General features: G+C 34.5%; 5 protein-coding genes and 2 long non-coding RNA genes across 10 annotated transcripts; 6 read left to right on the top strand and 1 right to left on the bottom strand.

Annotated features, from left to right (window-relative positions):
- Nucleotides 1-5,216: 5,216 nt before the first annotated feature.
- On the top strand, nucleotides 5,217-23,194 carry LOC143223411 (arginine kinase-like). Its single transcript, XM_076451356.1, has 7 exons — nucleotides 5,217-5,599; nucleotides 8,131-8,336; nucleotides 14,500-14,759; nucleotides 16,455-16,603; nucleotides 17,315-17,480; nucleotides 19,958-20,141; nucleotides 22,626-23,194. The coding sequence occupies exons 1-7, from the start codon at nucleotides 5,562-5,564 to the stop codon at nucleotides 22,769-22,771; spliced, it is 1,149 nt and encodes a 382-aa protein (XP_076307471.1). The 5' UTR covers nucleotides 5,217-5,561; the 3' UTR covers nucleotides 22,772-23,194.
- Nucleotides 23,195-71,679: 48,485 nt separating this feature from the next.
- LOC143223409 (uncharacterized) lies at nucleotides 71,680-77,981 on the top strand. Its single transcript, XM_076451354.1, has 2 exons — nucleotides 71,680-72,075; nucleotides 75,931-77,981. The coding sequence occupies exons 1-2, from the start codon at nucleotides 72,042-72,044 to the stop codon at nucleotides 77,979-77,981; spliced, it is 2,085 nt and encodes a 694-aa protein (XP_076307469.1). The 5' UTR covers nucleotides 71,680-72,041.
- Nucleotides 77,981-121,549, top strand: LOC143223408 (uncharacterized). Its single transcript, XM_076451353.1, has 7 exons — nucleotides 77,981-80,827; nucleotides 104,226-104,459; nucleotides 105,685-106,083; nucleotides 108,433-108,569; nucleotides 109,208-109,347; nucleotides 111,467-113,250; nucleotides 115,135-121,549. Exons 1-7 carry the CDS (start codon nucleotides 78,179-78,181, stop codon nucleotides 115,228-115,230), a joined length of 5,439 nt encoding a protein of 1,812 aa, XP_076307468.1. The 5' UTR covers nucleotides 77,981-78,178; the 3' UTR covers nucleotides 115,231-121,549.
- Nucleotides 121,550-134,781: 13,232 nt separating this feature from the next.
- LOC143223407 (uncharacterized) lies at nucleotides 134,782-178,821 on the top strand. 3 transcript variants are annotated; one of them, XM_076451351.1, is made up of 3 exons: nucleotides 134,782-135,006; nucleotides 148,745-148,972; nucleotides 169,694-178,821. In XM_076451351.1, the coding sequence occupies exon 3, from the start codon at nucleotides 169,717-169,719 to the stop codon at nucleotides 170,899-170,901; it is 1,185 nt and encodes a 394-aa protein (XP_076307466.1). In that variant the 5' UTR covers nucleotides 134,782-135,006; nucleotides 148,745-148,972; nucleotides 169,694-169,716; the 3' UTR covers nucleotides 170,902-178,821. The 3 variants fall into 3 exon arrangements, with proteins under 3 accessions (XP_076307466.1, XP_076307465.1, XP_076307467.1); XM_076451350.1 differs by lacking the exon at nucleotides 148,745-148,972; XM_076451352.1 differs by lacking the exons at nucleotides 134,782-135,006; nucleotides 148,745-148,972 and adding an exon at nucleotides 150,847-151,560.
- Nucleotides 178,822-181,907: 3,086 nt separating this feature from the next.
- Nucleotides 181,908-232,053, bottom strand: LOC143223405 (uncharacterized). Of its 2 annotated transcripts, XR_013012903.1 has the most exons (5): nucleotides 231,778-232,053; nucleotides 230,091-230,182; nucleotides 214,833-215,005; nucleotides 213,840-213,977; nucleotides 181,908-183,669 (listed from the first exon to the last, which is right to left on the bottom strand). It is a non-coding gene; the product is annotated as an uncharacterized LOC143223405 (long non-coding RNA). The 2 variants fall into 2 exon arrangements; XR_013012902.1 differs by having other exon boundaries at nucleotides 230,091-232,051.
- On the top strand, nucleotides 203,402-229,829 carry LOC143223406 (uncharacterized). The gene is made up of 3 exons (XR_013012904.1): nucleotides 203,402-203,573; nucleotides 223,109-223,174; nucleotides 229,581-229,829. It is a non-coding gene; the product is annotated as an uncharacterized LOC143223406 (long non-coding RNA).
- A 112-nt stretch (nucleotides 232,054-232,165) lies between the features above and the next one.
- LOC143223404 (chitin deacetylase 1-like) lies at nucleotides 232,166-237,104 on the top strand. Its single transcript, XM_076451348.1, has 4 exons — nucleotides 232,166-232,314; nucleotides 234,290-234,694; nucleotides 234,843-235,161; nucleotides 235,573-237,104. Exons 1-4 carry the CDS (start codon nucleotides 232,263-232,265, stop codon nucleotides 236,405-236,407), a joined length of 1,611 nt encoding a protein of 536 aa, XP_076307463.1. The 5' UTR covers nucleotides 232,166-232,262; the 3' UTR covers nucleotides 236,408-237,104.
- Nucleotides 237,105-262,100: the final 24,996 nt, after the last annotated feature.

Genomic DNA, 262,100 nt, shown 5'->3' with positions numbered 1-262,100 from the left:
AATTGTATGATACTGATCCATGGTACTTTGATTCATTTTGTACCAACATTGTGGTTATTCTAGCCACTTTATGATACTGTTTCTCCGCTAAACCTTTCATATCTCACGAAAATCACTTTCCTGGAACCACAAATTCCATAGTAAGCTCATCCATTTTATTGACTTATTTGCTATTGTCATGTTTAAACAGGTCCATCTGTCTGTGTCTTACTTGAGTCACATTTATTTGCTTTAACCATACTGGGTTAGGTAGCGCATCATGCATACGTTTTGGGACTCTATTTTTATATATTGTTTTCCATATACTTATTGGTAATTGAGGATTATAGTCATTCAAAATTTATTTTATTTTGTTTTTACTAAATTGCTGTATAAGGTTTTAATGTCCTGTTCTACTGCTGGTGATTCTAGACTACACATATTACCTTGTCCGGTTCCACTGCTGGTGATTCTAGACTAGACATATTACCTTGTTCAGTTCTACTATTGGTGATTCTAGACTAGACATATTACCTTGTCCTGTTCTACTACTGGTAATTCTAGTCTAGACATATTACCTTCTTTAGTTCTACTGCTGGTGATTCTATACTAGACATATTACCTTGTTCAGTTCTACTGCTGGTGATTCTAGACTAGACATATTACCTTGTTCAGTTCTACTACTGGTGATTCTAGACTAGACATATTGCCTTGTTCATTATTAGTTAGTTTTTCACTATTACTAGTTAATCCTATAGTATTAGCCATATGTTTAAACTGTATTGTAATCTCAGTTACTTATCGTTTCAAATCTCCTTATTTCCATCATTCTGTAACTATGACGACAAGATTAACCTTATGTTTTTCCATCTGTTAGTTTCGTTATCTACAATGTTTGTAACGGTTATCACTTTATTTATCAACCACGAAACATAAGAAAACTGATTTCTTGTATTACCTTACAAATAAGAATTTAAGAAAGGAGACTCTTTAGGAAGTGCTTGAACAGAATAATTTACAATTTATGTTAACATTATACCACGTTTTTAAAGACCCTCGGTGGACTCAGCAGATAGCTCGATGTGGCTTTGCTATAAAAAATACACACATACAGCCTCTTTAAAGAATTATAAAACAACACTCGTGGTTCCATTAAAATAACTGTAAAAAATGAAAACGTTGATATGCTCGTCCAAAAATAGTTTCAGTTGTAATTCGGATGGACAAATCAGTTGGTTTTTTCTGTTTGTTTTTTGAATTTCACGCAAAGCTACAAGAGGGCTATCTGCGGTGGCCGTCCCTAATTGAGCAGTGTAAGACTAGAGGGAAAGCAGAGTACCCATCATCATCCACTGCCGACTCTTAGACTCCCCTTTTACCAACAAATAGTTGGAATGACCGTCATATTTTAACACCCCCTCGCCTGAAAGGGCGAACAAGTTTGGTGTGACGGGGATTCGAACCCGCGACCCTCGGATAACGAGTCAAGTGCCTTAACCACCTGGCCATGGTGGGCCGGATAAAGTGGCACAAAAAATTACAAACTATTTTTCTAAAAATAATATTTTGTGATTTACAATACGTTCTCAAAAAGGAAAAACACGAAAATATAGTTCTTTCAGAATTTTAAATGTTTTCGACATACGTGCAAACATTGTTTACTAGTACATAGTGGATTTTTTTCTGGGAATCTAACATGAAAGTCGAGTGCCTTAACCACCTGGCCATGCTGGGCCACCAATATTATAGTAATACCCATACCAGCCGTTGTGAGATACATCATAGTTATACAGTTAATATAAAGCTTATACAATCTAGCTTTTAATACAGTGCCTTCTCTTTGTTCAGTCCAAACATAGTCCTTATCAGAATAAAGGTATTTAAAAACATCGAATAAATCAAATTAATTTAAAATACCCGTTAATCTATCAACTATATGAAAGATATTTTCTCCCAAAGATATACTATCTAATTTCAGCTAAACAGTGCAAATCATTGTTTTGTATTTCATTCAACTGTTTTTCAATATAATCTAAACATTCACATGGTTTTCATAACATTTTAGTAAAATACGTCAAAAAATGTAAATTTATCTCCATTGATTTTATGAATACATGGAAAATATTACCTTTACTTAGAGATAAATGTTATTTCTTTCCCAGATGATTATGTAAACCTATCAATACACAAAATCCATGCTGTTGTGTAGCATAGGGATAAATTATATTATAATTCTATTATTCTACATTAAAGACTGTCTTTCTATATGAACGTTGGTTTCTTGTAATACAATAATTTCTACGTTATGACACATAATATCATTTTTAACCGTTCGGTTATTGATATTTGTAGAATAACCTTTAACATTTTGTACAGCAATAACTGCCATAAAAAAGAAAATATACAATGTAAAGTTAACACCAGTAATATACACAAATCAGATTATAGTTGCAATTATTTTTACTTGCACTTTTAGATAAATAATTTAATATTTTCATTCTTTTTATACTATTCCAATATTTTTACTTATAATATGTTATGTCAGTCTCTATGTTTTGTGTACCAATTGTCTGTATATTTCAGAGTCATTTCTAATTAAAAAATCTCATTGTAACTCTCTGTATCGAGGTATTTAAAATCATCATTTTCCTTTAAATCATTACACAGACTTGTTTGACTATCACCATTAAGTTCTAAGTTAACGTGTGAAAGAATTCGGTTAACAAACCTTTCGTATTGATTCAGTTTTATTCTTCAGTGTCCACTCTTTAATTCAAATCAGTCATGTCAGTTACTGCTTTATGATTATCTCAGGTAATGTAGTTCCTCTTTTTTGTAACATTGTTATTCATTTACATCAATGAAATCTGTTCGATTCTTTTGTTCTCATTAAGCTTCTATAGTTTCTTTCATAACAATATCTTCAGTCATTTCATTTGGTTCTGTTATCTTTTTATTTAGTGTCGATTACATTTTGTTCATCGGTTCCTACCTTTTCCTCTAAATCAATCAATACTTTTCATTTTTCATGATTTGTATTATTTCTCATCCTCATTTTAACAGTTTGATTCTCTTATTCTGATTGAACTTCTATCGTTTCATTCATAACACTATCTTCAGTCATTTCAGTTAGTTTTATCTTTTACTGCGATAGTATTAACAATTAGTTGTTCATTTTCCTTCTGACAGTCTTGTACTTCTATACCTGCTGTTCCTATAACACAATGACATTGACGAGCCCTATTGTTATCAAATATTGTCAACTGAGTGCCTTCTTCTGTCATGTCTTCATTATTTAAATTAATAATTACTGGTTCTTCACGTTCCCGTAACTGGGGACAATATTTATTACATTCCCTCAAGGCTTACAACTGAAACATTAACTTACATAAAATGTATGATGATAACCAACTGAAAAATAATCCAATTGGCTTGGAATTGTTTGAGCCATCATCTTCAGTTAGTTCAATTATGGTGTTAAAAAAAAAATACACGTAGGTTCAGATGTATTGACAGAAATGAAGAAAGTCCCTATAACCCAAGTGGTTTCGAAAGGCTCATATTTCAAAAGCGCTTGGGTTATGGGGCTTTTATTCATTTCAGTTAGCTCAATATACACTTATTGTTTAAAACTTTCAACGTGTTTAAACTCTGGTTATTGTACTGACACTGTCAACGTACAATTAAGACCGACAATCCTTCCAAATTTCGAACACAACTTTCTTATAACTCCATGACGTATTTCAGATGGTAAGTTATAAATAACAACTTTAGTTGGAGTTAAAGTTACTGGTTTAATTTCAAAATGCTGATGCTTAATTTGTACACATTTTACACTCAGCTCCATCACCCATGAACTACAACCAAAATATCTTCGAAACACACGAAATACTCGTAAAGCAGAGGTCACTTGTTCTAGTGAAATACCTGTATTTCTAATAGCCTCGGACACATCGTCTTGTATGATTTCTTTGGTCGTAAGATTATGGATACTTTCAAAAGAATTTTCTCTGTGAACTGGTTTTGGTTGTAAAGTGCCATTTTTGACGTGTCTTTGTTAAGATGGATAGTTAAGTAAACGCACTAAACCGTTCAAATAAAAGTTAGGCTGTTAACCAAGGACGATCTTAGTCATTCTGTGACCCCAGGAAGAATTCAGTAAATAGGGTTTCATTCTAACAAGAAAACTCAGAAGTAGGTTAAAAGGTATTGCTTCTGGAGCTCCTCCTTGTATGGATCCCCGGGCAATTTACCAATTTACCCAATACGTAAGACCGCCTATGCTACTCATATAAATATAAATGTGGAAAACAATTTCGTAGTGTCATTCCAACGAAGTGCATAATGTAAAAGTACTGTTTAGAGTTAAGTTTATCGGGAAAGTATGATCAGTTTAGCGAGACGTGTCTTTCCATGTGTAATCTAACACTAAATCTTTAAACTGTTGGCCTCTTCTAAATTGTACCTCAGGTTTTTCTTCAACTTTACTGTTTGTCTCCATAAAGAAAGTGTTTGTTATCTTAATCAAGTTAGTGCTGCTACTTTCAATTTTACTATAAAAATAATAGAAAACACGCTAACAGTTAATTAAAGTCATATTTAAACAACCACTAAACCACAAAATATAATTGTAGTATCTTCTTTTCTCAATAGGTGACTTAAAATGCAGCTAAATAAAACAATCCAGTTTGTTTGTCCTATTAAAAGAGGACGCTGAAAGTCATTGTATTTCTAGCGATATGTGAAGGTATTGCAGGGAAGAACACCACAATGCCATTAAATGCTATATATCATATAACACAATACGCATGTTTATAATGTTCGAATAGTTTTCGTCTCATAAAAAGCATACCACAATATATTCACTGTACATCTTTATTGAACATTTAATACCTTATAAATTGAAAAAAACACTGTTTGATAATACAATTAATGTTCAATATGTTTATATAAGAGTTTACAAATGTATAGATTTTGGTTGGTGTTTTGTAGTGAGAATTTATTAACTTTACATTTCAAAATTGTTAAGATTAGATTATTTTTATATATATAAGTATTAAATTGAAACGTTTCAAGCTTCACAACAACACACGTGCAAAAGAATCGTTTACCTGCAACTGAAAACAAAATATTTGTTAAAATAAAAAGGTAAAGTTCGGATATCGAAGAAGGTAGAAGTTTAACTTCGATTTGTTTTTATGTTTTAAGCGGGCTATGATTACAAATGTGTACAAAACATTCGCAGAAACGGATCCTTTAAAGATATACTGATAAGTAGAAATCTGCAAATCTATTTAGAGTAATTATTTTGTAATTAGAAATGAATCATGACACATGGTAAAAGTAACAGTAATGTTAGACTAGGTGTAACACTCTTACGATAATGTTGCTCTCCAGCTAAGTTCAACAGCAGTATATGTCGTTTTCTCTTATTAACAAACTCCATTGCCAGGATTCTGATCCCGTGGTACGAGCGATTGCTGCATCACGCTACCAAACTACATCACTGCTCTCCCAATTACATCCCTGGCCGTTCATTATTCTGCCCTGCTTCCTGTTCCTTGAGTGGCGTATATACTGAGATGTTGGCTCTGTGGTACTTAGCACACTTGATCAAGGGGTAAGCCTTCAGTTTTCTCCCTTCCATTACACGTAGTTTTCTCAGGTTCGTTCGAAAAAACGCCCGAACTTCCAGAAGCTTCTACTATGATAATAAATTAGTTTGAAGTTCTGTGTTTTAAAGAAATGTCATGTGATTAATTTAGCATTGATATCAAGACATAGCTGTTGAAAGTCCTCAGAGAATTGTGTACGCAATTATTTTGTAATCGTTAACAAACCTAACGCCATGAACAATTTTGGTAACCCCAGTATTTTGTATTTTACTAAATGATTTAGTAAGAAGATTTAGAAATACAAACCAGTGTTTGTGATATCTGCATAAAATATTGTACTGAACGTCCATACTCAGGTTAATTAAGACATAGTGATTGTTGGCTCAAGCTGTTTCATCTTAACAGGCCTGGCATGGCCAAGCGCGTAAGGCGTGCGACTCGTAATTCGCGGGTTCGAGCCCGCGTCGCGCTAATCATGCTCGCCCTCCCAGCCTTGGGGGTGTATAATGTTACGGTCAATCCCACTATTCGTTGGTAAAAGAGTAGCCCAAGAGTTGGCGGTGGGTGGTGATGACTAGCTGCCTTCCCTCTAGTCTTACACTGCTAAATTAGGGACGGCTAGCACAGATAGCCCTCGAATAGCTTTGTGCGAAATTCCAAAACAAACAAACAAACTCATCTTAACGTGTGAAACATATATGGGGTGGACAAAAGAAAGTGGCCCCACTGAAAATATTGTTAATTTATTATATTTTTTATTAGATAACGGAAAAATATGTAAAACTACACGTATTTTTAGAACCAGATCTGTTCAAGTATGATCTTAAATAATAATTTTTAACACTGGCTTTCGTAAATATCTGAACTTTTCATGACTTTAGTTACATATTGTCATAAAACGTGTTGGACACCTCCTGTAGTTTTTTATATCTTCTTATTTTAATTAGCCTGCAAAATGATCAAACAAGTTTATCTGTAATTGTGGAATCGTTAAAAGATATTTTAAAATAAGAGAATTAATGTTACGTAATGGCCAGATCAAACACCTGATATCAATCGGATTGAAAATTTACGGGCTGAGTTAAACTAATTAAAGAAAGATCACAAGCTAAACACGGCAGACGAACATTTTGAAGCACTCAAAGAAGATGACAGTTAATTACTTCGGAATATCTGCGCAAACTCATTGAAAGTATGTCACGTTAATGTAAAGCAGTGTTGAAAACCAAGAGAATGCCTAATAAATATTAACTTATGATTGGTTTGTGTTATTTTAATGTTATTTTTACGTTCAAATATTGCGGAAAAACTTGTTTAATCATTTTGTAGCTAATTATAATAAGAATAACTAATAAACTACAGCACGTGCACAACACTTTTTAAGAGAAAATGTAACTAAAATCATGATCAGGTAATTAAGAAAGCCAATATTAAAATTAGGATTTGAAATCATATTTCAACAGATCTCGTCGAGTGCGTTATAAAAACATATAGTTTTACTTATTGTTCTGCTGTCTAATAAAGGATATAACAAATTAACAACATTTTCAATGAGAGGGCTACTTTTTTGGTCCATTCTCTGTATATAAATGTTTTGTTTGCTTCTTTTAAACGCAATTTTGACATCTGCTGGTTGAGTTCTGATCTGGCTGGCCTCTTCGGTGCCGCCTTTGTTTCGCTCACCAGTTTATTATATTATGACCAACCTCACTTCTTGACCTTAAAAAAAGTCAAAATAAAATAAAGGCAAAAACCCCCATGTAAATTTCTATAGTTTTTCACGTAAGGGGACGAAGAGGAACCACTACGTTCCTGACCATCCCAGATGGAGAGAGAATTCTTCAGACTTCTCTCTCTAAACTAAACCCCTGCCACATTCGTTTGCATTTGCGTTTAAACGCAAAGCTGCACAGTAAACAATCTGACCTGTGTCCACTGCATGGATCTAATTCTAAATGTTAGCGTAATAAGCTCTTATTATTACAGCTGATCAACCCGGAAAATTTTATAAATAGATTAAGAAGTTTCCTAGAAATACAATTATAAATTATGCCTTTCATTTTTAAATATTAAAGACTTGCTGCTTTGTAGCTTTGGGTTCATCCATATTAAATACAACTACTAACGCAAGTTTTGTGACTACACACAGTTCATTCTTTCTGAAATTGACTGCAACTTAGTTTCTATTCTCCTCATAGGAGCTCAGACAACAACTAATTGTTTCGTGAATAAAGACAAAAAGCTGTTTAGTGATTTGAGCTGACATCTGGATGCAAGTATCGTAACAAAGAGCTGGGTCTTCAGATATTCAGTCAGGGCGGTAAAAATAGACACGATGTTCAATTTTTAGTTGTAATCCAAGCTTTCATCTAGTGTTCTTCTTTCTAGCAACTTAGACATGATAGGTTTAAGCAGTAAAGCAATCAAACGGAACATTAGGATATTTACCCAGAATACTTTGCAGCCTCTGTATATTAAGGTGAGAACAAAAGATCGAGGCAGTAACTTCCAGTTTTAAAGAAGTTCATTCTCCCAGGTCTCCATTCGGGTGCAGCTGTTTACATTTTGGGAAAATGGTGGATCAGGCAACTTTGGACAAATTGGAAGCTGGCTTCAAGAAGTTACAGGAAGCTAGCGACTGCAAGTCCCTACTTAAAAAACATTTATCAAAAGAAATATTTGACAACATCAAAAACAGAAAGACAAGTATGGGAGCATCTCTTCTTGACGTTATCCAATCAGGTGAGGACTTCTTGTTCCATTTGTAACATGATCTTAGCTCATCTCAGAAATATCTCAAAAATATCATCTTAAAACAAAGAGTTATTTTCTTCTAACATTTTTTATTACTAGTATTTAAAGTAATTGGTTTTACAGTGAACTACACAAAATAATTGGCGTCTCAGCACACCGTTTTTCATGTAAAGTGTACTGTATTGTGATTTCTTCCCAAATTCTACAATAATTTGTAGCTTTGAAGGTTTTATAATTTGTATGTCTGTATATAGACTTCAACCAAAATATCAAATAAAATCTATGATAAGTTGTAGTATCACAGAATTCCAGAAAACTTGAACTAACTCGACAGTTCTTTTGATTTAAAGCCTTTCAGGTCTTTAAGAGGTCTAAAAGATAATCGGGGGCCACTCATAAACAAGGAGTTTGTCTTCAACGTTCAAAAGTTTATTTAAGAGTACCTACCACCCATTAAAACAAAGAGGTTTGGGCTGCAGTGAAGCGAACTTTAGGGTGTAAGATTAACATAACAGGAAATTAAAATAAATGTAAACGAAACTTTCAGAAGGGCTCCAAAGCTTCACTCATTTCACAATGTTTGACAGTATCTTCACACAAGTCTTTCTGCTAAGACAAATCGATACGAGAGTAGATATTAAAATCCGTAAGATATGTTACCATAGCAACCAAAAATTGATTTTTTCATTTGAATTCCTCTAAATAGGCTGTTTTAAGTACGAGACTTAGCTTTTATTATAATGTTCAACACAGCAAAGTACGCTTGAATATTTACGCAAGATGTTCCCAACAATTATTTTCACCTAAAATCAAGTTTCCATTTTGGTTAAAATATAAAATTAAAAAAATCCAGCTAAATCTAGCAAATACGCTGTAATTAAATCAGTTTGTACGTTATTCAACTTAACGTAATGCGTAAACCTTTGAATATCTTTGAAGTTAAAAGTACCTTTGTCTTTCAATAAATATCTGAAGAAAGAACAATGATTTTATCGGAACGCTGCTGTTTCGGCACTGGTGACATTGTCTGACCTACCTATTCAGCTAATTTAACCCTGCAGCTCAAAACCCTGATGAGATTCTATAGGGGATTCTGCATTCCTACAAATAACTATAAATCCGTTTCAGTCCTAATTACGAATGTTTCAGTTATTTAAATTTTATCACTTCCGTTTAAGGAAGACAGAGAGTTTGTTTGTTTTTGGAATTTCGCGCAAAGCTACTCGAGGGCTATCTGTGCTAGCCGTCCCTAATTTAGCAGTGTAAGACTAGAGGGAAGGCAGCTAGTCATCACATCACCACCCACCGCCAACTCTTGGGCTACTCTTTTACCAACGAATAGTGGGATTGACCGTCACATTATAACGCCCCCACGGCTGGGAGGGCGAGCATGTTTGGCGCGACTCGGGCGCGAACCCGCGACCCTCAGATTACGAAGCGCACGCCTTAACGCGCTAGGCCATGCCGGGCCCGAAGACAGAGAGACTAGTGTCAGTTACTACTATTTTCTCTTTGTTGTTCGGACAATCGTTAGGTTTTCATCCGTTACTCATATTCATTTGCTGTAGCGAGGGAAGGAACCGTAAGACATCATACATATGACAGTTCTTCAAGTTCCAGTTATTTAAAACTGTAATAATCATAAGAACGACTAGATGATTATTATTAGGGATTACCAAATTTAAAGATTTTATTAATTATGTGTGTTTGTGTTTTCTTATACCAAAGCCACATCGGACTATCTGTTGAATCCCCCGCTAGGGAATTTATGAAAATTTGAACAGTGTAAAGGTGCATAAGGCACCTTACGCGCAATAATTTAGGTTTAAGAAAAAAATATTCGTTTGTTTTTTAATTTCGCGCAAGCCTACACGAGGTCTATTCCCTAGCCGTCCCTAATTTAGCAGTGTAAGACTAGAAGAAAAGCAGCTATTCATCACCACTCACCACCAACTTTTAAGCTACTCTTTTACCAACGAATAGTGAGATTGACAGTCACATTATAACGCCCCCAAGGCTGAATGGGCGAGCATGTTTGGTGCGATCGGGATTCGAACCCTCGATCCTCAGATTACAAGTCAAACGCCTTAACACACCTGACCATGCCAGTCCTCAACTTATTCGTAATAAGTCATATATTTTAAGACGTAAAATAATTACAAACATGTGAATTAATCCCACACTTAAAATATGGATAATTCAAAGCCTGAAACGTGATGCGTTGTTTAGTTTCAGGCCTGAAAGTTGTAAGAAATCCAAAGTTTGTATCCGTCAGAATGTTCTGTATTGAGGAAACAGAAGGAGTAGTAATTCTTCCATCTGTTTGCACCAATTTTGTTTGTTTGTTCTTAAGCATAAACTACACAATGAACTAATGGTGCTTTTCCCATCGTGGAGTCGAAACCCAATTTTAAGTTTTATAAATACACCGACTTACCGCTTAGCCACCAGGAGGAGCGATAATCCCATATATTGGTGCACTTTTACTTTTAATGAACAATCCTGCAATCCATGAACATAAAACAATCAAGTATTTGTTGTTGTTGTTGTTGTTTTGTCTTTAATACAACTCTAAACTTTTGAATGTGAGACAATTTAAATCAACATCCATTTATGGTTTATTTGTCTATCTTTTCACATTCTTGTCTCCATATCTATCTCTTACTAACTTTGCTTAATAAAATAATTAGTCTCTCTTAACATCAACCGTCTTGAAGTAAACTTGAATTATTGGAACACTTCAAAGTATGGTTATCTTTTAAAGATACGAAATTGTTTTCGTGAACAAATAAAATCAACTATGAAACTAAATCAGTGAGCTTTCTTCGTGCCCAGTTCCCAACATACTTCTCGTAGCTAAATAACTTTCCTGGAAACTGACAAGTCTGAACAGATATTATATTAGCGATATTATTTTCTATGGTCCATTGCATCACTAAATAAAACTTTATCAGTCGAGTGTGTTTATTTTTCAAACAGGAGCTTCGATGGACTGAAGACAAACAAACTTGCAGTTTCGGCTCATACACAATACACGTGGATAAATGTTTATTTCTATCACTTTCTGTCGCTAAGTTAGATAATTAAGGGCATAGTATCATCAGCACAATTATAAAATTTGTCTACAGTAAATACAATAATGAGAATAGCACGTTTTCACCTTGGGATCAGCATTGAATAACGTCCTGTCTGAAAGTTAAAATTAGATAGCTTTGTTCAGCCAAAGCCATTGACGACAGAACTGCCTCATGCTATTGGGTGTTGCCCTACACTAGATACGGTGAATGTCAAGAACACAGCCAAGAAATCCGATATCCATCTTGTGAGGAAGTAAGCTGTTAGTTCCATCTTCATGAAAAATAAAAACGTTTTCGAATTCCTAAGTAAGCCACGTGTAAGTTTTTAAATTTTTTTTCAAAAGTTTTTTCGTTTTAATTTAACAAAGCATGTTAACAGTGTTGATACGTACACCTTTCTTTTTATAAAACAAGTGTTATCTTAGTCAGCAATTACACTACGTTCTATTTTAACATCTTCAGTTTTCAAGTAATGAAACAGGCAGGATTCAGCAGTTCCTTTTGTTAAAGAATTCTAACAAGTTTATCTACGTCAGCATTTCTGATAGCTATTTTTGCGTTGTAGCATGTAGATTTTAATTATTTTTGTTTATCACCATACTGTATTAATACAGTCTGAGAAAGTCTCCATGTCATAGATATTTAATTATATGCATTGCTCTTATTTCAATATAGTTGATTTTCATCGACAATAATTTGATGTCAGATAGTTTGTTTCTAAACTAAACCCTAGATAAACTGTTTTATTTCTAACAGTTATTTCAAAGTAATGTCACATAAGTTTGAAGCAAAGCTTACACCCCTAATAACCATCAATTGAAAACACACTGTTTTAGCACCTGACGTTAGTCCAATTTGTTTGATTCACAATTTTGTATAAAGGGCTACCTGCAGATAGCCATCTCTTATTTTGAGCTGATAGACTAGAAGTCTTATAGAAATCAACACCCACCACCAAGGGCTACTCTTGTTGTAATTGTTGTTTATTTAATATTTGCACAAAACTACTCGAAGGCTCTCTGAGCTAGCTCTCTTTAATTTAGAAGCGATAGGCTAGAGGGAAAACAGCTAGTCATCACCATCCACCGCCAATTCTTGGGTTAGTATTTTACCAACGAATACTGGGATTGACCGTCACATTATAACGCCCCTGCGTCGGAAAGAGCGAGCATGTTCGATGAAGAGATTCGAACCCGAGATGCACAGATTACGAGTCAAATGTCCTAACCACGAAGCCATGCCAAGCTCATGCTGTACAATAAGGACGTTTTAAAATGTCAGTAATTTATGTCCTGACATTTCAAGAGGAAGCAGCAAAAAAAGAAGTGTCTCAAATTACTAAGGAAAAACGTTTTTATGCTCTTTTATCGTTTTAGTTTTTTTGTTGTTTTTTTAATTTCGCACAAAGCTACTCGAGGGCTATTTGTGCTAGCCGTCCCTAATTTAGCAGTATAAGACTAGAGGGAAGGCAGCTAGTCATCACCACCCACCGCCAACTCTTGGGCTACTCTTTTACCAACGAATAGTGGGATTGACCGTCACATTATAACGCTCTCACGGCTGAAAGGGCGAACATGTTTGGGGCGACGGGGATGCGAACCAGCGACCCTCAGATTACGAGTCGCACGCCTTAACCCACCTGGCCATGCCGGGCCCTTTATCATTTTAGATTCTTTCGTGTAACCTTATTTTAATAATGTTATTTTTAGAAAATTTCTATCACATCTTCATTGTACTTCTTTAAAATATTTATTTTTAATAGGGATTCGAATAAACTGATTTTTAGTAATTTAAAACTATTTAAATATTTTTATTGGGTTTTAACACTTCAAAAAGATATTTCTTCAGTGATCATTGAAAATTATTCGATTTTCTCTTTTGCTAGTGCATCCAGTTTAGTAAATCTTAAACTTGTCAAGCTAGTTCATCACAGTATTTTTAAGTGTTTTTTTTTTTCTGGTTCGTATCACCTAGACCTACTCGAAAATTATGAAAAATATAAACCAAAAATTAATAAATGTAATACTTGCCTATTACTGGGAAGAATGTGATTTGTTTTCTGGTAAACTTGAAGTATGATACCAGTCTTACCCATTTCAACATTCAGCCTTGACCAGTGTTTATTTTAAAATGGCATCACACGTGAGAATGTAGTTCCACACAAAGTACGAAGTTTTAAAAGGTATTAGAGGTTTTAAAACACTGTCAGATAATTACTTCTACTATTCTCTAGCTTTTAATTTGTTTGTTTGGGAATTTCGCACAAAGCTACTCGAGGGCTATCTGTGCTAGCCGTCCCTAATTTAGCAGTGTAAGACTAAAGAGAAGGCAGCTAGTCATCACCACCCACCGCCAACTCTTGGGCTACTCTTTTACCAACGAATAGTGGGATTGACCGTCACATTATGACGCCCCCACGGCTGGGAGGGCGAGCATGTTTAGCGCGACGCGGGCGCGAACCCGCGAATTACAAGTCGCACGCCTTACGCGCTAGGCCATGCCGGGCCCTCTAGCTTTTAAACCACAAACCTGTTAAAGAATTTTCCTAACGTACGCGGAAATCTAAAACTGGATTTATTACGATCTTTGTATTTTGTTTTTCACATTAATATTTACGAATACCACCCACATCGTTACCTTGTATTATCAATGGTGCATACACCATAGTTTGAAAATTTCCGTTTTAATTTTTTATTGTTAGTTTTTACTTAAATAAATATAAGAATATCTTTACTCTCATTTCTGCATTTTGCAAACAACTTAAATATTTTTACATTGAAATTTTATACCTATACACAACACAGCGATTCTTCTAAGCCTTATTACTTTTTTTATTTATTTTCACTGTTTGCTTTCTAAAGCTTAATAATCAAACAATGCACTCCAGCTCTTTTTGGTTGTCTTTAAGAAATACTAAGTTTTAAATATTTCTTAGCCTACTTTCCTTTACAAATAGATATTTACAAAAGACAGAGTTTTCCTTACACGAGAATCCAGTTTTCATAGCTAAGACTGAGAAATGAAAAACTTGAATACACGGTGCACCTTAACTATATTATTTTGGCGCCCTCTAGGTATTGAAAATTTGGACAGTGGTGTTGGTATCTATGCGCCTGACGCCGAGTCCTACACAACCTTTGGCCCTCTCTTCGATCTCATCATTGACGACTACCATGGTGGATTCAAAGCTACAGATAAACACCCTCCCAAGGAATGGGGTGACATCAATGCGTTGGTCGATCTCGACCCTACAGGAGATTTCATCATCTCCACCAGAGTACGCTGTGGTCGCAGTCTTCAAGGGTACCCATTTAACCCTTGCTTGACTGAACAGGTATGTAATATTGTTTGAGAAATGTTTAATAATTGTTAAATATATAAATAATTATTTCAAATAAATAACCATTAACTTAATTTCGAAAATAAACACATAATTCATCAAAAATATTTCATAAACCCAATTTTGGTCTGTTTAGTAGTTATTGTAAACTGTATTTCATCAACAAATTAGTTTATCTAATATTTAGGTATAACTTTATTACTGCATAATGTTGGATAACGTTTTCGTGGTTCATCTGTAAGAGTACGTGCCTCCAACGTTAAAAATCTGGTTTGGATACCCGTGATGGGGAAAAAATAATAATCCATTTTGTAGCTTTGCGCTTGACAACAAATCAAACAACCCTTTGACTTGAATTATTTTCAAATCATTCTCTTTAAACTCTAGAGAGGGTAAGTTTTAACACTTTCCAAAGCACGTGCTATTTTCCCTCGAATTATTGTTTACTGTCCCAATACGTTTTCCAGCAATCTAGACAGCGTAACACTGTTAACGGTAATTCACTACTGTGTTTTATATTTGTTGTTTAGTTATTAATGACTTGCATTTTACTTTATCTTATTTAACTTTATAGTTTGTTTACCTTTATGCAGCAGTAATTAAATAGTTTGTTTACCTTTATACAGCACTAATTAAATAGTTTGTTTCCCTTTATACAGCACTGATTAAATAGTTTGTTTACCTTTATACAGCACTGATTAAATAGTTTGTTTACCTTTATACAGCACTGATTAGATAGTTTGTTTACCTTTATACAGCACTGATTAGATAGTTTGTTTACCTTTATACAGCACTGATTAAATAGTTTGTTTCCCTTTATACAGCACTGATTAAATAGTTTGTTTCCCTTTATACAGCACTGATTAGATAGTTTGTTTACCTTTATACAGCACTGATTAAATAGTTTGTTTACCTTTATACAGCACTGATTAGATAGTTTGTTTACCTTTATACAGCACTGATTAAATAGTTTGTTTCCCTTTATACAGCACTGATTAAATAGTTTGTTTCCCTTTATACAGCACTGATTAGATAGTTTGTTTACCTTTATACAGCACTGATTAGATAGTTTGTTTACCTTTATACAGCACTGATTAAATAGTTTGTTTCCCTTTATACAGCACTGATTAAATAGTTTGTTTCCCTTTATACAGCACTGATTAGATAGTTTGTTTACCTTTATACAGCACTGATTAAATAGTTTGTTTACCTTTATACAGCACTGATTAGATAGTTTTGATCCTCACTTCTTTGCATTCTCCTCTTACGTAGAATGATAATCTGGCGTAAAATATTATTAATAATAATAATAAATAAGTGGATAAAGTAACTTAAATACATTTGTTCAGTTTATGCAAGTATGCACTAAATTATTGTTACGAGTAGTACAAACAGTCTGGTACATAGTTGCACAAACTGAGCAAATTCATCCATTTCAAGTAATGTGTTTCAAAAATTATTCAAACTTAATTAGAATGTTTATAAAACATTAAGAAGACAGCGAATATTTTTAACTCGCATTATTAAATAAGATTGAATATGTTTATAAGTTTGTTTATGTTGATTAAGTTCAGCAACTAGTCTTCTTAAAAGATAGAAAGAAGAAGTCGAGAGAAAAAAAAAAACATTCAAATTGTGAACTAACTATCGAAAAAAAATATCTCGGCAATTGCTTTTATATTTTTCCAGCAATACAAAGAAATGGAACAAAAAGTGATTTCCACGTTGAGTAGCATGGAGGGAGAACTTAAAGGAACTTACTACCCCCTCACAGGTATGGATAAGGCCACCCAGCAGAAACTCATTGACGACCACTTTCTATTCAAGGAGGGGGACAGGTAAATGTGTTTTGTTTTTTTTATAGCAAAGCCACATCAGACTATCTGCTGAAACCACTGAAGGAATTCGAACTCTTGATTTTAGCGTTGTAAATCCATATATTTACCGCTGTACCAGCGGAGGACAGGTAAATGTGTTGAGGTTATTTTTCAGGATTATTGCGTAAAGCTACACAAAAGACTATCTGCCCCTAGTTCTTCCGCAATTTTCAATATATATACTAGAGAGAGCTCAAGTTATCAAACGTTCATACTTCCAGCTCCCGAGCTAATCATTTCTAACGAAAGTACAGGATTTGGCTTTCACTTTTGTAGCACATTCGTAACTCCCAAGCGCTACAATGGGAAATGAGACATAAATGCTCGGATTTACCGTCCAGCCACACTAACCATTAAATCACTCTCGGCACGTTGTAATAAGAAATAAATATATAATTGACTGTGGTCGTTTGTGCGTTATAACAGTAGGTGTCAGATCCAATTTTTTTATTAGAATAGCGCAAGAATTTGGTGGCAAATGAATAGTTGCTTTCTCTCTCTCTCTCTCATCAATTCAAAATCAAGGACGGTTAGCACAAGTAGTCCTTGTATGGCTTTGCGAGAATGTCTAAATCAAATCGGGTGAACATAAATATAAACCTGTAAAGAAACAAAGTGCAGATAATAAACTTTCTACCACTATAATGAAACTGATTTATTTATTTTTTCAAGGTTTCTCCAAGCAGCCAATGCTTGCAGATACTGGCCAACAGGACGTGGCATTTTTCACAATGATGCTAAAACTTTCCTGGTCTGGGTGAATGAAGAAGATCACCTCAGAATCATCTCCATGCAGAAAGGAGGAGATCTGAAAACGGTGTACAACCGACTAGTTACTGTAAGTTGACTATTTAATGTGGAGATCTGAAAACGGTGTATAGCCGGTAAGTTACTGTAATTTGGCTGTTTAATGTGGAAATCTGAAAATGGTGTAAAACCGACTAGTTACTGTAAGTTGGCTGTTTAATGTGGGGAACTGAAAACGGTGTGCAACTAACTACTTACTGTGAATTAACTATTTAATTTGGAGATCTCAAAACAGTGTACAACCGTCTAATTATTTTAAATTAACGGTTTAATGTGTAGAGAATATAATAACTCCCAAATGTTTTCTTATTTTTTAGAAACTTTAGCATATTATTCTACATTGTATCACTCTCTGTGCTTAAGTTTATCCAGTATTTATTTTTTTATTGGTATTATTAAGGTCACTTTGTTCACCAGCGGGTCATCTGTAAGTTTGCAAATTTACAACGACAGATGAGGACTTGATTACCCCTTTATGGAGAGAATGCAGATAATACAATACGTAGCTTTTAATTTAGTTCAGTCTCCTGTTCCATAATTCTCAACTTATTACGTTATAATAAGATAATATCTTATTATCTGGCTAATAAGATAACCAGTGTACAATTGGTTATCTTCTGTTATATAACGTTTTGTCAGTAACATACAAAAGCAAAATTCAAGGTTTTCATAACTCATCAACATTTGAGTATTTAGGTTGCTCAACTCACAACCTGCGGTTTGCAAATTCAAATACCCTTTTTATACATGCTCGTCTTTCCAGCCATGGGAGCATTATAAAGTTACGGGCAATCCCACTACTCTTTAGTAAAAAGAATAACGCAAATTTTGGCGATAGGTGGTGTAAACTAGCTGTCTTCTTTCTGGTCTGTCACTTCAAAATTATGGACGATGAACGAATGTATCTCTAGAGCAGTTTTGCTCAAAATTCTACAAATAAACGGAAAGACAAGCTATAACGGTATTTTAACCTATAGCTAAATACATATTTACAGCTACTCACAATCATTTTGCGTGAAATAATTTACTCCACACAAGCTATAACGGTATTTTAACCTATAGCTAAATACATATTTACAGCTACTCACAATCATTTTGCGTGAAATAATTTACTCCACACAAGCTATAACGGTATTTTAACCTATAGCTAAATTCATATTATAGCTACTCACAATCATTTTGCGTGAAATAATTTACTCCACACAAGCTATAACGGTATTTTAACCTATAGCTAAATTCATATTTATAGCTACTCACAATCATTTTGCGTGAAATAATTTACTCCACACAAGCTATAACGGTATTTTAACCTATAGCTAAATACATATTTACAGCTACTCACAATCATTTTGCGTGAAATAATTTACTCCACACAAGCTATAACGGTATTTTAACCTATAGCTAAATTCATATTATAGCTACTCACAATCATTTTGCGTGAAATAATTTACTCCACACAAGCTATAACGGTATTTTAACCTATAGCTAAATTCATATTTATAGCTACTCACAATCATTTTGCGTGAAATAATTTACTCCACACAAGCTATAACGGTATTTTAACCTATAGCTAAATACATATTTACAGCTACTCACAATCATTTTGCGTGAAATAATTTACTCCACACAAGCTATAACGGTATTTTAACCTATAGCTAAATTCATATTTATAGCTACTCACAATCATTTTGCGTGAAATAATTTACTCCACACAAGCTATAACGGTATTTTAACCTATAGCTAAATTCATATTTATAGCTACTCACAATCATTTTGCGTGAAATAATTTACTCCACACAAGCTATAACGGTATTTTAACCTATAGCTAAATTCATATTTATAGCTACTCACAATCATTTTGTGTGAAATAATTTACTCCACACAAGCTCAATAAAATCATTTTGAGATTATATCATACTAAACGAGAAGCTTACGGTTTAAATTAAATTACTTTATTTGGTGTAACAGTACATTATATTAACTTCCTCTGCTGTAATGTACAGGTTTATTAAATATTCCTTTATTGGGAGTCCATTGTTTTATTACTTGAACTGTTACAGTTTTATTAATTAATAACCTAACAGTTTTTCACTTCTTCCACACTGATTAAACAATATAATAAGCCCCGTCACACTAAACATGCTCGCCCTTTCAGCTGTGGGGGCATTATAATATGACCGTCAATCCCACTATTCGTTGTTAAAAGAGTAGCCCAAGAGTTGGCGGTAGTTGGTGATGACTAGCTGCCTTCCCTCTAGTCTTACACTGCTCAATTAGGGACGGCTATCGCAGATAGCCCTCGTGTAGCCTTGCGCGAAATTCAAAACAAACAAGCAAACCATATAATAATACTTTGAGCCACCCAGTGGCAAAGTGATATGTCTGCAGACTTACACACAAAAAATCGGGTTTCGATACCCGTGGTGGCCAAAGCACAGATAGTCCATTGTGTAGCTTATGTTTAATTCTAAACAAATAAAATAATACTTTGGTTTCCATCACGCACAGGCTGTGAACACTATTGAATCCAAGCTTCCGTTTTCTCACGATGACCGTTTTGGTTTCCTGACCTTCTGCCCAACCAATCTGGGTACCACCATGAGAGCCAGTGTCCACATCAAGCTACCCAAACTGGCCAGAGATCGTAAGGTCTTGGAGGGCATTGCAGCCAAATTCAATTTACAAGTTCGGGGTAAGATATTAGATCAATTTAAGTTTAGAATGATGAAAACTTTTCTATTGGACGTTTTTGGATAGGCAATGAAGCCATGTGAGCCTTTTCTCATTCATAATAGTATACTATTTCTTAAAGGTGAATTTTACAGAAAAAAGAAAACTTTGCAGTCAAAAGAACTACTCATACTGATTAATTTTGCAGGTTCCCATTTTTTATAAAACATACGTTCTAATAAATGAAACATAGAACTTGGTGCAGAAAGAGCCCTTCCCGAGCGGCAATCCGAGCGTTTTAGTTTTTACGTTTGCCGCTAGAAAAGTACTGTGACGTAATAGTTGCCAAACAAACAGCCAAAGCCAGCGCATTGAATGTAAATAAACATGGCCAGTGCATACGGAGAAACAGAGGCGGAGTCTGTTTTGACTTTGTGTTCTGAACAGTGTCGAGTAGCACCATATCAATTCAAACCTACTCTGAACGAACCTAGAACAGTTACTTTTGACACAGATCTGACAAGTTCTAGTGATGAGGACAGTTCCACGAGCGAAAGTAGCGGAACTGTGAGTGATACTGATACTGGTCTGTATTATTTCACGTGCAATTTTAAGCATCTCGAAACCTGTCTGGTGTTTATAAATTATTGGTATCATAGACTGAGTTTTATTTGTTTATACTTTGCCGATTATAGTAACTTATACTCGGCCCTTCCACAATCATTGTTCCGGGTATTTATGACTCGTAACAAAATGAATTTCAATTATACGTCATAATTCTGACTATAAAATCAAACTAGATGTATCAGTCTGAATAGTTAATTTATCTTGAAATGTTAAATTTGAAAAATGGAACTCTTCAAATTTTTCCATATTTAAACATGATACAAAAACATCTACAGTATGATCTACGAGCTTTTAAACTTGGAATATACTCTATTTGGGATAGATTTGTCCACTGTCTAGACCAGGAAATCAATGTTTTACTGACTTTCAGGTGCCATAAATGCAAAACACGCTCATGAATGTGAAATGTGTATGTCTAGTTACATTCTTCAAAAACTTATACTTTTAAATTATTATACGAGTATTATACAAGTTATTGTTTATCGTTTTATATTGCACACATACCTTTAAGTTTGTTCTTTTGTGATGGCAAGGGATAACAAAATAGCAGAGGGTTGGAACCTGTACGCTGCAGGCTGAGATCAGTCCTCAGCTCTCCACGAGGAAAGATGGTGAGGACGATCCTGAATACTGCCGATAATTTTTTCAGTCTCAACCTGCCTGGCTTGAAACCCATGGAATCCAAAACAGTAGAATCCGACACAAAACATGAACGTTCAAAGTAATCTTGACAAAGCTTTGCATGGTATGAAGGAGTTAAGTTCTTCCTATTGACCATCCGCATCCACTGTCGCCACCTTGCCGGTTCCTTCTTCTTGCACGGAAACGAAAAGAAGCTTTTGCCCGATGCCGAACAGTTTTTACAACCATAAGCAACGCAGTAAATCATGTTATCATAAAACAAACATAAAGTAGCAATATCAAGACAAAAAATAGTCTCACAAAGTGTGTAATCCGAAAAAAGCACCGATAGATTTACATAAAACACCAGCACTGAAAGGATCAAAATGGTCGGCGCGCAACCATTTGCGTGTTTGGCAACTATTACGTCATACTTGTAAAACGTCACGGAAACAGCCGAACGACCGAAAGGAACTTGAGTTCGATGATCCGCATATTTGGTTTCATTTTTTATTCAAAAGCTAAAGTGTTTAAAAATATGGCAACCACACAGGAATTATACCTAACCAAAATACAGTTTCTGAAGCAATTATTAAATTTGTTGAAAATTCACCTTTAACAGTCCCTGTGAAATTCCAGTTAACTTGACAATTCCACATAAGAACGTGAACAAATGCATTTGTAAAAGTCGTAATTGTTAAAGAATATATATACATATTTATAATTCAATGAAAAAGAAGAATAACACAGTTTTGTTTTGTTTTTCATATTGAATCCCTCAAGTGGCTCAGCAGTAAGTATGAAGACATAAAAATTGAGTTTCGATATCTGTCGTTGACGCAGAACAGATAGCCCATTATATAGCTTTGTGCTAAACAACAAATAGACATATAAAAACCTATATAAAACTCAAATGTGGCAGTATACAAAGAAAATTATAAAGATAAATTCGTTAATGAAAATGCTAATTCAACTACAAGTTGATATTTGTATTATAGGTGTCTTTTTAAGCAAACAATTATTTTTATTATTGACTTAAGTTCTTCCATGCTTCATTGCTGGTTAGACTATTTTACTTAAAACTTGTTTAATTCGAGAGCAGCCATGTAAAGGAGATGATTAGACTTTGGTGCTTTGTATGAATTTTCGAGCAGTATCTTATGACGAAATGTTGATGAAGTTTCCTTTCGTGTCTAACAAAAACAAACCTCGGTGCGTAACGTAATCGTATCATAAATGAATTATCTTTTTAATTTAGGCACCCGTGGTGAGCACACTGAAAGTGAGGGTGGAGTTTACGATATTTCTAACAAGCGACGTCTAGGACTCTCCGAGTACCAAGCAGTTCGGGAAATGCAAGATGGAATCCAGGAGATGATCAAAATGGAAAAAGCTGCTTCTTAAATACAATAGAGAAGAAACCTTGACAGCACATCGACACTTACAGCCAAAGATTTAACTCTCCATACTAAAATAGTATGGAGGTCACTTCCTATCCTGCTGCAGAAGCTATTTTGAAAATAAATATCCATATTTATTTATTTTAAAAACAGTCTAAATAACTATTTGTAAATATATGTAAATTTCTTAATGTGAGTTTTAAAAATGCAAAAGTTTCTTTTTCTTCTTTGTAAAGTTAATCTATTTAGTTTAATACGTTTTCCGAAAAGTGTTCTTTGTATCAAAAAATACCACAACAGCTTTTTAGAGAACAAAAATCCAAAACTAAGCAAAATAGTCAACTAGATGGCGCTACTAAAGCATCACATTATCCACCTTGCTCATACATAACCCTTTTCCAGAGAAAATAAATATTGAATCTGAAAACTCCTGCGAAGCTTCCCTTATTTTTCTTTTTACACAGCTTTACAGGATGATCGTCACAAATAAATTTTTATTACATATAATTATAATTCCAGAAATAAATTTACTTCAACAGACAAGTGTTTTCTTGAACCTGTTCTAAACATGACACCGTTATGGTTTTCCTAATTCTCACTTCCGAATAACAATATCACATGCTCGAGCCTGATGTCCACTATTACCTAAAACCGCAGTATTCATTGTAACAAGCTTCTACATAGGACGATAGGATCAATTTTAGATTATATATTTTAACACCCCCCCCCTATAAATCTCTAATGAAAACACACACGTCGAATTTTAATACTATGTTTAAGCATGTCAAAGACAGTAAAGTAAATATGAATCGCGTCTGGAGACTTGGGGAATTTGCAAACGAACGGTAGTTTCCTCTGATTTCCACTTCAGCCTCTTACAAGAAAAGTTACATTAATATCGAGGTGTGACTGAAATATTTTGGACTTTCGTAGACTCCAAGTCCTTCTGCACTACATTGGACTTAGAATTACATTCAGTCGCAATGACTTTCATTGGAGTCAGAATTTTTTCTTCAGTAATCATAGCTTTCATCGTAATGCTGAGAACGTTGCTCATGACTCGCTTTGTGTGTGGAGTCGTAGTCCTTTGAAATAAGTTCTGTTTCCACAAAGAATATTCAAATACTCCGTACCTGGACTACTTTGTTTAACAGTCTTGCTGTATGAATATTTCTCTATATTTCTCTTTCAAAAGCACTGTGAGAATTCTCCAACCCTAAGGTTAACTGTGTTATACTTTCGAATGGTCATTAATTAATTCTCAACCAACTACATAGGAGCTAATTATGTCTCCTTCCCACAACTCGCAGCTTTGTCAACTCTTATCGACAGAAGCCCTTTAAAGCTAGTCCTACTGAAGAAGGAAAGGTTTATTGGGATGTATTTTTCTTTTTGACGATAAAATATATGCTTTGTGTTTTCTTTTAGCAAAGCCACATCGAGAGAAATCGAACCCATGATTTTAGGGTTGTAAATCCGTAGACTTATCGCTGTACCAGTGGGGGGCTGATTATATGCTAAAAGTTAAATTTCAGTTACGTTATACATTTATACTTCACTGTCTTAAAAACGAAAATTAGCTTTAGGGTGTTTAAAACACAGAAATTCCCTATTTTTGTTATTATGCTAATTTTTTATGATTAATAACTTTAACATTCATAACTACCCTATGTTCAGTCTTGAAGTTTGTCGAGCTTTCCAAAAACATACATACAAGTTTATTCTAAGTTTTAATATTCAAATTTAATTGTGAAACAATACGTTTATATATTACATAAGTTTTAGTCATTAATGCTTAACTAAACGTCTTTTTTAATAGTTTATTTTGATGATAACAGAGTACAAAATAACACTAGTACAAAAATTTTGACTTAAGTGATTCCACAGTACCACTTTTAAAGTGTCTATATGTTACATCCTAAATTTGTTTGTGTGTTTTTAGCCGTTGTATAGTGGCTCGTAGAAAGGCTCTGAGTTTTTGTCTATTTTATTCATTAAAGTATAAACTTCTAATTCATAGCTCTGTCAACTGTTGACTAATTTGAGATCTAATTACAACTTTAGGCTTAAGATGTCAAACTCTTTCGATTTATATATTTCATCACGCTCAAGGTCTCGTAGATCAATTTACTCTAACCTAGAAGAGAATTTCAAAAGCCGCCGTTGTTGAGGATTCTCTCTTGTTTTCGTATTCGGTGAAGATGAGTAGAAGTTAAATTATGAAAACTGTACTAGCATATTCGATATAAGTATATATTATAATAAGAAGATATGAAAGTAGCTTATTGAATCTTGTCTTTTCTCTTTTCCATCTGGGACTCCTAACTTTATAAATTATAAACATTTAAGGTAGGTAGAAGCTTTATTGATTTATTAACTCATTAGTTAATCTACGTTTTGAATCTCAAACGTAGCAAATGTAAGTTATCATCACAAAACAGACCCGGGAATTTTCAGTTCCTTTATATGGTTTATTTATTTACTTTGAAAACCTGTTCTCATAAAGTTGTTGTACAGTGTGTCGGCGGTAAGTTTATGATCTTACAATACCGAAAAGCGGAGATCGATTCTTTGTGGTGGAGAAAGCACAAGTGTCCTGATGTGCAACCTTACGTTAAAACAGGATGGAGGACTTTTCATCATGGTCCGATGCATTTTATGAAAACGTTTACCCACAGTTATGTTCATAACGTTTCAAATATCGATTGCTGTAAAACCACATATATAGATTACGTTATAGTGTAATAATAAAAAGATGGTGAATGATTAACTATTACTGACAGTAGGGGGGGTTTATTCAGTAAGTTCACTAAAGCAAAGTTGTTTAAACTACCAACAGACTAAGCCACAACTGTAACAGAGCATCATATCATTTCTTATCACTCATATCGGATTTCACAACCGAAACAGTAACATAGCTAGGTTATTAAAAGCCCTTGAAAGAGAAAAATGCTTATAATTATTGAACTGTCATTATTGTCACACATACAAAGTCTTTGATTTTGATTGTTATCACCCTCTGCAGCCACCTAGTGTACAAAAAGTGAACAATCTTAACCAAAATAATTTTTGATGTTTACTAAGTAAAAATCGTACACTGGCAATCCCTTTTAAAACCACCAACACCAGTGGTAATAAATCTTGAATGCAGAGAGCGCGCATATCGTTTGAAAATTCGAACAGTTATTGGTCACTCACTTACTCAGTCAAATATTTTGTGAAAGTACTTGGCATAATAAAGTTAACACATGTAAAACAGAAGCAAGAATTATCTAACGTAAAACATGAACATCAGTCTACTGATTAAGTACAAGTTAATGAAAATTTGTTCATTTCAGTAAACGTTCACATAATTTCAACAATACACGAACTAGTGAATGATATTCATGTTGACTGACGACTCGCGCCCCCTATTGGCCGCTTCCCCTTGGTGAACTCAACAAATAACCCAGTGCGGCTTTGCTGTTAGAAAACATATACAAAAGACCTACATAGTCAAGTGGATTAAGGCGTTCGACTCGTAATCTGAGGATCGCGGGCTCAAATCCCCCTCGCACCAAACATGCTACCCTCTTTCAGCCGTGGGAACGTTATAAAGTTAAGACCAATCCCACTATTCATTGGTAAAAGAGGAGCCTAAGAGTTGGCGATGGGTGGTTATGACTAGCTCCCTTCCCTCTAAATTTACACTGCTAAATTATGGACGTCTAGCGCAAATACAAACACCCCTACTGGCACAGCTGCGTGTCTGCGGACTCATAAAATTAGAAACCGTGTTTCAATTCCCATGATGGGCAGATCATAGACAGCTAATTGTGTAGCTATGTGCTTAATTACGAACAAACAAAGTTACGACTCTGTCTCTTTGCTCTATCAACTCGGTCATTGTTCTAAATAAACGGTATTAATGTTACGTTATACTGGTAGAACCTGTAACAACATAGATAACACTAGCAAACAGTCTCCAAATAAGGAACGAATCGGCGTAAAACCCGATCAAAAATCAGCCTTAAAAAGATATTGAAAAGTTGTTTTGTTGCCTTGAAAAAAACAAAGATAGATCCTGCCACTTTAACAATGGTACAGTAATTAATGAATGTATTCTTGTACTTCCAGCAGTTCACACAGCAGAGCTGCAAAAATAACCACAAAAAGTTCCTGTTGGTACACTCGTAAATAAGGCCCAGCATGGCCAAGTGGTTTAAGGCGTACGACTCGTAATCTGAGGGTCGCGAGTTTGCATCCCCGTCGCGCCAAACATGCTCGCCCTTTTAGCCGTGGGGGCGTTATAATGTGCGGTCAACCCTACTATTCATAGGTAAAAGAGTAGCTCAAGAGTTGGCGGTGGTTGATGATGACTAGCTGCCTTCCCTCTGGTCTTACACTGCTAAATTAGGGACGGCTAGCGCAGATAGCCCTCGTATGGCTTTGCGCGAAAGTCAAAACAAAACACAGAGAGGAAGCGGCCACTAGGAGGCATGAGTCCTTAGTTCGTGAATTATTGAAATCACGTGAACGTTTGTTGTAATGAACAAATTTCCATAAACTTGTACTTAATCAACTGACTGATGTTCATGTTTTACATGTTTATTGTACCAAATACTTTCGCAAAATATCTGACTGTTTAGCTCCTGTTTAACACCAGTCTGAGTTCCTGTGGCTACTCATAGGTTAGCGATCCAAGATGTGAAGCTTAGATTCTGTTCTTTGCGTCTCAAGCTCCAAAATTTGAGTGTTGTAAGAATTATGGTTTGGTTTTGGTTTTGAATTTCGCGTAAAGCTACACGAGGACTATCTGCCGACCCTAATTGAGTGAACAGTGTAAGACTAGAGGGAAGACAGCTAGTCATCACCACCCACCGCCAACTCCTAGGCTACTCTTTTACCAACGAATAATGGGATTGACCGTCACCTTATAACGTCCCCACGGCTAAACGGGCGAGCATGTTTGGTGTGACAGGGATTCGAACCCACGACCCTCAGATTACGAGTCGAGTGCCTTAACCACCTGGCCATGCCGGGCCGAGAATGATGGTTGAACCTTATTATTCGGTATGACAATAAAAACACGAAAATTTGTGATGAGTGGTGTTGACTCGCTTCCTTTTCTCTTCCAGTGATGCACAATTCTTTTTCATGACGTCTTCTTTCTAAATATGTATTTGGTTGTGGCCGCACCTTATATAACCTAGTTGTGGATAGTTTACCTGTCACTTTTCCTTATTAAGTGCTGTTATCATATAAACAGTAATATTCGTACAGAAGTTATTAAAACTTTAGTTTTAAAGTAGTACTTTCCTGTAGTCATGGTTACGTGCCCCCTACCGACTTCTGCATCCCACTTGATGGGAGGGCACAGTTTGCACACCGTGGGTTTCTATGTTTGTTTTTGAGGCAATAATGCAATTATCCCTTGAGTATATTTACAGGAAATCCAACAGAGTTGTAAACATTATTCGTACACCCATGGAAGTTAGTAAATCGTTTACATTATTGCTACATGTCACAATATAACACAATTAAGATACTCGATATTTAAAAAAATTGATAAATATATGGATGAATGTTCAGCGCTTTGTATTAATTTAACAAGCAAAGTGACACTATTTTTTGTCGTTTATTCTTTAACGCAATAAGTTTCTCTATTGCAACTCTTAGAATATGTTCTAATTATTATTCCTAATAACAGTTGAAAAGTTTATTACAGATAAAAGGTGTAATTAAATTTACGCTATCGTGCTAATGTTTTGAAATTCAAGTGTATATTTATAATTTTATAATTGTATCAAATTGTTGAAAGTCTGGGTAAATAATATAAAAAAACGTTGAAATATCAGAGAAACAAGGTTTAAAACCGCTAGTCAAAATCTACCGTACCTTCCGACACCATATAACATTTTATGCAGAGTCTATTAGATGCTGTTCCGAGGCGCGGGTGACTCAATACACTATTAGCTATAACACGTGATACCGTGTTGGCATGTTCGTACTATTATTTGTTTTCACGTGATTTTTCACTTCCTAGGATGCACAATTACTTATTACAGATGTTTTTAATTTTGTTTTTATATGTGTAAAATGAATAACTATTATCTCAATCTAAATATGATTTTTGTTTCTGTAAGGATTTGATTTTCTAAGCCTGAAGAATCTGTTCGGTTTATTATTTATTTTACTTGTTTTAGAGCACCTGCTATGTCCATCGAGAGAATCGAACCCCGGATTTTAGCATTGTAAGTCCTAAAACTTACCTCTGTGGAACGTGTCTGTTCAGCTGCACTTAATGCTATTTTTATGTTATTATATTTGCTAATTTAATATTTGGTTTGTCTTACCATAAAAGGTTCATAACAAGTTTTACAAAAGAAAGATTAATATTCGTCAAGTGTGTGTCGATTTGTTCATATGCTCCTTTGATAAAAAGAATCTTTGCGGTTATTGCACGCTGTACATTTTGGCTTGTTTTATTTGTTTGTCAGTTGTGTTCAATAAATTGGACATCTACCATTTCGAGACTTTCATCATATGCTCATTGGATTTGACTCACTTCAAAACATATTTTTGGATCTTGTCACTAGAGCTTTTAGAACCGCCTACATGACAAGTAGAATGGTTAGAATTAAACAGCAACAACTAAGCAGCACGAGGGCTTTCTGCGCTATCCGTCTCTAATTTAGTAGCAAAGGCAGCTAGACCTCTCACCCACTCTTGGGCTCTTTCCTTACCAATAAATAGTGGGATTAACCGACACTATATAATGCCCTCACGACTGAAATGACAAGCATGTTTGGTAGGATGGGGATTCAAACCTGCGACCCTCAGATTGCGAGTCGAGCACCCCAACCACCTAACCAACCATAAATTAAACAATTATTCAATCATTCAGCCCTTTTGTGTATGTTAACACACGACAGAAATAAAAACCGACACTGAGACGATTCTCTTTCTTTAGTGAATTCATAAAATAATAATAAATGTGTATTATTTAACAATAATAGCTTAATAACCTTCTTTGAATTTTTACCTATTGTATTTAATCTAATATTTATTTTCAAAGGTATTTTGTTTATTTTTAAAACAAAAACAATTGGTCTCCTATGCAGTTCGCCAGAACCAGCTGTTAGTACTTTAAATTAAGTATTCGTCAGCGTTTTTTGAGAGTCGAACATATAACTGTAGTCATAAAATATAAGGTGTGTAGTTTCTCTACACTTTACACAATTGGCTATCTGTGCTGTGCTCACAACGGATATCGAAATATGTTTGTTTTTTTATGGCGTTTTAAGCCTTCAGAATTATTGCTGAGCCTCTTTATCTGGTGGAATCTTTATTATTCACACCCACGTGATGATACACGTGTTGGAGCATGCGAACCAGCCCACGTGAGTGACTATGAATAGCCCGAGGACATGCATATTTTCGTAGAACTGTTGCATTGACGTTTTCTAAGAAATAGTTCTCAGATTCACTAATATGAATTTTCTATTTCATTTTTAACAAATCAGAATATGTGAACTCTCCCCATCGGTAGACTTTCATCCAATCAAACACAAACCAGACATCGATAAACGATCTTTACAGTATCATTCCTAAACAAAAATCATAGTTTTGAGTGTTCTCTTTTTATCCCATATACTCCAAACATTTTTGCGGAATGATCAATCAAGTTGTAATTTGTGGCTTACAATAAATTCATTGGTTAAGTAGCACCTGTATTCAGGTACAATGAGCCCCTTCGTTACAGCCCCGTATGTTACTAAAATTGGTGAAATATCAGGAAGTCATCTTTTATCACAAAAATTTTCTATGCACTATAAGCAACACACACAAAATTAAAAAATGTTATATTGTTAGAATATACATTTTATAAACTTAAAATTTCAAGTGAGCACATAAAAGGCCTAGCATTGCTAGGTGGTTTGGGCGTTCGACTCGCCGTGGGGGCGTTATATCGTGACGGTTAAATTCCAGTATTCATTAGTAAAAGAGTAGGTAAGGATGTGTGTGAGAGGACTAGCTGCCTTCCTTCTAGTCTTTCCCTTCTAAATTAGGGACGGCTGGCGGAGATAGTCCTCGAGTAGCTTTGCGCGAACTTTGTTTGTTTGTTTGTTTTTGAATTTCGCACAAAGCTACTCGAAAGCTATCTGTGCTAGCCATCCCTAATTTAGCAGTGTAAGACAAGATGGAAGGCAGCTAGTCATCACCATCCATCGCCGACCCTTGGGCTACTCTTTTACCAACGAATAGTGGGATTGACCGTAACATTATAACGCCCCCACGGCTCAAAGGGCGAGCATGTTTGGCGCGACAGGGATGCGAACCCACGACCCCCCAGATTACGAGTCGCACGCCTTAACACGGTTGGCCATGCCGGGATCTCGCCCGAACTTCATAAACGAACAAGCTCATAAAAATGAAAAACAAAATGATTAAAATAAGAGGCTGTAGGATCCCTACGTATAAAACCAAAAACACATTAACATTTCATCAGTCAGAACTTGGAAAGTAGGCACTAAGCCAACAGCAAAAGAGAAAATTAAAATGGTTGTACAACTCGAAAAAATGGGAATCACCTTGGATAAAACACAAGAAATTCTGAAGGTTCAAGGGTGATCAGAAGTGGTGGAAGGAGCACAGACAGGCCTTCATGTAGAATATAAGTTGGGAGCATTTTCGTTAAGAAACCAATCGAACAGTGGTATTTGACCGTCACTCTTATCATGCACACATGGACCCAAAGTGCGAAGTGCGTTTTATGAGAAGGGGGAACAATAACCGCTGGGCAACACTTATCGTTATAATTCCTCAATTCTACCCTTGGGCTACAGAGTGAGATAAAACTAATAAAAATAAACTTGAATAAATTTTTATTTGTTTGTAATTAAGCACAAAGCTACATAATGGGTTACCTGTGCTCTACCAACCACGGGTATCGAAACCTGATTTCTAGCGGTGTGAGTCCGCAGACATGTCGCTGTGCCACCAAAAGGTGTTAATAAATTTAAATACATTTAATATTTTCTAAGCATATTTTTCTGTGCTGAAAGCATAAACGGGTGAAGTTACATAAGCTATGACTGCATCTCCAAGACTTGAGCAGCAGTAGTCACTAATTATTTTAACACATGTACATGATCAAAGATAAGCATAGTCCGAAAATACATATAATAAATAGCACGTTCAAATAATTAACTTGCTGATACTTCCAAATCAAGTGACGGTTAATTGTTTATTTCATTTATTTATTTATTTTCTATTGACAAATTTCGTTAGGTCCAGCCTTGATGATTTGTGTACGGTTTTCCCTCTCTCACATGGTGGTTACCATAGTGACCGTGTGCTATAACGTTTGAACTTGTGTAGTTCAACTGGAAGTAAACGCAGTAAAAAAAACTCGAGGAAAGCTACTCAAGGGCCATCTGCACTAGCCGTCCGTAATTTAGCAGTGTAAGAGTAGAGGGAAGGGTAGTCAACACCACCCACCGCCAATTCTTGGGCTACACTTTTACCAATGAATAGTGGGATTGACAGTAACATTATAACGCCCCCACGACTGAATGGGCGAGCATGTTTGGTGCGACCGGAATTCGAACCAATAACCGTCGGATTACGAGTCAAACGTTTCAACCCACCTGGCCATGCCCGACCAAATAAACTCGTATATCTCTAAAAACGTTACAAGTAAACATTGATATACGTAATGCATCGGATGTTAAAAACAGGAAAAAAACATTTTTTATTCTCCACACAATTTCTTTATTGCTTAATGACATCCTTCGTTTGCTTTTTTAAAATTTTATTCTTGCTGATATGTATCTATGTATACGTGTGAATTAGACATTGAAAATTTCAAAAAATGTATTATAGGCTCATAGTGTAATGCTTACCTCCCAGTGAGCAAGAGCTCGGACTAGTTTCACAACCTGCTAAGCAACGATTCTTTATGATGCTAAGTGGGCGTTTTGAGTAATGCTCAGTTTACTAAATGACGTAACAGAAGTGTGATTAAGTCTTGGTGATTGTTAGACGGATATGACGACATATCACAACCGTCTGACGAATCAAAGTTGTTAATCGCTTAATTATTAAATATCTACTAAATTTTTATTGCGTTAAAATTAAAGCAATATTACTCTCAACTGTCACTAGATGGCATCTAAACTAGAAACAACCGAAATTAAAAGCACCGTTTTTTCTCAACAGTTGTTCTGACAAAAGCTGAAAAGTGGTGGTAAAAATGTTTATTGATGAAAATCAATAACCACGAAAACAACTTATTAATTATTTATCACAGTTTTGTAACTAAACGTAAGGTGGTGTTTTCATGCAACATCCAACTGATGCTTACTTAATTCAAATCACAAAATTATAGCTTGAAGTTCAAGGTATAAACATTTTTATGTCACTACTTCCTTTAGCGGATACGAATCCCATCAAGTGTGTACGTGGCCCACCTTTGTTGATACTTCCCCATATCAACAACGTCATTCAAAATGTTCATCACAAAGAGAAAGGATTAATCACATAGGTTCAGATTTCTGATCTTGTTTAAACGACATGCACTGCTGGCCAAAATCTTAAGGCCAATGAACATAAAGAAAAAATATGCATTTTGCGTTGTTAGACTCAACCACTTATTTGAGTAGAACTTCGAAAGATCAAAATAAAAAAAAGGAAAATAAAAAATAAAAAACAGTTTTAGTATTTAATAGGGAAAATGTGAACACTGTGAAATTAGCCTAAATACAAGCTGGTCAAAAATTTAAGACCATACCAAAAATAAGTCTTAAACAGGGTAGGAAATGCCCAACAAGAGGTCTCAGTAGTGAATTGCACGGCCGTCATTGCGAATAACTTCAAACATTCGCTTTGACATGGTTGATATAAGCTTTTGCAGAAGGCTGACTGGAATGTTATACCAAGTGGTGAAGATGACTTCACGAAGATCATGCACTGTTTGTAATTGATGTCCATTTCTATAGACTTACCTTGCCATCCACCCCAAACATTTTTAATCGGGTTCAGTTCGGGCGAACACGCTGGATGGTCCAAAAGAATTATGTTATTCGCCATGAAAAAGTCCTTTGTCCTACGGCCATTATAGATTGCAGCAATGTCCTGCTGAAATATCCAGTCATTTCCACCAAAGCGAGGGCCTTCAGTCAATAAGGATGCTTTCTACAATGTAACCAGCCGCTGGTTGATGCCCCTGTATAACCTGAAGCTACATTATTCCATGGAAGGAGAAAGCACCCTAGATCATGATGGAACCTCCTCCACTGTGTCGTGTAGAAAATGTCTCCGGTGGGATGTCCTTATCATGCCAGTAATGTTGAAAGCCATTTGGGCCATCCAGGCGACATTTTTTCTCATCAGAGAACAAAATCTTTTCCCACTTTTCTACAATGTACGTCCCATGTTTGGTGCTTCTCAACAAAGTTTAACCGAGCTGTTTTCGTGGTGTGGGAAGAGGCGTAGCTTTTGAAGACATTTACGGTTTTTGAAGCCTTTCTCTCGTAGATGCTGTCTTATTATTCTTGTGCTACATTCTGCGTCCGTAAGGGTCCTAATCTGGTTCGACGATCGGCTGGTGTATTGCCGGACAGCCCGTCGAATCCTCCTGCTCAAAGCCGGCGATATTTTCTTGGGCCGACAACTTAAAATTCTCGTTCCGTATCTCTCAGAGTCTTTTAAGAAATTTGCAACAGCAGTTTTACTACACCCAATCTCACCAGCGATGGTACGTTGAGAGAGACTTTGCTTTTGCAGCTCGACAATTTTGCCACGTTCAAACTCTATCAACTTTTTAGCCTTTGCCATATTTTTACTCAATGTAACACAGGAGATGTCAGTAGGAGATGTTGACGACGCTAATGCCTGAACACAAATGACTAAATTTCGTTACGTGTTTACCGATTAACGCTCCATTTCAGTATGGTCTTAAACTTTTGACTAGCTAGTATTTAAACTAATTTCATAGTGTTCACATTTTCCCTATTAAATACTAAAGATGTTTATTTATTTTTTCCTTTTCTTATTTTGATCTTTCGAAGCTCTACACATATAAGTGGTTAAGTCTAACAACGCAAAATGCATATTTTTTCTTTATGTTCATTGGCCTTGTGATTTTGGCCACCAGTGTATAACAGATTTTCTGCTGTAAACATTGGAAATAATAGATATACTAGGTACTAATGGTAAATCTGTTGTCTTTGCTTCGTGTCTGAATACAAAATTAAAGGATATTGTTTTCCATCATGGTTATTGTTTGTTTGTTCAAATTTCACACAAAGCTACTCAAGGTCTATCTGCGTTAGCCGTCCCTAATTTAGCAGTGTAAGACTAGAGGGAAGGCAGCTAGTCATCACTACCCACCGCCAACTCTTGGGCTACTTTTTTACCAACGAATAATGAAACTGACCGTCACATTATAATGCCCCTACGGCTGAAAGTTTATTTGGTGCGACGGGGATTCGAACTCTCGACCCTCAGATTACGAATCGAATATCTTAACCCACCTGGCCATCCCGGGCCGCATAAGGGTTACCTGCTTATTTATTACTAGGTTGTTTAAATTTCATTTTATATAAACATACCTTCTGCAACTTCCATCTAGTTCAATCTAATGGTTTTATTTTAGTGATACCCGACAATATGGAAGTTTAAAGAAAGTTTTGATAAATGTCTTTAATCTTTCTCGCAATCTGTTGGTCGAAGTACTGGTTCGAATCCCGTCACCGATCATGCTCATCCTTTAAGCTGTGAGGTATTATAAGTAACAATTTATTCCATTTTTCGTCTTTAAATAGTAACCCAAAAGTTAGCGATGGTAGTTGTTGACTATTTGCCTCTAGTCTATTACTTATAAATTAGGGACGGATAGCGCAAATAGTCCTCGAGTAGCTTTGTGCGAAATTCAATGAACAAACAAATTGTCATCTTTCAAAATTAGTTTTGCTGTAGCTTAGTCACTTCGCAATGCTCTTCCCCTGACTAAAGGACATGAATGTTGTATAGAAAATCGTGTTTCTTTAACTCCATGCTTCACTTAAATAGAACAAAGGAGTAGGCCCAGCATGGCCAGATGGGTTAAGACGTTTGACTCATAATCTGAGGATCACGGGTTCGAATCCCCGTCGCACCAAACATGCTCGCATTTTCAGCCGTGGGGTCAATGTGCGGTCAATCCCACTATTCGTTGGTAAAAGAGTAGCCCAAGAGTTGGCGGTGGGTGATGATGACTAGCTGCCTTCCCCCTAGTCTTATACTGTTAAATTAATGACGGCTAGCGCAGATAACCCTCGTGTAACTTTGTGCGAAATTAAAACAAACAAACAAAGCAGTTGTGTTTCGGGTGAAATCGTGTAAACTCCATCTTTCAGTGTTTGTTTGTTTTGAATTTCAGGCAAACCCACACGAGGGTTACCTGAACTAGCCGTCCTTAATTTAGCAGTGTAAGACAATAATGAAAGCAGCTAGTCATCATTACCCACCGCCAACTCTTGGGTTTCTCTTTACCAATGAATAGTGGGATTGACCGTATTATTATAACAATCCTACGGCTGAAAGGACAAACATGTGTGGTAAGATGAGGATTCGAACCCGCGACCCTCAGGTTACGAGTCGAGCACTCTAACCACCTAATAATGCCAGATCCCATGCTTCAGTGAAATCGAACGATAAAGTTGTGTTTCAGTTTGAATTGTTTATTAAGTCGTTTTTCTTCAAAATTTTAATAGTATGGAATACTTTCTTTCAGTTTCTAACATATATTGATTCCAAGCTCTTTATCACGAGAAGCGAATTCTAAAGTACCGTTTGTGTTTGTTTGTGTTTTCTTACAGCAAAATCACATCAGGTTATCTGCCGAGTCCACCTAAGGGAGAGTATTACCTAATGAAGTACAATGAAAGTGTGTACATGTTTAGACATATATTAACTATGGCATGTTCCTATTAGGTACTTCAGTTATTGACGACTAAATCTAAATATACATGATCAGTTGTTAAATGAGTGATTAATAATGTTTAGGAAACTAAGAGTAGCTCAACTTACTCGAATTTCACCTAAAATACACTTGTATTATTTTAAGTAGACACTTCACTCTTGACTTTTACATAATAAAAATATCCTTTTTTTCCTCTTTCTCGAATATATTTTATCCTGTATTTTGGTGCATATGCTTGGTGTGAGCTTGTTTGTTTGTTTTCGGAATTTCGCACAAAGCTACTCGAGGGCTATCCCTGCTAGCCGTCCCTACTTTAGCAGTGTAAGACTAGAGGGAAGGTAGCTAGTCATCACCACCCACCGCCAACTCTTGGGCTACTCTTTTACCAACGAATATTGGGATTGACAGTAACATTATAACGCCCCCACGGCTGGGAGGGCAAGCATGTTTGGCACGACGCGGGTGCGAACCCGCGACCCTCGGATTACGAGTCGCACGCCTTAACGCGCTTGGCCATGCCGGGGCCTTTGGTGTGAGCTTTGACTTTTCTCAAGCACAAAACTACACAATGAGTTATCTATGCTCCGCCCAACGCGGGTATCGAAATCCGTTTTTTAGCATCTTAAGCCTACAGACTTACTGCTGAACTACCTGGAGGAGCGTGTGCCTGGAGAAAAAAAAATTCCTTAAAGCTCGATTGGTTCAAACTAATCTTACGATGGAACTTTATAGCTATTATAACTAGAAGTTACGAAAATAATTATGGCACAGTGAGTATTTTTCACCTGGTGACTGTTGTTTGTTGAGAAAGCAATAAGATGAAAATGAAATTGCGAACAGTGCCAGTCTCGTAAACACAAGTGGGGAATTTTGTTTTCTCTACAACAGTAGGAAAAATCAGAGGTTCTGATGGATTTTAAACTTATTTAGATATAAATATTGAGGGTAAAAAGATAAAGTTCCTTTCCAGCTTTGATCATTTAATCAAACTAAAACAACGAGAACGTATGCTTAACTAATTAATTGTTTGTTTGTTTGTTTTGAATTTCGCGCAAAGCTACTTGAGGGCTATCTGCGCTAGCCGTCCCCAATTTAACAGTGCAAGACTAGAGGGAAGACAACTATTCGTCACCACCCACCGCCAACTCTTGGGCTACTCTTTTACCAACGCATAGTGGGATTGACCGTCACATTATAACGCCCCACGGCTGATAGGGCGAGCATGTTTGGTGCGACTGGGATTTGAACCCACAACCCTCAGATTACGAGTCGAACGCCTTAACAAAATTCTGCCTATCCTTCTATAGCAGTCGTTCAAACGTGAACTGTTACTACAGCCATTAAATCTTCACCACCAGAAAGTGTTACTATCAACCCATTGTTGAGAGAAACCTGAAGCTGGAAATCTAGCGCAATAATTTAATATTTAAACCAAATGGATAATTTTTGTTTGTCTTTTAGAATTCGGATACTCTCTAAGATTTTCCAGGGACGTTTTTTAATGTTTGAAAAGTAAATCTTTACAATTATTAATAATAGTTTCCGCCTGTAAAATCATATGGTATCAACACCATATCTGCTAAGTCTAGAGCCGATGAGACCTATCTCCAGGTACTAAGACACTTTAGTTCTGCTGGGATAAGACATACATAATTATTGTTTAGACATTGTTTATATTAGCAAAACACTTGATAATAGCATTACCCCACTAGCGACAAGGCTGCAGACTTAGAACGATAAAAACTGGTGTTCAATACCCGTTGCGGGTAGTCTATTGTGTATCTTTGTGCCTAACTACAAACAAACAGACAATAAGCTGTAACAGAGTAAACTGGTCAGCTGTACTTCTTTTATAAGTTTTATTTATGCTGCAAACGATAGAATTAATTAAACGTTCTTTTCAGCATCATTCTATTTATACTTTATTATTATTTATTATTTTTGTCAATTAAATGTGTATGATACGCAAAAAGTAATACACGGAGGAAAAAGTTACAAGTCGGCAATGGGTAATAAACCACAGCGTTCATAAGGAAAGATAATTTAAATTTAATATCAAAAACTATAAACTAACCTTCATGAAAGAAAATAGTGAAATTTCCATCAGAGAAACCAAAGAACATAATTATATCCTTGTTCTAGACGTTACAGTACGAAAACACAGGCTGTGATCGATTTAAAAGTATGGCGAAAAATCATGAGTACGTAAACAAGGCACGTTGTAAACACGCATAGGTTGCACGTGGAAGAAAATAAAAACCAATAAAAACTGGAATGTATTTTCTGCTCACATATATACATATAAATCTACACGAGCGCTAGTCGTCTCTTAATCTAGCAGTAAAAGATTAGGTGGAAGTCAACTAGTCCTCAACAACCATTGTCAACTCTTGGAATACTCTTTCACCAACAAATAATGTTGTAACATTACCAAGGGTGAGCATATTTGGTCGAGCTGACCATACTAAACCCAAGAAAGAAAGAGAAGCGCTTTGAATAATAATAGCTATAAAATAATCAAGTCTAAGCACATGATTGATACTTAGAGGATATCTTGGCTTAATATGGTACAATAATTAATGTTACAACCTGTGGTTGAGAAGATCCATTGTTTGAGCCTGTAGCATACCTCTTAACATGCTCTAACTTTTAGTCGTGAGTGTGTTATCAAAATCACAGTGAACCCTTATATTAGATTACCAATAGTTGTGTAGGTGTAGAGTAGTACTAGCCACCCCTTCTTGATCAGTTGTTTTAAATTATAGGCATTTTTCATACCTGAAACGTGGGATCTGGCCTGATGGTTTAGCCTATGCGTTTGCTTGTTTTTGAATTTCGCGCAAAGCTACACGAGAGCTATCTATACTAGCCGTCCCTAATTTAGCAGTGTAAGATCAGAGAGAAGGCAACTAGTCATCATCATCCACCGCCAACTCTTATGCTACTATTTTACCAACGAATAGTGGGACTGACCGTAACATTATAGTGCCCTCACGATTGAAAGGGCATGCATGTTTGGTGTGACGGAGATTTGAACCCTTGACCCTCAGATTACAGGCTAATCGCCCTAACCATCTGGCCATGCCGGGCCTAGTATACGTGTCGTATAAGACGTTGTACATGAAATATCAAGTGCCATACTTAGTGATTTTTAATTGCTAGTTAACAAAGAGCCTGTGTTGCACTGGTCAACTTTTTGTCCAGAAACATTGCCTTAATCAAACTGCTTTGAAAATGTCGCTTTATAACAAAACGATTTTAAAAGATAAAGAACAGTATATGAAAATAAGAAACTAATGAGCGTGATTTTAAATTTTTTACGAAACAGTGAAGATTCCTTTTTGAGAAAAATAACCACACCTGCACTTTTCTACCGCTTTCGTTCGAAGCAACAAAGACAGAAATATTAACATATAAGCAAACAACTCGATTTCATAAAGTATGGACTACATTTCACATCGAATATTTATTTATCTATTCTATAAGTATTTAAATTAACTTGAAGTAAATAAGACTGTTATCATTTAAATTTCAATACGTTCTATTTGTTAAAACTATTTTTTTTTATTTCTTCTGGTAAACTTTTAAGGAGAAAATTGTTTACTTTGTCACAATTTCTTTGCTTTAGAAATCTCAAAGATACACTAAGAACATCTACACATTGCTGTCTCTAAATTTGAATTGACAGTAGAATAAAAGGAAGTATCTAGTCAATAGCACCCAACGCTAACTCTTGGGCTAATATTAATTGAACAGTAGGACTTGACCATCGCTCATATAATGCACTCACGATCTTAAAGTTTGGAAAGCAATTTCGAAGCAGCGAGTTGGCCGTTTTGTTTTTATAAGGATCGGAAAGAGGAAGTTGTTCTAGCAAGGCTACGCATCGGTCACAGTTTTTAATTTATCGTTTTATTTTATCTTAGAGAGATCCACCCATGTGTGGACTTCTGACACTTAAGTCACAATAGTATACGTTATACTGTCGTGCCATCGTTACGGCCCTGTACGACAACACTATTTTAGACATATTTTTGTCCTGACACTGGACAGTGTCATTAGCGATGGTGACATTGTTCACCTTACTTGTGTTTTTAAATATTTATGGGCCATTGGCTTTTAAATTCTATTTGTGTTTTCTTACCTTCTTTCTCGTCCCGGCATGACCAAGCGTGTTAAGGCTTTGCGACTCGTAATCTGAGGGTCGCGGGTTCGCATCCCGGTCGCGCCAAATATGCTCGCCTTTCAGCCGTGGGGACGTTATAATGTGACGGCCAATCCCACTATTCGTTGGTAAAAGAGTAGCCCCAGAGTTGGCGGTGGGTGGTGATGACTAGCTGCCTTCCATCTAGTCTTACACTGCTAAATTAGGGACGGCTTGCACAGATAGCCCTCGAGTAGCTTTGTGCAAAATTCAAAAAACAAACAAACCTGTTTTTTGAACTTTATTTAGTTTTACCTTAATGAATTTTTACATTTTAAACAATTTTACTTTTATGTGGATTCTGTGTGTGTGTTTTTATTTTTGATTGCTTTTTTACCTGCTGTTTGAAACATAACCAAACAAACAATCAATCAATCAAATCTCAGAGACGTCATAGCTGTTTTAAACAAGGTGGATTGATTAATACTCTAGGTTATTTCCACTTGTTGATTCTTATGTGAATGGTGTTTCCGTTATGTTGAGCTGAAACAAATGTTAGTAATCAACGTGTTTGTAGTTTTCTAGGAAATAACCTGACTGTGATTTACACTTACATTTTTTTATAAGTAACAGGTTAAATAACTGATAATTTTAACCAGTGAATCAAATATCAGAATCATTTCTGATTGCCCGACCTGAGTTTGAGCTCTTTTTTTTTTTAATTAGGAATCATAGACTAGACCAAAATATTACAGTGTTCTTCATTGTAGTGCACTAATTCAAATATGGACTTTACGGGAAAACGTACAACTGACACTTAGAAATAATATTTGTTCTGTCAACATTGCAGCATTATTAGGCGAGGTCAAAGTTTATTAGAGAAATATCATTTAATTAGAATATTTTGTTTGTTTGTATGTTTTTTGAATTTCTCGTAAAGCTACAAGAGGGCTATCTGCGCTAACCGTCCCTGATTTAGCAGTGTAAGACTAGAGGGAAGACAGCTAGTCATCACCACCCACCACCAAACCAACTTTTGGACTACTCTTTTACCAAGGAATAGTGGGAGGGTTGACCGTTACATTATAACGCCCCCACGGCTGAAAGGGCAAGAATTTTTGGTGAGACGGGAATTCGAACCCGCGACCATTACGAGTCGAGTGTTTTAACCACCTGGATTAGAATATTATAGCCAAAAATGTTTCCAATGTGAAATTCAATTTCACAGACTGTTGTATACTTAAGTTATCTCTTTACAGAACATGCATACTGAAAGTAACGCCAACACTTGAGGTGGGTGTGGTTTCGGGACATAGCTGAGCTTGTATTATTATTATTCTGACTCCTTTTCTGTACACTGACGTCCTAGTTGTCTAAGGATAACGCAATAAGGCTTTTGGCAAAAGACCGTTCTTCTGAGAAATATATGAAGCTGGGAAACTCGGTGAAAGATCACGAAAAATATTAAAGGGCTTCTTGATGACGAAAGGGATATTATAGGGTTGTTATGTTATCGTACGTAATATTGTACGTGTGTGTATATATATATATATATATGTAATCTTTACAACAGAGATTTTACTAATTATTACTTCACAATGCTGAATACGTAACACAAAAAGATGATTTAACATATACTGAATGGTGTTCTTATAATAAAACAAACAGCTGGAATTTTATATCGAAAATCCTATGATATGATTTATAATACCATGATGGAAGCTGATTTACTTTATGTTTGCAAGCTAGCAGATTACATCTGGAACTGTAGACGTACTGTATTTACTGTGAACAATTATCTGCTATCCTGTGTTATTGTTCGTCTGTGGAAATTAGTGCATGTCTGAAAAAAAATGAAAATTTAGAAAAATGATAACAAAAAATATATTCATATATTTCTTAAGTAAAGTGCATTACTTAAGAATACGGTTGTGTTTCTTCGGAGTTCGATAGATGAATATTTACATTTAAGAGCAAGTGAAACATTTAGTTAACATTGATTGGCCATATTGAGATCAGACTGAATTAAAATACTGGTGTGTTATCTTATAAACTAATGAAAAGGGATAGCTAATGTACATCGTTTAAGAAATATATGTATATATATATTTTTTTTCCATATCATTTCTGTAGATTACTCTGTTTTTATTAAATGTAGATTAAATATGGTAAAGTTAGATATAAAATGATCAACCAGATTTGAATGTTCACATTGTTTTCAGTTGATGTGGTAGTTATCCTGTGCAATTAGAAATATGTCTGTTGTAAGATTAAATTTTAATAGCGATTCTCACCAGATTTGTTTTTGGCACTAAACTACACAATGGACCATCTACGCTCTGTCTATAGTAAGGAATCGAATCTTGAATTTAAATGTTGTAAATGCGAAAATTTACTGCTGACCAACCTGGAAATTTCGTGAACTAAACCTTAAGTGTGTTTGTCGCTGTTGCTTACCATGAAACTGGACTTTTCTTAGGCTTTTGTTACTTGAACATCGAGTATAAAACGTGAATACTAAAGTTTAGTAATTTTTTTTTGCATGGATTTGCAACTAGTTAAAATGAAACATTTAATATATGCAAATACGAGAAAATAGTACTTAAAATGCAGAACTTCCCTGGAGAGAAATTTAAGCTATCAAATCTTTGTTAAAAACTTCGAAAACTGAAACTGGGTTACAGAAGTAACCTGTGAAAAAAGAAAAAAAGAAAATGTCTTATGTGATGGGTTAACCCTGGACATGTAACGGGAATGAAAGAACGATTGTCTTGTTGTGTTGAATTAAACACAAAGCTACACAATGGGCTATCTGTGCTCTGCCCACCACGGGTATCGAAACCCGGTTTTTAGCGCTGTAAGTCCGCAGACGTATCGCTGAGCCACTGGGGGCGCGCTTGCCTTGACTTTTTTTACAGACTTACATTCAAAATTTAATTACACTCATTGCCAACGTAACCAAATAAACTTAACATCAAATCTTAATTTATAATTCAAATTTTAATATTATATAAGTTTTTTTTCGCCTGATTTTATAACGCCTGATTTTAGCGTTATAAATCCGTAGACTCATCACTATACCAGCGTGGGACATTTCAGAAGGCAGTATTTGTATAAATTATTCACGTCTATGTATCACATTAATCTTTGTGTTTTCAAACTGTTAGGGCCTGGCATGGCCTAGCGCGTTAAGGCGTGCGCTTCGTAATCTGAGGATCGCGGGTTCGCGCCCGAGTCGCGCCAAACATGCTCGCACTCCCAGCTGTGGGGGCGTTATAATGTTACGGTCAATCCCACTATTCGTTGGTAAAAGAGTAGCCCAAGAGTTGGCGGTGGGTGCCTTTCCCCTAGACTTACACTGCTAAATTAGGGACGGCTAGCACGGATAGCCCTCGAGTAGTTTTGCGCGAAATTCCAAAACAAACAAACAAAATTCAAACTGTTAATTTTAAAATCTTTTTCTGCATCTTTCTATCTTCTGAGTTTAATACAAATTACAAACTGACATGGCCAGGTAATCTAAGTGTCATGGGTTCGAATCCCCGTCCTACCAAACATGCTCGCCCTTTTAGCCGTGGTGGTGTTATAATGTGGCAATCAATCCCACTATTTTTGGTAAAAGAGTAACCCAAGAGTTAGCGGTGGGTGGTGATGACTAGCTTCCTTCCCTCTAGTCTTATACTACTAAATTAAGAACGGCTAGCGCAGATAGCCCGCGTGTGGCTTTGCGCGAAATTCAAAACAAACCAAACCAAACCCTTGCCAATACTCAAATTACTTTGAAAATCAGGAGTTCGATTCCTCTCGGTGGGCTCAGCAGATAGCCCGATGTGGCTTTGCTATAAGAAAACACACGTACACACACACACAAACTAGCATGGCAAGATAATTAGGGCGCTCGATTCGTAATATGAGGGTCGTGGGTTCAAATCCCCCGTCACACCAAACATGCTCGCCCTTTCAGCCTTGGGAGCGTTATAATGTGATAGTCAATCTCACTATTCGTTGGTTATAAGTAATCCAAGAGGCAGCAGTGGGTGGTGATAACTAGCTTCCTTCTCTCTACTCTTACATTGCTAATTTAGGGACGGGTAGTGCAGATAGTCTTCGTGTAGCTTTACGTGAAATTCAAACCCTACCACTACGCTTCTTGCCCCTCCTCCTGTAGCACAGCAGTATCTCAGCAGCCTTACAACGTTGAAAACTGAGTTTCGATACTCTTGATGGGCAGAGCACAGAGAACCTATTGTGTAGCTCTGTATTTAACAAGCAAATAATAACCACGTTTCTTGCATCACTAAGATATAAACAAAGAAATCAAATCCACATGCCACGCCCTTCTATCACACCCTGAATTCAATGTGAAGCTAGTTTATCCACATGACAGAGATTACGTGTCCTCAGTTTCTTCACTTGTTGTGATGTTTGGATCGACTAGCTAATTGAACTTATAAACCATTCATTGCTTAGTTAGAATGTTAGTTAAATTAAAATACTTATATGAATATTCTTACAAAAAAATAAGATTACAATACTTAGTCTTCTTGACGACAAAAAGACGAGAGTCTAGATAAGTACTTAATTTATTTTTCTTAGGTATATATTTCTGTTTATTGTTATAAGATAAACAAACAAACGTCGAAATTAGAAATTTATTAGATCAGATAATAAAACGAAAAGTTAATAAAAATTTGCTTGTGATTCTCTGTCATAGCACAAGCTCTTCCCGAGTCATTATTTTATGACCAAGACATGCTTATAATTGATCACTCGTTCTGCAGTGATAAATGGCTCTCAGTGCTGAAAAGGTCCTAGTGCACTTATAAATCAACAAAACGAAATGAACCCAGATTTAAAAAGTCTATCAGTTTTGACTTTTATAATAAATAGTGTGTAGTTTCTGTTACAATATGTAGTTATTCTAGGAAGAAGGGCCCGGCTTGGCAAGGTGGTTAAGGCACTCGGGTTGTAATCCAAGGGTCGCGGGTTCGAATCCTGTCACACCAAACATGCTCTCCCTTTCAGCCGTGGGGGTGTTATAATGTTACAGTCAATCCCACTATTCGTTGGTAAAAGAGTAGCCCCAGAGTTGGCGGTGGGTGGTGATGACTAGCTGCCTTCCATCTAGTCTTACACTGCTAAATTAGGGACGGCTAGCACAGATAGCCCTCGAGTAGCTTTGTGCGAAATTCAAAAAACAAACAAACCTGTTTTTTGAACTTTATTTAGTTTTACCTTAATGAATTTTTACATTTTATAACGATTTTACTTTTATGTGGATTCTGTGTGTGTGTTTTTATTTTTGATTGCTTTTTTACCTGCTGTTTGAAACATAACCAAACAAACAATCAATCAATCAAAGCTCAGAGACGTCATAGCTGTTTTAAACAAGGTGGATTGATTAATACTCAAGGTTATTATTTCCACTTGTTGATTCTTATGTGAATGGTGTTTCCGTTATGTTGAGCTGAAACAAATGTTAGTAATCAACGTGTTTGTAGTTTTCTAGGAAATAACCTGACTGTGATTTACACTTACATTTTTTATAAGTAACAGGTTAAATAACTGATAATTTTAACCAGTGAATCAAATATCAGAATCATTTTTGATTGCCCGACCTGAGTTTGAGCTCTTTTTTTAAATTAGGAATCATAGACTAGACCAAAATATTACAGTGTTCTTCATTGTAGTGCACTGATTCAAATATGGACTTTACGGGAAAACGCACAACTGACACTTAGAAATAATATTTGTTTTGTCAACATTGCAGCATTATTAGGCGAGGTGAAAGTTTATTAGTGAAATATCATTTAATGAGAATATTTTATTTGTTTGTATGTTTTTTGAATTTCTCGTAAAGCTACACGAGGGCTATCTGCGCTAACCGTCCCTGATTTAGCAGTGTAAGACTAGAGGAAAGACAGCTAGTCATCACCACCCACCACCAAACCAACTTTTGGACTACTCTTTTACAAAGGAATAGTGGGAGGATTGACCGTTACATTATAACGCCCCCACGGCTGAAAGGGCAAGAATTTTTGGTGAGACGGGAATTCGAACCCGCGACCATTACGAGTCGAGTGTTTTAACCACCTGGATTAGAATATTATAGCCAAAAATGTTTCCAATGTGAAATTCAATTTCACAGACTGTTGTATACTTAAGTTATCTCTTTACAGAACATGCATACTGAACGTAACGCCAACACTTGAGGTGGGTGTGGTTTCGGGACATAGCTGAGCTTGTATTATTATTATTCTGACTCCTTTTCTGTACACTGACGTCCTAGTTGTCTAAGGATAACGCAATAAGGCTTTTGGCAAAAGACCGTTCTTCTGAGAAATATATGAAGCTGGGAAACTCGGTGAAAGATCACGAAAAATATTAACGGGCTTCTTGATGACGAAAGGGATATTATAGGGCTGTTATGTTATCGTACGTAATATTGTACGTGTGTATATATATATATATATATAATCTTTACAACAGAGATTTTACTAATTATTACTTCACAATGCTGAATACGTAACACAAAAAGATGATTTAACATATACTGAATGGTGTTCTTATAATAAAACAAACAGCTGGAATTTTATATCGAAAATCCTATGATATGATTTATAATACCATGATGGAAGCTGTTTTACTTTATGTTTGCAAGCTAGCAGATTACATCTGCAACTGTAGACGTACTGTATTTACTGTGAACAATTATCTGCTATCCTGTGTTATTGTTCGTCTGTGGAAATTAGTGCATGTCTGAAAAAAAATGAAAATTTAGAAAAATGATAACAAAAAATATATTCATATATTTCTTAAGTAAAGTGCATTACTTAAGAATACGGTTGTGTTTCTTCGGAGTTCGATAGATGAATATTTACATTTAAGAGCAAGTGAAACATTTAGTTAACATTGATTGGCCATATTGAGATCAGACTGAATTAAAATACTGGTGTGTTATCTTATAAACTAATGAAAAGGGATAACTAATGTACATCGTTTAAGAAATATATGTATATATATATTTTTTTTCCATATCATTTCTGTAGATTACTCTGTTTTTATTAAATGTAGATTAAATATGGTAAAGTTAGATATAAAATGATCAACCAGATTTGAATGTTCACATTGTTTTCAGTTGATGTGGTAGTTATCCTGTGCAATTAGAAATATGTCTGTTGTAAGATTAAATTTTAATAGCGATTCTCACCAGATTTGTTTTTGGCACTAAACTACACAATGGACCATCTACGCTCTGTCTATAGTAAGGAATCGAATCTTGAATTTAAATGTTGTAAATGCGTAAATTTACTGCTGACCAACCTGGTAATTTCGTGAACTAAACCTTAAGTGTGTTTGTCGCTGTTGCTTACCATGAAACTGGACTTTTCTTAGGCTTTTGTTACTTGGACATCGAGTATAAAACGTGAATACTAAAGTTTAGTAATTTTTTTTGCATGGATTTGCAACTGGTTAAAATGAAACATTTAATATATGCAAATACGAGAAAATAGTACTTAAAATGCAGAACTTCCCTGGAGAGAAATTTAAGCTATCAAATCTTTGTTAAAACTTCGAAAACTGAAACTGGGTTACAGAAGTAACCTGTGAAAAAAGAAAATGTCTTATGTGATGGTTTAACCCTGGACATGTAACGGGAATGAAAGAACGATTGTCTTGTTGTGTTGAATTAAACACAAAGCTACACAATGGGCTATCTGTGCTCTGCCCACCACGGGTATCGAAACCCGGTTTTTAGCGCTGTAAGTCCGCAGACGTATCGCTGAGCCACTGGGGGCGCGCTTGCCTTGACTTTTTTTACAGACTTACATTCAAAATTTAATTACACTCATTGCCAACGTAACCAAATAAACTTAACATCAAATCTTAATTTATAATTCAAATTTTAATACTATATAAGTTTTTTTTCGCCTGATTTTATAACGCCTGATTTTAGCGTTATAAATCCGTAGACTTATCACTATACCAGCGTGAGACATTTCAGAAGGCAGTATTTGTATAAATTATTCACGTCTATGTATCACATTAATCTTTGTGTTTTCAAACTGTTAGGGCCTGGCATGGCCTAGCGCGTTAAGGCGTGCGCTTCGTAATCTGAGGTTCGCGTCCGAGTCGCGCCAAACATGCTCGCACTCCCAACTGTGGGGGCGTTATAATGTTACGGTCAATCCCACTATTCTTTGGTAAAAGAGTAGCCCAAGAGTTGGCGGTGGGTGCCTTCCCCCTAGACTTACACTGCTAAATTAGGGACGGCTAGCACAGATAGCCCTCGAGTAGTTTTGTGCGAAATTCCAAAACAAACAAACAAAATTCAAACTGTTAATTTTAAAATCTTTTTCTGCATCTTTCTATCTTCTGAGTTTAATACAAATTACAAACTGACATGGCCAGGTAATCTAAGTGTCATGGGTTCGTATCCCCGTCCTACCAAACATGCTCGCCCTTTTAGCCGTGGTGGTGTTATAATGTGGCAATCAATCCCACTATTTTTGGTAAAAGAGTAACCCACTTATACTACTAAATTAAGGACGGCTAGCGCAGATAGCCCGCGTGTGGCTTTGCGCGAAATTCAAAACAAACCAAACCAAACCTTTGCCAAAACTCAAATTACTTTGAAAATCAGGGGTTCGATTCCTCTCGGTGGGGTCAGCAGATAGCCCGATGTGGCTTTGCTATAAGAAAACACACGTACACACACACACAAACTGGCATGGCAAGATAATTAGGGTGCTCGACAGATATCACAGATATTATTTGTGATAATATGAGGGTCGTGGGTTCAAATCCCCGTCACACCAAACATGCTCGCCCTTTCAGCCTTGGGAGCGTTATAATGTGATAGTCAATCTCACTATTCGTTGGTTATAAGTAATCCAAGAGGCAGCAGTGGGTGGTGATAACTAGCTTCCTTCTCTCTACTCTTACATTGCTAATTTAGGGACGGGTAGTGCAGATAGTCTTCGTGTAGCTTTACGTGAAATTCAAACCCTACCACTACGCTTCTTGCCCCTTCTCCTGTAGCACAGCAGTATCTCAGCAGCCTTACAACGTTGAAAACTGAGTTTCGATACTCTTGATGGGCAGAGCACAGAGAACCTATTGTGTAGCTCTGTATTTAACAAGCAAATAATAACCACGTTTCTTGCATCACTAAGATATAAACAAAGAAATCAAATCCACATGCCACGCCCTTCTATCACACCCTGAATTCAATGTGAAGCTAGTTTATCCACATGACAGAGATTACGTGTCCTCAGTTTCTTCACTTGTTGTTGTGATGTTTGGATCGACTAGCTAATTGAACTTATAAACCATTCATTGCTTAGTTAGAATGTTAGTTAAATTAAAATACTTATATGAATATTCTTACAAAAAAATAAGATTACAATACTTAGTCTTCTTGACGACAAAAAGACGAGAGTCTAGATAAGTACTTAATTTATTTTTCTTAGGTATATATTTCTGTTTATTGTTATAAGATAAACAAACAAACGTCGAAATTAGAAATTTATTAGATCAGATAATAAAACGAAAAAGTTAATAAAAATTTGCTTGTGATTCTCTGTCATAGCACAAGCTCTTTCCGAGTCATTATTTTGTGACCAAGACATGCTTATAATTGATCACTCATTCTGCTGTGATAAATGGCTCTCAGTGCTGAAAAGGTCTAAGTGCACTTATAAATCAACAAAACGAAATGAACCCAGATTTGAAAAGTCTATCAGTTTTGACTTTTATAATAAATAGTGTGTAGTTTCTGTTACAATATGTAGTTATTCTAGGAAGAAGGGCCCGGCTTGGCAAGGTGGTTAAGGCACTCGGGTTGTAATCCAAGGGTCGCGGGTTCGAATCCCTGTCACACCAAACATGCTCTCCCTTTCAGCCGTGGGGGTGTTATAATGTTACAGTCAATCCCACTATTCGTTGGTAAAAGAGTAGCCCCAGAGTTGGCGGTGGGTGGTGATGACTAGCTGCCTTCCATCTAGTCTTACACTGCTAAATTAGGGACGGCTAGCACAGATAGCCCTCGAGTAGCTTTGTGCGAAATTCAAAAAACAAACAAACCTGTTTTTTGAACTTTATTTAGTTTTACCTTAATGAATTTTTACATTTTATAACGATTTTACTTTTATGTGGATTCTGTGTGTGTTTTTTTATTTTTGATTGCTCTTTTACCTGCTGTTTGAAACATAACCAAACAAACAATCAATCAATCAAAGCTCAGAGACGTCATAGCTGTTTTAAACAAAGTGGATTGATTAATACTCAAGGTTATTATTTCCACTTGTTGATTCTTATGTGAATGGTGTTTCCGTTATGTTGAGCTGAAAAACATGTTAGTAATCAACGTGTTTGTAGTTTTCTAGGAAATAACCTGACTGTGATTTACACTTACATTTTTTTATAAGTAACAGGTTAAATAACTGATAATTTTAACCAGTGAATCAAATATCAGAATCATTTCTGATTGCCCGACCTGAGTTTGAGCTCTTTTTTTAAATTAGGAATCATAGACTAGACCAAAATATTACAGTGTTCTTCATTGTAGTGCACTGATTCAAATATGGACTTTACGGGAAAACGTACAACTGACACTTAGAAATAATATTTGTTCTGTCAACATTGCAGCATTATTAGGCGAGGTGAAAGTTTATTAGTGAAATATCATTTAATGAGAATATTTTATTTGTTTGTATGTTTTTTGAATTTCTCGTAAAGCTACACGAGGGCTATCTGCGCTAACCGTCCCTGATTTAGCAGTGTAAGACTAGAGGGAAGGCAGCTAGTCATCACCACCCACCACCAAACCAACTTTTGGACTACTCTTTTACATAGGAATAGTGGGAGGATTGACCGTTACATTATAACGCCCCCACGGCTGAAAGGGCAAGAATTTTTGGTGAGACGGGAATTCGAACCCGCGACCATTACGAGTCGAGTGTTTTAACCACCTGGATTAGAATATTATAGCCAAAAATGTTTCCAATGTGAAATTCAATTTCACAGACTGTTGTATACTTAAGTTATCTCTTTACAGAACATGCATACTGAACGTAACGCCAACACTTGAGGTGGGTGTGGTTTCGGGACATAGCTGAGCTTGTATTATTATTATTCTGACTCCTTTTCTGTACATTGACGTCCTAGTTGTCTAAGGATAACGCAATAAGGCTTTTGGCAAAAGACCGTTCTTCTGAGAAATATATGAAGCTGGGAAACTCGGTGAAAGATCACGAAAAATATTAAAGGGCTTCTTGATGACGAAAGGGATATTATAGGGTTGTTATGTTATCGTACGTAATATTGTACGTGTGTATATATATATATATATATATGTAATCTTTACAACAGAGATTTTACTAATTATTACTTCACAATGCTGAATACGTAACACAAAAAGATGATTTAACATATACTGAATGGTGTTCTTATAATAAAACAAACAGCTGGAATTTTATATCGAAAATCCTATGATATGATTTATAATACCATGATTTACTTTATGTTTGCAAGCTAGCAGATTACATCTGGAACTGTAGACGTACTGTATTTACTGTGAACAATTATCTGCTATCCTGTGTTATTGTTCGTCTGTGGAAATTAGTGCATGTCTGAAAAAAAATGAAAATTTAGAAAAATGATAACAAAAAATATATTCATATATTTTCTAAGTAAAGTGCATTACTTAAGAATGCGGTTGTGTTTCTTCGGAGTTCGATAGATGAATATTTACATTTAAGAGCAAGTGAAACATTTAGTTAACATTGATTGGCCATATTGAGATCAGACTGAATTAAAATACTGGTGTGTTATCTTATAAACTAATGAAAAGGGATAACTAATGTACATCGTTTAAGAAATATATGTATATATATATTTTTTTCCATATCATTTCTGTAGATTACTCTGTTTTTATTAAATGTAGATTAAATATAGTAAAGTTAGATATAAAATGATCAACCAGATTTGAATGTTTTCAGTTGATGTGGTAGTTATCCTGTGCAATTAGAAATATGTCTGTTGTAAGATTAAATTTTAATAGCGATTCTCACCAGATTTGTTTTTGGCACTAAACTACACAATGGACCATCTACGCTCTGTCTATAGTAAGGAATCGAATCTTGAATTTAAATGTTGTAAATGCGTAAATTTACTGCTGACCAACCTGGTAATTTCGTGAACTAAACCTTAAGTGTGTTTGTTGCTGTTGCTTACCATGAAACTGCACTTTTCTTAGGCTTTTGTTACTTGGACATCGAGTATAAAACGTGAATACTAAAGTTTAGTAATTTTTTTTGCATGGATTTGCAACTGGTTAAAATGAAACATTTAATATATGCAAATACGAGAAAATAGTACTTAAAATGCAGAACTTCCCTGGAGAGAAATTTAAGCTATCAAATCTTTGTTAAAAACTTCGAAAACTGAAACTGGGTTACAGAAGTAACCTGTGAAAAAAGAAAATGTCTTATGTGATGGTTTAACCCTGGACATGTAACGGGAATGAAAGAACGATTGTCTTGTTGTGTTGAATTAAACACAAAGCTACACAATGGGCTATCTGTGCTCTGCCCACCACGGGTATCGAAACCCGGTTTTTAGCGCTGTAAGTCCGCAGACGTATCGCTGAGCCACTGGGGGCGCGCTTGCCTTGACTTTTTTTACAGACTTACATTCAAAATTTAATTACACTCATTGCCAACGTAACCAAATAAACTTAACATCAAATCTTAATTTATAATTCAAATTTTAATACTATATAAGTTTTTTTTCGCCTGATTTTAGCGTTATAAATCCGTAGACTTATCACTATACCAGCGTGAGACATTTCAGAAGGCAGTATTTGTATAAATTATTCACGTCTATGTATCACATTAATCTTTGTGTTTTCAAACTGTTAGGGCCTGGCATGGCCTAGCGCGTTAAGGCGTGCGCTTCGTAATCTGAGGTTCGCGTCCGAGTCGCGCCAAACATGCTCGCACTCCCAACTGTGGGGGCATTATAATGTTACGGTCAATCCCACTATTCTTTGGTAAAAGAGTAGCCCAAGAGTTGGCGGTGGGTGCCTTCCCCCTAGACTTACACTGCTAAATTAGGGACGGCTAGCACAGATAGCCCTCGAGTAGTTTTGTGCGAAATTCCAAAACAAACAAACAAAATTCAAACTGTTAATTTTAAAATTTTTTTCTGCATCTTTCTATCTTCTGAGTTTAATACAAATTACAAACTGACATGGCCAGGTAATCTAAGTGTCATGGGTTCGTATCCCCGTCCTACCAAACATGCTCGCCCTTTTAGCCGTGGTGGTGTTATAATGTGGCAATCAATCCCACTATTTTTGGTAAAAGAGTAACCCACTTCCTTCCCTCTAGTCTTATACTACTAAATTAAGGACGGCTAGCGCAGATAGCCCGCGTGTGGCTTTGCGCGAAATTCAAAACAAACCAAACCAAACCTTTGCCAAAACTCAAATTACTTTGAAAATCAGGGGTTCGATTCCTCTCGGTGGGGTCAGCAGATAGCACGATGTGGCTTTGCTATAAGAAAACACACGTACACACACACACAAACTGGCATGGCAAGATAATTAGGGTGCTCGACAGATATCACAGATATTATTTGTGATAATATGAGGGTCGTGGGTTCAAATCCCCGTCACACCAAACATGCTTGCCCTTTCAGCCTTGGGAGCGTTATAATGTGACAGTCAATCTCACTATTCGTTGGTTATAAGTAATCCAAGAGGCAGCAGTGAGTGGTGATAACTAGCTTCCTTCTCTCTACTGTTACATTGCTAATTTAGGGACGGGTAGTGCAGATAGTCCTCGTGTAGCTTTACGTGAAAATCAAACCCTACCACTACGCTTCTTGCCCCTTCTCCTGTAGCACAGCAGTATCTCAGAAGCCTTACAACGCTGAAAACTGAGTTTCGATACTCTTGATGGGCAGAGCACAGAGAACCTATTCTGTAGCTCTGTGTTTAACAAGCAAATAATAACCACGTTTCTTGCATCACTAAGATATAAACAAAGAAATCAAATCCACATGCCACGCCCTTCTATCACACCCTGAATTCAATGTGAAGCTAGTTTATCCACATGACAGAGATTACGTGTCCTCAGTTTCTTCACTTGTTGTTGTGATGTTTGGATCGACTAGCTAATTGAACTTATAAACCATTCATTGCTTAGTTAGAATGTTAGTTAAATTAAAATACTTATATGAATATTCTTACAAAAAAATAAGATTACAATACTTAGTCTTCTTGACGACAAAAAGACGAGAGTCTAGATAAGTACTTAATTTATTTTTCTTAGGTATATATTTCTGTTTATTGTTATAAGATAAACAAACAAACGTCGAAATTAGAAATTTATTAGATCAGATAATAAAACGAAAAAGTTAATAAAAATTTGCTTGTGATTCTCTGTCATAGCACAAGCTCTTCCCGAGTCATTATTTTATGACCAAGACATGCTTATAATTGATCACTCGTTCTGCTGTGATAAATGGCTCTCAGTGCTGAAAAGGTCTAAGTGCACTTATAAATCAACAAAACGAAATGAACCCAGATTTGAAAAGTCTATCAGTTTTGACTTTTATAATAAATAGTGTGTAGTTTCTGTTACAATATGTAGTTATTCTAGGAAGAAGGGCCCGGCTTGGCAAGGTGGTTAAGGCACTCGGGTTGTAATCCAAGGGTCGCGGGTTCGAATCCCTGTCACACCAAACATGCTCTCCCTTTCAGCCGTGGGGGTGTTATAATGTTAGAGTCAATCCCATTATTCGTTGGTAAAAGAGTAGCCCCAGAGTTGACGGTGGGTGGTGGTGACTAGCTGCCTTACCTCTAGTCTTACATTGCTAAATATGGGACGGCTAGCATAGCTAGCCCTTGAGTAATTCAAGTTGAGTAATTAAATTCAAAAACAAAGAAATTAGAAAAAAGAAAAGAACAACTTGGACATATTTTACATTTTTAAACTTTTTATTTTATCCTACTTTACTAAGTTTCGTACGGCCAATGTTAGGCTAGAGAAAATAACTTATAAAACATAAAGGTTTACGGCAAAAAATCTTCGATATTCATTTAAGATGTGCTAAAAATTATACAAATGAAATACAAACACTTTAAATTGAAAAAGTACTTTTATTTTTAAGATAAAAAATATCTTCTGCTCAAACTGACCCATTAAAGGTTTTGTAAGTTTACAGACAAATCTGTAGTAAAATTACTTTATTAAAGAATCAGATTTTTGTGTGAAACAGATTTATAATATTTACTGAAACTTTCCTAATTTCGTGAAGATTCGTTATTTAAATTCAGAGCTATAGAATGTTTAAGTTATTTGTTTTGTGATGATTACAAGGTTTGTCAAAATGCCATTGCTTTTAAGATTTATAACCAAGAGAGAGAGTCAGTCATCAAATGGAAACCAAGAGAACTGTAGTTGCAAGGTCTATGACTTCTATATCGATAAAACCAATGACTTTTTAAGAAAAGTTGGCAATATGTGGTACACCTAGAATGGTTATCCATTCTTTTTTCTTGAGGATTGATCTAAGTGCAAGGGAAACACAGATGACTAAGAACTATCACGGCAAAGTACACCTGGCGTGTGAAAACAGAATGGGTAAACTATATACAATCACCTAGATTAAGTCAGCCAGAATAATCCAACCTCAGTCAGAGCTCTCGAGAATACCGAGAGAGACTGGTGGTACCATTAACGGATAATGTTTGCCAACCAAAGATGCATATCAGGTGATCGAGTAACTGACATATGGCAAAATGGTTGGACCATGGGGCAGTTGTAAGTCTTTGCTGGGAGATATATTGCATAGACAGCCCTGATTCACGAAGCAGAGTGAAATCAAATAGAACTGATGCATGTGCTGCTGATTGCACCTTGTTATTATGTCGCTATTTGAGAGCCCCTACAATGCTGTGACCACAATATTGAGGACAATTCAGGTGATGTCCAGGAAGTTATACAGGAAAAGAACTGTCCAGAGTCACAGTTTCCTTTAGAGCAAGGCAAGCAGATCCTTTGTCAAAACTTAAAGATACATCAAACATAATTTGAACCATATTCTAATACATTTCATACAGGTAACTCTGAATTTAGTTACACAATGGAACAAGTTACACAATACATAATGCATTGTTCTACATTTCAATGACCAACCTTAGAGGTTATCAAAGTCTTGAATAATAAACATCTATGGAACGCAAGAGAGTCATTGCTGAGTTGCACTGAAGGTTCAAAATAATGACAAACTCAGCAAATCCGTCAAGCCAAATTCAAGGCGTGAAAGAGGAATACACAGAAGGCTTAATTACTTATGCAGATGACTTTTATTCTTTGCATGGCAAGGCTTACCTGATTGCGGTGATATTTTAGTTTGACAATATTCTGCTACGGTGTGGGACAAAATGACAATTTTGAGTTGTTCACAAAAGAGAAAGAAGTCTCTAACAATAGCTACACTGGCTCTACCTTGAACAGACTATTATATTCAGACATTCACATAGTGTCAGGTTTGAATCCAGCCAAAGATCAACCAATTAACATCTCATCATTTTGATGTAATCACACTTGTACTTAGTAGATAGGTAGGGATATCCCACTCAACTCATCGTAAATACGCTTCAACTTGTACCACTGATTTTTATATCAGGACATCATCATGCAAAAGAAGATTGAACTGCCTGCATTGCATATGGATTGTTATGCTACTTTTGAGTAAAATAACCAGCACTAAGGCAGACAATGTTATGGATTTAAACCAATGGTGCAACAGGTGCAGGAGGACCAAGAGACAGCAGTGAATAAGCTGCTACAGTTTAGTAAGACTAGAGGAGCCCAAGATGAACCTGAACACCAAATTGGGAGAGTACTACAAACATCTCAAACCATAAACTATGGTAACCATCCTAATTTTCTCAGGATGACGTGGGTCTTGATAAGTGTTTGTCAGAGAATAGTGTCAACAAAATTCCTGATTAATATAAGAGAAGCCATAACAGTGGTTGATTACGAAGAGTATCGGGTGCTCCAAGCACATCTAATACTCAGGTCAATGGATATGAACTTCATTCTGGTACATAAAGATGTAATAAAAGAAAAAGGAGAGGTCGTGTTTCGACTATGTCTAGGAAATTGTATTACAGAACAAAAGTAGTTGTCGTCAATCTCAGTTTGTCATTGGTAGCCTTAGAATTGATGTAATTTGGAGCTTATCCGTCAATTTCAACTGTTCAACCAACAAACTAATGTTCCACAGTAAAGCTGTCCAATGCCAGTCAAACTGCTCCAAGAGAAGTGGATTCCACGTATGTTTTTTGGAAAGGAACTTACAGTAACCCTGTGTACACAAATTGTGTTTTATTATTTAGTACAAACAACGTCTAGTGTATTGGAACAATGTGACACAATTGTAGAACCTACACAATAAATAAGCTGTTTCCTTACCAGAAAACAAGAAACATTAGATGAAGCATTATCAGTCTGAAGGAGGAGAAGATCTGGTATTGTTCTGCAATTGTAAATATCAGTTATTTTGTTGCACGATAAGATGCTCGTTGGCACATTCATCAAAGTGAAAGTAATCTATGCTGTGGTAATGTTAGAATTTCGTTTGTCACACAACATTCAAAGTAAGTACACGGATACCAATACATCTTGGGTTGTTAGTTGAGAAATTTTCAAACAGTGTAGACTCATTGCCACAAGAGCAACTCCGTGATTTGTTTGCAGAATTGCAAATGTATTTGTGAGGCCAGGTGGTCAATTGAAAAAAAGAATCATAAATACAAGTGGAAAACTTCTGGCTAAACAACAACCGTTCAAGCTTCCTTGGAGTACTAGAGACACTGCCAACACTGAAGTGCACTATATGTTAAAGAATTGAACTGTGCATCTTTCAGAAAGTAATTCTTCATCACTAAATAGTAATTATCAAAAAGCAGGAACGTATGCCCATTGATTCTCAAATGGTGAATGCAATTAATCATTACCATGAACAGGTGAAAGTCTGTATGCAGTAGAAGAGACCTTTTGATTAGACTTGGTATCCATACACTGGTAAATCAATCTAAATGACTATATTAGGCCTAAGATGAGAGAAGGCTTTTACAAAGTTAACATGAGTAACATGCTCACCATGCTAATGGAGTTTTTGCTAAAGAAGATGCAGTGGGAGAAATACCTAATTTATGTCAATAATTTCTTGATGTTTGGTTGCATGTTTGCGTCTGTTGCTGAGAATCTGAAAATGTTTTCTTAGCTAATCAAAAAGAGGCAGACTTGGAACTGAAGCCAGGAAAATATGTGTGCAGCAAGTAAAAGTGAAATTTCTCAGACATATTATGGGTAGAAAAGGCATCTCCATGGATTATGATAAAGTAGCAGAAGCTAACCCAATTGTTTCCTTGATCTTATGTCATATTACTGATCATTTGTGGACAATTTCTTCAAGACCGCATCATCATTATCTACTCTTGCTAAGATGGAGACTTTCTTCAAATGAAATTTCTTTTAGTAAAAACCCTGGCGTTGGCACATTCATGAGAGGAACATGAGTTCATGTTGAACACTAACACTAGTGATAGTGCAATCGAACCAGTTGCAAGATGAAGAAAAACATGCAATTATGTATGCTAGTCATATGGTCATAAATTAAATGTTCCTTTATATGCAAAAACGGCTCGTTTAGGTTGAGAAAATATTTTACATAGAAGAGCGAACAACGTTTCGACCTTCTTCGGTCATCGTCAGGTTCACAAAGAATGAGGTAATTGACCGGAAGCTGACCACATGTTTGAAAGGGGGTTGTGTAACTGAGTCTCGGAATGTAGAGGGCGGTGTTAGATGGTTGATTATATAATTTTATTTATTTTATTATATTAATATAGGTATAAAGGCGTTCCTTTATATTGGTTTATTTTGGGTTTAAGTTGTTGTATAAGTAAGGCTTCTTTAATTTTGCGTTTTTTTATGTGTGTTACTTTATTTAGTATTTGAGTGTTTTCTATGGTTATGTTGTGTTAATTTGACTTGCAGTGTTCGAAAACGTGTGAAGGTGACTTTTTATGTTCTTTGAAGCTAGTTTCCATTTTTTTACTTGTTTCTCCAATATAGAAGTCGTGGCAGTTATCACATTGTATTTTATAAATAATGTTGGTGTGGTGTTTGTCAGTGTAGTTCTTACATGGTATAGACCTCAGTTTTGTGCCTGGTTTTTGAATAAATTTAGTATTCACTGGAATGTCATATTTTGTTACTAATTTTTGCCAAATGTTGGTTATTTGTTTGCTGATGTCAGGAATATATGGTATACAGCAGTATATGGTTTCGTGATTTTTTGATTCGTGAGATATATTTACTTTTGTTGGTTGATTTTGCTTTCTGTCTAGGTGTGTGCGTATAATGTTTTCTACGGTTTGTGGAGGAAACTTATTGATGTTGATGAAATATTGTTTTATTTTGTCTAATTCATCGTTAATTTTATCTGGTGAGCATAGTTTTATGGCTGTGTTTATCTGGTTTCTTAGTATGTTGAGTTTTTGTTTTGTTTCGTGTGCTGAGTCCCAAGGAATGTATAGTCCAGTATGGGTGATTTTTCGGTGGATTTCTGTTTTGAATTGTGTGTCGGTTCTTGTAATTTTGAGGTTAAGAAATGATATTTGATTGCTTTCTTCCTGTTTACATGTGAAGTTAATGTTGGGATGTATAGAGTTAATGTGGTTGAAAAATTAAGTATGTGTTCTGTAGATTTGAATCCCGCAACCGTGTCATCTACATATCTGTACCAGTATAGTGGTGGATGTAATGCTGTGTTAATTGCTTGTGTTTTAACTTGTGTCATAAAAATATTGACTAGAACTGGTGATACTGGGTTGCCCATGCTTTGGCCATTTTTTTGTATATAGTTTTGGTTGTTGAACATGAAGTTTGTCTTTATCGTGGTGAATTCTATGAGGGTTGCTAACTGGTTACTGGGAATGACTATAGTTCGGTTAGGGTTTCGGATATAGAGTTCTGAGGCTATCTTGGAGGCTTCAGTGGTTGGAACTTCTGTAAAGAGGGATATAACATCGAAACTGGCCATTGAGGCTTTATGATTAAGTTGATTTAGATTAGACTTGAAATTAAAAGAGTCTTTGATGAATGAGCTGGCTGATGTTACATATTTGAAGAATGCCCATGCTATGTATTTACCAAGATTGTAACTAAATGATTCATATGTGGACATTATTGGTCGTAATGGACAATCTGGTTTATGATTATATATTCAAACATCTAACACCGCCCTCTACATTCCGAGACTCAGTTACACAACCCCCTTTCAAACATGTGGTCAGCTTCCGGTCAATTACCTCATTCTTTGTGAACCTGACGATGACCGAAGAAGGTCGAAACGTTGTTTGCTCTTCTATGTAAAATATTTTCTCAACCCAAACGAGCCGTTTTTGCACATAAAGAAACATTTAATTGTAATTGTAGCATTAGTAAAACATCTGACCAAACTTGTGGTATAAAGTTCACTGTATGAGTGAACCACGTGTTACTGAAGTAATTGATGATCTATTAAATTGTCAAAGACTAATAGCATGGTAGATAATGGCTAGTAAAAATACAATTTAATTGTACATTTGGGCCTGCAACACAGAAACATAAATAAAAATTTTCTCACTGAATAATGAGACAACGTCTGTTTATTGCATTTCTGGATAAAAGGGGACCAAATGGAAGTTGAGATTATCTTCACTATAGTGACAGCAACCCATGCAGTAGGAAGTTCCAGTAGTAGATGAATGCCACTATTAACAATTTGTGAACTCTAGGAAATGCAAGTAGAAGTACAATATCTAGTCTGGTTGCTCATATATGTACAAGTACAAGAAGTTGTGTTGTACTGTTTTTATCAACCACTGAGCAGTGGGTGTGATCCTATATTTCAGCTAGAAGTCACAGAGCTTTGGCGTATAATTGTCTAGGCAGATTTTCTGCAATATGAATGCTGCAGGGCACCAGGTACTATGGGCGCTTACACTATTGTGTGATGGCAGTTCTGCCCACATTCGATTTGAGTACTTCAGTGTCGGTATAGATACCGTTTGGCGAGTGTCGTGCAGAGAAAAAGGCAGGATAAACAAAGAAACCTCCAGTAAGGAAACGTTGTTTCTCTTTTGCAGAAATTTGACCTGGATATTGTTGATCCACTCCCAGAAACAAAACGAAACGATCTTGACATAGTCTTTGTTATTTACTTTGTCAAGAGGTGGGCCGAATCCTATCCATTGGTCATATGTACACAGTTTCTGACTGATGTGCTGACAGAGCACTGCACAGCTCAGTTTGGAGCAACTGTAGATTTTCACATACATCAGCGAGTTAACTCTAACAGCAAAGTTGGGTGTGAATACATGCACTATGACTTAATGCCATCATTCTCATAATTTAGTGGAATGGGTGATGCAGACTATCAAGCCTATACTTCCCAGGTTTGTTAAAGTGAATGAACCAACAGAGATGAACACGTACAATGTGTAACTAAACAGAAACTAACAGGATCTTCACTGAATGTGCTTATATTCGACTGAAAAGTCGTGCTAAATGTAGAAATGATGTACAGTCCTCCAATAAAAATCGTCATTTAAAAATGTTCAGAAGAATATATGAAAATGTTAAGGTATGGGTTTGAACATCAACAGATAGAAAAATCTGGTACACAATAGAAGAGGTTGTTTGACAAGACACTGAAGGAAAGGATATACCAAAATGGAGACTGGGTGTGGCTCTTGTATGTGCTGCCAACACCGAAGTATCTTGTTTCTAGTTAGACCAAATCTGATCTAATGTATCAAGTGAGTATAAACATACTAACAGAATATGAATGATGTATTACTGAGATATGTTAATTATATAAAGAATGCAATAAATGATCTGGATGTGTAAGACACTGAGAAATGAATATAATAGTGTTTACTGACCTGCAAAATATTATATAACATAACATATTGACACAACTTTGGATCTATTGGTCCATCTCGACCGTTCCATTCTATTAAATGGCCATGCCAGGCCATTCGAACGGGGATTCGAACCCGCGTCGCACCAAATATGCTCGCCCTTTCAGCCATGGGGACGTTATAATGTGACGGTCAATCCAACTATTCATTGGTAAAAGACTAGCCCAAGAGTTGGCGGTGGGTGGTGATGGCTAGATGCCTTCCCTCTAGTCTTACACTGCTAAATTAAGAACGGCTTACGCAGAAAGCCCTTGAGTAACATTGCGCGAAATTCAAAACAAACAAACAATCCTATTAAATAAATCAAAACAAATAAAAACTCTTAAAGCTAGCCCTTATCGTTCCTATACTTATCAAGCTGTTTTCTTAAATTTACTATTTCTACAACATATGAGGGCAACCCATTCCAAATGCCAACCACCCTGTTGGAAAATTAAAACTGTCTTAACGGAAAATGACTCTTACCCTGCCAAAACTTATATTTGTGTCCTCTACTTCTACTGCCTTCATTTTAAAGTACGAAAAGATATGATACATCAACACTATCAATTTCATTTACAGTCTTAAGCACTTAAACCAGATCTCTCCAACTCTTCTTTTTTCAACAATTGGAAAGATATCATCCTCTTTTTGTATGGTATGCCCTCCTGTCTGGGCACGATACTTGTAATCCTTTCCAACTGTTCAGAGTCTTTCCTAAGGTAAGGAACTCAAAACTGAATGTAATATACCAAATGTGGGCTAACCAGTGATCTATACAAAGAAATTATAACCTTCAACACTTCTATAGATACAACCTAAAATACTACTTGTCCTACCACCACTAGCAACAATTTTCTATGCTTTTATTCATAAACATGTGAGAGAATTTTTCATTTTTGAATTTTGAAGTACTGAATTTTTCTTCACAGGATGAGAGTGCTGGAGAGACTAATACTATGTCTGAGAGAATACATTGTTTGACCTGTTATTTTTCGGTAAAAACAGTCTATGATCTTTCAGTAGAACAATATCATAATCTTTATTAGTAAATGAAATTATCGTAAGTATATGAAATTTATAGACATTAGCTTAGATATAAGCTAAATACAAATTTAGTGTACCCATTATTTTATTTCATTGTGGTAGAATAGTTTCTACTATGCAGACTGAAATGTTTATTATAGCAAGAAGTTTCTAAATATTTTATTAATGTTTCAATACAAAGTACAGTATAAAAAATAATGAAAATTCATGCTGTAAGCATACTTGAGAAAGGTGGGAAGTCACACCTATTTGATAAACTTTGTCAATCGCAAAAACCTAGTAACCGTAACAGCAAGAAGTTCCTAAGAAAAAACAATGAAACCATTATTGTATTGAAATGGTCAAACATAATGATAATATTGTCATCTCATGTGTGTAAGGTTCAGTTCTACATAGTAAACCTCATTCTCCTCCTACTGTTTTATAACAGCCAGATGGAAGAAGAAGGAATGAATCTTGTTAAAAGAGTAAGCCTGGTGATATTGTCATGAGAAAAGAGGAAACCCAGAGAGATCTATGGACCAAGAAGTTCACCGTTGCTAGGAATGCATGTTATATTAGTGATTAGAGCATGTATACATGTGATACCTATATAAATATCGTTTAACCAAGGTGTTACTTTGACTACTGAGCTTCTAAAGGCTTAGAAAGGAGTACTGGTTATAACCAGGCAGTTATAACTTTTTCAACTTACTCCCCATAGCTGACCTTTTGACCAATTGCAATTAATATAACTTTACATTTTCAATCCACAAGTTCACTATATATGATCAAATTTTTGGGGCCTTTTGGCTATATTGTTATCTAACTGGTCAAAATTCCATTCTATATATGCTAAAACCTCTTGTATAGGCGTTGTCATGGGAGGAAACTATAAATATAACCATAAGTATGCCTAGGACTTTTTCTTCAGAGCGATGATGAGAGATGAGGTCAGCCCTCACACTTCTATTCTGACCTGACATTCATTGTTACAGGAACAGTAGTTGAAGATGTATTGTTCACCATTGCTTCTAATGTAGGAAACCTTGCTGCATCAGTTACCATGCTAGTCACGAGGTCTTCCATATTCAAACAGCCCTTTCAATGATGAACTGGTTAGTGAAGACAAGAACCACGGTGGATGATGTTTCAATACCAACAACAATGCAGCATACGGTGACAAAACCCCTGAAAGAACCTGGCTAACAGGAGGTTAAGGAGCCAAGTGTATCTCCAACACCTTCAACTGTACCGACAATGAAACTGTCTAAATTAACATTTCAACATTAGAAGCTGCTACTGAGATGTCGTGTTCGATAGTGTTTAACAATAGTAAGACTATAAAACGCACAATAAGACCTTTCTTGTGTTGGAGTTGTCTCGATTAATGGTCAAATTCTAGAGATGCAGAAGCTAGCATATATCTGTCAATACTCAACAGGTAACACCATCAATGGTGACAATTATTCTAGTAGCCAAAACTATCAAGAGCCAGCCAGCTGTGCCAGTTTCACTACTATTAGTGATGGTGGTGACCTCTAAAATAAAGAAAGGAGCTTAAACATCAAGAACCAAGCAGAAACATTTTAGGAACTACCAGGTCACAAGTAAGGTGAAATACAGCACCACAAAGCCATTAGCAGACTGAGAAAGCTCCAACCAAGAGGTCGTGAATGCTGTTTCAGTAACAGCAAAGAGTCATCCAGCTAAGAAAACCACCCATAACCATCACCAAAGCCTTGACAGTGATTCCGTTTCAAAATTTAAAATGGCACTGTCAAGAAATGGCTCAAACAAGATGGATCTTACGTTGAGCAGACAAAGTAATCACAAGAGACAACACAGCAGTCAATCAGCAATTCACCTCCTTTTAGAGGACTGCTGTCCAAACTAAAATCAGGTGAGGGAAGCTGCACCTTGTTACTATTGTTAAAGTAGTTGTGTATTATCTAAATATTTATTGAGGGTAATGTATATATGTGTGTGTGTTGTACGAACATATAGTACTGTGCAAAAGTGTAAGAACAAAGTCAAAAATTAGACTTCAGGCTACTTTCGAAGAACAAAGGAAGTTAAATCACAGGTGACACGCCAAAATTTTATTAATCAGTGAAAGTACTTGAGTTCAACAAACAGCTAATATTTTGTGTGTCTCCCTTTTGTTTCAATAACTGCAGACAGTCTTTCATGCATTGTTGCAACATGTTTAACGAAAGTGTCCTTTGGGAATTGAGTCCAAACGTCTCTAATGCACTCCCATAAATTTCTTTGGAAGTAACTTTTGATTTGTTAAGTTTTGGATCTATCAAATCCTAGATCTGCTCAATTAGGTTAAAATCTGATCTCTGTGTGGACCACTGAATTATTTTAATGACTCCAGCAGTTTTTTCCTTAGCTAAGTAATTTCTCCATAGGTTGGATGAGTGTTTGAAGCTATTATCTTAAATATTTCCAAAATACATGAAATTAATAGACCAGCACATATACCATCAGATACTGATTCGTCATGGTATGTCCAATGGTTTCCATATTATTGGTAAATGTGCTGGTCTATTAATTTCATGTATTTTGGAAATATTTACTGTCGCCTCAACAGAAGAAAACCAAACCACCACACTGCCTACCCACATGTTTCATGGTAGGTGTTAAGCATTGAGGTAGATATATTTTACCTTTCTTCACCCGGATGTGCAACATACACCTTGTACCAGATATTTCAAACTTCCACTCACACGTTCATAAGACTTTTTTCAATCATCAACATGCGAGTTTTGTACTTTTTATCACATTTTAGTCTCTTGACAATATTTGGACTCCAAAGTACAAGTTTTTAACGGATACGCGACCAAATATTCCATTCTCGTTAAGCCTTCTTAATGCTGTAGATCTGGACACTTTCTGTCATTTGATATATGGTCATTTATCTCATGCTTGAGACCAGTAGCAGTATTATTTCTGTTCAGAAGGCTGCATAAACGAAGATACTTAACATCAGTATCATCGAGTTTAGGTGTTCTGCCTATTATTTTCTCTACTAGATGCTGGTTCCTTGCAAGCTTCTTTCTATATAGTTATGACACTGCATGGGGTACCATGGCAGCTATTTGATCCTAAATTTAATCAGTATGTTTATTCAGGCATAACTCTTTTGACATGTCTTTGGTACAAGTATATAGGAGTTCTAAAGAGTGATAAATATTCACATCCTGATTCATTCAGTTGCAAAAGAGGTCAGTCAAATATTACCATAGTGTTGATATTTACGTTCTGTAATAGCATGGAAGAAATATACACATAAAATGGAAATAATAGAATATTCTCCTGTCCTAACACTTTTGCACAGTACTGCATGTTCCTGCATTTTTGTATATATGCTATAGTTTGCGTTTTTTACATTTTTTGATATTATTCATATAAGGATGAATGGTCTATACATGCTGACCATTTTCGTACCAAATAAAGTACGCATGTGGATTACCTGATCTAAACAGATGAAGTTGCTTTTTCGTACCAAAAATTATTTTTCTGTAACAAATCAAGGTGACTCTTATGTTTCTAAGTCGCGCGTTCAGTGACTTTCAAGCATACTGTAGGCGTAGTTGTTTCTATTCTTCACCACCTAAGTGCCAAATGAGTGCTAACGTTTTAGAAGCATGTGTTAACTTTGTTTTAGTTCTGCTAACAAACGCAAACTTGCTGTAACGTAACAAAGAAAATAGAAAAAAAGAGCACAGAAAGGAATCATAACAACTAACAACAGTTTACATACAACGGTACTTTAAGGTTCTTTCAACCACCGCACTGAATTCTTTCTTGAAGTAAACAACTAAGAATATCCTTTTAAAAATACATTTCCAAGGGTTAAGCAGGCATAAGCTTAAACTCCCGTGGATTATTCAACTTAAGCAATTTGTAATTGGAAAAGATCCTGAGCTGGAAAATAAAAATCAGTCGTCAAAGCAATACGTTTCACACATTTTTAAAAATATGTTTTTACATATAAACTCTCCGGAAAATTTTGATTAATGAAACGGCATGTGGATGATATTGCAAGGTTAGAGTCAATTACACATCTTGCACACATTCCACTAAAAGGTATCACCTATTACAAAATTCAAAAAGCTGGTTAAATTTATCTCGTTATGACGTCTGTACAATCTCTCCTGGTGTTGGCGTTTGTCTTTTGACGTCATGACGTCGCACGCGCTCTCTGCTATTGATAGACTTACTAATTGTAGCCTCTTACTTGCCATTCATCTGCCATACGAAAACTGTCAACGCGGTCTACTCCACAATAATGATACTGTCAAAATCACAAGGTACTAGAAAAGTTAGAAAATACGCGAATCATTCTTGCTTGGCCCGACATGGCCAGGTGGTTAAGGTACTCGACTCGTAATCCAAAGGTCGCGGGTTCGAATCCCGTCACACCAAACATGCTCACCCTTTCAGCCGCGGGTGCGTTACAATGTTACGGTCAATCCCACTATTCGTTGGTAAAAGAGTAGCCCAAGAGTTGGCGATGGGTGGTGATGACTAGCTGCCCTTCCTCTAGTCTTACACTGTTAAATTAGGGACGGCAAGAGCAGATAGCCCTCGAATAGGTTTGCGAGAAACTAAAATAACAAAAAAACAAGTTAGTGTTATTTGGCTCCGTTTACTGCACTTCATACACAGCTAACTTTCGACCAGTTACTTCAGTCAGAATTGTTACTATGGCCTAAAGAAGATACACATACTGTACTCACTACATCATGTATACATGAACGTGCAGGCGGTGTGATGAGCTAGAGGGGTTTAGGAATAATATATATAAAAAAAAAAAATCTTACTTCTGGGCCCCTTTCATTCCCTGGGCTTGTAGCAATGCTGTGGTTGTGACGGTGGTATTTTACGCCACTGATTCTGATGGTAAAGCAAAAATAAAATAACAGTGACTCATTGTGAATATGAGATATCGGTAGTCGCGAAAAATAAGCTAACTGGAATAGATTGTAAAAGTATCTTTAAGCCACTGCAACTGATTTTGTATAATAAACTAATTAGAATTACTTACTGCTTAGCGTCATAATTAAAGCAGAAAAACGTCCAACAAGCTTTTATACCTTTTTTAAAAATAAAACAAATTAATTATCAAGTTGAGACAAAACATCTAATTTGTACATTCAGTCACTACATATGTTAAAAACTTTCAGCCTTTTACATATTGAATTACTCTGAATAATTATCATAAACGTTTTATTTGTTTCTTTGTTGCTGAAGGCAAAACTGTACGATTGGTTCGCTGTGTAATGCCTAACACGAGTATCGAAATCAAAATTTTAGTGTTACAAACATTGAATCTATCATGAGGCCACTGGAAGACATTACAAAGGACGTCGCTTTTACAATACTTTTAAAAGTACGGTGTATTAGACGTATTAACGTCTTTAATTTTATATTTGAAACAAAGACTCCTTTTTACTCTGCATATTATTAACTTAGAAATGCATCATTAAACCTCATATATTTTGGTTTCCTACCATACTATTAATCCGTATCCTATGAAGCATTATTGCGATGATTATTGCAATGAATAAACTCTCAACATAACACGTTCACAATACTACCCAGTACAGTTGTAATACCAGCCATTTGACTTATATGGTGTAAGCTCATTACTGTTACTTGTTTGTGTAATTCTGTCAATGCATTGGGTAAGACCTTTTACAAATTGGTATGTACACCAATGAACTCGTTTTTATGAACATTTAAAAAAGCATTTCAGAATGACAAACTTGGATAATTGCTTGAAATATTTGAAAATGAAATTGTTCTATTTAATATCAATAACCTATAACACCATATTGAACATGTTTGTTTGCACTTTTATTTTATTATACAATAAATTCTTTTTTTTTTTTATTCCTGCAGTATCAACAAGGATGTAAACATAACATATACACGGCACTGGATCTTCCAATTGAAAAGTGTTTTATTTGATAAGCATAGTATCACTTGTTTAGATTTACAAAGTGAATGGTTTGTTTGTTTTGAATTAAACACAAAGCTTCACAAGAGGCTATCTGGGCTCTGCCCACCACGGGTATCGAAACCCGGAGTGTAGCGTTGTAAGTTCGCAGACATACCGCTGAGCCAGTAGGGGAACACAAAGTTAATGGATGTGTGTGTGTTTACTTACAGCAAAGCCACATCGGGCTATCTCCTGAGTCCACCGAGAGTACAAAATTAATTATTGATACAGTTATTCTATTAGCTGGGAATTTGTGACAAGTTCTTAAAAAATTATTTATTATGCTACGATGAAATTATACAAGTTCCTTATCTATAGATATATATTTATTTGTTTAACTTTTAAACTCGTAAAATTAGAAACGTTACACGTGCATATAAGTACAATTTTATTACAGAAATGTGTTGAATATAGAGTAGATATATCATGAAATATCCTCTTTTTGGTAGTTAAACATTATGTGCTGAGGTAATGAAGACAATAGGCATATGTATCTATTATAATCATTTTTTCTTTGTATACGTTAATTAATATTATCAGGGTGGTCCAATATTTTCGGATGGGTGTGTGTTTTTCTTATAGCAAAGCCACATCGCACTATCTGCTGTGTTCAACGAGGGAAACCAAACCTCTGATTTTCGCGTTGCAGATCCGAAGACTTACCGCTGTTCTACCGGAGAACATCGCACAGGGACTCAAAATAAGTAGATCACAGCAGATACCTCCTTATTTCGAACATTCTGTATACAAGAACTTTAACTTGCAAAGTTTTCTAATGTAAAAAAAACACACACACATCCTGACAAACTAAAATGAACCACAGATATTATAATTTGTTATGCTTTTAACTATATTTAATATTGTTTCCAAATACAATGTGACACGGAAAAAGAAGAGATTGGTTGGTATATTTAGTAAAACAACAATATATTTGCAACGAGTGTTAAGTTACTCTCGATCGCTACAAATACTATAATTTTACATATCTCATGAGAAAACACTGCTTTCCCTTATCGCCCTCGAATCTACTCCTCGTATTGATAATAATGTTACCAACTCAGTAATCGTCAACTGTCATCCACAATGAAATATTATAAGGTAAAATAATTGTTTCTTTTACTAAAACGTACATTCATTTGAGAGAAGGTAAAAACCCGTATTAAAATATTAATAAATATAACTTATCATTTTAAGTATAAAATGTCCACGATTTGACACTTTTAATTCTATTCGAAAACACGACTTGTTTCAGCAATAAACACGTAATAAAAATAAAGATATATATTATCTTTACAAGTACAATTTTAAGGGGTTTTCGTTTCGAGAAATTACAGTCACAAATGTCACAAAATAAACATTAACAGTACACGCGCACATCTTGCGCTGGTTATGGCTACGGCATATACATTGAAGGCGTTATAAAAGTGCTCTTTCCATTTATGAGTACGTCAGGTCGTCTCTAAAGGTTGTTTCATTGAAATCTTTCTTTACCATGGAAAAATGTCAACATCAACTACACCCTTACGCTTGTTGGGTATCTTCTTATGCGCAATAAGAAATAGTTCGGATAATTGAGTGATTATCACACATATGCATTGCTTGTTGTTGTTTTACTGTTTTATTGTATAATAATTCTGTTATATATCAGCTTATTTTACTGTTACTTGGTGTAAAAACCTAATGTCAAGTGAGATTAAAGAGATTTAATAAAAATTAGTGTACTGACACCACGTGTTAGCGAATTCTTGTAAACATGGCGTCGGGGATACCCTCCTCAACACACTCGCCATTTGGCAGGGTATTCTCTGACGTCATTGCTCAAGGTTGTAGCCTAGTGGAAGTTATACCGGTACATCGTGGACGGCCCGCCACTATTTTGATAGTCCAAGAATGACCACGTAAGCTTGTAGAAACCGTAAAACGAGGTTGTGCTAGTGTACGGTGATATTTGGGATTGATATTTGTTTACTTTGATTTTGTTAGAACTGCGTTTAAAGATGCCAAAAGGACCAGTAAAGGTGCGTCATCAGCGCTGTTGGGGGATTCCCTAGTATTTGTGAGCCTGGGGTTAGGGAAGACGTTGTCTCTCCACCAGGGCCTTGCCATGCCACGTCGAAAACAAAGTCAGGCAAACGAGAGTAAGTCCTACTGCTTAATGACTGTTTTTGGTTTCTCTGCATCATACAAATATTATATTTTTGAATTACGACTTCACAACTATTGATACTGATATTTTAGGTTAAGTGATTGACAGTTAGTCTTGTCACAAGTTTGATGTTTGTTTTTTTTTATTCGCAAGGAGAGGGGTTGACCTTAAGGATGAACGTTACGTATTATGAATGATTCTGAAGTAGTAAGCCTAAGTTGTGTTTGAAAAGCAAAGTAGGGTACGATTAAATGTAAGGTTGTTTACCCTTGAAGTAGGCTAGTACTCACTAAGGAAAGAAAAGTATTTACTTAGTATTTATTCAAATTCTTGTCAGCGTGAGATTATCTTTTATCAGAAAGATTTAATAACGACGTTTTGCCCTGGAATTTTTAATTTTTGCCGAATTATTTATCTAATTTAGCAACCACGAATTTATAAAAATCATAAATGATAGCCACTTTTTAGTATCTGTAACTTGCTGTGTAACATGACATAAATTTGTGGAAGCGTCACTTCCAGCGAATTTTTGATTATCGTTTTGCTAACTTGAAAATAAACTTCGACTACAATTCTGTCATAATCATTTTTTCTAGAAACATCTGTTAACCATCAAATCGAAACACAACAAGATATCGCACAAATTAATACATTAATTTAAAAAGCTTAAATCAGTTTCTTGTTTCTTTTTTTTATACTTGGTTGGTAGTTTAGTGTCTAAAAATACTATAGGCCTATGTGTAAAATCTGATTTTAAAATCCCTTAGCCTAGATATGAGAGATGTATTCAGAGTATTCATAAATTTTTGCACCAGACAAGACGTAATTGTACTTAATTTTTATATCAACAATTACTTCATTTTGCACATTATAATAAATATATTTGATTTTATTTCAAGTTGGATATCATATGACAACTTCTTAATTTTATCAGTGTGATTACATTGGCAATATACTTAATTATAATAATAGTATGCTTATACATTTTTTATAAAAAAATTTGTCACAAATAAAATTGTAATTATTTGATTTATCTCTTGTTAGTTGAACAATGAGAAGAAGTTTATTAATTAGACAGACATAAAGGGCTATTGAAAATACTAAAACATAGTGTTATAACATATGTACAAGTGATGGAGTGGGACTGCTTTGATGTTCCATGAATTATATTTTGAAAAAAAATTCCATAGGTTTCAAGTTGCATTACCACTTTAAATCTGATTAATGTAGATAGCAGAAGTATTTGAGAAATAAATACTAATCCTATTTTCTACATTATGATTTCTGTTAGATTTTGTAGCAAGGTTAGTTAATTGGGACTTGTTACAGACAATTTCTTATGTAAAAATACTTCAGAGTGTATACATCCTTAACTATTTAAACTGAAAAATATTACTGACCACAATGACATTTTTGTTTAAAAAAAATGGTCAATTAACTAAATTCTTTTAAAATTTCTAAAAAAATAAATGTGGTTTGGCATTTATCTTCAGTCTTGGACCCAAACTTATAAGTAGATTGTTAATATACTATGTTTTTAGGTATATTCCATTTTATATTTGTAGCACATGTACCATGTTTAAGAGGATACATTGTATGCACCCCCTTATGAATAAATTTGTGTTCTTATAAGACATGTAAGCTCTAATTAAGACAGTTAATAGAAGTGACCCTAGAAGACCTTCTAAAAGTGTGAATGGTTATAAATGTTTTATGTTACCATTGATGGGTGTTGGTGATGCAGGTTATATATGTTTTGTCTATCTATGTGGGAAGCTTATTAATTGTAGAATTTCTTGTGGAGTCCACATGGACCCTTGTCACCTTTTAAAATACATTTTTCTCAACTATTTTTCCATAAAATTGTTTTTGAAATCTATGAAACCATGTGTTCTGGTTTGCTAATAATATATCAGTTATATGAAAGAAATATAACTAACAGTACCACCAATATTTCAGTTAATGCTACCAGTTAGTGATGTTTTGCTCTGCAAACTTTACACAGAAAATAAGAGATTTTATTTTAATTCTATTCAGTTTTTTGCACTACGTTATGTAACTGGCAAAAACTTATTGTGAGATAAAAGTTGCATAATATGATGTAATATGTAGACCTCTATCTCTCTGAAAAGTATAAAAACAAGATAGTTGTTTCATAAGTCAAGCATTTCATACTAGCAACAGTATGAATGCCCTCTTTTCATTTGTTTCTTAAACTGTAGATGTTTATTTTTGTATAATCTTAGAATTCCATTCTCCTTACTGTATTAAAACTGTTTCAAACAAAAAAAGTCTTTTGATATTGTTTTTAAGTCCTTTGATATATGACAACATTATTTCAACCTAAAATTGTAGGGGATTATGAAATGTTACTGTATTTATGACAAAGCATTGAGGATAAAAAAGTAAGTAAAGTGTGTGTGTGTTTTATATCAAAGCCACGTCAGGTTATCTGATGAGCCCACTGAGGGAAAAAAAAAGGTGTCCATAATAACAAATTATTGCTCTTAACCCAACGTACTAGGCAGGTTGGATAAAAATCAGTTTCAGTTCTGCAACATTGTAATATTTGTTGTTCTCTTTTAGTGACTATTATATCTATATATATATACACACACACATACACATATAATATATATATATATCTACATACTATGACATTAGTTAGTGTTTACTTACTATCTAAATTATTTGTATTATTTCAACCTAAAATACTTTATTCTAAACTTGTAACTTTTTCAGAAGCTGTACAAGAGTTGAATTCACTAATGAAACTGTGATGTACATTATAAAAAGTTTGCAGAAAGTCAAGAGAAACAAAGTTTATCAGAATAATTTAATCCATAGTATTAAAAAAAGTAATGTAAAGAGACTCAAGTTTAGAAAAACTCCTTTTAATAGGTTTTTTGAATATCATTAATTAACTGAAACATTCAACTTTCATATTAGATTCATACATCATTATAATGAAAAATTCTAATTTGTAATTATGTAATTTTTCATGTCTTTCCCTAAACCTTTTCAATTGATTTTTAAAAGTGGAGAGGATTCACATCACTAGCCTTCCAGTCTCCCAGTGCCTCATGACTTTTGAAACATAATGGTTAAAACTTTCATAATCTCTTTATTTAGCTTATTTTGTGTTTTTAAGATACATATTTTTTGATGAAAGCTTTAATTTGAAGTTTACTAAACATTTTTACATTTATATATATATAAAACTATTTTTTGTTCATTGTACTCTAGGTATGCCTGCCATTGGTCTTCTCTAACTTCAAATAAATCAGTCAGTTTAGTTATTGCTTTTTTGTCCTTCCTTAAAATTACAAGTAAAGGGTATGTAAAGCTTTAGCCAATGCAGGTTTCTCTTCATGGTTCAATAATGCCCTAAAATATATTATTTTTGCTGTTTGCATTATTTAGAAAAATATATTCAATTAGATTTCACATAAGAACTGAAGTGTTATCATTAATTTCCATCACTGTGTTTCCATATTTTCTGAAATTCTCATTGTGTTTAATTTTGGAGCTTAAAAGCACAAGTTAGCCCTCTAGTCTGTGAAAAGTTCTCAACTATTTACCATGTTAAGTTTGAAAGATTTTTTTTTTTTTTGGAGACTTGAGCCTAAGGCCTTTGAACTATAACATTTAAACCAGTACTCTACCACTGAAACATTTAGAGAATCATTGTACTTGCAGGCTATACTATAATATATCTGGCTCAATGTTTTTCTGATGGGTATTTTGATATGCAAGTTAAAAATTATTTTTATCCCTTGTGATTTATGTAACAAATGTCCAAACAACATTTTAAATTTTTTTATATGGCTATTTTTAATTGTTTCAGGTGCCAGTGAAGCTGATGAACATGAAAAACCTGCAAAACTTATTTGTAGGCCTCATCAGGCACTAGAAAGTTGTTCTAAACTGTCATCGAGTAATAATATTTTCTGTACTACAGTACACTCAAAGTGTGAAACCAGTCAATGTTCCTCATGTACTGTTAAAGGAAAAAAAACGAATATCTTACCTTCTCTCAAGTGCTCATTTGTGCAGGAAACTGGCAGCATATTGGTACCTGAAGAGAATGAGATTAAAGTGGTTATTGACCCAGCAAAATGTGCTATTGTAGAAGAGGTTTCCAAGAGTGAAGTGGTCATTGATGCTGAACAACATAGAACAGTGGTGACAGTTACATGTGTTTCATCAACTCCGAATCATAAGCAGAACCAAAAAAATGCATATACACGTAGGAACCTCCCACAGAATGGTGAATCTACAAATGTTAACTTCTTTAAAAAACGGAGTACAAATGATAGTGGTAATGCAAAAGAGAAATTGACACAGAGTAACAATGATAAAGGCTCATCAGTGGATCATTCAGATAGACACACACTGGTGTATAAACAGTGTTGGGTACAGGAATGTGATACTGGTTTGTGTGTTATGTCAGAAGATAACTCCTCTGGTACAAACAGTAAATTACTTAAATCATCTATTTATGTCTCTGGAGAGGAAGCAGAGATTACTGATACAAATGTTCTTCTAAGCCAAGCAAAAAGTTCTTTAATGAATGCTGAATCACCTATCACTGTAGGTGAGGTACTTTCCAGCAATTTTTCAGTGAATCATTGCAGGAGCTGCAATTCCCCAGAAGAAAATGACAGAGGTAAAGAAAACAAGTCTGTAAACAACACAATAGGGAAGGTGTTTGCTGTAACTGTGGGTGATCTAACAAATCAAGAAATGATGACAACTATTACTGAAAGGATGGCAGGCAATATTTTACAATCAAATTTGGATCGTAGTTTGGTAGTAACAACAAATTCATCTTTACCTCGTATGACAAGTGCATTGTCTGAAGTTACAGTAATCAGTTTTAATGCAGCACATGGTGCATCAGAGAACTCTACATTAATGTCTACCACGTGTGACACAGTAGGAAAAACTACTAACACTGAGATGTGTTCACAAAAAATAATGAGTAGTCTTCTAATGCCAAGTTCAATATATGGCCCACCAGTGGAATCTCCCAATGTTGAGTCTGTACTCCATGGTTTAAGAGTCAATTCAATATCCTCTGAAATTAAACCTCTCACTGAAGTTTCTTCTCTAAAGTTACATACAGAAACATCTGAAAGCTCAAATATGTCTTCCCTTGTCAAAGAAAAAAAGAGAGATGAAAAACCAGGTAATCAGAATGTAACTATAAAAAACTATAATGCCAGTGATGAACTTGCTTGTTTTAGAAAAGAGGATAACTTCCCATCGAGTAAAAAATTAAGGCTGAAGATACCAGATACAAAAGTAAGTGAACTTAGTTCCCTGTCAGAAGGGGCTGTTGCAAGTCAAAGCCAAGGAATATCTCCATCCATTAAGTCTGTTAAATCTCCTGTTGTAACAAGTCCTCAGATTCTAGAGGAAAGAATAAGCAAGCTTATATCTGAAAATGCTGCTATTGTTGAAACACTAGATCCCCTGTGGTCATGGCGATATACCCGCCAATCCAGCATCTCTTCTAGCCAGAATATTGAATCAGAATTAAAGAACGTTAAAACTTCTGTACGAATGAGACGATACAGTGAAGACTCAAGTCTAGCAAAGAAGGTTCATACCAGTACTAATGTTGATCAGTGCTTTGCCTCTAAGCTTCAGGTTGCTCTAATGGGAAATGGTGTAACAGAAAGTTGTGAAATCAATGACAGAGTAACTGGCTCTTCAGAAGAACTTTCTCCTTTACATATTAATGTTGAAAGGATGTCTGTCTTAGAAAAAATTAACATCAAAGAAGACAGTTTTCATGAACATCCAAAAACCCAGAAAGAAGCATCATTAAAGATTTATTACTTAAAGACAGAAGTAAGGGAGAAAAAAGTTTGTTGGATTCTGTGGCATTAAAGAAACCATTAGCCATTGAAACAGTTACAAAGTCCCCTCAGGTTTCTTTTCTGTGCAAACTCTGTAATATAGTATTTCGTTGTAAGGAAAATTTCATTGTTCATCAACAGCATTACTGTAAAGGTATCCAGGAGTACAACTTCAAGTCTGAAGAAAGCTTGCATTATTTGAAAGGAGATATTTCACCAAGTAAATATATGATGGCTTTGCCTATTTCATCTTCATCAGCTGCTTCTGCATCACAATCATCGAAGTCAAACACATCAGTATATTCTTTGTTTCAACATGGACAGGTGTCACCTTCTTATAGTGAAGCTCATATTCAAATACCTTATCATGGATTAACCAGTAAATCTCATATTTTTCAAAAATCTACAATCAGTCCTCCTCCAGAAAATCCTCCTCTGAAGAAGAGGAAAATATCTGAGCCAGCAAATGGATCTGAAGGAGTAGTTAAAAACAAGTCACTCAGTTACCTATCAGACTTTCCCCAAACCAGTCAACAATTAATGTTAATGGTCACATCTACTAAACCAAGTGATGTTCAGATGAAAGATTTAAGAGAAAATACACAAATATGTGACAACATGCTAGTACATCCTATACAAGTAAATACAGGGCTATCTGTTATTCAAGAAATACCAAACATTAAGAAAATAGAATCTGCATTAAAAGATTATTCCATGCTACCTAAAGAAAACATAGCCACATCAGTTGTTACCATATCAAAACCAGTTTTAAATTCTGGAGGGACTGTTCTTTCTGTTCAGAATTCTGTACAGGATGAAGTGAACTCAGAAATTTCTTTACAGTCTAAGCACATAACTGAGATGGATTCTGTATTTTTTGCTCTAAGTAATTCAAAAATGGTTGCACATAAAGAGATCAATGGGAAGACCTTTCCAAATATTTCACTAATCAAAGTGGATGAACCAAAGGATGCTGAAATTATTCAGGATTTGTCTCTTAGTAAACTAGTTAACACAGAATTGTGTTTTAAGAGAGGAGTTTCAGTACCAACCACTCTACATACTTCAAATCTAGAGTCAGTTCCTCAGAGCATGGTCTCAGTTCAAAGGAAAGCAAGCACCTGTTCTTTTGCCCCAGACTCTGGGGTTATGCAGGGAAGACCTGATACTAATGTGTCTATGGATCTGCTCAAAGAAATGGACTCTATTTCTTCTGACTCATCTATGTACATGCAGGCAAGTTTCAGTAAAATGCAGTCAGTTCCTGAAAGACCAGTTTTGTCTCCACCTTTACCATTCTTTCCATCTTCTGTAATGCATTTAGTCTTGGAAAATAATCCCATTAAAGACATTGCTCAATTACCACTACACCAGTCAGTCAGTTCCACTTTGAGCTTCAATTTGGCATCCAAATCTCCACCTGATATCCCTACATCAGATAAACCACTTCCAGTACCTTGTTCTACAGAAAGAATCATTGCAAATAACAGCTTTCAAATTGAGAATCCTAATGTGGAAGCAAGTAAGACTAAACCCACTAGACCATCTTCTTTACCTTTAAAGAAAAAGGTTATTACCATGATAGGTTCCACATTAATCAGTCCTGAAACACCTCGCCCAAAAAAGCATTGCATTCAGCAATACATCAATGGGCACTCGTACACTTATCTTGGGCTTAAATGCTCAACTAGGTCAACTTATTGCAGTATCTACAGGCCACAACCTATGTATGTTCCTCAAGATACTGATCCCAAATTATCTATGTATTCCAATTGGCAAGTTGTTCCTGCAAAAAATATGTTACTTGGATTGTCTCCAGGACAAATGATTGGACTTTATGATTCCAGACAGTGGCTTCATAGCTGCTCAGGAATCTTGGCTTTAGCAAAACAATCACCACAACTGCTTATTACACACTCTAGTTATTGGGTATATCGATGCCAAGAACTAGAGAAATCATCTAAAACTAATCACATTTTGAGTAGTCCAATTGAAAATAAATTTGAGATATACCAAAGTAAAACAGAGCAATCTGCTTCAGATTCTATAGAAATAGTTAATCTAAGGGAAAGCAAGGAAAAAACAAGTTTTAATTCTCTGGAATCAGTCATTAGTAGTGGGCTTTATAGTTGTATCCAGCGATCCCTGATGGTGTCCACCCCTGATGAAAGTAAACATTTTGTTAAAGCCCAATATCAGGAGGAGCAGCTAAACATTACTAATCTTTCAAAACTGGTTCCTAATGGAAACAAACAATCAATAAACATGCTGAACCAAAATCATAGTTTGTCTAAACCTGATAATCTTTTGGTTTCTCCAAGCAGTGAATATCAGTTACTTTATTCCCAACTTACAGATCAGCAATTACATATACTTAAATCTCAAGAGTGTTTAATAAATTCTGGAACTACTAAACAGTCATTCACCAATGAGAATGAGAAACAACAGCAGTGCTCTGGAAAGTTCACAAAATACTTGATCAGTTCAAGCCAAGAACATCCAATTAGCAGTAAAGATGAGGAAGGACAGCAAAATCAAACTGAAAGTCAGGGAAGTCCAGTTAGTCCATATGCAAACAAGCAAGCTTTGAACTTGTATTGCCGAAATGAAGAGTTAAATTTGTCAAATACTGAGAAACAGTTGTTTAATTCCCCAGAAATTCAATATTCTATAATTACACCAGATCAGGAAGAACAACCCAATATAACTAAGCCTGGTGAAACAATGATCAGCCCAAACAGGAAAAATCCTACCCATTTTTACCAGAATCAAGATGAACAGGTGAACTCCTCCATGTCAGTGAGTTATCCTGAGAGAAATAAGCACTTAGAACTTGTGTCCAGTTCCAGTAGAAATAAACAAGTATCAAATAATCAGGTTAGTAACATAACTAGCTGCTGCATAGTATAATACTTTGAGTTGTAAAACAACACACTAAAAATATTTAAGAGCCCTAATGCCTGGTTTATAATCTTTAAATCTAAAAGGTTTATACTCTGACTTAATGGATGGAATGTAGACATTCTTATGGGAAAAAAGAGTCTACTTGCAGTATAAGTTGCTGGTTTTCTGAATGGCACAGTGATAGTTGAAGACTTACTGAAAACAATTTGTCTGACTTTAGTTTTCTTTTTTTTAATATATTTTATCTCATAAGAATAAGGTAGCTGTGTTGTATTAGTTAAGTAAAGCTTTCATGATGAAGTAGTTATTAGGTAATTACCATATGAAATGTATTTTATAATTCTTTATATTTTTTAGACATTGTACTTTTAAGTCCCCTTGAGGTGGATTCCTGCATCTGGTGAGGGAACCTCTTCTGGGATTTGAACATCTACCCACATGTTTGCTGTGTGTTATCATGTGAAATAGAGGAGAGGATCCTGGTGGTTGAAGGTTTTCTTGATGGGTCAGTTTATGTTGGTGGCATTTCAATATATCAATTTTTGTAATGACCTTGTGTAGATGAATGGCATTGGGGTGGCTTCCCCATGGTTAATTGGCTGGTTCTGTTGGGTTATGGTCAATTAAATAGCAGTGTTAGACATTCTCAATAGATGCTGTGGACATTGTGTAATCCTGGTGTTTGGCTATAGTGCTCTACAATGCTCTACTTTAGAATTGTTGTTTGACTCCATGGTGGATGGGGTCAGTGGACACTGAACTTTCTTCATTTTTATGGATCCTGTACACAGTAACCTCCCAACCAAAAAAAACAATTAAAAAAAACTTGTTCATAGGAAAGTGGCTAGATTTGGATGACTTCGAAGCAGTCACCACCCCATCTTTCATTTTTTGTCTGACAAACCTTTAGGGCAAGTGTCTCCTTCTTTTTTTTTTTTTATTCAGTATGGATTAGAGTGGTTTGTTGGATTTCCAAAGTTAGTTAAGAAGCTATGCTCTGGAGATATTCTAGTGGAAACATCTTATTTAAACTACAGCAAACTCTTCCTGAAATCAAAGGTCATTGGGGATATACCCACTGATGTTACTGACAATGCCACTTTGAATTCCTCATGATAAATTATCATTGAGACAGATTTAAAAAACATCCCTGAGATGGAGATGTTCACTTGTTTCTTCAGCAACATATCTTCACTTGTAAAGATGAAATTATGCTGCTTACCATTGTTTTTGTATTGATATTTACATCATCATGTGTGCCTGTCACTATCAAGACATTTAAGTTGTAAGGTGTTCTTATAGTCCTAAACCTCTCAGTTGTTTCCATTCTCAGTGGTTCAAACATTCTAAGGCATCTTGTGATGGTTCTTTGTTGCATGCTCATTGTGATGGCAAAGACCGTGACATCTACAAGTGTCAACTAGACCTTCACTGTGTCAATCATGGTGGATCCCACCTTTCTTACTTTTGATTATGCCTTAATTGGTGGAGGAGAAAGAGGTACAACCTTTACATACTATAAACATTTTTTACCCCAAGGCTTAGAAGTTCTCTTATTCCATCTTGGGCATATGCTACTGCACACTGTTCCATTGCTACAGCGAGAGTGCAGACAAATCTTTTAGTGCCTCCATCACAGTCTCTCTCATACCATGTGAAGTCTTTTGAACTATGTGGTTGCACGAGTGAATGATTCTACATCTACTCCGATCTCTCTCTCTCTCTCTCTCTCTGTATCATTCTATCCAGTGCCTGCTTGAATCCATCTTTTTCAACCTCAACATGCAGAATCATCATTAATTGGTCACACCCTCACTAAACATGATTGCAAACAGAAAGGTTCTCCACAACCTAAACAAAAATGTCCACCATTTTGATACAGATAACTGTTAAGGTTTTCATTCTTATTAGGATGATATTGAGGCTTTGTTGATTTTTCATCATTCCATGTGTCTTTCCTTAAAGGAAACTTTCACTAGATTTGCTTTTGTCAGTTTTCTTTATACTGGAATGAAAGATTTTTGGTGGATGAGCTCATGGAAGTGTAAAATTACTGGTTGACTATGTTTCCTCCTTTTCGTACACTTGAGGCTGTAGGTAACTATATCTCTTTCAGATTTGTTCTCTTTACCTGTCACTAGCATAGACTTAAGATCAATTGTACCTTGATGCTCTCATAGGATAGCTGCTGTTTCCCTTCATCATTATGGAATGCTTTAAAGGACACAATCCTTTCTTGGATGATACTGATATTGATGGGAGTGGTTATTCTGTGGAACGTGTGCTCTCAGATCAATGCCTTTCTCTATTAAGTACTGGTTCTTTTACCTGTTTTCATCCACCTAATGAGTCTTTTATCGCTGTTGATTAATCTTTCTGATTCTCTTCACTTTTTTTCTAATTTTTGTTGGAGGCTTGGCAGTGGTCCATGGAGCAGTAATCATTTTTCCATCATTTTAAGTTAGCTTGTTTACAGTTGATGTCACCCAACCCATGTGCCATGATAAAAATTGGAACAGATTGACTGGCTTTTCTTCACTGATTCTCTCAAAACTTGGTTCTGCTGTTGTTAGTCTTCCATCTATTAACGATTGCATAGAGGTTGTACCATATTGCATTATTCAAGTAGCTGTTTGTTTTATTTCCAAAACCTTGACATATTTTCAACAGTATCATTGTTCATCATAAACTCCTGTTTCCAGCACTTCTGTTTCTTCCCCATCCACCAAGTCGTGGGCAGAAACATTGCCACTTTTTCTTAGCAGTAATGTTGCTATAATTATGATTGCCCATTTACACTGGCATAACTTGAACTCAGTCTTTATTGGTCTGACAGTACATTGGTCAGACCTTGTGATATTCATCAGGAGATGCTTCACCATCTCTCTTCTGCCTCGCTTGCTCTTCTTCTGGTTGTTTTAACTCAATTTTTGCAGGAGAATGTTTTATTAAGATGTATAGTGCAGAGCTATTGTTCTTCCTTTCTCAAAGCATGGGAAGGATCCCAAGATTTTCTCTGATTATTTTACAGTTTATTTGACTAGCTGCCTCTAATATTTTGGTGAAGATGGTTAACACTTTCACAATGGGTCAGGGTTCAAAGGCCATGTGATTGCATTTGTTGACTTGCATTTAAAATTTTATTGAACTACTATTTTATGAATTTATATCAATAAGTTTGGAATCAAATTGTAGATTATAATTCAGACTTTAATATTATATGAGTTTATTTCTTAATTCAAAAATAAAATAAATATTAAAATAACACATTTAGTATAGATTTTAGTATGGTATGTTGAATGCAGAGTTGTTTAAGATTAGATGCTTGTGATGTCAAAATACTAACTATATATTAACAAGCAAGAATATAATATAAGAACCTCGCATACTTTTGTTTTGCTGAGATGTGGCTTATGTACTGAATCAAACATGGTGGCCCCATTCAGCTCTTTCAATATTTTTGAACAAGTCTCTTATATACTCTTGCTGCAGTATATGACATGTGAATAACCGTCCAACAGCCCAGAATGTTCCCAGAGTGGTGTTCTCAGCCATTTTAATTTCTTAAAAGGCTTTCATGTTTTTTCGATCCAAGATTTCAATGAGGTAGATTGTGTTTTAAGCCTGCTCAAAGTTTGATATCTTACAAAATCTAAATAAATCTTAGTAAGCATAATAAATTACAGTGGAATTTTACGGTACTAGTGTAATTCTTTGATTTTTTTGGTTATTCGACCAAAATGTATAAAAGCTAAAAAGAATTTTGTTTGATATCTTCCAGATGCAAAATTGTAAAAGGCTTAACAAACAAAGAAGTACAAAAGTCAGTGAGAAGAGATAATTGTTTGTTTACTTCTTGATTTATTGTCCTATGTTTTAAGAAAAATAAGTTTAATTTATTTCTAAATAGTAATAATAATAATAATTTAAATATAAATGTATATTACAAAATACTAGTCCACTAAAACACAGCCAAGACAGGGAAGACTAAGGATCAGTTTTATATTAATGGATATATGAACTGAGGCAACTAAATAAATCTATAGTGAACATATTTCATGAACAAATCTGATTTTTTTGTATCAAAAGCTAGTGTGCAAATGTGTAGGCAAACTCATGTATGTTATTCCGAGTCCTTTGTGAAAGGTTTAATACTCATCTTGTTTGGTTCCTTGAATCATCCAACCTCCTCTTGCCTGCCAAGTGTGATTTGTTTTTGCCAGTGCTCCACTTGGACAACCTGATTCATCTTGAAACCTCAATGAGGGAATCCTTTTTCAAGAGAGAGCATCGTGTCTCTGTCTTTGTTTTCCTATACATGGTGAGGGGACCTCCCAGAGAAGGTTCTGTACTTTCAGTTTACCTCCTCTGGGATCTAAACATCCACCTGCGTGTTTGCCGTGTGTGGTAACCCATGAAGGGGAGAAGAGGATCCTGGTGGTTGAGGGGCCTAACTCCAACACACCACTTTGGCTTTGAATTCCTGTAGATGGACAGTCTTAGGGTAGCTCCCCCCCAGTCCATTTGGGCCAGGGTAAACTGAGTGCCAGTGTAGGACATCCTCAGCAGGTGTAGTGATACTGGTGTTTGGGTATAGTGCTCACGAAACCCTGGCATTGCTGCAGTGACCTTATATAGCACTGTAGTGCATCCCCTCCTAGGGCTCCATGGTGAGTGGGGTCAGTGAGCACTGGAATATTCTTTTTTTTTATTATGGATACTCCTCAAATAAAAAACATAAGCAAGCATGACAGCATAGAGAAAAATCTGACTACTGGCAAATGACTGTGCATTGATGACTGTACAGTCAAACTCACAACTTGAACCTCTCCTGCAATTTCTAATTTTACATTCTTTAACTGAAAACCCCTTAAGGGCAGATGTCTTCATTTTTTATTCAGCAGGGTTTAGAAGGGCTTGCTGGTTCTCCTAAATTGGTAAAATAAATTACAGTCTGGGGACATTTTTAGTGGAAACATCTTCATCACAACATTCTAGACTCCTCTTGAAATCAAAGGTCATTGGGGATATACCCATTGAGGTTACTCTTCATTGTACTTTGAATTCTTCCAGAGGATTTATAGTTGAGAGGGATTTAAAGACCATTCCTAAATCAGAGTTTCTTGCAGGTTTCACCAGCCAAGGTGTTACAGCTGTGCATCAGATGTTTACTCATAAGAAACGGGATTATGGAGCCAACAAATGTTCTAATATTAACATTTACAACATCATGTCCTATTACCACAATGAAGGTAGAATATCTGAATTGTAAGGTACGGCCTTATATTCCTAACCCTGTTAGATGTTTTCATTGCCAACGATTTGGTCATTCGAAAACATCTTACTGTGGTTCCTTGACATGTGTCTGTTGTGCTGGTAAAGACCATGATGCTTTTTAATACCAACTAGAACCACATTGTATTAACTGTAATGGTCCACATCCTTCCTATTTTACTTTTGGCCCTAAATGGGTAGAAGAGAAAGAAGTACAACGTCTAAAGACAATTCACAATATTACGTACCCAAAGGCTCAGAAATTACTATTTCCAATTTTATCTTGGACTTATGCTGCTGTAATCTGTTCCACTACTACAGTAAGAGTCCAGACAGACCTTTCCATTCCTCCTACAGAATCCTGAACAGTGCATCTTAATTTAACACCCTTCAAAATCAACAAAGTGAAAGAATCAGTATCTACTTCTATCTCTGTCCCTACCACATCTTCCAGTCATTACCCAACTTCATCTTGTTCAAGCCCAGGTGTTTCCATAGGGTCTTCCTCTCTTAACACCCCAAAAATTGAACAAACCATTTTCACATCTTCAATCACTGGAATGTATTTTTACAAACATTGACCTGCCTACTTGATTCAGAGCAGGATCACTAGAGAGTGACCAACCCACATCCAGTAAAAAAAAAAAAGCATGGTTGCAAATAGAAAGTCTCCATGCCATATTCACCTCCAAAATAAATAAAAATGGCCACGCTAATCCAATGGAACTGTCAATGTTTTCAATTAAATGCAAGTGATTTCAAGGAGTTGATTGAGTTTTATCATCCCAAATGTCTTTCTTTACAGGAAACATTTTTAGAACCTACTAATACAGTCACAATTAGACTCCTTATACCGAAATGATAAGTCATGTGTAGGACAAGGACATGGAGGAGAGTAGCACTGCTGGTTGAGCAACATGTGTCCACCCTGTCCTTGTCACTGAATACACCCTTGGAGGCTGTAGCCATCCATATCTCCATGGGTTGTACCATCACTATTTGCTCTCTGTACCTTACCCCTGGAAAAATTATCATCCATTAGACCTTGATGCCCTCATTGAGCAACTGCCAACCCTCTTTTTAATTTTTGGGGATCTTAATGGGCATAATCCCCTCTGGGGTGGTTCTAGTATCAATGTAAGGGGTCATGCTATAGAGCATATGCTTCTGAATCACAACCTGTCTCTCTTCAATACTGGTTCTTACAATATTTTCATGCACTTAGTCAGTTATTTACTGCTATAGACCTTTCTATCTGCTCCCCTTTGGTTTTGACTTGCTTTTCTTGGGAGGTTGACATCAATCCACGGGATAGTGATCATTTTCCTATCATATTTAGAGAGATTGGTAGTGGTCAGTGCCACTTGACCCGTGTGCCTTTATGGAAGTTGGACCAGGCCAACTGGCCCTGTTTTACTGCTCTCTTGGAACTTGATCCTGCCATCTTATGTAATCATCGATAAATGATTGTGTAACAGCAGTAACCAACTGTATTGTCCAAGCAGCTGCTCAGTACATCCCAAAAACCTTGTCATCTTTCCCACAGCATCCCTGACCTTGGTGGAATTCTGCTTGTTCCATAACACGAATAGCTCAGAAACGTGCTTGGGATAAATTTTATAGGTATCCTACACTTTCAAACTGCATTGTGTTTCAGCAAGCCCGTGCCCAGGCTTGGTGAGTTAGACACCAAAGCCAGAAGGAATCTTGTATTAAATACAACTCCAGCATTTCTTCAACCACCAGTTCAAAAGTCACATGAAACAAGAACTGGAATGTGAGTGGACAGTATACTTCTGCCCCCTCTCTGTCTCAATATTCAATGGCCATAAAGTTGCTCATGTTCAGAGCATTACCAATACTTTTGGTTAATGTTTCTCTCATGTATCTAGCTCTTCAAACTCATCCCCTTCCTTCTTAGCTATTAAAACAGTAGTTGAACATCTACCTCTTTCCTTTTTGACTGATCATCCTGATGACTACAATCACCTTCTTACACTGGTGGATCTTAAACTTGTGCTTTATTGGTCTGGCAATACATCAGTTGGATCTGATGATATACATTATGAGATGCTATGCCACCTTTCTCCTGCCTCTCTTACTATTCTCCTGACTGTCTTTAACTGGATATGGCAGGAGAATGTCTTTCCTGATGTGGCACTAAGCTATTGTACTCCCTGTTCTTAAACCTGGAAAGGATCCAAAGATTCCTTCAAATTACCATCCAGTTGCTTTGACGAGTTGTCTCAGTAAGACCTTAGAGAGGATGATTAATGCTCATCTTGTTTGGTTCCTTGAATCACCCACTCAGTGTGGGTTCTGAAGACAATGCTCCATGATAGACCACTTAATTTGCCTTGAAACATCAGACAGAGAAGCCTTTTTGAAGCAACAACATCTTGTTTTTTGTTTTATTTAGAGAAAGCTTATGATACAACATGGAGATATGGCATCTTGCAAGATCTTCACTCATTCAGATTGCATGGCAATTTGCCATTTTTTATTAAGCCTTTTTTAATGAACTGCTGATTCCATATCTGTGTGAGCTCAACATTTTCCCATTTTTTTCCCACAGAAACTTGGATTCCGTCAGGGCTGTGTTCTGAGTGTCACACTTTTCATTATAAAGATTAATGCCATCAGTGAAGAGCTACCCCTATAGTTTCAAATGGTCTTTATGTTGTTGACTTTCACATCTCGTGTCAGTCATCAAACATGAGGTTTATTGAGCAGCAGCTACAAACTGCAATCAATCATATATGAGGTCTGTTCAAAAAATACGCTGGCTGTTTTGATTGCGTGGCTCCAGTTGGTTCCAGGGGAATCCGCTTGGTGTCACTAGGTTTGCACAGATCAGCTGATTACGACGCCATTTCCCGATTGCAGATATCTTCATTTGTGTATTAGCTACGCAGTTTTAAGTGAAGTGCAATTCTTTCGTTTGGCAGATTTCAGAATGAATGACCTGAAGGAGCAACGACTTGCTGTGAAATTTTGTGTTAAACTTGGAAAATCTGCGACTGAAACTTTTGCTATGCTTAACATGGCTTACGGTGATGCTGCTATGAAGCATACGGCATGTTTCAAGTGGCATGAACGTTTTAAGGGTGGTCGACAGTCCATTGAAGATGATGAGCGTCCTAGACGTCCTTCCACGTCGACAAAATCAACACCCTGGTGCGGGCACATCGACGTCTGACTGTCAGGGAGCTTACTGAAGAGTGTGGGATATCAGTTGGATCTTGTTACGAGATTTTGATCGAAAAATTGAAGATGCACCACATTGCTGCGAAATTTGTGCCTTAGAACTCGTGAGTTTTTGGCCAAACGCTCGATCACTGTTCTACCCCACCCACCCACCCACCCCTACTCACCTGACCTTGCTCCTTGCGATTTTTTCTTGTTCCCCAAACTCAAAAGACCCTTGAAAGGAAGAAGATTTGAGACGATTCCCGAGATTAAGGCAAATGTGACGAAGGAGCTGGAGGACATTACAAAAGAAGCGTACCAGGACTGTTTCAACAAGTGGAAACACCGTTGGGATAAGTGTGTGCGTTGGGGAGGAGAGTACTTTGAAGGGATCCCAGACCTGTAACTTCTAAATAAAGTACATTTTGTTTTATGATGTCAGTCCGCGTATTTTTTGAACAGCCCTCATACTTAAGTGGACCACAGCAAATGGTTTTCAACTTTCTCTTCCTCAAACTGTGTGTGTACATTTCTGCCACCAATGGGGTATTCATCCAGATTCAGAACTTCGTATTGATGATGATGTACTTCCTGTCATTTCTGAGGCAAAGTTCTTAGGTCTTGTATTTGACTGTAAATTAAACTTTATTTCCCATATCAAGCAACTCCGTGTCAAATGTATAAGAGCACTGAACATCTTCCATGTCCTCTCGATACTCCATGCTTAATATTTATCATGCCCTTATCCAATCCAAACTTGACTATGGGTCTATGGTTTATGTTTCTGCCAGAACCTCAGTATTGAAAATTTTGGATCCTATCCACCATCAAGGGCTTCAGCTTTGCACAGGGGCCTTTCATACTTCTCCAGTTCAAAGTTTGTATGTGGAGTCCCATGAACCCCCTCTGTATATTTGCCATTTGCAACTGTCTCTTATGTATGCTTCCAAACTTCGTTCTTTACCACAGCATCCTACTTGGGGTTGTGATTTCCATCCTCATTGGGCCACACTTTTTTATAATAGAAAATCTGCCATTGTTCCTTTTAGCCTTTGTATCTGGGCACAATCAGAAAAATTGGATATATTTTTGAATAGCATAGCAGTATCAACAGATCAGCCTCTTCCACCTTGGCTGATTACTATCCCTAACTGTGACCTTGTTTGAGTCATTTGAGGAAGGCTGGTACTTCTGATTAGAAATATATCTCTTTATTTGCTGAACATCTTTCAAATGATCCATCCATTCCCATATATACAGATGATTCAAAATCATGTGACTCTGTAGGTTTTGCCATGGTTTGTTGCAGTTCACTTGTAGCACACTGAATTCCCTCTACAGTTTCTGTGTTCACTGCTTAATTGTATGCCATTTCTCTTGCCCTGAATTATATTGAAACTGTGCAATATATAAATTGTACAATCTATACTGATTCACTCAGCTGTCTATTGGCCCTGACATCATTCCATGGTAGTTACCATCCTATTCTTATCAATATCCAAAACAAACTGGCCCATCTCTGTCTATCCAGTTATTTTGGACACTGGGTCATGTTGGTATTTGTGGGAATGAGCTAGCTGACAGAGTGGCAACATCTGTCTGCTCTGTCTCTATCACCATCATTCTTGTTCCACATATGGACTATGGTCCAGTTATCAAAACCCAACTATACACCAGTTGGCAGTTAACCTGGAGCGAGCAACGAAATAATAAGTTTTTCAAATCAAGCCTTCTTTAGCTCTTTGGCCATCTTGTTTCTGTAAAGATCGAAGGGAGGAACTTGTTTTGGCTAGGCTACACATTGGTCACAGTTTTTTAACTCACCACTTCCTTTTATCTGGTACATATTTTATTATCATGCCGTTGTTACAACCAAGAATGATGACACCATTTTAAACATATTTTTAAGGTAGGTTTGCCCTTGACATTAGTCAATGGCATAGGTGATACTGGCTGCCTCACTTATGTTTTTACATTTTTAAGAGCCATTGGTCTTCTTAACTTAATTTAAGGTTTTTATTGGACTATATATTATTTTAGCATGGTTCCTTTTACAGTTTCAATTATTATTATGACCTGAACCTAAGACTGGAAAGGCCAACTTCAGGTGACTGACAGCGAGTTTGAATTTAATGCTTCAGTCTTCTTGGCAGGTCTTAATTTTAAATATTTTTACTTTAATTTCCATATACCATTATAGTATACTACATCTTGTTTGGCACAGATAGCCTAGTAGCTTTGTGCCAATAAACATGAAATACCTACCTGTCTTTGTTATTGAGAAGGCTTATAACACTATGTAGAGGTTTGTCATTCTGCAGAACCTCTATTCATATGGGTTGCATGGCCATTGTTAATTCATTTTTATTCTTAAATTTTATTCTATTTTTACCAGTTGTTTTATGTACTAGTTGTAAATGTACTTAATAGAATGTATATGACATTAAAAGGATGAACATTATAATTAGATGGAATTATACCTATACATACATTAGTTTGTGACTGTAGACATATTAAGTTTCAGTATTATTAAAATAATACTCTCATCCACTTTCAAAATTGTTATTAACCAAAAAAATTGAAGTTTGATAATATTAGTACTGTAGGATTTCTATTCCAGCCTGTTGTAATGTTACAAAATTTTTCATTCAGTTTATACATGCATATAAATGTAGCACACTGTATTTCAGTAAAGCATTTATACACATGTAAAGGTGCAGAAATTCCTGAAAACATTTTCGTTTCAGTTGATGGCACATCTCGTAGTCATTCCTGTAGAATGAATCACACCTCATTACTACTATTCTACACACACTGTGTCTATTTCCTATTGTGCTGTTAAGGATATATAAATTATATTTTAATTATTATGTAGATATAACTTATTTTAAAATTCAGTTAGATATGTGAATAAATAAATTAAGGAGGTATAAGCTTGAGATTCCATTTTTCTTTGAGTAGGAAGATTTGAGCTTTTCCAACATTGGAGTTGTTTTTCAGCCTACAGTGATATATTTTTAATTCTGGGATTATTCTGCATATGCTACAAGTCTTGAACAAACTTCCTTTCCTACAGGTGTTTATGTGTATTATACTAGCTTATGACGCAACTGTTATAATACTGTAGCTCTCCACCAATAGAAGGGTAACACAATCTCCATGCACAGTAATCCCCATGGATAGTACATGTGTATCAAATTTGATCACATGATCAAGTTTCTAACTGCCTCAAAAGAGGATTGATATGTCAGCCAAAAGAAAGTGTTGAATTGGTAATAACATTTGAGTTTGAAGTTTTCAACATACAATCAAAATATTGTTCATGTAAAGAAAAAATAAAATTGATATCTTACACCTTGTTTTTCTAATCTTGTTATAATTGTAAAAGGATGTACATTGCAAGATAAACTTGTTATCTTCCTTAACCTTTATTGTAAGAGAGGTTTGAAAGCTTTTCAGTTAAAATTCAGCCATGATAGAACTTTAAATTTTACCCCATTTCTCATGGATATCGTTTCAGAGATATCTATATCATTTGGTTTATTCACACCAAAAACTACCAGTTAGAGAAAATCAGAAGACATGAGAAATTTCTTTGCTCCTTGAATGATTTCTGAAAATTATAATTATTTTCTTACAAATATTGTACCATAAAATAAAATTACTTTCTTGTTTCTTCAGTGTGCAACCATTAAGTATTAAAAGAAGCGGAATGTTTCGGTTAGCAAGTTTATTTCTCTCCTACTTCACTGAAACTCTTAATTAAAAATGTTCATGTTCACTTTGATACACTAGTTGTTATTGCAATGTGTTATGCAATAAAAGTTTACATGTGGTTGAAGAACATTGCCCATAGTTATATTTTGATGTTTTAAAATTTTCATTGCTTTGTCAACAACAAAGTATTGTCAAATATATATTTGATTACAGTGGTATACTGAACATTATTTTAACTCCCCACCATTTTATTAAAGAGTACAAAAAACATAAAGCACATCAATTATAAAGTTACTCCATCTTCATTCATGTTTTATCAAAGTGCTTTTCAATTTTTCAATGAATTACATTATTAAATTATGTTACTTGAAGATGTAAGTGGTTATTCATAATGTGGTACTCTTCTCTTCACTGAAAAAGTTAAGTTGAGCTATAGAAGTACTGCTGAAAAGTACTTGTGCATGTGCTAAGCTCTTGCATCCGAATGTAATAACACACTACAATAGTCAGTGTTGCAAACAACAACAGACCATTATACTATTTTTCCACCAATAATATGGTGACAGTACTTCTCTTCAGCTCTTAATTTAAATAAAAACTCATTCCTTTCCTCACCACTAAACTGTTTAGAAGTTGTTGTTTTTCTTATTCAAGGATCTTTTATACTGTATCTACATTTTGAGTTGAAATATTTCAGTTATGGTACTGATAAGAATCATCTTTCTTAAAATTAATTTTATTTTTTTAAAAGAAATAAAAATATAATTAGAAAAACAATTTTTTTAAGTTTCGTGAATCTTATTCAACACAAATTCTCATAACATTTTTGAAGCTTCCTGAGGTTCTGAATTATCTCGAGAGGAGTCATTTTATTCTACTAAAATACCTACAAGAAGTCTGAAAGACTGTTTTGAAAATGTATATTTTTTATGTACCTTACAAGCTATCTGGAAAAAAGTGCCTAAAAGTGCTCGGACAGTTCCTATTCTTCTTGAAAACAGTAAATCGCTGATCACTCAGACATAGACTTTACACAGACATGATGATTCCTGCTCAGTCCACCCACCCTATGCATATTTCTTCCTCTCTGTGTCATCTAATTAAACACAAAATCCCTTGCTTCCCTGATACTATGCTGCTTATGGGGAAAGAGACTGATATGGAGAGTTCCTCTTTAGGTTGCTTTATTCAAACTGGTATGATACCTAAGGAAAACACCCTTCAATTATAATTATGGCAGATGTTTGAACTTAGAATAGTTGAGCTAAACCTGAAAGATTCCTTAAAATATATCCAAAAATTAGTTGATAGTCTGAAATAAATGTCAAATTCTCATATAATTATTTTGTTACAAGAAAATTTGCAAAATTAGCTTGTCAAAGTTTACCAATCTTTTCAATTTTTTTTCCTTTCAATTTCTGAAGAAACTGTTAAACTTAGTTTGAATTTTGTTGTTGTTGTTTTTGTTAGTTCATCCAAGTCAGCCAAGAAGACTTAAAAGGTTTAATGATTTTAAAAGTTTGTTAGATTAAGTGTAATGCTATATCAGAAAAATGCCTTTTCAAAATTGTTAGGAAAGCAACATACATGTATTCTCTAGTTCAGGGGTTCCCAAACTTTTTAGATCTGTGAATCTTCAAGTCAGGAAAAAAAAAATTCCAGGGCCTTAATAAAAAAAAAAAAAGAGAAAGAATAAGTCACTAACACCAAATAAAGTTTACTTCAAGCTTTTATAATAAATTTATTAAAAATATCAATATTTAAAGAAAAATTTTTAGTTGTTCAAAAATTTCTGCTTGTAAAATTTGTCAGCAAAAAAGTACAGTGTACTTATTTATTTATTAGAGGCTTGGATGGGCTTCCTTTTGTTCACAAAGTAGTTCAATATTTGAAATTATGGTTGTTACCTGTAAGCACAAATCATCTTCAGTATTTAGCCTTTTTCTAAATTTGGTCTTTGTAGTTGTATACAATGAAAATGTTTGCTCGCACAGATATGTTGTTGGAAAACACATCAACATTTTTCAAAGCTCTCTTACTTATTTCAAGGTATTCCATGGCTATTTGAATCCAAAATTGTGAAATTTTTTCCTGCTGAAATTTTGTTTTTATGGTGTAATCAGTTGAAATTTCTATAATCATTGGTATTTGCAGAGTCAACAAAGACATTTTGAATCCACAGTAATTTCTCTAAATGAAGAGGGAAGTACTCTCCAGTAGTTATACACAAATCAGATACATGCTGCAAGACTGAAACTTGCATCTTCACTTAAGGAAACTTCATTCATAAGTAAAAAAAAAAAAAACTACTAATATTTTCGAATCAATCAAGCCCTTCTATAAGTATACATTAACCCCAGAGTTTTAGCTTACGTTGAAGGGCTTCCATTTTACTCTGAGCTTTGAAGTATATTACCCTGGTAACCTGCATTCTAGCATTCACTTTATTTAGATAGACAAATACATCTGAAATGTAAGCCATTCTCTATATCCAACATTAGCCCCTTAATTAGTATTAACGTTCAAAATGGAATTAGGTAAAAAGAAACCTATATCCTCACGCAGTTCATGAAACCGAGCGAGCACTTTTCCCCGAGAAAGCCAATAGACTTCAGTATGAAGCAACAAATTTTTATGCAAACTTCCCATATCCTCACAGATTAAACTGAAGATACTCCCATTGGGTGGTTTTGATTTTATAAAATAACTATTTTTATGAGATCACCCAATACCTCTTTATAAGTGTTCTGGCATTCGTTTCATTGCAAGTGCGTGACGATGAAGACAACAGTGGACACTCTCGATGGTCCGGATTTTTCTTTTTTATACGTGCCATTGTGCTTGAAAATTTTCGAGTCGTAGCTGCAGCCCCGTCAATGCAAATGCTTGAGTAAAGCTGCTGTTGGATCTCATGTTCTTCCTTAAATAAATCGATCGGTTTAAATATTTCTTCGCCTGTTGTGAGTAGGCAAAGATTTGCAAATTAGTATGTCTTCATCAAAAGTATTTTCGTGAATTATAATAGCGAACAAATACGAGCAACATCGCATAACCTGCGACATCTGTTGATTCATCCATCTGAAGCGAAAAATTTGGACTCGCCTTATTAACTCCGTTAAACAGTTTGCTGACACATCCTTGATTCTTCGAGAAACCGACTTGTCAGAAAGGGGCACAGAGTTTGTTTTTAAGAAATTTCTCATCCGTCATTACGTAAACTCTTTTGCGCATGGTTTTATCAAATTATCTGCAATTGTATGAGCTTCATCTGCTATTTCAATACGGTAACTAACACGATATGAAACAATAAGAGAACTTTGGTAGTCCTGATGAACAAACAAACGAAATGCAGCTTTCCTTGCATTTAATTGCAAACACTTCCTTTTGAAATACTAGGAAGTTGGTTTCTTTAATTGGAAGTGTTTGGTTTTTAGATGCCGTTTTAACTTTGCTGGATACAAACTACTCTTACTCAACACTGTTCTACATTCATTACCTGTCCATTTAAACCATATCCAATAAAACTTTCATCTTACTTTCTTGTTTCGGTACTACTTGTATTATCTGCGTTCAAGTTTTTGCACACGACGATAATGCCAATGAATTCGTCTTAGGCCTAGGAAGAGTTTTACTCGTATCAGATTTATTACTGATATTCAGCCACTTATCTATCATTAATTTGTCTGAAAGCTTATTCTTATATCTTTGGCACTTGAAAAGTATCTTCACGAACACAAAATAGTTTCTTAATGAAAACTCGTTCAAGCATTTGAGTTTTATCATCATACAATGAGATGCAGACCTAAGATAAGTGTTGCCATAACGAAGTCAAAAATAAAGGTTTGTGGTAAGATGCTAGGCCGCTAGAATAAGATTATTTTTCTAAAGGAAAAGGGTAACCTATTATTATTTTACAATTTCTTTTTGTTTTTAATAGAAATTTGTAAGCCAAATAATAAAATATTAAGCCAGATCTGACGTGCGTCTAAATGTCGAAAGAAATGAAACAAAGTAATAAGCTTATTGGTACCAAGCTTGTTTGATTAACCTACAACGAATCTACTGTAACTTAACAATTACCAGTTATAATTGTCATAAATATAATTATACTTCATAAAAATTTACTCTGAAATTGAAACAATTGATACTGCATCTAATCGCATCACAATGTTTCAAATTTGGACAAGTTTCAGCTATGACGTCATGTTTCATTTCGTTCAATATTTAGCCACTAATCCAGATCTACTGGCAATCACTACGCAGGGTTGACCGATGTTTCATACGAAAATTAATAGGCTGTCATATATCTACAAAGGCGCATGCGATCTTGAGATGGTGCCATATCTACGAGCAACTAGTAGTGCCACTGTCGAAGTTAAATGAGATTGTATTAACACTTTCACCGCGAGAACTACCCTTAAGCTAAATAAAATCGTCTGGCGTTAGGCAGAAGAAAATATTAAAAAACGCAATACGCAGTAAACGTGTTCTTTAAAGATGTATTTTACTTTTTGTACAATGTATTCTGATTTAATTTCATAGTATAGGAGAAATATTAACATTCTAAAATTTCCTCGCGAGGGCTCCGCGGTGCACAGTTTGAAAAACCACGCTCTAGTTTAATAGTACATAGAAGTAAAAATTAACACTACATAAAATGTACGAATATGGTCAGAAACATGCAGATTACTTTAAAATGGCAAGGACTCTGTTACAAAAAGATTATTTTGCAAACATTTTAAGGAATGCACCTTTTTTTTCAGAGGATATGGAGAATATGGGTTGCTTTTAGTACATGTAGGGTAAAAAGCCAAAAACTGCCATAGGGTTTTATAAATTATCAGTTTTAATGTGATGAACCCTCTGACATAATGATTACTGAAATATAAATAAATTACCATTATGACATTTTATTCACAATTTTGTATAAATACATGTTTACCTTTTTATTTTACATTAAAAAAAAAAAAAACTTGACACATACAACCTGCCTTCCTTCATAGTTTCGGAAGTTAAATGAGATTGTATTAACACTTTCACCGCGAGAACTACCCTTAAGCTAAATAAAATCGTCTGGCGTTAGGCAGAATAAAATATTAAAAAACGCAGTACGTAATAAACATGTTCTTTAAAGATGTATTTTACTTTTTGTACAATGTATTCTGATTTAATTTCATAGTATAGGAGAAATATTAACATTCATAGTTTCAGTTTAAATCCTTAATTAAGTAATAAGCCTATTCACTTCCCACCATGAGAGATTTTAATTTATAACAGTAAGGACTGGAGAAAAATACCTGATCAAATAAACTATCATTGGAGAAATATAAACATCATATTCACAGTGGATTAGTTTTATAGTTTGCTGACCTATTTTAAATAATTGTTACCAATTCTTTTATTGACTACAATATCAGGGGTTATGGGATATGTGAATATTGTGATCAATTCTAGAATTTATAGTTTTATTACCTTTTGGAAAAAAGGGTACTTTAGGGGCAGAAGAGTAGGAGTTGAGTTCCTCACCCTATATATTTAGAGATTGTAACTTTATTTAGCAACTGACGTATTTAGTAGGTCACAGACACTGACCAGACTAACAAGACAGTGGGAAAAGTCATGGTGGGCCCCTTTGAAAAGTATGTTGTTTTTTTGTTATTTTTTATGACAAACTTGTGGGCCCTTTCTAGTTTTTCCTAGTCAAATCTTAGAGTCCGGCTGACTCCTGGCAGTTTATTTTAAGAAATAGTATTATTCAACATCAGTTAAATGAATTCTTAAACTGGACTGACTGACAATTTGTCAATTTTTTTCATAATTAATATGAAATTTTCAATTCATTTTATCATAAAATTCAGTTTAAATTAATTGTGTGTTGGTAGTGAGACTGGTCTCTTATGTTATGTTAACATTGTAGAGGAGCCAGAAACTCTCTTTTTAGTGACTCATCGTTTTGTTTGAATAGATGACAAAGAATATTACTGATTACAGAATCTTATCATGCTTAGCATGTACAGGTTCAGTTTAGAACCTCCTGCTTTTTTTCTTTTTCAGCTGTGGCATAGTGACTTATCAAATGGCTGAGTTTTTTGTTTTTTTTCAAATACAATTTTTTAGCTTGTAACTCCATCATCTCTCAACTGATTTTGATATCTAATTATAGTTTTGGACTGAGGGTGTAATTGACCATCATCAAGGTTTCGCAGATTAATTTACTGTAATCCTGTCTAGAAGAATTTCAGTTTGAAGGTAGGATGGTAGAGACCTTAATGAGTAATAAAATTGAATTGGTATATGTGTGCCATGCTTTGTATTGCTGGCACACAAAAATACACCTATTAAAAGGATAACAAAGTTTATTAGATAAATTTAGTCTAACCTTGCCTAAAATAATTTCAAATGCTGTGGTTATTGAAGATACCCTTTTGTTTTCTATATTTTTAAGTTTGTATGCAATGAATTTCATATAGTTAACCTCATAGGTATGTGAAACTTGTAGTAGAATACTGGATCATAAAGATCTATTACTGAGTGAATTTATTTAATGTAGCAACTGATATAAATAAATGCCTTTACCACTAAACTTGTAAGATGGAGCTTGTTTACTTTTAATACTAGTTTTTAGATTTATATGTAATGTTTTGTCACTTGTCACATATAAGTTTTTATACACATACTTTTAAATGCAAAAGAGCAATCTGTATAAAATTATAATGTTATATTTTTGGCTCTAGGTCATTCACAGAAATCATGAATGTGTGTAGATTAAAATTTTTAGATGCATTTTAATAGCTTTGTGGTTATCATATAATTATGATGTTCAAGTTAAAGTATATACAACATCATTTTTGTACTTGTAAAAACTGCTTTTTTGTTAGATTAAACAAATAATTAGATTGCATGTAATGACACCAACGAATTTTGTACAAAAATATGTTGAACTTAATCTGTGTTTGTATGTATGTGTGGTATAGTGTTATGTATAGTAAGTAGGTCTACATTAAATAATCACGCCCTACCTATCTTGGATCTGTGCCATATTTCCTGCACCAAAGTGGCCTTGTCCGGTCTTAACTCTACGTGTACCTACTTGTAGTTGTCTGTGTGTATGGTCATGTGACCTTGTCTTTAGCAGCACCTGCACAAACTGGGGGGTGTTTCCGCTAAGGCTAGCTCTACTGGTGGATATTCCTCCATATATGGTATGAGTACTCAAGGGTTGTCACAAGTGTGGTAGCATTGTTTTCCTGGTCTGCTTCACACTTTCTCTTAATTATTTTAGTGATTATTTGGAAAAACATCTCTCTAGTTTAAATGTTCATATTTCAGTTTCTTTTTGATATCAACTCAAAGTTTTGTGCAATTTTTTTTACATAAACTATGAAATGAAAATCATTTAAACATCATCTTTGGTAATTGTGATTTTTGTAGCATTGTGTTTCCAGATGAACAGCTTTATTGTGGTGTAGGTTCAACATCATTCTCATATCTGTGTTTAGTGTTTTGTAGAATATATATACCAAATATATAAGCTTTCCTTAGAATATTGTAAATACAGCATCAGACAGTGGCATAATTGTGGTTTCAAAAGTGTAAAACAAAGGCTATAGCTGGGGCAAGATAATTATTCAGTGAAAAATGTAATTGAAATGTAATAAAACTGTTGTAGAACTTACACCATCATTAAACCTCAAAATAGGTTGACTTTGAGGTTACTTGAGCAACTGAAAAATATATTCTTGTTGAATGTGAAGAGAGTAGGGCATTCTTAAAGAAACAGTAAGACATGTTTCACATGCAATTTGTTGTGTCTTCAGTAAAAAAAAAAAAAAAAGAAATATTTAGTCATGTTTAGGGCTATTACATGTTCAAATAGAGTGGAATCTTTTATATTGTACCAAACGTGACTTACCTAAACTCAATTTTGACCAAAGCAGTGTTAAAAACATCAACAAATCAAGATAACTTTTTCATATTTTTCTTTCATACACTTTGAAAATTTAAAAATAAATGTATTGATTGGCAAACTTTGGTTATTTTCAACTCTTTAAGAAATGTTCCTAGGAATTTAGTGCATCAGTATCTTACCACTACATTCCTTCAGTGGGAAAAGGTTTTATACTTTCAGATTAAATTATTTTGTAATGTTTTGAAAGTCATATCCTATAAAACAAGTATAGTATTAATCAATTTTTAAAGTATTTGAAGCTTAAATGAATTGGAAGAATGAAAACAATTTGTGAACCGGGCTATGCACACCATTCAGATTTCAGTAATTAGATAATTTAGACACTTTTTTCTTGTTTGAATACTGTGATGACTTTTATGTTAGCATAACAACATAACATATAAAGCAATTTGTCCAAATTTCACTTGTAGGTGTGGATTCAATCACTTAAATTAACCATTTGAAAAGTTTTTTAGACAAACTTAGGACTAAATCTTGCTTCTTCCCACTTAATTTTCTAAAGAAAATGATCATGAGTATTAGATTCAACCTCTGTGTGTATTGGATTTGTTAAATTGTTTATGTGAATTATATCTTCCTGTAAAAAAGTTCAGTTCTTATTTTGGAAAAGCATTTGATAATATATATTATACTCATTTATGTGTGCACAAAAAAGGCAAGCCTTCATGTCTAATAAAAAATAAATCTGATACTTCTTTTGGATGTAATTTTTAAAAATAACTTCTGATCTAGATCTATACATACCACTGTTTTAATGATGAAAATAGTGTTGTTCTAGCTAGCAGGTTAGTGGCTGTTGTCACAATTTGAGCTCTGCCAGTAGCAAGTGTTCCAGAGACTTTAAATATATGTATGTTAGAGTTGATATGATAGTCATAGCTCAAGGTTTTATGTGTTGGGCAGACTTCTGTTTTCATGGGGAAAAATTTTTCAAAAGAGGATTGAAAAGTATTTGTCATTGTTTCTTACATTTATTGTATAAATACAAATGAATATCCTTTTATATTTATTTATGTAAAATATTATCAAAAACCTTATTTATGGTCAGTTAACATTATAACTATTGCTTTGAAATAACAATTTCTATATGTTTTAAAGACATGTGCAATTTAACTTAACATTGAATAATTTGTCTGTGAATCATGGAGAAGTAAAATTCTTACAAAGAAGGTATGTGAAATCTTTGAAGTTAATACTTAAGAGAGTTTGGGAAATAAATATGACAAACATACTCACCCTTTCAGTCATGGGGGCATTATAATGTGATGATCAATCCCACTATTCATTGGTAAAAGAGTAGCCCAAGAGTGACAGTGGGTGGTGATGACTAGTTGCCTTTCCTCTAGTCTTACACTGCTAAATTAGGGATGGCTAGTGCAGATAACCCTCAAGTAGCTTTGCGCGAAATTAAAATAAAAAAAACCAAATAATTATGAAAAGTAAATTATTGAGTTATGAAATTATGACAAGATCATTGTAGTAGAAGTAGTTTCAAACAAAATGGTGTATTTGGAAATGTACTTATTGTGTAGACATGAAGCATGAGGTGAGAGCAGGGACAAATTAGAAAGTAATTTCAGGAGCAACATGTTGTTGAATCATTTTTGTGCAGTTTTCACTATAGATTTGTTGGAGCAAAAAGAAACTTATATTACTAGTTTTATGTACATTTGCTTCTTTGTTTTAACTTATTTCCAAAACTAATGTGCTTAATATATTTGTTTATGTTGTGCTTTTTTTATTGTAGTAACCCATAACCATAACATAGGATAGGTGTATCTTGTTTGGCCATTCAGAGGGTACTGGAAGCATTGAAGTTGATAGTTGTCAGTTATAGTGAAAATTTCTTTTCTCTGATTGAGTCTTGAGTTGGTGGGTCAAATCTTTAATTTTTCTAGCTCAGGTCTAGTTTCAAGTTAGTTCCTAAATCACTTGTATCTCTTGTATGCAGATGCCTTCTTCTGTTTGTTTTTTTTCTCTCCTGGTTAAGTTGTTTTGGATCTTTGCAGCATCTTCTGTCTTTCAATTACATTGTTCTAACTGTCTTCTACCTCAAGGCTCAGAGTTAAGCATTATGACCAACGAGTGAAGAAAACACTCATGCTGAACAAACATAGATTCAACAAACTACTAAAGCAACCAATGAAATAATTGTTTCCTTACATTGGAAAAATATATATAAAAGAACATAACATATGAATGCAAACATTGATATCTTGGAAACAAGGCACACTCATATTCACTTATTTATTTAAAAAGTCTGATACTTTAGTCTACCTCATTTGGTTTCAAGTTTTTTTTTGAGTGTAAGGTAGAGCATTTCACATGTGCATTAAAATTCCTAGAATAGCTGTTTGATACTTAAAATCATGGCAAAAATGAGTAGGCTTAATGCTGCTCTAAATCTGCCGTAGTTAATGACATCTCTGTTTCCTCCGGACATTGAGCAGTATGTTGGTTAGATCTATAAATAATTCTTAGAACTTCTTGCCCTCTCCACAAAGTTAAAACAGTTTCTCTTTAATGATGTTACTTATGACCAGATAGATTGAATCTTAGCTGGGTTTAACAAAAGTTAATAGTTTTCTATACTACCATGAATGCAAATGACTAGAAAATTGTCCATGTGACTTTAAACCTGTTCTTTATAAGTTATATAGAGATGAAACTTTCTTACTATTTCAAATAATGAAGTCACATTTCCAGTTTCCTTTGTTATCTTAATTTCCAACACCCTAATATCATCACTGGGCTTTGTACTCAGGAATTCCCAGTTTTCCATATATTTTGTAACAGACTGTAATGGTTTTAGCCTCTGAAATCATGTGGTAATGAACTAAGCAGCAAATGATAATAAATATTTGGGAGCCAAGGCATCACAGTGTTATACCTGAGGGAGGTTATAATGAGGCAATACTGTAGTTTCCTGGATAGCAAAGAAAATGGTAAATATCTGTTCAAGACAAATAAAATTGAAATATTATTTTTTACTTAAAACCACTTAGTAAACTTTCACTCAACTTTTCATGAATTTTCTTGTGTAAGTTCTAGAAGCCTAGTTTAATTGAAGACAAATAGATTTCATGAACAGTGGCATCAGTATCACAATATTTGTGTGTGTGTATTTGTGTATCCAGACAATTATGAATAAGAAAATGCTTGCTTTGCGACATCTTCTCTGTTTGTTATTTGTATCTACATATACAAGCATTTTTATTCTAGGAAGTATGTTCAACCATTTCGTCCATGGACTCGAGTTCGTTGTCTGTCAACCCTGAAACACTACAGTCTCTGACAACTTCTTCTGTCACTCTTTTACCAGCACTTTCACCTCTTTGCAGTGGAGAAGCTCAACCTTCTTTGAAAACTGTATCAAATAGTTCCTTATCTCCAACCAGACCTGGAGGACAGGAAGGGGAAAGTGATGAAACATCAGACAGTTTTCATACCATAAAGGTTAGATATAACTTCACATGTACCATTAACTGAATATAGTATGTATAAATGTAATTACAACTGTAATATTACAGCCAGTACCTGTCCTGCACGAGACAACAACAAACAAGTTATTAGTTAATAATAATTTAACTAAGACAAGGCATAACAACTGTTATAAAATAATGTTAGTTACCCTCTCAGCTCAGTTTCATGTTTATCAGGCATCTGGAGATGTACCATATATTGTAAAATACAAGTGATTGGTCTTTCATTATACATTTCATTTAGTGTGAGTATAATTGGTGCAAACATAATGGCACTCTGCCACCAGTGCTGCATGCTTAAAATTGGAGTGTTGTCAGGATGGTGAGATTTCTTTGACCATTCTAAAAGAGTGATTTTCATAACATCTTCATCATTTGGATCCACCTGATGAAATGGAGTAAGTCTCCCAAGAGCATCTTATATGTACATAATAGGATTGAAGATCATTAAGGTACAGATAACACTATTTGATCCACCCCTGCATTTTGGGATTAGAATTATCATCCACTATGCTGAAATTAGCTAATTGTACCAACACTTAGCAAAGTGAAGGATTGTGGAATGTGGTCTTTATAATATGTTTTGTTAATAGTACCATGCTACAGGATGTAGTAATTAATATATCCACTAATGACTTTTTCCTATCCATGCCTTTACTTCCATCACTGCCCTATGTCTAATGTTTGTACACAAAATTTTGATTTGGATCTGATTCCATATTGTCTCCAGATGAGTGTACACCTGCCATCTAGAAATGTAATTGATCTGTGACAAAGCTGTACATGTTATTGGTCCACTGGATACGTTCTTCACATCACTGCATAAATTAAATGTTCTACTGCAAGCAGAATATGACTCATTGAGTGTCTGTCACCTGCTAACATCTTGAAATGGCAACTTTTGATTGCAGTTACCTATAATTGATTCTGTCTGTAGTTTCAGTCTATAAGAAAATGTTTTAATCGTAATTATTTCTAACAGCTCTTTTTTCTTTTCTAAACATACATTGTCAAATTGGAAAACTTGACTTCCATTACACAGATTATAAGTGATTAACTAAATGGCAGAAAATTCCATTTTAACTGAAACTAATAAACTGCAAGGTCTCTAAACCTTATTAATTAATGTGCATTTTTCTCCTTATTATTCTGTTCTATAATAAATTTCTGTTGTTAATTCTTGATGATATATCCTTAAGTTAACAGAGCTAACGACTGATGAAGAGTCTACCCGAAGTGAACCTTTAAATGATAATGAGTCTGCCATTCTACCAAAACGAGTTCGTATTTTTGAGGGAGGATTCAAGTCAAATGAAGATTACACCTACGTTCGTGGTCGAGGACGGGGAAAATATGTTTGTGAAGAATGTGGAATTCGCTGTAAAAAACCTAGCATGTTGAAGAAGCACATCCGAACTCATACAGATCTACGACCTTTCAGCTGTTCACATTGTTCGTTTGCTTTTAAAACAAAAGGCAACCTAACCAAACACATGAAGTCCAAAGCTCACCACAAAAAGTGTGTGGAACTTGGTATAGTTCCTGTTCCCACTACTGTAGATGACTCTCAGATTGACGGAGAAGCACTAGCTAAACAGGTTTGTGACTATATTGTAGTAACCACACACACACACATATATTTGTCTTCATATGATATGTTATTAAAAGAAGTAACAGGTTTCTTGTTTCTGTGAATTGAAATTATTGGGCAAGATTAAATCAAACTTTCAAATATATGTAAACTTGTATAACAAAGTTAGAATGTGAAATAGTTATTGTGTGTTATTCGAGTACAGTTTAGACTGATAGCAATTTTTACTGTTATTAATATAATAAGCAGTGTGTTCAGTTAACTTTGGTGGTTGAGGCAACAAATATCTCAACAAGGAAAATATTTTGTATGGAAAATATAAAAGCCATTAACTTGTACTTCATGTGTCTATTGTTAATCTATTTTATACATTTTCGTAATGTATATTTATTTTCATGGCTTCATTTACATACAGTAGTTGAATAAGTATTTTCTTCTTGTCATATTGTTATAAAATTCTTGTCAGATTTTAGAAGTATTAGCATTATATGGAATGTTTTTTTTAAACATAAAAGTTTGTATTCATTACAGTTTTTGAATAACTAGTATTCTCTAAAAATTGTTATTTTATAATATTAAATTTTATTTGCATAAGTGTAAGATGTAGCATGAAAACTAAGGTGAGGTGTGAAATGTGTTCCCAACAATAAAATATAAAAAAATGTTCTGTGAAAAATTATTACTAATAATAATTAATAAATTTAAAAGTCACAAAATTGAATGTAATAAACACAAAGTTAAAAAGAGGAAAACAAGGAACCTAACTTTTGTTTTAAAGATCAGTCTCAAGGACTTAAAGAAAAAGTAGTGAAACCAGTGTAAAGGTGTTAACTTATTGTACCCTGTTTACAATGCTTATTTTCTCTGACGTTATATTTTTTTGTATATACACAAGTTAATTTCCTTATATATTCAGGTGGAAATTCTTTTGTTTTGTGTTTGTTTTACATCATGTGATGTTTATGCTAACACACACACATTATATTTATAGGATATGACACTAGTTTTTCATATCATCAGCAGTTTTACTTTCATGTCAAATCCAGTTACTGTCAGAAGAAAAAATTCTTAATAAACATTTAATATTAAATTTACTGACATGTAGCTCAAAATGTGTAGTGCAGAATAAAAATTGTTTTTTCTAACATTTTGCTAAAAATGTTATGTTATTCATCACATACTGTATTGGCCCAGTTGTAGAAAATACCACAAGAAAACAAATTGAGTGTCATAACTTTTTTTTTGTAGGATCTTGTAGAATGTGTACACTCAGGAATTCTCTTTTTGGTTTCCACCAATATCTCACATTATGTTTAGTTGCACCAAAATTTTAGCACTGGTACAGTTGTGTGTTTTTCTGCTTTTCTACATAATTTTAACATTTGCATCATAACTATATCACAATCCATTATTAATTTGACACTTTTCTCTGTTTTTCTATGTGTCACTCATTCTTTCATGAGGATTAATCACTAAAATGAGACAAAAATTGTTATAAAATTAAAAACGAGCACAGTAAATTCTATTAATACACCAGCAAAATCAGTACTATAACTGGACAGCCTACAGGTGAATTAATTATGACCTTGAGTGAACATCTGGCACGCATGCGTAGACAGATGTTATCTGAACATTCAGGAATGCAACAGGCTAGAAGAGGGGAAAGAGACCTGTGGCTGGTCCTGATAATAAGTGACTATGAATTTTACAGCCTAATTATTAATCAAAAACATCACCTTATAATCAAGCCAATGTGGTATTTTGAAGAATTATTAAACACTTTGAAGAATGAGATTGTATCGAAAAATGTCAAGAACAGGTACATTGTATTTTAATATTTCTTTCAGTTGAGTACTCTAATTGTTTTAATACTGTGTCCTGAAAGTTCTTTAGATGATTCTTAGTTTACTTATGGTTGCTTTGTATAAATATAAATTATTTCTACCTAGTTTTCATATTAAATTGAAATAATGTGAGTTGAAACTTATAAAAGTACAATTACTTATCATGACCTAGAATGAAAGTAATATTTTTGTTAAATTTCGTATTACTTATAAAGAAGTTTCACTACAAGCTCTGACAGATAGTAATGATTCTTAGAGCCAGACTACCTAATTTTGATCAGATTTAACACTGTTAAAGAAACTTCTACACTGACATTATGAAAATTAATAGACAAATAACAAAAGTGGCAGTTTTTGTTTGTTTTTAAATTTTTAGCTTCACATGTATCCTGATAAAATTCATAACTATTGTAAATTTGACAAATACGATATCAGTGGAACTGTTTTTTGCTAATGTTTTCATTGTAAATTAAGATTTCAATGCATAGTTTCTACTTTTTACTCTCTTTCAGGAACAGCTGGACAAGGAAAGACGGCAGTTTATAGATGGAGAAGAGCTAGAAGATGATGAAGATGAAGATTTTGATGACGATGCAGGGGACAGCTATGGTGAAGAAGATGCTGAAATGGAAATTCTTTCTGATGAAAGGTTTAAGAAAAATAGCTTTAATTATCTAATTCTCTTCTTCTCTTCCCAATACAGAATTATGGCCAAATACTTGATTTAGATTTGTTTCTTTTCATCATACTTGATTGAAACAATTTGTTCAAACATTATTATTTTTAAAACTATTATTTACATTTTCATAATGAAAAAGATACTTCTATTAATGTATTTTCATTATAATGCTTTAATTTGGTGGTCAAAAATAAAAATCTAACAACAGATACATTGTAGAAACTGATGCTGTTTTCTGTAGCTGACAAGGTTTTGTTTATTTACTTCAATAATTTAAAACATTTGACTTGCACTGTGGTTTAGCTACTTATACATTGTAATAATTTCATGGATTATTTAAATTTTATGAAATATTATACAAAAAACTAACAAACCATTGGTTAATCAGACTCGTAGCATGTGACCTGTAGTATTGAAAAATACATATTTTAAATTTTTAATGTATTAAAAATATGTTGTGTTTAAATGGATGCTTAAAGATTTTAGCCAGTATTTCATTAAATTTTTTTAAACATATAAACCAAGGCTAAAGGTTTTGTAATTAAATAATCCTTAAGTAACAAATTCTTACACGATTGTTCAACTCTTACCTATATGCACTTTTCTAGACCCATTAATGACCAAAAGACTCAACAAAATAATGAAATGCCTGGAGAAAAATGCAAAGATTCAGAAGAACAGAAACATGAAGCTGCACATTGCTTGCTGAACCTTTCTTCCTTGCCTACAATAACAAATGAAACAAAAGGTATATATTCCATGTGATTTGATAAGTTCCAAACACTAACTGAATCTCTGCTAGATTTCAACAATGTACATTAAATTTATTACAATTAGTTTTTATTTATTATTTTAGCAACTATTTGTGTGATTTCTGTTATGACAAGGATGAGTCATAAATATGGATATAAGAAGCACCCCTATCTTCTTTTACCATGGCAAGTTAATTTGTAATAGGACCAGTTTAGCAGGTTTTGTTAATTTCTTATCATCAAAAGAAGAGAGATTGTCAAGATATCAAATAACTTGTAGAATAGATGAAATAGATAGATAGAAGCAAAAAGGAATTCTCTGTGGACTACATGCATTGGTGCTAAACAATACTGTCCATGATCTCATATCATGTATCATTAGAATATTCAAGTCATTGTACTTCCAGTTAAACAGTAAGTGATCAAATGATCAAATTAATTGTCATCTTACAAGCATAGCTTCAGTATAACTAAATGTTTCATGGTTTTACATTCTAAGTGTTTTACAGAAACTTATCTATCAATGGATATTGTAGAAAATAATAATACTGCTGAACTGTATAACTGCCAAAGAAAATCTCTATGGTTCTTAAATGATCCTGTGAACAATACTGTAATGATGTTACTGAGAGTAGGTATGTACTTATTTAACTATAACTAAATAGTTGTAGAAAATTTTATTTTATGTTCTGTATTTGAAAAGTAAATACAAACTAAAATAAGTTATAAATTATTAGACATGAATGGATGTACTGAATCATCAAGGATGTCCTAATTTTCATTGTACCCAAACACGTAAAATACTTGATCTGCTCTTAATCATTCAAACATTTAACTCTCCTTTTTGAACTCCTATAAATTATAGATTCTACCATAAGATGGCAGTTTGTTCTACAGGAGTACTGTTTACTAGAGAGATAACACTGCTTCAACTGTGCAGTTCTTTCATATTGTGCTAAACCTTTATCTTTCAAATCTGCCTTTTTGACTTGAGTATTGGAAAGTGTATAAAACATTTGACTTTGGATGTTTTAAACTGAATATTCAGAAAAGATTATAAAAATCTAAATATGTTTAAAGTCACCAAAATATAAGATTTGGAATCAATATTTTGATACAGTAACCTTTAGTTAGAACCGTATACTTCCATTTCAGAGATTTTATTCATTTTTCTGTGTTTTGAGTGTTCGTTTCATTTTAACTGCATTTGTTTGTTGTTCTTAGTACCTTACATTTAGTAGTTTGACATGTCTCGACCTAGACGTAAAAATGCTGAACGTATCAGTTGAGACCACAAATATTTCAGACTGAGAACTTATTTTAATTATACTTTTGTTTTTAAAAGATTTGATTGAGTTCTAGAAATGAAAGATGTAATGAAAAAAAAAGAAAAATATAAAAAGCTTGGTGAAGAGAAACAAAGTTCAGAGACAGTTTGAATGGTAATGAGGAATAACATACAAAGAGTTGTTGAAATATTGTACATTTGTTATTTGTTGTTTTCTTCACTAATCATTTGCATCATCTTTAAACTTTAGTACTTCTGTAAGAATGAATAAATAATATATAAGTATTATATATATATATTATACATTTTTTTTCAATGTATTTCAAAATTTTAGCACTCTTTACACAGTTGCCCTAACTTTGTTGTAGTTTATACATTGGTCAGTCACTGACATACTAACTAGTAGCTTTTGAATAATTTGAACATCAGTTCCATTATAAATTAAACATTGTGGTGGTTGTTACTATTTTAGAGCTGAGTTCAACTACTTCATTATAACAGTTGAATAACAGGACATATCATAATGAAACTTTGTAGAATGGATGGCAACTGCCTATTGTGGAGACACGAGTGTATAGAACAACATTTGGAAAGTCTCCCTCCTTTTGTCTTCAGGAAGTTACCATTCACTCTGCAAAGTTTCATTATGAATACTCTGCCTAAAAAAAATTATCAAAGAAGGACATATTATAATTCTCTGTATTATTTATTTGTATGTTTTAAATTTCCCAAGTTATTTATTCACTGTTTATCAATTTGAAAGTTATACTGAATTCACTTATGAAACTATTTATAAGTAAAGTTTTTATATATTTAATGTATTTTAGATGAACAAGCAGATGACGTCACAGACTTTTCACTCCAGGAGAACTTACAACTTCAAGCAACAATACCTGATTCTAAAGAAGATTGTACTTCAAAGAATTTGATTCCACAAAATAATAATGTTACTGCTGTCAGTCTTTTGTTAACTCCACCCTTACAGCATAGGTCTCGGTCATCCTCAGTTCACATACCTTTATCTCCAGCTAGAAAACAAGATATGCCAACATTGATGGAAAATCAGGTGATCAACCAGAGTACATGTTTTACAAAAGAATCAGCTGGTAATCGTCGTTATTCCTTTTCTGTTGTTGGAGAGTTGAGGAGAAACATACACTTATCAGAAAACCAAAGGATTGATTCTGAACAATTGAGTATTAAAAGTGAAAATCAGGGACAATGCTTGGACTTTCCATCCTTCTCTTCTGTTCCTTTGAACTGTGAGGATGAAACATCTATATCAGGAACTGATCAACCAATGGATCTGAGTGTTACCAGAGGCATAAAGATTGATCCAAAGGCTTCTGTAGACAATAATTCTGGAGTTCCAGAAGAACCACTGGACAGCTTATTAGGTGCTTGTCTTCAGTATGGTAGTTTGACTGCTTTGAGAACTGGAGGATCACAAATGGTTCTGAATTTATCTGAAGCAAAAAGACAATCACAATCTCCATGGGATTTTCAGCAACAGATTGTTTCTAGACCATCAGTTGATGATAGTATGGTACAGTTATCCCCAGTAACACCTCCATCACCAAATGAAATTCCTTCAAAGACTTTCCTTCATGATGACCAGAGTCCAACTTCTTGTAAACCTCAGGCTGAATTTATTGTTGCTAAGTCTGGATGTAGACAAAACTTAGATGATGGAAAGTGTGTTTGTGATATTTGTAATAAAACCTTCACAAAACCAAGCCAACTACGATTGCATGTGAATATTCATTATTTTGAAAGACCCTTCCGTTGTGACAGTTGTGTAGTCTCCTTTCGTACCAAAGGCCATCTTCAGAAACACAAACGTTCTGTGAGCCACTATAACAAGGTTAATATGAATCAAACATTTGGAACTCCAAGTGCTGATAATCCTCGACCTTTTAAGTGCAGTGATTGTAAAATAGCTTTTCGGATTCATGGACATCTTGCAAAGCACCTTCGTTCAAAAATGCATATTATGAAACTGGAGTGTTTAGGAAGACTCCCTTTTGGAATGTATGCAGAGATGGAACGTAATGGGACAAATTTGAATGAGATTGATACAACTGATGGTGACAGCTCTTTAGAGAGTCTGCAGGCTATTGCTCAACGTCTGTACCTTCAAGAACCCAGACAACATACATGGCAGCAGGAGAATACTCATGGAGTTGCTGAGTGTTCTTCATATGCCCTAAGCTCTTCAGACTCCATCTGTGTGTCATTGAGCCAAAATAAGAAACTTACAGCCCCAATAACCAATAACTTTCAAATTAAACAGGAACCGCAAGATGCTATTGACAGCCATTCACTAAAAAATGAGGGTGATTCCATTTTATGGTCAGTTGATTTTAAAAAAGTTGAAAGTAGCTTTTCAGATCAGAATACACAGTTACACCATCATCCTTTATCCTGCCAACTTTGTGGTCAGTCTTTCGTGAGTGCCAAAACCCTCAGAGTACACACATATTATCATCATGCCCAGTGGTCAACAGATGGAGCCACCAGTAGTACTACACTAAGGCCTGTGTCACCAGTTATTTGTGGTAAAAGTCCACAAACAACCCAAAAATGTGCCAGTCGGGATGGTCTGCAGCAGGTGAGTTTTACCAAATCCGTTGGAGAGAAAGTTTTTTAGAATTATATTTGGTTGCCAGTTGAGTAATAGTAATAATAATGGATTGTTTGAGGTAATATGTAATACTGTAAAACAGTAATTGAAAAGTTAAAATCTGAGCAAACAAAAAAATATTATATGCATTCCACTTTTTGATATTATATTTCTTTAGCCACATTGGAATCAGCAAGCAGATACCTCAGTTTATTTGGGTTTTTTATTGCTTTTTATTTTTGTGTCCTCATCATCAAGATTCTCCTAACATTACAACTCTAGTGCATAAAGTGTCGAAATAGTGTTTTTCCTACTTGTGGGAGTAGGAACTATAACCTAATAAATGAAAACATGTGTAGTACTGACCTAACAATAAGAATGACAATAATAACAAGGAAATTTGTATTTTGTACCTTGAATCTAGCTATGGCTTCTCATTTTTTATCCCCATGTTGCAAATATCCAGTTAGTAGAAATGCACATATATATATTAATGTAAGAATCGCATAAAGAAAAACAAAATGGATAGTTTTATTTATTTGATTATCTCAATTAAAAATATCTTTAAGAATACTGAAAAGTCTTCAAAAAATGTTAATCACTCTTACCTTTTCACGTGACTTTATGCATTAATACTTCACTCACTAGTGCCACAGTTCTTTACTGTTTATATCCTCACACACACACATTGGTGCCACAGTTCTTTACTGTTTATTGAGGTGTGTATATCCTCGCACACACACTCGCACTGCAGTTCTTTACTGTTTATTGAGGTGCATATATTCACTTACACACTGGCACCACAGTTCTTTTCTAGTTATGTAAATGTGCTTGCAGATTTGGTCCATGACTGAATATTTTTTTATGCTTTGTATTGTAACTGTGAATTTGTTATATTTCAAAGGAAATTGAAAACCTGATAAAAAAAATGAACAACATTGACTTAGTATCCGTGTTACAAGGAAACTTAGTACAATTAAGCTTTTATTTTGTATCATCTTTGGAATATATGGGTTGAAGTCCTAATACACCTATTTTCAGGCCAGTAAATATGTCTGTGTCTTATAACTTCACAACTTATGTGTTAGGTAGAGCACTATGTTAAAAACTAGTATTAGTTTATACTTTTGTTTCTAAGCAACATGACATGGAATTAATTGTTGGATTGCATTGTTACTAAAATGCACTTTCTTTTCTATATATTAAGTTGTTAATCTAACTGATATACTACAGGGTATGCTATGGAGTGTACATGCACAAGGATAAGTAATAATACCCAGATGCACACACTCAGGGTAAACTTAGTATGAGTGCAAAATTTCAGGTTTCTTTGTTCTTTTCTCTTAGAACTACAGCAGTCACACACAGACATGCTCTTTTATTATTATAGAGCCTATTGTTTTGAACAAGAAAAACAAACAGGCTTTATTAAGAGAAACTTCTTAAATTTCACTTTGCTGACCAAATAAAATGTGTATTTACTGTTTGACAGTTATTCTTCATTTCAATAAAGACATTAGTTTATATTTGAAATCTTGCTTCAGTAGTAGGTGAGCAAAATTGTATTCAGAGAGAAATTAATAGAATTCATAACTGGATTCAAGCACACTGTTTTTTTTTCTCAGAAATATTTTAAAATGCTATTTTTAACAATTTTGATTTTTTTTACTGGAATCCACAAGTCATATACAGATTAAGATATGTGAACAAGAAATGCAAGGTTTTTATTCAATTTGTTTCTGTCACAAACTTTTTAGTACAATTCTTTCCCATTATGTACATGTTCATGTTTGAGAAATTCATTAATATATATGAAATTAACTTAAAACTTACAAACTGTTAGTACAGAAATATGCACTTATTCTGTAACAGCCGACAGCATTTTTGTGCCAAGTGTGTGGGCATGCCTGTGCAGCAGCTCAAGATCTTCAAAAACATGTCCAGATTCATCACAGAGACCCACCTTAATCAGGAACCCATGGCTGAAGTCATTGTGTGCTCAAGCAGTCTCTTTTTATACCGGTGGATTTAGACTGTTGTAAATACATATATATATATATATATTGTTTGGTTGAATTATTAGTTTTGTTGTAACAAAACCTTTTTTGTATGTTATAAAACACACCTGAAAAACATTTATAGTTCAGATAAGGTTATCCTGGTGGTTATGGTATTGTTAATTATCTTCTCAGGTAAAAGAACCTGCACATTTTTTTTTTTTCTTACCATGTTTTTGTACAGTACACATCTATGTAATAGAAGTGCCATTACAGGAAATTGTATGTATGTATTTTTGTAGAAACGTATTAGATGTCTGTATGTGAATATGGTTATCAAAAAATATTTGTTTTGGGTTCATCCTGTTATAAAATGTCACAACTTGTTAATTGATGGTGCTTCGGCCATTACCTTGTACGTTATAAATGTTTTTATGGCTGGTTTTAGAGATTTATATATACAAGTGTTAAGTCCTGTTTGTCTTCTCCTAAGTGGAAGAATTCAATTTTTACTTCCAAGTAGATTATATCTTAATCCACATGGGTCAAGACCTCCACCCATTGTTTTGTTCTTGTTGTTTTATTAAGTTTTAAAATGTGTTTCAAATGCTTTCTCATGGTTGAGTAAAGCTATCTTGTTAGTTTTTCATAGTCATTGTATCAAAGCACTTTTCATGTCAAATACCTTTCTGTATGTGTGTGTGTGTATATATATATGTCTTTGTGTTTCCTTCATCTATGTAACAGATACTTTACTGTGTGTAACATGGTTTCTTTGTGGTGCACACTTTTTGACCTGCCATCTGGCGAGACAGTGAGTACCTACAATAGATAATATTTTTTAAAAACAGACACAAGTCAGTTTTACAATCACTAAGGTACATTAGTTTTCTGTATAAATAAATATAATATACTTTATTTTTTAATTTCATACTGGTAGTCTACCTGTAGCACTGTTTAATATCATTCCAGGTTTCCTATCCATTTTGGAGATGAGTTAGTAAAAGTAAGGTATAGTTTCTGAGTTGAAACACACACAGTTATAATTCGATATGAAAGGCACATTATTTCAGTAATGTGTCTTGCAATATCATAAGTTTCTGTTACAACTAATTTTTAAAAAAAATATTTGTTTTGCATCTACTGTAAAAAATAGTGTTGATACCAATATGTTCAAGAAATACAAAATCCTTTATGAATATTTTCAAAAACAAAGTTATTAATTTCCAAAGAATTAATGTGGAAAATCTTAAAATGGTGCAGCAAAAAATCCTATTCATTACCATTGCACTATTAATTTTAAAATTCAAAGTATGGCTACTTTAGCTGAAATAAGTTGCTTAATTACTAATACAAATGAACTGTGTAAAGAAACAAAAAAGAAATCTAAAGTGAAATTAAATGTATTTGTTAGTTCCTTTCTTTGTTATTATAAGCTAAATATTTTTCAAACAATGAGTTAAGTCTTGTCACTGCTGTATTTTGTTTTTATTTCTAATTGTGTGTTTCAATCAGTTGAATCTTTGCACAATCAAATTATCTTACTTCTGCTATTTAGGTTTCTTTTATTAGTAGAAAGAAAGTTACGGCTCAGTTCATTTGATTAAATTTTGATTTCTACCAATTGATAAGGAAATTTTCATATACAGAGACTTGCATTCATCATTAGCCTTAGTTAAGGTCATAACCTTATTTTGGTGTACAGCTAAAAATACTGATGCATTGCATGTTTTAGTACATGTAATATTATAGATATTCATATTTACATGCTTATATATTCTGATTTTTAAGTGAATACATTTTTTTCAGCCAAGTTCTCTTACAGAAGTAAAGTATTTCATAGAACTCATTTCACTCCTAAGAGTGTGTGTATGCGACTTTCAACTGTTTATCTGTAAAAGTGTTCAGAAATAGAAAGTTATGAATAGGTGATACAAAAGACAGAACAGTACTGTTTAAATCAATTAAACCTTGAGAAACCTTTAAACAAAACTTTAACTTCTACTAAGAAAAATTAGAAGAGGAACTGTGTTTTTTGGTAAGCTTACAGCTGAAGTAGAAAAAAGTTATAGACAAGGCAAGATTGAAGTTTGAGGTAAACATGACATTTCTGTTGTATGTGGATTATTAGTATATTCACAAAATGGAAATTATTTAAAATCTTACATTGAATAATACTTTGTCCTCATTGGGCACATAGTTAAGTGTATCTTTTTTACTAAGATAGAAGTATTGTTTGAAATAGATGTGTCTTAGAATGTACTCTAAACAATCTTTCTTGTCTCCCAGACTTGCATCTGGTGTAAGTAGTTAAATTCATTGAAGTTTGTAGGGTAGAAATGGTTCTGTGGAGTTGTATAAAGCCAAATAGTATTGATGTTGATGTAGAGATATATCTATAGTTATTAAAATAATAAAGTGTTAATATATGTTACAAAAAAACAGACAAGGGAAAAGATACATACTAATTTATATTATTTGCAGAAATTCCATAGCATTCAACTTTTGTTTTGGCATTCTATGAAAAATCTACTTACTGAGTTTCCATCACAATTAAAACAACCATTGCACTTACTCTGCACTAGTTAATACAGATTTCACAGCGTATCCATAGGGTTTATTTTCATACTAAACATTAGTTATTGTGAATACATTCTACTAAAAGGCATAATACCAAAAAAAAAAAGGTTTTTTCATCCAGTAGTTTAACAAAATTTGTATAAAATAGTTTGTTTTTTGTTATTACTAGTTTATATACATGAAGTTTGCAAATATCAAATTTATTTGTGCTAAACAACATGTAGCAAAAATTGTTAGTTTGACTTTGTAATAGATGTTTCAAGAATTCTTACTCCTAGAATCTCTTGCTAAGTAATTCAAGTAATGTACAATAAAAAATGGCTTGGACTTAAAGTAGTATTTTATGTTTGTATAAGATCACTGTATTTCAAGTTATGTTAGAAAATTCTTAAGTGTATTCTGTATATTTGTAAACAGCAAGTGATTGTTATGTACTATTCTGTGTGAATAAGTACACACAGAGATGAACACAAACTGTTTTGTTTAACCAGATAAATGTTTTAAGATGTCTTTAATATCAAGCAAATATTTCATCAGAGTTCTGTACTTTCATTTGCAATTTATGTCATATCTTGATTGGTTTACTAATATTTGAATGAACAAATTTCCCTAAATAGTCATTTTATTGGACTGTGTTTTGCTCACTTGCATTTGATTTGTTGATTTGAATTTTCTGTCAGATAAGTAGGCTTATACATTCAGTTAGTGTTCTCCTAGATCATAGGTGTGTGAGAAAATAAGCTTGATGCATATGTGTTTAAGTAACATGTTACCTCAGGTAAGTTACATTATAAACATTATGTCAACTTTCAGAAATATTTAGTCTCAGGAAGCCAGCTGTTACTGTTTCCTGCAAGAAGACAATTTTGAATTACAACATTGTGTGCCAAACTGCTCATTGATTAAATTACAAAATTTTATAACAATTTGAAATCAAAAGATTTATAAAGTTGTTTCTATATTCAGATTAAGCTGCATTTAATTATTTTTAAATCAAAAATTTTAATATTCAACAAGTTAAGAGTGTCACATTTATTTGCATTGTGATTCTATACATATGCAGGTCTAGCACTAAATAAAAAACATTAAAGATAGTAATAACTACATGCCAGTGAAGTTTTGTTGGATTTTTTTGCAATTGTTTTCATATTTACTCCTGCTCTCAACATGCAAAACGTGTTCCATTTATTGTTCATTTTTTAGGTGTAACAGGAAATGAAAAAGAACAATCCTATTGTAAGCTGAATTTTAGGACCATTTTGTTTTATTTGCGTCTTTTTGATTGGCCATCGATTAATGCAGAAAGAGCAGCAATGTTTATGTATATGTATTTCTTGTAAGTTCTTATTGGCTCACCTTTTCACACCTGTCCTGTAGTAGGTTTTATTAACACTTTTTACATTTGTTACGGAAAACAAAATCTATTATTTTTCATGGAATATTTTAAAATGTTCATGCATGAATTGTAATGCTATGTTCAAAGAGAACCATATGGTTTAATATAATTTATGGTTATTGTTCTTAAATAAAGTAAATATTTTAAGTTGTCACTCGGAAAATGGTCAGAGATGCAATGAAATAAGTTTAAAGGTACTCTTGTTAATATCAGAATGTAACACTGATTGTAAACAGTAGTTAAAGTGGAAATCTGGTGATGGGGCCTGCCTAACTGATTAGGTCATAGAAAAAAAATTAAAAATCATCTAACTAGTCCAACATTTTGTATAGTGAATATTAGAAAAGTTTTTAGGTTGGAAAAAAAAATCTGTTGCTCCCAGATGCAACTTATTGTGATTAGTCAGACAAAATTTTTTTTGTAATTTCTCTACAAATATATAATTATAACACTGCTTCAATTTCCTTTGGCTCCACATAATAGGAGCTCTCCTTAGCAATTTTCTTAGCTTCAGGTTGGGCTCCTTTTGGTTCCACACTCGCTTCAACCACTGATCATGAGTGAATTATACATTGCGCATATACAGTTGAAATTATATTGGTGCAAAGTTATTGTTAACAGCCAACTCAAAAGTGTGGCATTGAAACAAATGGATATTAGTTTCCGTGTAGCATTTATCCATCATCAACTTAAAAGGAATTGTTTATGAAGAAAATTAATAGTTGTTGTTGCTCATTTTTACATCATTTTGAATATTGTAGATGTGTGTAAAAGTTATGGAACATTTCTGCCCTTCTTCTGATTTGTTCGATTGTAACATCGAAAGCAATCAGGTTCAGGGATGACATTTCTCTGATTTACTGCTCTTTTTGTTTTTATAATTTTCGTATGCCCCAACATTTGTGTGGCAGTTTTGTACCTGTTACATAAAACACATTCACGATGTAAACGTTTTCAAAACATTTTACACGTTTATGTGACAAGATAAGAACATAATATGGCATTGAAATCATTACGTTTAAGACATATTCTTATATGCATTATTTTAATTATTTTTTATCTCCAAATCTCAACAATTATAAAATTACCCACATTTTCCTTGTATTAGTCGTAACAGTAGACACACTAATAGAATAACTTATTAATTACACAGAGTTTTCTTAAGCTTACCAGCTCATACTGTGTTTGTAAGTTACGTAGTCAACAACCCAGTTAACATGAAAATTAATAGATATCCGTTTTAAGGAAATACTGGAAATATACACTTCATGTCACTTCTTATTTTTGGAAGAAGGGGGTTGAACTTGGTTTAAAGTGTAAATAATTCAACATTTGTTCTCTTTAATTCATGTCGTTCGTTGCAATAAAATTCTTCCTACGTTAATTGCTTTTGTTTAAATGTAAATTATTGAATCTTTTCGTTTTGCTACTGGATAGTTTTCCACTAATACTAGGAGAGAAGTTTCCTACACAAATATTCCTTTCTGTACTGCTTTCTTGTTTAACGCGCCATCTCAAAGCTGAGAAAAGTTCATTTAAGGTATTGTAGAAAATGATTTAAGGGTCTCCCGCCTCCTTCATGTTATTTTTTATTTTGTTTGTTTGTGTTTAGGTCACTGACTGTTACACAAACTCGCGCCAGATGCTGGAGAGTTACTTGGTGTATTGAGACTTCTAAAAATGTTTATTATTCATTCATTAATATTGTCGTTCTGCACATTCCACATTTAACTCATTCTTTTAATTTGCTTTTATTTTTTGTAATAGGAGATATTGATTAAACATATGTGTATATATCTATATTGTTCATTTTGTTCGTTTACTGTAGCGCCTGCTACTACAGCGTTTTATTTGCAACTGTTTTCATGTTTTGTAAAGCAGTTTTGAATATTGGTAACTACAAGTCATGGTGAAGTTTGGTCTTCCTTAGAATGAAGTTGTTGATACAGTTTCTAATCTAGTGCTTTGGAAGAATATAATGCTAGATTTTAAGAAGAGCGAATTACATATATTTTCCATTTTCGTTTTGTCCGTCTCTAGAGGATAGTAAAGTCGCGTATGACGAAAATCGCACATAAAATGGTTATATATTATACTTTAGTAATGGGAAAAATGTTTGTTTTCTTTTTGTTTGGCTGTTTAGCATTATATTGTATTGATTGTTTTATTTCAGAGTAAGTGTGTTCAGAAATGCAGCTATGTTTTGTAACCTTTTAACAATGTATATAAAGTTTACCATCACGTTGTCCTTTCGTAGCCAAGCTATGTTATGTAGAGAACCAGTAACAGTTGAGTATTAAATCACTTTATCTCATACGTGTGTTTGTGTGTTATTTTCCTTCTTGGTAAATAATTTTATTTATACATAATTAAAAAAAAACTCGTCTGATGGCGCCAAGTTTCTAAAAAGATACTACACAATGACATGACACTATTATACTTAATTATTGAGTAATAGCACGAACGAGAATTAATATATTGTCTTATTTGAAACAGGACAGAACAGTCTTATTTGTCCAATAGCCGTGTAAGAGTTCTAACTTAAGGATCATTAGAGAGTTCATTGCCATGGGACTTTCACAGGGTGTGTGACATCTTAAGTGACAACGGTTGGAGAAGTTTGCTGAAGGAGGAAGTTCGTGTTTTATCTTGTTAAATATCTTACATTTATCAGCTAAACGAAAGATCTTGAGATAAGTTCTTGAATATGAAATGGAAGTGGTTATCAACATTGTTAACACAAGACCGTTAACAAAAAACAAACAAACTTATTAATGATTTTATATTATTCAGACATCAAATTGGAACGATTTAGGAAAGTAAGTGTCAATTTATTTAATGGAACAAAATAAAACGTCAATTTTAAGGTTTAACTACTCAAAACACATGACGTCTTTGGTAAATATTAAAGCAAAAAGATAACTGAAGAAAGATGTTAGTAAGCCTAATAATCATCTAGAAATCACTTAAGTTACATTTATATTTGCCGCCCGGCATGATCATATAGTTAAGGCGCTCGACTCGTAATATGTGGGTCGCAGGTTCGAATCCCCGTCTCACCAAACATGCTCGCCCTTTCAACTGTTGAGGCGTTAAAATGTGACGGTCAATCCCAGTATTCGTTGGTAAAAGAGTAGTCCAAGAGTTGGCGGTGGGTGCTGATGACTACTTGCTTTCCCTCTAGTCTTACACTGCTAAGTTAAGGACGGCTAGCGCAGATAGCCCTTGTGTAGCTTTGCGTGAAATCAAAAAACAAACATACATTTGTATTCATAACTAAATGTGTTAATTATCTAGTCTGTGTCGCTTTTTACATTCCAAGCGGCACAATTCTACCGATAAGTAATATAACCGAATTACTTATCAGTTCACTTTTTTTGTGTCATCATGCTTCTGTTCTTAGCTGAATAAAATATTTCGGTTTCATTTTAATTTGTATTTTACGATTTTCACTCAGAAATTGGTTTCAAGTGCATATATAACCTGATATGTAATTGTATTTAACAACGAATAGTTGTTTTTATATGGGACTGAGTGTGGCCAAGCGGTTAGCATACTTGGACTTTGAATTCAGGATTGGCGACCCGTTGCCGTAAAAATACTCTAACTCCATGTAGAGGCCGTAAACATCCTACAAGAGTGACTATCAAATCCTACTGTCTCGTTTGGTTTGTTTTGAATTTCGCGCAAAGCTATATGAGGGCTATCTGCGCTAGCCGTCCGTTATTTAATGGTTTAAGACTAGAAGGAAGACATCACCACCCATATCCAACTCTTTGACTACCCCTTTTAATAATAAATAATGGGATTAACCGTCACATTATAATGCCTCATGGCTGAAAGGGCGAGCATGTTTGTTGTGACGGGATTCGAACTCGCAACCCTTGGATTACGAGTCGAGTGCCTTAACGACCAGGCCCCTACTCTTCTGTCAGAGAAAATTTAGGTGGATTCTGTTGACTAGCTACTTTTCCTTTAGTCATCGGTCTAAAGGGTCGTTTCCAAAACTTTTAAGTTCTCTTAAAAAGTATTAAAAATTCCTTGTTTAATTTGGTTAGAGTTATCTTAAAATTATGTGGAGTGTAATGTCTTTTTTTCCCCTAACTTTATTATCAGTTTTTTAAGTTTCTTGAGTGACGGTACACTTGCATACACCGATTGCCTGTTAAGTTAACTACACGTGAATGAATAAAGAATATTTTTTTTTAAAAATCTGACCTTATTTCATTGCCAATAATACGGTGTTAACAGTTGGTTAGGAAATGTAGCTAAAAGCAATATTATGATATCAACCTCAATCTTGCCACTGCGGCCACGTTAAAAACTGCCCAGAAAATTAAGCTTAAAACATGATATAATATCTAACGTAATTTCCACTTCACTATTACTATGTGGACTATCCAAAAATGAAGTTAAAAACTTGATATTCGTTTTGATATGATTTGATGCCACTATTACGGTGTTAATAACCGAGCAGAAAATCAAGTTAAATACAATGCTTTATTATAATACCTGAACAATGCTATTGCTGCCATATTAAGAGCAACTTATTAGAACATTAAGTTTAAATATAGTGTTATAATATTTAAATTTCGGTGCAACTGGGTTGAATAATAAGCTGAAAACACAGTATTATGATATCTAACCCAGTATCATTACCACATAAAAAACTGGCTAGAGAATTAAAGACATGGTGTTATATGATCTGACATAATCTTTGTCATTTCCGGCCGTATTACCAATTGTCTATGAAATTAAACAAAAACATGACGTAATAATGTTTAGTTTAACCTCCATGCCCCTACTACCGTGAGAACAACAGGTTAGAAAACTAATAACTAAAAAAATGATATAATATCTTACTTAATGTTCACGCTACTACTGGCATGGTAACAACAGGCTAGAAAACTAATTCAAAATACGATGTTGTACTATCTAGCCTAATCTTCATAACACTAACAACTGGGCAAGGTTAAATTTAAAACATGATGTTATATTATTTAGCTTAAACTATATATCTACCGCCATGTTAAAAACAGTCATAATAGTTAATCTAAAAACATTGTGTTATAATATCACACCCAATTTTCATGCTTCTTCTGCTGTGTTAACAAGTGATTAGTAATACAAGTTAAGAGTATGGTATTACAATAAAATATCAATCACTTTATGCATCATTGTGCATTGAAATTTAAAACAAAATTGTGTATCCTTTAGTAAATGTGGATTTAGAGTACTCTATTTTTCTTCATTAATTCACCTCATTATTGTGGAAATCAAAGCCCCCCGCTAGTACAGCGGTAAGTCTACGGATTTACAACGCTAAAATCAGAGGTTCGATTCCCCTCGGTGGGCTTGGCAGATAGCCCGATGTGGCTTTGCTATAAAAAAAACACACTAGAAATCAAAAGATTGGTAATGAATCCTAGTAAGTTAAATTATATTTTATTTGGACATCGTTATGTTCATGTTTTACTTATCGATAACACTCTTGGTGGTATAACATAAAAATACCATTATAACGTTTTCGAGGCAACATGGGACCTATCAGTTCATCTCGGATGTTCCACACTTTAAACTAAATTAACTTAAAACCAATCTTAAAAACAATCCTTATCGTTTATATGTTTATCAGGCTTCTTCTTAAACACATTTAAATTTAACAACATCTGAAGGCAACTCATTCCAAAGGTCAACCACATTGTTAGAAAACTGAATTTTTCTTAACTGGAGATGACTCCTGCCTTGTCAAAATTTATACTTGTGTCCCTTTGTGTTAAATACAAAAAAGATGATTTATCAGCATTATTAATTCCTTTTACAATCTTAAACGCCCGAGCCAAATCCTCTAACCCTTCTATGAACCCTTTCCTACAATTCGATGTCTTTCCTAAGGTAAGGAGTTTTAAGACTGAACACATCATTCCAAATGTGGTCTAACCTGTGACCAGTACAATGAAGTTATTACAACATCTTTAGGCCTACATTCATTACTTCTGCAGATACAACCTAAAATCCTATTTGCCTTACCACTAGCGACAACACACTACTTGGATGACTTTAGAAATAGACTGATCAACTATTACACCGAAATTCCTTTCTTTCATGACACTGTTGAGGTTATTCCCGTGTAAAATATACTTACAATTAGAATTATGACAACCCACATGTATTTTCTTGCATTTATTATAATTAAGATCCATGTGCTATTTATTCCCCACCTCACTAAATGATCTAAATCCTTTTGTAAAGCAACAGCATCCTCTTCACAGTCAGCAACACTTTAACATCATCAGTATATTTAAGTAACTTATTGACCATTCCTTTACATGTGTTGTTGATATAAATAAAAACGAGCAAAGGTCGGGAGATTGAACGATGAGGTTCCATGATTGTGGTATTAATTCAATTTGACTGAACTCCTTATGTAACAATCATCTACTTTCTTCCATCAAGCCACTCTTCTATCCAATTAGGTATATTATCCCCAAACCTAAGGATATAATTTTTAAAATTTTTTTTTTTATGTGGCACCTTGTATAAGACTTTCTGGAAAACCAGATATACCAAATCTAGACCTTTACCCTCACCTACACATGCAGTAACATTTTGAAAGGATGTGAAAAAATGTTAGGCAGTAGTTTGCTCTGAGTAAAACCATATTTATTTACTGTCTAATAAAACATTTACTGAATTACTATTTCGTGAATTTATCGCATTAAGTTTGACATCAAACTGTATAAATTTAAATTTTTTATTATACATTATTTAATTTCACAATAAATATAAAAAAAGCACACCTAAACATCTAACTTCTGTTATCTATCTAACAATAAATCTAAAATAGAGCGACATTGGAAAGCATGTTTCATCAGGCTTTCCAAAACTTTTCCCTCAACTGATGTAAGCTTAATAGGTCTATAATTAACGGAAGAATTTCTATTACCTTTCTTGAAAGTTGCAGTTACACTAGCCAACTTTCAAACCTTTTTGTGCTTGCACAATATTCAACGATTTACAAAAAAGAAAAAATAGTAGCAAGTGGTTTACATATCCAACCTTTAACCTTCTCCTAAATTCTTGAAGAAATACTATCTGGCTCAGAAGTCTTATCGTTGTTTAAACCTCACAGATTTTCTTAAATAAGTGAAAAATTAATAATTTTCCGCTGGAACAGTGGTACGTCTACGGATTTAAAACACTAATATCAGGGGTTCGATTCCCCTTCTTTGACAGAGCAGATAGCCCCACGTGGCACTGCTATAAGAAAAAACACAAATTTAATGCAGTAATTTTGTTTGATGTCATTTTCATTTATCATTTGTTCAAGACGTGGAATACTGCTTAAATTTAGTTTGTAAAAACCAAAGAAAAAAAAATTTAATAATCCAACCACCTCATAATCATCATATTACCATTCTTTATCATCCTTCAATCCCATTACATCAAAATCCTACATTCCAGCTAATGCTCTAAAGTAATTTTACTTTTTATTCTTCTGATGTTACAATAGTAACAATTAAGCCTATTTTTATAACTACTATTCTCATTTCCTGTGTTAAACTTTAATCTGCCTCTTATTCTTTTTGTATTTAGTTTTCTCTAAAATTTGTTTTTGGTACTTATTTCTTATCATTATTTTACTACCAACTTCACATTGATCCTGGCCTGTCTCACCAGATGGTAAGCCTAACACTGAAAGATAATATGACAAAACAAAGTTAGCCCGGTCTGCCTTACTGTACGTACAGTGATGTAAACATTGAAAATATAACAAAGGAAAGTTAGCATGGTCTGTCTTACTGTACGTATAATGATGTGAACATTGAAAATTGGTGTAACAAAACAAAGTTAGTCTGGAAAAATATATATGTAAAACGGCTCGTTTGGATTGAGAAAATGTTTTACGTAGAAGACCTTCAAAACGTTGTTCGCTCCTCTACGTAAAAAAAAAAAAAAAAATCTAAATCCAAACGAGCCGTTTCTACATATATATTTTTATCTACGAGTGGATTTTCTCAATATCACTGAAAGTTAGCCTGGACTGTCGTACTCTACGTACAGTGGTGTAAACATTGAAAGTTAATATAACAAAGGACATTTATGATGTGCTAAAACGTAGGTCCAAGAAGTCTTGATAAGACTGAAATAGAAACCATTATAACCCGAGCGCTTTCAGAAGGTGGACTTTTCTTCTATAGGAAAAATCTGGGAATGCCCAGTATAATTGAACTACTGATATATGAAGTTAGTTTAGTAACGTCATAGAGGTCAACGGACTTTCTGGGAATTCTTTATTTCGCTGCGTGGTGTTGTAAGCGTCTCATTTCAAACAAAGGAAAGTCAGCCTGGATTGTTGAATAGCAATAAATCGTTGCAAGTCTGCAACTTAGTTACATTTTATTTTAGAATTCTTGCCCAAAGCTGCGCAAAGGTCTTTCTCCGTGTAGATGTCATTACATTTTTGCCGTAGGTGCTGTTGACTAACTAAAGAGATGTCGCTAGTCAACAGCATCTACCGCCAACGCTTTAGCTACTCTCATCTGATAGAATGGTAATATTTGATTAAATATGTTATAGTGCACCAACGACCCCAACGTGCAAATTACTTATTTTTGTTTTGTTTTAAATTTCGCGCAAAGCTACTCGAGGGTTATCTGCGTTAGCCGTCCCTAATTTAGTAGTGTAAAACTAGAGGGAAGGCATCACCATCCACCGCCAACTCTTGGGCTACTCTTTTACTCGAGTAAATAGTGGCATTGATTGTCACTTTATAACGACCCCACGGCTGAAAGAGCGAGCATTTGGTGTGACGGGAATTCAAACTCGCGACCCTCAGATTACGAGTCGAGTGTCTTAACCAGCTGGTCATGCCGGACCAATTCTTTTGGAGGAATCCTGAGATTCACAATCTGGGCATGTTTGCATTAAAGTCACTCCCGGCCGGTTTTTATATAGTTTCTAAATTTTTGATTATTAACAAATTCTCCTTAAAATACTAAATATCAACCTAAGACTTTTCGCCCTGAAGAAATTATTTGCAAAATTATTTGACTTCATTTGTCATGTAAAATATGAAAGTCGGCTAACCTTCTCTGTACCGAAACCTAAATAATTATGAGGTCTTAATTTATTTTTGTTTTAATAGTTACTATCATTAACCTTTTAACTTGTGATAGTGTATTTTTATTTTTATTATAATTACTATTATATGTTTCGTATTGCTTTGTGAGCTGAATGTAGTCAGGTACATTGTGTATAAAACATTTTGTACCCAGTGGCGCAATAGTATGTCTGCGGACTTATAACGCTAGAAATCTGGTTTCGATACCCGTGGTAGGCAGAGCACAGATAGACAATTGTGTAGGTTCATGCTTAACTTCAAACAAAAGTATCCTATAATCGTTAATGTCAGTAATTGAGGAGTACAAGACTCGTGCATGTCCACTGTGTTTATTACCGTTAGGACTGTCAAAAGGTGCTTCAAACCCAACAGAGAATTAGGCATGACCCTATGTAAAAAAATGTAATTCTAGTACTATATGTTGGTAACTGAACTTGATTATATACAAAGTGTGCTCTTATATAGTACAATGTTCGTCACTTATGGTCATTTAGTAGTTGAAATGTCTTGATCTGTTTTTAACATTACGCCAAAGGTGCTCAAATAAACACAGTGCAGTTATTAAAACTAAACTACGTTAACTTATTACAGTTTACTAATATATATTTGAATGTATTTAAAGTGGGAGTATTTATTTACTAGTTTTGAAATACATGTGATATTGAATGTAAGTTATGTAGTGTGGATTCAATACTATATGAGAAAGAATGAACGAATTTGTACGAGTTCAAGTATAACTAATAGCAGGTGAGTGTATTTATAAGTGTTCGTTTTTATATTAGAATGAACACGTCTATATACAAACATTCAGATCAACCTAAGAAGGTACTATTGTTCTGAAGTGAGTTCATGTGAGGTCATTAAAGATTCGTCTGTGTGAATGAACACTGACTAGCTAGAAGATATGAATATGAACGTCTACAGGAAGGCATGTTGGTAGAAGTGAATGCAGGTTGATTCAGCTTTTACACTAATAGTACTTGTAAAGTGTGTATTCGTTATATCTAATTGACGTTAAGAGTAATCTTTAACCAGGATACCAAAACCATTGTGTCACTGTGATGTCAAAGTGGAAGGTTCCATTGTAAAAAGAGTCAGTAAATTAATGGGGATTAAGCAGACGAGTGAGATAACCCTGTTATTAGCCAAGTGTCAAAACGGAAATTGGTGGTCCATACTCGGGTCTTGTGTCAGAATGCCGGAGGCATGGATCGATAAAAAGTCCATTATCGTTCCAACGAAGCGCTCCGAGAAGAAAAGAAAAACCTCTCTCTCGGGCAAGCAGTCGTTATCAAACGTTCTTTTGATATGGAATGAAGTGTAGAGTAAGCTTGTATGCTACAACCGGAAAATTAGGTTTTAGATTAGGTTGTAGCAGACGGTTCACTTCAGTATCCAGTTTTAGTTTTGGAAGCCTCGTATGGTTGGATTGAGATATTTGTTACATAAGGTATCCTCAGCACTGGAAAATATACTTTTAAATAGATTAATAGGTATGGGCTCAAGAATATTTAGGCCTATAGATTTAAGGAATCACCATTTAGTTTAAAAATATATGGAAATACTGCAGCAAAATAATAAAACAAGGATTTAACATTTAAACTAATGATTCATTAAAGTACATGTTACTAGAAAAACGTATGATTATTGGAATATCATAGCGTGACATCCATATTCATTTGATGAATGTCTCACGAATAAGACACCAATAATATCCCTAACCTGCAGCTATTATGATGCACGTGCTTCTCTAGAGAAGCTCCACATGGTAGTAGAATAAACGTATTACAAAAAACAACGACATAAAACTATCAAATTATCAATTTAATAATAGTGTTATTGTTTCAGCTCAAAACTACACAATGGGCAACTCGCACTCTGTCCACAGTTGGGAAATGAAACCCGTATTTAAGCGTTGTATGTTTGTAAACATACCATTGATCCATACATTTAATCTTAAATTTAAGTGAATCATAAAACTCTAATTATGATATTGCTTTTTTGTTAAATACAGGTTCTGTGCATCCGAGCTTATAGAGGTCGGACTATGTGACATTCTTTTGTGATATCTCTGTGTGTTGAAAATCTTAGAAGGCTGATTTAACACTACAAATCAGAGTATACATACACAATTGTTTCATATATTCAGACTCTGAATATATTTTAAGCCTGTGCTCAGCTATACAATTAGACAGCATTCACTGTAAAAATGAAAAGCGAATTATTAATGACACAGTGATATTTATCCTTATGTCACATAACTCTGAGTAGAAAATGTCTTCATATTGGTCCAACCTTTCCCCAGTATGAATAGAAATTTCCAACTGACCGGATGAAAACGAGTTTACCGAAGAAGACTGAAAACCAGAGGTTTCACAAGTCGCTTCAAGGATTCTGTGTTCGGGCCCAGAGGTGTGGAAATATTCGGCGTTTCAATATGATATCGTTCATGGTATTCTATTCAGTATATCAAGACAACAACATCAGATTCGGAGCACTGTCAAATAGAATCGGAACACTGGCCCTGTGAACCAACGCAGAGTGACATCTCTGCTAAAACCTAAATGTGCCAGTCAGTCACTGAACTTAAAAGATATAAGGCCGAATTGTTAGCAGTTAAATGTGTGCGTATATATACGCACACATTATACATAACCAAAACATGTACTAAAAACGTATTTTCTGGCTTTTCACAACATACTTGGTTAATACTTAAGTGATTTTGTGCCTTCAAAAGTTTCTCATCAGAGAAAGTTTTTACACATTTTTTGTAAAATTACGTTCTAGAGAATGACCTTTGAAAACCAGTTGAATGATCATGTAATAAGAAGTTAGAAAATAAAGAAAATAAAAACATAAATATTAAAGTATTGTAGTGTTTTAATATATCACATATATATACACACGTAATACATTATGCCTCTCTTTCATATCTATTGAACAAATTCAGTGTTGCTCTCATTTAAATACTACTTTCTAGAGTTTCAGTCTTGATGTCCTCAAAATTATCAAAGAAATATTGTTCGTAGCACCGACTTCCTGAAATCCTTCACTGTTGAAAAGAGGGGACGCAAGTTCGAAGAAAGCAGATGGCGTAGTTTGGATCCACACACTGAGTGTCAAGGTGAACCAGCAGAAAGCATCAACAAAGAAGCTGCTAGTGAACGTTGTTCGACTTTACATCGAGACTGAATAATAGAAAAACTTGCTTAATTCAGGTCAACCGAAAAAAAGACAGCACGACACGGGATTTAACCAACACATTTTTTTTGTAGCATGAGAATAGCATAAAAAAGTGTAAAATTCAAGAAGTAATTTTAATTAAACGATTAAAACCGCAAATCATTAACATGGATTTATCTGTTTTAGTTGTTTAATCAGGTGGTCACACTACCTCGGTGTATTTATTGTGCTGTGATTTTGTAGCGTGGTAAAATATCATGATATATTTTTCTAAATCTCACTTTAGTTTCTATTAAGCCAACAGTGGTTCAAAATGAAGCCATATCTGCTTGATTTATTTTCTATAGGTTTATTATCGAAGTATTGCTGTCACCGTTGATTTATTAATTTACGAAAATAATTAATGATTTTGTTACTGATATCCAGTTTTGATATAGAGCCCATTTGTTCAACTAAAAATAACAAAATAACCAATTACAACTAAACACTTGATAACAAGTAAATAAGTTGACTAAAATAAAGTTTGAATGAAAGTTAACACTACTTCCAAGTTCACCAAACTTCATCGGATGTTAAAAACAAACAAAACCATACTTCTTGTTAAACTCTGATGTTATTTACGTTTTCACACATATAGTTATTTTAAAAAGCAGCTTGGTAAAATCTTGTGAAAGTTGCAATAATCTTCAAATCACTTAACGAAAAAAAACAGCAGTTGTTGTATCCCAAAATATAATGATTAAAGCTAGTGCCTAGTAGAAATGAGATAAGAACAGTCGCTTTTAGTTGATACCTGTGATGAAGTCCTTCGAAGTATATATAGACCCTTTGTTTTAAGATGCTATTTTCTCTTACCATTTGCATGCTATCTTAACAAACGCCTCGATAGTTACTATTATTTGTGACCGAAATGGTCAACATTATAAACTATTTTATTAAAAAGAAAAACGGGGTAAACAACAACCAGTGCATTTTGTTGTTTATAAAATCGAAACACGTTGCATCAATACGCTGAGTACGTTGAAATTTGAATAGCTCTAGAAAGAGACGATCCGTGCAAGCCATTGTTATTATTTATGGCTCACTGCTAAGCCTGTGGAATCATACCGCTAAAAATCAGGTTTCGAAACCTGCATGATCAGACCACATATACATAAAACAAACAAACTTCCATGAAATATTTTGCAAAAGGCATAACAAACTTTGAAGCTATGCTTATAGAAGCAGATTAAACACATAAACCATAAGTGAAACACCAAATCAGCATAGCGCTCAAGAAAGGCAGTGACCTGTTTTTTTATTCTACTCCCACTGTCCTGTTTCTAGATTACACTGAGAAGCCACTGCCGCTAAGCCAAATAACAGGCATCGTTCAAGTTACTGTCTCGGTTTTCCTGAACCCAGTTCCTGGGATTTTAAGCACCATGACAGACTCGGTTATTCCATGTTCAGTATGAAAGTCTGGCGAACCACCGTGATTCGGCTCACCAGACTTACATTCCTCCACACTTGAGCCCTGCTGATCGGTCTTTTCTTCCACGCCAATGATTCCCGTGGTGCATACGTCACAAATTAATGGTTTCTGAGAGAATGGTATTTGAAGCCTGGTTTTATCCATTCATCTTAAGCGTTCTATAGTGGCATAGCAGCTGCAAGCAATAGTGATGCTTTCCATTCACTATATATATATATATATTACGTGAGAATATAAGTAGGAAGTGAATAGGTGCACACATACATACTTACATGGCAATAGTGTAGCCACATTGTGAGACAACCAATCCATTTTCTTTCAGTTGCTTTTGACGAAAATGGAAACATTATTGTCGAAATAAAATACAAACATTTCTAATGATGAAAAATGTTTCAAGCATCTTGTTCTTCAAAGTAACAAAACGATGTTACTTGATACGTGGTTTGTCCTCAACTAAATTCACATGTGCAAAACTCACTTTTGTAATGAAACAATTAAGTTATTTCGTGATTTACTGAATTCAGCTAAACTCAGTTACTCGTAACGATGAAAAGTTATAACTTTGTAATGAGCCACTCTATTTGTTGCTGTTTAGAAATTTCCTTCAAATCTTCATTGTCTGGCTAATCTATGACAGGATAGTGAAATTTCATCGTTATTACTACAACCAATTTGAGATAGTGGATTGTGGAAATCACCTTTGTGGTGACACGACGTGAATTATGAACCCTTAGATTTACATTTAGGACATCTAACCACTAGGTCAAGCCTGGCGCAACACAATAGCAATATAGTAAACGTGTGGCCAAATTATTTTGAAAATAGTCCGATATTATGCGGAAGAATTACACTCATCTCATTGAATTTAAATCTGTTATACATATCTGCATAAACTGATACCCACTCAAAAATAAATAAGTTCGAAGTGTGTTTATATAGCAGGTAAGTATTTAACGAACTGTGTATTTTAGTGTAAAATAAACGAGAATGGTTTGAAAATGAAAGCACAAAAATGTACTTTGGACAGCATTCTCAATTATTTTGTTTTATAATAAAAATTCTGTATATTCGGTCTCACAGTTGCTGATGCATTATGTGTTAATAAAACAGGGACGCAAAAATTAGTATTAATATATATAGGCCTCCAGTGGCTCAGCGGTATGTCTGCGGACTTACAACGCTAAAGACCGGGTTTCGATGTCCGTGCTGGGCAGAGCACAGTTAGCCCATTATGTAGCTTTGTGCTTAATTCAAAACAACAACAATGAACTGCGCCCTCTATCAGTTTCAACATTATTGACATTGTGTTTTTCTTTTACATACAAAACACTTATATTTTACGACAATACTTTTCCTGCCATTATACCTGTAATAAATAACTTGTATTGTCGTCATAAAATGCTTGCCTAGCGACCGAGTGATGATACACCTTGGTGCTTCCCAGCGAAAGGAAGGAAGGAAAAGTGTGTTTCTCCGACTTTTAATAACCACTTATGCTGCCTTGACTTTATCGGGTCTACTGTTATCTGTAGGCCTAACCATAAAGGTATTTACTCTATTGCTCAGTTTTCGTACTCTGGGTCCTTATTAAGTCACATTTTCAGACAAGAACCACTTGAATCTGCTGTTCCCATGGTAAAGCGTTCATGTTATCCTACACTAACACCACATTTCCCAAAAAAATCAATATATTTCTACAAACGCCAGGATGCTGTAGTCTAAACTGTATAACGCTGCACTCAACCACTAGGTGGAGTAAGCCTGTACAAAGAAGTAGAAGCAGTGATGCAGCAAGAATATTTCAGAGCGCAGAAGTAATAGCTTTCTCAGGACCGAGTAACGGTAACGAAGTATCAGAGAGATACAAGCGAAATGTGAGCTGAGACACCAGTAACGTTTTGTACTAAACAGCTACTGAGTTTGGTGTGTAAGGAACATATGCATACGAAGAGCAGAAGAAATGTAAAAAAAATAACAAAACCTTGATCAGGTAGGTAGTTTTAAGTTTTAGTAAGTACAAAAAATAAATTGAAGATTAGATAGTGCAATCTTGTGTTGGAAATTTTATTTGTATCAAAAATAGAATCACGACGGTTACAGCATAAAACACGTGTAGAATCACGATGGTATCAGCATAAAAAAAACATAATCACGATAACAACATCATAAAATACACAGAGAATCATGACAACAACAGTATAAAAACCATAAAATTGCGATGGTAAACGCATAAAATACAATGTTTTTTTGGGGGGGCGTGCTGAAAGCAAAAAGCAAAATCGTCATTAGTATTCGGGGAGGAAAGAAGAAAACATATGTTTTATGGTATAAAATAGTTGTACAAAAACACAGAAATTAACACATGTAATAACTATGGCACTCATTTCAAACGGACCTGATTTAAACACTGCTTTGTATATTCTATTGTTATTAGTATGTACAAGGAAGCTTTATTAAAGAACGGCTAATACGGTAAAAAGTGAATTTATGTATCATACTTCACAGCCAAACTTCCATTTTACAAAGTATCATGGTTATTCCTAACACATAGTTGCGGGGACAAAACCACACTTTATCGGCCCGACATGGCCAAGCGTGTTAAGGCGTGCGACTCGTAATCTGAGGGTTGCGGGTTCGCATCCTTGTCGCGCTAAACATGCTCGCCCTCCCAGCCGTGGGGGCGTTATAATGTGACGTTCAATCCCACTATTCGTTGGTAAAAGAGTAGCCCAAGAGTTGGCGGTGGGTAGTGATGACTAGCTGCCTTCCTTCTAGTCTTACACTGCTAAATTAGGGACGGCCAGCACAGATAGCCCTCGAGTAGCTTTGTGCGAAATTCAAAAACAAACAAACAAACAAACAAAACCACACTTTATAATTTACTAAGCTTGCTAAAATGACGTAAACATTCTCATTGCCCAAAAGCCGTAACTCATATATTTGGGTACAAATGGCAAACTATAAAATAAGCTTAGAAAAAGTGTTTTAATTCAGTGTTTTTCCAAGCTGGCTTAAGTATTTCATTCAGTAGTACATTAAAATTGGAAACATTTTGTTCCCCGACGTCAGAGTGTCATGTGTACGGATTTACATATCTGAAACCTGTGATTCTGTAGTTAGCTTTGCTTTAAAATAAACAAACAGAAAACTTTCTTTCAAAAACAAGAACTGTTTTCCCTCTTCTTATTGGTTATATGTGATCTATGTTAACACACGTGTAAAAGACCCGTAATGGCAAACTTAACACTGCCTCAAGGTATGAGTTCTTCAGACAATAAACGAACACTGGTAAACTTCCGACAATTCAGGAAATTTCTCTGTTTCTAGGGTGTAATATTAATTTACAAGGTTTTATTTCCTTGATCACCGAAGATCCAGTTACCGCACTCATTTTAATCAGACGAAACTTATCTCTCAAATTAAATTTTTTTAAAGAATACACAACGCTCTGTGAATCTCTCTTTTACTTCAGTTTCGTAGGTAAGACTAGTTGTGCTTGTTTACATTTATTCATATGTTTATGTACCATGGTAAGTTGTTTTTTATTATGCACAGTTGAAAAATACTGCTAAAAGAAGCGGTATAATTCCGAAACGTTTAATAACTGAAATTTACGGAAGTATTGACATAATTACATTTCTGAAGTTATTTATGGTTTTCTTCTAAATCTTTGCACGATAAGACGTCATAATGTACGAAAATGTACGAAAATTTGTTCTTCAACACAATTATTTGTTCAGAATGGTTATCTGTATTATTCACCTGACTTTGTGTAGGAAGGGTAGTGCCATGTACACATAAGAAACTAGAGATAGACGAAACTAAAGCAGTGAGTTTCGTTCGTATCCTTTGGGAACAAGCGGATAGAGACTGCATTAATTTACAAAATAATAGAAGAAAAGAAATGTTTATTTAAACAATCCAAAATAAACATCCAATACTTATAGAATGGATAGCGGCTCTTATTAACACTATACACCAATCTGTAAACTATGTGACACGATTCTAAACACTATACACCAATCTGTAAATGACACGATTCTAAACACTATACACCAATCTGTAAACTATGTGACACAACTCTTAACGCTATACACCAATCTGTAAATTGACAGTTCATGATACAGCTAGTAGTACTGTTGCACACAATGAAGACTGTTCATGATACAGCTAGTAGTATTGTAACATACAATGAAGACTGTTGATGCAACAGATGGTAGTAATGTTACATACAATGAAGACTGTTCATGATACAACTAGCAGTACTGTTACATATATTGAAGACTGTTGATTATACAGCTAGTAGTACTGTTACAGACGGTGAATACTGTTGGTGATACAGCAAGTGGTACTGTTACAGACGGTGAATAATGTTGATGATACAGCTAATAGTACTGTTACAGACGGTGAATAATGTTGATGATACAGCTAATAGTAATGTAACAGACGGTGAATAATGTTGATGATACAGCTAATAGTACTGTTACAGATGGTGACAGCTAATGTAATGGATGTTCATAATATCGCTAGTACTACTGTTACAGACGGTGAATAATGTTGATGATACAGCTAATAGTACTGTTACAGACGGTGAATAATGTTGATGATACAGCTAGTAGTACTGTTACAGACGGTGAATAATGTTGATGATACAGCTAGTAGTACTGTTACAGACGGTGAATAATGTTGATGATACAGCTAGTAGTACTGTTACAGACGGTGAATAATGTTGATGATACAGCTAGTAGTACTGTTACAGACGGTGAATAATGTTGATGATACAGCTAGTAGTACTGTTACAGACGGTGAATAATGTTGATGATACAGCTAGTAGTAATGTAACAGACGGTGAATACTGTTGGTGATACAGCAAGTGGTACTGTTACATACAATGAAGGATGTTCATAATATCGCTAGTACTACTGTTACAGACGGTGAATAATGTTGATGATAGTAGTACAGCGGTGAGTAGTACAGCTGTAGTACAGACGGTGAATAATGTTGATGATACAGCTAGTAGTACTGTTACAGACGGTGAATAATGTTGATGATACAGCTAGTAGTACTGTTACAGACGGTGAATAATGTTGATGATACAGCTAGTAGTACTGTTACAGACGGTGAATAATGTTGATGATACAGCTAGTAGTACTGTTACAGACGGTGAATAATGTTGATGATACAGCTAGTAGTACTGTTACAGACGGTGAATAATGTTGACAGACGGTGAATAATGTTGATGATACAGCTAGTAGTACTGTTACAGACGGTGAATAATGTTGATGATACAGCTAGTAGTACTGTTGACAGACGGTGAATAATGTTGATGATACAGCTAGTAGTACTGTTACAGACGGTGAATAATGTTGATGATACAGCTAGTAGTACTGTTACAGACGGTGAATAATGTTGATGATACAGCTAGTAGTACTGTTACAGACGGTGAATAATGTTGATGATACAGCTAGTAGTACTGTTACAGACGGTGAATAATGTTGATGATACAGCTAGTAGTACTGTTACAGACGGTGAATAATGTTGATGATACAGCTAGTAGTACTGTTACAGACGGTGAATAATGTTGATGATACAGCTAGTAGTACTGTTACAGACGGTGAATAATGTTGATGATACAGCTAGTAGTACTGTTACAGACGGTGAATAATGTTGATGATACAGCTAGTAGTACTGTTACAGACGGTGAATAATGTTGATGATACAGCTAGTAGTACTGTTACAGACGGTGAATAATGTTGATGATACAGCTAGTAGTACTGTTACAGACGGTGAATAATGTTGATGATACAGCTAGTAGTACTGTTACAGACGGTGAATAATGTTGATGATACAGCTAGTAGTACTGTTACAGACGGTGAATAATGTTGATGATACAGCTAGTAGTACTGTTACAGACGGTGAATAATGTTGATGATACAGCTAGTAGTACTGTTACAGACGGTGAATAATGTTGATGATACAGCTAGTAGTACTGTTACAGACGGTGAATAATGTTGATGATACAGCTAGTAGTACTGTTACAGACGGTGAATAATGTTGATGATACAGCTAGTAGTACTGTTACAGACGGTGAATAATGTTGATGATACAGCTAGTAGTACTGTTACAGACGGTGAATAATGTTGATGATACAGCTAGTAGTACTGTTACAGACGGTGAATAATGTTGATGATACAGCTAGTAGTACTGTTACAGACGGTGAATAATGTTGATGATACAGCTAGTAGTACTGTTACAGACGGTGAATAATGTTGATGATACAGCTAGTAGTACTGTTACAGACGGTGAATAATGTTGATGATACAGCTAGTAGTACTGTTACAGACGGTGAATAATGTTGATGATACAGCTAGTAGTACTGTTACAGACGGTGAATAATGTTGATGATACAGCTAGTAGTACTGTTACAGACGGTGAATAATGTTGATGATACAGCTAATAGTACTGTTACAGACGGTGAATAATGTTGATGATACAGCTAGTAGTACTGTTACAGACGGTGAATAATGTTGATGATACAGCTAGTAGTACTGTTACAGACGGTGAATAATGTTGATGATACAGCTAGTAGTAGCATTGTTAAATACAACGGAGACTGTTGATGATTCACCTGGTAGGACTGTTACATACAATGAAGACTATTGATGATAAATCTATTAATATGATTACATATTTTGAAGAATGTGGATGATACAGCTAGTAGTGTTGTTACATATATTGAATACTCTTGGTGATACAGCTAGTGGTACTGTTACATATACTCAAGACTGTTGATTTTTCAGCTATTAGTGCTGTTATATACAATCAAGACTGTTTATGATACAGCTTGTAGAACTGCTACTTACAATGAAGACTGTTGGTGATACAGCTTGTAGAACTGTTGCAGACAATGAATAGTGTTGGTGAAACAGGTAGTAGTATTATTACATACAATGAAATTGTTTATGATACAGCTAGTAGTATTATTACATACAATGAACAGAATTGATGATACAGCTAGTAGTATTGTTAAATAGACTTAAGATTTTCGATGATAAAACTAGTAGGACTGTTACACAGAATGGAATTTTTCAACATACAGCTAGTGTACTGTTACATATATTGAATGATGTTGGTGATACAGCTAATAGTATTGTTAACTACAATTAAGACAGTTGATAATACAGCTCGTAGGATGGTTACATACAATGAAAACTGTTGATCATACATATATTATTACTGTTGCATATATTGAAGACTGTTGCTGATAGAGGTGGTAGCGCTGTTTGATACAATAAAGACAGTTGATGATACAGCTAGTAGTACTGTTACGTATACTGAATGATGTTAGTGATACAGCTATTTGTACTGTTACATACAATGAAGACTGTTCATAATAGAGCTAGCAGTACTTTTACGTACAATGACGACTGTTCATGATACTACTAGCAGTATTGTTATATATATTGAAAACTGTTAATGATGCAGCTAGTAGTACTGCTAAATAATTGGGAAGACTTCATCACAGAGCTAGTAGTACTGTTACATACAATGGAGACTTGGTGATGCAGTTAGTAGTACTGTTACTGGCAGTTAATACTGTTGGTGATACAGCTACTACTACTGTTACATATATTTAATACTCTTGGTGACACAACTAGAAGTACTGTTATATACAATGAGTACTGCTGATGTTACAACTACCAGTCATGTTACATATATTGAAGGTTGTTTGTTGGTCATACAGCCAGTAGTATTGTTACATATATTTAAGACTGATGACAATACATCTAGTAGTCTTGTGACATATATTGAAGACTGTTGATGATACAGCTAGTAGCACTGTTACATACAATGAAATCTGTTAATTATGCAGTTAGTAGAATTGTTACATATATCGAAGATTCTTGATGATACAGCTAGTAGTACTGTTACATATATTTAGTACTGTTCATGATATAGCTATTATTACTGTTACATACACTGACGACAGTTGATCATACAGCTAGCAATGCCGTTTGAAAGAATTATGACAGCTAGTAGTATTATTACACACAATGAATACTGTTGATGTTACAGCTTGTAGTACTGTTATACATACTGAATACTGTTGATGTTACAGCTTGTAGTACTGTTATACATACTGAATACTATTGATGTTACAGCTTGTAGTACTGTTATACATACTGAATACTGTTGATGTTACAGCTTGTAGTACTGTTATACATACTGAATACTGTTGATGTTACAGCTTGTAGTATTGTTATACATACTGAATACTATTGATGTGATACAGCTTGTATCACTGTCACATATACTGAAGACTGTTCATCAGACAAGTAGTAATATTGTTAATTACAATGAAGACTGCTCATGATAGAGCTAGTAGGACGGTTACATACAATGAAAACATTTGATGATGCACCTATTAATAGTTACCTATATTGAAGACTGTTGCTGATAGAGGTAGTAGGACTGTTAGATACAGTGAAGACAGTTGATGATACAGCTGTTAGTACTGTTACATATATTGAATACTGTTGATGATACAGCTATTGGTACCGTTACATTTGATGAAGACTGCTGATGATACAGCTGTTAATACTGTTACATATATTAAATACACTGAAGACTGTTGATGATACAGCTAGTAGTACTGTTACATATATTGAATGCTGTTGGTGATACAGCTATGGTACTGTCAGTTCTGCTGATGATACAGCTAGTAGTACTGTTACATGTTTACTGTTCATATACAATGAATTACATACAATGAAGTCAGTTCATGATACAGCTAGTAGTTCTGTTACATACAATGAATACTTTGTGACACAGCTAGTAGTACTATTACATATATTAAAGACTTTTGATGATACAGTTAGCAGGATTGTTATATACAATGAAGACGTTTCATGATACAACTAGTAGTACTCTTACATATATTGAATGCTGTTGGTGATAAAGCTAATTATATTGCTAAATACAATGAAGACTGATTTGTGATACATCTAGTAGGACGGTTACATACAATTAAGACTGTTCATAATACAATTAGTTTTACTATTTCATATATTGAATGTTGTTGGTGATACAGCTAGTAGTATTGTTACAGAAGGTAAATGCTGTTGGTGATACAACTAGTGGTATTGTTACAGACGGTAAATGCTGTTGGTGATACAGCTAGTGGTATTGTTACAGACGGTAAATGCTGTTGGTGATACAGCTAGTAATGTTATATTGTTTAAAACAATTAAGAAAACTAATAATATTGTTACAAACAGATATGAAGTGATATAGTAAGTATAACCTTAGCAAAATATTAAGACAAGCCAGAGAATAATAATCGTGGGTCCTGTTATAGTCATCCGAGCAAAGTAGAAGATGGTAGTGAATTAAAACAAGAGACAATACAACTTGTTGGTCATGTTATAAACTAGGAACTCAATAACATGTAGAAAGTAACATATAACTACGACAGGACGGATTAAAATACGAGTCAGTTTTCAGACGATGAAACAAAGAGAAGTTAGAAATGTTATGGATAAATATATCCCGAGTGAGTCTCCAGTAAGTTTGCACACTTGCATCGCTAATATCCGGTATTTGAATCCAGAAGGTAGATACAGTATTGATGGACAATTAAGTAACTTTGCACACACACACACACAAAGACAAGAACAACACCAGAAATTATGGCAGAATGGGTCTTTTCACAGACAACCAAACAAATATCAGATGATTTAGAGATGAAACGCTACAGTTTGTAGGATTAAACTTTTTATTACACATCCTTTTTGTTAAAATCGTAATGTTACAAGCGCCATAAGATGTGTTGGTTCACGCAATTCGTGGCTTTGTCTCTATTTTATATTTTTAGGTAATTATACTTATAATTTTATTGTCGCTACTCGTTTTAAAATTACCTCAAGAATATACTAAAAGCAGTATTTTCCACTTGTGCCAACTGACCTTAAAAGTATTGATCGTTTTTACGGAAACTGTTGAGCCCTAGAAAATACGTTCGTAAGTTTACACCTTATATTCATAATATTTTTAACTCCATCTTGTTATAAACGGGTCCGGCATGGTCAGGTGATTAAAGCACTTCGACTCATAATTCGAGGGTCGCGGGTTCGAATCCTCGTCACATCAAACATGCTCGTCCTTTCAGTCGTAGGGTCGTTATAACATGACGGTCAATCCTACTTTTCAGCGGTAAAAGAGTAGCCTAAGAGTTGGCGGTGGGTGGTGATGACTAGCTACCCCCCTCTAGTCTTACACTGCTAAATTGGGGACCGCTTGCGCAGATAGCTCTCCTGTAGCTCTACGCGAAATTCAAAAACTAACAAACATCTTTCGAGTAAAACAAAAATTTATGTAAAATATATACTCATAAAAGGAACCAGAAAATACATCTAGAGTTCGTAAAGACACGCATAGAACAAGTATTTTTAATGTAACTCTTCAAAATAAGTTATGAGGCAAATACAACAAATGCAATTATATTTTCTATAAAAACACACGTGCAGTAATGTATATTACAGATACAATATAAATTTATGTGATTACTTAAACAGCTTGTTAATGTATGACTGAAATATTAACAGAAGGAATTAACTACGAGTTAATAGTTTAAAATATTACATATCTCTGGTCAGACCAATCGACGTTGACAACTAGAAAGATTAAAATGTTAACGTTGGCTAAAGGAGGAAACATGGTCGAATTATTGATCCGTCTGAAATGCCTGATATAAGAGAAAATGTTTATGTCCTTTATATCCACTGCACTGTTCTGCGATGTGGCTATAGATTGATTCCGGGAGCACTGCAGACTTGGGGTCAGAAGTAGATCAATCAAAGAGGAATACGGAATCTGTTCTTCTGTCACAGACATCAATCATAAACTGTTAAAAACACTGTGAAAATTAATCACAACTGAAGAACTAAAATGTAAGTATCGATTTTTCTAACTTATAAATTAAATTATTTCGTGAATCCAAAAACATAATTTAAATTCGCCAGTTATTTTGTTTAGAGGTAAATCTAGAAGGTTATAACGCTAAAAATATGGGTTCCAAACCCGCTGTGGGAGCATCGCAGATTGTCCATTACGTATCTTTGCTCTTGAAAACAAAGAAAGTTAGTATTTTCAAAAATGTTGTTATTCATTTCCAAGTACTTTTGCGATTTATAAAACAAAACAAGTGTAGAAACTTATCTAGTGTTACAAATAAAGTATCTGGAACAAACAAGAATCAGCTTTCAGACATCGGATTACAAACGTACAGATTGCTTCCCAAGTTGACATTAAAATATGTAAAGTTCATTTTAATGTGCAATTTGATTAATACAGAAATTCTTTTTTTAACTAGTATTATAACTACCGAGTAAGTCCGGCAGCATGAAACTTGTTGAGAGGAAAAAGATGATTCATTTGAGCTTTCAACAAATCTACACACATTTATACAAAAAAAATTACTGTTTGTGAAATTGTTGTGCATTACATTCGTTCACCTTAATTTAACCTATACGTCTGTCAAACCTCTGTGAAAATGTAATAAGTTTGAAATATAAGTTTGTTTGTTTGTTTTTGAATTTTGCACAAAGCTACACGAGAGCTATCTGCGCAAGCGGTCCCCAATTTAGCAGTGTAAGACTAGAGGGAAGGCAGCTAGTCATCACCACCCACCGCCAACTATTGGGCTACTCTTTTGCCAACGAATAGTGGGATTGACCGTCACATTATAACGCCCCCACGGCTGAAAGGGCGAGCATGTTTGGTGCGACCGGGATGCGAACCCGCGACCCTCAGATTACGAGCCGCACTCCTTAACACGCTTGGCCATGCCGGGCCTGAAATATAAGACACCAAGAAAAAGTTGTATCATCAAATATAGTGCAATTTCAATAACGAACTAATAATTTTAAAATATTTATGAAAGCACTTTCAAACGAAGACTTAGTCCCTATAATGACACCAGCAGGCTGTAAAACTTACTGTGATTATAAAATGATTGCAATTTAAAGCAATTATACGAACATTAATTTTTGGAAGCTGTAAATTTAAACTAGGGATAAATCAATAATGGACTGGAATAAACGACTTCTGCTAAAATTACTAGATTTCAATAATCTCAGAAAATAATTTGGAATTAACTCAAAAGATCTTGTTCAATAAGGTTTAACATCATGATACGGAGATACAATCTGGGAAGAAAGTTATCGAACGACTTATTACTGTATAAGAATAATTCCAACAAAGTATTGAAAGATCTTTTCGTATTTCTCTCATCCAAGAACTTTGTTTTAAAAATTTTATTTGCAGTTTTGAAGAGCGAGGGATTGTAAACTGCGTGTTTATGATATGACCAGGGTCTTGCTACAATATGATAAAGTGAGAATTTGTTTCTTTGTTTGAATTACACGAGGGCTATCTGCGCTAGCTGTCCCTAGTTTAGCAGTGTAAAACTAGAGGGAAAGCAGCTAGTCATCACCACCCACCACCAACTCTTGGGCTACTATTTTACCAACGAAAAGTGGAATTTACAGTTCCATTATAATGCTCCCATGGCTGAAAGGGCGAGCACATTTGGTGTGATGGAGATTCGAATCTGCGACACTCACCAGATTACAAGTCGAGCGCCCTAACCACCAGGCCATACCAGGCCTAAAGATTAGAGAATGATTGAATGTAGAGAGAAAAAAATCAGACACATTCCAAAAAAAAAACATATTTGAAAATATCTTTCCACAAAGAGAATAGCCAAAGTAAGATGAAATCGGAAAAAAAAAAAATTACAGAAGCATAAGAGAGATAAAGAGGTTATGTATCGATCAAGATTGTAGGAAAAACTTAACGACTAAAGGAAAAGCGCTTGACAGTTCACGTAGATCAATGATTAAGTTATGAGGGAAATAAAAATATACAATTTTACTTGATGAGGAGCTTTGTAAGCGTTGTGATTATTTATCAGCTGAGAAATAATTCCGTTTGATGCACTAAATAGATGTTCTTTAAAATATCGTTGGTTGGAAACATTTTTTTTTTTTCAATTTCGTGCAAAACAACTCGGGTCTTGCTACAATATGATAAAGTGAGAATTTGTTTCTTTGTTTGAATTACATGAGGGCTACCTGTGCTAGCTGTCTCTAATTTAGCAGTGTGAGAGTAGAGGGAAGGCAGCTAGTCATCACCACCCACCGCCAAATCTTGGGCTACTCTTTTACCAACGAATAGTGGGATTGACTGTTACTTTATAACGCCCCCACGGCTGAAAGGGCGAGCATGTTTGGTGTGACGAGGATGGCTGGAAACAAAAATGAAAACACTTTTTTTTTCAAACATAATAATCGCATGAATAAGTGTTTTCGTCTCTAAAATTCGCAATGGAATTTAACTGTCTTAAATTTGTAACTATCGCCCGTTTTGTACGTTTTTATACCACTTGTACATTAGTTTGGCCAATAACTTTAAAATAAATTTGAAAGTGCATATTTTTAATTGTTTTTTTAACAGCTTTGTATAAGAAGTCAAGAAGTCATTGACAATTGTCAAAATTATTGTTATAAAAATTGAATGCAACTTTATTAACCGTTTTCCACTAATTACAAACACTAATTATTTGCTACATTATAAAAATAAAAATTAACCAAGCTTACTGAATTTTTCTTCATTATTTTCCTTTCATGTTTAAATAAACATATTCCAACGAATAGGAAGTAGATATCTCTCTAAAAAGTTAAAATATATTTAGGCCCAAAAAGTTTCTGATAAAAATACATTGATGTAAATTTTGTATTGAATTTTGACTTAACTTTTTATCAAAATTTTGTTGGTTCATTTTATGTAATTCATACTCAATCTGAATTAATTAATCTCTCCTTAGTCATTGTTATAACTTAAAAATGTTTTTATAGGAAAATTCCACACTTTCTTGAGGTATAATATGAACACACATGACAATGTTGAGTTCCCTCTTGTATATCGGTGAACTTAACCTAACTGACTCTATAGTTAATGAAATGTGGCACATATTTAGTGCTGATTTTGTGCTACTTTCTGCTGCATGTTCTCTGCTTTGTGCAAGAACTACACTAATGGAACCATCTCTGTGCAGTTAATAACTTCAGAGCAGTTTTCATATTACTGACTGTGACGCATATTAGGTTTGGCGAAGATTTAGTGTTCCTTTTGTGGTCTTTTGTGTTATAAATTCCAAAATTAATGTTTCATTGCAGCCAAACGTATTTTACTACCCGTGTGCCAAATCTCCCTCTACTCATATTACCACCACTGGCTGTGATTCATACGAAAGTTGGCTTATTGTGTCTTTGTTTTTACGAACCAACCTACAACATGAAAGTGGCAAAATATCTCGCGTTTTAAACGTAAATTAAATTAAAACAGGTAAGCTTAGATAACTTTACCAACATTCCTATAAGCGAGTACTGTTATGAAGAACAAAGCGACTCTAAGCCCGTTCATATCAAAGAAGTCTGGTTGTTGTCACATAAAATATTTCTGGAGTTATTCAGCCATAGCTTGTTACATCAACTTTGGCCAAATCCTTTGATATGGAAACTGGAATTTGAAAACGTACGCAATTACTATCCTGTAAATACAGTTGTAGTGCAGCACAAATTCTAGGTTTTTCGACACAAAAATCAGCACTAAATAAATGCCAAAGTTAATAATAATTAGAGTTAAAAAAGAACTGCTATAAACTCAGACTCCTCCCTACATATAAATATACATATTTTGAAATAAATCTGTTCTAGTGCAGCACACGATCTGGAATTTGTGGTACAAAATAACAACACAAATCGAGCATTAAATATGTGTAAAAATGTAATAGTTGGTGAAGGGGATAAGTAGGTTAGAAACATAAGTCTTTCCTATTTAAGTGTTCGTTTATGAGAATGTAAACTCATTATTGTAATAAAATCCGCGTAACCTTGTAAACAGCATGGATACGTAAATTAACAAACAATGTTCTGTGTTTTATATGTAATAATGTGTCTTTGTACCTGAAAACGTTATAATAAGATTGCAGAATTAAAACATATTTCAGGTTATATGTGAGAGTATGTTCTGTGAAGACATTTGCTGTTTATATTCTTGTTTATTAAACATTGCTTCAGAATGTCCCAATTTAGGTATGTAGATATGGTTGATTTGTAAGGATATTAATACACTATATTAGGTATAATAAGGTTATTTGTCAATACTTTTTGTATTATATCATTTCTTACGTAAAACTTTCGAATTTCTTGAGATCTTATGAGCGCGATGAATCAATATCTTAATCAAATTAATCTGTTAAACTTTCAAAATTAAAATTGTTGTTTATTGTTTTGAAACAAGCAGAGAGCTACACAATGGGCTATCTGTGCTCTGCCCACCACGGGTATCGAAACCCGGTTTTTAGCGTCGTAAGTCTGCAAACATACCGCTGAGCCACTTCAAAATTAAACCAGAAACCTAAACACACCTTTTTATTACATCCCCTCTAAACTTGCAATAGTTAGCAATTTAACTGAACAAAACAGGTCCTACCTGGTATTTTACTGTTTATTGTTGAGGTAATAACGAATCCAAGACGCATGTATAGAATCTGTAAAGATGGACAAAGGTATAATCAGCATTCCAAAACAGTATAATAGCTCGAAAAACGCTGGATAATATTGGAACAAGAAAGCATCTTATTATTTTATTTATTTTATTTTTAGAATATTGGTATGATGCTACACAAGGAATATCTACAATAACCGTCATTAATTTGGGGCTGACAGATGAGAAGAAAGGAGGCTAGCGACACTACAAATTTTGGGCTACAGCTTTGTTTTTTCAATCACTCAAAGCCCCGAATTTCAGAGCGAAACTTCGTGGCAACTGAACAGGAACCGTAAGTCCTTGAGTCCACATTCTGACAAGCGAATCACTAAGATCACGTCCAGGTACGAGTTATTAACAAATGAAGAATCTCGTCTTGATCTTATAGACATTCCATTAATCTGTCCAGATTTGTTTTTACCAAACTGAAATGTGTGATTCCCTTGTGACAAATTCTTTTACTAGAAAAACTGCTTCAATCTAGAAGAGGTGCACTATTTGCTTTTTCTTTACCTACGAGGTCAGCGCTTAATTTTATGGTCTATTTTTGTGGGTTGTTAACATAAAGAGACAAAGAGATTCTAGATGAAGCTAGCACCTCATTCTTTAACTTTAAACTCTGTACTTCTCGTGGTAATTCAAAAATATCTTCAAGACAATTTTAATTATTGCGACAAAAATATTTGAAATTCGTAATACTTGTGTCTGTGTTTAAACCATAAATTTAACTGAACAATATTTTTGATGTATTTTAAACGTATTAGTCGGTTCTTTAATTATAATAAGATGCGTTGTTTTAACATTTACTAAACATTTTTGTAGTTCATATTATTTTGTCCCAGCATGGCCAGGTGGTTAAGGTGCTCGAGTCATAAGCTGAGGGTCGCGGGTTCAAATCCCCGTCGCACCACACATGATTGCTCTTTCAACCACGTGGGCGTTGTAATGTTAGGGTCAATCCCACTATTCGTTGGTAAAAGAGTAGCTCAGGAGTTGGCGGTGGGTGGTGATGACGAGCTGCCTTCCCTCTAGTCTTACACTGTCTTAAATTCAAAAACAACAACAACTAAGTCCTAGCATCTTGATTGTTGAAGTGAGTTTAATTAAGTTCACGAACCAGTATTTTCATCACAAAATTACTCGAATAAATAAAATATTACATTATCTGGAAAGTCAGTAAAACAATATTTGTTTGATGTGACCTTAACAGATTTACTTTAAACGCTTTTCCTAAATTAATTTTAAAGAAAGAATAACCCAATTTATTTACAAATCAATCAAACGTTTTAAATTTAAAAAAGAAAGTTGTTTCACCTGATTGTGCTAGTAGTGCAGAAACTTACTTTTAAAGAATAAGTTGTAAATATTAGTTTTAATAGAAAAGAATGCTGACCAACAGACTCACGCTACATTCCAATAAGACCAGGGGAACTGAGAATCTATTTTAGTTAAAGTGAACATCAATTTTACACGCCAGCTGCGAGAAAGCGAAGCACAAAATCCAATTTTACAAATGGCCATGAAATCGTTGCACATTTTCAAGAAAATAACTTTAATTATTTCTGTGTAATGGATTGTGTAACTAAAAGAGAAACTTCGAGGTTTTCTTCTCAAACGTTTAAAGAAACGTTTGAGGTCATAAACTGAAAACATATTTTATTTCACGCGGTGTTATTGTTTGTTTTGTCGCAAAACTACACAAAGTGCTACCTGCGTTGTGTACACGGCAGGAGTTGAACCCTAGACAATAGAATTATGGCCTATGAATCTTACCCGTCGAGACGCCAAAGACCATTTATTTTACAGCTTAACGTTTTAGCTCTGTTACTGCGTAATGTTATAAACGTTGATGATATAATAATTCAAAATACACTTACCAGCGAATTGCTCGTACGAGTTTTATATTAATTCAAGAAGATACCGGTTCATGTAGGAATCCATTCTCTAAGCTTATTCTAGAGATATTTCAGAAAGTTTCGAAGTCAAACGAAATCTATCTCAAATAACAACCTTCATAAAAATGATTGGAAAGAACATTAATCACTGCACTTTGCTATTTGGTAAAACATTTTTTGTTTCTTATATTTTTTTTATATGCGAATTTTATTAATAATTCAGAAGAGGGCGTTACTTTTTTTTCCTGACTTCATTTTAGAAATATATTCTTCTTATATTTCAAAATATAAAAAAATAACAAAAATACGACTGATAGAGTAGTTTATCTGATATTTCCCTGTCGTTTAAATGTATGTACATTTTTTAGGATTTATTAGGGATTTGCTATTTCAAACACAAACGACACATTATTTGACACGTGGGTTAAACAGCTAAATTAGCTACCTTACGGTTTAGACACACATGTTCTTCACTTAGAACAGCCAAAAAATCAGCAGCACCCAATGTTTATACGCCTACTCTAAATCCATTAGTGGGATTGACCATCACAGTCACAATGCCCTCTCCTCTTAGCTGAAAATGTGGAGAGTGTTCAGAGGTATATTGCGGCTCGAACCCTGGGCCACCCAATCCAGCATGTTAGCCACTAGTTGAGGCCTGACCGTTTATTATTTAGAGAGATTAAATATTATAGACGAAACTGCAATAAACAACTCATATTTATTCATAAAAACTGGCAAGATCATAAATTTTACATAAATAAGAATTTTATCCCCAATGGGCAGTTAATTGTATAACTATTGTGTAAAAGCGATATTTTACCTATAATAACAAGCACACAGACAGCATGCGAACAAATTCCAAATATAAATGTTATCTCGGTTAGAGAGAGAGAGAGAGTCAGAGCTTGGCAATAGGTTCAGAGATTTAATCGATTTTGACAGGATAAAAGCATTGACTGGTGTATTTGTTCCGGCGGAGAAACGGAGCCAACTACGGCATGCAGACTTATAAATCTATAACTGAAACGGAAAAGGTAAGTGAAGTCCAGCTCCTTAAAGCTTTGTTACAGAGAAAGGATATTGGCTGAAAAGTGATCTCATGATTCTTTAACTGGAATAAGTGTGATGGAACTGTTAATTTATGCTAACTTATTGAAAACATGAGACATAAATCTGTGAACAGAGAACAACGGCAATAGAAACATGTCCAGTTAGAAACAGCACCGCATTTACATCAACGTGTACGATGATTCACAATTCACTTAACATCGCTGGAGCATTGCGAAAACTGGAGGGTTGGTTTGGTTTTTGAATTTCGAGCAAAGGTACACGAGGGCTATCTGCGCTAGCCGTCCCTAATTTAGCACTGTAAGACTAGAGGAAAGGCAGCTAGTCATCACCGCCCACCGCCAATTCTTGGGCTACTCTTTTGCCAACGAATAGTGGGATTGACTATCATATTATAACGCCCCCACGACTGAAAGGGCGAGCATATTTGGTGTGATAGGGATTCGAACCCGTGACCCTCGGATTACGTGTCGAGTGCCTTAACCACTTGGCCATGCCGAACCACATAAAGGTGCATAAACGATGTTTACGACGGAAACACTTTGCAGCGCACTATTTAACCACCACAAAGTGTTTGTTTTTTTAATAACGCAAGTCTTTACGACCCCGGTAAGAAGCTAATGTGTCAGGCTGTTTACACGTGGTAGCTGTTAAAGGTACCGTGTTACGTTCCATTCTCGCCTTTCAGTAGAATTAGCTCAATGCGCTCTAATGGCGTAGTCTTCACGTTCTCAACACGTGTCCTTCTGCAGTAAAACTAAATAGATGTACAAATCCAGCCTCTTTAGTCTTGAACAACCCTCTGGTGACCGATAGATACGTTTGATGATTGTCTTCCAAACAATCTCTAAATTTTGCGATGCCCCGACAATATGACGCGAATTTATGAACCACAATTTAAAGAACAGAAGTAAAATTATCTCGTTATAAATGTGCTTCGCATACTTTAAACAAATACGTTTCTTGACAACTAAGTTCAGTATTAATTAAATATATGATGATAATTGTATAAACTGATTAATTATTTCATACAAATACAGTAATTCAAAAAGAAATTGGATTCATTAATTTAGAATAAATTATACTGCAGTTATACAAGTAATGACGTAAAATCTCAAACTAGATCACATTTTAATAAATGCACAGAGAATGAATTCTCGTATAATTGTTCTAAACACAGTGATTATATACGAATTGTGACCTTCAATACAGTGACGTTAATTACGCCGTGGCACATCAACGTACTTATGGCTCAGCTGTTACCAGGCTACGTGTGAATATGAGAAGATTATTTCAAATTGCACATACTTCATAATTGAGAAAAATGTTTGAACGTTAACTCTTGCAACTTGGATCACTAGTGAATGATGCGGGTTCCTTTGTTCTATATGATAATAGTTTGAGTTGTTAATCCTGTTGCGCAGGAACCTAACTATTTGGTAGTTTAATGCATGAGTTACATCTTTCTTTTGATCAAAGTGTACAATACTGTCACTTCTCTATCCAGCTATCGCGTGACAGATCACGACAACAGTTTGAGAAGTCATGAATGTATCACTTACAGTAATAACATAGAAGAGATGGAATATTCCCTTTCATCATGTCACATCTTAATTTCATAGTGCGCCATCCAGTCGTCAAGCCAATGAATTACATGCGACATCCCAGACAAATGTACTTAGTAAAACACCGCATTTTATGTCAGAAAAAAGGGGATATACGATTTTAGATCTTTTTGTTTTTTCCAATGGACATAAAATATAAATCCAACGAGTTAAGATCCAACATCGACTGTGTAAAGCTTATAAATCATAAAGTCATCTTCATCTATTGATTACGTCATCAGGAAGAAAAGTTAAAACTGAGATGACGGTGACTTGAGGACAATGTTATTTCTTAACTTGTATTTAGTATTTAAAAAATCAATATTTTGGTTATTATAAGAGCAAAAAGCGTTATATTTACTGATTAACAGCTTTTTATTAAAATTATTTTATTTACAGAGGATTTTCATTTTACTCTTTGTTCTTCGAAGAGTAATATTACGTCAGCGATATTCGCCACGAGAGAAAATGAAACTATTCGTATGCCGAAACTTAGTCTAAAATTAAAAAGATCGAAATATATGTGTGCGTGTTTTCTTATAGAAAAGCCACATCGGGCTATCTGCCGTGTCCAGTGAGGGGAATCGAACTTACTGCTGTCCCAGCGGGAGACAGATTGAAATAACTGACGATGTTTGAGAGAGCGCTGATGTAGTTGTTAATTAGGCCTACCAATATTACTTTGTACACGTTACTTCTTTAAGTATACTTTAAGAATAGTTTTACTTCGTGTTTTAATTAATTTTAATAGCTTCAGTGAACATTCACTAAGCAATAGCTAAAAACAAGATTTGTTTGGTGAGAGTAACAGCTTATTTACCCAGATCGTTTGTAAAGGTCATTATTTGCCGCAACTAAGAACTTTAACAAAGATATAGGAAGTTTCAAAACATTATTGTAAGCAGTGGGGAGATAACTGCTTCTCTTACCTCTGAAAACTAAGAGTTACACCATTTTTCATTCATTATTTAAACTAAATAATACGTACGGTATAAAAACTAAAAAGTGTTTACATTTTTAATTAAATGCTAAACTCTTCTTAAACATTTTTTAAGTGCCACTCCCTTCAAATAGCGTCCTTCGCGCGAAATTGTGTAACATCAAATTCTGAACCGATTCCTTGAAATCGTTTGGTAACTTATCTCCACCCAACCTTCAAATCCTTGTTAGGTAACTATTTCAAAGTGAAAATAATAATGTCTTGTGTGTAGCTTACAGCTGGTATTTGATTCAATGATAGCTAGTCGAAAATCCTGCTTGAATGAAGATAAACTTGTCATATAATGCATGATTTATCACATTAGTATTTAAAGTAGGAAATTAAAAAAAAAAAAATGGCAAAAAGTGTGCGTGACTGATTAGATCGCCTTTTGTACATACACACATCACGAACTGTGAAGCTACTTATGAACACGTCTTTTCGGGTCGAATACGCAAGGAAAATTATTTAATACTTCTTCCCTCATCCTCTTACAGGGATTTCCATACAAATTATTTTGTGTTCCTCATCGAAAAACAATATAAAAGAGGTATAATTATTTACAATGGTATGGTAAGTTCTGGAAGGGACGTGTTGGCTCTATGGTGAAATTCTGGATTTCAGAACTGGTGAGCCGCGTTTGAATATGTGCGATACCATAAAACATTTCTCATACTTTAAGCTGTGGGTAAATTATAAGAGTAACAGTAAATCTCTTAGCGTGGATGATGAGTCTTTGGCGTTGCTGACTAATCTCTGGTCGATAGTTTATAATTAGGGACAACAGCAGATAGCCTTAGTAACTTTGCCATAATTATGAAACACAAATATAGACAATTAAGATCTATCTTTTAATTTTGCATCCAGATCCGTCGGCGGTAAGCTGGAGAGCCTATAACGGCAGGATTTAGGGTTTGATTCAAGCAGTGGGTATAGAACAGATAACACGCTGTGAATCGTTGTGTTTAACAAAAAACGAAGACATGTAATTAATAAGAAATAGAAACTTAAACAGTAATAACTGTGTTATTATGTGGGTCATCATAAACTACGGATGATATAAACAGGAATAAATAAATAATGCCACAAAAAATCCAATTGATGTAGAAAAATGTTACTGGAAAAAATAATTAAAACATTGGGTGAAATATTCGCTTTAAAATTATAGTGAAGAACCAAGAACAGAAACCTTGTCAAAAAAATAATTTTTTCGAATCAAGAACTTCAGTCAATATTCTTGTTAGTTTCAATAATAACATTTCTCTACATTTAATTGAGTGATATGTAACAGATGTAGGTACACGCAATAAATTACTCCACCCCACTCTGTGAAGACAGAAACTAATACACGAATCTCTTCATCTAAATGAGATATTAACAATAAATTTAACGTGAAAGGTAAAAAAATTCTCTCGATGGGACAGCGGTAAGTTTACGGGCTTACAACACTAAAATCCGAGGTTGGATTCCCCTTGGTGGATACAGCAAATAGCCCAATGAGACTTTGCTCTGAAATAAAGAAATAATAACTAAAAATAAGTAAAGAAACGCTTTTTTTTTGGCAAGATCGCATTTTAATAAATGCACAGAGATTGGATGCAACTATAGAAAAGGCCCCTCGCTAGTACAGCGGTAATTCTAAGGATTTACAACCCTAAAATCAGGGGTGCGATTCCCCTCGGTGGGTTCAGCAGATAACCTGATGTGGCTTTGCTATATGAAAAACACACACACTATAGAAAAAAAATAATTAAATTTTTAAAGAATTTAAAATTATATTAATAAAACCAGGGAAAAGTGTTAGTTTGAGTGATTCAAAAACTGGTTATTTTTATGTACTTTCAAAGATTAATAAACAAAAACGATTAATAAAATATTCTTGAAACAAGAAGTGAAACTATTACTATTGGAAAACCTCCTATTTCAGAAGGTTTATTTTGAATTTCCTATAAAGCTACACGAGGGCTATCTGCGCCAGCCGTCCCTAATTTAGCAGTGTAAGCCTAGAGGGAAGGTAGCTAGTCATCACTACCCACCGCCAACTCTGGGGCTACTCTTTTACCAACGAATAGTGGGATTGGCCGTCACGTTATAACGCCCCCTGGGCTGAAAGGGCGAGAATGTCGGGTGTGACAGGGATTCGAACCTGCGACTCTCGGATTACGAGTCGAGTGCCTTAACCGCCTGGCCATGCCTGGCCTATGAAAGATGTATAAAAAATTAGAAGAAAATAAGAATTTTGTTTATATATATATATATAAAGTAGTTTACCATTAGTTCGTATACGTTGTATCTTTTTAACTGAATTCTGATTTGGCTATATTCATCTGAAGGACGGGCTGTGTTGTTTGTTGTTAAATGAAAACTGTATAGTGCGCTATCTGCGCTCTGTCCACAGAGGGATATCGAGCCTCAGATCCTAACGTTGTATATCCTTAAAAATACCATTGTCCCAACGGGAAAACTGGACAACAGGAATGTCGCGAGATGCTATTTTTGCTATGATTTGTTAACACAATTTCATTTAAAACAAATACGAATAAAATTTCTGTTAATTCAATCTGTGATGTCAGAATCCTCTATAAACGACGACCTGTGGTTGTACGGATGAAGCTTCTATGGCCTGAAATTTTGTTTTCATTTCCCACTTTTCATATAGAGATCAAGTGTCCAAGCAACAAGTAGTTTATAGTTAAGATTTTAATATGGAAAAGGAAACGTTTGCTTGTCGTCTTCATGTTTTACTATGCAATATTTTGTTTTGAATTGTTGCACTTTCTTAAACTTTCATTAATGACGTACAATTACACAATATAGTACAATATTAATCGCTTCGGTGCAGACATACGTGTGTCTAGAAAACATCGTAAGTAAGCCCCGCTCATCAATGCTTGAAATATTTTCGGAATGGTATCATTCTTATGAAATAAAAGTTTACCCTTAAAAATTCCCAATACTACAAAAGCATTTTAGAAACATGTACGAAATTTAAGAAAGCTTTTATTTTGCAACATTTTAAAAATATCACCTTTGGAGATTACCATTTCAATGATTGTTAAAAGTGGTTTACGGTAAATCTGAAAGCTAATAACGTTGATTATTAGCAGTGTGTACTTTTTTTTTAAATTTTATTAAAATCTATAAATGCAAGTTACGATAAAACAAACATTACGTCGTTTTGGTCATCGTTTGTAATGAATCCATTTATCAAAGTTTGGCTGTTTCCATAGAAACATTTATTGTACTAAATACATGCTCGGCAGTGGTTGTAATTGTTTGACATCTTTCACATCTACAACCACTTGGAGCATCTTCATCGCTAAAGGTGAAAGTTTTAAGTTGAAGATGGTAACCATCAAAGGTCCAGATTTATTTACTTCATGAATATTTTGAAGGCAACGCAGCATATTTCAATCACTTCAGTTATTTTATTTTATTGAAGGAACTCAGGACCATTCACCAGTCTTACTTCCGACGCTACTGTTCAAGTTCATTGGTTGATTATTTTAGAGCAAAGCCACATTGGACTAATTACTGTGTCCACCGAGGGGAATTGTACCTCAGCATGGGCACCCACAGAAACATGTACGCATTGGATAATCTTTTAAAGTGTTAGTCAACAGACGAAATGAATATGTGTTATGTGTGCTTAAGGACACACACAAATTTACTCTTTTTAATAAAAATTACTAAACGCTGTTAAGTTTACATCATAATACATGCAATTGTTTTATGAAATGTAAGGATTTTAAGTTGATATTAGAAAGATGAAATTAGCATTTTTCCTAGTGTAAAAATTAAGGAAAATAAAACTAACTAAACGTAAGTCTGCACGTACTTTCTTGGCCAAAATGTTTACATACTGTTCTGTATTGATGTTATATTTATATTATTGCCTGAGAAGTAATAAAGGTGGCGTATCTTCGGGCAAATATGTAAAATTTCTTATGCTGGTCTGTATAATTTGTTTCAAGCATTTGTTCATCAAAATATATATACACATGTTTTGTGTAAAAGGATGTGTTTTGGGTATAATCTCTCCGAAACAGATCAACACTTTGTTTAGACAATGTCTTTGTACTTGGTGTGGAATCATGCCTTGTCTTGTGCCAGAAATGAGTCAACTTGTTCGACAGTTCAGAAATAGTATGAAGCAAACGGATATTGCCTGAACAGTAGTGTGTCCCCAGTATACTGTATCCAGAATCCTAAAACGTCATCGGACTATTGAAAACAGTGTTCCAGGAAAGTCTATAGGTTGAGTCCGAAAAATTACTCCCAGAGATAACCGTGTTTTCATTAGGCTAACAGATAAAGGTCGAAAGAGATCTTGTAACACCTTTCGATAAAAGTGGTGTGAACACATTCATTCAAGAGTACTCAGAAGAAGAGTGAATAGGAGACTGATCAAACAAGGTTATTTTGAAAAAAAAAGATATATCTGTAAACCAATATTAACCAGAATTAATCGCCATCACTGTGTTACTTGGGGAAGACAAAATGCCATCATACAGTTAATACACTGGCGACATGTCATCTTTACAGATGAGCCCTGTTTTCTGCTTGTTAAAACTGGCGGTAGGATTTGTATTTGTCATTTGCCTGGAGAATACATGAGGAAGACTGTTGGTGCAGCATATGTTTGGGCAGCCATTTATCATGTTGGAAAATTATTTTTCGTATCTTAAAGGGAAGCATCAACGGCACATTTTACAGGCACGTGTAGGTGACATCTCTATTATATTCTAGATCAAGGTTTGGCAATAACTTTATCTTCGAGGATAACAATGCCACTGCTTACAGTACGCATATTGTACAGGATTATATAGACTAGGAAGACATTACAAGATTACTATTACCAGAAAAATCTCCGGACTATAATCCCATTGCGATTTATTGAGCAGAACTAAACCTGAAAATTGATAACCACAATACTAAGTTAGCTATTATAGCTGAGTTGCAACGCCTTCTAGTGACAAGATGGGATGAAATCACGGTGAATTATATCATTAACCTCATCAACAGCATGTCATGTTGCGAGGTTATTAAAATACCAACCAAGTACCGAGTGCCTAATATGAAGTGATATAAAGTTATAGACGCTATTTATAACAGTTTGGTGTTATATTTTGTCATTATATACGTTTTAGTAAAGTTTTTTCGTGACAGGTGAAATAATGAATCACATATCTTTCTACAGGTGTCCGATAAAATTGTTTTCTGTTTTGATAAATCGTTCATGATGTTCATAAAACCTGTCTCGTTATACAAATTACATATGCAAATGTTTAATATAACATACATTTTTCAGTTTAACAGCGCTAAGTGTATTTGTATACCATCTTAATAATAATGCAAACATTTTGGCCAAGACTCCTCAGTGGAAAATGACCTTCACGTTGTGTCTTTAGAAAATATAGATTAAACTGCTGTATCGTCAATGTTTTGATCTAATACTTTAAGACTGGAAGTAGTTGGTTTCTTTTTATTTGCCCATTATTGATGATATATAGGGAACAATTTAATCTTCAGAAATATCCTTTTGATGTGAAGAAACTTGTAGGATGTGCAGAGATGTTGTAGTGACCAAATGAGTCTACTGCGCTCTAGATGTTTGTAAAACCTTTAGTGGACTATAGTACACACTGAAGACTACACACTGCCCTCTAATCCATCATCACCTGTAACTTTCGATATTGCTATCTTTATATGCAATCATCCCAAAAACCCAACATAATTGTTCTCACAACATACGTCAAACCATATCCACACATTTATTTTGGCAGTGGCATAGAAAGATTAGATTGAATTAATACTGAAACCTGTCCAGGATCGACACATTATTAGTTAATATGATTCATCTCAAGTTTCTTCTTCACTACTGAATGAGTATTATCAATATGGCTTCAGTCTCTAAGCAACCAGCTATAACAGAGTTCAGCTACATTTACTTGAAGGTCTTGGAAACCATCCACTTCGTGTCCTCATTTACAAGATCAAAGTGAACCATAGTCCTTCGCATCTTCTTATAAAATAATTCCTGGCGTTCACGTCTACAAAACATGAATATTTGATTCTCCACCTAATAGAGTTGACATCTAATTTTAGTAGCAAATCTACATAAGTAAAACAAATAGTTTACCGTGTAATACAAGACATGTGAATCATAGTATGATACTTTAGTGCTTGTTGATCAATTTTCATAATCCTATTACCATTCACGAGACTAGGTTTGTAAGAAAGTTTCCAGATATCACCATAATCTACGTTATGTAGTTAACAGGAAAACCTGGGCGCCTCCTGACAACTATGCATTGCAGTAGCTAGTATAGAAACGTGAGTAACTGATGCTCTATGTTTACACACGTGGTTGTGGCGTGATCCGCAAAGGGGGGTTTCGTTTAATTAACTCCTGGATGAAATAAAACACGCAATTAAATTTAATCATTTAAAATAATATTGTAGCAAACAAGAACGATTTAGCATCTTTAGAAATAATTGAAACTGTCGATGTTTGATGTGTGCATGTAATATACATATTTCCCTAAGCCTTACACTGGAAGCCGAGTGACAAAGCCAATTTGCAAATTAATTTATATTTATGCATTTAAAACTTCATCAACCAAACTAAAATTAATGATCCCTACACTCGTAAGACAAACGTAAAAATTACAGCACGTGCCACACAGAGATAGTTTGTTTGTTTATTTTTAAATTTCGCCTAAAGCTACACGAGGGCTATCTGCACTAGCCGTCCCTAATTTAGCAATGGAAGACCAGAGGGAATGAAGATAGTTACATCACCTATTGCCAACGCTTGGGCTACTCTTTTACCAACGAATAGTGGGATTGACCGTCACATTATAACGCCCCCACGGCTAAAAGGGGCGAGTATGTTTGGTGTGACGGGGATTCGAACCGGCAACCCTCGGATTACGAATCGAGTGTCTTAACCACCTGGCCACGCCGGGCCGTTTTTCACTTTGTCCTAACACTTTTACACAGTGCTGTAGATCAATCAAATATCACTGCAGAATTCAAAATCTTCCAACAAAACAAAATAATTAATACAAATGTTTAAAAATAGAGCTAGTCGAGCTCGCTGAGATACAGGGTAAAATTAAGATTTGTTGATGAGATACGATATTATGTATACATATAAATGAAACTGTAACTGACTGTAAGTCATTTATTTTCCATTAAAAGCTATTTTTGACTATGCAACGCTCATTCGTAGCGAGAGCTCACTAATGACAAGGTGTTAATGGTTTATTAAACAAGAAAGACAGACAACGTCTGATCAATATATTTTTTCTTAATTGGTTATGTTTGTTTCTAAATTAATAACAGTATGTACCAACTTTTGAAACTGCGCATCCAGTGATCCAATGTTTATTTCTTTATTTACAAAAACACGTTAGTTCCTTCACGTCATATTTTTAATTTGGAAAAAAAAACAACATTTTGTGTACAAAAAGTATTGGTTATTACTCCGTTAAATTTTGTGTACAAGAAGTATTGGTCATTACTCCGTTAAATTTTGTGTACAAGAAGTATTGGTTATTACTCCGTTAAATTTTGTGTACAAGAAGTATTGGTTATTACTCCGTTAAATTTTGTGTACAAGAAGTATTGGTCATTACTCCGTTAAATTTTGTGTACAAAAAGTATTGGTCATTACTCCGTTAAATTTTGTGTACAAGAAGTATTGGTCATTACTCCGTTAAATTTTATATCGATGTAGATCCCAATAAGCTTACTTAATTTAATGGATTCGAAAACGTTTAGTATTTTATAATGCAGAGTCGAATGGAAATTTGTTTTACGTAAACAACGAATGTTGCAAAAATAATTTACTTGTGTCTTTGCGTAGCACACTGATTATTATATATCCTACTAATTTTCCCTTCCGTTAATCATGAACTAGTCAAATAATATATGCAAATGAAAATGAAATACGTCACATACTCAACCCTCTGTATTATTCATTTGTTTTGTGGAGGCAGCGTTCCCCCTTCCTTTATATTCAAAAAATCTAACTTTCTAATGAGCATATACATTTATATGTTTTAGGTACATCCTAAAATAAGGCACTTCGCGAAATGACTAAGAGCTTTCATTCATCATAAAGTGAATGAAGTTGGTAGTCATGATGCAAAATGTGTTATGTTTGTAACATAAACATATACACATGTAATATATTAATTTAACTTTATCAACTGAGCTGAAAAGGTTTGTTCGCAACTGCCTGTCGTGGAAACACAAGTGTAGAGGACGACGTTTCGTCTTCATTTGCCGTCCATTCTACAAAGTTTCATCATGAACACTCTGCCTAAACAATCTATCAAAGGTTTGTTTGTAATTAGGCATAAAGCTACACAATGTGCTGTTCGTGCTTTGCGCACCACTTTTATCGAAACCCAGATTCTAGCGTTGTAAGCCCGCAGCTACTGCACCATGTTGGGTGGATGAAATTTAAGAATATCACATTTGTACAACAAACAAGTAAAAACAAGCCACAAGTGAATTTTGTCTGATGAGTTATCTTGAGAAAGTACAATGTATTCAACAGCCCACAATACATTGGACTTAACCGTTTGTCACATGTCTCCCATGTGAAATTAAAAAGAAACTACGAGAACATGTTTTAACTCAACTCTCTGGTAACACTTGAAAGTTAAATAAAACATCGTCGATGATAAGTTAGATGTGTTTGTTTGTTTTGAAATTTCCGCAAAGCTACACGAGTACGATCTGCGCTAGTCGTCCCTAATTTAGCAGTGTAAGACTAGAGGGAAGATAGCTAGTTATTACCAGCCACCTCCAAATATTGGGCTACTATTTTACAAACAAATAGTGGGAATGACCGTCACATTATAATCCCCCCCTGGCTGAAAGGGCGAGTATGTTTGGTGCGAGAGGGATTCGAGCCCGTGACCCTCGAATTATGAGTTGAGTGCCTTAACCACCTCGCCTTGCCGGGCCTATTTTAATTAGATAGATAGATAGAAACTGAAATATTATCTATAACTTAAACCTAAAACTACTTTGAAAGACAATTGTTCAACGAAGTTAATTGTTATTGTTTTGTTAAATGCAAAAACTACAATTAATAAAAATATAAGAAAAGGGAAAACATAGTTTTATCTTAATATCATTATATCGATTAAAAATAAAGTCATAAAGAATATAATTTAATCATTAATTGCTTGTTTTTTAATGATATCTGATTGAAAAGTGTCTCTTTTCTTACCTTTACTATAGTTAAATATTTTATTATATTTATTTTGTTATACTTCTTCGCATCCAAGTGTAAATAAATCTTACAAGTTTATGAAAAAAATATTGATAAATGATTTTGAATTTCGCGAAAAGCTACACGAGGACTATCTGTGTTAGCCGTTCCTAATTTAGAAATTTAAGACTAGATGAAAGGCTGCTAGTCATCACCACCCCCGCCAACTCGTGGGCTCCTCTTTTACCAGCGAATAGTGGGATTGATCGTAACGTTATAACACCCCCACAACTGAAAGGGCGAGCATACTTGGTATGACGGGGATTCGAACCTGCGACCTTCAGATTACGACTCCATCGCCCCTAACCATCTTGCCATGCTGGACTAATTAAAATACTGATTAAATCAGGCTAACAGAGACATAGGTAATGACACGACTTTTCAAAATAAAATTCAACTTATCAATTGTATTTGTTCACTTCTTCATCATTGACGTTAACAGATGAACTAATATTCTGAGATATCAGTTAACTACTATAGTGTTACCTGTCTTGCTACATTAAATTATATATAAGAACTAAAAACTGATTATTTCATACTTATTTTGTGTGCTTGTTCAAACTGTCAAACAATAATGCTTGTATAAAATATGCTACTAGGTTGAGTCAACTTTAGAAAGAAACCTTTATCAGGTTTGTTTGTTTGTTGTTTTGAATTTCGTGCAAAGCTACACGATGGCTTTTTTATACACTAACCACGCCGGACCGAGTCTATTGTAAAGCACCCTAAAGCACGTTTGTTTATTCTTTTTTACGCTAAAGATAGAGTTTGCAAAAAGTATTTATGATTTCTATAATATAAACAATCCAAAAAAATACGAACAGACTTTATTTGGTGTTAGGTATATTTGTAAAGTTGCAAGCCTATATCATTCATTGGTATTAAAATTGGTTAAAATATTGTTCCGAAAATACAAATTTGTCAAACTTAACAGAAAAAGACATAGCACATAATTTGAAAATGCATATTTTCAGTTATCATAGGATACGTCTATGATTTTAACATCGTTAATATGCAATAAGTGATATTAATATCTTTACAGACAAGAGTCATTCATTATCCTGGATAATTAGCATCAAACTAAGCTGTCCTTACCTTATTTGCGCTCTTCGTTGATTCCATAATAAGTTCGTGTGATTTACCACCAAAGGATTAATTGATTCCTTTTCTTTCGTTATGAAAAAAGTCTTTCAACGACTTAAATTACTCTCTTCAAATTTTTCATTGTGGAATAGTCCATTATAATTTACTGCAATCGCTGGCTATTGAGATGAGATATTTTAAGATGATTTAAAAAAAGAGTTCCTGTGATAAAAAACTCGATAAGTCGGCCAGTCAATACTGTGAGAAAAAAAATTAGAACATGTTAGGTTGTATGTAGTTCATAAAGAGGAAAACGTCTATTATAACATTAATAATATTCATAACTTTACTGCTAGTAGAACTAAAAAGTTGTTTTTAACTCAAGCAAAATACTGGTGTCAGCACTGGAAGAAAGCTCTTACTGAACCATCGAGATAATCCCGATAACAGAAAGCCCAGCATAACTATATGGTTAAGGCGCTCGACTCGTAATCTGAGGGTCGCGGGTTCGAATCCCGTCACACCAAACATGCTCGCCCTTTCAGCCGTGGGGGGGGGGTATAATGTGACGATCAATTCCACTATTCGTTGGTAAAAGAGTAGCCCAAGAGGTAGCGGTCGGTGGTGATGACAAGCTGCTTTCCCTATAGTTTGACACTGCTAAGCTAGGGACGGCTAGCACATATAGCCTTCGTGTATCTTTGCGCGAAATTCAAAAACAAAGAAACAAACGTACAACGTACTCTAAAACCGATCTCAAAGAATCCTAAACCGTACTAGTAAACCTGTCTTTATTATTAAAAATATTAGAATAAGTGCAGAGTGGTGAAAAGCTGTGTATAGTTCTTGGAGCAGTCTGTAGCACAATGAATATAATTAATAAGGGAAAATTGTTTTGATACATTTACAAGAAGGAATAACTGAAGATATATGTACACGAATTCCCTCACCCCTAGTGGCACGTCTGCGAACTTACAACGCTAGAAACAGGATTTTTACACCCGTGGTAGGCAGAGCTCATATAGCCCTATATGTTTAACTACAGTAAAACAAACATGCAACCTACGTGAATGAAGGTATTTTGTACTTGTTTCTGAAAATGGCACTAGGTGGTGACACTCTAAACTTTTTAAAATTTTTACACTATGATGTTTCTTTAGTGTTATTAACTTTATAACCGTCCTTTATATCAGATATGCACGAGAAAAAAACTTCTTACACTCTGTACACAACCAAAATGCTTAAAATATTAAACACATCTAATTCAATCTTCATAATGTGATTCGTTTAGTAAATTCCATAGTACAATGATTTTTTTAATGTTATCCCACATCAAAATGGTTTGATCATCAAATTTTATGTAAGTAGTGAGAGATGTCGAACATTTCTAATCAAGAGAATGATATAATATACTCTAAATCTTCTGCATTTGATTTTATATAATGTGTCTGTAAGTAAATAAAACATGCTAAAGCTGATATGTTTATTAAATGAATTAAAACGAATAACCAAGAGAAACCGACTATACATTTCGTGTTTACCTTCTGATCTTTATATTAAAGTATTCAACTTTTGATTATTTCAAATACCAAACTAATTTCTTTGTCTGCTTTAAGTGCAATCGGCTTTATGTGATGTGTCCACAACAGGTATCAAATCATGAATTTTAGCTGGGTCACCGAAGGCAACTTATGTTTACCTCGTTCAGTGTGATTGTATTTGAAATTTTAGCTGCGCTTGCGAGTAAAGGTTTATCCAACAGAAGATTGAAAGCTACTGCTCGAAGTTGTTGAAAATAGCAACTCAGCTTACCAGTTCAAAGAAAACATTGACACTGACATATAATTATTTTTTGTTTTTATGTAATTTGTTAGTTTTAACGTTCAACCTGTATTTTTATTGAATTTCGCATAAAGTCATACGAGGGCTTCCCCGTCGCACCACACATGCTCGCCTTTCAGCCGTGAGAACGTTATAATGTGACAGTCAATCCCACTATTCGTTGGTAAAAGAGATGCCCAAGAGTTAGGCAGATAGCCCTGGTTGTTGTTACAAATTTAATATTTAATTTCGTGACCAATATCTGTATAGTCACAGTAACTTTAGATTTCAGTTCCTTATAAAGAGGGTTTTTGATACATACATTTCGAAAGAAAAACTCTCATCCTTTTACCCACTAATAAATAACCTGTTTGTTTGTTTGTTTCTTTCGAGTGTTCTCAGAAAGTTCCATAAGCTCTATCCACGCTAGTGTTCCTACTTTTGAGTATGCGTGTGTGTTTTCTTATAACAGAATCACACATGGCTATCTGCTGGGTCCAACATCTAATTTCAAAATGCTTTATCTTGCACATTAGTTCTTGGTGGGTACGTGGATGGACTTATAGTAATATGTATGAATTAGTTAAACAATGCATAATAAATTACACTTATATAATTTGCAAGTGTACCTGGTTCCGCTTGGTTATATCTGTGGTAAGTATATGTGCCAGTGAACACCTATTTTTGTGAATCAGAAAGAAGGGTTTGTAATTGATTATTACTATCAATAACATTGTAAAATTAGCACGAAATTCAATCTCAGGCACCTATTTTTCGGACCCGCCATGGCCACGTGGATAGGGCGCTAGACTCGTAATCTGAGGTTCGAATTCCCGTCACACCAAACATGCTCGCCCTTTCATTTGTGGTTTCGTTATAATGTGGCGATGAATCCAACTATTTGTTGGTAAAAAAGGAGTCCAAGAGTTGGTGAGGAGTGGTAATGAACAGCTGCTTTCTCTCTAGTCTTACACTGCTAAATTAGGGACGACTAGCGCAGATAGCTCACGTGTAGCTTTGCGTGAAACTCAAGAAACAAGTACCTATTTTTCAAAATTTTTATGGGGGTATTCCCCCAGACACTTTAACGTGTACATGCCTTTTACACTATTCTGAGTTGGCTGACCAATTAAAAAAACAAACTCTCTTCACCCCTGTATCAATTACTAAAAGAGTAACCTAAGAGGTGTTTTTTTATATATTAGGAGTTATTAATCTAATTGATTTTTTCATTTCATTTTACTAATTCATTTCACGAGTTATTTTGGTTTGATTGGGTTACAAAGTAATATACTTATGTCCTACTGTTTCAACTACTCTTTTCTGCCTCTTTGTTGGTTAAGCTTGATTTCGCAAAATTTCTTCCTTTCAGTTAACTATGAAACGTAAGTACAGCGTATGTTATGGTAAGGGGGATAGTACTTGCCCCGTTATTTTTTGATGGATTATACGCTTGTATTTTATTAATAACCACGTGAGAATTATAGCGGTGTGTCATTTATGTTATTTTATTTGTTCAAACCTACACAATGGACTACCTGCACTCTATCCAATACGGGGAATCGAACACCAGATTTGTGCGTTGTAAGTTTGTAAACTTACAACTGCCCTACCGCATGTTTCTTATTAGTGCAATTAGACATATGGCAAGAAAATGTCATTCTATGAAACTCTAGTTTCCAAAATTATCTATATAAACTATCAACGCCTACAATTCTCAGATATTTACACAAATTCAAAATTTGCCACCAATAATAGATTACTAGTAACTAACTGACAGATGCATAATTAATTTAATTTGCTTTCTCTTGAGCACAGACTGGAACGTATTATAAATACATAATGTATATTAAACTGATTGGCAAAGAAACAGTAACGGAAAAAGTCTATATTATGTATAGTTCTGATGAGCCCTTGGATACTGTTACGTTTCCCAGCTCGTGGAGGGTCACAGTCTTGACAGAGAAACTGAAAACAGCATGTTGATGGATAATACAGAACATGTTTCACTTGTTCCTCATATGAAGATGTAGCAGAACACCATGTGTCGCACGCTGATACAGTGGTATGTTTACGGACTTACAACGCTAAAATCAAGGGTTCGATTCCCTCAGTGGACTCAGCAGGTAGCCCGACGTGGCTTTGCTATAAGAAAACACACACACCATATGTACAATAGTTTCCTTTGAAGGAACTCCTACGTATTGGCGGGCGTTATCATTTACACAGACCAAGTCGTTATCTGTCGTATAAAACCTGGTATCTCATCTCTGTAGCTCGCAGATTTGAAAAAACAAACTGTCATTAAAGCTGTAGTCGTGCTATGCCGCGTTACTCTGTAATAGCCCAGGTCGTCTTCATTCTTTAGCTCTGCAGTTTGTGATTTTAAGATAAAACCCTGAAGAGCACTAACATCCAGTCTTGAGCTCAGTCTCAAGAGTCTTGCTTACAACGCTGGGTCAACAGAATCCCACCTAGTACAGGCTTTCCATTGCTGCAAACTTACTGATTCGTTAGAGTTCACTGCAGACAGTTTGACACAATAGAAAGTCTTCAATTGCGTTTTGAAGGTTGTAGTGGAGTTTCTGTTGTGTTTAATTAGGATGTCAGTGAAGGTCACAGTGGAGCTTCTGTTGTGTTTAAGTAAGATGTCAGCAAGTCTGTATACGTACATATGTTTCATCATGACATCTCTTTAATTCTCAGTGGGTTGTTTGTCGCTTCCAAACACCGGTAACAAAATACTATGAGTCACACCTGAGGCAGTTTCAACATGACCTTAAGACATTTCGTTTTGAAGCATACTGAAGTCACGTGACAGTATCATTACATTTAAATGGTTTTTGGCAAATGCTTCAGCAAACATTGTTTGTTTGTTTGTTTTGAATTTCGCACAAAGCTACTCGAGGGCTATCTGTGCTAGCCGTCCCTAATTTAGCAGTGTAAGACTAGAGGGAAGGCAGCTAGTCATCACCACCCACCGCCAACTCTTGGGCTACTCTTTTACCAACGAATAGTGGGATTGACCGTAACATTATAACGCCCCCACGGCTGAAAGGGCTAGCATGTTTGGCGCGACTGGGATGCGAACCCACGACCCTCAGATTACGAATCGCACGCCTTAACACGCTTGGCCATGCCGGGCCACAAACAAACTTGAAATACTGTAACATTAAAAATTGACATATGATATCTAAAGTATATCAGCTATCAGTATATCTAAAGTATATCAGCTATCAGTATATATAAAGTATATCAGCCTGTGACTTTAGCGATCCTTCTCATATATCTCATTTTATATTACTTTATTTTCCCAGAACTTATAATAACTGACGACAACATGAAGTTGATGAAGTGGATGGAATTACACTTTGGGCGTTCACGTCGCAAGTGTAAGAAGGGAAAGACACAAGATCCACCAGCGGACAGCCAGGAATACATCGGGTGTTTAACCATAGCTGATGAGATTCCTTCTGAATTTCCTGACTTGGACAATATTTTTTCTCACACTATTAATCCCAGAGGTTGTCTAACACCTCAGCTTCCCAATAAAAAGAACAAGAAACCTGTTAACATTAGAACCAGCTTTCTAGATCTAGCGGTTTTACCAGACACCAGTTCACCTCGTCAGAGATCTAAAATAAAAACGAATCCCTGGCTACCATCACGTGGCTCCATTTCTAGTTCTGTGAGTAGTGGCTCCCAGTCGTCCAGCACCTCTGAAAACTCAGAGAATTGTGATCTTGTAATGAAACCTCCTGGACCATGGGCCTCACTTTCGTTTCTTCCAAGTGGTCGGGAATATAGCCCTTTACCGGCAATTCGAAGGATCAGGCTACTGGAATGGAACTCGCCAGATAGCACTCGACTTCCATGTTCTCCCGTACTTTCAAACTTTAAGTTGAACGAGCAATCCAGCGTACGACGAATGGTCACAACGCCAATGTCTCAGCTGGACTCTAGCACCAGCCTAGAGAACGAACCCAACGTTAGACAAGAAGTCGGCTCTACATCCATCGATACGTCAGGAGACTCTTTTTACAAAAAATGGTTTTTAGACCCCAACCTGGAAGTTGATGAAGCTTTTTCTGAAGATTACCAATTATCGGAAGATGGTGATTCTATGCCCACAGTAAGCCCTACAGTCGCAAGCAGTCCACAAGCAGATAGTGCCTGTGGCAGCTGTAGTACCACGCCTCTTTCAGAGACCGCACAAGATCACCTAGAAAAACCTGATTTTGAGGAATCACTAGACGAAAAGATGGTAAGGCTACAAGCTCAACGTAAGCAGATGGCAGAGAAAATGACCGCAGTCCGCCAGGATGACCAGCAAAGGCAAGAAGAAACTGTCCGACTTCAGCAAGAACTGCTGGATTACCGAAGAGCTCTGCTGCTACGAACTCTTCAAGGATTGCGGAATCGTCTTGAACAACAAGGTGAGCGGCTTCAGAGAGCTTATGGCGCCACTGTAGAAATGAAGATGAAATTTAAAGATAATACTTGGGCCGAAGAAATAAATCAATGAAAATAGAAAAAAAACAACAACAACTGTACTTACAAATAACTTACCCTTTAAAAAATTACAATGAATACTGTTACTTCACATTTCTCCATTTTCACAGAACCTACGCATTCTAAATATTTAATTTATTCTTATTTTAAAGAACAAGTTGTTGTTTTTCGCGCAAGGCTACGCAATGCGTTATTTGCACTTTATCTACAGAGGAGATTCGAATCCCGTATTTTAGCGTTGTATGTATGGAAACTTAATGAAACAAGTCTCAGATTTTGTAACGTCTTGTCTTATAACTAGCATGTCCGCCTACCCCTGCCTTTGTATAATTCAAGCTGGTTAGCCACTTTGCAGTTTAAAGTAGATTTTTTTTGTAGCTGGTAAGTTAAAAATTCATTTCTTCCGTCCTACGAAATAGCCATATTAATTTGTTAAACCAAACTCTAATCCCAATCATAAACATTAGTTACGATTTCCGAAGCTATTGTTTCAGTTTATTTCTCTCCAAAGAATGTTCATATCACATTCAAATTAAAAAACAAAACAAAAAACAAAACTGTGGACAAACAAAGTTAGTCCTGCTGCTGATGAACAGCGATTTAATTTAAGTTCATTCTCTTTAGTTGTTTTTAGATCTGGTACAGTACACGTCTTCTTTTTAACTTAAAATACTTCATATGTAGTTCCACTTCCACAATTCTGGACAGATTACAATCCAAACATTTCTATTATTTATAAGCCAGGTATAGTCTTATACTTCTTCACGTAATTCGTTTTTTTTATTATTATTATTTCAGTTTTGAAAGCTTCTCACAATAGCAACGTTTGTCTACATTCTAATTAATTAATTAATCTCCCTAGCACATGTTCCTGAAGTAATAAACTGTATCCTACTACTCACCCTATCTTCTTCCATCCTCGTTGCAAACTTTCTTAAAACTGGGCATATAACACTAAAGTTAAATGATCCACGAAGCACCTAATAACTAAATATGGACACTATAGGTGTCATAATGTTGTATTACTGCAAATTCTTTCGTCAATTAGTATTACTCTGTAGTCATATGATAGAACTTATGAAACGTTAAGATTTTTACATTTAATAAAAATATTTAAATGTTTAAAACTTTCTCGTGTTCTTGCTAGGAATGCTTTATACAAGTCAAGGGTTTTTTGTAGAATATAATAAGCCTTAAAAATTAAAAGCTTTATATGTATTACTAGTCTTAGCACAAACATTTAAAACCTAATAGAAAAGTTAGTGAAATAGAATTCTATTCTTTCTGTAATTTTTGTGTGACGTTTAAAGATACTGTTATATTTTAGAACTTAGGGCTAGAATAAACTTGGATACTCCTGTCTTTTTTATATGTTTATTTAAGCAAGAATAACAACGTATTATAATAGCGTAGAAACCTTTAACGTAAAGGTTTAGTTGCAGAATATATATTAATTACCACATTGTTAACATGATAATTTTTCTAGGTGGTGGAATACTTACGCATTATTAATAGAACAATGTTTCTTAGTAGTGTAACAGCTACTGCATTATTCATAGAACAATGTTTTTTAATAGCATGACAACTGCTGCATTATTAATAGAACAGTGTTTCATAGTCATATGACAGCTACTGCAAAGTAATTTTGTATTCATTATACCAAACTTCGTGATGTCTATCTTGTGGATAATATTTTGGTATTTTTCGGAAATTAACAAGTAGCAGAGACATCTTAAGGAAACGGTCGAAATTATAAGTAAATTACTCATCATTTCCCTCTGTTTTTTGTAATTAAATTAATTTCTCCACGATGTTGAAATGACAGTTACACATACATACCAAAAAAGTAGAAAGGCAAAGTCTAACTTAATATATTTTAGTTCAAGTGAATTTAAGGTAAAGTCTTTCGTCAGGTTTTATGTCAGAAATACAGCGTGTTTCATAATGGAATATAAATAATTTCTTGGGAAAAAGCATATGCGGGAAAGAACTCGATAATGAAGTCTTTCTTCTCGATTTTATCATTACTTTTACAGATGAGAAACTAGAGGCCTCTTTCTACTGCAAACTGTCTCCAGATAATTTCATTTAATTACAACAAAGGTTGCCATTTTTAAATGACACTCACTAGTCTTAGAATAACTTGCTGAGACAACAAAGTATTTCACACAGCTTCAGAAAAATTAGTTGTTCTGAAACAGTCAGACAGAATCCCAGTAAGTGAATATTCTAAGCTAGAAAGATTCTCTTTTATTTCTTCCGCAAATATTTTACGAATCAAATAATAATCTGACTTAATCGATATCTTCAATCACCTGGATCACACGAAAAGAGAACTTAATAAAAGCCATCCCACTAATTTTGTCAAAGAAAGAACTCCATTCATTTTGATCAAAGGAGAAATTGAGCTAACAGAAACCATCCCACTAATTTTACCAAAGAAAGAACTCCATTCATTTTGATCAAAGGAGAAATTGAGCTAACAGAAACCATCCCACTAATTTTACCAAAGAAAGAACTCCATTCATTTTGATCAAAGAAGAAATTGAGCTAACAGAAACCATCCCACTAATTTTGACCAAAGAAGAAATTGAGCTAATAGAAACCATCCCACTTATTTTGACCAAAGAAAAAACTGAGCTAATAGAAACTATCCCACTTATTTTGACCAAAGAAGAAACTGAGCTAATAGAAACCAGACCACTCATTTCGACCAAAAAAGAAGCTGAGCTAATAGAAACCAGACCACTCATTTTGACCAAAGAAGGAACTGAGCTAATAGAAACTATCCCACTTATTTTGACCAAAGAAGAAACTGAGCTAATAGAAACTATCCCACTTATTTTGACCAAAGAAGGAACTGAGCTAATAGAAACTATCCCACTTATTTTGACCAAAGAAGAAACTGAGCTAACAGAAACTATCCCACTTATTTTGACCAAAGAAAGAACTGAGCTAATGGAACCCAGACCACTCATTTTGACCAAAGAAAAAACTGAGCTAATAAAAGCCATCCCACTAATTTCTTCAAAAAAGAGTCGAAGCTCAATCATTTTGACAACCCATATCTTAAACTACCGAATTAATTTAATCATTTCCCATCACTTTGATACATTAAATGTAGATTGAAATATATATTCATTTTTTTCCACAAAGACTCTTTCTGATTTACAATAAGCGCAAACAAAATTAAAATAAAACATACATTAGCACTTTCCAAAAGGGGCCTGTACAAAACACGTGTATGTAAACAACAGCAGAACCAGCCAAAGTGGATACCTCGTGCGCGACTACTAGTAAATTCATGGAAAAGATCGAAAATCTCTGTCAACATTCAAGGATAATACAGTTGTATATATGGCTTTATTGTAGTTAATACACTAAACAGAACATGCCTTAGATAAGTAAAACACCACACAGCGTTGAAGATTGATTTAGTAAACACCTTGGACAAGACAAGTAAAAAATGGAAACATTGAATTTCCAGTATCAAGGAACTTTAATTCTGATAATAATTACGTTACTAACAGTCACTCCCTCATTTTGAAATGTAATCTTCCATATAGAATTATCAGATGAAAAGTGTAGCATAACACTTGATCTTGGAACCATGTCCTTACAAACAAACAAAAAAAATAAAATTGACGAGCTATGAGATACTTTTACATATATGTTTGTGATAATATATACGTGTGTGCGTCCGTGTGTATTATACGCATACTCTATCAGCAATTTTTTTATACTTCTATCTTCTTACTAGAACTTTCACCCTGCATGACGTATTATTTTGAATTATACTTGAGTATTGTTGGTCTTACGGCCACGTGCCAGGTATAGGTTATTTTTCTTACAAAATATGTAGTTTCATTTTGGTAACACGAGATAAGTCTGCAGTGAAACCTGACGAAAAACGATAACACGAAACGTCGCTAAAATGAATGTATGAAAAATGAGGTTGATTTACTTCTGTGTACATACGTTGCTGTCTGATGATTTAGTTTCTCATACGTACTTTTGATAATGTGAAAAATAATTCTTTGTGCACAGTAAATCATATCACAGTAAAATAAAATATATATATAAATGTAGATTGTGTTGAACTTGAGTTACACTCGAGAGAAGTTTGAACACCGGCCACACTACAAGTTTATCCCCTCCAGTTATGTATTCATATAACAGCTTATTTGTCAGTGCGTAATCCCGATATGGCGACTTCGTACAAAATTCCTAACAACCAACCAAAAGGAGGCAATTGGTCGGCTGTAAGCACATTAACTTTTTTATTTATTTTTTACTTATTTATTATTAGGTGTCAATTTTTAAGACCAAGCGCCTAGTGTAAATAACAGAGAATTACAATTTTAATACAAACGAGAAAAGACGAAGTCTATTAAAAGTGCTGATCGTTACTATACCAACAGGACTAATAAACAGGCCTAATTTAATAAATAATTGCACAAACAAAAAAATTCAAATTAAAAGTCCATCGTTATAAAGTGTTAATATTATGTAATAGTAGTAGCGTTATTCATTTGTCTGTTAATGTCTTAACAATTAAAGAACCTTTATTAATTATCTATCTAACATCTTTTCGACGCTGTATACTGGGCCTACTTTTAGCACGTTATTTTGGTTATTAATATAGTTCAGGTGAAACATGTTGGGCAAGTGTCCTTTATCAGGTTTAACAATAATAAAACCTGATATTGCAGTTTAGTTACGAACAACATCTATGAAAAACGTCCATACAAAACTAATCAACATTTTTGTTTCTTTGTTTGTAGTTTTAAGTACAAAACTACACAATAGGTAGTCTGTGCTATGCCCATCATGGATATCAAAACCTGTTTTTTAGTGTTATCAATCTACAGACTTACCGTTGAGCTACTGAGGGATACTAAACAAAGGAAATTGTATTTACGCTTGAAAGGAATATAAATATGTTAAAGATATGATAATAAATGTTATGGTTTTAACACTTTTTTTTCTGAGCTGGTAAAATATTATTATAATTAATTATAGTTATCATAAGACATTGGTATTAGACTTATTACACTTCGAATATATTTATTCAGTTCCCCTTAAAATTTTTTCAGGATATTACGGACACACTTTTGGTTGAAATACACTTCATCTTTTAAAAAAAAAAAAAACAAGAAAGTGGATAGATAGAGCAATGTTATAGATATACTAGTATTCTATGGCAGTTATAATAGTTATAAGTATTGTTCAAAGACAATGTCGATATAAACTTTCGTAACTTTCATCTTCACATTGTAGGGTACTGCAGAATGTCAGTAAATCTTATGTTTTCAGTAAAGAAGAGATAACAATAGTTTTTGTTAAATCTTGAAGTAACAGCTACTAAAACAATATCTAGTTGTTTGTCGTAAGTAACAAATATACACAAAATGTTTATTTTACACGTTCTTTTGTGTTCAAGGAAACCAAAAATTTCTTCCCTAGCTTTTCGACTGAGAAACATACTTTCTTTTGTGTTTAGAAAGTTTAACAGGAACAATGTATAAATGACTGAAATTTGAACTACGGAGAGTGAAAATAACAATATTCTCCGAACACACTCTTATATATATAGAATAAATAGATAAAAAGCTTATATATATATATATGTGCATATAAAACAAATGGGCATTTATTTATCTGTAAACTTCAAAAGATCTTATTAAAAACAGCTGGAAAAATATTTCTTAAAAATGTGAATATCATTAACAGCTAGGAGGCTGGTTCTAAAATGGTATACTTTTACCGAAATACATTAATTTCAGTAATAAACTAATAATATGCGTTAATACAAATATAAATATTGTGAAAGAACAATAAAAGCGTTATTAGACTAAAAGACAATAACGTACATATATGTATATCCTTCCATACATATACTTGGATTGGACTTGATGCGTGTATGAATTTATGTATATTTACACATGTGGAAATGTATACGATATATATCGATTTTTGTATCTGGTGAATTCCCCTACCTCTCAATATTTTAGGGCCATCAATCATAATATTAAAAGGGTCGATTAACAGCCAACCGTGTAATAAATTTCAGTGTTTAGGTAACGTTTCTAAGTAATCTCAGAACAGAGAAAATAAAACAGAGGTAAATTAAAAAGAAAATGTTTCATACAAAAGCATAAAACTAGGAGAAATAAAAAAACAACATACTATATAGTTAAGTTGCAAGATTAACAGTAATTGTTTACATTCTTTAGCACTAGATGGCGACTGTTCAGATATAATTTGTTGACTTGTTAATCTATTCATATATATTTATAAATCGTCATCTTATAAACTTACATCCTGTCCTTTTTAGTTTAAAATCAACGAAGTTTATCGTTGGTTTAATTCCTATAACCTTTCAGAAGTTTTACTGTCGATGTTACTGTGTGTGATTACCTAATTTATTTAATTGTATTTAATTACTTGTTTACATATAAATAATGAAAGATGTAATTGTATCCACTATACGATTTAGTACTAAGTTCAGTTTTCTCTAACCAGTTTGAACTGTAGATTTAAATATGTCTGCACATTGAGAACGTATGAAATTATGTGCATGTTTGCATACTGTAGGTTTTTAAACTTTTGTTACAATGGTCATGTGTAGAAGATTTGATGTTTACTGATGGGGATCGCAAGTTTTAACTTGATTGCATCATGAGGCTTTCTTGGCAGGAACTACAGGTTGAATTTTGTCTTCGCACTCAAAAGTTTCGGTCCTAAGTGTTTCTGTGTAACCTGTGAGTGTATCACTCTGGTCTAGATGAATAATAAATTATAAAGATCTTTGTAGTCGGTTAAAATCGGGAGTGTTTTAATGTTTGTTTTTCATTTTAACAGTGAACGTAGAAACAATGTGTTTGCACAGTTTAAGTCAAATTCTACAATGCGTGTGCATTGCATCACTATAAGAGGCTTACTGCACTTCGGTATGTTGTCCCAACTATCACTGATGAGTCGTGAGATTGGTGAAGCGAGTATACTACAAAGGGAGTAGTAGCGAAAGAAATAAGAGATTGGGTTTCTATATTGTTTATTGATTCCTTCTTTTCTTACTAAAGTCACGTTTTACAGAATAAAAGTTCACAGTTGATATAAAAGTAGTGTATTTTAATTTTTTTTAACAGAAGCTGGAAATGGTGATTTTGCTCACATCTTGATTTACCCATTTGTTATTTTAAAACATTGTGTCCTTAGTTTAAGGCTTTAAACATACATTACTTCTAAAAGCTCAACACTGTGTGTTTGAGAGGTTATATGGCAATGAATAAATACTTAAATACTACATATCTGAGTGGTACGATTAGGTTTCAAGACTTTGGTAGTATTCGTATGCATGATTTTGAACACATTGCATGAGGTTTTCAATCCAGAACCCAGCGCATATTGTGTCAATCCTCCACACAGTTTGTTCCGTCATTTATCGAGATTCGTGTTAGATTTCAGGTATCATGTTACGTGCTTTGTTCATGTTTTATAATAGACGTTTAAAATTTGTATTTGTTAAAACTTTAAGAATTACTGCTCTATTATTTGTTTTTTCCTCTCAAGCTAGAATGGTCAGGCATAATTATAAAGTTTTAATTTGAATTGTTTACCTGACTAATCACGTAAAACCTAACATTGGCTAATACCAATCTTTGTTTGATTATAGGTTGGTTTAAACTGATGAGCCATAAGTGATTTTTTTTCAGCATTTGTTGAAAGCTAACTAAGAAATTAGAAGTCAAAGTACTTAAGGTATCTATGTTGTAGTTTAGGAAAATTTGGAATTGTGAAGTGTTGTGGCCATGATGTTTCCAAGGCAAAAGCTGTGATCATTTAAAAAAGATATTGTATGTGATTGTGAAATAAAGATGCAATAAAAAGGCTACTCTGTTTGAATATCATTGAAACTGTTGTACACAATAGTCCCTAAAAACAAATAAAACGATTTAGTAAATAATGTTTATCTGTATTAACTACTAAAATAACTGAATAAAATCGACAAACACTTCCATTTCTTGCTTGTTTATAGCTATTATATAATTCTGGAGGTACCACATAATCTACGTAAAGGTTCAATGGAGTAATTTATGTTTACTAAGTATGTATCTCACAGGTTATTATATAACTTTGCTACACTTTTTTGTGAACTTACTTTTAAGACAACTAAATAACACCTAAACGTAGTTCGACACACCTTGTGAATGATCAAACTTCGCACTTGTATTACGTTTGTAACATTATTGTGCATAACCAATTACAAAGTACAACATTACACGCAAAACGCCACCTTTTGTCAGCTGACTGTAATCTATTTGATCGGATTCATTCGTCATTGGAAGGAAAAAAGTTTTTGAATGTAAATTTAAATCCAACTTTTATATTGAACATGGAATTTTTTTGCAGTCACTTCTAATGCGCTTTGCAATGTGTTTAAATTAGTGCGAGAAACCAGCAAAAGTTAAATATTAGTCAATGTATATTGTTATATTCTATATCACATATATATATATGTGTGTGTGTAAATAAGGAAGAAACAATTTAAAAATTAAACATAAATACAATGTCAAAATTTCACATGTCCTCCGTTTTGTGTGCCTTAATACGTCCTATATGAAAACCAGCTTTTTCGGCGAATATTGGTTATGCTACTTGCCTTGGAAAGACAGTGCTTCATTTCCATCTATATATTTGATTAATTGCTATCCTGTAGATTCGTTTTCAATTGTTTCCTGGAATTATTTGATACAGCTGCGTTATGGTGGTTGGCGGAGTTCAAATGCTGAGAACTAGAGAAACTAAGCCAAGTGCTAATCCATTTTGGTGTATGCATATTCGTAAAGGAAATGTTACGAATACATTATTCGACATCTAATTTGTATATTAGACAGTCTTTACAAGTTCGTCGGAGATCAACTTTACTACATAGGCATTACTACCTTCAGTTAGGGTGATGACTATTAAAATCGACGGTCTACTTGTCTATGAACTTGACAGCAACTGGAGAGACTGTAGTGTTCAGTCAGTAAGAAGCCAACGTCAAATGTTTGAATTAAGGTCCAAAAGATTTGTCTAAGTTCCACAGTTGACTACGTACGTACCTTGTTCGAATTTTTGTTTTGCTCATTTGAATTGAGACTAAAGTCTTGTAATCTTCGCAGACGACCCAGTTTTCAAGTTTCCTCCAGCGATTAATGTGTTAGCGCTATGAGAACCATAGGTAAACAAAATGATTATTTCAGTGGAATGTGAAGAGGCTTCCGTATAAATGGATAAACAGAACTTTTTGAACTTCTGGGGAGTGGATTTGTAATTTGAGCATAAGTTGCTGTCTACTGAACTAGTTATATAGCCTCTCACTGATGTAAGATAAACCAGTTCTACAGTCTCTCACCGATGTAAAGTAATATCCCCTGCCATATTTCCAAGGTTTTGATGGACTGACTGTCTTGGAGAAGAGCTTACGGAGTCCATGTACTGGCCAGAAAGAAGTTCTGACATCGTCCTGGTCAGAAGAAGACCAAGCACGTGCAGTGACTTTATCAATACCAAAAAGGGAAGAGCATGGTTGATTCTGCTTTTTTCTTTTTTTGCAAACATAATTCTGTCAGACAAGTTATGTCAGACCTTTTCTCAGAATATTCCAAATTCGAGAGCACTTTCACAATTGTGACAAGCAATATATTATCATTAAAACTCATTAATAATCATTTATTGCACGGCTGATGCTTCTAGAATATACTCTACCTTCCGCTATTAATCACCATTGTGTTTCAATAACCTTCCAAATTTCAAATATTGTTCATTCAATGTGCACAGTACATAAATTTCAGAATATACACACATAACTTGTGTATTCACCTTGAGAGAAAACATACTTGTACAAAGAAAAATAAAAACTCGATCCCGATAAAATTAAATAATATAGAAAGTATCTGGACATTGGTTGATACCATGTACAATATAAATTACTTTTAGTCAAGTATTCTATTTATACCCCTTCATTTCAATATCTGTGATATGTAGCGATCTTTGAAATTCCTCAACTGCTAAAAACAAAATATTTTGAAAAATATAGTAGCAATGTATTTAAACTGCAGACTTAAATATGTCTGCACATTGGGAACGTATGAAATTATGTGCGTGTTTGCATACTGTAGGTTTTTAAACTTTTGTTACAATGATCTTGTGTAGAAGATTTGATGTTTACTGATGGGGATCGCAAGTTTTAATTTGATTGCATCATGAGGCTTTCTTGGCAGGAACTACAGGTTGAATTTTGTCTTCGCACTCAAAAGTTTCGGTCCTAAGTGTTTCTGTGTAACCTGTGAGTGTATCACTCTGGTGTAGATGAGTAATAAATTATAAAGATCTTTGTAGTCGGTTAAAATCGGGAGTGTTTTAATGTTTGTTTTTCATTTTAACAGTGAACGTAGAAACACATATGTTCATTCCGATTTGTTTAAAAATCATATGGTTGATATGTTGACCAGGTATGTTTATTTTCTCTCTAATTTTGTTTTGATTAAAACTATAGTTGTGATATAGTTCACTAGATGGCACTCATCCTCTAAAGTAGTGTTTATTATGTTTGTTTCTAAATTTCGCGCAAAACTACACGAGAGTTATGTACGCTAGTCGTCCCTAATTTAGCAGTGTAAGACTAGAAGGAAGGCAGCTAGTCATCACCACCCACCGCCAACTCTTGGGCTACTCTTTTACCAACGAATAGTGGGATTCATCGTTACATTATAACGCCTCCACGGCTGAAGGGGCGAGCATGTTTGGTGTGATGGGGAGTCGAACACATGACCATTGGATTACGAGTCGAGCGCCTTAACCACCTGGCCATGCCGGGCCATTTTTACTAACTGTAGTCATTAACAATCAGTTCAAGGATACTTGACCAACTTGTGCCTTTCCAGTCAAAATTTCTTTTTCATTATAATGAATAATGTGTAGAATTTCCTGTGTATTTTAACTTTCTGAGTAATAAATAAAACTCAGGAGTTTAGAGATTTCAGAATCTTTAATTTGTAAAAAAAAATAACAGAAAAATTGACACAATAATAAAAAAACAGGTTTAAAACTTGTTCAGTACTTTTTACTGTAATTTAAAGAAAATATTCTAAAAGGACGTATATAACATTTTCTTCCTGAACGTTTCTCTAGATAATTAGGTTTGAATTTACGACTGAAAGAAATGGAATAATCTCTAAATTTTAAGATTCGTTTCTGTTTCTTTATCAGAAACTGATGATATAGAGACAGATCTGCATACTGTATATAAAAAAGTTGTATTTTCTATTTAACGTCTTATTCTGTTTCTGACGTTGTTGTTACGTTATATAAAAAATACACCTATCAACTCACACCTGCATACAAAGTATAGTTTCTTTTTATCAGATACTAGCAGTCAAACAAGAACTATTGTCCATTAAAAACAAAACAAACTTGTATATAAATACCTATTAATTCAGGGCAACACGCATATATATAAACATACATTAGTTCAGGAAAATACCCATATGTAAACACCCATTAATTCAGAGCAATACTCAGGTTTTTCAAACTTTAATTTCATAATTCTTCTTTCTCACGACAAGGGTTTTATCACAAAATTCATATAAATACTTACACATCACTACAGTCACGTTAATGAGGGGATATCAGACAGTACAATATTTCTTTAGCTTGAAATTATCAGAATTACAAAATAATAAATTCTTCACGTTTTCATCCTGGTTCCGATTCTTCGCCCCCAGTTTAATTCTAGATAAAATTTATTGCCAATATGTATAAACATTTTTACATATGAAAAAAATAAATTATTATACGCTTTCGTGTCAAAAAATCCCTAAATCCACTGTTAGGCTTACAGATTTAATTCTTTACAAAGAGCCCCTCCCCAGTATGTTTGCGGACTTACAACGCTAAAAACCTGGTTTCGATACCCGTGGTGGGCAGAGCACAGACAGCCCATTGTGTAGCTTTGTGCTTAATTCAAAACAACAATACCAATGTTTACAAATAAATATAAATAATTCTTTGTGCTTAATCAAAACAACAACACCAATGTTTACAAATAAATAAAAATAATTAGACTATGTAACACAAATTTTGTTCCTGGATAGTATTTGTTATTTCTTAATTGCTTACGTTGTAAAAGGACAGAAAATGGTCATTATTCACTTCAAACTTTGCCTTTGTGACCTAGATAAACGGGCAAATTTATACATTTTCATTTACATAAGGTCTGAATAAAACAACATATGAATCAAGATTTATATGTATTTATACTAAAGTTGTACAAAAATGTTTAGAAGTGAGCAGTTTTTTGAGATTTGCGACTGTAATGTAAATCACTTTCACGTATCAGCCCCCTAATATAGTCTCGGGATTCGACTTTGTTAGACCAAGATCTCTGATCAAGTCATTGAGGTCTCTTTGGTTGTAGTAGTATGGGTTTCTCTCACCAGCTGCACTTCTGAAATTGCAAACTTTATCTTCAACGTCTGCCTCCTCTTCTGATTTGCTGCTCTCTTCTGAGGATGGCTGCTTTCTCTCTGACGGAGTGGGTACGTGGAGCTCAGGACAGTGTGGCACTAGGGTGATGGAAGGTCCGGATACATGATAGCAGATGCATTCTTGTCACCCCAACGTTTCGAAGGGTCCACCATGCAGAAATAGTAATTGCTTGAGTGGTCAGTGGGTTCACGACAAATTCTTGGAATATCGAACTTTATGGCTCTCTTTTCCCCTCTGTACCATCCTACAAAAGAGAAAAATAAAATTCTTATTATGAAGAATAAATTTATTTCATCCACAACTAATGTGTAGGAGATTCATGTAAAATATTTTATACGTGATATTGGATATAAAAAATAAATTAAAAGAAAAAGATATTTAAATTTTAAAAGGTCTAAAATTTGTATAATATAAAATATTACTATTCAAGCAAACAACAATTGTCCGTCTTACGTTCTAGTTTATTTGCAATGTTCACAGGTAAAATAAGGAGCTCAGGGTTTATCTTGATCCCCGACAAGCATGTTGAAATATATCTTGTAGGCTTCACACATTTTAGATGTTATCACAGAACACTTCTGGCCCGGCATGGCCAAGCGTGTTAAGGCGTGCGACTCGTAATCTGAGGGACGCGGGTTCGCATCCCCGTCACGCCAAATATGCTCGCCCTTTCAGCCGTTGTGGCGTTATAATGTGATGGTCAATCCCACTATTCGTTGGTAAAAGAGTACCCCAAGAGTTGGCGGTGGGTGGCGATGACTAGCTGCCTTCCCTCTAGTCTTACACTGCTAAATTAGGGACAGCTAACACAGAAGCCCTCGAGTAGCTTTGTGCGAAATTCCAAAACAAACAAATAAACAGAACACTTCTTCACGATAAATTGGAGAATGCAGCTAGAACTAAACTGAAGTGGTGAGCCATGGAGAACTATGGAGAGTTCTAGAAAATTCTAAAAGATTCTTGAAAATGCTCGTAAGTTCTACAATATTCTAGAAAATTCTTGAATATTCTTTATCAGCTACTCAGTACCGTATCTACCTCGAATGTTCTGGAAAATGGGTAATGAATTTTTCAAATACAAGAAAAAGTAAAAATTTTGTTACATAATGTTATTCCAGTAAAAGCCACTGAAAGGAGACTCTGCGTCGGGAAGTGGAAATGGATATTATTTTGTATTTTTCACAAGCCTAAACTCGTTTCTCTTTCATTTACTTTGTATATTTTTTATTAGAAAATTATAAATCAAAACGTAATATATAGTTTAAACTTCAGTTAAATGATAATTCTAATATTTTTATATTGTAAAAGTTTTTACTTTTCATTACAGAATAAATAACACTATTGTAACATAATTATGTGCCAACAGTTATAAAGAACTTTCTTAGAAAACTTTTAAGTTGAAATTACCGTCATTATTAATGTTACATGCATGATAACAGAAGACATCAACCAGGTCAGTAATATACGAATTAAAAGAATAAACTACCAAGAATGTAAGGTAGTCAAACCTGTTGTGAGCAACATAAAAAATTACAAGTAATAAATTTAAAAACACCGAGATATAAACTTGTTTTACAAATTAAACTTTCCCTCTGAACAAAAGGTTAAGAACACATAGTCACGTGTAATGGCAATTCTAGACTATTTTCATTCTGATTATAGATTAACAGAGAATTAAAAGTTCAAAATAAGCATTGTTTAAAATGTTTTAGCAAAGCAAAAGCAAAGTGTAATTAACTGTATTTATTTTAAAATACTTAAAACACATTAAATGGTAAATAACATAGCATAACACTAATTAGGATTGGCAACAAATATGGCAAATATTTTGATGGACTCTAATTTATAAAACAAACCAACTACCAGTGATAATACTGTTTAGGTATAGAAATAATTGTGACTAATAGAAATAAATGAAAACAACCACCATATACAATACACGTTGATTGCGTATTGTTCGAACAGACAGAAAACTGGACTTCATTTAAATTTTGAACGAACACCAAAAGCAAGCAATAAAATTATTTATATGTCCTCATTTCGTATTTTAAAGTTCGAACAAAGGCATGGAATATAAAACAGGTCATGCATTCCAAACGTTTTCCAAAACTAATTACTTTTTAAAATTATTTCGTTTACATTGATTCTGTATGTGATGAAACCCAGCCTCCCTCCCTCTGGCAAAACGATATTGTCTTCAGACTTATTTGTTTGTTTGTTTGGGAATTTCGCACAAAGCTACTCGAGGGCTATCTGTGCTAGCCGTCCCTAATTTAGCAGTGTAAGACTAGAGGGAAGGCAGCTAGTCATCACCACCCACCGCCAACTCTTGGGCTACTCTTTTACCAACGAATAGTGGGATTGACCGTAACATTATACACCCCCACGGCTGGGAGGGCGAGCATGTTTAGCGCGACGCGGGCGCGAACCCGCGACCCTCGGATTACGAGTCGCACGCCTTAACCAACCTGGCCATGCCGGGCCCTTCAGACTTACAACGCTAGCAACTGGCTTTCGATATTCTGTGGTAGACATAGCACAGATAGCAGATTGTGTAGATTTGTGCTTAGCTACAAAGAAACAAGTGAAACCCAGCCAGCCTGAGATACAGTACTGTACAAAAGTCTCATGACAAGACAATATTTTGTCATTCTTTCCATTTCATAGGGGTAATTCTTCCATGACATTACATAATGTAAATTTCAACACTATAATAATGCTTCTTTGATCCCTGTTGACGAATAAATTCCCATAAACGTGTACCAAGGGTATGTTATAATGGTTCTGATCGAATGAACATACTGATAAAATTTAGGGTCTGAAATAACTGTCATGATAACCCATGCAGTGTCTTAACTCTATAGAAAGAAGTTAGCAAGGAACTAGCATATGGTACTGATATATACTAGAAGAAATCAATTGAATAGCACTTCTCAAAAAAAGTTGATACAAACTGTTTAACACTACATATTAAATTTTGTTGTTATATCACGGTCCAAAAGTGGTAGAGAATTGTCAGTAGAGCAGAGAGTTCGTATAAAAGCTTTGCGTGATGCCGACTGGACTCTCCAATAAATTGGTGCAGACTTGATATGTTCTCCAAACACTGTCAAGTACACCCTAGATCGTGAGACCTAGACAGGTAAATTTTAAAATAGTAAAGGAAGAGGCAGAACACCTAAACTCAATGATACTGATACTAAGTATCTTTGTTTATACAGCCTTCAGGGCAGAAGAAAGACTGAGAGGGAAGCATGAGATAAAACAACCATGTACCAAACAACAGAAAAGTGTCCAGATTTACAGTATCAAGAATAATGAACGAGAATGGAATAATTTGTTATGTATCAGCTGAAAAACCTTTAATTCGAACTACTAATATTCTCAAGAAACTGAAAATGGCTAAAAAAAAGTACAAAGTATCAATGATTGGAAAAGAGCATTATGGACGGATGAGACCAAGTGTGAAATGTTTGGTACAAAGCGTATGTTGTACATCCAGCTGAGGAAAGGTAAAAAAATATTTACATGAATGCATAGCACCCACCGTGAAATATGCAAAAAGACAGCGTATGGTTTGTTTTCTATTTTCTGTTGAGAAGGTATACTTGCAAAACAGATAAAATGATGGACCAGAGCAAGTACCATCAGATACTGATCTGTCATGGTATGTCCAGTGGTTTACGTATTATTGGTAAAGGATTTTATTATCAAGAAGACAATGACCACAAACACTCATCCAACCTATGGAGAAATTACTTAGCTAGGAAAGAAGCTGCTGGAGTCATTCAAATCATGCAATGGCCTCCACAGAGCTCCCATCTCAACTCAACTGAGCAGAATTGGGATTTGATAAACTTGACAAATCAAAGTTACTTCTAAAGAAGCTTTATGGGCGTGTATTAAATACATTTGGAGTAAAATCCCAAAGGACGCTTTGATTATATATGTTGCAACAATGCCGGATAAAACTCTGCAGTTATTAAAGCAAAAGGGACACAAAATATTAATCGTTTGTGAACTAAAGCACTGTTTATAATGAGTAATCATAGTATATGTGACGTGTCCATACAGAATATCCCATCATGCATTAATGTGTGTCTGACCGTTGGTGCTTTATGAGAGTGACAGTCAATTTCCACTGTTAGACTAACCCAATAGATAGTGATTGGTACTGTTGATAAGCTGCCTTTTCTCTATTCTATCAGATTAAAAGTGGTAACCTCTATCGTATATAGCCTTTGTGTAGTCTTGCGAGAATATCTGAAACAAATCTATTGCCTAATTATCGAGGAAGAATGTAAAAAAGAATAAATCATTTTGCCCTGGTATTGAAATAAAATGTACTCGTACAACACGATATTTCAAATACACTAGATATCAAACAACGTTTTTCTCATATAATGAGGCAGGACAGTCACTACACTTCGTGTTATTTGTAGGTAGTAGGTGGGAGAGACACGCAACTTTCTGGTATAGAGAGGTGGAGCAGTAACATCTTATGTTTTTCTGATACAGTGAGGCGAAACAGCATACACCACGTTCCTCAGACGTTATGAGGTAAAATGGAAACGTCCGTTTTTGTAATACAACGAGCCGTGCAGCAGAAGTAAAGTGTAACACAGATTTATTCTTATAATGATAAATTGAAGTATTAATACACTGTATTATTATGACATAAAGTGGTTTCTTAACAATACACCATGTTAATCTATTAATGTGACAAGTTAAATATTAAAATACCCTCTCGTTGAAACATAAATTTATAAAGTCATAATACACCAGTTTATCGTAGTGTATCAAAACACTGTAATATTATACCACGTGTTTCTCTGTGACGTAGTAGAAGAAATCATATTGTAACGTTGCTCTCGTGCTGTTGGAGTAAATTATGCTCAAAAATTATAATATACTCGAGTATTAAACAACAATATTGTTACGTAATTTACTACTACGTCATACTTTCGTTACGAATAATAAATAATAGTAGTAAACCACATGATACACGTGCAATAAGTAAATATTTACATCCATATTCACTGGCTTACTAAAACTGTTCAATACGAGCAAATGCAAAAAAAAACACATCTATACAGAAGCAGATCTTTGTTTTCAGTGAGTAAGCCACCCTACCCGGAGGTGTTTGAATGTTTATCACCGCCTAATACAGTCTGGAATGTTGTAATTATAACAAACCAGTTGGTTGGTCACTGACTCTGTCTTTATGGCGACAGTTGGTTTTTTTTTAGGGCTCGTCCTAAGACAGAGAAAACGTTCACTGAATATAGAATTCTTTACTGAAAATGAACTAACTAGTCGTCATTGTACTGCTTTCACCTCGACGTCTTGTGTAACTTGTAAACAACACAAGGTAATATTTTGTAATGGGTCTGCATGTTTTGTAAACAACATTTATTCTTATAGTGCGCGCCCTCCGCTAGTACAGCGGTATGTCTACGGACAACGCTAAAATCAGGGTTTCGATTCCGATGTGGCTTTGCAATAAGAAAACACACACACACTCTTATAGTGCGACTTGTTTTTCTTAGGTATCATCTTCTATTGTTGTGTCAAGAAAAAAAAAATAAGATTTAGAAGTGAAATCATTAGTTTTGGAGAATTGGAAATCTACGTGCCAGCTCGTGTCTTTCAAATACTAACATGTTGCTGAGAACGATGTTTCTTGTTTCTTTTCTATGTTAAATATAAAGTTACACACTGGTGTATCTGTGTTGTACCCACAATAGGTATCAAAACCTGCATTTTATCATTATGAATCTTTCAACTCACCGATGAGCCGCTAGGGGAGAAGCTTTGTTTGTTTTTTGTGTTTTTTTTTAATTTCGCACAAAGCTACTCGAGGGCTATCTGTGCTAGTCGTCCCTACTTTAGCAGTGTAAGACTAGAGGGAAGGCAGCTAGTCATCACCACCCACCGCCAACTCTTGGGCTACTCTTTTACCAACGAATAGTGGGATTGACCGTCACATTATAACGCCCCCACGGCTGAAAGGGCGAGCATGTTTGGCGCGACCGGGATGCGAACCCGCGACCCTCAGATTACGTGTGTTTGTGTGTTTTCTTATAGCAAAGCCACATGGGGTTATCTGCTGAGCCCACCGAGAGGAATCGAACCCCTGATTTTAGCGTTGTAAATCCGTAGACATACCGCTGTACTAGCGGGGGGCTCTCAGATTACTAGTCGCACGCCTTAACACGCTTGGCCATGCCGGGCCGGGGTAGAAGCTTACAAACCAGCAGTAAAACTAACATATAAGAATAACTTGTTCTTCCTTTTCAGAAATTCTAGGTCTGTGGTTGTTGACGCATATTAAAGTGCCAAAGAGCGCAACCGCTTTGTTTTGTAACACATAACAACGCCTCCAGATGCGTGGCATAAAATAATGAACAGTAGGCCTCGTTTTGCTCACGCCTTATTAACTAGGCGAAAAACATGAACATAAACAGGTGAAATGCAATAGTTGCAAGCAGAATGGTTTCTAACAGTCGACATGGTAGTTTATATTAAGATTCTAATAAAACTTGACATTACACGTTACGTCTCGTTTTATTTCTGTTTTGATGTGAATTTCAGTTTTGTTATAATTTCAAGCTCGTTTGACTACATTAACTTGTTTGTTTTAGGCTTTTTGTGCAAAGCTACACAAGTGCTATCTGTGCATAGCCGTTTCTAATTTTAAACAGCTAGTCAATAGCGCTAACCGCCAAAATCTGGGCTACGCTTGTTAACCAATTAGTGAAATGTGACTATCACTGCTTTAGCGCACCCATGGCCCTAAAATGTGGAGCGCGTCTTTGCAGCAAAAGGACGTGAACCATTATCCGGTAATTCATTGTTCGGGTAAACTAACCAGTAGGCCACGCCACGTAAATTTCATAACCACACTTTTACGACGTAGATCATTTTAATATCTAGAGATGTTTTTAATATTATCTAAAAAGGTATTTGTTCTCAAACAAATCTGTTATTCCTTGTTTTCTAAAACCACGTAACAACCAGTTGAAAACTTGTTGTACGGACGTGGTACCAAAACAAATTATTAAAACAGAGAAAAAAGCGGCATTTCTTGTCACACACAGTACAACAAAAAACTACCAGGTTGACGCGTATCAATTTGTTTTTGTTTGTTTTTGAATTTCGCACAAAGTTACTCGAGGGCTATCTGTGCTAGCCGTCCCTAATTTAGCAGTGTAAGACTAGAGGGAAGGCAGTTAAACATCACCACCACCGCCAAATCTTGGGCTACTCTTTTACCAACGAATAGTGGGATTGACCGTCACATTCGAACGCCCCCACGGCTGAAAGGACGAGCATGTTTGGCGCAACGAGGATGCGAACCCGTGACCCTCGGATTACGAGTCGCACGCCTTAACGCGCTTGGCCATGCCGGGCCACTGACGCGTATAACCAAACGAAATTAGAATACAAAAAAAAAAAAGTGAATGACAATAATAACAGATTACAGTTATCACTCCTCACGTATCATGTTACATACTTCAAAGATAAACAGAATTTATGCGTATTATAGAACAAATAAAACGTAAATAAAAGTCCTCTTGGTAAGTTTAAGCACAAGTAAACTAATCTGATACACTGAATACAAGTTATCTGTCATTCCATTTCATTCATCCTAAATGTTAGCGACTTCAGAACGTATATCTTCTGTTTCCTCCTCTCCAAAGAAAACTTAGTATTAACCTAGCTAAGGTAAGTTTAACTGAATTAAACTTAGCTACTTTATGTGTAGAGAATAATTTTATAAGAACTGGTTTAGCAAAAATAGAATTTCATACACTGAAGTTTCTAACAATGAGTTTATTTCTTGTCCAACAGCAGGTAAACTAAAGGATTGTTCACTTTTGTAGGCCAACTAGATCTCTGTAGAAATACAAACAAAGCTAAATAAAATTCAAAGTTTTAAATGGAATCGGGAATTAGTCGATCACTGCCGATATGATACGATCAAAGTGGTTCTGTGTTGACAACACAGTTTTCACTGGAATCGGGAATTAGTCGATCACTGCCGATATGATACGATCAAAGTGGTTATGTGTTTACTACACAGTTTTCAATGGAATCGGGAATTAGTCGATCACTGCCGATATGATACGACTGAATTCCATCCAGTCTTCATTGCTATGAATATTAAAATCATCAATGATTTTAAATCGAAGTCAGTCATATAAAGGTGGTTGGATTGAATTATATTAATTCTGCATAAAAAGGTACAATAATATATGAAACAGAACCAAGGCAATGACTCCGAATTTGATGAGATTAAATCTCCGTTACATACATTTTTGATAATATTTTTCGATAAATAAGTGTATTAAAGAAAACTTCTAAACATGAAGTAAATATTAAAAAAAAAACTTCAGTTTTTTTTAAATTCACCCAAGTTTTTGTCGGTTGTTCATAGGTAAAACTTTTGTTTATTGTGTGCTTTCTTTATAGCAAAACAACGTAAGGCTATCTGTTGAGTCCACCGAGGGGAACCGAACGCCTGATTTTAGCGTTGTAAATCCGTAGACATACCGCTGCACCAGCGGGGAATTTTTGTTTATTATGTTCATACCATTTCACCAGGTTTACCTGCGTTATCAGGTGAGATAAAAGTAACAGATAAACCTGAAACGTTGTGAACAAACTAAAGAAAACTTTTAACTATGTACAACCAATAAAACTTATTTGAGTTTCGAAAAAAAAAAACCAACATAGCCTAAAGTTTTCATCTTTAGAAAATCTTTATTACCAGGATTTTATAGAATAAATCGTTTTTTGTTTTTTTAATTAAGTCAATTAATTTGTTAACTAATACTGACTGTTGTTTGTTTTGGAAGAGTTCATGTACTTGTGTCTCGTTAATAATTCTACTTATCTTCAGTTTGTAAATGGGTATTGAGTGTTTCGTAGAATTCATAATGCTAGTATTAAATCTATACATTGTAATCAGTTTGGTTTGAATTTCGCGCAAAGCTACTCGAGGGCTATCTGCGCTAGCCGTCCCTAATGTAGCAGTGTAAGACTAGAGGGAAGGCAACTAGTCGTCACCACCTATTGCCAACCCTTGGGCTACTCTTTTACCAACGAATAGTGAGATTGACTACAACATTATAACGCCCCTACGGCTGAAAGGGCGAGCATGTTTGGTGTGACGGGGGATTCGAACTCGAGGCCCTCGGATTACGAATTGAGTGCCTTAACCACCTGACTATGCCGGGCCCGCTGTAATTATGAGTTTAGACTAAAGGGTTCTTAAAGTAACGGCCATCAACACACTAGCGCGATTCAATATTAACATAAAGCATTTCCAGAGAAACTAGTGTGGCGGTAAAATTTTTAAAAAAAGATCTGAAAACTCCAAACCTATAATCGACCACGAAGATATTGTTGAATTTCTCAAATGAGATCGGAAAAATCTCGTTTGTAAGGCTAAAACCTCGATTGAATTTTTAGCTCTATTTGAGAAGTCTCGTTATGTGCAACAAATGATATTGTATTTAAGAAGCTGTAACTATTAACATGTAATTACTTTGGAATAGTTGTTTATCTAAACAGAAGGCTAATACATTTAAAACTTAAAGTGTCTCTTCAGATTAACGATTCCCAAGTCACGGGGTTTTGTTTTTAAAAAAGAGTTTTTACCTAGACAGAATTTGGTTGTATCAAGGAAACTTTGACAACTAAATATATTATGAATGTACCTACAAGTGCGGCTGATGTGCAAAACTACAATACAGTCACTTTAGTGAGATTTGGTCTGAAGTTATCAACCACTAGAATTCCCTGCATTTGTAAGAAGACATGTTGAATGAATTCCACAAAGAGTTTTCAAGTAAGAACTACGTGGCCTCCAATAATACATTCAATTTTTACAATCATAATTGTTATCAATGACGTTGCTAAAGAAACAGCACTAGTTCACCTGAATTATCTTAAAACCTTGAAATTAATTGTTCATGAAAGCCTATTTATTTTATCAATAGAAAAACTAGGTAAAAAACATTAAAACAAAAGTTTTCATTGTTCTCTTTAAATTCAATGAATGCTAAGGATAATGAACGGCCTTATGCCCATAGTTCGGGTTTGAAGTGCGCATGACACAACATTTATTTGTTTTGTTTTTTGGAATTTCGCACAAAGCTACACGAGGGCTATCTGTGCTAGCCGTCCCTAATTTATCAGTGTAAGACCAGAGGGAAGGCAGCTATTCATCACCACCCACCGCCAACTCTTGGGCTACTCTTTTACCAACGAATAGTGGGATTGACCGTCACCTTATAACGCCCCACGGTTGTGAGAGCGAGCATGTTTGGCGCGACTCGGGTGCGAACCCGCGACCCTCAGATTACAAAGCGCACGCCTTAACGCGCTAGGCCATCCCAGGCCAGACCCAACATTTAACAGAATTTAATTCAACGTGATATTATGTGTATAACGTGAGTGTTATCAAATACACATTTTATCCTACATTGTTGTTTAGAGATACAAAAGAGTAAATACCAAATACGATACACAAGGATATTGAAAAACGTGCAGATACACACTTCTAGATAATGTGTACAATGGAAGAGTCTTTTGTACTACACGTGAACATCACTTTGATTTATGACTTGTCACAATGTGGATCAGATTAGTGTTATCGATTCTAAGACATATCTTGAGTGTAAATACTTTTGTAACACACGCTACTTAAATCTTGACATATTCTGTGTATATTCACATAGTAAATTTGGAATTACAGTCAAGCTTTCTTCTGAAACAAAGGATCGGTCCAATGGGTTTTTATCGTGTTTCATACAGTTTGGCCGAGCATGGCTAGGTGGTTAAGGCACTCGTAATCTGAGGGTCGCGGGTTCGAATCCCCGTCACACCAAATGTGCTCGCCCTTTCAGTCGTGGAGGTGTTATAATGTACGGTCAATCCCACTGTTCGTTGATGAAAGAGTAGCCCAAGAGTAGGCGGTGGGTGGTAATGACTGGCTGCCTTCCCTCTGGTCTTACACTGCTGAATTATGGACGGCTAGCGCAGATAGCCCTCGTGTAGCTTTGCGCGAAATTATAAAACAAACGAACACACAGTTTTGGGATCCGAAATAATTAAATATATCATAAGTGTATCGTAATACAACCGTAAGATAAAACTGCAGGACACTTTTTATATCGGTTTAGCGCGTTTGTATACTTTTTCAGACCAAACTGTTCATAAGAAAAGTAATCACGATTTAATGTTGATATATGTATATTTCTGATAGTTTTGTACGGTATAAGCAATAAGCCATAACTACGATGATTCCTGGCTTGTGAATCAGTTTACATACGGTAGAGCGTGTTTGACACAAATTAAAATTCACTCCAGCAAGCTAACAGTCAACGCTCTCTTTATGTAACTCGCGTACGTGAAGTTTTACTGACACAGTAAACCAAGACAGACGACGATAAAGTTAGCAAATACAAAAGACGCCTGCTTGACAATGTAATTCCTTAAAAAAATTGCTCATTATTCGGCGACCGGTCTACCTAGCCGGAAACCTCACCGAATATCCGGCATCCAGCTAAATTATGGTCCTTCGATTCTTTAACATACACCTACACACAATATTTAGTACTAATCTCTAGTAATTGTGTGGCTTTGAATATCAAAGATGTAGGATAAATTCCTGAAGAATTAGTGCTTATCTTGAAATTTTGTTTCAATAACACGTATAATGTTTTGCGCAGGGTGAACATATAATACTCTAACCGTAGAAACTCTATCAAGCTTGGATGCTATATTGTCCTTCCTTCGTAAGGATATGACACTTCCATTGCAAAGATATTAGTATCTGATGAATATAACCACACACTAGTATTAATCTACTGTTAACACTAATTTTACCTCCCACCCCCAAAAAACCCAACAAACAAAACAGTGAACACTTAAACAGTTTACTATAAATATATAATGATTAAATGATTCGTTTAAAACCCAACACAACAATGAATTTTCCACAGTAAAAATATTTAACAAATATGTTTTAAACTTTGTTTTGTTATTTTCGAAACCAAAATACTTGTAAAACAGGCTCGCAGTTTTCTTCACCCTTTGTTTTTTTTTTTGGTTTGTCTGAAGATTGATGACACTAAAATCCTGGTTTCAATACCCGTGGTGGACATAGTACAATAGTCCATTGTGTAACTTTGCCCTTAACAACAAATAAACAAGTCTTATTTCTTCATGCTAATTTAGTTATTGACTCAGTATGACTCAGTTCAAAAATTCATATTATTATATTTTGTATTGACAGAAGAGGTTGATTTATTTATCACTAAATTTATTTATACGAAATTTTTGTTCCAACTCGAATTTGAGGATATCTCTTCCTGTCACAACATTATACTAATATCAAACAATGTAATTATATTCACGTAAAGAAAGTCAAAATGGGAATGTGTAAGAGCTTTTTAATATACAAGATAAGATTAAAATTTAGAGTAAGCCCTATGAATATATATATAACATGGCCAAGCGTGTTAAGCCGTTCGACTCGCAATCCGAGGGTCGCGGGTTCGAGTCCCGGTCCCACAAAACATGCTCGCCCTTTCGGCCGTGGGGGCGTTATAATGTGACGGTCAATCCTACTATTCGTTGGTAAAAGAGTAGCCCAAGAGTTGGCGGTGGGTGGTGATGACTAGCTGCCTTCCTTCTAGTCTTACTCTCCTAAATTAGGGACAGCTAGCGTAGATAGCCCTCGAGTAGCTTTACGCGAAATTCAAAACAAAGAAAAAAACGAATATATATATATACATATATTAATTACCTAATAAAATTATTTCATTTAAAAAACTTTTAAAATAGATCAATTATTGGTAACTGACGTCTAAACAATGACTTATGCTGTGAAACATACCCAAATTAACCTTTATTTTATCACATATATCAAAATTATTAGTCAATCAAGTCAACCATATTAATCAAATGTTTGAAATTAAAAATATGCACGGATTTACAACGTTAAAATCAGGGGTTCGATTCCCCTCGGTGGGCTTAGCAGATAGCCCGATGTGGCATTGCTATAAGAAAACACAACACAAAAATATGCAAATAGGGATTGTAAAAACGTAAGCGAACAATTCTAAATATTGTGTAAACATTATTTACTCAAACTACTTATTAAGTAAATAATTTCTACAACATTTCCTGCCTGGTTTCCTTTTTTTTTTTTGTACGATTCTTATTAGCAGTTTTTTAAATTCCCAATGTTTTATTTATCTTGTTTACTGCCTTTTTATGCTCAACCACGACAAAGACGTACTTGAAATTGTAGCTAACTTTACACATTATAATGATAATAAAGATAGCTAACAGCTAGTTGGCACAGCTCATGATGATTTACTGTAGCTATTGATTATTTGATCGCATTAGTTCGAGAAGTAAAATGTTAAGCTGCAGCTGCAGCCATATAGATTTGTTTGAGATGTAGTGAGCACTTAGTTTCTGTATGGCTAAATTATATACATAATACATAGCAATTATCAACTTCATGTCTAGATTAAGACACAACCTCCATAAGCACGTATAAAATTTTACAAGAAGAAATGCAGCATTTTCAAATAAAAATATACATCTAAAACATTGCTTTCAATAAATCTTCGTGTCTTTTAAAGTAATTATTTCACGAATATGTATAGTAAAACTTAATATTATGTGTATTATTTTTTCACTCCTTCACTTCACATATAATATAGAGGTTGACTCTCTAAAGTCATTGACTTTAGTCACCTAATGCTCATATATTATTGGCTGATAATTCCTGTTTTACCTTATACTTAAGTTTTTAAAGGAACAACAGATGTTTGTAAGAAAGCTAACTTCAAAGGGTAATAACAAAATCGTTTACACCAGACATATGATATTTTTTTAAACTTATGTACAATGTAGAAGAATCAGATCGACTTTTCAATGGTTCTGCGACCTTCCCAGAACCTTATTTAATATTCCACAAAATGTTTTGGTGCAATACATCAAGTCAATTTGTTGTAGGCTGGAAAGAGAATAATAATACGAATTACCAACAAACCGTTTTGAGTGGATTTTCTTTTCCTTGTAATCTAATACGAGTGCTTTGTTTGTACATTTTTAGGTGTTTTTACCCGAACGTTCTATTGGGCTTTGTGCAATCCTTGCGATTCCCATTATGAACCACCATCGTGGTGCATGATGAATACAAATCTACGAAGACGTAACAAACATGTCATAAAGAGGAAAGTGTACGACTCAGTAACTTACTTACCTAAACGACACAAAATATCGTAATGTGTTATAGTCGGTCATCTGTTTCTTTCTATAAGTATACACACATGGCACAATCCGAAGATCTTTTTCAGTCCTTAGCTTCGAATTTAAATGACAACAAGGTAAAAATAAATAACTTGAAAGTATTATTCAAACCGCCCAAACCAGCTTGTTTATGTTTTAAATTTATCGCAAAGCTACACGAAGGCTATTTGCACTATCCGTCCCTAATTTAGCAGTGTAAGACAAGAGGGAAGGCAGCTAGCTAGTCACCCACAGCGAACCATTGGGCTACTCTTTTACCACGAATAGTAGGATTGACCGCCACTTTATAACGCTCCAACGGCTGAAAAGGCAAGAATGTTTGACGTGACGGAGATTCGAACCCAAGACTCTCAAATTACAAGTCGAGAGCTTTAACCACCTGACCATGCCGGGTCCTTGATAACCACTACAGTAGGAAGTGAGACTTACGACATTCAGAAACTAAATATATCCAAATATTCAATTTAAATAAATGTTAAAAACAAAAGATCGCCGCAAGTTTATTATAAAGAACATTAAGTGTGAAAAATAATATCTTAATTGTTTCTCTCGTAAAGATACAGATCTGCTTGTATCTAAACAATAGTGCTATTAAAACTAAATTGTTTCTGTTCAAGTGGTATGTTCCCATATGCTATAAAATATGTTATTAAATTTACCCATTCAATGAGACACTGAAACCGTACTTACGATAAATGTCTGCTATCTAGGACATTTTCAATGACCTCCACTCGTAAAGAAATCATAGTTCTATCTGTTTTAACACCTAAGAAATGAATTGAATGTTTTAAACTATATTTTAAATGTTATACGTTAGTTTACTGCTAGAGGGCGCTGCTAATCATGTTGTTGATGATGTAATATTTAGAATTTTCGTGAATGTTAGGTATCGAGAAAGTTTGTAAAATACAAAGAAACAAGAGCGCGCAATAAATGCGAGTAATAAATAACGAAAGAATGATTGAAAAGAACTCGCATAATGACAGTACACATTACAAATCACAAACCGTTTCGAACTTAAATCATTTTTTGATTTCTATCACATTAACATGTACTCCTACATTGTTCTTAGGCTAAATATTTCGATCAAATTAACCAGCTTATGCAAGTTCTCATCCGATTATTTTATAAACGTGTTTTACGCAATTAGATTTTAAAATGTTATTCGTGGAACGAATTATTAATACAACTTAATTTTATTAATTTCAGGATATAACAGTCAATTCCTACGTAAAAAAAGGCATAAAGAACAGAGAGCGTTAGTATTAGATGTATACTGCATTTCATTAATGTAATACGTCTTGAAATAACCAATATACATAAAACGAAATCGTAAGTTAACCAACATTTGACATCCAGGTCAGTTGTGGTTTTATTTAATTGTCAAATTTTCTTTGATTCTTGCTTTATTTATATTCCAAGAAACAGTTGATCTGGGATTGAATCGTTGCTGTATGTGAAGAATTTTATTTTTATTTCTATATATAAAACCTATAATTGTATTATATCGCAGCGATCGAGTTGTAGTCTATATTCATCATAATTCTATATGTTTACTAACTTTAATACCAGATGTCAATTATTGTTACACGTGTTACCTAGTAGATACGTATTTTGAAGCAAATTGTTAACACTCGGTCATTGTTGCCCGATGAAGGTCCAGTAAGAGGGCTGAAAACTCACAAATAAAAATAGTATAACATAAATAAAAGTCCGTGTATAATTTTACACATTAATTTACCTACGTTATGAGTCTTAAACAACAATCGTTGTTCATTCTTAACTACAGCTTTCATTCAATGCATATTAAACAATGTTAGAACATTCCCTGTTTTTGCTATTAGCGTACTATGTATACTATCCTCATAAACGTCGTACAATTCATCAAAACACACACCTCTTCACGCGTGCAAACGACATCTGTGAAAATGACCTTGAAGGGGCTGGGTTTATTGATCTAGTCTTTAAAACAAAAGTTCTCAATTCTCACTAGAGGTTAAATAATAACCATCAATTCGATCTATGGATAAACGTGTTTGATTATATTGTTCAACTGCAGTGATGTCGAGAAAACTCACTTGTAGAGAAAAATATTTATGTGAAAACGGCTGGTTTGGGTTGAGAAAAGTTTTTACGTAGAGGAGCGAACAATGATTGGACCTTCTTCGGTCATTGTCAAGTTCACAAAGAAAGAAGGCGGTAACTGACCGGAAACTGACCACATATTTGAAAGGGATTGTGTAATTGAGTGTCGGAATGTAGAGGGCGTGCTTAGATGTTTGAATATATAATTTTATATTATTTATTTTATTATTTATTATATTATTATTATTATTATTATTTTAATATAGGTATAAAGGTGTTCCTTTGTATTGGTTTATTTTAGGCTTAAGTTGTTGTATAAGTAAGGCTTCTTTAATTTTGCGTTTTTTTATGTGTGTTACTTTATTTAGTATTTGAGTGTTTTCTATGGTTATGTTGTGTTAATGTGACTTGCAGTGTTCGAAAACGTGTAAAAGTGACTTTTTATGTTCTTTGAATCTATATCAGAGAAACAAGTAGAAAAAGGGAAACTAGTACTAATTACTTGTTGCCCGATGAATGGCTCCAGTAAGAGTGCTGAAAACTCACAAATAAAAATAGTATAACATAGATAAAAGTCCGTGTATAAGTCAAATAAACACAACAAAACCATAGAAAACACTCAAATACAAAGTAAAGAAACAAACATAAACAAACGCAAAATTAAAGAAGCCTTACTTATACAACAACTTAAGCCCAAAATAAACCAATACAAAGGAACACCTTTATACCTATATTAAAATAATAATAATATAATAAATAATAAAATAAATAATATAAAATTATATATTCAAACATCTAAGCACGCCCTCTACATTCCGACACTCAATTACACAACCCCTTTCAAACATGTGGTCAGCTTCCGGTCAGTTAATTCTTTCTTTTTTGTGAACCTGACGATGACCGAAGAAGGTCGAAACGTTGTTCGCTCCTCTACGTAAAAACTTTTCTCAACCCAAACGAGCCGTTTTTACATAAATATTGTTCAACTGCGTTTTTACTTTCAAACCATGTATACCACTGACGTGTAATGAACATGATTAGCTTTATTTTGAACATTATATTTTACGTCTGGAAAGATGGAATCGTAAATGAAAAACTTAACCACTAGTTTTCCTCATTTCACTAATACTAAAATTATTTCTAGCCAAATATTTGCTCTTATATTTTAACATAGTATGAAATTAATTTTATGTACTGGTACAACTACTGGCTTGACATGCATCAAAAGCTTCTAATTTTAATCAACTTTTCTTTGAATGTTAAAGACAACCGCATGTCGCGTGTTATATATATCAAAGTGTTGTATATTATCAAAACCAAACAAACCACTTACATTACATCGCTATGGAAACCTACTTTACCTTATTTACGTTGTTCTTCCAAGCTGAACTAATCTACTGGCGCAGAAGTTGCGAATGAAAGAACAAATTAGGCCTATTTGTTATCTTTTTTACCCTGAAATCGGCGTTTTGGCAAAGAAATACAATTAAAAAATAAAACTGTATATATCTAATACAGTTAAAATAACAGCCTGGAAACCTAATATTTTATAATATACACTTTCATCAAACTTTCCTTCTCTTCAACGCATGACCAAAGTATCTATGAAGAAAAAAGCAACTTATTTTCCAACAGACGATCAGTTTGGCATTCACGTGTTTTGTATTTAACACATCTATCAACACACGATGCCGTATAATAACAGATTTAAACTGCCGGGACGTTCATCCAACCAAATGTTTCATAACAAGCACATGACGATATTGGTCAGAATCTACGCTCAACTTGACCTCAAACTGTCTCATCTCTTAATTCGTGCATTAAACAAATTTTGAGAAACGTTCTTAACTGTTCCCATTAATGTCTTTTAACACTTCCTTAAGAAAATCATCTAAAACTCCAACTCCAACCACTGGTTCCATGCAATATATTTGTACAATTCTCTGCAGTTTTAACTAAACGGATATAAGAAAGCAACGGTTCGACATTAACACTAGCTAAACAAATATTCTCACATAATTTCGAATTTCCAATATTCTTAGAAAATTCAAAACTGTCTTTCAAATAAAAAATAAACCGTTGGTTGTAACATTATAACAATATTTTTTAATAAGTCTTAACTGAGCATTTCTGTTTATTTATCTTGCGTAAGTATTACGCAATACCTTCATCTTGCTCCCCAGTGGCTCAGTGGTATGTCTGTGGACTTACAACGCTAAAAACCGGGTTTCGATACCCGTGGTAGGCAAAGCACAGATAGTCCATTGTGTAGCTTTGTGCTTAATTCAAAACAACAGCCTTCATCTTGGCTTGTTTTAGTGGGATTTCTTTCAGTTTTCTTAAATATTGTTTCATCATTTGAAATATCTAAACATTTTGTTAAAAATAAATACTTTATTACGTTTACCAGATTTTGACAACATTATTATTCGCATTGAGTTTTTAAAAATTCTGATTCCGATAATTCAATATTCCATGATTTAAGGTTAAACATACGCATGTACACTAGTCATACCAATACAAATTATATAGGTACATTTATATTGTTGAAAGATATAACTGTAAAAGGATACAGTTCACAATATTTCAATCGTTTTCTTGCAATACTTCAAAGGGTAAAAGATATTCTTGGAATTCAAACTTTTCAGGAGCTATAATGTAAATGTGAAAACCATAAATCTTCCAGTGGATCGGTAACAATCCAAAGGCCCATTACTCCGTAGATCCAATAGTCCAAAGGACATTTATTGTTTTATGTTAAAATGCTAGATGGATTGTTTGGTTAAATTTGTAAAATTGTATAACATAACACCCTAGAATATGACTTAAAAGGTTGTAATTTTTCAATACCTGTATAATGTTACATCCAAAAACTACAGGATTCATGGACACCCACAACAAATATTTTCAGGGATGGTGATAAAATATAAACATGTAAGTAGGTTTAGTTTTGTTTCTTTTTTTACTTTCGCGCAAAACTACACGAGGGCTATCTGCGCTAACCGTCCCTAATTTAGTAGTGTAAGACTAGAGGAAAGGCAGCTAGTAATAACCACCCACCGCCAACTCCTGGGCTATTATTCTAGCAACGAATAGTGGGATTGATTGTAACATTATAGCGCTCCACGGCTGAAAGGGCGAGCATGTTTAGTGTGATGGGGATTCGAACCTGCGACCTTCAGATTACGCGTCGAGTGCCTTAACCGCCTGGCCATGCCGGACCCCCGGAATATTGGGATGTCAAATTATTAGTAGTTTCTTCTAATAAATCATATTCTAGATCATAACGTTGTTAGCGGGTGTTCCGAGTCTAGGTGGAGATTATTGGTTCAACAGCACTGAAAAATTCTAGGTTTTCAAAGAAACAACAGGTAGCAAAATTAAACTAAAAAACAAAGTAACAACTTTTCAACTACCTTTAATATCGCCTCTAACGATGTCAAAATGAATTTAATACACTTAATTTAAAAATGGTGATCGATTACGTCATCGTGTTTGTAGCTCCTGTAGATTTATAAGACTACTTTATTATGTTGTTCCCCCGTCCTACAAGTAACCTTCCAAAGTTATGTAACCACGTGTCTTCCTTCGTGCGTCGTTCTAGCTTTTAATGAAACTTGGAACATCTATTTAACATTTTACTTTGACCTAAACATTGCTCAACATACCATAAAGAAGATTACTTCGCTTTGACTGGCAATCCAAAGCAGATAAATATGACACGTGAGTAAGTTATATCTAAAAAACAATCTTTATCCAATATATTATCTATAATTTCGATAAATTGAATGGATTTTTTATGTTTTTATTTCGTTAAGCAAAAAGCCGCACAATGGGCTAGCTGTGTTGCGTTCACCAAAGCTATCGAAACGCGGTTTTGACATTGTAGACCAACAGACTTACCGCTTGAAGTTTATAATTAAATAGAAAACAGATGAAGTTCATAAAACTGGAATTTTTCTGAAGCCCTGCAAGTTGTGTATGTTAATTTCATTGTTAACTATGCATTCTTTCTGTTTAAACTTTTGCATTAATAACACTTCACATACACACACACCCGTTGGGACAGCGGTAAGTCTATGGATTTACATCGCTAAAATCAGGGATTGGATTCTCTTACCAGTTAGTTTGATGTGATGTTACTATAACGCTGCATACATATAATATTTTACAGTTATGGGAAATTGTACTTTTGCGAAAATGTGTCTTGAATTTCAAGAATATACATTCATAATTGTTGGCCTCATTCAAAGTTTCAGTTAGCGGCCTACAAATAATAAAACGCTTGCAAATAACTTTAACAGTAACGTGATTAAAAAAAAATATTGTCAAACAGGAACCGTTAACCTGTTTAATGTACGGCCTGGATGTTGTTTTTTTCTCTCTTGTGTGTTTGTATGCCGCTGTTCACTTCTCGTGCTCTCTTTCCATACCTGAGTGAGCTTTAAGGTCAAGGACATCCCCTTCTACTTCTCATGACAATATTTTAATTCCATGATTGTGTACTTTAAGTTATACAACATAAAAGTAGTAGAAATTAGTTACAACATTTACAAAAAATGTAACAAACACAATAGGTTTGATTATTTTTGTTCATCTGAAATGTGAGAAGAGGATAATATAGGGGGCACTAAATCTACTTGTCCCTAAATGTAAATGACAAATAAGAATCTCATTTTATATTTAATTTCCAGTACGTACATGTTTTATCTGTAACGAATCTAATATTATTTTAACATCTATATTTGTTTCAGTTTAATATATATTTAGAATATATGCAACTTTTAGGGTCAAATCTCCGGCTTGTTTTCTAAATTTGTAAAAGATTCTCGATAATAAGAATGAACGATGTGTGTGGGTGTGTTTACTTACAGCAAGGCCACATCGGGCTATCTACTGAGCCCACCGAGGAGAATCGAACCTCTGATTTTAGCGTTGTAAATCTGGAGACTTACCGCTGTACTAGCGGGGGGGGCGATCAACAATTCGTTAATATTTACTTACGTTATTGTTATATTACTTGTATTTCATCATTTATTTTTTTACTTCAAGTTTTCTTATTATTCCGGTTACTATAGCAAACTCAAAACCTCATTTCTGTGGATTAATCTAAATCATAAAATTAATTTTTCAATGATCAACATTACTTTTTTTAATGGAAACAGTCGGAATAACAACGTATTTTATTAAACAGTCCTTCTTGAATTTTAAATTGATTGTAAGCCACTTGTAGTCTATTCAAGAAAAAAAGCAAAACCATTTATAGTTTATACATTTTGTTAGCTTCAAACCAGTTGATTTTGAAGAATCAGAATCGATGTCATCAATTCCTTGACCTAAAATCAACTGTGGAATCGACTTTCAAATTTTTGGAATCGCCTATCCCTTGTAAAGAGTGAAATATATTACCATTCTAAGAGTTCAGAAACTGTTTGATCTTAGAAGTTAAATTAAAAGTAATATGTTTGTGGTTATAACTATATACTAAGCACAGTAGAGTGCTTGGTATATAGGGACTGATCGAGAAGAAAAATGGCTGCCGCAATCAATCTATTACTCTATGCTGCTTATAAACAACTACTTAAGTTGAGCTATAGTCTTATTTGAGCATCCATTTGCGGTCGTCAAGTGTTTCACAACTTGTGAAATTTCCATTATCGTTGGAAAGTGTTGCTAAAGTGGAAAAGTGGAAACTAACTACACAACCAAAGTGTTCATCTTGCTTTTTTTCTTTTTGCACTATATCCAAAAAACAAAAAGCTTGGAGTTTTCTATATGGCTTTAATACGATAGAAAAGCGTTTTAAGGTACTAAATACACATGGCACTAAATACTTCAACTGAATTTATGTTGTTATAAAACCAAAACAGTGCCCAAAAATCACAGAGACTTTGGAAATATACGGAAGATAAAATGATATATACAAGTGCCGATTTATATATGAAATGTCAAGCCCTGAGATTTAAATTAGAGTAAATATTCAGAAGGATTAAAGAGACATTGTGGATGTTGAAGTCACTGTTACCTAAGAAACGTATAATATCGTGTCAAAAGAACCACGGACAAGAACAACAAAATGACGTACATAATTCATTTGATGACATTTATAGAAACAAATATTTTCAAATCGTCATAATACAAACAGATGAGGTTAACATGATCCTACGAATAATTTTGAAGGTCAGATAAAAACAGTGACAAAGCAGACCAAATAAGGAATCAACTTGCTGTTTGACAACCAGATTAACTAGTTTTGTCAACTAATGTCGCACGTTTCAACGAAATGCTATACCGGTCATTGTAGTCACGCAATTTCGACCAACAATACCTTCCTGGAGTCCTCTAATTATCACAGTCACACATCATGAATCTCAAGACACATCAGCATTATAACCAGAAATAATTTATACAGATGAAAAAACATATCAACCTCAATTGTAGGAGAGTACACTTGAAAAACATATCACTCTTAAGTTTAACACATATCAACCTTAAGTGTAACACAGTAAGGAGAAAACATATCAACCTTAAATGTAGAAGAGTACACTTGAAAAACATATCAACCTCAATTGTAGAAGAGTACACTTGAAAAACATATCAACCTCAATTGTAGAAGAGTACACTTGAAAAACATATCAACCTCAATTGTAGAAGAGTACACTTGAAAAACATACCAACCTCAATTGTAGGAGAGTACACTTGAAAAACATATCACTCTTAAGTTTAACACATATCAACCTTAAGTGTAACACAGTAAGGAGAAAAACATATCAACCTTAAATGTAGAAGAGTACACCTAAAAAACATATCAACCTCAATTGTAGAAGAGTACACTTGAAAAACATATCAACCTCAATTGTAGAAGAGTACACTTGAAAAACATATCAACCTCAATTGTAGAAGAGTACACTTGAAAAACATACCAACTTCAATTGTAGAAGAGTACACTTGAAAAACATATCAACCTCAATTGTAGAAGAGTACACTTGAAAAACATATCAACCTCAATTGTAGAAGAGTACACTTGAAAAACATACCAACCTCAATTGTAGGAGAGTACACTTGAAAAACATATCACTCTTAAGTTTAACACATATCAACCTTAAGTGTAACACAGTAAGGAGAAAAACATATCAACCTTAAATGTAGAAGAGTACACCTAAAAAACATATCAACCTCAATTGTAGAAGAGTACACTTGAAAAACATATCAACCTCAATTGTAGAAGAGTACACTTGAAAAACATATCAACCTCAATTGTAGAAGAGTACACTTGAAAAACATACCAACTTCAATTGTAGAAGAGTACACTTGAAAAACATACCAACTTCAATTGTAGAAGAGTACACTTGAAAAACATACCAACTTCAATTGCAGAAAAGTACACTTGAAAAACACATCAACCTTATGTGTAACAGAGTACAAGAGAAAAACATATCAACCTTGAGTGTAACAGGGCACAGTTGAAAACACATCAACTTTAAGTGTAACAGAGTACAATGAAAAACATATCAACCTCGAGTTTAACAGGGCACAGTTGAAAACACATCAACTTTAAGTGTAACAGAGTACAGTGCCAATGCATAACATATCAACCAGAAGTACAGCAGAGAGTATAGTTCATAACATATCAACCTCGACTGAAAATTAATTTTCCATGTAAGTACAAAAGAAAAAACAACAGAGAAATTGCCAGTCCGTGAGTGTAAGTCTTAACTAGATTATCACAGGATGTCATTATAATTATGACACATCGATCTATACTTTTTCTAATTATTTTAAAATTATTTATCATGAAAAGACGAGAAATCAAAGAATAATTGGTATAATCAGTTCATCGTGTCACCAAGGATAAATGTGCATAGAAATTAAAATTACTACTAAATTATGTAATGGGTAATTAGAATTTGCAATATTATGGCAAAACAAGGGGGAAAACCATTGTTATAAAGTAATATTTTTCCCCTTATTTAAATCATCGTTACACAAATAAGGCATTTAATGACTAGTCAAGTGAATTGTCGTGTCGATGATTGGTTGTTTAGCCTAATGTATCCGCTTACCTTTGAAGTAATAAACATGAACGTTTGTCTAAACGTCAGACAAAAAAAAAACATTTGGAAATTTCGTTTATGTAAAGAAACATCAGATAAAGGAGCGCCAAGCTGTAACAGCAGACTCTTGGGAGGTAGGAACAAGTGATTCAAAGAATAAAGAACCACTTTCAAAGTAGTGGTGCGATTGCTCTGACACCTAACACTAAAAACCATCATCCACAACATAAACAGAATAATTCTATCTGTGGATTCTGGTTTGCTGCTGTTGTAGAGTGCTTCTCATGAGACTGAAAGGAACTATTGCAGATGTAACTGGAGTTTTTGTCACCGTAAAAATGGTTAGAAACAGACTTGAAAGTCCCAGCCTACAGAGGTGAAGTCCGCTTTGAGCATGGCACAAAACAGCTTGCCTTAAATTGTCAAGTGGAACAACAACCTGAAAAAAAATACGCGCAACATTATTTTACCTTGAAATTCAGGTAGACATTCACTTCTAGTGAATTTAGAGCCAGATTCAACCCCACGTTTATACATTGAACGTAAAGCATATAGTAGTGACGGAAGTACAGTATTTGAAGAAATAAGTACATGCACTTGTAATGACCTCAGCGTTATGCATAATGGTACCATTAATAGCATATATTATTCTTATCGCATTCAATAACCCTTTGCTGCCGTGTACTAATGCAGTTAGCCTTGAATCCAGCCTACTAGCTGACAATGTTCACTTCCACTGCTCTAACAAGTCAACAGTCTTAAAAAAATGCAGATTGATCGAGAACTGTGGCTTGCATGATCACTGATTTAAATCTCTTCAATCGTGAATAAGATGCATGAAATCCCATTACGCAGCTCCGTATTTTAAAAATGCTCTCAAAACAGTTGTTGTAGAAGAGTTTACTTCAGAACTTCAGTAATACTAATTTTAAACATACAACCTGGATTGCAGGCTATATTTGCTATTTGTAGTAAAAAATACTTCAGATTTACTTCTTTATGTGATAAATTATAATTATTCTAAAAGCAAATCACATGATGAATTCATTTTTGTATACAAAACTAACGTATTAGACAAAGTTTAGTTTTGAGCTCAAATCAGACAACAGGATTACGTATTGACAACACACGAACCTCATAAAAAGAGAGATACAGTTCTCTATGCGGTCCAAGTGTGTAATAAGAGTACCAGATTTTTTTCAGAAGTTCATTCTGTTACTTTGTGCTCTATATTTCAGAGGTCTTGCTTTGGTTAATTTATCAGTAATGGTTCCTAATAAAATAAACGTTTCCCGATGTTACTGTATGATTCCTGAATTGCGTGAAGATAATTTCAGCAGTTGTGAAGTGTCAGAAACAGGTTAGATGTAATCTTACTACGGTACTAGTACTATTAGAAAACACACAAAAAAAAACACTGTCAGATGCGGACTGCTTTGCCCAGAATCTGCACGCCTCCCAGTGACACAGCAGTATGTCAACGGACTTACAACACTAAAAATCGAATTTCGATACCCGTGGTGGGCAGAGCAAAGATAGTCAACTGTGTAGCTTTGTGCTTAATTCAAAAAAACAACAGAACCTACACGTCCACCAAAAGTTATTCGAGCCAAGACTTGTCTTGAGTCAGATTAGGATATCTCTGCCAAACTAAGTTTGACATATGGCAGTATTGCTTCTAAAACTAACTGAAAGCTTTCTTGCCAATATTTCAATGACAGCACCTTAACGTGTCACAGGTTGCGGAAGAGGCCCGGTTTGGCCAGGTGGTTAGGGTGCTCAACTCATTATCTGAGGAGTGCGGGTTCGAATCCTCGTCACATCAAACATACTCGCCCTTTCAGCTATGGGGGCATAAAATGTGACGGTTAATCCCACAATTTATTGATAAAAGGGTAGCCAAAGTCTTAAGCTGCTAAATTAGTGACGGCTAGCGCAGGTAGCCCTTGTATATCTTTGTGCGAAATTAAAAAAACAAACAGGTTGCGGAAAATTGACCTAATGGACACAAAACAATAAGAAAGCCACCTGACGCAGAAAAACAGTGTTTAGCAAAGTCACCATGGGTCAGAGCTCATTGGACCATTTGACGTAAAAACAGCGTTTAGCAAGGTCGCAATGGGTCAGAGCTAATAGTAATTAGACTGTTGGTCAGTGTAGTAAAAGTTTCACACTAACGAATCTACTTCTTTTTTTTTTCTTTTTTTTTTTTTACATTAACTAAACACTATTGACGTGGCGTCGTTTTGGAGAAAAACACAAGTCAATTTACACAATGGCTTTAATGAAATATCCCGAACAGCATGTATCTAAGGGCATTGATCGCTTACCTATTGTAAGTGGCTCAGTGTATGTTGCACTCAGTATTAGGACATTTGAATCAGGAATGCTTACAACAACAAAAGGACTGTTTCCAAATCGTGAATATCCATAAAGGTAATCCTTTCAGCTCTATTGAGCCACAACTGCTGAAAACTGGTAGACATAAAACCATAAACGGACTATAACCTGGTCAGCACAGCTGCCTGAAACAAAATTTAAAAACCTGTAGACAGCACGGAAACATCACATCAATAGACCCTAACCAAAGCATAATGTGAATTAATTGAACCGATTAACCCACGAAATTCTACCATAATGTTGAAAAACAAAATATACCCACAATAGCTTTAGATGCATGTAAAAACAAACATGCATTATCCATGATGAAAACTTAACAAAAACTTTCACCAAAGAAAAATAAAAATAAGTAGGATTAAAAGGATACAACAACTCGTATGATTTTGAATAATTCACTATTTTCCTTCAGGATTTGTTTGAATTTCGCGCAAAGCTACACGAAGGCTATTTGCATTAATCGTCCATAATTTAGCAGTGTAAGACTAGAGGGAAGGCAGCTAGTCATTACCGCCCGCTGCCAACTTCTGGGCTACTCTTTTACCCACGGCTGAAAGAGCGAGCATGTTTGTGTGAGGGGGAATTCGAACCCGCGCCCCTTGGATTACGAATCGAGTGTCTTAACCACCTGGCCATGCCAGGCCTTTTCTTTAGGAACAAAAAGGCCAATAGTCAACTATCAGAAGGCGCTTTTTATCTATTTGAATGTAGATTAACACAGTGCTGTAACTTATTGTTTTGCATTTAATAAAGATTCATTTTACACTTTACAATATCTGAGCTTATATAAATTTTCATGGCACTGTATGCTTTAACTTAGAGTGTAACGTGTAATAGAAGTAAATATGTTTTCACCTATGAATTTAACATGAATCTTCCGAATACGTGCAATAAACAAATTATGATATCAAACTAATAATTCTGTGAAAAGTCAAAAATAAGAAAAATAGTGTAGGAATTTGCTGTTGCCAACCGCTGTTTACAGCGGAAGGATATATAGTTAATTAGTATAATAGTTTAATTTCAGATCACGGAAGCTTTACTGAGTCATTTGCGAGAAAGCAGAAGAATACACGGAGTCACTTGAACAAATAAATAGTAATTCTAGAAAAGATAGATAAAGATTAGAAATAAGTTGTGAGAGTTCTGCTCGAGAACAACTGGTGATGGACACAGCGGAATAAGTTTCTTAAACGTTTTTTTTTTTTTTTTTAATTTCGCGTAAAGCTACTCGAGGGCTATCGGCGCTAGCCGTCCCTAATTCAGCAGTGTAAGACTAGAGAAAGGCAGCTAGTTATCACCACTCGTCGCGAATTCTTGGGCTACTCTTTTACTAACGAATAGTGGGATTGACTGTCACATTATAACGCCCCACGACTAATAGGGTGAGCATGTTTGATGTGACGGGGATTCGAACACGCGACCCTCGGGTTACGAGTCGAGTACCTTAACCACCTGGTCATGCTGGGCCTGTTTCTTAAACAATGTAACATAATACTTCCCACTACCAGTTTCATGACTAGCGAAATTCTAGACCACACCTTGATAGTTGCAATACCTCGAATGTTAGCAATTCTTACAAAATAATTATCACCCTGAAGTGAGGTAAGTTAAGCTGCAGGATATTGATAAACTGAAGTCACCAGGATAATCCCGAGTCTAAAAACGTGGGTATTGGACCTTTTTGTAAAATAATCTAAACGTAAAACAGACAGTCATAACAGGTAGTTTTGTTTTGTTTTTCCCCATACTCCACAAACTACAATCTCCTAGTCTCGTTGGAATGCACTGGAGTTTTATGCTGATATCAGCTATAAGATGTGGGATCTAAAGAAAAGGTACATTTGGCGCTGTTCAGACTGCTCGAATCAGAACCATCTTATCGTATCTAGAATATTTCAGTGCATCTTGGTGCTAAGACGTCAAAGAAACTGCAAACAAAACTCCAATAAGCTTCTTGTTATTATATGTTATAGTTCTACTTAAAAGGGAAGCTCGTAACCTCCAAAGCCTATTACCACATTTGGCTGTCTTATAAACTGTTTCGATGTACTTAAAAACTGAAACATCAGGATAAAACTGTCTTTACATTACTAACCTGCTAGAAGTAAGAACAGATACTATAGAGAATCGTCAGTGAACAGGCGTTCATCTTGAGTCGTGGAATGAATGGACACCTTACAGGTTACGTGCAAAAGCAGTCAAACCATACAAATAGTATACAAGTAAAAAAGGTCAACAGGAAAAAAAATCAACTACATCAAATATAAAGTCGTAGCCACATCTCCGTAAACTTTAGTTTCAACATAAACAACAAATGAGAAATAACCTCTAGCACTGAGAAGACTTTTCTAATGGCGCAGACGTTAAGATTTTATCCAGTAAAATATCAAAACATTTAATGAATGTGTTTCTTGTTGGAAATTCTAAATTATATTGTTGTTATTTTTTTGAAAAAATTAATATCTTTTTATTATTTTTTGTGACTTTTCAAAACGTTCAACCAACAATCGCCACTTATTTATTGATTTAATTGATTGTTAAGGATTCTTTTTTTATATATAGGATAAATTATCGTAGATTGAATACTATTTCTGCAAAGAGGTTCCTAGAAAAATATAAGTGATCGTTAAAAACGTGAAAAGATAATAAGGAAAATCATATAAGTTTCAGTGAACCAAGTTTGTCTTAAAGAGTTAGTAAATTAAGTTATGAGAGTTCATGTTATTCAGGCTTACCTACAGAGGTTACACTTGATCATGTCAAGGCTAATATACACAAATTAAGTGATCAGAGGAGACAGTTAGACTTAAAACAAGTTTCAACTTTCTGGGATAATTAGTAATTTGTTTGGAGCCTAGAAAAAGTGAACTTCAGAGAATAGTTTATTCTGTTGTATTGAGAAATTACATCCAAGTTAGTAAATTTAAGTATTTTTATGAACTTCCAGGTTCTCATTTCAATCTTTAAATAACTCTAGTCCTCATAATTGGAATATATGAACATTTTTTTTCTGATATATTCCTTTTTGAGGAGTATTTTAAAGCCTGAACTACCTTAATAAAGTAGTCTTTGACTATTTACTTACATTAAATCTAACACAACTGTTGCACATATATCTATCAACTCGGTAAGTTACTTTTTATCATGCATCAAGGTACTTTATCTTTCTTTAGAATATTTATTTTGTATGACTCACGTTTAATGTGAACGTTTCTACTAATGTTGTCCATATATACATAAAGTAAATCTTAAGGGTTCATTTAAAAGTAATTTAACATACATCTTCAAAATTACGTCAAGAACTACTGTTCAAGTGGAAATAAACATGTCAGTTCACGAACTTTTCGGAATTTTATGTGTTTACTGCCTAAAAATACAATTTTGCCAACATTCTGGTTATTATTCTTTTCTTCATTGTAAACGTTAAAGGTTCTGTATTCATTTTATTCACTTTCATCCTAACATACAGTATACTAAGGATTATACTAACCAGTTGAATGCCTTGGACTTATTCATTCAATACTGAATAACTTACCAGTTAGGTTAAACCCACTGCAAACATTGCTTCTTGTAGGCCCCCGCTAGTACAGCAGTAAGTCTACGGGTTTACAACGCTAAAATCAGGGGTTCGATTCCCCTAGGTGGGCTCAGCAGATAGCTTGATGTGGTTTTGCTATATAAAAAAACACACACGTGCTTCTTGTAAGTCGTACAATGCCTTAACGCTAAATGTAATTCTATTGACTGAGATAAGTCTGTGAAAAAATCTTTGGCCTCACATTTATTCGAATAATCTAGTCATTATATCCCTTCTCTCTTATGATTTCTGATCGTTAACAGAAAGTGACGAATCATTCGAGTTACCTTGTCTAACAATAACATGGTACGTCATCGTATTTCTTAGGACTAGCATGAAGAATCTATCGTGCAGTACTATGTATACAAGAACTTGAGATAGTTTATTTTTATTGATTTTTAATTACTGCACACAAAAAAATGTCAGATAAGCTTTCAGAACCCTCGAGTTCAACCAGCTGATCAAATTGACCAGAATTATTCCTAGACAACATCCTGACATATATTCGATATGAAATTCTAGTTTTAGACCCTTTTCATCGCTTTAATTTGAAAACATTGACAAACTAGGTCTAAGACAAGATAAGTGATACGAAACGTACATTTTCTGACTTGATGTTTAATTATATTTTGTAAACGTAAGAAACTTACACTCAGCCCGAATTTATTCACTTAGATTTTATAGTATTTTTAATCTATGCAAATATTATTAATTTATTTACCATGTAGTCGTTTTTTTCTCTCTCTTGCTTAACCTAGTTAGGCCTAATAAGTTGGAATTATACAAAACTACACATGAACTGTGACCTAAGACTGTCTAAAAAATTTTAGAATAAACCTGTAGTTAAACGTGATGTTTCATCACATTTCTCAGTCCTACAAAAAAGCATAACCTTTGAAAAACCTTAGTCCTGGGTCTTGACCTCTATTAAAATACTATACCTTCACTTACACAACATGTGAATCCCTCGGCGGAGAAACGTTTAACAGTATGCCAGAAGTAGGTCACCGAGGGTCTCAGAACAGGCACGCAGTGGTTGAATGTTGAAGCTGCCTCACCTTGACATAGATTATACTTCACCAGTCTTTCCGTCATTTCGCAACTTTTACATGCTATCGTAATACCTATTGTTGATTAGAATACAACTAAGTGATGAATCTTGGAACTAAATAATTGTGATTTGTTACAAATGTTAAAGTCAAACTGTTAGCCTGCTTGTTAGGCAGAAACGTTGATCACTCCGACCTCTCAATATTTTGATAAATCTGCACTGGTGACAAAAATTTAAAAAATAATAACAATTTTCTTATCGTCAGTTAACTTATTGAAGAACATATAACTGGTTTCGCTATTCTGACAATAATTTATCTTCTTTAACCCGTTAACATGTGCAATACTGAAGCCTGCTGTACACCCTTGTGCAAATTAATTAAAACAAATGGTCATTTTACAATATTTTCAGCATGGCGGCCGGTGTAGACTCGCTGGACCCGCTGATTTCCTTTAATAGTCATTTTTACACACAGATGGCGTCATTAGCTGTGTTTTGCAGTACGGTCGATCTATTTTTGGGATTTACGACGAAATTTTGAGGAATATTACGTCATTCGAAATTGCGTTAGAAGTGCAACGAGACCAGTGAAACGCAATGAAGAAAAAACGGTATCAATGGGGTCTGAAATACAAAAACTGGACGTAAAAACAATGGAGAAAGGTATAATTCAGTGACGAGACTCATTTCTTCGTATAGGATCAAAGAAGTCTGCATGTTCGCAGATCTCCAGGTGAGAAACTTCGAGAATCTCACATCAAACAGCTCGTAAAACATCCCTTGAAGAAGATATTTTGGGGTTTTTTCAGCTACTATGGCGTCGGAGGCTTACATATCGTAGAAGGTATGATGCGAGGACCACAGTACATCGAAGTTTTGCAGAAAAGAGTCGTTCCACAATTGAAAAAGAGATTTACAGATGGATCTGGTATTTTTCAGCAAGATCTGGCTCCGTACCACACATCGAAACTTGTGAAGAATTTTATGACTACAACGCGAATAAAGATGCTAGATTGGCCTGTAAATTCTCCGAACTTAAATCCAATTGAAAATCTTTGGACGATTTGTAAAGAAAGACTTCGATGAAAAGACTGTACTACGAAAGATAAGCTAATTGAGGTGTGGCACCGCGATCCAAAAATTAGTATAGATTGCAGTCAACTTGTGGACTCGATGCCAAAACGGATTAATGATCGTCTGAAAAATAAAGGCAGTCAAATCATGTATTAATTTGTGAGTAATTTTGGGATTCTCATAAATAAAACGCAAAAAATTGAAAAAAATCGTAATTTTCCGTCTTGTGTCAATTAATTTGCACAAGGGTGTATGTCTGCGGACTTACAACGCTAGAAAAAGGTTTCGATACCTGTGATAGGCAGAACACAGACACCCATTGTATAGCTTTGTGCTGACCATACCCCATTAAGCAAAATTTATTAACTTAGGGTTGAAGCAAACATCTAGTCAACTTTCATAATTTTACAAGACAGGTCAAACATTGCTCATTTGTCCCACACATAATCTATTTTAATATGGTGTGTGGATGAAACCAGACTTATCCATTATAACAATTGCAAAACATCAAAATAAAGAAAGGTATATGCTAGGAAAGTCGCCTCATTTGCACGTACCATATATAATCGTGAAAGAATGTTAAAATTGTCATTTTATTCAGCGAATAAAAACTTGGTAAAGTGTACAGAAAGTCATGGATTTTTTACGTATTACTGGACAGAATTTAGTGTTCTTACCGTCGAGCAGTTTTAAAGTTTCATATTTAAAAACACAACAAAATTTAATTGTTGTCAGAAGTTATTAAAACTAACTTAATATTCATAGAGTAACAAGAGTATTAGTTTAGTTATATAATAAAATTTGCAACTTACAACAACGGTTTTGTTTTGTTGTTGTTTTTTTAATTTCGCACAAAGCTACTCGAGGGCTATCTGTGTTAGAGGGAAGGCAGCTAGTCATCACCACCCACCGCCAACTCTTGGTCTACTCTTTTACCAACGAATAGTGGGATTGACCGTCACATTATAACGCCCCCACGGCTGAAAGGGCGAGCATGTTTGATGCGACGGGGATGCGAACCCGCGACTCTCATATTACGAGTCGCACGCATTAAAACGACTGAAACGTTTACTGAATAAAGAAAAACTTGATTTATATTTTCATTTTTTGTCTACCAATATCTACAAATATTACACGAGAGCTACAGCAGTTTACCTTGAAGAATGAAAAGTAGTATTCACGTGAAGGAAACTGAAGAAAATTTAATAATAATTACTTTCCATCCGGCTTTTGTATATATATATATATATATATATATATATATATTAGAATGTGTCATAGCTATTTAAGACCTTGAATAAATTTTCTACAGATGAGAAAGAAAACTGTTTTAAATTTCTATAAAAATAATCTTTCATCAAATTTTCGTTATTTTAGAGGAAAGCCACAGTAAATTATCTGCTGTGTACAGCACAAGGAACTGTACCTGTGTATTAACATAGAATTAATCTACTCTTCGTAATTCGTCGATAAAATATTCAGTTCCAGACCAGATAGAAGGCACAGTGTAATTTATAAGTTTGTAAAACTTTTGTGTATAAATTATTATTTGCAATAGCCGTTATTATAAATTGTTAAAATGGAAAATTCTGTGTATCAATCTTGTTGGCAAATGTCATAAATTTAATACATATTGGCATTCAATTAACTTCTAAATTTAAAGTAAAATTTCCGGTTATTTGAAATCATAATACGCAATATAATAAATCTGAGATTCATCTAAGATAAATTTTAATACATAATAATTGTCTTTCAATTTTAAAACTATTTTGCTTATTCGTTGTTTTCTTATGTTACATATTGTTTTAACCCTAACTTATATATGCTGTAGTAGAGCTTAAAAACATCTGAGTTAAATTTCAACCGATAAAGTAAAATAATAAAACTGTATCTTTTTTTTTAGGTCGAGTTTTTTATTGACAGTAGAAACTTCCAGCTGAGTCTTCCAAGCTCCTACTTGTATTACTGGCTCAACGATTAGACCTTATGAATATATATATAAAACCTTTCGATTTTCTCAAACATAGTTTGTCACGATTAATTATACTGTATAAAGTTATTTCACGTTTACATACGTCGTTATTACTATACAAATAAGTTCCGCGTACAGTTTATATGACTTTTAAATAATTTGAAACAATTTTCCTGATGGCTCAGTGGAAAGTTTACGGATTTACAACAAAATATTGGGCTTGGTTCCTCGCGTCGGGCAGAATAGACATAATCAACTATGTAGTTTTGCATTACAAAACCATATTTTAAACTACTTATTATAAAACTCTTTGGTTTTTTTAAAAATATTGCAGTACTTCTTTCTGTGTATCAGTAGCGAAATAAAATATTAAATTTAGAATGCAAAGAACTAATTTAAATCGATATAAGAGGAAACTAGCAACAATATGCTATCAGCTTTCGATATATATCAGCCTGACGAGGTATTTCATGACAATACTTGAACATCACATTTACAATTATATCTTCAAAATTTAGGTAAATTACTTTTTAATGTGTTTCGTTTAATAATGACGGAACATCAAGCCTCACATTTGTGGTAACAATCTCGTGGATGACTTTTTTTTCCCACATTCCTTTTAATTCGTCCGTTTCGGATTTCAGATGTGACGGAACATAGCTACAGTAAGTTTATGCACTGTGATCACAAAATAGTGAAACATTTAGCACTGCATATGTATACAGCAGAATACTCATGCACAAAACCTGTATAAATTACAATAAATTTAACTACTAAATATCCTTGAGAGTCTTAATGTATTTTTTCACGGTGCCACATGTTTAAATTTACTATTTGCGTATTCATTGCTGTATAAAAGAAATTTTAATAATGAAATAAATATTTTAAAAACCACTTACAGTTCTAGGAAAATACAGCCACAGAGTCAGTTATTCTATTTCTATTTCGCTTGTTTAAAGAACGGTTACTTCAATTTATATTCGAGTTTGTTTTAATTAAAACTAAACTAAACACTATATTGTGTTAGAACTGGAGAAGAAGAAATAGCTTTAAAAATTTGACATGAAAGGCATTTATTGTTGTTATAAATGGAATAGTCACACTTTAAGGTAATCTGTCATGGTTATTTGAAAATGTAATAAACATTATAAGTATTAGTTCACAAGGGAGTGCATGAAGTTAGTTTACTGTTGTCGGTTGCGTATTCATACTTTCTGTTGTTTAAAAGCACCCAAATGTCAGTAGGTCGTAACAGAACGTGACAAAGTGTGGTGTAAGTTGTAACACCCTGAATCAAGGGTGAAATGGAGGAACACACGGTGAGGTACAAACTCAAACAAGTATCATATAGGGTAGCACGGGGGAATACGGTGGGTTGTAAACTCAAACAAGTATCATATAGGGTAGCACGGGGGAATACGGTGGGTTATAAACTCAAACAAGTATCATATAGGGTGACACGGGGGGCAACACAGTTGGTTACGAACAAAAGAGGATATCACACAGTGTTAAACTGAGTTTAGGATCGCTGAAGGTCATCCTACCTTTACCTTTACTTGGCTAGCCACCTGGCTGTGCCATCCCTTGTTTTAATCTGTAACCCATTGCGTCACTTTCTGACGCCCTAGCTTTAGTTTGTTTCATCACTGGTCATTTTCTCTCGGTCATGATTCTTGCGGTGATTTTTAACAAGTGACCGCTGTTCACTTCAACCAGTTTGTTCCACATTGATGTTATGAACTCCACAGATAAACCCAATGTGGCTTTGCTTTAAAGCAAACAAATTTAACTAGCTTTCATAATATTCATTGCATTTTCAAGTAATTACGACATATTGCCTTGAAGTGTGGCTACTTAATCAAGAGCAATGATGGAACAAACATTTCGTATAAACTGTATATTTTAAATCATAAAGGGATTTAGACTATTGTGAATATCTGAAAATTACTGTTGAAATCTTTTGCTGCCATGTTTAAGTAATATATAAACAACCTGCTCAGTACTACGTCTATGTATGTTTTCTTATAGCAAAGCCACATCGGGCTATCTGCTGAGTCCACCAAGGGGAATCAAACTCATGATTTTAGCGTTGTAAATTCGAAGACTTACCGCTGTACTATCGGGGGACATACTATGTCGAGGTTTTGAGAAACGATAAGAAACAAAATTTAAAATGTTTTATTATTTGTTTATTGTTAAGCACAAAGCTACATATCGAAGTATGTACTGGAAGGCCACTAGGGGAAAACATGTTATAATATTTCAGTTGCTAATCTGAAACTCGAAACTGGTAAACTTGGGAACTTTGAAGGAAAAGGCCGTTTCGTCATGTGGCAAAGTTCCAAACTGGCATGCAGTGAATATTAAAATTTCAAGGTTTAAACAAAGGTAAATTATTGTGACCCATATATTTATTCACAGCAGTGCTTTGGAGAGAAGCATATCTGTGCTCACAGCGGCTGAAGAGTTTAATAACTTTATTCAATAAGAAATGTTAAATAGAAATTTTACGCTGTTTAATTTTATGTTCCTCAGTGGGACTACGGTAAGTCTAGGGTCTTACAACGCTAAAACCCGTGGTTCGATACGCAACAGATAGTTTGATGTGACTTTGCTCTAAAATTAATAAATAATTTTATTTTACAGACATCTATAGCCGTACTTCTGAATTACAAAGTGGAAAATATTTAAAAAAACACAACCACTATGAAGAATTGCACAGGGTATTATTATTTATTATTGTTGCACTATAATCTTACTACTTAACCTGGCAGGCCCAGATAGTTAGGGCGCTCGATAAGCAATATCCTCAGTGGACTTAGCAAATAGCCCGATATGGCTTTGCTGTAAGAAAACACACACAATACCCATCACATAAAATGTGCCCTTTCAGCTGCGGAGGCATTAAAATAGGACGGGCAATTCCATTACTCATTGGTAAAAATGTAGCCCAAGAATTGGCGAGGGGTAGCGATGACTAGGTCCTTTCCCTCTAATCTTTCACCTCTAAATTAGGGGCAGATACGGCAGATATTCCTCGTGTCGGTTTGCACGAAATTCAAAAAAGTACTATAAACCACTTAAAGCATTGTTACAACTATGCAAGGAGTATAACTGGTAAAAACTGCGGAGAAACAGCCAACAACGTATTAAAAACCTACAAAACATAACATCCGAGAAGTAATTGTTTATGCAGCCCCAACATGAGTAAATGTAACACCAAAACTAGTAGAAACTACACTACAAATAATACAAAACACATTACTTACAACAGCGAATAAAGTCTCTAGAACAACTTCCTCCGATTTCACACACAAATATTCAAACAAATATTCCTAAATAGTACAATAAATTACTTTGAGAAAAATTGGAGAAAAATGATTTATTTTGTGAACTACACAAATACTACATACATAATGGCGATAGTCCTAAGAACCTCTAACCAGTGAATATTTATATAAGAAAAGAAAAAAGGCCACCTAACTTCCAGACAGAACCCCACATTAGTTATCTTTACACGCTGGAGCAAGTACGGTATACTCTGTTTTATTTATAAAAATATTTAATAGAAGTTGTGCATCAACATATACAGAAGGGAAGTAGAGGTCAATATGAACATGACTCTTCAGGGTCTTTATACCCTAATCCCGACAATAGATAGATAGATAGAGAGAGCATTCTTACAGTAAGAAGATGTCGAAAATGTGCCTCATACTCCCAGGTCATCAACGACCTAAAACCCTGTGCCGAACGTGAGCATTGTTATAAAAGCAATTACATAGGAAGAAAGGCTAAACGAAGTCATTTTAATTTAGTTACATATATATTGCCTATATATGTTCATATTTTTATGTGTCAACTGCCTACTTAATGGGCATGCAATTAGACAAACCTAACGAGGCCTATGGTATTATGCCCTGCAAGTGAATGTGTTATGTGTTACAAGACGAAGCATTTTATCTTCTCACAACTGTAAAACATTCCAACAATATCATTGCTCAGAATCTCCAAATAATAATAATAATTGTTTTTGAATTTCGCGTAAAGCTACACGAGGATTATCTGCGCCAACCGTCCCTAATTTAGCAATGTAAGACCAGAGGGAATGAAGCTAGTTACACCACCTACTGCCAACGCTTGGGCTACTCCTTTACCAACGAATAGTAGGATTGACCGTAACATTATAATGCCCTCACGGCTGAAAGGACGAACATGTTTGGTATGATATGGGTTCGAACTCGCGATCCTCGGATTACGAGTTGAATGCCTTAACCACCTTGCCGGGCTATAACTACCATGCCGAGCTACCCAAATAATAATAATACGTTATAACATTTTAGCATAAATCTACAGAATATTTGCGGTAAAATAATTTCGGAACGGTTTGTCTAATTTCAGATTAGTGTAGCATACTTCTTGATCAGGTTTTCTGACCTTCACGCTGACCTTAACTCAAGTAATGACGAATGTTTTAAACGTGAGCAATATCTTGATGCTTTATCTGGAGTTGTTCTGGTATGTTGTTAAGTTTTAATGTTTCATACAGAAGATGTAAAGACGTAACATAAAATCTAGAACAGCTTAGAACGTGACTGTTATATTAAAACGATAATTTCTGTCAACACACTAAGGTATTCTAGATAGTTCTATCAGTTACAACGTAAGAATACGAATTAACTTTTATCACAGCAGCTTTCTTTCCACTCATATTTCGTTTCATTGACCGCTTCAATCTATAGATTTAGTTTTAAAGTGATATTTTAAAACATTATATTTGTGAGAGACAAAATCATATTAATTAATACATTGAAAAGGATAGTTTATGAACTAGTTTATCATTAATTGTTTATTGATAAAGAAGACAAAGTGGTTATTATTTTCTATATTATATTCTACTGTATTTAGGTGTATTCGTTTGTTTTTTTTAATGTTGCTAATCAAATACCAATTCATCATTGTCTAACATCCCAAATGATTCAGTACTTTAAGTAGAGAATAGAAGAGAACAAATGGAACAAAATTGACGAGTTAAAATAAAAATTACATTAATTAGAAATGTGCAGAGCTCACAATATGGATTAAAGTATTTATTATGATAATAATTTAAAACAGGTTTTTTTTTCCCTGCAGCTAGAGGGGACTCCTATAACGGTCAAGGTGAACGGAAAGCGAAGCGGAATTCCAAGAATGACTGATGTAAGTTCATAATTAAACTTAGTATGTTTTTTTTCTCTCCCAGGTTTGGAATTTCGCTCAGAAACCAGTGACTGAGCATTTCTCTGAAGCTTACGTTATATGTTTGATGGTCATATGTGAGAAGAACATGATTTACAGTTGTTGAGTAAATTATCTTATCATAATTACCCAAGTATTTAAAGCACATCTCGCACGTAGAAACAACGTTTGTAGTTTAACTAAATAAATAAGGCATGTTATTTTAAGTACTTGACACTTATATTAAATAAACATGGGCTTAAATAGCTATTGTGGGAGATGCTTGTGTGTGTGTGTATTCTTATAACAAAGCCTCATCGTGCTCTCTGCTGAGCCCACCGAGGGGTATCGAACCGCTGATTTTAGCGTTGTAAATGCGTAGACTTACTCGCTGTACTAGTGGGGGCATTGTGGGAGATAGATAAAGTTAATTTATATTTTTTGTTGGAGTAAAGTAATGCATTTATAAAAACATTTTGGTACAATAATAGTAGTGGTCCTATTTTTGTTCTATAGTTGTTAATTAAACTACGAACTAAATATTTCCCTGATTAGAGATAGACTACTGTATATAAAAACAACGAAACGTTAGTGATGAGAAGGAGAGTGCACAACTAATGATTCCCATCTTGAAATGTGTTGAGTGGATTCTGCAGTATTTCTTACGCTTTTACTGCATGCGTGAATGATGTTCTGCGTTGTCCATTTATCTGAAATACAAAATAATAAACACTGCAATACTAAGTAGTGGTTGTTGTACTAGGTTAAAGAAATAGCTGTTTGTTTGTTTTTTTTAAATTATGCAATAGATAATTATTGTATTTATTATTATGCTTCCATAAAATATCACAGCCTTAAAAACTGCTAATAGTGAGATCTAGCCTACATAAAAGCCAACGTGTGTCACGTTACACTTCAATTCTCGATATAAGAGTTGTTACCTTTATACAGTTTAACAACTGTAATCTCTTCGATTACTGTCTGCCCATTACGATTTTAATGACGGGGTACAAGAGGGCTGTGATGGTGGGTGCGGTAAATCCTTATAAGCGTAATGAATGTTGACATAATAAGCCTGAAGTAAAGACGTAGTATGGATTCACCTAGAGCTAAGTGCATAGAATTTATCAGGAAAGTAAAAGTTTCGTTTGAAATTTTATCTTAAATCGTTTCAGATTTAAGCTATTTTCTGTTACATCACTAACATTTTCATTAAAATTAAACCTCTTTGATCAACAGAGACTTTAAATTAAGCAATCAAGAAATATTTATCCAGCTTTGTTATCTATAGATTTTATTTTATTTTCTCAGTACATACAGGGTGGCCCGTAAGTCCCTACCCATCCATATATCTTATGTATCCAGTGTATCTGTGTGCTGTCCCTCACTATCTTGCGCTGATGTACTCACGTACTTGTCACAATACGCTCTTCAAGTGTAAATGGGCTTACATCGGCCATATGTTTCTGAAACAAAAGAAACAAATTTATAATACATGCGTAATTGAATATAACATAATAACATATGGATGGGTAGGGACTTACGGGCCACCCTGTAGTCTAACAACGATATTATGCTATACTTTTGTTGCCAAGCAACGCAACATAAAATGTCAACAAAATGATTTTACTACCTTTGTAAGATATTAGAATTTATTAATCTAACTGATTTTTATTCTATGGATATGCCACGAATTAATTTCATGAACGATCTTAATTTTTATTGGATCACAAAGGAATTTACCAAGTTTTGGCTACCTCTAATTTTTTCTGCCTCTCTTTTTTTTTTTTTTTTTGGTCAAGTTTCATTTCACAAAATTGATTTATTTAAGGTAACTATGAAATGTGTGGTAAGGTAAAGGTATACTATGAGGTAGGGTTGACGAAACTTTGTAAAATGGACGGCAACTGCCTGTTGTGGACGACTTTTCGAAAGTCTTCCTCTACACTAGTGTCTCCACGACAGGCAGTTGACGTCCATTCTACAAAGTTTCATCAGGAATACTCTACCTAAACAGTCTATCAAATAATATCTATGAGGTAGAGATTTTAGAACTTGCCTTTGATTGGCTGTACGTTATAAAGTATATATAAATAGTTAACCCATAGAACGTAAGCCACGAGACTTATCCAGAATTATTGTATATGATTAACAAATATTTTTCAGTTGTAATTAAACTGTATATATTCTGTATTTACACTATTGTAGTTTAATATACTTCTGTTGCACTTTGCAAATTAAATGAAAAACGTTGTTATAATGCTTCTATGTAGGTAGGTATCTTTTACATCAGTTTCGACCCACACGTGCCCCCGCTAGTACAGCGGTAAATCTACAGATTTACAACGCTAAAATCAGGGGTTCGATTTCCCTCGGTGGGCTCAGCAAATAGCCCGATGTGGCTTTGCTACAAAAAAAAAAACAACACACAGACTCGACCCACATGTAAAAGAGGAACATATCACATATACACAAGGTTGAATGTTATAATCTTAATTTACCCTATTTTTTATGATGTTTTTTGTTGTCATTTTGAGGGACGGGGTAGATGAAGTTTTTAATGTTGACTGTGTAAGTGACTGTGTGATATTTTCAGATGACATGAGTTACTTGCTCTTGCCAGATATATTCCTTTAATAATACGAGAATTAAACAGTAAATTTGGTGAGTGATCTGAATTTCAAAACTCGATGTAAAACAGTTTTTGTCCTTTCCCAAGGATCTCTGAAGACTGCTCACTATGAAAACGAAATAGAATTAAGAGAAAGAACAGAGTTTCTGATCTTGCAAAAAAAAAGGTCTTGCATACTAGTTCTTACACTAGTGTCACCATATGACCGGTCATTTTCGCACAACATTAATTGGCTCTAACATATAGGCATCACTCATTCAGCCAGGAAAGAACATTACAGTCATTGTGCTGTTACTGCAATATCATCTCGGGGTGGGTAGATATTATCTGCTATACTGAATAAAGGTAACTAGAATTTCACAACTTCAGTGGTTTTCTGAACCACGTGTCTATATCACACTTGCATAAAAAAAATTAACTGAAAATTTTAAAGATGTCTGCATTATTAATGACGGTGGAAAACATATGTGTGCACATCACACTTTTTCACTCATCTGTGTTTCAGATTATCTTACCTCAAGCTGATAATTAAAATTAAATATAATAACCTTTAAACGTGAACCACAGTTAAAAGGCACATTAGCTATCCTCTGTTACTAAAAACAACTGTGCGCCGTATGGATGAAATAACCTTTTAACAAAACAACGGAACTTAACTATAAAAAGTAAAACTCTTGAACTATGTTTGACAGTTTAAGAAATAATAAAAAATTAAATAATATTAATGAATGAAAAGAAATCAAAATTATTCAGCTACATTTTCAAAATTTAGACATGATCTGCTAAAATAAAAATATCAATAAACTTTTCATAAGACAAAAACATTCCACTTTTAATAAATGTGTATATGTGTGTGTGTACACCTAACAAAGGAAAATGCAATAAAGAAAAAACTCATTTGAAATTTTGTTTTTAGAAGTTAAGCACAAAGCTTCACACTGGGCTATCTGTGCTCTTCCCAACACATGTATTAAAATCCAGTTTTTGCGTTGTAAGTCTACAGCGTACCGCTGTGACACTGGGGGCTCCGATAAAATATTAAATGAGTTACATACAAAGATCAAACATTAATTATTGGGCCCAGCATGGCCAAGCGTGTTAAGGCGTTTGACTCCTAATCCGAGAGTCGCACAAAACATGCTCTCCCTTTTAGCCGTAGAGGCGTAATAATGTGACGGTCAATCCCACAATGCGTTGATAAAAGAATAGCCCAAGAGTTGGCGGTGGATGGTGATGACTAGCTGCCTTCACTCTAGTCTTACACTGCTAAATTAGGGACGGCTAGCGCAGATAGCTCTCGAGTAGCTTTGCGCGAAATTCAAAAAACAAACAAAAACAATTAATTCTTTAAATAATATACATTCAAAGAAAACTTTTAAAAGAATATGATACATGAATTTGACAATTAAAAACACTTTAATTTTCGACAGTAAAATTAAATTTTTATTTCAATGAAGCAGAAAATATAAGAATAAGTTTTGTTTGTTTGTTTAGAATTAAGCACAAAGCTACACAATGGGCTATCTGTAATCTGCCCACCACGGGTATCGGAACCCGCTTTTTAGCGGTGTATTATCAACGTTGAAACTCCTTCCTTCGTATGTAAAAAAGCAATGCAGGAGCAGTGATAATACAGCTTGGCTCATTTAGATAGCCATGGGGGTACTGCTGACATCCACAGCAGTTGAAGCTTTCTGGAAGCCCATTCGTTACTATCACAATGCTTTTTTTAAACCATTAGTGGTATCAAAGTGCTGGAAAAGTCTTAGGTTTGATATGAAGTGTTCCTGTTGGAGATGGGATCACATATGGTTGCACCTGCCTGAAATGGAACATACTACTGGGCCATAGGTTTAAGGCTTCATCTCTTCTTTAGGCAATAGTGGTGAAACCTGTAGCTGGGTAGTCTGAAGGCTCAGTTCCATGAGAGCTGTGGTATGAATCAATGTCACTAACTTCTCCAACACAGAAACACTGGTCTTTTTATTAATGTTACATACCTCTGCCATCAAAGGGGGTGCATAGCTATTTAAAGACTGCAGGGTGAGATCTCCTATACCCGAAGAATTGAAAAGCAACACATTTTTATCCATAGGCTGAATCATAGTGAAAGCCAAGTCAATCCTGTAGGAGCTTGGTGGTTTCATAGGATCATGAAGAGTTACAAGGGTCTATCTTTCAGCAACATTAAGGGTTTCAATACACATGCTGTCTATCACACATAAAGCACGTACCCTAATAATCTTGCAATATACAGGCTTCTACAAGTATACAAACGATAAACTACCTTGACTTTTGTTGTCCCTCCCAGACATCTAAAACATTAGCTCTTCATTTTCTTTCCTACCATTTAACTGTGATATAGACAGCCTGGTTCCGATAAGAATAAATGAAGATCGAGACTACAACATGTTCCTACATACACGTGATTTTGCAAAATCATGACTATTTCAACCAGATCCTGTCAAAATATCTTCTTAACTGTTGCAAATACAAAACAACGAGCATAATTGTGCTATTGTAGCCAGCAGGTAATATTGTATTCCATAAAAATCCAGATTAACCTATATTTTTTCTTTCTCAGCCATAATGCGAATCTTTCTACTACTTTTATCTTTTCCATGAAAATTCACTATATGCAAAACGTTTTAACATCAAAATCGAAACATTTTCTTACTAGCATCAATTTAAATATCAGGCACACTTCATTTTCCAATAATACCTTTCAGGTCAATCAACATCATAGTCATCAGTTCTTCATATCGATATCAGATCATTTGTCTTCATGGTCTTTTTGTTTTCATTGTTATGTTATTTTGCTACTGATTCATTGCGGTCATGAAACGCTTATGAAGGTCTTTATATGTAAAGTTAATTTCAAAGGTTAGTCCACACACGTACATTTGTTTGTATACAAATATGTTCTAATTAGTGTGCTACCATTACTCATCGTGAGGAACTTTAATAGCCTCCGGCTACTGCATGAATAAATTTTGTGATATTCAGGTAACCATCTAAAGCTATAGTTGGTAGAAATAGTAATGTCATACAAAATCCATTAAAATCTACTCATTTATATTTCAAGCCTCATAAAATAAATAATTATTGGCAATACTTGAATGAATTAAAACTTTCTGATTAAATGACTAAGCTATCATTAAAATACGTGTTGTATTAGAGGAAAGACAACTTTCTGATAGTTTGTAGAACTGAGTTTTTAAGCTCCTAGCTATCGTCGTTATTTGTACAAATTGTTGAGGTATTAAGTGTTATTGACATCTATTTGCTTAACAGTAAGTGTACAGTATAGTTTATAAAGGGTATTTCAATTTACCGCTTGGAAGCTTCAGAGAGTAAGAGCTATAATATTCTTCCAGCCACTGACTTTTCACTCACATTGCTACTTTAACTACTAATAACTGAGTGATGATTCTATAATGTAGTTCATACATCTGATTCATTGAACATGTCTTCGAACTTTTTATAGTAAACGCAACTTACAAATCAGTTAATAAAGGCTGTTTAGTGTAGTATTATTAATTTATTTATTTTTGTTTGCAATCCATTGATGTCGAGACTATAAAAATTTATAGAAGACCTAAGTGATAGATGTATAAACAGCTTCGACCACGCGAGCGGAAACAAAGTAGAACTTACGAATAACGTCACTAGAAAAGGATGTTCGGTCAAGAAAAGTTAGAAAACATAAAGCCAAATGTTGTAAGAGTTAAAAGCCTGATGGTTGATATATTACAGTGAACTTAACAGTTTGGAAGAGATAAGAAGAAGAATTGGTCTAGTCACAAGGTGTTATAAGCCAATTCAACCCGCCTGGTAGGACTTTGGCAAAAAGGCAGACGACTGTTGGAAGTTCAAGATACAACTGCATAACTTCTGCGAAACCATAAGTGAATTATATACGAATACTATTGCAATAGAAATAAAAGAAGAATTCAGTTTCTCAGCTGATCTTCAAAGCAATTGAATTGGCTAAAGTGGATTTTTGACAACAAGAAAAGAACTGTATAGTGTTTGAGATAGTAGTATGATATCCATAACGTAAAGAATGTTTGTATGTACGTTTAACTTTTTTTTCTTCAAAAAGAAGTGTAGCATGTACTGTTTGTTTATTGTTAATTTTATCGCCAACATATCACAGACACCTACTGGAGAAGAATCCTTAAATCAACACAACCACATATTTACATTATTAAATATACACGTACATACTTGAAAAAAAAAAGAGTAAAAGTATTTGACACTAACCACTTTGTCTTCAAATCTTCTATATCCCAGTTCGCTTCATAGACGATAATGTCCAATACAATTGGTTTACTTATTGTCTAGCGAAGTCACAACTTGGATGAGTTAGGGTGGAAAAAGCGTATAAGTAATGAATACATATGTATCATTTTGTTACATTTATGACATACACATATTCGTTCTCAAGCCTATTTATCCACGTAGAAATTCAATATGAATATTTTTCATAAGTTAATTTACAAAATGCCTCTGAATAAACTTTGAGGTTGAAGATGTAAAAAACGAGGGACAAAAATGAGGTTATTAGCGATAGGTCATGATGTTGACCGAGTAATTTACGTATTTCTAGTCTGCTATAGTCATATATAGAGGATTTTTGTGACCTAATTATAGTATCTTTATTAATACTACAAGGGAACGAAAGTAGTAAATAGCCTTGACACTTAACACCAAAATTCTATTTCTTGCTGAATTTTGGGACATGACTAGATGTCAGTATCTCACCAACTAACGAATTGTATGTTGATGTCGTTTATTTTATTATATTTCTATTCCGTTTTCTAACTATAAGAATTATATCACTCAGCACAGAATTGGTAATATTTCGTGACATCACTATATAATGGTATACTTTATAACAACAATCTTAGCTAAAAGTTGCCATAATGCTGAATTTTTTATGCATTTCCCTCCGTTTCGCTTCCTCTGGCGTAAGGCTACTCAATAGGTTATCTGGATTATTTAATTAACGAATATTTTTCTTTTTGCCAGAAATATAACGTCACTTGCGACTAATAATTGTTGTAACTATTAGTAAATTCGCAAGAGAAGAAAACGTGTTATTGCGGATTTTAATTATATATAGGATAATTAAGGAATTATTTCATTTATAATAAAAATACGTAAGATGTTCTCTTCTTTTATCTGTACTTAAAATGCCAATTACAGTTTATTGACTACTGACAAGTACGTTTGCTTATAATTTTCATAAAAAAAACTACAAAAGAGCTATTTGCATATTACTCAGTCGTCCTTAATTTGGGAATGATAAGACCAGAGAAATTGTATCAACAACCAACTCTTGGGCCACTCTATGTGACCAAATAATGACCCGGCATGGCCTGGTGGTTAAGGCATTCGACTCGTAATCCGAGGATCGTGGGTTCGAATCCCCGTCACACCAAACATGCTCGCCCTTTCAGTCGTGGGAGCGTTATAAAAGTCGTTGGTAAAAGAGCAACCCAAGTGTTGGCGGTGGGTGGTGATGACTAGCTGTCTTCCCTCTAGTCTTACACTGCAAAATTAGGGAGGGTTATCGCAGATAGCCCTCGTGTAGCTTTGCGCGAAATTAAAAAAAACAAACTGACCAAATATTAAGATCGACTGTCAGTATTGAAAACTTTTATTCCTATTTTAAGTAGTTCAAATACAAAAAAGTAATTTAAAAAAACAAATATTGTTTTCTCATAACAAACCTTCTCAATACCCTGAAATGACGTTAACAAGTTAAAGTTAAAAACCTCAGTTTCACCTTAACAGTGAAATTTTGAACATCTTTAGAGTAATAAACCTTTTTTTACACAATTTCGTGATTAATGAATATACAATAAAGCAAACTTATTTGTGTTGAACGTCAACGTTGCTAATAGGTCATGGATTTAGATCATCTTATGGAAACTTTCATAAGTACCTCGAGAGCGCTTCTAAACGAACCATCAAGAAATAATTGCGCAAACATATCATTAACTCTCTTATAGATAGTTAAAGAAACCAGACTCGAGCCTTTCTTTCTCGCGTTTTTAGAGTCACGTAACTTCTTATCACGTGGTCATTTAAAACTTTTAAAAGTTTTCAGCTTAAGTTTTCACTCAAGATTTTGTTTACAAAGATTCACTTGGACTCGTAAATACGTACGTGCACTGTGAAACTTCGATAGTTTTAAACTGTCGTGTACTTCCACTTTAGTGTTTAGTATAGCCACTCAACTGATTGGTTGTTTTCTTACAACGTCATCAATTTTTTTAAAACAAGATAAGGACTAGCGAATCATGGCCAAGAGAAACTAAGTTGTTTCTTTTGCTCAATTGGTTGTCTGCGAAGAAGTAGGTGAATATATAAACAAACGGCCTGTAAGTTACCCATCTATACCGGAGTTTATCATTAAAGCTGTCAAACATGAGATCTTATACCCTGGGATTGTTTTTGTTGTCACCCTTGTTAATCAATGGTAGGTGGTCGTTCAGTATAATACCTCTTACTGAAATGACAAATTGTTCTTTCTAGGTTAAATTTTCCTCAGATAACGTTAACAATTCAAAACGGTAAGCCTCGGACTGAAGTCCTGGAGTATATATTTTGTCTTTTAAAATAGTAAAATATAAGAAATGAAATACGTAGATGTGCAACCTAATGTCGTCACCTCCAAAATATTATTTTGTACATTTTCGTTAAAGGAACAAACTTGACTAATCATGACTATATATATTGGGAGAGAAACTAATCAATTAGTGTGTATTACTTTCTTAGATAAAACTCTTATGTATAAATCATTTCACTGTATGTACAGAACTTTATTTTTTACTTTAAACTTTTTAACATTAAATTATTAGTTACATGATCATGTTTCTGTAGAGGTTCCAGTTTTGCAATAGAACAGTAATCCTGATAGTTCTGTTGTGATATTTAACACTAGACTGAAAGTTTAGTGGATAAAATTTTCTGTATCATTCTGGGCTAACTTTTTTGTGAATGAAACTGAAGTGTGATTAACAATTCTCGAAAAAGTAGTTAAAATATTCTTCTAAACGTGTTTATTTTTTGGAGAAAATGATGATTTGACATTAAAGTCACCAACAAAATCATAATTATTTCGATATTTTCAGAAAACAGTACCCTCCACTTTTTCGAAGTCCTCATCCGTTAATGCAAATATCTCATATATATGTATATATATATATATATATACACTCTTCGGGTGACTGAAAGCTAATGACTGACCTCTGACCTATTTTTTTAACCCCTTCATTGCTTAAAAATTAATGAGGGAGGCCCCAATGACGAACTCGTGATAGTCTCGCGGTTTAGAAGACAGGCTGTAACAAACCTGTAATCTTACCAAGACGAGCAAGCTGAAGTCCCCCCGGTCACCTACCTACTGTTCTACCGGTTTGGGCGTCCCACTTGTTAACAGAAACCGGTTTTACTACTAATATAATTCTTGCCCCATTTCTAAGAGTCGGCATGTTGACGTTAGCATGGTTTATCTTTTGGCTGAGTCTAGAAAGACTACATAGTTTCGTGAGACTTACAATATAAGCATCAGTTATACAAAGAATTCATCTACACCCCGCCTTGAGACCAGTGAAGAACTGGTTGAAGGCAAATTGGCATTCATAAAAATGAACACCTGTTTATTTACAAAACGGAAAGAAATGAGTTAATTAATCACTCCAGTTCACACCCCTTCGTCATAAATTAACTATAGTAAACAACGAAAAAAAATCCACCAGAAAACAACTCATTGTGTCAAAATTCATTTAGATTAGAAAATATGTGATATTTTCCCCACAATAAACATTCTATAAAATACATCCTTTCGTAATTAAAGAATAGAAAGGATACAAAACAAATTATATTTCTGAACTACAGAATTTCCATAGCCTGAATGACGCTGTCATTTCACAAAATCTAGAAGCAGCACACGATTCTTGTCTCAGCCAGTGTATCAAATCACTAAAAAATGGAATGGATTTATTGAGTTCTGATATTTGTTCAAGTAAACTTATTAAAAATTAAATAATATACATGTTTGTTTGCTGGTTTTAATTAAGTAGCCCATAATAAGTATCTTGTCAGTATAATTTCAGTAATGTATCTATTCTGTTTCATAAGCTACGAGCTTATTCAATGGAAACGCACAATGCATATGGCATCACTTCCATGTATCCATAACCATAAAGCTTACCAATACATTTACTGCATTATTAAATAAAGACTAGGTATGATCCACTGTTAAACACATTTCATTCCGAAATTAATTATTCTAAGAAAATGAATTCGAAGTTTCCACGTGAACATTCTAAAATTCAAGTCAAACATGTGTTATCTTTTTCTTAAGTGGTATTTCAAGATAATGAGCGCAGAGTATGTTGCTTTTATCACATGTTTTGCAGCTGTAATGCTCTTGTTCTCTTATTTTTCAGTAACAGCAGTGTCCATCGTTAAAAGACAAGTAGAGGGTGCTCCACTCCGAATAAGCCAAAATGATGCGGAGATATGTAAAGACAAATCTCCAAGAGAATATTTTCGTCTTTCCCCAGATGAAGATTGTCAAGAAGTAATGAGATGTTCTTCACAGGGTTTACAAGTTTTGAGGTGTCCCTCTGGACTTTTTTTTGACGTCGAAAGTCAAACGTGTAATTGGAGACATGAGGTTAATAACTGTAAACAAGTCGAAAAGCAAAAATTAGCTACACCTCTTTACGCCACCAATGAGCCAATATGTAGCGGTAATCAACTGGCATGTGGAAATGGTGACTGCATGGAAAGGGAACTTTTCTGTAATGGTATTCCTGATTGTACCGATGAATCTGATGAAAATGCTTGTGGTATGTATTTTTTATTTAAATTTTTATTTTTTACAGAAACAATTGCATCAGCAAACCCAGTACTTTGTTGCTTTATGTTATATTAGTGCAAATATAGCGTTTTGGTTAACTGTTTATACTTACCAGCCCTGTTGTTTCAATGGTTTAGCTGAACACGATCCGAACAAAGCACCACCTTGTGATCAGAGCCAGTGTATCCTTCCTGACTGTTTTTGTTCTGCTGATGGCACTCAAATTCCCGGAAAACTAGAACCAAATAACATCCCTCAGATGGTAACCATCACTTTTGACGATGCTGTCAACATTAACAATTTGGACGTTTACCATGATATTTTTAAAGAAGGTCGCAACAACGCCAATGGCTGTTCTATTAAAGGCACGTTCTTCGTTTCTCACAAGTATACCAACTACTCCGCTGTACAAGAGTTACATAGGAAAGGTCACGAGATAGCAGCTCATTCCATCACGTAAGAATGGTTTATTCACCTTATAATTAACTACTAATATCATGAAATTTAGAAGGATAGGTACATTTTGACGTTTTAAAGTTACATTGCAGTTTTTGTATGGCATGTTGTGTGGGTTTCATTGGCTTTATTTGTTCGTAGTTAAGCACAAACCTACAAAATGTACGATATGTGTTCTTTCTATCACGGGTATCTAAACCAGGTTTCTAACGTCGTTAATCCTCGTATATACCGCTGTGCCACTATGCAGAGTATGTTGTGGATAATGAGAAACCGTAAGTTTCGAACCAGTAATTACTGTTTTTCACAAAAGAATATTAAATACGAGATTAACATACCGACCAAAATATAATTCAACATTATGGGGGTATTTTATTACTGTAAACATTGTTGTTTTTTTTTATTTTACAGCCACCGTAATAACGAGAAGTATTGGACCAATGCTGATGTCGACACTTGGGCAAAAGAACTTGCTGGCAACCGACTTATCCTTGAACGTTTTGCAAACATTACAGACAACTCTATTGTTGGCGTTCGTTCTCCTTATCTTCGAGTAGGAGGTAACAACCAATTTGCCATGATGGAAGAACAAGCCTTCTTATATGACTCCTCTATCAACGCTCCCCTTAGTAACCCTCCCCTCTGGCCTTATACCCTTTACTTTGAAATGCCCCACAAGTGCCATGGTAATGGACAACGTTGTCCTACTCGCTCTCATGCTGTTTGGGAAATGGTCATGAACGAATTGGACCGACGTGATGATCCTGAATTTGATGAAGAGTTAGCAGGTTGCGTCATGGTGGACACTTGTAGCAATATTATTACTCGAGACCAGTTCTACAACTTCCTCAATAACAACCTGCGACGCCATTACAATACCAACCGTGCTCCACTTGGTCTTTATTTCCACGCTGGATTCTTAAAGCTCAATTCTAAATTCTTAGAGGCTCTAATCACCTGGATTGACGAATCATTAGAGAAGAATGATATCTACTTTGTTACAATGACACAAGTTCTTCAGTGGATGCAAAACCCAACTGAGCTCAGTTCCATCCGAGAATTTGCTCAATGGAAAGAGAAATGCGACATTAAAGGCCAAGCATATTGCAGTATCCCCAATGCTTGTCCACTAACCACTAGGGAGCTGCCTGGTGAAACCAACAGGTTACATACGTGTATGGAATGTCCCAATAACTATCCATGGTTGGAGGACCCCACTGGTGACTTTTTTGCTTTTAAAAAGTAAACTAACTTAAAAAATAATTTAACTATAACAACTCTAGTGCTCATCTTTAGAATTTGCCAAGATTCCAGTAGAATTCTTTGTATTTTCTGTGTGACAAGTTTGAAGCACGAAACATTGCAACAGTTTTAATTAAGGCAAAAAACAAATAAAAACAAAATGCGTTTTCTTCACCAACTCCAACAACTTTTATTTACGGAAGTTAACGTAACTTTAGCTAATGGTGTTCAGTTAGGATCTCAATTATCTAACTGCCATAAGGAAAGAAAGACGACACTGTTTTGACATACAAATATCTTATAGCGATTTTGTCCAGTCTTATAAGTTTAATCAATGCCTGGGTCATAATAAAGGTCACTTAAATTCTATCCCACATGTCCTCCTAAATAATTTTGTATATAACCTCTATTTGCTTATTTCAAGAAATTTTAAACATATAATCGTTTCCAAACGTTGGTCGCAAGGCGTTGATATTGGCAGGCATGTGGTTAATTAGCGAGTACGTATTAAAGATTGAATAAGGTGAACTAGTTATCCACGTGTCTTTGTTGTTAGTTAAAATATATACCCATGTTGAAGGTTTATTGTTGTCTCCCTTTTCTTTCTGCGTATTAACAAGCAGGATTTTGTTGCTAAGAGACAATGTTGGACCACTTACTGTACGACTCTATTTTAATAAAATGTACATTTTTATTACCGACTTTCTCTAGCGAATTATTTCTCTTTTAAATTCATTTTGTATAATTATGAATATTAACTCCTTATAAAAATTAATAGAAACTAAATAACTAAACCATTTTGTAATAATAGAAATCACTTGGAACAGTGTATCAAAGGAAATAATATTTTTTTTTGCTCATCAAAATTAATATAATAAAGTTAATAAATGCATATTTCAAAGAAGGTATCAATGAGATTTTGAATGTTACAAAAAGTGACCAAACAGGGCCCGGCATGGCCAAGTGTGTTAAGGCTTTCGACTCGTAATCCGAGGGTTGCGGATTCGAATCCCAGTCGCACCAAACATGCTCGCCCTCCCAGCTGTGGGGGCGTTATAATGTTACGGTCAATCCCACTATTCGTTGGTAAAAGAGTAGCCCAAGAGTTGGCGGTGGGTGGTGATGACTAGCTGCCTTCCTTCAAGTCTTACACTGCTAAATTAGGGTCGGCAAGCGTAGATAGCCCCCGAGTAGATAGCCCTTGCGCGAAATTAAAAAAATAAACAAACAGTGGTCAAATAATCAGAGAAAAATTATTTAGCACTCGCAGTTTGGTTGTCGAGTAGTTAGCTAGTTTGTCAACAATTATCAATGTTAATTTGATATTTGTAATATAAATAAATATAAAAAAATGTAAAACAACGTACAAGAAATATTCATGAAACTCTTGTTTATAAGTTTATTCAGATCATGCATGCAATAGCCATTCTAAACGAATCGGTTCTTCAAGGAGTTAAAATTCATTGAGTTTGAAAGAATGGCAAAGTGACGAAGCATGGTCAAGAAAGACGCTGTGATATTTACCAGAAGTGTGTGTGTGTGAGAGAGCTAGCGAAACAAGATCGTCACAGTGAACAGTAGTAGCACAAATACAATGCATTCAAGTCATTATTAAAATTCAGTTCTCAGAGAAGTGGAGCATTAAAGGGCATGCATTAGTAACTGTACTCGAAACTATTAACAAAGAAAGAAAACGTTACAAAACCAATTTTCTGCTGAACCATCAAACCAAGTGGATAATGCTTCGGACAACAACAATACTAATGCGTGACCTATATTGAAGACACTCGGAATAATCTGTGAATGTGTAACCTCAGTACTAGTATAAAAACAAACAATAGAGAACAAGAACATATAAAGTGTTTTTTAATTAAATTGGTTGGATATTACATCTCTGAATACCTGGTATTATTGTCCTTACCACAGTAGAGTAGTTCCATTATGACACCGAACAGTAACACACATGTTCTGCATAATACTGTGTAAAAGTCTCGTTTCATTCTTTGAAGGGGAAAGGATATGAGAGAATAAACTCATGCCTGCATAATAGTCTGTTAGAAAATTAATCTGGAATAACCAAGTACCTGTATTGTGAAGTATTGTCTTTCTGTATATTTTGTCTATTCTTACGTCTTTTCAAGCATTCACAAGACATTGTATATAAATAAGAAACCGAACTAAAAAACAGAACATCCTGTGTGGTAATTAGTAGAAAAGACAGTAAATTGTCAGAAGGTTGGAAATCAGAAACGTTCCTTTCGTTGTCCATCAGTTTTGTTTTGTTTTTCCTGTCAGGAGACAACGTGAGATTAAAAAGAACACACGAATGTTTCGAAACTAGATTATTTGGTTTCAAATTTTATGATAGTTTGTTCCGTTTGCTGCATTTTATCACTGTAAGAAAAGTTTCTGGAAAATAAGGGTTACGGAAAACATATAGAAAATGCACATAGATGGCATTCGTGCAAGATTTTATCTCGTTTATTTGTTTGTTTGTTTCAATTTCACGAGGACTATCTGCGCTAGCCGTCCCTAATTTAGCAGTGTAAGACTAGAGGGAAGGCAGCTAGTCATCACCACCCACCGCCAACTCTTGGGCTACTCTTTTACCAACAAATAATGGGATTGATCGTCACATTATAACGCCCCCACGTCTGAAAGGGCGAGCATGTTTAGTACGACCGGGATTTGAACCCGCGACCTTTGGATTACGAGTCAAACGCCTTAACACACTTGGCCATGCCGGGCCCCTTGTCTCTTATCAGTCCTCAGAACAAACCTAATATTTTCTCTCCCTCTCAAAACATATACGTTCCCCTCTCCTCTCTATCAAACATAATTATGAAAGTGGACATTAATAAAATAAAACGAAATCCGTAACAAAAAGTATAAGTGAGTAAAAACACCTTCATAATAGTTAGGTGTAATTATTTAGTAGATCAATAGCTAATTCGTATAGAATCAGCAGCAAAGTAAATGTTCCATATTTAAATTATTGATGATAGCGTACATACTATTAACGAAAATGAAAACACGTTCAGATGTTTCATCACTATTAAAAATATATTCTAAATGAGCTGTCGTTGGTTTTACTGTGTTAAACGATAAATCATAATCCATAAATAAATTTTTCTCGTGAGCTAGGCATTTATTAAAAACTACTCATCAGTTTTACGGTTTAACTCTAAATATTCACTCACTGAAGCGCGAGGACTAAATCCAAAAACAGAAAATTTTCAGTATAATCCTGGAGTTAATCAATATTTTTACTTTTTCCTAACTCACTTTTAACCTGAGGAATCTATTTTACGCGTGATCTTCATAAATTTAGAGAACTTGGAGTAAAAATACTTCGTTAAAATGGTTTCAAGAAGATAAATTGTTTTACAAGATAAGCGCCAGTTTTACAAAGAAAAAAACTTAAGAGTAGCCAGCCTCTTTAAATTTAAATTTTGTTGCATGTATGTTCAATTCCCAGGCCTAGGATATAAATGGATTCTTAACTACCTTCTCTGTTATAACAGGGAATGCTTGATTTCTTGTTTCTTTCACTTACGATACTTTATAAAGGTCACAGAAAGAACATCACAGTAGCTTTCTCGTTTTGGAGTTTGGATAGGACTGTGCTTATCATTTTATGTATTCGCAGAAAGGGAATCCAGCTGAAGCTGTAGTGATCACAATTCTAAATTGTTACACTGGTCATAATATCAGGTAAGTAATGGAAATTACTGAACTCTGCAATTTTGTGTTCTATTACTACTGAGACTTGTTAAGGGGAATTATATTTTGAACATAATTTATGTTTATTACCCTCTCATGATATATTACTTGTGTTTACAATTATTGGGGTAATTCATCAAAGGTTTGCACATTTTATTTGCCATATGGTAGTGAAAACAACTAGGAGAAGTTTTTATTTAGAATGCTCCATCTGTTGGTAAGTACTGGATATTTTATTCCTTTTTTAAGTAGCATAGCGTTTGTCACTTTTCCATTGTGTATGTTTAACTTAATAAGAATGCTTACATTTGCAAGAAAAACGTGTGGAACGTATGTATTGTAAAAAACATTTACAGAAAGCGCTATTGCTTCGTTAAAATTAATGAAGGATTCGAGTAAAAGATATTTACAATAAAAATATACAATTCGATTCATATTTCACTATATTACAATTTTTGAAGTATTTGAAAGATATTTTCAAAAAAAATCTGTACTACAGACTTTATCTGTAAACAGCAACTCGACAAATTCAATAGTCATATTCTGCCTAACTCCGATCGCTATATTAAGAAGAGGGCACCACCATGTCTCAGTGGTGAGGGCGTTCGACTCGTAACATAAGGGTTCGAGTTTCCCTCACATAACATGTTCGTCCTTTCATCCGTAGGGCGTTATAATACGTTGGTGAATCCCACTATTTGTTCGTAAAAGAGCAACCTAACAGTTAGCTACCTTTCCTTGTTTCATCACTGATAAATTAGGGACGATTAGGGCAGATAGTCCTCGTGTAGTTTTGAACGAAATTCAAAACAAAACCCAATTAACAAGAAGGCGCTAAATTATTCGAGTTAAGTGAACAGGAGAATCCACAAATTTCTACAAGATCATTATAAATTGTTAACTTAAAAAGGGTAAATAGAGATCTTCAAAAAATTACAGAAACGATATAAGTAGTTTAAAGTAAAGATGCAATCACAAAAAAGTAAACAAATAAGTTTATGGTTACATAAGTAGGGCTGACATTATTAATTCATGCTAAAATTCCTATTTTATCTCTCCTAAATATTACAGTTTTTAGACATAAGCTTATCTGTTTATTTTTCTACTTATCTTGTTCTTGTATTTCTTCGCTAGCCGTCCCTAATTTAGCAGGGTAAGACTAGAGGGAAGGCAGCTAGTCATCACCACCCACCGCCAACTCTTGGGCTACTCTTTTACCAACGAATAGTGGGGATTGACCGTAACATTATAACGCCCCTACGGCTGAAAGGACGAGCATGATTGGTGTGACGTGGATTCGAACCCGCGACCCTCAGATTACGAGTCACACGACGTAACCCACCTGGCCATGCCGGGCCAACAGTTTTTAATAATAATTGCTTCTTTAGTTGTTTTTAAGTTCATCTTGGACATTAAGTCTGTGGAATAGCAATATCGCCATATTAGAAACAGCTTGGTCTAATGGAACACAATGTTGGTGTATGATACTCCATCAGGAAACAATGACAACCTTTGGATTGGCTTATTGTTGAATGGATGGCTGTTGCTTCTCATATCGTTGTAATAATGTTATTATTAATAATCGTTCTGCATGTGCGATCACTATGATGCATGTTAAGCATATGCTTGAAAATGTATTTAGCTATTATATTTATACCTTGTAGCTATATGTATGGGGAGTCTGTAAACACTGGACTGGGGGGACTCTGGACTATACTGGAATGGTTCATGGACTGGATTTGCAACTGCGCGAGTTTTATACGTTCATGCAGACGCAATATATGTTGGGTATTATATATATATAATTATATCTATAGACGTACATGCAGGTTTAATTATATCTATAAACGTACATGCAGGTTTTATTATATTTATACACGTACATGCATGTTTTATTATAACTATACACGTACATTCAGGTTATATTTTTTCTATACACGTGCATGCAAGTTTTGCAGGGTTTTTTTTTTAGTTGTAGAGCCATATATATATACGGTCATATAAATTTTTCAAGTTGCATAGATGCACGCATATATATTCAATGCAAATACAAAACAATTTACCATAATATAGTATGATGTGAATGTAAATAAGCTTTTTAAATATACTTTATAGTTGTTATATTTCTCTTCATCTCCGTTGGCCATGTTAAAACCAGTCATGGTTTACTGCAGCTGACCAGATTTACTCTTAAAGTGATGTTCTTCTCGTGATCTTTCCACCCTCCATTTCTGATGGAGTTTGGACAGTAACACTTCTACCACCTTCTTCTACTGTAGCTACCTCAAACTTTGGTGAGCCATTACTGCTGCATACTTTATCTGAAACTAAGTATTTTCTAAATAAAATATATATCTATAAAATGTCTGCCTCACACTCACTTAGAATAGCCATCTCCTACTTACAGGATTCTTGCCACTCCTTATACTCAAGGATGACTACTCTATCTGCAGTATCTATAACATTCGCGGTAACGCAGTGTTGGCTATAATTGGATACTTACCATTAGACATCACTATGACTGTCGATCCGATACTCGAAACTGAGCTTTGTGCTATATTTTAAACTTACGGCTTAAAGATTTCTGTTGTGGAAAACAGCCTAGACGTTTGTGAATATTGCCAAAATAGATCAGATAGTCGTATAAAAAAGTGATCCTGTCGGCAGCGTCGTGTCCAAAATGTTAGGAATACTACACATAAACATATCATATACAATATGTTTACAGTTGCAACATTAAATTAACAATCTCAATGATAAATGTGCCACGCCTGCTATATAAACATTAAATTACATCTACAGCCTGCACGCAGCTATCTATGTATCCATGTAGTAGATTATCAGGTACCATATACACCACAGATTACATTAAATATTCAATATTTTGACTGGTCGCAAAATATTAAATAATAATGAAGACAGACTGGCGATCCCTATTATGAGCTACTATCATGATTCAAGATACGACTGTCACTACATCAATAATACATTACACTTATCTGAAAATAATTCATGGATAGTCTTGAACTTTAAATTTTATAATTATAAACTTGAGAATTCAAAAAGAAAAACATTCAAATGTTTAATGTTTAATAACATTACTAACAGACGAAACAGTTTGGATCATTTAACTTTTAAGGCAAGTAGTTAGGGAGTGTGACGTCATATGTACTTAATATGCAAATTATACACAAATTAATAATTAATATCTAATAAATTATTTATTATTAAGATATTACTTTATGCACTTAGTAATTAAGTAGTTTATTAATTACAGGTAAATTAAATGGGTGTAGAATAAGTAAATTTAATTAATTTATTATGTAACTAATATAAAAATTAAAAGCAATTATAATCTAATCAACTTTTTAAATTAATGATAAATAAACAGTTGATTAATATTTGGTAATAATCGAATTTAATATTGATGACTAATATCTAAGCCCTTGACGTCAGCAGATATTTTCCAGAAAATTAGGCTGTTTTTATTTGCTGCTAAATCTAGTGTTGTTTGTTTGATTTGTGATGCACAAAGCTGCAGAAAGGGCTACCTGTACTCTGCGCCTGACTGGTATAGAAACCCGGTTTCTAACAGTATGAGTCCCGCAGACATACCATTCTGCGACTGGGAGAAGCATGCTGAACGTAATCTATCAATCTGTTACATATGTTCGGTTCAGCACGTGGCTTCATCCACAGGTATCAAAGATGTTTATATTGCATTTTTTATTAACATCATGTTTTACATCTTAATTATTAATGTTTAATAAGCTATTATATCAACTGTATTTCAAGATGGAGACAGTAAATTGAACTTGTAAGAACTCGCTAATATACGTCTTTGTGGTACAATTGAGAAATACTAATTTATTTGTGAATTATCAGATTTTTCTCTGTAAATCTTTTACATATGACGAAGTCAAAATGTCTTAGAAAATGTAATATTTAACATCTCATATTATCATGTGTATACTATATCATCATTCTGAATAAAAGAAAATAACAATGCCTTCTGCAATATTATCTATATCACTTAACAAGAAAGATCTAACTATTTGGACTAAAAGTAATGATAAGTCCCTGAAAGGAATATTCATATGAAAATGTTTTTCAACAATTTTATGAACAGTCATATCATTAATATTGTTTTCAGAGATAAATTTCTTTAATAGTTTATATTTTGACACAAGTCTACAATTTTAATACAATACTGTCTACATACAGAGGGATAAGGTATTTGTTGGGCTTTTTTATAAGTGGGTAGTGTTATTAACACATTAACGTATAGTATCATATTCACTGTAACATTTGATTTCCATCACAATTTTACATTTTCTGGAATTTTATATGTAAATCACTTATCACTAATTCATTAATTTTAATTTCTATAAGTAATATATTAACCCTGAAAATGACTGTTTACATAGATCTCTAAATAATATATAATAATTTAGGTTTCACTTTCTTCTTTATACAATACTGTGTAAATGCGTTAGGACAAAGTCAAAAATTAGATTTCAGGCAACTTTCAAAGAACAGTGAAAGGTAAGTCACAGGTGCAACATCAAAATTTTATTAATCTTCATATTTAGTACAACATAAACTCAGTGGAAGTGCTTTAGTTTAGCAAACACTTAATATTTTGTGTGTCCCCCTTTTGCAGACACTTTGTCAGACGTTGTCGCAACATATTTAATCAAAGTGTCCTTTGGGATTTTGCTCCGAATGTTTGTTATACACTTTCATGAAGTTTCTTTACAAGTAACTTTTGATTTATCAAGTCTTTGGTCTATCATATCCCAGATCTGCTCAAGGGGATTGGGATCAAGGCTCTGTGGGGGACCATTGCATTATTTTAATAACTCCAGCAGCTTCTTTCTTAGCGACGTAATTTCTCCATAGGTTGGTTAATATTTGAGGTCATTATCTTCTTGATAGTAAAATTCTTTACCAGTAATACGCAAACCACTGGGTATGCCATGAAACATCAGTATCAGACGGTACTTGCTCTTGTCCATTATTCCATTCATTTTTGTAAATGTCTCATGTTGCATTAGCAAAAAAAACACACACTCCCAAACCATTACAATTTATCTCCCATGCTTCATGGTAGGTGTTATCCATTGAAGAATACTTTACCTTTCTTCCACTATACAATATTTTAAACTGGGACTCATCTATCCATAAGACACTTTTCCAATCATCAACAGTCTAGTTTTTGTACTTTTAAAAATATTTCAGTCCCTTTACAATATTTGGAGATCGAAGTAAAGGTTGTAAAACTGCTACACGACCAAATATTCCATTGTCATTGTGTCTTCTTGATACTGTAAATCTGAACACTTTTTGTTATTTGTTATATCATCGTTTATCTCTTGCTTGAGATCAGTGACAGTCTTCCTTCTGTCTTGAAGTCTACATAAAAAATATATTTAACATCAGTATCATTGAGTTTAGGTGTTCTGTCTCTTCCTTTACTATTTTCAAATTTACCTGTCTTGGACTCCAGGTCTAGAGAGTATTTGACAGAGTTTGGAGAACATATCTAGTCTGCACCAAATTGTCAGGGAGTCCAATCAGTATTACGTAAAGCTTTTATACGAAATCTCTGCTCTACTGACAATTCTCTACCATTTTTGGACCGTGATATGACAACAAAACTTAATATTTAATATGTCACACACTGTTTGCATCAGTTTATTTCTTGTAGCATATGCCGGCACCATATGCTAGCTTCTTGTTAGTTTCTTTGTACACAGTTAAAACGCTGCATGATGTAACATAACAGTTAGTTCACACCCTAAATTTGATCAGTATGTTTATTCAAGCAGAACCTTTATGGCATGCCTTTGTTACACGTATATGGGAATTCTAAAGAATGATAAGTATTCTCATCCTCGCTCATTTAATTGTCAACAGAAATCAGTAAATAATTACTATAGTGTTGATATTTACACTCTGTAACAGCGTGGAAGAATTGGCCCAATAAAATAGAAATAATATCAAAATATTCTCTTGTACTAAAACTTTTACTTCTGCATGTCGTTTTATTCACTAAATTTTAATTTTAAAAGATCTATATCAATAACTGTGCTTAACAATTACAATTATAGAAAATTATATCCTTACCTTTCACACATCTTTGTATAGAGTTTGTTTTTTACTGCTTTGGGTATTTTCGTATAATGCTGGCTAATACAAGTCTCGTGTTGATATTCTAACAACAAAGTACATAATAAAAATTACAAAGTTCAAATAAGATTCTTCTCACACATACTGAAACATCTATCCACAAAACTTCAAGTATTATGATCTTGGATGAACTGCTCAGATTTATAGCTGACCATTCATTGGAAACTTGCAAGAAAAATTAATGTCAATGCTCATTGTAAATGTAATGTTATGTATTATTATATATCTCGGACGAATCTCTGATTTATTAAATTTCATACACTGGGTATTAAGATTTCAAATAGCCGGAAATTTTAATTTTAATTTTTAAGTTAAATGAACTTAAATATTTATTAAAGTTGTGATATTTGCCAACAGGATTGATATACACAATTTTCTTTCTTAACACAAATATATTTTAATGGACAAACAATAATATAATTTATAATAATGGTTATAACAAATAGTTATTACAAATACCAATTTATATACAAGATTTTTACAAACTATACTGAGTCTTCCATCTAGTCTAAAATTGAATATTTTATTGACGGTTCAGATCCACGACGAGAAAATCATTTCTGAGTTGATATTATTACACCTCACATAAGCTAAGTGTATTTTCTTGACTGGCCTAACACCCTTTACAAACTGACTTTTTACCGACGAAAATAGTTAATTTCCTAGTTGAAATACTAACGTCTAAAGTTAATTTACTGAAGTTGAACGGTTTGTAATGATCAAAATCTATAAACATTTCTGGTCAAATTCTGTAGTTTCCAATTCATAAGCGTAAATCACAACTATAGCTTCCAAGGGTTATTGTATACTGACTATAGGCGACCAACAATATTATACTACCGTTTTTTGGCGTGTCCATTTAAATAATTTAAGGCGGGATTCTCGAAAGTTTAACAATATTCGAAGATATGCTAGTGTTTTCGTGAAACATATATTGTTGATTCTTACACCCGAGAACATTCTAAAAATTTAGAGAACAGGCGAGACTTGCCCAATACCCATTTAACAATATATATTACATGCATCAAACTGAAACAAAAGTAGGTATTAAAATAAATCTAACAGTAAACCCGTTACCATGGGAAGTGAGAAATATTTTAAACATATTTATAAATATTTGTAAACAAAACTTTCTCAGGATATTATGGTCCTGAAAAGGACCTTTAAATCTCATTTCTTTAAACAAAGATATTTTCTTTAGATTAATATCCCTTATCTTTTTCACTATTTGAACAAATCCTCATTTGAAAAAAAACAAACGAATAAGCTGATTTCACAGTGCACCTACAGTTCAATGCACTACATACACTATACCCAAGTGTCTCAGAATGTAAGTAATTAAGTAGAATAAATCATTGGCAACAAAACATATGAAATATTCCCCAAAGTGATTTATTTAATATGACCTAAAGACTGTTCTTCATTTAGAAACTCTACAGAACAAACATATCGTGTACTTGAAATCTGTAAATAAATTGATTCACTATTCAAAATATCGGATAGTAAAACTCTTGACCATCTCACTTACAGTCTACCTCTGAATCATACTATTAGGGCAAACTTTTTGACTTTGGCAAATTCCAAGGATTCCATACATTTAGTTAATTTCTAGTCCTAGTAACAAAATCCTGTGAAAGTGTGTCAAAACATACAAATAGTGCATCTCTTAGTTCACATTGTTTTAATGTACTTTTTTATAATGAAATAAAAAAGGTGGTGATAAAGTATTTCACTTCTGCATATCATTTAATTAGATTTATCATTAGATTTCAGTTTGAAAGATCAGAAAACTAGCCAGAAGACTAATATTTTCGATATTTAATCCGTAATATTACTCATACGTGTTTAATCGTTTTCTTTAGGTTAGATGGCAACGGCAAACAATGTTAACATTTGGTATTGTCAACATAGGCGTATTAGTGGTAGGGAAGAGAACATCGTCAGTGGGTTTGGCACCGATCCATTTGGCCAGAGTTTTAGAGTCTTTCTCAGAAAGATTACTTTAATAAAATATTCATTGTAATGCAAAAAATAAGAACGTTCATTATAATTTAAAATGTTATTTATACCTGTAGCTAATACTGAAGGAATTATTTTTGAATTTCGCGCAAAGATCTCTGCGTTAGCCGTCCCTAATATAGCAGTGTAAGACTAGAGGGAAGGTAACTAGTCATCACCACCCACCGCCAACTGTTGGGCTACTCTTTTACAAACGAATAGTGGAATTGACCGTCATATTATAACGCCCCCACGGCTGAAAAGGCGAACATGTTTGGTGCGACCGGGATTCGAACCCGCGACCGTCGAATTAAGAGTCAAACGCCTTAACATACTTGGTCATGCCGGTCCTATTGAAGAAATAGTATTGTAACGTTGTTATTTAATTGGATGGGTTATTTTAAGATATTTGATGAAAATAACTCGTAGTCCAGTCCACGTAACGAAGACTAAATAATTGATTTATATTTTATTATTTCTACAAGTGCATTTATTTATACAGTATTGTAGCTTGTAGATATAAGTTTGCGAGTGACGCACAGAATTACCTCATTAATGTTGCTATACTTTATATTAACATAAGGTTCTTCATACAGTGTCATAGATAATATATTTGGTATTTAAACAAGCTTCAAATACTTCATTAAAACTAAATTTTTCACTGAGTGACTGGCACTTTACCAAACAAACTGCTCCATGCTTCAATGATTTTCTGTTTGGTCCATCTGACTGGCCCACTCGTATTTCTATCTGATGTCCCGTTTCTGGATACTAATCGAAGTTGTCAGAATCTTCGTGACGTTATCTAGAATATTCAAGGTATCCTAGGACTTACATAATCTTAACATAACGTGCCCTCTACCTAACATCTAAATTAAAGCATTGAAAATGTACCTTACAACAGTAGAAAACAGTCTGTCTTACGACCAGTGTATCGCTATCAGTCACAGGAGTAGGCCTAGCAGTTGTAGTACAAATATTGATAACAGTGATAGCGATAGCAAGGTAGAGAAGAAATATGTTAAAGGAAAGTCTAACTTGACGGATGGTTATAAAAATGGAATCGTGGAAAGACTAAAATAACACTATGTAACACAAATTTTGTTCATGGATAGTATGTGTTATTTCTTAATTGCTTATGTTGTAAAAGTACAGAAAATGGCCATTATTCCCTTCAAACTTTGCTTTAGTGACCTGGATAATGAAGTTTAGAAATTAACCTATTTTCTATGTAAAAACGGGCAAATTTGCACATTTTCATTTACATAAGGTGTGAATAAAACAACATACGAATCAAGATTTACATGTATTCGTAAAAATTTATACAAAAATGTTTAGAAGTGATTAGTTTTTTGAGATTTGCGGCTGTAATGTAAATCATTTTCACGTATCTGTCTCCAAATGTAGTCTCCCATCATGCTTTTGTTATACGCTCCTAGGTCACAAAAGCAAAGTTTGAAAAGAAAAATATGTCTTTTCCATTTACTTTAGGCATAGCAATTGGGAAATAACACTTTCTGCTCAGGAACAAGAAAAAGTAAAAACATTGTTACATAATGTTATCGGATGGCATTGCCAGATCAGTAAATCTATCCTAAGAACTTCAATGATCTGGCAATGCTATGTTCATCTTCTAAATATAAGACAATGCTAAGTTTGAGTTAAAAATATTATTTGTTATTATCATACTAGGCACCTATGACAATGGAAAACTAGTAAAAGTAAATACAAGAAGGCCCGGCATGGCCAGGTGGATTAAGGTGTTCGACTCGTAACCTGAGGGTTGCGGGTTCAAATCCCGGTCCCACCAAACATGCTCGCCCTTTCAGCCGTGGGGGCGTTATAATGTTACGGTCAATCCCACTATTCGTTGGTAAAAAGAGTAGCCCAAGAGTTGGCGGTGGGTGGTGATAATTAGCTGCCTTCCGTCTAGACTTACACTGCTAAATTAGGGACGCCTAGCACAGATGCCCTCGAGTAGCTTTGTTCGAAATTCAAAAACAAACAAAAAATACAAGAAACTTGCCTGATCACCAAAGCCTTTAAAAAATCCAAGCTTTCTATGAACCAATATTTTTTTTTCTGTTGGAATAAGCTTAATTTTATGATAACTAACCAGGATGTGTTGCTCAATTACATATGGTTTACAGAAGACATTGCTTCAAAACGAGAACAAGAGATACCACCGTGACTGTCATTTAGAAATAAAACATTATGGTTGTGCTTTTCATAAATAAACAACTACACTGTTATGAAAATTACAGAATCAAAGATAGTTTCTTTTATTCAACTTACAGTTTGCATTATATACGACAACAGTGATCATATCTAGCAAAACATTTAGGTAAATAACATGAAGGAATTAAAAGAAAAATAACAAAAACAATAAATAAAAAAACGTTCCAGTAGTTGGCGTTCCAGACTGTGAACGTGCGGGCCTAATATTCACGTCCTGTCACCGCCAAGAAAACAAACAACAAAACGCTCTTCTACTTTTCTAGATATGATCAACATAAGGGCAGTTAAATTCAACTATTTGGTTAGACGGTAGTTGGCGGTAGGTGCTGTTTCCTTGCTACTTTCTGTTTAGGTTATCACTTTCCAAATTATAGTTCTTGAGCAGTTTTGCGCTAAAATGTATCTGAAAACAAAATGCACCATATTCGCTATGCCACATTCAATATTAAATTAAGATGGCTACCATAGTTACGAAACATTCGTTCAAACAGTGAAATTACCAGTTACTTAGTTCATCAGCCTTTACTGTTAAAGTCTTCCTGTAGTAAAAACAACAAACGAAAACTTTAAATCTATACGCAATATATGTATATTATCCCCCACACTAATTGTTATTTTTAAACCACACCTTAAAATTTAGACTACAGTTTTCTTCGTTATTATTAATTCTAAAAATTCAGAAGTAAAAATAAAAAAAGAACGTTTGACAACATGTCAGCTAATAAATTAAATCTGCTATATTTGATGTCGACGATGCCTTTCACCCAAATCTAGGGTTCATCAAACCTGGGATATGACAGACGCTATTTGTATTATCAAACTGCATGAACAACAACTGTTATTGTTTGAACTACGTTAACAAGCTGGAGTGCAATTTTTTAAAAATGATTTTGTAAATATTTTTCACCAATCAGGTCTGGATTAACAACTCATTTTTAAACGCTGATTTATTTTTATTTTTACTTGATATAATTTCTCTTTAAACTACATTTATTTAAAGATGTTTCTCAAATTCAAATTACTAAAACTTCTTATACTTAGACCTAAAAGTAATTACTATTCAGTAACTGCCTGCGACAAAGCAGTCCCTTCAAATCCTCTCATGTACTTGTGGATGCCAGTGTTATCGCTTAACTGCAATAATCTTACAGGTTTTTTGTTTTGTTTTTGTAGGATATTTAAGAGTCCTGCTAAAATATCATGTGTTGTTTTTATGTCGATGTATCCACACCATTGCGCAGGAACTGGAAAGCATTTTGCATGAAAGCCAATTTTGCTTTATCATTGTTACAGCATGGCGCATATCACGTAATTATGACGTGTGGTGAGAAGTTGTTATTTGTTGTTATTTTGAATTTCACGCAAAACTACTCGAGGGGCGTCTGCGTTCCTCATTTAGCAGTGTAAGACTAGAGGGAAGGCAGCTAGTCATCACCACCCACCGCCAGCTCTTTTACCAACGAATAGTGGGATTGACCGTCACTTTATAACGCACCCACGGTTGAAAGGGCGAGCATCTTTGGTGAGACCGAGATGCGAACCCACGACCCTTGAATTACGAGTCGAACACCTTAACACACTTCGCCATGCCGGACCATGTTGTGAGAAGTGCAATTGATTTATACATCTTTGAACTTTCGAAGCTCGCAAATGATAACTGCTAAACGTGGAGATGCGAAAAGCCTAACTTAGCTTTTACTAGACAGTAACAACCATTTACAAAATAGATCCATTTTTTAAAAAATGTTAGGGGTGGGAAGTAAATGGGGATAAAAATAAAACACTGGGCGTGACATTTATTTATTTTTCTTCTTTGTGTATTTATTTATTTTTATTTAATTGCGTGTTAACTACATCTATAAAAAATACGCACACGTATATATTAACTATTGCTTACGAACCCCCCAAAAGGTCTAAATCTTGGAGTAGCGCCCTCTATCCGTGGTTAGACACAAGTGTAACGTGATTTCAAATTGTGATGGTAGGTGTATATCACTTTATCTCATAGAGAAATAAATTTAAACAATATATAAGAAACGGAATAATGAGTCATAATGAATATGGTATGTACATTGTTTCACGTGTTTACATGGTTTCAGTTAAGTTTGTTTGTTTTTAATTTCGCACGAAGCTACTCGAGGGCTATCTGTGCTAGCCGTCCCTAGTTTAGCAATGTAAGACTCCAAAGAAAGCAGCTAGTCATTCTTGGGCTACTCTTTTACCAACGAAAAGTGGGATTGGCCGTCACAATATAACGCCCCCACGGCTGAAATGGCAAGAATGTTTGATGCGACGCGGATTTGAACCCGCGACCCTCAGATTACGAGTCGAACGCCTTAACCCACATAGCCATGCCGAGTCGTCAATTAAGTTGTAAAAAATCTATTTTACTAAATATCTCCAGAAGCAGCTTTACAATACTTAGAAAAAACATGCTACACTACCAGTGTTTCTTTCATTTTCTTCTCATTTTGCAATAGTCCCCCAGTGGGACAGCTGTGTGTTTATGGACTTACAGAGTGGACAGAGTACTTAACCCTATGAAGGGCCGGACTAAGGGCAACTTTGAACTTATATCCCTGCAAGCAACTTATTCACTTATACCTTAATATTTATTTAAATTTTAAAAAGTTTTCTTTTAGATTTTTTAATTACAAAGTCTTGGATCAAGTCCTTAAAACTATTTTGGCGTAACAAGTCTGATTCCATACTTAGCAGAGACAAAGCATCCAGCCTGTCTTGTCGCATAACTGTTCTGCTGGAATTTTTAATATGCTTGAGTTGAGAAAATGAATGCAATGTCTACGTTTGGAAACGCACACTCAATTTTCTCTTCTGAAATTATTTTTTAAAGTTCAATATGACTGAACCTGGTTTTTTTGTTGCACTGAACGTATGGCACACATATGAGTGAAACTGCTGAACCTCGGTAGAGAGATTTGTGTCCAAGTCCTCTGGGTAAGCATCAGTTAGCTTTTGGAAACGCTGAGAGTACCTTTCAGTTTCAGCAGATGAAGTGACATCATTTGGCACATCACTCAGGAAAGAAAATATGTTTGCTATTCCTTTGTACACCTCTCCTCTTCTTCTCATTTGGGTTTCTAGTTTGTCAACAACTGTGTAGAAGGTGATGATACGAAATTTATCTCTGACATTCAAATCTACTTCTTGTGCATCTCCGAAAGAGTATCTTTTTTCTGACACGATTTTGAGTTTGAGCTTCATTGTAATCAACATATAGTAGTATTTCCTTTGAAACTGCTTCAAATATTTCAAAGTCATCAGTGCGTAGTTGGTCAGCTAATTACCCGTACAGATCTGCACGTTTTTAAGTTCACATCCTCATTTTGCAGAACGTGACTTGCTTTATGAAATTTTTGCCAAATTTCATCCCACATGATCAACATAAAAACAAATTCTAACTCTTGCATCTTATTTGTAATATTCTCTGCTTCTCTTCTAGTGTCTCCCTTTTGTGACTGGTCTTCAACTAGATATTCTAAAGTTTCCGAACACTTAAAGAAAAACTTCAAAATTGCTGTTATTTCCATAGCATGTGTCTCCCATCTGGTATCAGAGAGGGATTTTAACACACTTTCATTTCCTAGACAAGCTTTAAAGATTTTCCACCGGCTAGTTGAGACTGAAAAAAAATGTATAGAGCAAATCCATTGTAGAGAAAAAATTAACTGCCACTTAACAGCAGTCAACAGCACTTCGGCCTACCAGATTTAGTGAATGGGCTGCAAAGGGCACATATATGTGGTAAACTTATTTTCTTCTGAAATATCTCGCTGCATACTCTTATAACGCCCAGACATGTTAACAGCATTGTCATAAGACTGACCACTTTATTTTGAAAAAATAAGTTTGCAAACTTCACGTAAGTACCATAATACCTGGTTTGCCATTCCTCACTGGTATGGTCTTTCACTTCCAAAAAGTTAAAAAGCTTTCAATAAGCTGCCCATCTTTTGATCCAAGTACAACACTTAACTGATCTATATGTGATAGATCTGGCGTCGAATCAACTGACAAACTAAAATAACCAGAAGAATTTACTTCATCAACAACGAAGACGTGGACCTTATGAGCCATTGGTTCAATGAGTTCTTCACAGGTGGTTTCGGACAAGTAAGAAAGATTTCCTTTTCCAGAATTTCCATATTTCGAAATGTGCCTTGATAAAAATGGATGAAACTGACTTATGAGCTCAAGCAGCCCTAAAGATTCCTATTTTGCATTAAACCAAATTTTTCATCTGCTCTTCGAAAAGCTAGGCCATGTTCAGCTAACGTACGAATAAAGACTATTACGCGCTGCGAGACATATTCCCAATAATTAGGTGTTATGCATTGTAGTAAATATCTTTCACCTTTTTCCGTCCTACTACCTACGCTTGGAACCAAATATTTTAAACTTGAACTTACTTGTACATTACCTCCTTTTCCAATCACCCAAAATCTAATTTGTGTAGTTTTTAGCACATTTCAGTCTATTGACAGTATTTTGAGATCGAAATAAAGGTTTTTAAACTGCTCCGTTTTCAAATTCTCATTGAGATTTCTTGATACAATTGAACTGGACACTTTTCTGTCATTTGGCGTATGGTCGTTTGTCTCATGCTTGAGATAAGTAGCAGTCTTCCTTCTGTGCAGGATGCTGCATAAACGAAGCATCATTGAATTCAGATGTTTTTTCTCTTAATTTTCCAATTTAGAATGTACCTGATAGAGTTTAGGGAGCATTTCAAGTCTGCAGCAATTTGTGAGAGAGTCCAACCAGCATCACGTAAAGTTTTTATGCGAGCTCTCTATTCTAATGACAATTCTCTATACTTTTTGGGTCATGGTATTACAACAAAACTTAATACATAGTGTTAAGTTGAGCACTGCTTTTATCAACGTTTATTTGTGGAGTGCCATAAATTTTATTTCTTTCAGCATATACAGGTATCATTATGTTAGCTTCTATCTGAATATTTAAGACTATGTATGGAGTACCATGAGAGTTGGTTTAGACCCAAAATCTGATCATTAATTTAATTCAAACAAAACCCTCATGACATGCCCTTGGTACAAATATATGGAAATTCTAAGGAACGAAAAGTATTCTCACCTTGGCTAGTTCAATTATCAACAAGCATTACTGTAGTGTTGAAATTTGCATTCTGTTATGGCATGGAAGAATTAATCCCATAAAATGGAACGAATTACAAAATATTCTCTTGTTCTAATACTTTACACAGTAGCATATAATGGTTTGTAAAATTAAACTTTCCAATTTTAAATGAAGTAAACATTGAATTAAAAACTGTACACTCGATAGATATCAAAATTTCGTGCCGATAGATGGCACAGCAGTAAATTTCAAAACTTATCATAAAAAAGTTGTCTAAAAACATCTTCATCTGATTGATCTATATTGTATAAACGGTTCACAAGAAAAAGTTTTTTCTTAAAACTGACAAGTTCCCTGTCTCTCCAAATGTAAGTTGTCACCACTGCACGTTCTTCTGAGATTTTGACGTTAGACATAATATTTTATTACAGATAAATATTTTGTGAAAATTCTCAAAAATTGAAATGAAAATACGAAAATTCGTCACGTGTATATTACATGCCACTATTTGTGTACATAGACGGTATCTTCAGCAAGATGACGGTAGCACAGTTACGTCCTATAAAGCCGATTAGAACTTTTAGTCACCAAATGTACATTTCAGTGGGTTTTTTCCCGCTAAAACCATAGTTCTAATTTCTTCTCGAGAAAATATATTTTTAAATCAATCTCCCAAATGGAGCCTCTAGCTTTTTGGAAGTCCTGGTCTATCTCTAGACATCATGAGAAATTTTCACAATATTTGACATAAAAATCATGTTCGTGGAATGTGTGAATGACGGGATCGATACAACGAACTGTAACGAATGTTAACATCTATGTTGAAAAATACGTTTTCATCAGTATTAAAATAGTAATATTAAATCAGATTACTTTTACATATGTGTGTTTATATGAACTAATATAAAGATTAACGTACGTTCCCGGCCAGGTGGGTTAAGGCGTTAGACTCGTAATCTGAGGGTCGCGGGTTCGAATCCCCGTCGCACCAAACATGCTGGCCCTTTCAGCAGTGGGGGCGTTATATTGTGACGGTCAATCCCACTATTCGTTGGTAAAAGAGTAGCTCAAGAATTGGCAGTGAGTGGTGATGATTAGCTGCCTTCCCTCTAGTCTTAGAGTGCTAAGTTAGGGACTGCTAGGGCAGATAGCCCTCAAGTAGCTTTTCGCGAAATTCAAAACAAGCACTGTACGCTCCGAGAGTGACATATACAAAATCTTCTGTTTTCAATTAAATATAAAAATACATAAATACATGTGTTATTGGAGTGGGCCAATTAAACCCGATAAAGATCAATTAAAATCCGTGGAAAATTAGTCAAAACGTTTATGGAGGATCAATTAGAAAATTTTGAAATTTAGGATTCTACTACACAGTTCAATGGCTTTTACACAAAACACTTTGCTGAGATTTCACGAACATATTGGCGATAATCAGAAACCGCAATATTTAATTGGTTACAACCTAAAAACTTTCTTGCGATAATTTCAATTGCTAAAAAAATTATAATCGTTAATGGAGAAGGTTTCCAATAAAAAATAACCTTATTATTTTAACATAGCATAAAACAAAGTCCGTTTTTTATTAGCCAGCACCTAATTTTGAAGTGATAGACTAGGAGTGGAGGAGGAACTGTGTCGACACCGCCCACCATTGATTTTTGAGCGACTTGTTACCAAATAATAGTAGGATTAACCACCACATTATACTTTTCATAAGAACAAAGTGGCTAGTATTTTAAAGCCCATATAATGCGTGTCTAGTGTATTACTCTCCAGGCTAAATAAAATAAGTAAAAAATAAGAAAATCACACATAAATTTAAAATAAGAGAGTACATATGTCGTGTTCCAAGTTTATTATCTAAGATTTATTGGTCCCCGCAGTGGCTCAGCGGTATGTCTGCGGACTTACAACGCTAAAAACCTGGTTTCGATACCCGTGGTGGGCAGAGCACAGATAGCCCATTGTGTAGCTTTGTGCTTAATTCAAAACAACAACAACAATCTAAGCTTTATAATCTAGCTCTAAGATAAATATATGGCCTATACACTACTGGTCAACATCTTAAGGCCAATGAACATAAAGAAAAAATATGCATTTTGCGTTGTTAGACTCAACCACTTATTTGAATAGAGCTTCAAAAGATGAAAATAAGAAAATGAAAAATTAAAAAAAAACCTTTTTTAGCATTTAATAGGGAAAATGTGAACACTATGAAATTAGCCTAAATACTAGCTGGTCAAAAGTTCAATTCTATATCAAAAAAAGTCCTAAACAGGGTAGGAAATGCCCAACAAAAGTCTCAGTAGTGAGTGAGTTGCACGGCCGTCATTGCGAATAACTACAAACATTCGCTTTGGCATGGTTGATATAAGAGTTTGCAGAAGGCTGACTAGAATGTTATTCCAAGTGGTGAAGATGGCTTCACGAAGATCATGCACTGTTTGGAATTGACGTCCATTTCTGTAGACTTGCCTTGCCATCCACTCCCAAACATTTTCAATGGGGTTCAGTTCGGGCGAACACGTTGGATGGTCCAAAAGAATCATGTTATTCGCCATGGAAAAGTCCTTTGTCCTGCGAGCATTGTGAATTGCAGCGTTGTCCTGCTGAAAGATCCAGTCATTTCCACACAAGCGAGGGCCTTCAGTCAATAAGGATGCTCTCTCCAACATGCCAATGTAGCCAGCCGCTGTTTGACGCCTCTGTATAACCTGAAGCTCCATTGTTCCATGGAAGGAGAAAGCACCCCAAATTTTAATGGAACCTCCTCCACTGTGTCATGTAGAAAATGTCTCCGGTGGGATATCCTTATCGTGCCAGTAACGTTGGAAGTCATGTGGACCATCCAGGTTAATTTTTTTCTTATCAGAGAACAAAACCTTCTTTCACTTTTCTATGTCCCATGTTTGGTGCTTCTCAGAAAAGTTTAACCGAGCTGTTTCGTGGTGTGGAAGGAGGCGTAAATTACATTTACGGGTTTTAAAGCCTTTCTCTCGAAGATACCGTCTTATTGTTCTTGAGTTGCATTCTGCGTCCAAAAGGGCCTTAATCTGGTTCGACAATCGGCTGGTGTCTTGCCGGACAACCCGTCGAATCCTCCTGCTCAACGCCGGCGAAATTTTCTTGAGCCGACCACTTAAAATTCTCGTTCCGTATCCCTCAGGGTCTTTTAAGAAATTTGCAACAGCAGTTTTACTACACCCAATCTCACCAGCGATGGTACGTTGAGAGAGACCTTGCTTTTGCAGCTCGACAATTCTGCCCCTTTCAAACTCTGTCAACTTTTAACCTTTGCCATGTTTTTACCCAATGTAACACAAGAGATGTCAGTGGGAAATGTTGAAAACGCCAATGCTTGAACACAAATGACTAAATTTCGTTACGTGTTTACCGATTAACGCTTCTTTTCAGTATGGTCTTAAACTTTTGACCAGCTAGTATTTAGGCTAACTTCATAATGTTCACATTTTCCCTATTAAATGCTAAAAAAGTTTTTTTATTTTTATGTTCCATTTTCTTATTTTCATCTTTTGAAGCTCTACTCAAATAAGTGGTTGAGTCTAATGCATATTTTTTCTTTACCTTCATTGGCTTTAAGATTTTGGCCAGCAGCGTATTATATGTTGACCTCAGGAAGCATATACCCATTGACCATAAAGGTATACTGTACAGTAACTTGTAATATCAAATATAAGTTCAAAATACAATGAAGGTGGATCACTGTATATAAATGAGAAATAAAAGTATAACGTAATAAAGCAGAAATTAATTAGACTAACTAAAAGAACTGATAAATTAGTAGACATTTTGACAAACATAAAAAGTCTACAACTGTTGTTGAAAAAAGTGTATGTAAGAAATATAAAGATGATACCAGCGAAATCAAACTTGAAATATTAGGCATTAATTTAACAGTTGGAATAAGACATCACAAGAAGTTACGAAGTTTGCTTTCTGTGGAATTTCGTTCTGGTTTCCCTAACGACATTCCAAAATTTCTAAAACACCAATTTATTATGAAACCACATGGAAGATTCTGTTCTAATTTTAAACGAGTGTCATGAATTTTTTGTAAGCGTATCATTTTATTGCTGGTAAACAATTATTACCTTCCACAGTAAGCTAATAAACTATTACACTAAAAATCAAAGTGAATAATAAAGTAATTGTTTGTTTTGAATTTCACGCAAAGCTACTCGATGGCTATCTGCGCTATCCGTCCCTAATTTAGAAGTGTAAGACTAGAGGGAAGGCAGCTAGTCATCACTACCCATCGCCAACACTTGGGCTACTATTTTACCTACAAATAGTGGGATTGACCATCACATTATAACGCCCCACGGCTGAAAGGGCGAGCATATTTGGTGCGACCGGGATTTGAACCCGTAACCCTCAGATTACGAGTCGAACGCCTTAACACACTTGGCCATGCCGGGCCCTAAAGTAATTGAATTAGCTGCTTGAAAAATATAATCATAAAGTAGTTGAATAACTTGCTGGAAAGAAAAAGGCTATCATTATATACAGCAAATATGTTCACTATTATTTAGGTTTCCATGGTTATAAATTTTATGACGTAATTTTCGTGCTCAAGGTTTTTAGACATGATAATAGTTACTTTTATAATATTTTGATAACGTAATTACTATGCATGCAGAAAACCTTGAAATGAAGTAATTGATCGCCACATCCTCTTTACCGGCTGTAAAATACATATCCAGTCACTTACTACGGCAGTAAAATGTCGCGGTAGTCATATGACCGGCAGTAGAATGTCATATGAGAGGTTAAAGAAAGAAATCTCTTATGATAGATACAGACTTGTATAGGGTTCACTCACTTCGTTTAAGAATTAGATAAATGAGGGTGAAACAGAAGCCCTTGTGGTACTGATAGTAGGTTTTACTGGATTTTAGAAGCTCCTTGTTTGATATTGTATTTACAAATCACTGAGTTTTACTGGACACTGTAGAGTTTCTGTTGGACATTGTTTTCACAAATCACTGTGATAGTGAAACACTTACTGGACAAGTTCCATCAAAGTATATAAAACACGATTTGATTTCTTGAGTACAGCATTGTGTATGACAGTCCTGTGGCTAATCACCAAATGGCATAGCAACTAAATGTTTCGTTTGAAGTCAGAAAGTTAAATCAGGCATTTCCCCACTCAATAACCGAAAATTCTGCTGCTAATTTCATATTGGGTGTATGCAACAGAGTAGAATTCCACACTCAATAACTGAAAACTCTGATGCTAATTTCGTATTGGGTGTATGCAACAGAGTAGAATTCTCCACTCAATAACTGAAAATTCTGATGCTAATTTCGTGTTGGGTGTATGCAACAGAGTAGAATTGCTAAACATCTACTTGCTAAAATCCAGAAACTTACAATCTCTAAAATACAGATCTCATGGTCATGTTTAGTATCACTTCATGAGTTGCAAGGTTCAGAAGGAATTCGTGCGGAAAATAAAATAAGTATAATTAATATTCAATGAGGACAAAACATAAAATAAAAGTAAACTTGAAATATGAATCTTTGGTTAATTACTTATCAATACAATTGTTTTTGCATGAGAGATAACTTAAAATTTAATCAGTTTAAAGAAAGTAAATCAACTTTCTACATCCAACTAACAAAAGGTTTGCTATACTCAACTTACTATCATCCAATGCAACAAGCTCTAGAAAGTTACTAAGAAATACAAATATTTTCTTTCTGGATCGAGTTAAAGAGTATTTGTAAAACACTATAATCCAAGAACAATTTGCATTATTGTTTTACAGCTATCCCCTCAGAGGCATAGCCATATTTCTGCGGACTTACAACGCTAGAAACCGGGTTTCGATACCCGTAGTAGGCAGAAAATAGATATTTCATTGTGTAACTTTGGGCTAAACAAACAAACAGTTACTTTACAGCTAAGCAAACAGTCAGTAATTAAAATTTCAGTTCATTTGTTTCTAAGAATTGGACGCAACCATTTCTTTAAGTATAGACTTTTTTTTTTCTCAAGACAACTTGAAGCTCATTTTTAGCCAAATCAGACATTGTGAGTGTTGAAATAATAATCAAACTGTTGTACAGTTTTGCTGTGCCATTAAAATCCTAGTTATTAAAAATATTATTTACTCTCTAATTAGGTCCGCCATGGTCAGGTGGCTAGGGGACTCAACTCGTAATCTGAGAGTCGTGAGTTCGAATCTCCGTCCCGCCCAACGTTCTCTCCCTTTCAGCCGTGGGGGTATGTTATAATGTTACGGTCAATCCCACTATTTGTTGGTAAAAGAGTAGCATAAGAGTTGGCGGTGGTTGGTGATGAATATCTGCTTTCCCTCTGGTCTTACACTACTAAATTAGAGACGGCTAGCGCAGATAGCCTTCGATTAGCTATGCGCGAAATTCCAAAACAA

This window comes from Tachypleus tridentatus, chromosome 8, assembly GCF_004210375.1.
Source record: "Tachypleus tridentatus isolate NWPU-2018 chromosome 8, ASM421037v1, whole genome shotgun sequence".
Classification (NCBI taxonomy): domain Eukaryota; kingdom Metazoa; phylum Arthropoda; class Merostomata; order Xiphosura; family Limulidae; genus Tachypleus; species Tachypleus tridentatus.
Note: the sequence above shows the minus strand (reverse complement) of the source record. Positions and strands in the feature narration are given on the sequence as shown.

What these genes read in the sequence shown, in the direction of transcription:
- LOC143223411 (XM_076451356.1), top strand. Translation starts at nt 5,562, where the DNA reads ATGTTGGCTCTGTGGTACTTAGCACACTTGATCAAGGG. An exon ending in TTAGCACACTTGATCAAGGG is followed by an intron (nt 5,600 to 8,130) that starts GTAAGCCTTCAG and finishes TCATTCTCCCAG; the next exon opens with GTCTCCATTCGGGTGCAGCT. An exon ending in ATTCAATTTACAAGTTCGGG is followed by an intron (nt 20,142 to 22,625) that starts GTAAGATATTAG and finishes TTTTTAATTTAG; the next exon opens with GCACCCGTGGTGAGCACACT.
- LOC143223409 (XM_076451354.1), top strand. Translation starts at nt 72,042, where the DNA reads ATGCCACGTCGAAAACAAAGTCAGGCAAACGAGA. An exon ending in ACAAAGTCAGGCAAACGAGA is followed by an intron (nt 72,076 to 75,930) that starts GTAAGTCCTACT and finishes TAATTGTTTCAG; the next exon opens with GTGCCAGTGAAGCTGATGAA.
- LOC143223408 (XM_076451353.1), top strand. Translation starts at nt 78,179, where the DNA reads ATGATGGCTTTGCCTATTTCATCTTCATCAGCTGCTTCTGCATCACAA. An exon ending in AACAAGTATCAAATAATCAG is followed by an intron (nt 80,828 to 104,225) that starts GTTAGTAACATA and finishes TTTTTATTCTAG; the next exon opens with GAAGTATGTTCAACCATTTC. An exon ending in GTCGGGATGGTCTGCAGCAG is followed by an intron (nt 113,251 to 115,134) that starts GTGAGTTTTACC and finishes ATTCTGTAACAG; the next exon opens with CCGACAGCATTTTTGTGCCA.
- LOC143223407 (XM_076451350.1), top strand. Translation starts at nt 169,717, where the DNA reads ATGAAGTTGATGAAGTGGATGGAATTACACTTTGGGCGTTCACGTCGC.
- LOC143223404 (XM_076451348.1), top strand. Translation starts at nt 232,263, where the DNA reads ATGAGATCTTATACCCTGGGATTGTTTTTGTTGTCACCCTTGTTAATC. An exon ending in GTCACCCTTGTTAATCAATG is followed by an intron (nt 232,315 to 234,289) that starts GTAGGTGGTCGT and finishes CTTATTTTTCAG; the next exon opens with TAACAGCAGTGTCCATCGTT. An exon ending in ATAGCAGCTCATTCCATCAC is followed by an intron (nt 235,162 to 235,572) that starts GTAAGAATGGTT and finishes TTTATTTTACAG; the next exon opens with CCACCGTAATAACGAGAAGT.